Source organism: Chroicocephalus ridibundus, chromosome 6 (assembly GCF_963924245.1).
Source record: "Chroicocephalus ridibundus chromosome 6, bChrRid1.1, whole genome shotgun sequence".
Taxonomy (NCBI): Eukaryota; Metazoa; Chordata; class Aves; order Charadriiformes; family Laridae; genus Chroicocephalus; species Chroicocephalus ridibundus.
Genome location: NC_086289.1, coordinates 22,292,819 through 22,571,139, shown reverse-complemented (window position 1 = coordinate 22,571,139; position 278,321 = coordinate 22,292,819). Strand labels below are relative to the sequence as shown.

The window sequence follows — 278,321 nt, the reverse complement described above, 5'->3', positions numbered from 1 at the left end:
ACTGGTGTTTCCAGGCTCTGCTCTTGCTTGCTATTGCATGTGTTTCTCCTTTCAGATGAAAGGCGCATTGCCACGTGCGACCTAGCCAACAGTAGTTTGGCTGGGCTCCTGGGATGCTCTGGGTTGGGACAGTGCCAAACTCAGTGGCTCCTCTGAGTCCTGGCGGTGCTTCCCTCCCTCCCCAACCCTCAGCTTGCAGAGGGGCTGCGGTGAAGAAGGCGCTGGATGAGAATCCCATTTGCTATCAGGGATGGATGATAAGAGCCCATAGACCTAAGCTGGGACCTGTAACTATCCCATCGCAGAAGTCGTTCTTCCTGGAGTTTCTTGCGGCTTCCTGGGATGCCAAAGCCTGGCCATGGTCAGTGGTGGGCATGGCAACCCATCAGTCTTGCTCGGTAGCAGTCCCATGTGGCTTCATGCTGAGAATGTGGAGTCTAATCGTCTCCAATGTGGGGTGGGTGGAGATCAGAGCACAGAGAGCTGCTAATAAATAGGTAGCAAGGGAAAAGCAGGGATTGTAGATAAGTAGTAGAAACTGGGTACCTGGTACCTTTCTGCCTGTGAACTGAAATTTAAAGGTTGATGCTGTTTGGGTTTTTTTGTTGGTTTTTTTTTGCAGGGTCGGGGGGGGGAGATATTGGTACAAGTTTTGCAGCATGTCTGCTCATTGCCAGTTGTCCTATGGTGGCTCTGTTGTCATCTCCTGGCAGATGAGAGTGGACAAGGGCGTGGAGGTGGAAGAGGGAGATCATTACCGCTGCCTATGTGAGAGTTTGGCTATTTAGATTAGCCTGGATGTAGCAAGTGAGTTGGGAAGCCTGTGGCTTTGTGGCAGAGCTGGTTTGCTTTGAGCCTAAAGAGAAGAAAAAGGAGCAAGGGGACAAATGCACCGTGTTTGCAAACCGATGCTTCAGCTATGTGGCTTCTCTCCATCCCCCACAGCCCGGCCATGTGGCAAAAGGCTTCAATTTGGCCGTTTCCCACAGCAGTCATCTCCAGCCTTGGAGGTGCTGTGGGAGAGGGTACCAGCATCAGCTTTTCCCAGCAAAATCTTCCAGGCCGGATGCGGATCACCAGTGCCGGCACTGCAGAGGAAACAGGAGCACCATGGCCCGATGGGGCCAGAGACCTGCACGTTGTTTTGCTTGCAAGTAAAAGCAGAGAGAAATGTGTTTAAGACCCAAGGAGCCTATGTGGGCTTACACGAACCTGAGTCTATTTTCCAGCTTACTGGGGATGCTGCCTTCTTGCTAGTCACAATTTCAGAAAGACGTTCAAGCTAGCACCACATGCAGCGTTAGTGTGGTGTCTCCTATCAGATATGTCCTTAACTCCTTGAGCTTTTCATGACTCCTTTCATTTCCAAAGCAGAGCAGAGTTAGGAGGCAGGTCTACCCAGAGAGTCAAAATATATATAGCGTATTAAAAAATGATTCAACAATTTGGTGAGAACTATTTTTAATGGAGCAAAGCGCAAACCTGCCCAAGGATCCTGTGAGTAAGAAGTGGATGTTCAAAAAAGCATCCCTGAAGTGAAGAGTCTTCCCCAGGAAAAGCTGTGTTCAGGCTTAGAGACTGTCAGGAGCTATTCTTTGAGTTATGGGGGGCAGGTTCTGGAAGTATTTGGATATATCCCAATATATCTCTCTCGTCTTTTAACGAGAGCGCTTTCTCTTTTTACTTTTGTCCTTGTTATTCTTTCAGTATTGAATACAGAAGGAAAGTATAACAAAGCCTTAAGCTGGTTATTAAGTTCAATTATGAATAATGAGCAGCCTGTCACATGCATTAAAAGCCCTGGTGGGGGAAGGGCTGTAGGTGAGCTTTACCCTTCAGGCAGCTCTGCCTGCAGCTTGGTACACGATTTCTGGGCAAGGTGCTTCTTAGATACCATGTGCCCTCCCCTGTCACAGGCACTGAAGCGGGCAGGTAGGGCTGTGGCATAACTTAGGAAATTAAAACCATGGTTTATGAGGCAGCAAGCAGGGAACAAGCCTTTTTTTTTGTTGTTTGTTTGTTTTTCTTTTTCTCTTCCCCCCTCAAGGAAAAGTAGGAGGTCACGAGTCAATGCTTTTTCGAGGCCTGAAGAAGCCTTCCCCAGGAGCTGCAAGCCCCGTTGAGCCCTGCGCGGTGCAGAGCTGCCTCCTGCCCCTCCGTCTTGCTCTTGGCAAGGCCCGGGGTGGGGGCCGGAGCGGGATGCCGAAAGCCTGGCAGTCTGGCTTCTGCCTGCAAAGCTCCCTGCCGGGGCCCCGAGTGGCTCTCTCTGCGGGCAGGGAGGCGTTCGGGGCACACATGAGCCAGCTTTTCAGGTTTGCCCAGCCCTGGCAGCTCCTCACAAACCTGCTGGATGCTGAGGCAGGGCAGCCCTGCCAGCGGGAGCCATCCCCGGGCTTGAGACAACCCTGGGTTTGCAAATGAGCATGTTTTCCAGGGGGTGTCTACGCAGCTCTGCCCAAAGCCTGGGCTGGGGGCAGCTCCTTGCTGGGGACAGGGTGAAGCCACACGCTCCCGCGGCTCCTGTGGCGACCCCCCTCCCAGCCCAGCATCAGTGGCCGATGGAATGCTGGAGCACAGAGGAGGGCCTGGCACTGCCTCAAACGCTGCTCTCCTGCAGGACTTCTGTTACAATTTGAGGAACCCACAACAATTTATTATTGTTTAGACAATTATTCTATCACCCAATGACCCCTCCCCACCCAGGAAGGGGAATCAGGAAAAAAACAAGGAAACCTGAGGATTGAAATATAAACAGATTTAATAGAATAAGACTAAATAATTAACATTAATAATACCAAAGAACCAGTATTGATCCCAATACCAACATACAAGGGTTATACTCAGTCCATTCTATCAGTAGGAAGCTGTGCGCTCCCAGCAGGTGACAGCAAATGTCAGACATTGCAAGCGCTGCGGCTTTGGGAGGAAGGGAAGGGCTCAGGGGTCCTGCGCTGGGGCAAGAAGTTCTGTGCACAGCCGCCATCAAGGGAGAGAGAAAACCTCCCAGCAAACTTCCTAATTTATACTGAATGTGACGTTCATGGTATGAAATAATCCTGTTGGCCAGCTTGGGTCAAGTGCCTGCGTCCCACTCCTCCTCATCCCTGCACCTGACAAGGCTCAAAAACACTGAGACCTTGAAACCCACATACCATAGCTGGCTATAAAGTAAATATTTTCACAAATTCAGACACTAGAGTCTTCTAAAAGTGCGGTTTTCTCAAGCATTACAAGAGAAATTAGTCCTCTGTCGCTCAAACCAGGACAACTTTGCAGACAGCTAACGAGCTACTGCTGCTTCACCCCCAGTGCTTCTGTATGCGGGAGGGTCCTGGCATGCCCCCTGGCAGCATCCCTCCCGGAGACCCCGGCTGTGGGCCGCAGCAGGGCCACGTCAGCTCCGCAGCTGGTTTTTCCAGCCTGGTAAGGTGGCGGCACCAAACTGTGTCAACAAAATTTGGCTAATCAAGAGGAGCCGTCTCCCTCTGCAGGTGAGCGTGAAATCACCCCAGTTGTGAGAGGAAAGCCTCAAGGAAGACGGGCTCCTCAAAGACGGTGATTTTGACTCACCCCATCATTAAATGACAGTGAGCAAAGAGCACCTCTGTGCCAGGAAACCCTTCTTGTTGCCTGATGCAGGGACCTGTGCGTGGCTGTGCCCCAGCCAAGCTCATCCGACAGGCAGACTCCACCCATGGACCTCTCCCTCGTGGTCCCCACGCATCTCTTTGACGCTCTTGAGACCGTAGGCAATGCTCTCCTCTGATGCTTGCACATTGCAAATACTTCCCACGGAGGAAGGGAATGAGCCCAAGCTCTGTGGGTGTCCAGTCCCCAGCAGTGACCATTTGCCACTGAGACCGCTGTTGAAGGGGACACGTCCTCCTGTCCCCCCAGGGACCTTCCTGGGGCTGTGTCACAGCAGGTGGAGCTGCACAGCAGGGCTTGCTCCTCATACCTATAACCACCCCTGTTCCCAGGAACAGGGAATTATCATTACACCAGCCCCTGCTTGTCTGGAGAGGGAAGGAAGCAAGCCCCAAAGGCAGGGCAATGGAAAGCAGCCGTTCTCCCGGGCGCTCGGGCAAGGCATGATCTCAAACAACAGAAAGACCCGTGGTCCCTCCCAAGCTGTGCTTTGGAAGGGCTCCCCAAAGACTTGCAAACGCCAGGGTGACATTACACACACCATGAGCGCTCCTGCACCACCCAGCCAGCTGGGGACCTGGCACCATGCCTCCCAGGACAGCTGAGGGCAGCTAATTGCTCCCAACAGCTGATGGGACTATTTGGGTTCAGAAAGCTCCTCCTTCTTCTCTCAGCCTTGCTCAGGGACTGCTGTTGGGTAAGATGCCTCTGACCCTCCAGCTGAGCCTCTTTACCCCCAACAGGGCCACTCTACTTGCTGCTATAAAAGATTCTAGGTGGGATGCAGCTGGGCCTGGCTTCTTCTCAGCTTGTTACAGCTGCTCTTGGTGGTGGCTGTAGCAGTAATGGCTGTGTAGCAGTCTTAGGGAAAACTTTTGAATTATTAGTTAATAATAAATTTGTATCAGTGCTATGCTAGTGATGTGGTTGACTAACCCATCTCCTTTGAATTCAGTTATATGTGTTCTTGTAAGGCAAGCTCTTCTGCGATCAAACTTCATGCTGGTGTAAAACTCAGCAATCTCAGTAAAGAGCTTTGCAGAGTTGAGTTTTCTTCCATGATTGGCAATCCTGGAAGGCCAGAGTGATCCTGCTTGATTGAGAAGAGGTGGGTGTGCTCAGAGTGATGTGTAGAACCATTTAGCAGTAGTTCAGAGAAAACAAGATGACTTTTTGCTTTTATGAAATCTGAGAGAACAAGGGAGTTTGGAGGAGTTGATACAGTTGCTGGTGCTACAGTAGCCTTGAACAGCACAAAACACTGGGGTGGAAGGTCCCGCAGGCCTTACTGATACTGAGTGAAAAAGAACATATGGTTCCCTCCTTACTGGAACAACGTAGCTGAGTTTGAAATGCTTTGTAAGCGGATGGGTTAGATATCTGCTAGGTTTAGTTGAATAAAAGGAAGTCTTGAGACATTGTATCCTTGAGTAGAATAGACAGAGAGATATGCTACAATAAGCTAGTTTTTGTGAGAAGAGGAGTTGCAAACTAAGCCAAAAGATGAACTGAGTATGCGCGAAGATCGAGTTCACCAGTGGACATGGTGAGGAAGACTATTGACGACCACCAGAGGACCCTGGAAGACCACCAATGGACATGGATGCGCATGCGTTAAGGACATTTACATATATTAATGAGTTCTAGGTGATAATATGAATATGTTAATCATTCTGGGAAATGTAATTAGTACGTAAATTCTGATTGCTTATAACCTGTGTAGCTGAGCAACTCGGCACGCACACTAGGCGGAGTGATCCCCTGTGTGCCCAGCGCTGCAATGAAGAATGTCTGCTTTCTAACACTCCAAAATTGAGTCTTAGAGAGTCCTTAATCGCTGGCTTACGGTATCAGAATTGCTGAGCACAGAATGGTAGTGTTCACAAGGGTAAAAGCAGCCCCTTATATCTAATGTCTGCTCTTAGAAAAGTATGCCAGGTAACAAAAGAATGATAGCTAACCCATTCTTGAAGGCAATACAGATTAAGCTGTGTATCTTGCTAAAAAAGAGGAGAAAATATACAAACAATGTTACATGCTCTGCAAGTAGTAAACTCAGTGTTATAATCTGAATGATACGAGTTCAACAGAGGCTGGATTTTGGACTCTAGGCAGGGAAACATTAATGGCTGTGCCTTCAACCCACCAATGAAGTGCATGGACTGCTAGTAAGGCCAGTCTTTTTAAAGTCTAAACTGACTGGGAAGAAGGGTTGAGTGGTTAATTTTCACTAAAACTAAACTGGCAAGAAGCTGAGGGCCTCAGCAAGAACAAAAGACAGATTGGCAAAAGGTGAACTTAAAAATTAATTACTTTGCTCTCTTTTCTCTCTCACTTGCCCCCTGGATCAGCAGATTGAGGGATGGTGCTAAAGACATATTTTGGCAGGAGATGAATGAACAAAGCTGAGAGTAACTGCAGATAGTTTAAAGAAAAAAAAATTGGCTGAATTACGATCAGGCCAGGAGGCACTTCAGAGGAAATGTGAAATAATTAGTTGTAAGCAGCGTGGCTGGGATGAGAAGTTATAAGTAGCACAAGTCGAGCCGGTGGGGAGGAGAGCCCTTGGAGCTGGGCACGAGTCTGCCTGCAACTACCTAACGGTAAAAACATCCCCCTTCTTGTCCCAGGTCTGGCTGAGGTGGCCTTCAGGGCCTTCTTCTTGTTTCAGAAGTTTCAGAAGAAACATGTTTTTATAATACCCCCCACTTCCAGACCTGTGTGCGTTCCCTCAGGCCTTGGCTCTGGATGCCAAGCTGCTTTCTCGTTCAGCCTTAGCTCCTCGGAGTCAAATGGGCCACCCTCTCCCTGCGTGTAGCTTGGGTGAGGAAGCGGGGAGGAGCTGAAGAAACAACTGCAGACCTTTTGGGCAGCACGCAGACACGTTTCACAGCTCAGTGTTTGGATTACAACCCATCCATGGTTTCCCAGTAGCGCCTGTATTTTAAGAAGAGGTTGAGTCTGATCAAGGAAGTTGTATTACAGCAAGTCTTGCCCGAATGGGTTGGAAAAAAACCCCAAAAGTCAAACCAAAGGCTTGAAGACTGTCCTCCTTCACAGGTCATACCTTGCCAACCAAGGAATCCTCTGACTGTATTAGGTCGGCGCTGAATAAAGGAGCATGGGCTCTTGTTAGGAGGACTTTCCAAAGAGCTTTCATGAGGGGTTCTCCAAAAAGATGAAAAAAGAAAGCAAGTAGCTGGCAGCGGTGAGTAAAGCCTTACCAGGGATCAAAGTAGTCCCTGGGACAGAATCAAGTAGGATGAATGCTGACTGTTTTGTTTTGGTGAAAAGACAGAAATGAGCCCTTTCTGCTGCGGTTACAGGAACAGCATTTTAATCCCACTTCTGTAGCCAGTGGGTTTTACAAAGCAAAGTGCTGAACTTCCATTTTGCTCTCACAACTTTGCCTGGGATTGGCAAATAGGCCAAGACTCTGCAGCCTTGATAGACTTCAGCTGGTGGAAAGAGTATGTGTGTCTGGTGTTGGTGTAACTTCTACTAACTGTAAGTGCAGGTGACTTAATTGGGCTTTGGCGCAGGAGGATAATGAAGTGGAGAGGGGCCAACATAGAGCCACTGGCAAGGTCTGGCTGCATGAATGACCCTGGGGCTTCTCTGTTTGGCTTAGCAAAGGAGAAGGTGCTTTGTATGTTTGAGAATGCAGGGTGGAGAGCTCTTCCACACCATAACCAACGTAGGCTCATGATGGGAATTTGGTTAATGCAATAATGTTGTTATTGTTCTGTGGCTTATTTTACTCTTGTTTAAAGCACTGGGCCTGTTTTGGCTGAGAAATCCTGAATGTTGTTTTGTACAAAGTCTCTCTTTAACAAACAGTTCAGAAAACACACATAGGTACATGCATGAATGTCTGTAGAGGTTCTTAAACTCAGCCTGAGTTTTGAGACTTCTGTGATAAAGATGTAGCTGATCAGGTTGTTTAAAGGACACCTTTGATCATAATTAGAAGTCCTTCAATAGGATTTTTGTACATGTGTTTGTTCAAGAACTTGTTAGCTAGTCAGACTGACCCCCTTCAGCCTCTAAATTTTCAACTGTGAAACAGACACTGAGGAATTAAATTGACAAATTCTCTGCTAATCTCACGTTCTCTGGATTTGTATGTATATTCAACTGTTGTTTTCAGAATGAAGTTTGAAGACAGAGCAACTCTAGGTAAAAGCCCAGCTGCTCAATTAATGCACTTGTCTTGATCACTGTTTCCAAACACCAGTGGGCCTGCTTACAGGCTTTAAAGAACAAAAGGTTTAGTAAATGGTACAAGCTACCACAAAACCAACAAGAGAGCTTCTTAGAGGTGATTTTCATCATTGGTGTTCCATATGGGATTTGTAACCCTTAGCTTAGAGCCGCGATAGCATTCATTCAAAGGGTGATTGCAGATTTCAACATCTTTGGGTTAACAGCTCTTGATGTCACCATCGTTTTGTTTAACCCTTAGGACCTTAGCTGTCCCTTTTGTTATTTTCTCTTTGGCGATCTTTCACAGTGGTAAGAGCAACTAGGTCAGAGAGCAAGAAATAACTTGGAGCACTAGTAAGGACTCCAAGTAGTCCCTTCTGAGAGGCCTCCTCTTCCCATTCAGTGGGCCTGCTTTGATTTTTGTCCTGCTTGGGAAACGCTGTTAGCAGGTAGGGACAGGACAACTACAGAGTCAGCTAGCCAACAAGCAAGTGAAGACCTCGATGCCCACGCTGTCCCTGTCCCCCACACTGATGTTTTGCCACTGTCCTAGTTAGCATAGCTGCTTTCTTGTCTCCCCCTATGCATGCACCGCATTCAAATCCTTCTGCTCTGTAAAGACTTTTTTGTGCCATTTGCTATGGAATTGATTGATCTGCAAGGCCAGGGAGCCATAGATGCTGGTTGTTCTTTACCTTTCCGAAGGCTTAGTTTTTGTTAATTTGCCTGTTTGATCCTTGGGAAAGAGATTATCTACTCTGTCTTCCTAGAAACCGCTTCCTGCGCTTGGATCCTACCAGGATTTGGCATGCTGTTACTCGTTCTGGAGAGTATCTGGAGTCTTTAACAAACACCTACGTGCTCTTCAGACCTGGCAGAACTCAAACATGCTATCTACCAGTAAAGTAGTTGATTTGTTGCTTACTGTCCTGGTATAGGGAATTGTTTAAGACTTGGGGTATAAAATGTGATATTTGGGTAAAAATCAATTTTCTTATAGTCTTGTCCACAGGACAAATGAGACTATAGGTGATGCTCAGTCACCATGTCAGAAACCAGTCCTCCCACCGTGTGTATTTGCGAAAAAGCGAATCTTTACCAGAAAACTGAAACTCTTGTTGTAAGTAGCAATTTGAGCTTTAAATGAGCATTTAATGTATTTAGGGCTACCTCAAATAAGATTTATTTCTAGAACACTGTAGAAGCAATATAACGGGAATCCCCCTCTCCAGAAGGATCCACAGCCTTATTTCACGGTCCTCAGGAAATTGTCCTTTCTCTTTCAGGTCCTACCTAGCCATCATGGGCTCAGATCAAAGGTGTTGGAGCCTTTTGCTCCGTAGGGTCTCTGTCTTCTCCCAGATCATCTGGAGTACAGAAGGATGAAGTCCCTCTCTCCCACTGGTTCAGGACTGCAGCCCTGATGTTCCTGAATGAGAACAGTTGTGTGTGAAGCATTGCTGGGGCTCTGCTGATTCACCTGCAGCAGCTGAGCTCTGTGCCATTCACTGTGATGCGTGGAAATAAGTTCAGCTGTTTATTTGCAAATCACTTAGATTGCATGTCATTGCATGTCAGCTTCTAAACCACCCTGAGTCCAACAGTGGATGGTTCTGAGGCCAGTGCCAGTGACCAGACACTGGGCTTGGCAGCTGCCTGCGTGCTAGCCCACCCAAGAGCTGGCAGTGCAGACGGGTGTATTTGGTATCTGGGAGAAAAGAGGATAATGGGAATGTCACAGCTACATCTGGATTGCTCAGGTGAGATTTCATCCTGTCAGACGAAGCTATGCTTTACTAGGCAAGACAGCTATCTAGGAGGATGCTGGGGGCATCATCCCTGCTCTCTGCTTATGTTCTTTGTATGTGCTGCTCTGGTTCTCTTCTGCCAGGGACGCCTGGGGAGGGCTGCCAGCTGCCTGCTCAGGTGGTACCAAACACCTGTGGTCACAAGCTCCGCCTGCGTCTTAACTGAATGTGCCACCACCTAAGAGACAGATGGACAGACCACCTCTAGGAGAGGCATGGTTCTTGTTAATGTGCCATGAAGTAACTTCAAAATGAAAAAATTTCACTACTGATGCCAGGTCAAGAATATGAAATTACATCAAGATCAGCACCTTTTCTACTCAGTATGGATACATACAGCTCTTGTATATGCATTGATTTATTTGACGCCTTTTTCATACCTGACCTTTGTTCTGAACTGTGAGAGAAGTGTGGCTTTCTCCATCTTGATCCTGTGTCTTCCTGAGGGTTAGCAACAGCGAGGTGTCCGGCAGGCTGTGTCCCTCTGGGTTTCCCCCTTCTGCAGTCATCAATGGCTGGTCCTGCTGCCCAAGCCACTTTGGTCACCACCAGGGAACTAGAAATGAGAGTGAGATGGTAAAAACCCAGGCTTCTGTTTTACCATCTGAACTGAGCGTGTGGCTGCTCGAAGGCACTGTGCTTCATAAAGCCAAAATGAGCCTCGGAGCCTGAGCCTGGCTGGGAGCACCTCTGGGGGTATGCTGGCTGCTGGTGAATGGGACTTGGCCCTTCGAGGCAGTGGGCTGGAAAGCTATCCCAGGGCTGTGGGATACACTTCCCACCCTGGGAGATGTCAGCAGCCTGTGCCCTGACAAGCAGGGCTCCTGCTCTGGACTTCCCAGGGTGGTGGGTAGGAGGAGAGCAGCACCTTCCCCTGCTTTGGGAAATGCAGAAGCAGGCAGCTGAGGTGATGGATGGTGTTTGGGGAAGAGGAATAAACTGCCCTCCATGTTTGGGAGGTCTCTTCAGAGAGGAGGGGATGGTGAACACATGGGAGTAATGGGGTGACCTCTCTCCTGCATGGCACTGTTTGGGGCACTTTCTGTGACAGCTGTGGTCCTGGTGAGGCAGCGACTAGCTCTCACCTCACACGTGCTTACGGCTCCCTCAGCTGTGCCAAGGCATCACCACAACCACAAGAGCATTGAGGAAGTGGTGTGTTTTCACAGTTGCTCTTTTCTGCCTAAACTGCCTGACGTGCTCTTGGTGCTCCAGAGGTGCTGCTGTGTGGGGTGAGATCAGCTGCCCTCACTCTGCCGGCACTGCCTCACTCAGCGCTGCAGAGCAAGGCGCTGGAGGCAGGGCTCTTCATCTCCAGAAAAGTTCACCTATGGAAGCGCTCTTTGCTGGTGGTCCATCTGTGCAGGCTTCTGGGGTAGGAAAAACCTTTCATGTGGCAGGAATCACCCCAGCAGAAGGAGGATTTGCTGAGAGTGTTTCCTAGGGACCCTCTCTCCCCCTCCAAGAGGCATTGCAGCTTTTCAAAAGGCCACATCCCTCCTCCCAGAAGGAGGGTACTCCCTTTCCAACACTGCCAGGAGGGATTGCCTTACCCCGCCTGCCCTACGCCCTCCCCAGGGAATGCATGCTGTGGGCCCAGCATCAGCCCCTTCACCCTGCTCTTCTCTCTGGCTAAACAAGAAATAACAATAAATTGCTCAGACCTAGACAGGAGAAGACTTTGATTTCTCCTGTGTTTTATATTGCTGCTGCTGGTAAGTTGTCTGGAGCGCTGAGCTGCGGGTGTGAGGAAAGCGGTGGTGCTTGCTGGGGCTCAGGGAGCTAATAATGGCATCCTCCTTCCCCATGTCAGTGCTATTTCCCTGAAGCTTTGTGGAAATGACTCCTCCTGGTACCCTGTGAAAAAGAGAAAAGCCTTTTCTATGTGTTGCCGGTGAGCTGAAATAGCCAACAGACCTGTTTTGGAGGGGATGTATCTTGAGTTTTTGTCTATTTTTGTTCTTTCTTACTTTGAGGGCACACACAGCAATTAGTTGCCTCTCTCGTGCGGGAGTCGCTGCTGAGGGGGAGCCGTGGTCCCCGCTGAAGGCGCCTTTGGGGACCCTTGTGCAGCTGGAGCAGCTTGGCCTAGGGGCGGCCGGAGGGACGCGGGGAGGATGCAGGGAGCAGGACACCCCTGCAGCCCTGGCACGGGCGGGGCAGGGCACCTGCTGCAGAGGGGAAGGCCTCAAGGGCGGGAGGAGAGGGAGCCCCGGGCTGCAAGGGCCGGCGAAGCGGGGCCGGCAGAAGCGGAGGTTTTGCCGGGAGGCTTTTCCCGTCCCTCCGGGCGCCGGCAAGAGCGCGGCATCCCCGATCCCCGCGCAGCCCCGGGCTGCCCTGGGTGCTGGCGGCCGCTAGGTGACACCAGCTCCCCTGCTGTCACCCGCCGCCCGGCCCGCTCCCCTCCCACCGGCGGGCGGGGGACGGGGGGTGGCCTCGGCGCTGCTGCGGGCGGTAAGGAACGTACCCCCCCCCAGCCGCAACCAGGGCCTAAAAGGCAGTGGAGACGGAAATTAGATCCACCTCTCACTGCTGTCCGTCTGCCTGAGCCCAGTTTCTACTACCTGCAAGTTCACATCCAGCCTGTGATTTGGGGCTCTGTTATGGTGGTACAAGCTAGCAGGCACCAAGCAAGAAAGCAATTCTCCACTGTATGAACAGTAAGAGACCAACCGAGGACGGCATCGTGCTGCTTTTCAGCAGAGAGAGAAAACAGTGATGGGAGCTGCTGAGGACACCCCACTGTTGGGTGCACTTTGCGTTAGCCTTTAGGTAAAGACGGCTACGGGGAAAGGGATAGCACAAGCTGTGATGGGGGTAAAAAACTGGCCTTGAATAAGGAAAGCACAAACAAGAGAATATTTAGAGAAATGGAATTTTTTTCCAGAGCATCTGGGCATGCTGAACTTCATGCAAAGCAATCCCAGAAACACGGGCTGTTATCTATGAGAACTATGGCTGGGGGCAGGGGGGGGTTGCAGTGAGGCATGAAGAGACTGTAAAATGCGAGCTTTGTACCCCGCCCTTCAAAATGGGGCCTGGGGTCAAAAGCCAGGAACTGCTGATCGTTAAATCCTCTCACTCACCCACCCATCACCCAAAAAATGCTGGAACAAATAACCACACTACTTGTAAGCAGTGGAGATGAGCAGGAGCCGTATGGACTTTGTCAAGAACAGAATCTGGTCAAAGTAATCTGATTTTCCTCTATGGCAGGGTAAGGGCATGGTGAGGAAGAGCCCTGGCTGCCATTTAAGTGGCTCTTAAGCGTGATGTAGATGGGATGTTGGATGGGTACAAAACCCATTGGATAATTATACCCAGAGAGTTATCTACAGTTCACTGTTGAAAAGGAAGGGGTCTGTTGAGTGAAGTTCAGGGACATCTGTGCCGGCTCTGGTTTTGTTCAGCATTTCCATTAATGACCTGGATGATGGAGGAGAATGTGCACTTGCTAAATTTGCAGATTGGGAAGTATCCAGTGACAAAGTTACTTGCCTAACAGGTCTTTTGAATAAGCAGGACTCTGCTAAAAACCACTTCTTTGGGTTGCAGTACCAAGGAGATACAGCTAGGGAGGTACTGGGGACTTGTGGGAGAGGGACGTCCTGGAGAAGGTCTGTAGGACGCCTGCTGTATTTGTGCTGGACCAGAGAGCATGATGTCCATGTCCTGGCCCCATGGGGAGGGAGTGGAAAGTGGGAGACTGTACATGCTCAGCTGCATCAGGAAGGCAGGCGGCATTTGGAAAGCAGGATCCCTCTCCCAGGGCTCTCTGCTGCCAACTTGCTCACTTCATTATTTACTGTTGACCATCTCTGGTGTCTGCAGCTTTTAAGGTTTTCCCGAGGTTGTGTCAGCTGTTTGGTGCCATTGTACAGAGCGCTCTCAGCTCAGAGCTGGTGTGTGTTTTGCCATCTGGTCTGGATCCTACATGGTGCAATACCTCTGACTGCAGAAACAGACCCCATCATCTTCTCCATATAGGATTGGGAAGGAGAAACTTGAACCAACTAGCCAGCCTGCAGAATCACTGGCCACACACTTGCATGCACCAGTTGCCCCGTGTGTGTACTGGCTGAGTCTGTCCTGCTCAGAATTCAGACTGGTCTGGTGTAACATTAATTGAAATGGCTGCATGGAAAACCTCGGGCTGAAAAATCAGTACCTAAACCAGGTCTTGACTTTTCCCCACTGGCTCCAACAGCGGATCATGACAACAGTGTGCTGGAGCCAGCCTTCTTCTCTGTATGTTTGGGTTTATCTTTCATCTGCTGAATCCTGCAACAGTCAGCAGTAGCCAGCCTTGTGCACCCCCACCCCAAATGAACCTCATCTCTGTGAGACAAGTGGAGGATCTCCACAAGCATCATAGCAACATGGAGAACAACGAAAGCCGCACAGAAACTACTCAAGGTAAAGTGCAGCTACTAAAGCAAGTTAAAAGGGAAGGAGGAACTTGTGTTGCTTTTGGCTTCAGCTGGGGAGAAGAGAAGGGAGAATTTTCTTTTCCTCCATAGCCATGTCACCCAAGTGAAAGGGAAGCTGATTCTCCCTTCAATTTCTTCTCCAGGCAAAGCTGGGTCTTTATGAGAGATGCTTGTTCTGGCTTTGCTCTGTTCCCACCTGTGCTTGAGATCAGCACCGGGTGGAGGGGCAGGGTGCGTGGAAGGGGTGGAGGGGAAGGATCAGGTGTGCAAAGAGCTCAGGTCCTTCATCAAGGAGTAGGAGAGGATTATGGCACCACCTGGTTTGGGTCATCAGGGAGAGGAGTTGGACTCAGCTGTGAGTCAGGCTCAGTGGAGGGGATGATATTAAAGAGAGGCCCAGGCCCTTCTTTTGTCCCTCAGGGGGAAGAGCCGTGGTGGAGAAGGGAGTTAAGCACAATGGTATGCGTTTGGTGGAAGGCTGCTGGATGGAGGCTCCAGGACAGCACGGAGACTAGCCACTGAAGCTACCTCAGCAGCGCTGGTGCCCAGTGGCAAGGTAGGATCCAAGTGACAATGAATGGTCTTGTCTCGGATGCGCTGCATCTATGTTCTAGATATTTATTTGAATGTATGTTGCAGACATGGTGGTTGTGCTTCCAGTGGTAGCTGTTTCAGTGCAGGGTAACTTGGCTCCCTCATTTTAGATTAGCTCAGAGCAAAGAATAATCTTGTTACAGTGAAGCTGGGCTGATATCTGTGACTGCTTTCAGCATCTGCTCACCAATACCTCCAGCAGCAGCTGCTCCCTGTGGAATAGGCTTTGGCAAAGACCGAGTGGTTCATATGCTTTGCTTGTGAGGGATCTCTATGTCCTAGGGAGGATTCCTTCTTAGCAAAGAACTTGCTTCCTCTCTGCATGCTAACAACATTGCAGAAACCTGGGTTGTGCCAGGTTTGCCTGTCCTATTCATCCAAGTAAGATAGCTTGTTGTGATGATGTGTTTTGGCTTTGTTTTTTTCCCTAGGAGAAAAGTAAAACATTAGGGGTGTGCTTTCCCCTTGGAGTGTGGGGGGGACGAAGGGAACGGAGGTTGCCCTGGGTCGGGATGTCCTGCTTCCCTGCTGCACATGGAGCTTTCTTGGGCTCTTGGAGGAACCCACTGCATCCCCCTGCCTTTGCTGAAGCAGCACGTTCCCCTGGGGCACGTACATCTCAGGAGAGCCACCTCGGTTTTACAGCTTTCCCAACAGAAACTGGGCAGGGTCAGGCCAGCAGGGCAGGTTGCTGCAGCCAGCCTCTCCCCAGGGGACTGCCCTTTGGAGCAGGAGTACTAGGGGGGCTCCCTGCCCTGGGCTGCCAGGAGCCCGAAGGCACTGGCACCATCCAGCACGGTGGGGAAGCCCGAGCCAGGAGAGGCTCGACCTTCCTGCCGCAGTGGGTGCCCGCAGGCAGGGAGCAGGGAGGGTGCTTGTTCTCCCCTTTGTACTGTGTCTGCAGGCTCCGGCTGTCCTGAGGAGCCAGGCATTTGATTTGTAAGTGAGGAACAGAGATGGCTCCTCCAAACCTCAGGCCCCTGTTTCAACTTGGGCTGCCTCGTGCTGGCGCTCCCAAGGATGCTCGCCTGGCCCTCGCCTGGGCTGCTGGTGCTTGACTTCTGAGCCTTCAGACGCAGGTTCATGCTCTCAATAACCAGACAGGCAGAAGCCTTAAAGGGATTGTGCCAACTTTTATTTTATTTTATTATCTTTTTTGGAAATGGGATTTGGAGAAGGGGAGGGAAGGAGATGTGCAAGGGGGAGCTGATTGTTGCAAAAGGGGAGGCTTTGGATGTACACTGGCAAAGGTGTTCCTGTCTGACTGGAAATGACTGAAGCAGTAAAGCATGACAGGCAGGACACTGCCTCGGTGGGTGTGCTTGCTTTACAGGGTTTTTGGTTTTAAGGTCTACTTTGTAGGTTATTTCCTGTACAAAACAAAAAAGCATATTTTAATGTCTATATATGTATTTGTATATATATGATATATATATACACACACATAATTTATATCCTTACAACTCCCAGTTCCTAAAGGCTTCAAGTCTGAAGGGCCATGCACATATCTGCATTATAAAGAGAGTTGCCAATTGACTGAGACAAGGCTTTCCTTACTGGCTGTGTGATAAATAAGTGGGCAAGACGCCTCTAACTGAAGCCTCGCATGTGTGCAGGTAGAAGCAGTCAGCCGAGCACCGAATGGCGTCCCCCACGTTGCCCTGTCCCTGGCTGTTCCCTGCAGGGCTGGTGTCTGGCTGCCCGTGCTGTCCCAGGGATTTGGGGAGCTCACCCCTGCGGGGCTCGGAGGGGAAGATAGAAACACACTTGGTTCTGCGGTCCCTGGGTTAGGCACCCCGCACGTTGGGGCTCCTACTTCCCCATGGGGCTTCCAGTAGACTGTTTTGGTTTCTTTACCACAAAGGAGGAGGTTTGGTGGGCAAGAGGGGAAGGGGTTTGGGAGGGGAAAGACAGTCAAAATTCACCATACAATAGTTAGACAAATCTTCATGGAGGTCCGTCTGCCTGCTCGCCGCTCACTCTCGCTCTCTCTCACTTTCTTGCTCTCTCGTGTTCACTCTCATTCTCTGCAGGACGTACGCTGTTGTAGGGCTAAAGGTCTCCTTTTGTCAGGCTAAGGTCAAGTCCCTGGTTGGCGGAGGGCAGCCCTTCATACAGGCCTGTCCACGGCGTATTGGCAAGGGCTCAGGTTGGAAGCTGCCGTCTGCACAGCCGGGTAGGTGAAGTTAGCGTGCTGCTTGGCCTTCAGCCGCAGGCTGGCCAGGCTGGAGTTGCATGTGTCCCTGTACATGTAGGGGCTGGCTGTGGAGGCGTAAGGACAGGCACTGGATGAGACAGCAGAGTTGAGGCTCGGGCTGTTCAGGTTGTTGATGTTTCCCAGGTTGTTGAGGCTGGAGGCCGGTACCCCGGTCACCGCAGAAGGGACCATGGATGAAGGCATGGTCATCGAGGCGATGGAGCTGGGTGGGGAGAACATGGGCTGGGAGGAGAGGGGACTGACGTTCATGGAGTTGAAGAACGGGAAGCTCTTGGCCGAGAGGGGGCTGGTGGCGAGCCCCTTGGTGGCCCAGTTGTTGTAGGAATAGCTGGAATACATGTCGTCGTAAGGCTGCATCAGTCCGTTGAACTGGGCCCCGAAGCTGTTCTTGCACAGTTCGGCCTGTTGGTTCCTCTCCCGTTTCCTCCACTTAGCTCTGCGGTTTTTGAACCAGACCTGTGAGAGAGAGAGGGAGGGGATGGGAGTCGTTCTGGGCTGTCCCTGGAAGGGTGTCTTTGCCCAGCAAGGCGAGAGCTGTTGAAGGGTCGGGGTTGCTCCCAGGGAGCTGGGAGGCTGAGCATCAGGAAAGGGTTGCAGCAAGATGTCTGGGCTGCAGGGTCACCTCCCAGGAAGAATCACCACCTAGATCAAAACCCAACCACTGCCATTTTACAACGTAGAGAATAACCCACCTCACTCAACAAATGGATGCCCTTTATATAGGGCAAAAGGGACGAAATACTTGCTGTATTTCCAAGTGACTATAGCCCATGAGGAGGGGTTGGGGTTGTGTCTCTTGAGAGAAAACTATTTTGGGGATGTGGTTTGAGAGCTGCTGAGTGGAGGAAATAACCTCTCTCATTTTGACTTCACCTCAGGACCAGCTTGGGGTGGGCCATTAGAAGTCTGTCTTCTAACAGGAAAATCTGTTAGTGTTGGAGGGACTCAAACAATATAATTTCCTAGAGCGTGGAAGCTGCTGGAAGGCTATTCATGGTGCTGCTAACTCATATTTCTAGTAGCAGAGAGAAGCTCTCATTCCAGCTGGAGCCCTGCCATGATATGCCTGTGACTGCACAGTGGTTTGGGAACCCCAGCAAGGCTAAGGCTGGTGGACAATGGCACTGCAAGGAAGGGGTCTGCTGGGTCAGGGCAGCCAGCTGGTGGGGCTCTGTGGGGCAGAGCCTGGTCTTCGCATCTCCCTGTGTTATTGAAGGTGGCACTGGATGGGGAAGGCACCACCCGCACGGCGTATGTGTGTGGCTGGATGTGTCAAATCTCAGGTGCAGAACCTGATGAGGTGTTTTCAAGAGACGGGGAAATTTTCTAAGGCCCCTAATTCCTTCCTTGGTTTGGGGACAGCTTGGTGGCTTGTGCCACAGCCAGCTTCCTCCCCGCGAGCTTGGGCCTGGGAAGGTGGAAGGGCTGAAGTCCTACCCGGACTCGTGCCTCTGTCAGGTTGGTCCAGACTGCAATCTCCTCCCTGGTGCTCATGTCTGGGTAACGGTTTCTCTGGAAAGTGGCTTCCAGCTCCTGGAGCTGCTGGCTGGTGAAGTGCGTCCTCTGCCTCCGCTGCTTCTTCTTGAGCGAGCCGTCTTCAGGGTTGGAGTCGTCTGTCTGGTTTTGCTGGGACTTCTCAGTGTCTGTGTGAGAAACAGAGACGGGAGAGATCCCCTGACTTAACTCAGGGGCTTGGATGCATTTGGGGAGCCCATCCTTGGGGCAACCAGCACATGCTCAGTGAGGTCCCCCTCCGCTGTGGCCACCAGCAGCTGCAGCTGCACCCACAGGAGTGGTCTCGTCTCCCTCCCTCACCCTTCCGAGCAGGCATCCATCCTGCACCAAAACCACTGGACCCTTGCTGCAGCACGGCTTGCCATCATTTAACTGCTGTAACGGATGTCAGCTTCGAAGTGACTGGATTTGGATTCTCCAAACTTCCAGTCTCTGGTTTTCATTTGTCGCAGTTAAGATGGGCGACAGTGGCAGAACTTGCCCAGGCCAGCAGTTTCCTACTCTGCTTTAGAACTCCCTGCCTCAGGCGCCCTTTAGAAAAACTGATCGGAAATTGCCACTTATGACACAGCAAGGTGCCAGTGTTAGTAAGCTGAGGTTCTTAAATTAACTAAACCCGAGGAGCACAACTTTTAGCCTTCCTCCCTTCTTACTCCTCTACCTTCTTATTTAGGTGCACATATTTTTATTTTTAAAAAGTAGGGAAAAGGCCTCTCTTAGACCTTACCATGAAGTACTCCAGCATCTCCATGTCCTTCTGCCCCTGCCCTCCCTCCTCACTTGGAGATCCCTCTTCTAGAGGCAGTGTCTTTCATTTCGTTGCCCCTTAAATGAACATCTTGAAATTCTCCAGTGCTCGCACTGGTGTCTAACTGAAAAGCACAGCTCAGCCTCCTCCTAGGCATTAAGCCCTTAACGCTGAGCTTTGGGCTGCGGTGGCTGGAGGTGGGCAGCCAGGTACTTCCATGTGCCCCGGCCTCTCCTGGTACTCCGCAAACAGGGGCAGAATGCAAATACAAATATCTTCCATCATCAAAAGAAAATGTCGCATTTGAGCACTTGGGCAATCTGTGGGGGACAACTACAGGGAGGAAAGCTACAGCTCATGCTTAATTCCGCTGGGAACGGAGAAAAGTCACCATTGAAGAAAATGATTCCTGGGAAAAGAAATAATATCTGATGTTCACCTCCTCTTTCCTCTGAACTAGAAGCAAGGTGAAGCAGTTCAAACTGAAAATCAGGTTTACAGCAGGGAGAGGAGGTGTTCTTTTACAGTGGGAAATACTCAGCTAAGCTAAGTATAAATTATTGCAAACAGTTGCCAAACTGTTGCATCTGGGAGAAGAACCTTTAAAAAAAATCCTGGCATCGCTCCGCTGAGATTCAGATTAAAAGGATTTTTTGTTTGGTTGTGGTTTTTAAGTGGAAGCTAGCTTAAAAAACTTCAAAGTCCAGAAAAATCCAAACATGGAAGGTGTCTTTTACAGCCCCTTAAAAAGCAGGGAGGCAAGAAAACAGTAACCTGGAGTGCAGCTGGGCAAGGACAAAAAGGGTTCCTCAAGCCAGATGCATGTGCTCTGGAAAAATATGCCCCATAAAAGCTACATGGAAAAGAGAGAGCTTAAGAGAGGCTAAAAAGGACCTCAACCCTGACGGAAAAAGGACTCTGCTGCAGGGCAGTGCTGTACCCAACAGCAGGTGCTTTAATGAAGCCTGGCCCTGGGAGATGCTCCTGTCCCAGGAACCTGGTGCCACTACCCTGTTCCTGTGGTAGCGTGTTAATTCAGAAACCTCTCCCCGCTGTTCCTGGGAAAACCCTCCTTGCTCCTGCCTTCCTCCAAAGGGAGGAATGCTGGAGTCACAGCGAGCATTTGCAGAAGAGGCACTCGCTCTTTGAGGCGGAAAGCCTGGGTGCAGTCCGTAAAGGTTTGTTTCTATGGGAATTCGTTGCATTGACTGAAGCAACGTGGTTCCCCACAGGCTCCCCAGCAGCCACCTCCGCTTCTGTGGCACATTTAATCCTATCGACCAGCAGGAAAGCGAATGCAAGGAGAGCGAGCTGCCTATCGCTCACAGCAGCGGGGCACAAGCTGGTTCTGCTGAGCAGGAAGGTGCCGTCTCCTGTTCCCAGTGCCAGGACCAGCTTGTGTTTCCATCCAGTATGTACCCGCCTGAGAACCTTCCCACTGCACTCTTGAAACAGGCGAAGCCATAAGACCTGACAAGTGGAACGGTAGGAGCTGGCTGTGGTCTCGTGGTTCTCTCCTCCTGCCCATGAGCATCTTCATGTGGGGATGCCACATTCAGCAGAACTCTTGGAAGCGTGCTCTTAACGTGGATCTTTTTTGTAGTAATTCTTGCCAAGGAGGTAAATCTGATTTCTATAGCTCTGTGCTCTAAACCAGTGCTGGAAGAGGGAGATTCCCACATTATTCATCCCTAAAACAGATTAAAAGGGGAGTGATGCCACCACGTCTGAGCTAGTTATTAGGAATGGCTCAGATGAAGGGACACTTGGTTTGTTTGTTCACCTGCTAAGTCTGGGTTAATTAAGAGCCTGATGCTTATGGGGGATATTTTCCCACAGGAGCCCCTGACAAATGCAGATTTTGGAAGGGGCTGCTGCGAAGCAGGAGGCTGTGCCCTAATCCGGAGCTCCTGCTCGGGACTGCCCTTCTTCATGCAGGAAGAAACTATACCAAGAGGGAAGGAGAATGGAGCGAAGGTACCGCTGACTTATGGGCTGCATCTGGGTGGAAGAGCTCACACAGTATGTTGCATCTTCTGGTGTAGAACTTTCTACAAATCTTGTGAAGTCCAAGGAGGTGTAGGAATCCTGACATTGAGCCTGGGAAAAATCTCTACAGCTACATGTTCCTCCTATTGTCCCCTCCGTTTCCATTCCTGCTACCTCTGGCTCTTCCTGAGCATTGCTTACAGGGAGTGTCATCTCCATTTCTGCTTCTTTGCAGCAAGATGGACCCTGTGGGTGCCCTGAATCCATGCTGAGGAGCAGAATATGGGGAGATCCAGGGCAGTTCCTCACCTCCTCCCTCCTCACCCTTGCTCTCCCCCTGACCTGTGCTGCCTGATGAAACCTAATAGAAGGGGGTGTCACCAACCACAACACACCATCGGAGGACACTGGGGATCTCCAAGAGCCGGGCCCAGTCACGCAAGGTTTGTGCTCCTTTCCTTGGGATCTCTTACTCTGCAGATGAAGGAAGCAGAGCTAAGGAGGAGAAGGGGAGTGGCTGCTCTCTTGAGGAGAGGCAAGAAGTGCAGCCCTGCCCCATCCCACGCAGACCTTCATGGCGTTCTCTGCTCTGCCTGACACTGATGACACGTAGCTGCCATCAGCCTCTCTGGTGCGAAGGCACAAGCTGCCAGCCTGTGCGTGCAGGTAGCGCTGGCAAACACCTACCTCCCAGAACCATTTTATTTCTAGACCGTTAAAGACAGCGGGGAGTGACGTAGCCAGGCACCCAGCGTTTATTGTCAACCCAAAATAGGTTGTGGAATATATCTCGTGCACGTTCGCCCACTCAATGAAACGACTGCGGTCATAGCTGGAATTAGCTGCTCACGCCTAATGGAAAAAAAAGTCAGCTCCTAAATTGGCAGTTCTGCGGCGTGCCAGGGTGGGCTCGATCGGGAAGGCCACTTGAATGGAGACGACCGCCGTGCATCCAAAGCAGCTGACAAGGAGCCGCTGAGCTTGGGGATGTGCCCAACTAAGGTACGCATGCGGTGGGGAATTCGGCGGGTGGATTCTCTGACCATAGTTATCCCAGCGTAACTCCCTTTATGATATTTACTCTGGGGAATTTTAATCTGCGTCATTATGCTTATTAGCTTTTGTACACGAGTGAGCCTGGAGTCTTTACGCGGGAAGCAGCCATCTGTACCGGGCCCTCGCCTCTCCTCGCGCTGGCAGTGGCAGCTTTGCATTGTCCTGCCGTGTCCAGAGCAACAAGGGATGGAGCAGTCACAGGACAGACGCAAAATCCAGGGGAAGCCACAGCATTTGGTGGCTGATTTCTGAGTAGGTGTGAATGGTGGTGGTTTCTTCTTCAGAGCTGGATAAAGAATGTGGCTGGCTTGGGGCTTGTCCAGCCTTCGGGAATGGTCAGAGGCATCTTCTTGGGACAGGAAGCATTGCACGACGGCACAGGTGACCAGGCTTTTCAATTAAAGCAGGGGCAAGACAGTGGTTTCTCTTCCTTCTTACTGCCTGAACCAGGAAAATTCAGCCCAAGGTTAACCCGTATCATGGAAAGTTTCAACCTAAGCAATTTAAATGGAGTTTTAAAAAAAAAAAATCAGGGGGTAGTTTATAACCAGGTGTAGCCTTCTGCGCCTTGGATGAGATTTCCCATGTTGTGGGGAGAGCTCTCCTGCTCTGGGGACCCAGATTAGGTGAATACAATAAAATTTTGGTTGGGCAGTGACCCGGCTTGCCTGACTCCCGCCAGCCATGGGCTGTGCCCTCTGTCAGCGGTGGCTTCCTGCAGCTGGGGCCAGGCAAACCCATCACTAGGATGGTGCTCTCGCCCTCCCGATGGCTGTCATTGCGATATGCACCCCTATGTCTTCCCCATGCCTACTGGCATGGCCGTGCCACCGCGGCACTGTGCTGGTTCACGGTATGAGAGGAAGCTCAGTGTGCCCCCAGAAGGACTGCAGCCAGCTCCTTCATGCCACTGGCCACCCGGATTCACCCGCAAGGGTGGGTCAGGGCCTCTCTTGCACTCACCGCTGTGGTCCTGCCCTTTGCAGCTGTGTTCGTGTTGAGGGGTCCCAGAGTCCGAGAGAGACAAGGCTGGGCTGCGAGCCTCTGCGTCTGCCAGCAGGTTGAAATCCATGGGGCAGGGATGGGTGGCGGAGGAGGAGGAATCTGAAAAAGCAGCAAGGGTGATTAGGGAGATGAATCTCTGTGTGTGGTTTCTCCCCACCCCCTCTAAGAGGGACTTGCCAACCCTTGAGGAAAGGTCTAGGAAAAGCAAAGGATCCCTGTGTGATCCTTGGACCCCTTTGAGTTTCCTGGCTGGAAAATGGACATGCCGGGCTTTCTGCTGAGCTTCCCTATAAATCAAAGATCATCTAGTGACACTTCTATTTGCAGGCTTCAGAGAAAGAGCCTCCAATTTATAGGTGACATTCAGACTGAAATAGCAACGCCAGGAGCATGCTGTGTAACGGAGATCTGAGGAAGTGGTTCTGGGCCAGCCAAGGGCTGTTAGCACCTTCCCCAGACATCCCACCTCTCCCATCCTCCCTGCCCAGCTTCCCTCCTCTTTCTCTCTCCCTTCTCCACAAACAGTAGAGCCCAAGTAAAGCTTTCCAGAGAGCACTAATGCCGATGTACATGCACACATCCCAGAAGAAAAGCACTCCTGTGCGTGGCACTGATAGGAAGGCACTTCTGCCTGCACAGCCGCTGCCATCAGCAGGGACCCAGGCAGTACAAGTGGACTCCTTTAGGGTACATAAGGATCCCTGGAGCCTGAATTAACACGGGAATCGCATTACACACCCTTGGGTGCCCGGCAGTGAGTGATCCTGGCTGCAGCAGCAGCTCACTTCCAGCCTTAGGTCATCCTGGCTGAAGGCTCCCCGTGTCCCCTCAAGTGACCATCCTGTGCCCGTGAGCCACCTCCCCTGGCTGAAAGCATCCCAGCTGGGAAGCTGTCAGTGCTGCTCCCTGCACCAGCAGACACCACTGGGACTCCTCTACCACTTCTTTCCACACCTCTCTGTCCCATGATCATTCTCATCACACTCTTCTCGGGGCGGGTGGGGGGGGCCCTGCACCCTCCACCTGTACTGCCCAGAAGAGCTCAGCTGAGAGCACCACTTTATTCTGGACCATGCTGGACACTCATGAAGAGGCAGGCACAAAGCAGTGCGTGCTACAAGCCTAGCCACATCACCTTGGAAAGGTGGGCTGGCCCTGTGTTAGCCCTTAACCTGAGTTTCGGATCATAACCCTGCCATACGCGGGATGATGCATTGCCACCAATGCAGGTGTAATGGCTCCCACAGGCTGGACCGCTTCGAGGGGACCACTGCAGCTCCTGAAGCTCCAGTCACCCCAGCTAGTACCTCACTTTCTCAGTGAGGGAGCCTCTCGCTCCAAAGCACAACAGCAGCTGAGGCACCATGCTGGGATCTGGGACCCCTGGGTTTAGGGGGTTTGGACAAGGCATTTGGGACTCCCAAACTGCAGGTGGCGGACAGTTGTGAAGACTGGATTCTAGCTGGTGAAGGACTGCCTGGCCCCTCAAATCCACGTGTGTCAGGGAGGGAGCCTGCTGAAGGCAGTATTTCGTCTGGACTGCGCTAGCATTTAGACATGTAAACAAGAGATTAATCACATAGCTGTTGCACCTCCTTTGGAGGTGGATGACAGTGACTAAGAATGTATTTTCAGAGCTGTCTAAAGCCTCCTGTCAATTTGAGCGGGGCTGCCACCAGCGCCCTTGGCAAGGCTGCCCCCCATACCTGCAGCATGCTTCCCAGGCCGTGGCGAGAGGGCAAGGAGCCATTTCTAATGGCTATCCGCCTGGTTTCTGCAGCAGATCTCACTCACAGAACCCCCAGCAGCTTCCCCTCGCTCTCCCCTTCTCTTGACCTCCATCCCCAGCCTTTCCCGGATGCCGATGAATCTGTCTCGACACTGGCCTCAATCAGAGCTCATCTAATGAAGGGACCCTGTGCTGGTTTCACCGTCCTTTGCCTTGCTCTGGGCTTCTCCTCTCCTATGGGAGAGAAGTGGCCAGGGCTCCATCTTTGCCGTGAGGCTGGTTTCCATTTCCACCTCGCTGCGAGCCTGACCTTTGATGTCCGCTGGCTGTGCAAGCTCCTGGCAGCAGCAGGGCACAGCCCTGTTGCTTTTTGCCATGTGTATGTACACGAAGTGATGTGACAGGGGCTGTGTTTTCTTTAATACCTTTGCATGGAGTAGGGGGAGTCCATCTGCTGCTGATATTGCTGTGGCTTTTAGCATTACTCTCGGAATTATGCAGAAACGCGCAGTGAATTAATTCCATGGATTAAGTCTTGATTAAGATGTGTGTCACTTTGCTGTCTCAGAATTTATTAAGAGCCCTTCTTGAGGCGGCGGCAGATGGAATTTCTGCCCAATGTTTGTAGATGATAATTTCCCCTCTTCTACAGCCATTTGCATATGATTGCATCTGTCAAGCACAATTTCCTCTCTTCTAGGGCTTGACTCTGTACTGGACCAGATTTAAGGAGGAATTCAGACTCCTGCCTTGCTGTAACCGAAGGCCAGTGTCCTCCTGCGCAAGGTCCTGTTTGCTTTGGGACTCTTTTTGCACATCTTGCGTTGCTTTCATCTGTGCAAACTAGAGTGGAGATGGGAAAACCAGGGAAGAGTATTTCACAGCTGGTTCCATAGGTGTAAATGACAACACAAGGTTCACGGCTCGGGGGAACCCAGACCCGATATTGGAAATTCACGCCCCATTCTGAAGCAGTCCAGTGTAGCGATTACAAGGTTGATCCAAGCCGCTGGGCACAACATAGTGTGCTTGCCCTGCCTCAGAGATGCAGTGGGCACCTAGATTAAAACTGGTTTTAAACCGTGGCCCATATTCAAGTTGAAACTGGGACTTGTGGCTCAGAGCAAGTTTGCTTTTTGAACTGAATTTAAAACTAGGAGGATTTCAGAGAGGAGACCTTGTATGCATACGTGTAATTCCATACCTATTGCATGTGCCCCACGTGGTGGCACCAAGGAAAGCCTTCTCAGCTCGCTGTGAGCAGGTCATGGAGAAGCAAAAGCAAAGGGAGAGGGGGATCTGCTCAACACAGGTATGAAGGACCACAGGAAAAGCCTGTGATGGGGACAGCATGTGAGCTCTGTACCAACGTTTTTACCCAAAGGCAACCCCATGCCACTGACACAAAAGGCTGTAGGTATTATTCTAGATTATACAGCCCTTTTGGATTTAATTAAAGGAGCTTTCTTCCACATTGGCTAGATCTCGCTGTAGGCAGAGGCACGTAGGCATTTAGAACGCTAAACCTTCATGGCATTTCAACTAAGTTGTTTGCCTGGTCTCAGGGAGTTACTGAAATCGGCATCTCAAAAAAGTCTTTAGAAAACATCAAAATTGTCATCTCCATCTGAGTCTTCAATCTCACTTTAACATAAAAGAATGTTTTCTTTAGGGACAGCTCCTGTACTAGTAACATGCAGCCATGTTTGCTCAGGGGTTTCAGGTTTTGTAAAACTAGCCTCGGCTCCTCGTCTGCTCCAGCACCGGTACCTCCTTCCATCGATGCATGTAATTGCTCCCAAGATAAAGGTTCCCAAATCTGTAACAAACATGCCTTTTCTTCCAGTCGCTACCTGTGCGCATCCTCTCCCTGGCTCCTGTGCGATGGTGCCAGCGGATGGGGAGCTGCCGTCCCTGCCCCACAGGCATGGTGGAGGGCAGGGGGAAGAGAGTGGCTCTGGCTCTAGGCTTTTTCTCCTTTCAGATTCACCCCCTTTCTATTTCTGTGTCAGTGCCAGGCTGCCCAGGCCAGGGCCATTGGGGCTGGAGGAGGAGGGCACTTCTACATGAGGAGGGCAACCTTGTTTACACAAAAAAAGCAAGCGAGGGTCCCTGTGACCTCTCTCCTGGATCTCAGTAACACGCCGCTCCATCACCCGGGAGCAAAGATGCCTTTGCTTGGTTTTTTGTTTTTTGTTTTTGTTGGGTTTTTTTTTTGAGGGGTGGGAAGGAAACATAAAGGCTGACTTCGAGCCAAGTAAGGCTAATTATAGTGGCGGCTTTTGTGATGTGGATGTTGCCCGCTGAGAGCTGCCTTCAGATTGACAAGCGTGTGCTGCTCGGCTCCCTGCGCTGCCATCAGGGAGCAGGCTACCTGCTGAACCTGCTTTGGCAGGTTGATCTGGAGGGGAATAGCTGTCTCTGGTTGTTTTAATGTTATTTGGCTTCCCATGGGCATGTAGGGATGCTTCAGCAGGGGCCTGATACTTGGGATCCCTCGGCAGCAGCACTCGGACCACTGGTGACCTACAGGTAAGAGGGAAGCCCAGCTGGCCCGGCTCTCTCTGGTGGACCTGTGAGTTTCCCCCACTGCCTTGCACCTCCGGGCCAGGACCACAGTAGCTGCAGCCTCCCCAAAAGCCTTGGGATTGCTGGTTTCCATAAAGGGTTCAGGGTTATCCCTCAGGCCAGAAGGTGCTCTGCAATCAGTTGGAGGGGAAGTGATTTTCTTTCTTCCATCCCCTGAGGTGAAGGTGTGATGTTACACTGGATGTTTTAGGGTCAGAGCTGTCTCTTCCTGCTCCATCAATCCCAGAAGTCAAACTGCTGGGAGTAACTAGATTCCCGATGGAGTCTGGCCGATTGCTTCACCCCTCTTGTGCTCACGTTCCCTGTGTGTTGGCAACTTTTAGCAGAGATAAACATTTGGGACTCTATTTAACTGTACCTTTTCAGGAAGGTGATCTGCCTCTGTACTTTGGTCCCCAGGAGGAGCTGAGCTAAGGTGGAGCACCCTCTGCCCCATGTCGAAGGGGAAGGGGCTGAGGCTGTGCCTGTCCCCTCCTGGAAGAGCATTTTGTTCTCCAGATACATGCATTTGTTCGGGGGATGGTGCCATCTGAGTTCCCGCTGGCTGCGATTTCAAGTGCCACAGCACGCACAGCACATCAATCGCACGGCGACACAAGAGGCAGGCCTCTCTTTGCCGGCCGACAGGAGTGCTGCCTGCAAGGGCTCTCTCCCTGCAGCTAGAAAGCTAAAAGGATGGGATGCAAGACAAGAGTTAATCTTCGTTTCCTCAAGACTATAGAAATACAACGATGGGGAGACCAGGGTCACCCACTGCTAAACATCTCAGCGTAGCTTTAAGTCTCTAATCTTAATGGAATTGCAGCAGGAACCGAGCGCGACCATTAATCACTGGAAGATAAACAGCAGCAGCCAACCGGTGACCCAGAGCAGAGAGCCATTACGGGACAGGAGAGCGAGCCGCCTGCCTCCAAAAACTTCAGGCTGTGCACAGCCCCAGGCTGGCTGAGCAGCGCTTTTGGGCGCGCACTCAGAAATGGATCATCGACCTCCAGCAAGGGCTGAGTCACAGGTTATAATAAACTTTATTTCTCCATTTAGGCCTTGCACTTGGGCATTAACCCCTGAGCTCCGGCGCTGGGTGGTTTCGTAGCAGTGTGTGCTGCTTTGAAGCCTGGAATGTGGTTTGGGGTTGGCTTTTTTTTTTCGTCCCATCAGCAGGAATTGCCGAAGCTCCCTGAGGCACTTGGTATCTTATTGTCATTGGAGCAAGTTGCTTGGCTTGGTGGGCAGTGCCCCACACGTGGTGTGGGCTGCGAGAGCATCACCGGCACCGCGTGGTGCCATGCAAACCGCAGCGGCACAGGCTGGCTTTCTGAGGAGGGCGTCCAGGCTGTTTCCACTCTCTTCTCTTCTTATGCGCGGCTCCAGGGAGAAGTTCCTGATAACGCATGGCGGGGAGAGGATGGGGAGATAAAGGTGCTGTCGCTGACTTGGCTTATGATGTAGGTAAAACCAGTTGGCTGTTCTGGGACTCCATCCTTCATCTCAGAAATAACGTTAATAAGCCTGTCTGAGCTGGTAGAGGCAATGAAGCAAAATTCCTTTAAGTGCTTCCAGATCCTCAGATAAGAGGTGCTAGGGAAATGCTCAGCCTTGCTGGACACTGCCTAATGCATTCCCTGGGGGCTGGCGGCAGCCTGCAAGGTGAGAGCAAGCTGCCCGCTTCCTCCGCTTTGACAGGAGCCTCCAGCTGCAGAGGAGGGCGAGAGCCGAAACCCCTGCTCTGGGCGGCAGAGGGTTAATAAACCGCCTGTATTCCAGAGGATTATCACAATGGAAACGTCCCAAGGATTGACAGCTCCATACCCATGTCCGCAGCAAAAAAAGCCCACAATGGAATGTGTCCCGTTTGCTTATTTGATGAGCCGTACCATGCCCCTGTGCCGGGGAAGCGCTCTGATGTAACCATGCCCCGTACACAGCGCATCGTCCTCCTCGACGGGTGCGTCTGCATCCCCCAGACCAGATCGGTGCAGACCCCACTGAGCTAAAGTGTGGGGGTCTGCAGGGACAGGGCGATGTGCTTGGGCTTGGCTTAAAGCAAGCTATTTGCATTAGTATCTTTGGATCCCAGTGCTGCCCTTAGCCTACCTGGATAGTTTTTGAAATGGCACCCAGAATTTGGAAATGAAGAGCTAATCCTAACACAGAAGGAAAGTCCGGCCAGACCTTCTGCAAAGCTGTTTTTTTCCTAAACTAAATGTTCATACTTCTTGCATTCTTGTAAGACTTGCACTGTAGGTCTTCCCATGTCCATTTGGGCTTCTAGTATCCCTTGGATGCTCTGCCTCAGTGGGGCTTCCAGCACCTTGGCTCCATCAGCCAGGACTGGGATTTTCTTTCTGACAGACTATGCAGTTATATTAATAAAGTCGTGCTTTGGTATAGCTTATTTTGTTTGTTAGGCATCTGGAACAAAATAAATCAGCAAAGGCACAGGTTTGTCCAAACGAATTGTGATTGCATAAAGTTGCTGGCATGGTGAGGCTTCATGGTGCAGAAGCGCTGGGAGTGGGAGCATGGTCTGCAATTCCGGGGCGAGAAAAGTCCTTCAGGGAAATTAATCCCTCTGCTTTGGGGAAGGGAGAAGAGAGGCTGATTTCAGTAAGAAATTCTGCCTGCGAGAATCTTGCAACCAAAACAAAGGACCTGCTGAAGCGGCGTGCCTGGCCCAGGCCTGCCGACCCCCCTGGTCCCTGCCTGCCCTTGCCTGCTCCCACAGCTACGGTGGGATGGCTTCAAAGCATCCCACCCCAGCCCTGCGGGATCTGCCTGCATCTGCACGGGAGAAACAGCCACAGCCTAGGAGGGACCGCGATTGCCCCTTGCACCCGCAAGCTGAGCAGAAGCGGAGCGGGGAGCGAGGCGAGATGGTTGCAGCCTGGGATGCCGGGCAGGAGCGGGAGGCACGGGCAGCCTGCCTGTGGCTTGGGGGCCGGGCATGTGCTGCCTGCCTGGCAGCAAGGCCTGGCATCAGCAGATCGGTATGCGTTGCTGTTATTTATTTGGGCGATTGTATGAATTTGACTAATTATTCCAGCAGTCAAAGGAAACTGGCCTGACTCCCGTGGGGGGCTGCGCTCGCAGCAGCATGGCAGGGTCATTTCTGTATCTCTGCAGCCGTAAAGTTGGCCCATTTTAGGGAGGCTCAGATAGCGAGATCAAGGACTGGGGCTCTGTGACTCCAGCTGCTGTCAGGAGTTTTGTATGCAGATGGAGGGCAGCAGATGACTCAGACGTTACCGAAGATGTAAATGATTCTCACAATTAGTAAACAAGCTCAAGAAAGCCCCTAATCAAGGCGGTGATGCAGGGGGTTGAAGGTCAGGAAGGATCCCGCCATGCCGTCGGCACGTCACACCCTTAGGGCTGGCCGACCCTGGTGCACCGTAGAGCTGCCCGCATCTGCCATCCGTCAGCACTTCTGCTAGAAGTCCTTTCTGGAGAAGTTCGACTTGATCATAAACATTTGTTCTGTGACAAAACTTGGCAAAACCGGCAGCTAGAAAGAAGCATTTTGGGGGGGGTGGGAGGTGGTGGTGCTTGATCGTTGTTTTAAAACAACCTGGCAGAGCCCAGAGGGTTGCAGGGCTGCGAAGGGAAAAGCAGCGACTGCTAAGGGTGCTGTGACAGCCCCACCAGCCGCCGTGGCCAACAAGTGGCTCTGTTGGCTAAGGCAACGCGAGCCCAGAAGCGGCTGGCTCGCTCCGAGGGATGTGTTGTCTCACAGCGCAAACCCGCAGCGCCGGAGGGAGCTGATGTCTGCTGCGCCTGGCTGTAAGGTTTCCTGATGATTTGTCTTTTTTTTTTTTTTCTTCCCCCTAAGCAATTTATATTTAATATTTTTTTAAAACTCTCTGGCAGGAAAACCCTTACAGGACACAGGCTGCTGTGAATAAAACAAGCAGATGATCTCAGCCCGCGGTATCCCTCCTCTCTTCCTCGGGATACTGCGGCTGCTAGGGCTAGGGCAGGAGGAGGGCGGCTCCGGGAGGGATGCTGGAGCTCACTCCCCCCCCCATGCTGCCTTTATGGACCTTGCAACATGCCCTGAAGGTCAGCCTGTTTACCCAGACATTGTTTGAAGGGGACCGAGGGAGGCCATTAGCCCTCCCCACTGCAAACACGGCAGGGTCCGATCCCGCAGTGTTTTGCAAGCGGCCTGTGCTGGCAGGATCGGGCCCGCAGATCGCCTGGTTTCCCCGCAGCCCAGGGTTAAACGGCGTGTATCGGGGGCAAGGCGGAGGAATGGCGGGTGGGCGAGCAGGGGGGGCTGGCGGCCCTCCGTCCCCGCATCCTCTCGCCCAGGTGCCCTGCTCGGGGCCACGGCAAAACCGCCGCATGTCCCTAAATTCAGGGGCACAACAGGCATCGCAAGCAGCAAAACAAGAGGTTTGAATTTCAGGATCCTGAAATGCACTGTGCTGCCTAAGGACTGCGTACAAAGTCTTTTTTTCCTTATTTTTTTTTCACTAAGTCCTTAGTTTTTCCATCTGCTAGAGGCTGCATCCCATGCAGAGCCTTGGGAGGTAGGCAGTTTGGGTGGGTAGGAAAGCAAGCTGCAGAGCACTAATTACTCATCCAGCCTGGCCCTCCGGCGATCCCATCAAAGCGGTCGGGGAGAGAAAAGGGACGGGGCTGAGGGAGAGGGAAGTGAGCTGTCTCGAAACGCTGCCGCTTGCTCGGGTCACCCCATCTCCCCTCAGCCGCCTGCCGCGGGGACAGGGACCTTGTCCCCAGAAACACCTCTGCCTCCCCCAGCCCCTGCGACAGCCCAGCAAAGCCCACCTGCAGCTCCTCAGCCTGGGACTAGGGGCACTGGGGCTCTTAAGCACCGTTATTAAAACCTACCCCGCACGAATTAAGCCGCAAAACCTTTTTAAATGGGACACAAAAGCACGTATTGTTCATCGCTTCGGAATTTCTCCCTGGTTAGGTATGGATCCATACCCAGACTGACCTTTATGGCTTGAGTAATTCAGCTTAAAGATTTAGATTTTATTTTTTTTAATCATCCTGATACCTCCAGTCCTCTTTAATGTCTTATTTTATTTTGGAGGAAAACTTCCATGAGTTTACTTTAAAAAATAACCTTGCAATAAATACATACCAGAAAAAAACACAACCAAAAAAAAACCCAAACCAAACCCCAACTTGTAGAACTGGAAATTAGGATATTGTGGCACCAAAAATAAAACTGATGGAACAAAAAGGGAATTTCATGTGGTTTTCATTGTCAAGTCTAAGCTCAGAAACAAACAGGAAATAAAAATGGCTAAAACAAAAGAGATTTCTTTTAAAGTGTGTTCAAATCTAAGTGGGGAGCTGCTTTATTTGGGAGGGACTCTCTGTTTATTTGTTTTTCAGAAAGAGGAGTAAATAAAAATGTCTGCACACAGACAGGTCAATTTGATTTACAGTTAAATCCTCATGCTTCTCGCTGGTCATTTATAATTAGCTTTTTTAAGAAAATTAGACTCGCATAAATGCGAGCATTGGAAGGGGGAGAAAAGACGATGGGAGGGAGGGTGCTTCTGCTTGTAATGAGGTTATGGGGAAGAAGGAATGAAGAGGGAGAAGAGAGATGAAAGTAACTGCAAACTCTCCAGTCACCCGTTTTATTTCATCTTTGTACTTTTTCAGTTTTTGCAGGCGGCTCTGCAGGCGCTGAGCCTTCCAGCCCATGCCACCCTACTGAAGCTCCCCAAGTAGCACGTAAATATGTTTATTTAATAAGAGTAGTTTGCAGGATCAGAGCTACGTGAAATAGAGCAGCGTACGTGCTCTATCCTACAGACAGAAGTCTTTCTTAGGCTCTCAGGTTTAGGATTGAGGAACTTTTTTGATTGGGGTTTACAACCAGGTGTCTCATTCACAGCAGCTCTGAGGGTGATTTTGAGGGGTTAATTTAATGCAGGCAAGACCCAGCTCCCCACATCAGCTGAGATCCTCAGCAGCTACAGCCGCATTAATGCATCTCTGAACACTTTTAACAATTAAAAAATCAGACGGACAAAATTAATAGCAGCTTCTGCAAATTCAGCTCTGGTTTCCCTCCTCTTTTGCACTAGTTAACAGGGTGTAAATGTTTATTTTCTGGTGGAGCTGTGGTTTGGAAGATAGCAAAGAGCACCGGACAGAGGTTGTATTTCTGGCTCAGATCAGATCAGGTAATTCTGCCAGAGTTCTGTTTCTCCTCTGCACAACAGGGGTATTTCCCTTCGTGCTAAAGCATCCAGAGATCCACCTATGGAAAGGCTAGGTAGATCCCAAGGAGAGACATCGTAAGGTGCAGCTTTTCAGAAATGAGGGGTCTGAGCTTGAACTTGCACCCTGCAAATCAGCAGGAAATTTCCTGTTCAGCGTGCGGAGGACTGGCCCTCTTCCCAAATCTGCCAGGCGATACTCGGACAGCAGTGGAGAGGCAAGAAGGGGACCTCTCTCGCTCGCTCCCCATCTCTTTTTAAAGCTTAATAATAACAGAAATGTTTCTCAGCTTCTGCTCAACTAGATCTCCTAGTTCCTTTCTGAAAACAACTTTTCATATTTAATTGTTGCTGAAAACCAGCAGATCCATCACTAACTGTCCCACAGGAATTTGCGGCTCTGGCCAGCCTGCCGTATCTGTCCTCCTCCGGGGTCAGAGGGAGACAAGGATTTTGAGCAAATCCTTTCCCACAGAAACGACCCCCCTCTGCACTGAGTCCGGCCCCGGTCCCTTATGCTGCGAAGCCTTCAGGAACAGCCTGTGGACTCCCTTAAATGCCCCAAGGAAGCCCAGAGCTAATAACCAGCTTCATTCAATTCCCAGTCACATTATTATCCAATCTGCCAGAGGCATTAATATTCAGAGGTGAGGCGGGAGGAGGGCAGGGGTGCTGGCGAGGGGGAGCCGCACACAAAGGGGAGGAAAGGAAGTGCGGCGAGCTGGCCTCAGAAATCCTCTTTTTCCAGCCGTCTGAAACCCCAGCCCATTTCAGCCCGGTGTTGACAAGTGAGGGTTTTTCCTACACCCTCAGCACTAACTTCGATGCCAGTTGGTGGAGGCTGTCCCCCTGCCAACAGCAAATGCCCAGGCTTGGCACAGCCAGATGCCCTAGGCCCTGGCAGTCCACAGCAAGAGGGGGAGCCTTGCCCCCTCTGCCATTAGGCCCTAAGTAAATAGCAATCTCCCATTTTCAAACAGCTAGATAATCACTGAGCCTGCTTGGAGACGCCACAGCCTCCTGTTTCTGACCGCCCTCCCTCCACAGCCCTGCGGTCTCATGCCGCTGCCTTCCCGATGCAGGGCGCACAGCACAAAACCACTGGTTCTCCCCATCTGGGACTTCGCTCCCAGCCCAGGTACCTCCCCTGTCCCCAGAGCCGGGGCACATGTGCCAGGTCACGAGACAGACCTCATGGCCCCAGCTCATCTCATCTTCCTTTTGGAGCGGTCTCCTAGATCGGGTTTCTGGCTTTTTCTTTTTGGCAGTCTCCAAAGTCAGCCTCACCTCTCAGTCTCAAGGTTTTGGGTAGCATCTGACAGAGAGAGAAGATGCCACTCTTTTTTGACAATTCTCCATAGGGTACATTAATCAATACTTTTGCAATCCAGTCACAATTTTCAAATCTATTAATTGCCTGAATTAAGTCCCTATAGAAATGTAATAGATATTAAGTGAGGCTTGCAACTCAGGACTACAGGTGGGCTTTCACGTGGGGAGCCTTGGCTGCAGGTCAGGCAAGCCCCGTAATGCCAGTAACAGCAGGAAAAACACCGCCCTTGCCCAGACCCCTCTCCAGGCTGTCAGGGAAAGACATCTCCCCATGAGGGCTCCTTGTAAGGAGTACCGGGCATGGTGTGACCGTCTGCTAATGAAAAATCAAACCCTGCTCTGCTTCTACAGACATTTGTGGAGACTGAAAGCAGCTACCATGCCCTGCTGGTCCCTCAGGAGCCAGCAGGCAGTTCTTTGTCCCTCACAGCAAGGCACCACCGAAGCTTGCACAAACACCCATCCCTCCAGCTCACCGACAGGCCGACGGGCTGGGATGGAGTGAGGGAAGCCAGAGAGACCCTGATTCCATCGCCAAAAAGGTGGTCCTTTCCCTGCCTTTGGAAGGTGGGACAGGAACAGAGATGACACTTCTGAAAGACACCTTCCGGAGCTGTTGCTTTTAGCATCTCCCAACGTTGCAGAGGGGATAGAACCATTTCATCCCTAGCATCCTCCAGGCCACGCACCAGACGTGGAGGACCCACAAGCTTGTCTGGGGGATGCCAAATTCCCCTCTTTGCCTTCAGCATTAGCCTCCACTTAGGAAATGCACAGAACACGGGCCCATCAGTTGGGAGGATGCGTCCCTCTAAGGCGAAAGAATGGGGAGGCAGCTGAGGGACTGGGTTTGATTCCTGCACCGCCAGCTCAAAGCCTCAGCCTGCTGCGGTGGCTGGGGGCTCCCACCCGGGCTCTGCCAGGCCCCCTGGCCCTGCAGCGGCGTGCCTCTTTCCGTGCGGAGCCGAGCTCTGCATCTCCTAACCAGCCGGGCCGGATGGGAAAGGTGTGCGGAGCCCTGGGAGCTCCGGCCGAGGGACTGCTCTGGGCTGCCCGGCCCCGGCGGCGACCGGGGGCTGCACGACTCCCGCCAGCGCCTCTGCAGGGGCCTGGCGCTGCTGGCGGGGAAGACACAGTCGCCCCCCCCGCCCCCCCGCCCAGCCCGTCCCCTCAGCTGTCCAGCCGCGGGGGCGCCGGGAGAGGGGCCGACAGGTGTGCCCCTCTCGGCGGCACCGAGCCCGCCGCCCCCCGGGGCCCCGCTGCCCCCCCGGGGCCGCTCCAGCAGCTGCGGCGGAGCGCGGGCGTCGGCCCCCGCCTCGGACGCCCTCCCCCGCCAGAGCCGCGGCGAAGCCGTTCCTCTCCGCCGCTCCGAGAGGGAGGACGGGGGGAAGGACAAGGGGGTGCCGCGCTGGCGGGCTGTCCCTTACCCCGGGGCCGCACTCGTTGAGCGGGAAATAGCCCAGGGAGCGGCCGGTACTGGGCTCCGTCGGGCGCCCGCTGCGGTCGGCTGGGCTTCCCGGGCACCCGGCGGGACGGAGGGGCGCCGGTTTGCACCGTGCCCCCGGCGCCGGGGAGGCGGTGGAGCCCCTACGAGTGCCCAGAGGTCCGGCCGCCGGCTCTGCCCGCAGCCTCCCGCCCCGGGCGGCCGCGCTCCGCCGGGGAGGCTCGGAGCTCCCGGCGGAGCCGCCGCGGGGGTCGGCGCTCCCTCCGCTCCTTCCTCCGCAGCCCGGCCGGGTCTGTTATTCCCGGTCGGGCCCCCGGGAGCCCCGGCCGCCGGGGCGCAGCAGCCAGCGGCGTCCCGGGGCAGGTTCGCCCCGTCCGCGGCGGGGGCCGGCTCGCCCTCTCCCCGGCGCTACAGGGAGGTCGGCTCTGCTGTAAACAGGAGCCAGCCCGTTACATAAATATCATTTATCCAACTGTCCAAAAGCCGTCGGGCTGCCTTCCTTTTCCCGGCGACGTCTCCCCGCCTCTGCTCCCCGCGCCCTTCTCCCCCGGACCCTGCAGACAGCTGAGCCGCAGCCCGCAGCGCCGTTATTTACAGCGAGCCCCGGCTAATTTAAACAGCCCCTGCCCCGCTCGCCCGAGTGGAAAATGACTAAGTTTAGCAACAGCGAGAGGCTCCGCTAGCGCTTGCCGGGAGAGGCCCGCGGCGGCCCCGAGGGGGCGGCCGGGGCTGCGGCACCCCGGTGGCGGTGGGCTGGGGCCGCCGGGCCCGGCAAGGGCAAAGCGGGGAGGCGCCGCGCCCCGCCGCCGGACGGGCAGCGGTGCCGGCAGCGCCGGGGGGGGCAGCTCCGCCGCACACGGCCTCGGGACCCCTTCTGGACGACAGGCTAAGGGCCGATCCGCCCGCTCGCCCCTTGCCCCGCCGGAGGCGGCGGAGCGCGGGCCCCGGGCGGCAGCGGGGCTGCCCCCGCGTTGCCGGTCCGAGCCGCCCCGCCGGGGATGCTCTTGCCCCGCGCCGGCCTGGGAAGGGCAGCGGCCGGCTGGCACCGAGAGGGGCTCACGGAGAAAGAAGGGGAGAACCCCGCCCGGGAGGCCGGGGACGGAGGGACACTTACAGCGGCTCCAGATGCGGGCTCGGCTGGGCGGCCTTAATCCTGCGAGAGGGGCGAAGCTGGCCCCCGCCCCGCGGCCCGGGCTGCTCTGCCGCTGTCAGAAAGTAAATCCCCTCCGGCTCACCGGGCACTCTGCGCCTCGCTGACGGGGCGGGCGGAGGCGGAGGGCGCCGGCCGACTGCCTCCCATTCACCCTGGCCATTCACTTTATGGCGGGCGGCCGGCGCCCCCCGCCAGCTGCACCGGGCGCCCCGCTCCCGCCCGCCCCATTCCAGCTGCGCGCCCGCGGCCGCCCGCCCCGTCCAGCGCCGCCCGCCCCGGCCCCGCCCCCTCTCCCCGCCCCCCCGCGCTCACGACGTCCAATCGCCCGCCACCTCATTTGCATCCCGCCCCCCGGACTGGCCGAGGAGGGCGGTAGGCCACGCCCCCCACCGCTGGCCACGCCCCCGTCCCGCTGCGGCGGAGCGGCGGGGGACGGGGAGGTATCTCCCGGGCGCTGGGCTACGGCTCTGCCGGCCCCGAGGGCAAGTAGCGGGGGTGCCTACGTATATATATTTATGTATACGTGCACTTACATACTGTTGTGCTGACGTTACCGTTGCCTGCGGGCGCTGTTCGCTGCTTGGCCATCCCGTACCCCGGAACCCGTGCGGGGCGTCCGCTCCGCTCAGTACCGGGGCGGCGAGGCAGACTGTATGGTTAGAGCCACCAGCCAGGCAGAGGGCTCTGGGGGGGGACAAGTCCGTAGTCTGCTGCTGGAAACCTTCCCCTGCACGATGGAGCAGCAGTTGCTGGGGATGCTCATTACAGGCTAATTACTGCACGCACAGTTCCGGCTCTCGGCCGTACCGAGGAGCGCTTGTCTGGCAATACCGTGCCGCTTTTCCCGGGACACGGGGGCTGACGTCTCTGCGGGAAGCCCCGCGTTGCCGCCCGATGATGGCCGCCTGGGAACCCAGAAGCTGCTGGTGGTTTCGTCTCCAGCCTGGCTCCTGCCGAAGTTCACGGCCAAATCCCGGTGCGGTGGTGCAGGGTGCGATCCCTCCCTGAAACATCCCCAAAATGCCCGTCCCTGCTGCAGCAAGCCTTGGACGTGGCTGCACACAGATTTCACTCCAAGCAGACACGGAGGAGAGGTTTGCAGAAGTCGGGCTCAGCCTCCCCGACCTGCCCAGGGGAGAGGTTTATCCCTGCCAGGCTCTTACGGAGTTGCATGCGTGATTCTACGGTCTGATTTTCTTGAGGTCATTTCCATGTTAACCTGCTCTCCGATTTATGGTGCCAAAGGTCACCCTCAAGCTCTTCCACTGACATGTTTTAGAGATTAGGAAATAATGTTGTGAGAATAGGAGTGAATTTTAACCCTAGGTGATTTACGAGCCCTGTTTAGGGAGCCTGCTAAATGCATAACACAACATATAGAAATGTATGGGAAGACAAACGCACACAAAGCAGCACAGGATGTAAAGAGAGGTTAAGTAGACCCAGGCATCACAGATTACAGTTCAAAAACATTCACAAACACGTTAATCCAGTAGAAACATGGAAAGTTTAAAAGGAGTCACAAATGTTGACACTCTTACGAGAAATTATCGTGTTTTTTTAGTGGTAGTAATCTTAGGTTTGTGTTTGCCTTACTGCTTTTTTGCCAGCCAAAAATGACAGCAAGTTAGACCACTTCTTTTTCCAACCCGGATTTTAATCCATCCCAGCATAGGGTTGTTTCCACCAAGAGAAGCAGATGCAGTACAGCTGCAGTAGCGCTTTCCACGGGGCAGTCTGTCTCTATCACCACATGCCACAGGGAAGCTGAAAAACTTACTCAAGGTCTGCAGCAATGAAGGGACCATATTTTGGATTGCTTCCCTTTCCCTCCAAAGCTTTCACCGTCAGTAGCCTGGAGCAAATACAGTTAGTGCTTACACTTTCAAGTAATAATGAAACAAAGGTATTTTTAGCTATTTCCCTTGGGCAATTGGAAATATGAACTGGTGCTATGTCACATGCCTACTCCCTGTGGAGCACAGTACGAAGACTGCTGGATTAGACCATCCAGGGACCTGCACTAGGAGTCTTTCATTAGGACAACCTCGGTGCAACTGCCGGACTGACCCCCAAAGGGTCTCTTTGCGTTTGTTGTTGAAACGCAGTAGCAGATCTTGCTGGTTAGTGCCAAGACTTCCTAGCAGTAGTGCATCTTGTCTTGCCAGCTGGAGAATTCACTGTCGGGGAAGAGACCAAGAATTTCACCTGGGTTCAGGAGACAAATGTTACTATTTTATATAAAATATAAATAAATAAATAAAGCAAAAACAAACTAAACCCAGAGTGAACCTGACTCACATCTTGGCAGAGAGATGCGATATGCAAAAGGAGCGAATTACTCAGCATCTTAGACATACTTCATTTTTCACCAGCCGGGAAGAGCTTGTTCTCAGAGAAAGCCCTGTTTCTGTTCACAGGCAAACCCAGTCCTCATGCTGGATGGGTCCACTGCTCTTGGAGAGTGGCGGAGTTGTTGATTGTTGATCATGGTTTCCATCTTTGCGTCTTAACTGATCTTTTAGCCATGCTAGGTCCGTGCCATCAAATGCCTTGAAGATCAGGACTCGGGCTTGAATTCGGCTTAGCTTCCAAGCCAGAACGTGGCCTAGGGAGCAGACGGTAGGTCTGATGCATTTGTGGTAGCCAGGGCTCCCACTGCAGCATGCTCCTCTGGTTGGCATTTGCCAAGTGCTGTGGGCTTCATGCCCAGGTGTATCACGTAGCTGTAGTCTAGCCAAGAGGTGACGAAGATATGACTAACTGAGCCCGGGTTGCTCCTGCCAAAAAGGCATGGCTTGTCTCGGCCAAGAAGACAATGGAAAACATTACATCGGGATGTTCATCAGGAGAGTTTCATGTCACCAGGAAGTGCAGGAGTGTGTTCCTGAGACATGGGCAGTAGAACAGCTGGCAGAGTATTTTAGCCTAAGGAGGCTGCTCTGCATCTTTAATATGGTACTTTGTATAGTTTCCAGAGGAGGGTTTTAATATTTTTGAGTGTCTCAATTTAGCTCTGTTGCTTCAGTTGTAGGTCCTGGCCTGAGTGCAGGTTGCACCAGATGCAGCACATCAGTTTTCCCCTGGAGAGCTTTCAGCTGGCTTTGGGCTAGTGTCTACCTGAGCTTGCTCTGGAAAGGAGCAGCTGCTTAGAACCACTGTGTTCAGCATTCACTAGCGTTTTGGGATGCTCAGCTCTGGGGAGAACGGCTGCATCAGTTTCTGACCGTGACTACTGCTTGTACCTTCTGAGTCAACTCCCTCTTTCTGCCCTTTTTCTGGAGACCTTACTAAGCCTCTGAGAAGTAGCAAAAGCCTCCAAGAGGAGGGGATGGAAGTTCAACCTCTCTCAGAATATTTAAACTGCTGGAAAATTTCTGTCACATGTGCCCATGGGTCTGATATCTGGGCTCTGTGGATGACCATGAACTGTCAGGGGCTGAGCAAGAGTAATGAACCGTGCAAAGTTGGTCCCGACCATTGGTGTAGATTGCACAGGCAGAGGTGGTTGGCAACACAGATTTGTGGCGGTCTCATCAAAGGCTTGTGGGAGCAGGCTATCACGCTGGCAGTCTGGACCCAAATGAAGGCAGTTGGTGTGTCCCACGGAGACAGTGCTCCTTGCAAGGAGCTGGCTGCTCAGGTGTCTTGGATGAAAGCAGGTGAGCTGACCAGGTACCTGGGCAAGGCCTGAGGGGATGTTTGTCAGTGAATTTTCAGCCCTTCCATATGCTCCTTGTGGGCTGAGGAGGAATACTCCAGACAGAAACTCTGCTGAAAAGCTGCATCTTTGCAGCCCAGCTTTCCAGACCACAGCAATCTGAGGGGGTTGCACAGGCTGTGCTCGTCTGATCTTTGGTTTCATTGTACCACGCTGTGTGTAAAAACTAGTGCATTATCTTGAGAATATAAAGGCACAAGGGATTGTCCTGTGTCCTGGCCCTGCACCTGGATCCTTTGGTGCGGAGTGCTCCAACTTGCCCGTGCGTGATCTGCCCACAGCTGCGCACCGCTCTGGCAAAGTGCTGCTGGATCAGGTGGTCCAGGCAACCCAAGTTCCCCCGCTGCTGCTGAGCTGGGGGCGTTGGTGCTGCACTGTCACATCAGCAGGATTTTCTGTGCAGCCGGGGTGGTGCTGGGCTGTCTGAGGGCTGACTAACGCAGTGCCGTAGTGTGTGAGAGTGAACTCTCTTCTCCCCAGGCAGCGCGGGGCCGTACCGTATTGTTTTTCTCTCCAGACAAGGCAGTGCTAGATTGTAAGTAAAAATGCAAAGCACATTGCAATGTTTGCTCTTTATTAATGCACTAAGATGCATTTGGGTGAAGCAGAAGGCTCCTGGCTGGCTCGGTTTGAAGCTCCGTGACAGGCTTCCATAAATAACACCTTAGCAGGGTCCGATTCACCAGGTCAGACCTGGTGGGAGCCTGAGCTGTGCAGCTGGCACTGGAAGGGGCAGGAAGGCAGGGAGAGGGCTCCAGCCCCTTCCCTGGGCAGGCAGGCAAGCTTGGCTGACCTGGACTGAGCTGCGATGTGCGTGATGGCCAAGCCAGCACCCGAAATCCTCTTCCCTGAGCAGGGAGCGGGTGAGCAATGACAGGCTCCTGTGAATTTCCAAATGGCTGGCAGATACCACGGGGGCTTTAATGGCTGCTGAAGCAGGGCAGAAGGGAAGGAGAAAGCACTAGCAACTAATCTGCTTGTTCTGCAAACCTTCACTCATTGCTCAGGTGGCTTTTGCAATCTCTCTACCCTAGGTGAGTATTTGACCGCCTGTTTTATAGCTGAGGAACTCAAGCTAAAAACTGCGTGTACCGTGGCTGCAGCAGAGGCTGGGGTGATATGTTTCAGCTTCCGAGCCCATGGTTAGGCTACTGGAACATGCTGTTTCTTGTTCCACTTTTGGGGAATAAATGTGGCTGCTTAATGCACCTACAGCTTAAACTTCCAATTCCAAAGACTTCCTACACATTTATCAGGTAAAGCCCAGCTGAAGCATGTCCCCTGGCCTCCAGCTGTCAGAGCTGGGAGATAACAGCAGTTTCAGCCTAAGATACATTGATTCTTGATCAGGCAATATTCGAGCAGCTATTCTTGTGGAGAGGGAAGGATACGCTGACTGCCATTTCCAGAGCGTCCCATCCCGTAACACCCTCTCTGGAGGTTGTGCCCTCAAGGGAGGGACACGATAGTACCAGGCCATCTTTTAGGGTGGCATTGGAGTCAGACTCAGATTTAAGTTTGGCTGGACAGGGAGGAATCCTGTTGCGTGTTCCCTTGGGCCTTTGGGTGAGAACTTCCCTCCTTCAGCCATGCTGCAGCACATGAAGTTGTGATTAGGACAGTGAATGAATACTTTTTGACCCTTTCACCTTTCCTCCACCTTCAGTTTGACTTGTGTTTTCCCTACAGACAGAGTGTAAGATTTTGGGGTAGCTGCTGCTTTGACCACTCTAACACCTGCCACAACAGATCCCCAGGGTGACCTGGCTGCAGATGCTAGTGCTATAAAACTGTTGGGTAACTGCAAGGACCTTCTGTCCTCTGCCCCAAGTTCAATAGGCAGAGGCTTAAACAAGCAGAGCGACCCCTGCAAATTACTGCCATTAGAGTACACTGCATTGACACTGGGGCATAAAAAAGTGGCTGAGAAGGTTGGACCAGCACCAAGAATTCACTGTGCTAGACACTGTAGGGTTGCAAAGATGCGATTGCTCTTGCTGCAAAGAGTTGGCCAATAAACTGGCTTTGAGGAGCAGTTTAACAAAATTGTGGTCCCTGGCTGCCAGGCTAGTTAGGTTGGATGAACTGAGGCCACTGCACATGACTTGTAGCCCAACTTGGGCAAAGCATCAGTTGTATTCAGATTTGAGGAAAGTTACCAGGTGAGCTGAACTGTGGAGAACGGGAAAGCTGTGCGTGCCCCCCTGGGTGCCGTTTTGTGTGCTCTCGTAAGAGCTGCATGCCACCAACATTATGCATAAACAGCTGTGTTTTGTCCATTTGAACTTTCCTGCCTGCCCACCCGATTCCTGGTCTGGGGGAGCTGTTCCAGCAATGGGAACACCAAAACTGTGACCCAGGGAGGTGTCCAGGAGGAAACGAGCTGCTCACTGGGCACCACCTCCCGACAAACCCCAGAGAAGAGGCTGGCAGAGGCCGCAGGAGTGAGCTGGGACACCCTTGGTGCATGGAGGAGAGGCACTGCTGCTGCCTCTGCTTCACCTCGACAACAAGAGGGGGCTGGTCCAAACTTCACATGCTTCACAGGTGGCTGGTGGCCTCACAGGCCCCGTGTCCCCTGCAACCCTTCGCTCGCTGTGCTTCTTCTCCAGGAGGGCCCTCGCGCCCGTCACTCACCCTGCCCAGGTGTCCGGGCGGGCTGGCTAGAACCCGCACGCCCCAGACCGCCGATCGGCCAGGCCCCGCGGCGGCCCGGTGACTCAGGGCCCGCCCGGCCCCGCTGGCGGCGGCCCCACAGGCCTCGGACCGCGGCACGGGCGACCCGCCCGGGCCACAATGCTTTGCGAGGGCAGCCCTTCCGCTCAACCACCCTTGCTGCCCCCTTTCCGCCGATGCCGCGCCCCGCCACCTCAGGGCTCCTTCGCGATTGGCCAGTAGCGCTGCTAGTTCTACCCTCTCTCCTCTCACTGGCTCTCCACCGCTTGTCACTGTCGGGTCCGCCCCCTCCGGTTTCAGAACGCGATTCCATTGGGCGTTTTAGTGGGCTGCCAGCCTTACCGTGCGCGGGTTGGCTCTCTGGGCTGTCCGTCGGCGCAGTAACCAGGCAGCGGGTTACGGTGCGCCTGTTTCCACGTCAGTGAGAGCGGTGCGGAGCCGGTTTCCCCGGCCCCGGCCCGGCAGGACCCTCGCGCTCGGTGGCCGCGCTGTCAACGCCGCCGCCGGCAGGGAGGGAGGGAGGGCGGGGAGGGAAGGGCGGACAGAGGGAGGGCCGAGCCCTCCCGCTCGCGGCGCCGCCCGCCCGCCCGATATGTGAAGCGGCCACCGCCGCGGGGAGCAGGCGCCGCCATTTTGGATGCGGGGGTCAGTGCCGGGCGGCCGAGTGCCTGTCGCGATACTGTCGCGACGTGGGGGGCGGGCGGGCGGGGGGTACCGTGCGGGGGCGGCGGGGGGCGTGGAGGGAGCGGGGGCGGCCCCGGGGGCGGGCGGGAGCCCGGGGGCAGGCCGCAGCGGGTCGCGGGGTGGCTGAACCGGGCCGGGCCGGGGGCGCTGCTCGGGTCTGGGCAACGGCCGGAGGCGTAAAAGGGCCCGGTCAGGGCTCGAAGCGACGGGCCCGGGGAGGGAAGGGGGGGTGGGTGTGCACCAACTCTGCACAGGCACTCGCGTACCGGGCGCGAAGTTGGCTCCCTTAAAAATCGGTGGAAACCGAGATTTTTCCCAGCATACAGCCGGCTGGTCGGCTGTTGGCAGGAGGGGGGGTCGGAGCTGGCTTAGGCTGTGCGTTACGAGTTCAGCCGGTACCGTGTTTCTCAGTTTCAAGGGTATGAAGTAATTGGAAGAAGGAAAATCCCTCTCTCCATATTTACGTTAGGTTTCATTTTCACTCTGCTGCAGTTTTGACAGATAAATGTGAGTTGCCCTCTCTTCTTGATTCCTAGGCACTGTCTCGCTCTCGCAACTAGAAGCGGGCACTTGCAGAGAAGCCTGGCCCACCTTCCTTTCTGATGTGCCACCACTATCATGTTACTGCTTCTTATCTCTTAAAGGGTGTTCTTAATTGCCCAGAATTCTGGCATCACTGGACTGCATGCTTCTTTGCTATGCTGATAAATGAAATGAAAACTTACAAATGAAAACTTCTGTTACTTCTAGGCATTAAGAGCTAGCCTTTAGAGAAACATTCTGAGTTCTTTGATCTTTTACTGCCTGTGGTGTTTATTGTGGAGTAGTTATTATATAAAAAACCCAAGCAAGTTAAATTTCGTGATAGAGATTGATGTACCTTCCCTGTGTGGTTTAGAAGGGAGGAAAGGAGCCATTTCATTGTCAGGTGGGCTTCTGGGTAACCTAGCTAGTTCTGAGTTAGGCAGGGATTTTTTGTGATTCATGGACTGAAGGGTGTTGTGTGTTCTGTTTTGGTAGCAGTGTATTGTATCAGGACTCGAGTAGCCAAATCTAGGTCAGAGACTATATAGATTATTCATGCATTATCGTAAACAGTGCAGATTTAGGTCAATGGAAGCCTACTTTGAAATACTACCTTTCTTGCATATGTAGTGATTATGTTGGTTTTTATTATTGCTGTTTATTGGGGTAGTTTCACTGCGTTTGAGTCGGTTACCATAGCTGAAGGCTAAAGTTAGTGATAAGAAGTGACTTGATGGAAATCTGCCAGACTTTGTCACTCCTGTTGCTAACTCTTGCTTGTTTCCAGAAGAGTTGCTCACAATTCCCTGCAGGTGGGGGAGTGTTTCCTAAAAGTGTACCTGAGACTTCTTATGGTAATACTCAGGAAAAATTTGGGTTCCTATGCACTGTGATGTTTTGGGGTAGTGTGTTCCAAGGTTGAGCAGTGGAGTGTTCAGTGCATGTGTGAAACAACATCTGCAGATGTAAATCTTGTCATTGTTTTTGTATTAATATTTCATGTCTGATACTATTTCAGGAGTCTCAGACTAGTGATAATAACTGTCCATAGAACATTGCTGAAGGCTTTGAGAAGCATTAGATTTTTGTTCTTTTATAACATGCTGAGGTATCTACCTTTTTCCACTCATAATGTTCCTAGCCTGGTTAGCAGTGGGGCTGTGAATGCTAACAGCTTCCCTGCTTCTCATGGTGGGCTAGGCAGCTGGGTTGCCTTGGTTTGGAGCTGTCATTTCACTGTGCTGCCTGTTGAAGTTCCGCACAAGAGTGAAATCTGAGGACTTGTCTGCAGACTGAAGCAAACGTATGAACATATAATGAGAAAGAAATGAGAGATAAGGAGCTAAAATGCATTTGAAATTTAATAGGTACCTTTCCTGTTTCTTCTGCATGACACAAGACCACAGAACTTAATCCATTTGTTTCTGTACTGAGTTCACTATCTTGTGTTTGATTAAAGATTGCTTTCAGGAAAGGCATGTGGTCTTGATCTGAAGATATCAAGAGGTGTTGGAACCATGGCTTTACTAGAGAGGTTGCTTCAGCTTTTTTTAATGATCTTCAGCATTAGTAGTTCTGTTAACCTGTCCAACCAACAGTTATACAATATCCCACTCTTCAGACCATGCCTTTGTAACGTTAAGCCTGAATTCACGTTAGCAATTTTTTTGTATGTTGAACAAACATTTAGTCGTTTTGCTTGATTTACCACCGTGCTTTCCTAAACCCAACTGATCATTCAGTGCTGGTCTGGTAAATCTCGTAACTCTTTCTCTGTAGCTTCAGAGCATTAATTTCAACCTTAAAGCTTCTTTCAATATAGTACTTCTATACTGAGCTCTAAAGTGTGAGTGGTTGTTGCTTGTGATGAAAATACAATTGAAGGAATGCATACTGGAATTATCTGATAGATTAAAAGGAGTAGCCTTTGGGAAGTGTGGATTTTAGAGAAGGTATTTTTATTGCTTGAAATAAACTTGTAAACTTTTACAGGGATGGATGGTGCTTTTGGTGGGTTTAGCTTGTAAGGTGCATCTCTCTGAAAATAGTTGTCTGGCTTCCCCTCCCACCCTGTAATTTATTTCTATTTCCTTCTCCAGCACACTGTTGCAAAGGTCCTTTGCATGAATGAAGATAGTTGGCTGTGGTTTACTTTGGCAGATGTGTGTGCTATTGCTTAGTTAACTGTAAGCTTAAATATAAAGCAGGATTTTTGCCTTGTCTTTACTCGGTGTTTGTGGTGAAGTGGACTGTATTTGTGATGTTCAGAGATCTGAGAGTGAATTTATGTCTCCAGCATGATAGGGTATTTCAATTGCATTGGACCAGTAAGTTTTTTGGCATGTGTGAAGTGACTTTTTGTTCAATGACTAAAGGAATCTGCAGTGAGGAAAGGAGCGCATATTCTCATCAAGTCTTTTCAAATAGTTAGCAATGAAAGGATATAATTGCAAAAAAATCCCTTAAGTTTTGCAGGATTTTAACATGTCAGGAGAGCTGTGCCAAGCAATATGGATTTTTTGCACCCTTGCTTGAAAGGATCAGCACATTCTGTTTCCCAGCAGGTTAAAAGGAAACGGTGTGCGTGGGAGGTTTATGTCTGTCTTCTTCATGTTTTGCTGCTTGGAGATAGCAACAGGTTTGGGAACAATTAAGCATTGCAAGTCTTCTACATTCAGGAAGGACTAAGTCTAATGAGATTTTCTGTCTTGATTCTTTTAGGTTAAAAGTAGAGGAGTTTCTACAAGCAGATTCAGTAGTATGCAGAATAGCATTTAAGCTCTGACATCACTTTTAATATTGGCAGAACTATTGAGTATCTGTGTATGTGCAAGGCATGTGGTACATACGTCTGGAATTCCTTTGCATGCTTTTCCAGATAGGTTAGGGGAGCCTTTGTTTCCATGTCAGTTTGTTAAATACCTGGACTGGCACTATGAAGTCTACGTGCTCAATATTGTTTTGTTAACGTGAAGACAGGGAAGACTTGAGTTTTGACAAATTTGAATGTACAAAGTATTTCCCTAAAAGTACTTCTGGACCAGAATTTTGATTCGTGAAACTACCTATGTAGAAATATGGAAAATACTGGAATTGCTGAAAGAAGAAATAAATAAGTGATGAATTTTAAATGGTGGAGAAAATCTCCCATTAGTACCTTCTACTAAAACAAAAATGACATCAAAAAGTAGAATAAAATGTGATCAAGGGTATTTTTATGCAATATTTTAATGCAGTCATATAAATAATATATGGAATAAGTTACTATTGAGGACGGGGAACTTCTGTCAAGCAGTAGACACGTGAGTAGGAAGAGTATCTGTGGTTCTGTTATATACAGTTGTGGAGGGAGGATATAAACCTTTGTTCTCCAGGGCACAAGCAAACTACTTGCTAGAACTATTTGTTTATTTTTCTGAATCACCCAGTAGTGAATGAGATTAATAATTTATCTCATCTGTCATGGCAGTCCCTATACTATAAAATACTTTTGTCTTTGCCCCTAACTTATCGTGTAACACTTAGGAATACCATTATGTATAATTAATCTAATAGAGTAAGAAACAGTTTTGCCATAAGATTATTAATCCTATTGCAAACATATAAAAAAACCTAAACAACAAATCTGATGCTGTCCCTTGATAAGGCATTTTTTTATAATATTTCGCTTTCTTTCCATTATTTACAGAGTCCTGAAGCAAATTAGTCTCTTTCACTCAGAGGATATTTGTATATTTGAAGTGTTGCTGATAATTCAAACGTGTTAATTAATGTAAAGCCTGACAGATCCAGGATTTATGTTCTGCAGTTTCTGTGGTGGTGTTCCTGAGGTCTGGAATACTACACCAAAACCATTTCTTTCCAGCTTTGCTTTTTTGCTACGTGGGCGAAATTCCTTCTCATATTCTCTGTGTTTTATAACCCCCTGCCCTCCCTCCTCAGCTGAGTCCTTTAAATGAACTTGTCTGATTTGAAGTGTTATGATCAATGTTTCATCTGGTTTTAGTCTTTTGCTTCCCTATGGATGGCCTCTTGTCATTTCAAGCTGGAGTCCTCATTTTCCTTTCATATCTTCTGAAAAAAGTCTCATTACTTGGCTACCATTTCACTAAAATCACTAAATCCTTCTCATTTGCAGACATGGCATCATCTGACTCTCTTGCCTCTTTATAAGTACTGTTTATTCTTTATGAACAGTCATGTCTGTTCATTCCCCTTCATTCTTATTTCTTTATGCTTGGCTGTATCCCGGCTACAGCTAGTAGAGAGAGAACAATCCTATAGTAGTCTACTCTTCGTTTCTTTTGCTTGTAAAATTATCTCTTGCTTGTAAAATTTTTCCCCCTCTTCTGGCTCTCTCTCTGGGTACATCAGTTTAAGTTTTTCCCTGTAAGACCTCAGGGTTCATGAGAGTAAATGTCTGCCTTTAGCTTTCTCACTTTTTCTCCCCATGTTCCATCCAGTTTTGTTTCTAGTTTTGCTCGTTTCTTTGTGGGGTCTTAGCCATGACTTTTTTACTTGCCCGCTTTCTTGAAAGCTTCTTTCATGAAGCAAGTGTGAAATCAACATCTGTTATAAATTACTTTATTTTGTCAAAGTTTAAAGTCCCAATGAGTTTTGCTTTGGCCAGCTTATTCGAGTCACTGATGCTTATTTAACAGAGTACAAGATTGGCTTTGTGTTCTGTGCAGAGCTGCAGGACTTTGCATAAGTGCTGGAGATGCGTGTGTTATTGCATTGTCATGGATGTCTGTCCCGGTACCCTAACACTTTATCTTTCTGTGAACTTACATAGACTGGAAAAAAACAAGGAACGTGCCTTGACAAAGTTGTCTCTTGCTTCACAGATGCCCTGTTATAACTAACGGTCTGCTCTCATGGTCTTGAAAACTCACTCTGTGGAAAAATATCTTCTTTTTGTCTCCCTTTTGACAAAATAACTGTATTGTCTGCATGCAGAGAACAAAGATCTGAAAGAGTTTCTTGCATCTCTGCAGGCCTCCTGCTTGAGAAGGGCCAACTTGATGTTTTAGCTGAGGAAGGGAATGATTCTGAGGGGCTGGAGATTAATTTGAATTACCTTTATTTTCAGGACTGTCAGGATGGTGGATAAGAACATTTACATTGTACAAGGTGAGATCAACACGGTGGTGGGAGCCATAAAGCGTAATGCCCGATGGAGCACTCACACACATCTGGTGAGTTACCTTGAATTGTTGCTACCTGTTCACGCTATGGCAGAAACCACCTGGTTTTAGAAAAGTACCTCAGGTTTTCTTTAGCACTCGTTATAGTACTTTTATAAGTAAAGTTGGAATAACTTTCTAGAGTGTTACATGCTGAACAGTTTTGGCTTCTTGTGTGCCAGCAACTGTAAGAGGTACAACGCTCGAAATCTTCTACCGGTATACCCTGTAAACAAAAAAAACCAACAACCCCACATTGTATTCCACATGGGAATCATCTCATTTAGATTTTGATTGCCTGGTATGTCAGGGATTTTGAATATATGGTGTTATTTTATTTAAGACAATGTTTTTATATATCTTTTGCACTCTCTTGGAGAAGACAGTCTTCATCATAAAAGCCATGAAATAAAAATTGGGGAAATCATTATATATGCTGTATTTTTTAATTTTTCATATGGCATAGTATCTTTTTTTAGCTCTGTTTTCTAACTGCTAGCTGTATTCCTGACTGAAGCCTGTTAATAGTTTCAGACTTTTTTTGTTAAAAGCCATTAATACAATGTTTCCAAGTCTAGTAATGCATTGGGTCAGTTTATGGCTTCCGCAGTGTAAATGTATGCATTTGGCATACTGTATCTGTGGTGCACTTCAGAATGTCACCTGAATAGCAGATGGCTGTCATCTAGCACAAGTGGTTTCAGTTTGTCAAAGGGCAGGGCCCTTTTTCTCTTTAACAGGCGTTTCTTCGTTAGTGCTCGCTGCCACCCAGTAGGAGGTGTGGCTGTGGATGTACACAGCTTGGAGAAACTGCTGCTTCTCCTTATTTTAATATCGTAAAGATAGACTAAGGCTAAAGGATGCAGCTATTCATATAAATTTTGCACTGTGATTCTTTCTTCAAGTTATTTTAATGGCACCAAATGTCATTGTATTTCTGCTCCCATTACAATCTGCATAGATTAACATTATAGCAAATCCAGATGAGCCATTTCAATATGGTATGAGGTAGATTTACTCTGAAATTTATTGAACACCAGAAGGCTAATCAGAAATACTTCTAAGGACAATAAAACCAAGCCAGAATGCTCGATCTTGCACCTATGCTTTGACATTTGAGCTGCATGACATTGGAGAGCGCTAGCAGGAAAATAAAAGTGCTTCTCTTGATTTTTATGGAGTAAATATGCTGACAGTGATAAACTCAACCCACAGTACTTCTGTGAATATGAAGGTGAGGTGTTTACAGACCTGTTATTAAGATTTGTCTTCAGGAATATGTTTTGTCTCATTGATGACTTCCTTCCTATATATAACCTATAGGATGAAGAAAGGGATCCCCTGCTGCATAGCTTTAGCCTTTTAAAAGAAGTGCTGAATAATATAACAGGTAAGCTTATATAGAAATCATCAGGTATGTTACCTACTAGGGTATATGCAAATAAATGTACAAGTGCACTTGTTTCTCTTATTTACTATCCAGCAGTCACATACTGAATAACAAGAAAAGAGAAAATATGCATATACTTTTAGACAAATAACACCAACATAAACAAACTAGTACACAAATACCACTGCTTGCCACTATCTGGAGAGATATATATACACACACGTGTGTGTGTGTATATATATATATATATATATATATATATATATATTTGTGTGTGTATACACACACACATTTTTTTATATATAAATACACATGTTTCTTCAATATACTGAAGCTTGTAGTAATAGATGAAATCTGGTATATTAGCATGCATGGTCTTTCTGTGCTTTGTGTATGCTTTCTGTTCTGTGAATGATGGGGAAAAATGTGCGTAGAAAGTAGCCTCCCATTATCTCTTTTCTCCTCACATTCTTCGGTTTTCATCATCTGTGATCAGTAATAAGTGAAGCACAGACTTCACTTTCAATTTGAGTCTCTTGAATCTTGAAGTGAAAGCTTACTTTGTGACTGGTTACACTGAAAGGAACTGGAAAGGTATACTGATTACAGAAGCAGAATACAAGGCTGTGATGTGTATTCTGACCACGATTTTTCTCCCAACCTGTCTTTTTGCCCTTCCTCCCCCCATTTTCTCTTTTTGTAGTTTCATGAGTGATTGTTTAAGTGTAGCCTAAGCGTATGTTGAGAGTCTGGAAGTGAGGCTAATACCCAGCTGCACGTGGCATTCTGCTGGTTCTTCCTAGGATTTGTCTTACTGATTGTAATATTTGAAAGTAAGCTTTATTTCTGGTCCCTTTATTATAGTGAGTGTTCAGAACTACACTCAAGTTTGAGATGGACTTCTTGTATTTCTAATTGCAAAGTGTGCCCATTCTTGTGTCAGTGCTGAGTCTGGAATCCTGTAAAAAGTGGTTCCCTAGAAGTGCCACTTCCATGAGACGTGCTGAGGACACATCCCAGTTCTAAGCCCTTATTCCTTCCTCTTTTGTGGCTGCAAGTGTAATGCTTTACTTCTCTTTGCCAGGTGAACTTCCCTTGGTTGTGAGCAGGGCTCTTCTGTCAGGTCGTGACATCTTGGGGAACTCCTGCACAGCTTGCATTTCTGGATAGTATCTTCGTTCTAGGTGTTATACTTGTACCCAAACTGCCTGACAGTCTGGATTTGTGGGGTTTTTTGGTAAGCTCACTTGTCTCTGTAGGATATGCATACAGTCACCAAAAGTGTTTTGGAAGGAAATTTTCCTTCTGTCCCTTCTAAGAGATAAAATTTTCTTTAAAATGAGACTCCTGAAGTTCTTTGCTATTATTGCAAATGCCTCTTCTCATCAACAAGAGCAGGGAATGTCAGGATGCTCAAATAAATGCAATATGAGTAAATGTCAGGGACTGGCCGTTTGTCTAGAGTAGCTAGATACAGGGTGCTGTTGACTTGTTGGGGAAAAAATGCAAGCTACTATCTGCTTGTGTTAGAGAAAGCAAAGTTTAACGTACTGAGAGATTCAGAGACTCCCTGTGAGTATTAGTCATCATGTAATTACTTATATATGGTGATGATAGTGTGTTGTTTTGACTGCATGGGGTTCTTTTAAACAGGTAATTTCAGCTTCAGTGACTGCTATTTACAGACTAGTATCTTGAAATAGGACATCATTGCTATGCTCCATTTTTTTTTTTTCAGTTTTAGACAAGGAGTGGTTCCCAAGCAATACTTTGAACAATATAGAGTCTCCTGCCTTATCTTCCAGGCAATGAAAAGTCCAAGCTTAGGGTTTTTTGTGGGTATTTTTTTTTTCTGCATAGACCTTCCTTTCATGTCTCTTTCATTAGCTCATGGAAACGCATTGCTTTTATATTTAAATTTATTCAAGCTGTAATCTTTGACATTTGAGTTAGCTTTTAGTACAATTTTGCATTTATAGTAATATATATTATGTATTTTCTCAATCCCCCAAGAACCCATTTTAATCTGTTCCGGATGCAAATTTCAGGCTGCCTTGTCCCATCTCCCCTCTTGCTCTCGCCCTCCCTTCCCCTCCCCCATGGAGCATGTTTGATCAGGTGTGGCAGGAATATCCACTGTCAAGCTGCGCCCTTTATATTAGTCAATATTATCCTTCCTTCCCTCCCACTCCCTTCATTCTCCTCTGGGCTTTACCAGTTGATTTATAATTTTGGAATTCTCATCGGAGTCTGTAATACAGTTTGTTCATTATTTAACCAAAACCTGTTTAATGAGCAAAGAGAGGCAATGTAAATGTTAGGCATGTTGCAGTGGAGTACCTTTTGTTCTCCTCTGAGCTAGTGGGTATTAACTCTGTCGTGACTGTGATGCTGGAATACCCTGGTCGAGGGTATAAAGATGCACCGTATGCCTCCAGCAGCTAAAGATTCTCATTGCAAAGTATTGCTCCTCAAGAGTAACTGAATTACATCATGTGTTTTGTTCAATTACCAAAATAGTGAATGCTTGCTTGCAACTAAGCAGTGGTATCCCATCCCACTGTAACATCATGGCTCTTGAGGGAAGCATCTAGAGAAGGTGCTGTCGCTCAGCTCAAACAATCCCACAATTGTGGCAGGAGTAACTTCACTTCTATGTTCAGCATACCTAGCTAAGGGCCTTGGACCTGAACTGTGTGGAATAATGTTGCTCTTCAAAATTCTGACAGAGAAACTTACTTTCTGTGGCAATTTTATGTAGATTTACAAAAGCAGTTTAATAATTTGAAAATGAACAGCAGGTCTGCTGCGATCCACTAAGATTTGGTTTATTTTATTCCATTTTTATACTTTTATGGGCTGCATATATTTTAATTATTATTGATAGTAGTTGCCTGAAAAACAGAAATGAAAAATAGAGGTTCTGTTGTCTTGGGTGATGCATAAGTTAACGCCAAGATAAATTTGATAGCCGAATGCTTGTTGTACTAAGATAAGCACCATAACCCTAAGTTTGATGTGGTGTCTCGTATTTCCAATGCTTAGAAAAAGCAAAAATCTGTGTCCTGAGTTACAACCATATGGAAGCAGTGACTAGCAAGCTTTGTCCACACATGCAAAATTGAAACCATGCAAAAAAAACCATCTTCAAAGGTTTTTTAAAACTGATGGAAGCATTAGTATTGATACAAATTTGGATCTAGGGTAACTGTCACCACAACTTCCATTTGACTGCTTTTTAAAGTAAGCTGACTATCTAGAAAACGTGTTTGGATGTTGAAATATTTGTTCATTTCATCAGTTTTGTTGTGGATTTAGATCAACAAAAGGAAACTTCTTTTTGACATCCAGGGATAACTGAGCATCTTTTCTTTCATGAGTGTTTCCAACTTAGAAAGCTCTTGAGCTCACCAGAGAGAGGTGGTGGTAACCACTAAGGGCTGGAAATAGGAATTAATTATAAGCCTGCTTTTCCATGATCTGATGAGGATTGTGTTCCCTTAAATCTTGCTGTGGCTGTTGAAGTCTTCAGACCATTACAGTGTGATGTAGAGGTAAGAGCAGTTACTTCTGTAGTCATTCTCCTCATTGCGGAATACGTGCTCTGCTCTGACTGGGGGGATGAGTCAGTAACCAGGATTTTCGTGACTGAAGTACTGCTTACTGGTGTGTAGGATGGCTTTAGGACAGAAAATGACTGAATACAACTGCCTTGTACAAGTCAGCACTGCAGTGGGAGAAGCAGGTGTTTGTGGAAAGTGTGTGCATCCAGAGTCTATTTAAATAAGGTTTAAACTAGGTAAACACACCTGTGAAGAGGTGCTTGTGTATATTTTAGGTCCATGAGTGCCAGACTGGAAGGTTTGAGTCCTTTTATCCTCTGGTGGTTCAGAGTTAGTGCATTTAAACAGAAGCTGCAAAGTAAGCTGTTAGAAGCACTCTGATTTCATGCACATTCATGACATTTTAAATGAATGCTTGTACAGTGGGTTCAGAAGAATCTTTTCATGGCTTATTTCAGACAAGAAGCTGCTGCAAATCTCCATCTTTAGAGGGTTGGCTGGGGCATTAAGAGCTGGCTAAAGGTCAAATGACTGTAACCGTAAGAGAACCTTTGCCCAGTGTACTGACTTAATATACTTGTTACTGTAGCCATCAGTTTTCTGGTATGTAGATTTGATTGCACACTCATTTTCTCATGTCTGAGCTCTGGAAACTCAGTTTTTAGGGAAAACCTGACATTTGTATAAAACAACACAGGAATTTTATCCTGATTTGAGATTAATGTCTGAACTTTTTCTGAAAGATCTAGTGTTTAGATGTGGTAAATCAGTAGTAGATATAAACGCGTGACCTGTTCTCAATGCTATTGCAGTGCTAGTGAATAGAATCTGAGATGTTCATAGTGATCTACTCCAGTTAAGAAATCATAAAGAATAATATTATTTTTTTAAGAAGTGTAGGAATTATATAGATGTGTAATACGTATACTGCTGCAATGCTTGTTATTTTGCACTTTGCAGATAAGAGCAATGACATATTTTATTTATTATTTATGTCTTGAATTTCTGCAGGAACTTCTTGGACTTACTAGTAAATAACAAATACTGATGAACTGTAAGCTGTGATACTTGTCCCTTTGTTTGCATTGAAGACTTGCAATGTTATCTAGAGCAGACGTTAAAAAAAAAATCACCTAAGCTTTTTTCTGTTGCATAGCAGCTTCATACAAAAGATCTAGAAGATTCACTGGTCTCCTAGGTTATATCTGTTCCTGTGATAACTTAAAAAAAAATTACTTTTTTTTGGTTAAATAACAGGTATCCATACATGTTAACTTGGTATTTTGGAAGACCAAGCAACTCAGGCTAACATTTTATAAAACTTTTAAGAGAGGAAAGCATGTAATAAAGGTTAGGAAATTGATAGAGTAAGGTTTCTTCCATAGTTTTGACTCAGCCTCACTCTAATTAGTGGATGGCAACACAATTTTAGTCCATATTGAATGACCTGACACAGTGTACAGAAGTGGTAGTTAATTTCTCTTAATATTTTCTGTCACCTTACTATAAGAAATATGAAGATTAAGGTGACAACCCTAATTTGATGCGTTGCGGGCAGGCTGAATCCAGACTTGATTTTTGCTAATCGTGTTCATGTGATGCAGTAAAAGTCCATCATTTTAAAAGCAAGTTCCTAGTCTTCATGAATGCAGGCATCCTTCCAAGAGCACAGAGAATGTACACCAATGCAGTATTTTTGCTTTGAAGCTGTAGGTAGTTCCAAATTCTCTCTTTGAGAGAAATTAATCTTCTTTTTAATCTTACCGTAGCATCAAATGATTGTTTTATGGCTGAGGTCTTTGAATTTGCCTCAGATAATAGGTTTCTATTGATATTTTTGGCATAGATTTTTTGATGTTACTGGAGAAATAATAAACCAGACTTTTACCAGGTGGTTGCTAATTTTGTGCTTTACTTCCTAAGTGATTTTCCTGGAGTGAGATACTAATGTGCCCTAAGAATGGTAACTGCAAGGGGCGACCTGGGATGTGAACTTCTCAAGCCCAAAACTAACAGTAAAATTGTCGTAATTTCACTTAAGATTTAGTTTATTTTCTGTATAAAGGAAGAAAGAGGAGGAATGTGCTTGATGAAGAATAACCGTTTAGTATGCATGAAGTTTATAAATGCACCATGGCAAGCACCATAACCTTTTCCAAGGCTTTTCTGTTGGGTGCGGGGCAGCATTTATGCAGAGCGTGAGAGGAGTCAGGTATGGATGTGGTCACTCTGAACTATAATTGATTCTGTGGAATTATTCACTGAGCCCTTCAACATAGCATACTGAATGAAACTGGGACTCTTGAGAAGTGGAAGCTTGTAATTGAGAGATCATATGTCTAAGACTGAACAGGCAGAAAGGGCTAAACCATGGTTGTGTAGCATCCTTAATTTGATAACTTTTTAGCTCTTGTGTCCATCTTCTATTTTGTGTTTCTGAGTAGTAAGAAACTTACTGAATAAATTCAAAAGAATTAGAGCGACGCTGGGAATATCTAGAGCAAAAAAACCAACGAGCCCAGTAAGGTGATCTTCACAGATGGTATTTCTGCATTTCTCTCTGAACTGAGCCTTCTACAGTCTACCACCACGCTTGCAACACCACCTAAGCATCCTTTTAATACAGTTCTTTGGGTGCAATTTAAGACTAGAGCTTGGAGCTTAACAGTCTTCCATCTGTGCATGGCTAATGACTGGCAGGTACAGGCAGGAGGTGGTGCTGTTGGAAGGAATTGTTTCCTGACCCCTAATCCTTAAGGACCCAAGGATTTAGATGGACAAGCGCTCCTGGCGGTTGCTTGGCAGAGTTCCCACAGTGGACTTGTTCTGTAACACCAGCCTTCTGTTACCACTGCAGGGCTGAGCTCTGAAGAGCTGCCACATGTGCGCGGTGTGCAACTGACTCTCTCTTGTTCCACGCTTGTTGAGCAATTACTTTCCCACTTGTTGGGCACTCCATTATTTCCTTCGGTTACTGCTTCTGTGTGAAGTGGAGCCATAAAGGAAATGGCCTAATGTACATACATTAGAGGGCAATAAATTGCAGTTTGATTTGGTAGAAAGGCAGTACCAGATGCTGCGCTGAAGTTAAGGTTTCTCTTAAGTCATCCATGAAGGTTTTATTCCAGGTTTTTTTGATGATGATGTCTTTGTTTTGGTCAAGATTAGTTAAAGGATTTGTGGCCAATTAAGAAATGTTAAAGGTATTTGCATTATAGTAAAAACCCTCTGGAAGTAAGAGTGTACATTAAATTGCTGAATTCACATAGAAGTTTATTAAATATATCGCTCTTCTGTTCTGTCACCTTTCCTTTTAACTGTCGTCTTGCTAAAGTGTTGCCATCTAACCTGTTAAAAACAATCTCTCAAAGGTGATTTACTTCAAAGATGCAATAACTTGTCTCAGAAGCTGCAGGTGCACATTTATATAGTTTCATAATATCTAATAGGACTGCCAAGAAGTATTGGTCATACATACACAACAAGCGTACTGAAACATTCCTCACCTCAAAGAGTTTGTAGCTTAAGAGGGTGGAAGCAGAGAGAAGTCATTAAGTACACAAAGTTGTTAAACACTCGAGTGTTTTTTCTTAATGACTGCCTCCATTTGTCCTTCAAACACGCCATCGTTGGCTGATCCCTGGTACGGTTTATAGCAAGATGTGAGTTTGAAGGAGAGGTTTGAAAGAATATTCAATTGGGCAAAATGTCCTTTTTTCAGGAATAGTGCAGGGATGTGTGATAAGGTGCTGCTTCTCTCGATGATTAGTGTGGAAATAAAAAGCCAAAAAGAGAGGTACAACAGGAGGGATTTAAAGGTACGTATGAAAGTAGCAGAGTAATGGAGAACATTGTTATTAAAACAAGATGCTGATTGCTTAGGGAACAGTAATAGTGAAAGATGTGCAGTTGGTGACTTGCTTGTTTGGGGTAAACTTGCAAGAGTTTTTCCTTTATAGGGTAACTGTACCTAGCTTGTCTGCTGTCTGAGTGTTGTGGAATAGATTATTGCTGAAGGGGTTTTTTTGCAATCGGGGAAAAAAATAAATCTTCCGACATGTTATGGAACTCCTCATTGAAAATTCTTTAAAAAATTTCAGATGGATAGTCAAAATCTTGCTTCTGTAATTTGCCTTTAGAAAATTGTACATGATAGCAAATCTGTCTGGGGAAGAGCTATAAAACTCACAGCTGCGTGTAGCCCTATGAAAAATCTTGTCATCTTTTAGATGACATGATTTTAACTTGCTTTACAGCACCTCTGAAAGCTACACAGAAAAGAAAGTTTGGCATGTATTGCCTGTAATACAGTGGCTTAAAGGTACAGTCTGAGGTCTTGTGATATGTCGGGGTCTGAGGTGAGTGTTGGAAATGTCATGTCATGGATGAGTTTGAAGTGCGTTCATTCCAGTGTTGGTGGTATCAACAGATACTTTCTGTGAATTCTTTAACAGAGTGAGGAAGGCTAAATTGTGAGTGAGTTAAATGTATGTAAATCTAGGGACAGTTAATCAAATCAGTACATGTCATCACAAAATTGCATGAAATAAAACCCATCTTGAGAAGGAACGATTATCAACTAGTCACAGTTATTGTGGAAAACTGATAGATCTACATTAGTATTGCATGATTTACTGTATCCATGTGACTTGGAAATGCCTTTGGGAGTGTTAAAGCAGCCTGCTCTTGATTTGAACTCCTCATTATATTTGGGCATTTCTTCTTTAGTTTAAGGGCATGGGGAGACATAGACTCCTTATCACTTGAACTTCATGAAGTGAATGTGTCCATGGTCTTTGCATGGTGCAATTGTGAAGTTAAAACTTGTCAGTTCAAACTACTTTTGTAATCAAGCATGTTGTGAAAGAAAGAGGAGGCATATAGTTACATGACAGTTGAGGAGCAGGGCGTGATGTTATGACAAAAAAAAAGATGATGTGAGATGGGTAGAAATGCAAAAGTAAAATGTGTTAGGTGAGAGCTTGCACGTATATGCAATAGAATTGAAGTTTGGGTTGATAATGGCTTTAGCTATCCTGTCAAAATGAATAGGAACTGTTTTCATGACAGTTTATGCCAATGTATTTTGCACTGTAATCACAGTTACACAATTGTAGTACTCAAGGGGTGCACTTGATTAATGCTTGTTAACTGAATATGTTAAATTCTTCAGTGATGGTGGTACTGTGTTTGTTTGATCCTCTATTTATACTCTAATAAAAGCACTTAAGAAGTTGTAATTTCCAGTTCTGTCCTTGTAGCAGAAAGCTGAAACTTATTCCTAGCTGTATTGAAACAATAAATTCTGAACAGAGCAGTCTTTCAGAAAGTGTGTGCTGCCTTTGCTTGGCGCAGGAGTCTGAATGCTTGCATGACTGTAAATAATTCTTGACATGTGTGCTACTTAAATGAGATGAGAGACTTCAAAACTGTGCTGTTTACTTTTGATTGTGTTTAACTTAATTATGGGAGGAAATTTTTTATTAAAATGTGTCCTTGTGCCCTGTTACTTTTCAGAAAATTGTCATTTTTCTTGATACAGTGACAAAGTCTGCCAAGCGGCTGTTGAATTAGATTCCATTAACTTCTTGATTCACTGCTTAAATAATTTAGGTGGCAAATTGTAAATATGTGGCATTGTTGAAATAAATCAAGATGTGGTTGTTACCTTGATCGTGGCGTATTGAAGGAGAACAGTCTGTTAGACCTGTGTGTAGCCTAGGGGAGGGGTTTTATTCCTGAAATAAAACAAGTGGCACTGGTAAAATATGGTTGCTCATGTAAGCATCTTTAGTAACTGCACTTAGGAACTTGGATGTTCTTCAAAGTGGGATTAGACAGTTTGTAGTGGCCCATAATAGTTCTGTAATAACTAAGGTGGCTGTCATGGCAGCATGGCAGGAGACATTAGCTGGTTTTCACTTCAGCCTGAGGTTTTCACATTTGTCATTCAGAGATACTGTCTTTTTCTTTGCATGCTCAGCTCTTAGTTAAAACATTTGGATTTTCAGTGTCTGAAGCGCAAATATATTCAGTCAGACTTAGGATCTAACAACCACTATCAAATTTTACTTTTGCGCTTCCCCTCTCTTAAATACATTCTTCCTCAGTATGAAATTAGCACTTCAGATGTGATCAGGCGGGTACAGGGAATGGGAGAACACAGTCCTGGGAATACTTACTTTGGTGGCATTGTTGACGATGAACATAAAGTTGTAAGAAATATGTTTGCTCAAATACTTACCAGTCTGTAAAAATATGGTAAACAGGAAGAGACTTTTCAGTTGAAACAGGAGTACTGTGATATTGTAGGAAAACTAGATTTTTGGGTTGGCAAAGAGATAAGTTCTAAACAACAAACTTTTCTGAAAGCATGTGACTTCTTTGTGTGATACAGGAGTCTGAATGTTTTCATGATGAAGGCTTCTGCTTCATTAAGAACATAAGGAAAGAAATATCCATGTTTGGTATATCAAAAAGTAACATTTTCTTGGGGAAAAGGCTTTGCCAAGAGTAGTGGAAACATAGGAGAGGAAGAAATTAAAAGATTCAGACATTGTAGAAAGCAATAGAGCAACTGTAACAGAGTAGCTGAATGGTAATTCAATAATTGAAAAAAATTAAAACATTCAGAGAAAAAGAAATTGCTCAAGAAATATATTATTAAGTAATTGGAGGGGCGGGGAGAGGACCATGATAGGCATCCTAGGAGGCTTAATTTAATGGCTTGGTAATGACTACTAAAGCTTTGTGTCAGAGGCAACATCAACGTAAATTTTGCAAACTGTTTTCTCCCTTCCACTTTTACTAACAGTCCATCAAAAATGTAAAAGTGAAGTTCATTCTCATTCATCTGCCGTTAAGTTGCGCAGTTTCTTTTTGGACGGCAGTTCTTCATGCTATTGAGTTTCGCAGCCCGTACTGGTACTTGTTCACATGCACAAGACCCATGTGCTGCAGCGGAAGGTCACACACTCCCTTTCACTCCGCAGGAACAGCAGGTGATGGTACCAGCTGTTCACATCCCCGTATTAGATGCCTGAATTTGAGCAGCTGTATGAGGCTGCTAATAAACTCCAACATGTAATGCAGTTCATATTTTGCCCACATTTCACTTGATCCTACTCAGCACTGGCCAGTATTTTTTTTTAACATCTTTCAATGCCACCCATAAGATGCTCATTTCCTTTCTTGTCGTGCTGGTCTCCGCTCCTCTTGTATGATATGCCAGCCAGATGCTTGAAAAGTGCTCTGGTGTTAGAGATTTGAAAAGGAAAGAGTACCAGAAAACGTGCAAATGTGTAGGGTTTAAGGAAGCAGGAATAATCTGTCTAGCAAAAATGTTTTAAAACTTTGAAGTTTTAATGCTGTAGTGAAAATAATCTATACTGTTCTAAAAGATGTACTTGTCCTTAAGCAATACTCATTTTGGATACAAACCTAGGTGTTTTTTCATTTATTTGTTTTAGAAGAATGGGCCAAAAGTGCTTTCATTCTGAGGAACCTCTACCTGCATTCGGCTAGCTGGAGAGGCCTTGTTAGGTGGATCTGCTATTAAAATAAGGCTGCACTGGTTTTTAATTCCACCTCCAGTAATAAAAATGGCCTGGCCATGAGTTTTGATATATCCACAGTTGATTTCAACTTGTGCTTTTTATTTAAAAAGCTTATTTGTGACCTGTTAGAACCCTCTGTTAAGCCAGTTAAATAAACGGTGGAAAGGTTGAAACTGCCTGTCTGTGCTTTCCAGAAAAAGGGAGGAGGGAGCCAAAGGAAAGATATTTACAGTTTTAAACCCTTTCAGCTCCTCTGTTCACCTCTTCCTCTTGCATCATTGATTTAGCTCCCATCTCTTTCTCTGGAAGACTCATAGTACCTAGAACTGAGAAATACCTGGGTTCCCCTGGCTGGCCGCCAATGTGATCACAAAGTCTCCTTGCTAATAAGATCCCAAGAGGTGACTTCGGTGTTTTATGTTTTGTTTGGTTTGGTTGTTTGTTTTTTTTTTTTTTTTCCCCCCATTGCTCTAGTCGCAAAAAATGCACTTTGGAATCAAAGTCATACTGAGGTAGGAGCTATCAAGAGCATCTTTTCAAAATATGGAGATGGAGGTGGGAAAGAGAGTTTATTTGGTCCTTTGCTCGAAGGATCTCGGGGAACTTAGAAATTCAGCTAGAGCCAAGATAATTATCAGAAGTCAGGTGTTAAGTATTTTATAAAATTATTAAAATAAAAGAACCTGGCTGTGCAGTTAGGGTTGGAAGAGATAGTATGAGATCAGAAATATATGGTAGAATATAGGAAGAATATAACTGTTAACATAGTAAAGTGGCTTAGCTCAGGAGAAATAAAGCTGATTTTTCGTTAGATCCTGTTCTTATTGCTCCACAACTCATTTTAGCTGGTCAGCATTCTTAAATTGAACTATCTGAAATCTAGAACTGATTTTTCTTGCTTGATATGTGTTGCCTTTCTCCACCAAGATGGCACTCTTTTTTTTTTTTTTTTTTTTTTTTTTTTTTTTTCCTGGATGAGGAATTGGCTCTCCCGTGGCAGATTAGAGCTGTAAGCTCCTTGTTTAGCATCTAGCCTTTTTTCAGACAGCCTTAAAATTTCTTTCTAGACAGCCAGTATTAATTGGTTGAAACAGCCAGTTATTTTTAACTGCATGCTTCAGATTTTTTTTTTTTTTACTGTTCAGGTGTCTGTCAGCCGTAAAGAAAGCAGTTGAAGTAAATAGCTGTATCAAATGAAGTACCTCTTGTCCCCACAACTGCTTCCAAAATAAACCAAGAATAATGCTTTACACATTTTTGTCTCCTTTAACTCTAAAGGCAAGCAAGAGAGGAAGCATGGATTAACATCTAGTGATTTCTAGGAGCTGTTCTCTGCTCAGATTCCTCTGTGCTTGGGCTGACTGACAGGGACATGTGGCTCAAGTGCATCTGGAAATTTATCACGGGCAAAATTTGGTAGGGTAAATATAGCAGGAACGGGTTGTCAGGGCAGGAGACAGATTGTTCTGGGAAAGGAAGTGCTGTCTATCATCTGAATAACAATTTCCTATATTTCTGAGACTCACCTCTTTCTTGCAGCATAGCTAAGGTACCAGCAGGATCTGACATATTTGCTGTGTGAGGTGTCATATGTTCCTTATGGTGGGAATATTACCAGAAATGGTAAAATTGATAGGAGTGTCTATAGAGAATTGATACTGATATACCCTGTGGTGTTTAAATAGTAGTGGCACAGACTTTGTTCTAGTTTAAGCTCTTTTTGAAAATAGTCAGGGACATCAAACATGAAAAGTAACTGCCAGAGTTTCATGGCATGGTAACACAGAAGAATGCTGACATTTGCTTTGGTGCAAAATTGTTTCTAGCCCACGTGGTTCCAGAAAAAAAAAAGCCAACCAAGAAAACTCAAACAAAAAACACCTTGAAAATGGTCTGAAAGCCCATACTCTAAAATTCTTTTGTTGGTAGCTGATATGTAGAAGATGAGCAGGGGTAGAAAAAGTCAATTTACAAGGCTTTCCTCCAGCAAAAGCTGATTGGCACAGGGATAAAGCTTCTTGAACCATTGAGATACTGATTTAAGTCTCAACACAAATTACATTGGTTGTGGAGAAAATTGAAATAACAGTGTTAGAATGGCCTACAGAAGTCTATGTAAGCATAGGAGAGTGTAGGCTATATTTTATACAGAAAGGCATAATCATGGGCAATGACAATTAAAATCTGAACAGATACAAGCAGTAGAAAATGGAACAGTAAATTACAGACTTTCTGAAGTTTATCAAGGCAAGTTGGAGATGAGTACGGATTGGAGGGGGGGGGGGGAACAACCCTAAACCCTGCTTAAACATCAGTAATCACATCCTATGCTTTCTCCCTCTCCATAAAGCTTTGAATAACTTCATCTGTACCATTTGCTGCGTATTCTTGATTCGGTGGGCTGTTTGGTTTTGGTTTTTTTTTTTTCTTTCATCTGCTTGCTCAAGAACTTACGGAAGATGGAACCCCTGACAATTTAGTGCAGGGTAGCTGCCTGTGGTTAGTCACTGACTCTGTAGCTTGTCCTGAGAGGTTGGGCACTGCTTCACACCGTAGCGAGCTCTGGGTCCGCTGCCTTGTGATGTGGCTGTGTCTGGGGTGGGGGTAGCAGCCAACAGGTGCAGAGCATACCACGCCAATGTGGAGGCAGAGAATTTCTGTCCAAGGGCACTGGGGGTAAATAACTGTAGTTGTAAAAAGTGTTACATGAATGCTAACGTCTTTCACTGAGCAATGAGTCTCTTCTAAAATCTACCCCACAAACTTCCATCTGATAAGCTTCAATTTTTATCCTGAGACGTCTGAAGAGCCAGACTGATGTTGGAATTTTCTTTGCCATATAGGTAAAAATTAGTAGTTTGCTGAAGGATGCAACTGATTCGGACTAGAGGCTGTCCAAAAACTTGCCATAGTTATAAGCAATAGGATAAGATACAGGATTCTGTGCTTTTTGAGTAAAACCTGCATGACTTAAGTAGAGAAAACTGTTTTTTTCAATGTACAGCGTTCTTCAAAAATATTTGTAAGCCCTTAGGATTACTTCGTTATTTCGTCTGATTGCACCAGGTCGAAATACTGTGCTGCTTGTGCTGCTTGACTTACGTAGGGATAAAACCTCCTAATTTCTCATTCACAGAGCCTACTCAAGACTTGTTACTCCATTTACTAGCTACGTTACGTAGCACAACTGGCTTGCCTAGGCCTCCTGCAATGTAAACCACAGCAGAAGGAACAGTACCTTTGGTGGGAGTCAGGGGGGGAAGGAAAAAAAAAAAAAAAAGTCTGTGCTCATCTTATTGTTGCACTGTTGCCTGCATGCATGCCTCTTATCCTCTCCCAGGTGTTCCAGCTTCTAGCAACTGAGATTTGAAGTCTGTCCCTTAGAAGTCTCTGTTTCTCTTCAGTCTGCCCAGATGCTGTTCCTCAAAGCCCTTTTAATCTAGCTCTCTATTCCATTTTATTTTTCATTTGCCTGGCTCACCCTGGAATAAGAGTGAAAGGGCTGAACTTCATATTGCAGGTGAAATTTTACATCAAAGGACACCTGTGTTGTCTGATCATCTGGTACCGGTAAACTGTTGTTTGTTTTTCTGTGCATCAGCTATCAGTATGTATGGCAACAAAGTACTTTTTAATCAGGTATCTAGCAACAGAAATTAAATCAAGCATAACATATATTCAGAATATGTTGTCTTTGCTTATATGTCTACCAGCATTTAATAAAAGGATGTTGTTCCTTTCCCCAACACTTATATTTTGTTTTAAAATGGCAGTTTTGCTGTGAACTAAAGGCAAGAAGCTGAGATTGTCTACAGTGCATTAAAAGTGTATTAAAAGAATGAGGCTGTGATATTAAAAAGAATTCCAGTTACTTAAATTTGAAAGAAATCTAGAAGGAGTAAAGTACAAGTAGATGATTTGTAAAGGGCTTTGAAATTGTAAAGTATTATGTGCAATGAAATATGGAGTAGTATTAGGAGGCATACGGGAGGGGTGTTAGTTTGAACAAGCATAAGAAATGGGGTATCAGTGTATTAGCAGCATCTAAATTTCCCACAAACACTTAATGTTTCTGAACATGAAGAGATGTGAGGAGAAAGCCCAAGTATTTGTGAAAGGTAATCCATTTTCTTCAACTTGTTAGTGAGCAAGATGAATAATGTCTTTAAAGCAGTAGAAAATGTAGATTTCTGTTGCTTATTTTTAGTCATTACATACCTCTTGCATGGAGTGCTCTGCAACATTGTAAGGGAACCAAATGTGGATTAGAGGTTGAAGCAGGAAGAATAGTAGTAGATAATTCGTGCTAGATTAAATTGGAAGGAAGGAGAGAGGAAAAAGATGCAGTAATAAGTGAAAGCCAGAAAAATGCTGCAATTCTGGAACAATTATAGACGTTTTCAGAGCTGCTGCTATGACGAAAGTGACTAGAATAGTTAACTCTTCAACAGGAGCTTTTTCTGCGGGGATTTCTTCTGGGACTACTTTTCCACAATAAGAATGGCTTTGCTCTGGGTGTTGTCTGCATGATGATTTGTTCGGGATGGCTGCACAATTACATGTAACTGTGACCTAGCTGTGTTGATAGATGTCATGTAAAAAGGAAGCATTTAATCTCTGTAAGTATAACCATTTTGCATTCTACAACAGTCCGTTGCAACTGTCTAGGTAATACTCAAAGCTTATGGTATTGAAGTTTTATTTACTGGCAGTAAATGCTGAATTATTAACCCGTTCTGATAATTTCAGCTGTTTAATTGTATGAAGAAGGTAGTTGTTCCATTTGAAATCTTTAAACTGTTTTACTGTTTCAGCTACTAATTCTGGGACAAGAACGCACACAGTAAGATGATGAAATGAGCAAACAGGGACGTGCAGGTGTATAGAATTTAAGTGGGAGTACTTTGTTCTTGATCTCCTCTTGAACACCTTCTAGGTGGCAATCTGTATAGGAATGATGATCATTGCCTTTGTGACATATCTTAGTGTCTTGTATTTTTTCAGCTGAAATTCCACTTTATGAAAATCATCTGAAGTGTTTGCTTAATTTAATCTTTCAGTCTGAGCCCAAAAACTTAAACTGCACAGAATTTTATTAGCTACAACAGACTATTGTAAAATATTTATGCTGCAACCTTATTTTTGGTTTTGAGAGAAGAATCACTTATGCTTAGAGATAGAAAAAGCAATGAAAGCAAGGCAAAACTTGGGACCAGGACACAGAGCTTTCAAGCGTACCCTATGCGTGCATAGATGAAGTTTTATATCTGTGGAAGCTGCCTGAGTTTCTTACAATCCACAAACAGCACTTAGGGCCAAATGTAAATGCCACAAAAGCTACTTTGCAAAAAAAGCATGCTTTTCAAAAAAATTTTTTAGCTTTGTCTTCCATGACTCATGTTCCTTTTTTTTTTTTCTTTTGCTGTTACTTTCTGTTTATGCTTTCTTTTCCCATGTAACCCCATTAAGAATCTAATCTTTCTGTGTCAAACTTACAACTAATGTGACTTTTCATTAGGAAAACCCCTGTATTTGCCTGACACAGTAGTTCTTGCTTCCCGTTCTTTATGTCCCTTTGCACAGTCAGCACTGAGTTTTTGTTGGGCTTAATATAAATGGGCTTAGAAAGGCAGGTGCTTCTGGATTTGAATTTATGAGACTTCCAGATATGGAGTGTCATACATGCTTCCCCCCCCCGTCGTCTTCTGTAATGCTCTGTAGTCTGTAATAGGTTGAGTTGTAACATTCATTAAACCATTCCTCACATTCCCTGCTTTGAAAGCTTATCAGGACTGCTTTGATTTAGTTATCTGGAACAAAAAAAAAGCCGTTTGTGAAGGTTGGAATGGAGCTCTGGAGCAATAATATATCAGAGATCAGATTCAGGTCCCAGTTGTATTATTCCTAGGGATTTATTTGTCTGTGTACACACAGGAGCAGAGTGGTGTGTATGGAAGGCTTGCAGGAATGCAAATTGGACACATTTTGTTGGGACCTGTAGGGGATTTTCACTGCTTCATAATTTTTCAAAGGTTTGTTATACATCAGGCAGCCACTGCCTCTTCTTTAAACCTTTAAATCCCCCCTCTTTTTCCTGTTCTAAAGGTCAGATTTTTTTGACAACTGTGTGCAGGAGCAAGATTTGTTAAATCCCTTCATTTTTATTCATACAAATATCGGTGTTTAGTGAGCAAGAGTCACCCCAGGATTCAGAGAGACATAAAGCTCAGTACAAGCCTTCTGAACCTAAATTCAATTCAGAGATGCATCTCTTCGGGCCTGAACCTGCCACCTGTATGTTAACCCTTGGCGCTGCACAGGGAATGCATGGTAGAACTTGCCTCTCTGTGTCATCGAGTGGGCTGGCTTCACAGGGTGGCTGGTGTCCTCGTAGCTGTGGAGCCTTGTCGCGAATCTTGTCCTGGGTGCTTCCTGGGTGTAGGGCTCAAGGTTGAAGGGCTGTCATATCTGGAGATACCACATTCACTCATCTAGCACTAGTTCTTTCTGGTGAGACAGCAGAATACTTCATTTTGAGCCTTTCCTGTTCTGATCCATTCAACAAAATAACGGAGTCCCCAGTGTTAAATCCTCTTGAAGCTATTTTTAGTTTGGTTTTATGCAGTTATATGCAACTCAGCTTTGAAAAAGCTGTGTGTTGTGCTGCTGGTCTTTGGGATGTGAATGAAGACTAGGGATGACTGGTAGTGATTTGCTCCCCGGAGAGCTAGTCATAGGCATCGTTCAGTACTGAGCAAGCCATGAAGTCCTCATCCTTGTCTGTCTTCAATGTGGGTGAAGGGAAAAGGTTTAGGAGAGGGAAGTTCCTTTTCTTACTCAGAATAGCTTCTGTTGACGAAGGCAGTTGACAGATGAGATCTGGCAAGTCATGCTCTGGTGTTTTATACAATGTTGTAAACCATTCCGTTGAGCAAAATGCTATGCTGGCAGGGTGAAGTTTTTGTTGTGTCATTATCCATAACAAAGATTTGTGTCAACATAGGGATAACGGTGAGGGGTTGCGCCTTTTATCATCTGCTGGACTTCATACTGGAGTGGCTGTGAAGTGGCCATATGTTTCCTTTGTTTAAGTCTGCTGTAGGGGTTGATAATTTTGGAGGGAGGTGGAGCAGACAGCTGCAAAGGCAGAATCTTGCCTGCTTATTTCATCACAGCAGGATTCTCCAGAGCTAGTTTATCTGCTCCTCAAGTGTACCTGTGCTGTTTACGTCTGTCAGTACGCCTGTGCTAGTTATGAATAAGGACTGTGTTCCCTAACCATTGTCACTGTGTTTATATAAATTTGATATGGATTGTTAGATGTGCAGAAGTCATTTTGCTTACATAGCATGTTTTGTGTAGATTTATGTACAAAGTAGTTTTGTTAACTTTTGTCATGCTAAATTTTGCCAGTATAATATACATCCTCAGACAGTGCAGATATGCAGTATATTCAGAACCTGGATCTCACAGTTTCTTTCCATCCCAGCTAGCTAGTAGATAACTTCAACGATGCTTTTCCTGTGGACTTTTTGTGTATTGATGCAAAAGTATGGGGTGGGGAGGAGGGCTGTCAGAGCCAATTTCATGATTTAGCACAGTTATTGGATTTAACACATCTGAGATACCAGAAATGGTGCTAGGAAAAATAAAGGAAAATGTTGAATGTTTTAGCACAGATCACTGTCAGCTTGCTTCATATTAATGTCTTTAATTTTTTTTTTAACTATTGCAAAGACATCCCTCTGAAGATGTTCTGCAGCTAGCCAAGAGCTTCTGCGCTGCCTTAGATGTAAATTGGCTAAGTAGGTACAGACTTAGCTGGTTGTATCTTGCAAAGTTCTCAGCCTCATGTTGAGAGTGGCAAACAGTAGTTTTGGAGCTGTAGGGACTGACCTCTGAGGCTGCGCCTGCTCACTTCTGTTTAGAAAAAGGTCTTGATTCTGGCTGGCCTCAATGCTAAAATACTATTTCATTCCTGAGCTTGGTGTTCTGAAACAGAAAGGTGATGGTCCAAAGTATTTTAGTATGCTGTCTGCTAGCCAACTGAGGTCCTTTAAGTAAAGGCTGGCTGATGAGGAGCTATTTTGGCAACCACTTACAATAATGTGTTAACTCATCACTTCTCCTATGCAAATGGCTTTTGGCTACTAAGAGGAAAAAAATGTGGTAGGCAAGGATGACTTGAGCTTGACACCAGCAAAAGGAAGCCTGCTTGTCACTGTGCTTAGTGACTGTACTGCAGTTTTATACCCCTCATTCTTGGAGTGGGTAAAGCCTGCGTTGGGCTCCATATTGTCCAGGATGAGAAGGGTTGAGTATGGGGGCTGAAGACAAGGACATAGTCTGCTTTCTCAAAATAACAAGACAGCTAACACCATCTTGGAAAAAGACCTGCTCTGTGGAGGAAGCGCGTTGAACAGCATTGCTAGAATAGCTGAATGGACTGTAATGGAATCTGTTGAAGATTAACCTTGGTGCTTTATAGACGATCCAGACCTTCAGAAGGGCTTGACCTGAGTAGCAATTTTAAACGTAAGGTCGTCGTTAATCAGTGAGAACAAGAGGGAAGGGAAGAGTAAAGTGCATAAAGCTTGTTCGTCTTGGTGAGTGCATTAAGAGACTTTGGTATCTCAGAGGCTTTTATTTTTTTCTTTTCAATGATCAGTTTGAATGTGTTCCACCCAACTTTCTGGAGCCTTGGAAAACTGGTGGGGAAGGGCATTTGGTGAGCATTAAGGTAACAGCTAACTAAAAAGGCATGAATAAAACAAAAACAAGAGATATTTGCCTTTTGTGTAGATAACCTCGCCAGCAGAGTCTTGACTGTACTGATAATATAGGCCAGATGTGACTTGAAATAAGCCTTGAGAGAGGGAAAGAGATTTCTACATGGATAATGAGCTGTCTGGAAGCATAAAGGATTAATTTGTTAATTTGTTAGGAAGTGGGATGCAATTTATTTCAATGAGATGCATATTTAATTTATCTCTTTTGAGTAACTTTTGCCTGCTGTTGGATGATATTTGGGATGACACCCCCAGCCATAGGCCCTTGAAAGACCGATGAGAAGATTTCCTTGATGTCTTAGTAGCGGTGGAGGCTGATGACAGCTGCCTGACCTGACTCCTCTCCAGTTTCATCCTGGTCATTTATCTTACCTGTCTGGAGATGACTTACATCTATTGAAGGTGTTTGAAGGACACCTTGTCATTTTCTCTTCCTTTTTGAAATTTCAATCACATTGATGGATCCCTTCTATTGTTAGTAATACATGTCTGTAAAGAAGAATGTGGAGTGCAGTCACTGTGTAAATTGCTGCTCAAAGGGTGATGTTCCAGGATACACAGACTGGTAAATGACCAGGTGTAGAAAGGATAGTTGTGAATTTTCTCTTAAGCGACCCATGTAACACTGAAGGTCACATTTTTAAACGTTTGGGTTTTGGGGTGGGTGGTTTGTGTGTGGGGTGGGTTTTTTTGGGAGTGTGGGGGTGTGTGTGTTTGTTTTTTGGTTTGTGGTTTTTTTTAGTATCTGAAAATTTGATTTATATACATAAATCAAATGATTGGAATGATAGCATAATTCCTGCTGCTGCTCATGTTACCAGAAACAGAGACAGATGTGCAATTCTTGTGCCTGTGTGGGCTTTGAAGTGACTTGTGTCTGAGAGCAGAGTGGTGGTCTTTTGGGGTGAAATGTCATTTTCTGTGTAACCTGGCCTGTAAGGAGCAAACGATTGCAAATTTCCCCGTCACTTGGGGCAAATTGTAGTGATTAATAGAAGTCATTACAGTGACCTGCCTTGGAGAAGCTGGTTAGGAGCTGTAAATCTGGCCAGTTAATGGCACTTTAAACAGGGAATGACAAGTTTGGCTTAGGCCTGGTGTGAAAGAGGGTGCAACTGTTGTCCTGCTTCAGCAGCTTTCAACAATATGCTGGGTGGATGGAGGGTCCCAGACAAATGTAATTAATCAGGTTTGGGGTCTCTGAAGTGTTGACAGAACTATTGTGTAGGATACAAAACCAGCTTCTGAACTGCAGCCGCTGTATTGCTGGGTTAACTTTGGCCAGTAGGGTTTGCAAGAGGCTGAATGGCAATTGCTTGGCAGTTGGTCTGCTGCATGGGCTTTTGGTGGCAGTATACATCAGAATGGTAGCAATTCTGATTGTGGCTGATGAAGCATTGGTGAAACAGGGTTTCTGTTCTTCTGTAGCGCACTCTAACCATAGCGTGTGTACTGTTGACTGCTTCCCTGTTTTAGAAAGGAGATGTGTCTGTTTGCTGTGTTGTATTAACAGAGCGGTGTGTCTCCTAGTTCTGGATGGCACTTTTATTTCATCTGCTGTTAGTTATAGCAAAAATAAATTCCAGCATTCATGGAATTGGCTTAATCATTCTTTGTCTTTGGTCATGTTGAGGGTCTTCTCTTAAAATTTTTAGTTTAATCCCTTGGTTTTTGAATGGTTAATGGTATCTGAGCAGTCAGTATTTGGAACAGTAAGTGTGGAATCTATCAGGCAGATTATTTGGTGATGGGTTTTGTTTTTCACCTTGTTATGATGGAGTTGGAGTTGGTGCAAGGAGAACAACAGGGGCAGTTCCCTGTTTAAAATTTGGCATTTAAATTTTTGAAGCTTGTGTACAAGCCACCTCGTAGAAGGGGGAGTGAGTGGAGGGTCTGTCTTTTTTTAATAGGAAAATCCATGTTAAAGACTGAAATGTGGGGTCAGTTAGTGTCAGAAAAATTGTCTGTGTTTTACTGCCAGTAAAAATTGTCTAACCTACTAGTGCTATCTTCCCCTTCAACCCCACATAATTGCACCATGTCAGCTTTGTCTGGGCAAATACTAGTTTTGGTTTCCTACTTAAGACAGTTTAAGTTTTAAACAGAAAGCTAGTATTTAGTTGGGTTCTTCTGTGACAAGAAACTGAGTACGTCCTCTGTGAATGTGTAGGATATCGAGTATAGAATGGATTTCTGAGAATTTGTCAGTAAGCTTGTTTACACTGAAATTAATTAAAAATGGAGATGCAGAGGTTTTGTCTTGAGATGAGTTGATTTTTAACAGAAGATGATTTTTTTTAAACTTGGGGGTAGGGAATCTAGCTAGCCTAGGCACAAATGGCAAAAGTAGGTTTTAATAAAGAAGTTGTCCTTTAGTGACCTGAAGCTTCTGCAGCCCAAGATGTGGACGGTTACGACAGTGGAAGTAGCCTGTTACAACGCTGGAGGTAACAGTCGCACTTCCTGTGCAGCTGACTTCTATGCAGAAATTTCAAGTTGGTGTAAAGGGCTTTAGATACACCCACCAACAAAATATTTAGGTGAATTGATATTTAGATGAATGGGAACTGGAAGAATCACCTTGGCAGTCTGTGTCTTAAATCTCACATTTGAGAAAATTAGGCTAAAGACACCAACATGGAATGCATTGAGAGATACAAGGTTGAAAAATACAGTAATATCGTGTAACTGGTTGTAACTCATACTTAGTTCTGAGATTTTTGTGAACAGTAAACATTTCATAATATTGCAATATAGCAAATTGTCCTGCTCTTACCTCTGCCTCTAATTAACCTTTTCTAACCCAGGAAATTATCACAGTATACAACAGTTGATTAAACTAACCTTCAGGAACTGCCAATAATGCAGTCATGTGATGTGGTGAATGGAATGTGGCAAATAGCTGATGGGTTGCTGCGAGGGGCATTGGATATGGGCCCTGTGCCTCCAAAAATTAGACAGCCCTATTAAAACAGTCATGCGTTAAATAACACATCACCAGGTCCCTTTGTGTTTCTTTATTCTCATCAGGTGTCGGAAACCATTAGGATCAAAGTTTTCCTTTTCAGTTAGATAATAGGCATTATGAAGTGGAGGAGAGAGGAGAGGCTGAGGCCAGCAGTCCTGGTACTGATTAAGGGTACCTTCCTAATTTCATTTTTTTTGGTAGGCAGAATTAGTAGTTTGCGTATGTGCAGCCAGCAGCAATGGAATTAAGTTTTCATTCTAGTCTTGTAGTGTCAATAAGTTGTTTTCTAGCACTGAGCGTGTATTGGTAGGCAGACTAAATAAATGAAGGGTAAAGTGTGAGATGAAGGACAATATGTAAAAGTAAAGATGAGTATGTACTTATGCCCCCAAATTAGAATTCTACAGGTGGTGTTTTTTCCATTCTTCCTTGAGTTTTTAAAGATTATTGGTAAATTAGATGTTCAAATGCAAGTCATGCAGAGGGTACTGCAATAATGTGTTTATTTATGCATGAAAATAACCAGTTTTCTGTTATCTTTGCACTATTGTTGTATTGTGTGCAAGTAATGCCCCGCGCCCCAAAGCCCTTCTGTAAGCAATCACTATACTTCCCGGTAAAAATTTATCTATACTTTAAATGTTAATTTGTTTTAAGGGAGAAGGTGAATTTAAAGCACAGCAGCTTTTCTGCATAATACCATGTATAGATTACCTTTCTCCTGTTTATCATAGTCCATTTTGAATGTTAGTATTGAATAATAATGTGTAAACAAAATCCTAATGAATGTCTCATTCTTATTCATTAGGTTGTATCCCTTCCTCTCCCTTAGAGAAGAGATGATGGAGTAGGTATTGGTGTGTCATCAAATTGTACACTAATGCTTTCCTCTGATGTCCATTTTGTTTGCAAAGGGGACTGAATGCCTCCTCCTCTTGAATACGTAGAGGGATTTAACTAGAACTGGGAAATAGATACTCTACTTCCTTCCCATACATTCAAGCAGTTCTGCTTCTGAATCCTGAAATATTATTGCTCTGATGTTTAGGACTAGTTATTGCTCATACCATGGTTCAGCTGCAGATTTTCCGAGGCTAATGAGAACAGAGTAATCAGGGACCAATTTGACAGTCCCTATTTTCTGTTATTGGGGGATATACTTGGATAAAAGTAATGCACATGGAGTGGGTAGGGATATTTTTTTTGCTAGCTTTTTTGTTTTAAGTAATTACTTAGTGTGAGATAGTTGTTTTCCTTATGAAAACAGTTATTCCTCCAGGAATAGAATTCCTCTGCTTTCACTCTGTGAGTTGACCAAGTCTTTTCCAGGGCTCTGTGAAATATCATGGATGCTCTTGGAGGGAGGGAGGGACTATGCAGTAAAGGAATTCATCTACTGGGGAAAAAATCTTGATGTGCTACTCAAGTTATGGAGTTGCAATCAGTCCCCAATATAGTGGAGTCCATTTGTTCTCGAAGTGTTGATTATAGTACATAGAGAGTCTGCACAGCCACAGCCCCTGGTTTGCAATAGATGCAGAATGGTATTCAGCAGTGATTTCGATAAAAATAGTTCACAGGAATCTGGTGACTAATTGAACTCTATTGATTAAATCCAAGTGTGAGCTACTGCATTAATGCATTTCTTTTAATAATATTATTTGTACTTTGTTAGTTCTCAGAAGCTCCAAGTATGGTTGGGCCAGTTGTTTTTAAGCGTTGAGCATGCGTAAATGTTTCAGTTAAAAGTGGCACAGAGCAGGAGAGAGGAGGCATTCCTGCCGCTGTACAGGTGGGGAATTGAAGCACAGAATTAACCTTCCCAGGTTTCTTAGGAACTCTGTTGTACGCACCCTGAGGAATTATATCCGTGTTCCTTGTGGATCTAATCTGGTGTCAAACTGCAAAGCTAGCTTTTTGTGTGTGGCATGTTGAAATAAATTGAAATGAGAAGGTATTTCCTTACTGGTAGTTTTTGCTTTTCACTTTCGTTTTATGTTTCAGCTTAGCCAAGTAGAGAGCTAAGAATAGGAGAGTAAAATGAAATTCAGACATCTGTGCTTCTCCACTCCTCTCTTTTCCCAAGATTGTAATTTGCTTCTTCTAGAGAAAGGAACTGGAAGACAGTTGTGGGTGGTGGAATTTAGTAACTGTTTTTGGAATATTGGCTAGAAAGCCTTTAATAATCTTCTTACTCCCAGTGGTGTCAAGTTTTCATGGCAGTGTGGATTTGCAATCAGTCACTTCTATCCTAAAATATTTCTGTTGTAAAGAACAGTTATTATTCTGTATTAGATTGTGGTGGACTGCACTGAATTTTTCTGAGCCTTTTGGACGGTTGAACATGATTTGTTTGTAGAGCTCTGTGAATGCACAGTGCTAGAGCAGCAAGTCTCTTAAGGATGTGAGCTCGTAACAGTTCTTTCATAGACTTTCTCTGCCTTTTAAGTGAATGGTGGAAATTTCTTTATTATTAGGAGGTTTGGGACACCATCCTTTTTTAGTCATTGAGCATGTTGATCAAAGAAGGAAACAAAGTAGTTCTCATGGCTGGAAGATGAAGACTGGATTCTGCAACAGCTGTGGCTTCTGGAGTCATTTCCTGCTGTCAGGCTCGTGCTCTGTATTAGAAGATGACAGCACTGGGCAAACTTGACTCATGAGCTAAAAAAAATCTAAGGTCATCCTGGCATAGGCTTTTTGCACTTGTGGTGGGAAGAGAAGTTTTGTGGAGCTTTGACATTATTACTGGTAAACTTAGTACTGGAATGGCTGGACCTGTTTTACTGGGGCCATGTTACTGGTTTTGAAGTGATTGGTGTGAGCTAGAAATAGCACGGTGTAATACTTCTTCGTCAGCGTTTGCTCGGGGCTGCCTTGGGGCTGCCGACTCACTGAGGGAACAGTGTCTTGACAAGATGTCTGTGTGCTTCCCATTAGATGAGCGTGCTAGATTACTTGTATGGAGCCCTGTCTGGCAAAGACAGAACCAACATACAGCAGAAGATGCTGGAAGTGTCTAAAATTCTTAATGACTTTCCATTCATTGATTCATGTGCAGCCAAAGTCAGGAAAGAGGTGGCTAAAAAAACCAAACCCAACAGACGCACATGCAAGATTTAAATTTCAGGCCTACCTTCTGAACCTGCAAAAACACAGGTATAAATGAAAATTCTTTCTCCACTACTCAGTAGCCTCTGTAGGGTGAATGATATCACTTTGGTTTTGCTATCATTTTTCAGCTGATGTATTGCACTTGGTGGAAAAATTAAAGTGTGTTTGGCAAGACACTAGTCTTATTTCAAGAATGACTCCTTGCTTCATCTCTGGATAAATCCAGAGACTTTGTAGTGAGAGTTCAGGCTCAGGGAGGTCATTCTTTCTCTGTGGTTTTTCACTTCCTCTGTGAGTGTGCAGAGGACTTTTGATCCTTGCACTGGTTGTTTAGCATTTTTGACCTTAATCACTTACACGCAGAAATGGAGGAAGGGGGTGTTTTTTGCAGTTATTGCTGTTCTCACTGACCTGTTCTTACCAAGTGTTTGCAGAGGTGATAGCAGCTGTGTCATAAACAGCAAACTTGTCTTCCACTAATGTAGGCATGCATTTGTTAGGCTTCGGAGACTGATGCGTAGCTTGGGCTCTAATCATATCTGCTTGTCAAGAGAAGGCTCTATCTGATTTCTGCGCCTGATCAGTCACTGACTGATATGACAGCCCACGTGTCTGAAGTGTTGAGCAGCAGGTAAGTGCTGACACTTTGATTGGACAGGCCACAGTTTGGGGATTGACAGCAATGTCTGCAATGACGTTGGAAGAGCAGCCAAGAATTTACTTTCAGTGGACAAATGGGATTAGTTACTATGTTTAGCTGACATTAAGCTATAAATTATCTGAAAGGTGGAAAGAGATTCCGCTCAGAGTTCATGTAGAATTTCCATTTACTAATCTGGTTGCACTGGGTCCGAATGTTTACAAGAGTCTTCCTGTGCCATGTTGTATATGTTTTTGATGGATGTTCTCAGTACTTAGTTTGTTACACCATCCAAAGAACCTAGTTAGAATTGAGGCCTGTTCATGCCAGGTGCTGTGAAAAGCCATAAGTTTTCTCCCTGGGGACCTTACATTATATTACCCTTATTCTGAAAGTAGTTGGATATTTGCTTAAAATTAGGCTGATGAGTATTTGTGTTGGTAGAGTCTCTGTTTAATAATAATGTTTTCTGGGTATTTCATCTCATTCTTCTGTCTGTTTGGTATTTGTACCCACACATTTATTACAGTAATTCTTAGGGTTTTTTCAGACGTGGAAAACAGTCTGCCTTGTTCAGTGCTCTGTTGAGAAGATGGGTGGCCATTAGGCACTATGTTGGCCTCTGAGGTGTTAGATACCTGCTTGTAAGAAATTCTCAGCACTGAGTCGCTCTTTATCTGTTCATGCAATACCAGTCTCGTCAGTCCTCAACTTGAGATTTAGGGTTTTTTTATTCCTAATATTCAGCCTCCTTCCTCAGCAAAAGTAAATAATTATCTGTTGTTTTAAGATAAAAGTATGTATAGCAAGAGCTAACATCTTGTAGGTGTCACAAAAGTTAGCCTTCAGGGAGGTGTTTATCACAATCCCTAAATGACAATAAATTTCTTTTTCAGGTCATAAATAGACTCTTAATTCACCTTTATGCAATTCACAAGTGTAGAGCTTGAGGTTTTGGGTTTTTTTGCCTAATAGGTTATGTTTAATTCATTTAAGTGACCTCGTCAATAAAGTTTGTTGGTATTGCTTTTTAAATTTTATTCATTTGTCCATAACTAGCTCTCACAGAAAATAGAGAGAAGATATTCCAGCCTCTGAAGAATGGGCAGTAAATGTAAAATAACTGTTAGCTTTACTAAAAAAGATGTTTCATTAATTCACTTCTACCTATTGCTGTTTGCAGCAGGTAGCTGCGTAGTGGTCTGCTGCATTAAAATGTCATGCAAATTTTGCTCTAAGCTGTTTTGTGTGGCTAATTTGTTAATTGTCTAGTAATTGTGCAGCCACAATTCCAGTTTGAAGTGAACCTTAGGAGAAGGAATACAAAGTACTGCCCTATGAGCTTTGCTGGCTGGCCTTTTCTGTTGCAAAGGTTTTGCAGCGGGAAAAGTTTCAATGACGACTGTCTTACCGCTGCCAACTACTTTGCCCACATGATGTTTTTGGGGTGTCTGGACAGCTGGTTTTCTCTTACAGTGTTTTCTTTTGTTGCAACTTTTTCTTTATTGCACTTTTTTGTACTGTTTGTCATATAGATTTAATTTTATGTGTGCATTATGAAGTATGCCCCTTGGTTTGAGTGAGGGTCCTTGAGGAGAAGTCTCATGGAGCAACTGAGTAGGAGAGGAAGGAAAGAGGCTGGTTGTACTTACAGTGGACAGGTGGCAATTCCTCAGTGTATGATTTTTGATGTACCTATAGTCATAGAGCTGGTGAAAATTTATTTCAGGAAGAGTCCATTAATGAAGTAATTTAAAAATTGGCATGTTTCTGGGTGTAATAATTGTACAATTGTAATTCTGGTGTTGGTGTAGCAAATCTTGAGAGATTTTTTTGATACGTTGTCTGACTAGTGTGGTATTCAAAGTACTACAAATTGTTGAGAAAGACTGGAATTTTTCATTCAGTTCTTTTCAGACAATGGCTTCCTAAACCTTTAGTTATTTAGACGGACTTGAAATTAGAAATTACCATCATGTGTATTCCCTTTATATTTTTTCCTGTGCAGAACCTAGTGATTCCATCTACAGAGAGGTAAAATCTCAGATCCCAGAGCTTGGGTTTACGCATCTCCACGGGTTTAAAGAAGTGTTTACTTTCAAGCCTCAAATGAAGATTGCCGTAAATAGAAGAGTGGAAGGCTAGACTCACTGTTCACACTCTAGAGTTAGTTGCATGCATTTATTAGCTGTATCAAGGGTTTTCAATACTTTGATGTGGTGCAGACTTCCTTTTCCATATGAAATGCTCTGAATTACTATTATTTTTTGTAGTTCCACGTATAACTTGCCATCTGTCACAAAGGGTGCTAACAATACACTGCAGCCCATTAGCTGTTTGAGTTTTGTATGTATGTTCCTTTCCCGGTTGGTGACGTCTTTTGTTTCTTTTGAGAGAAGTTGATATTGCTAAATTTATTTTGCAAAAACACAGGTGAGAACCCTTCTCTGTGAGGTAGTGTTTCAGGAGGGAGGTAAACAAGACTTCATTATTTTGTTGTCTTTTTTTTTTTTATTGAGCTCTAGCGCTCAAGCAATACTGCGTAAGACTAATCATTTATGCAAATGCAGTCATTTCATGCGTGACCATTTAAAAGCACTCTGAAATTTAGACAATTGCAGGTATAAGAGGCAAGTATTTTCCTTGAGTCAGTTTTACTTTGCAAACGTTTTTCACTTAGACTAAGAGCCTTTTGGATATCAACTCAAAGCTGTAGACGAGACTTAACGGTGTGATAAATTAATGTTTCCTTTTGTCCCTCTCCTTGGGGATCACTTGATTTTAAAAAAAAAAAAAAAAAAAAAAAGAAATAAATTGGATGGCGGCTTCCTCGTGCACTTCCAGTTTCATCCACTACCTTGCGCTGGCAGTAAATAGCCTGCAAAAAAAGATGTCATTTGCTGGGGGATTGTTTTTCTGTTTATTGGAGGTGACATGAGCAGTGGGGCAGCGGCAAAGAGGCCGTGTTGCCATTGCTAAATATACATCCCTGACAGTCTGATAATAGGTTCCAGGAAGTTCAGTGGAAAATTAAAACAAAGCAACATTTATAGCTGATTGAACTTGAAAAGCAGTTTTCATGTTGAATGGCAAATATGTGGACTTCAGCATTCCAGGAGACTGATGCAGCTCCACTGGATGGGCCTGACCTTGTGTGCAGAATGGGCTGTGGACACAGCAGCAGGCAGAATGGCTTCATCTATAGAGGACTTCATGGGGAGGAAAAATTTGCTATCGTGCACAGAAATAGTTCTCACATACGCCTATATTTATACAGTGTCCACAGGTCTGAATAGCGTCTTTCGTATGAGGGTTTTGCAGCCTGTTAGCACTACAAGAATGTCTGGTACTGGGACTGTCTTTGTCCCTGCCAAAATGCTAAAAATACCCTGCCATCTACCCAACTCTGAAGCTGTAAGCAGAGTTTGCTTTTATTGGTTTTGTAAAATAAGGTGAAATTTACAGATTGTGTTGTTGGCAGTTGTAGAGGAGTTTGAGTGTAGAGGGCTCTATTTTCAATGTCTTGCTTTCTGCATTTAAAAGAAATCCCCCCCAAATCCTAAAAACACAGAAAACAAGCAACTTAGAAGGTATTTAATGTGTAATGGTATTTTGTTATTTTTGGTTTATGAAGACCAAACACTTCTAGAAATGAAACTTAGGAGGTAGAAGAAAACTAGTTTCTTGTTCACAGTGTTGTATCGGCAAAGTTACCGGAGTTACGGCTTTCACAGCTCAAAAAGCAAACTGCAAGCTGGATGGCTGTATTTCACTGAAACTCATCTTCTAAAAGTAGGTGTGATGGAGACTGTATTGTTTAAGAGAACCCAGAAATAGAATTTTTAAGTGAGCTACTACAGTTTTTGAGTACGTATTTCAGATTGGACTAGAGTAAATGTGAAAAGACAACTAATGACTAATGACTCCCATTTGGTCACAAGAGTATAAGGTTTACTACTTTGTTTCTTTTGGCTGGTACTCTGCCTTAGAGTCTGCACATTCAGTATCAAGGGCGTGCAGAGACGGAAACATGTTGAGTGCTCTAGTCTCTTGCAGCCTTAGAAGTTTGGCTGAAATTACTTCGCTGTTGGACGGTTGAATAGTTGGACACATAATGGTGTTCAAGGATAGCTTAATATGAACTTAAAACCCTCAAAGCCGGGGATAGATATTTAATATTTGTCAGACTTTTTTCTTTTTTTTTTTTTTCTTTTTTTAAGTAATAATTTTGAATCACGAGATTGAGAGTTCAGTTTTGCGGGCTTTTAAGTATCAAACTCAATATATGTCAGTTTTTAAATTGACCATTCTAGAGTTAAAAACTGTTAAACATTTATGTGGCTATATCGGCTATCTGGTTACTCGTTTTGAAAAATATATTCGAGAGTCTGTCCATATCTGAATGCATTTGGAATGTAAAATGTTCCATCCATTCCAAAGTAGCATGGCCCACTACACAAAGCCCTTCCTTGAGCATCTGAAATTGTTTTACCTGCATAGCCCATAGCATACCTTTACTTTTTAAAAGGTACATTGGGACTTGAGTTCTTTTGATAGCTGAGGGCTAGTGGAGGGTAAAACTTGTGCACATTGCATCTTGTTGAATCTTGAATTTTCCTCCTTTGTCCTTTCCTTAAAAACAATCAAACAAAAAACTCCCTAAACCAAGCACGACAAACAGGTGTAAGAGGGTGAGCTGCGCAGTTCCTTGCTGCCAGATATTTCTCATGTGAAAGAACGGCAGATTTTTTACAAATACAGAAAATGTCAACTTCATCTATGCTCCGTTCTGCCTCTGGAAAGGTTGGACAGTGTGCTTAATGGATCCCTTCCCATCTGCTCAGCCACGTGTGGTGCGGTTTCACTTTAAGTCTGTTTGCTGGCATTTAGTTTATAAACTTGGATAAACTGGCACCATTCCCTCACATCGTTGTTGTAACACTTACATGTTAGTGTAACACAAGTTCAGGACTTTTTCTCTGTCATATTTGATGCAGAGGTCCTCTCCTCTTCCATCGGTTGTGAGCCACTTGCTTCCAAGCACGTGTACCATATTCTGGCTTTGCACTGTATCCACACTCAGGTTTTGAGGCTGCTGTTGCGCCTGGAGGACCTGCTGAGCTGCTAATTGCTCGTGACAGGCCTATACTCTGGTTTAACCTGATCTCTGATGTTTTTTTGAGGGTCTCGAGCTTTTCAGTGAAGGCAGGGAATATTGCTGACTCAACTCCCTCTTTTCCATCTAATGTTTTTCCCAGCTAGTCTCCAGGATGCAGCTGTTTGACTGACTTCTATAGCTTCTGTGGCACTCCAAATTAACTATGAGCTGTAAAATACTATTCCTTTTTCAGACTCAACTACATCTAAATCTGCAGTAGAGCAAGATTGACTTCTGGAATTTTTGTGCTAATGATTATGGTTGATATTCTTGCATATCAATGAAAGTGAGGCCGGGACCCTTACTTTGGGAACTTTGTCAGTGCTATGATGAAATGCAGCACTCTGTCAGAAAATCAGTTTGTTTAGTTGTATCAGTCGCTTTTTATGTTTTAGTTTAACGTGAGCACTGTAGAAAGGGCTTTCTCTCCATTTTTAAGAACTCCCCCTGCTTGTAATGATCATTCTTGCCAAAGAATAAAGCAGGTCAAATCTGTTGGCGTCTGACATCCTTTTTAACCTCTGCAATGAGTTACCCTTTCAGATTCCCCTGCTGCTCTCATCCTCTCTGAACACAGCTCATTTTAGCTGCTAGTTCCACAAACACATTTAAAATGAGTAATTTATTATGAGTAATGAGGTGTGTGCTTTTATGTGAAAGAAAACGAATCGGCCGCTGTGCAAGCCTTTCAAATTCCTGAGTGTGCTTGGAGGTGTGGGTTACAGGAGAAGCAGATAGCGAGTGAAAACAACTCTATGCTGGGCTCAGCTGCTCAAAGTATTTGTGGTGTTGTGTGTTTATTTATGAGCCTGTCTTTGCTGGGGATTCGCTGCCCTGTATCCTGGTAGAGGAGACTCACAGGCAGAATGAGGAAGCCCTCATTAATCTTCGTGCTCTTGTTTAGAATTTCTTGCGCTGCCTGCTGCAGCTCCTGTTGGAGCGGGGACTGGCCTCTCGCAGTGAATTGAAATGGCTAAGATTAATATTAATCCCTTTAATACTGCAGCTCATGATATAGTCATTAGGTGACTTGGAACTAATCCTGCCCACCTAACTAGTGTGATTTATTAAATACACATGGAGGATTTAGTGTGAATACAGCTTGGTGGAATAGGCATCAAATAAATACCACTGTGTATCTGTGTTAATGCTGGCAGATTGGGACACAATTGCGGGACAGGCTAGGAAGAAACAGGAGTGCGAGGGATACTTACCGTACGGTTCAACGGAGTTTACCTTTTTTTGGATTAGTAGTAATGATTTTTCTAGCTGGACGCAGCCTGTGCCAAGAGGTAACCGCAACCTAAATGAGGCTTAAAAAATAGAATTAAGAGATTGGGCATAGCACGGATACATTTATACGCTGTGCTCAACAGCAGAAATTGCTCGGCTTCCTTGCTGTACAGTGAGGAGACAGCAGATCCTCTTAGTTGTCCGCTCTTGTTCTCCCAATGCGGTGTGCCAATTAACGTCCCGTCTGCAAACATTCAAGCTATAGAACAGAATTAGTACTAAGCTAATGAGCATTAACCTGCTATTTCAAAATAACAGTGGCTCCTGTTACAAAGGTTTGGAAAAATAACTGGCTTTTTCCTTATGTGCATGATAGAGGTCTCTGCGGAATTGGTTTTGATGGGTTATTTATTGGTTTTTATTAAGAAAGGGTTGTTTAAAGAAACTGAGCAAAAAAAACAGTGGTGTGGGCAAGGAGTGTCTGTGTAGATAGCTCTGATAAGATGACTTCCTGACCTCAGCCCTGGTGACATGCCCATTTTGACATGGTAGGGAAGAGAGATCAAAGGTAAAGCTGACCAATTTCTAGATGCTGGAGGTAGAGGATGGTGAATGTTTAGGAAATGATCTCAGTTCAAGTTGATCAGTGCCTGTTGAAGCTGACAGGCTGCGAGATGCCGCACTGTGGGCAGTACAGGTTTCCTTGCTTATCCTAGAAGAAACCTTAGTGTGAGATGAGGAGGCCATGCAAAAGCTGGCAAGGAAAGATTAAGATCTGTATGCATAAATTTTAAGCTCTTTATGCCTGTCATTTGCTTTTTGCACTTTAAATCTCTTTAGTTAAAAACACAAAATGTGAAGCTTTTCTTGAGATTACTTCTTTTGAGGTGCTTCCAGTAGCTCACTCGTGGAGAAAGGATGAAAATACGGACCCAACACGGCTGGACCAGTAGCATTTAATGGGCTGGGAAGTAAACTGGTTTGTGGCCAGACTAATCCTTCCCAGAATGTGGTGCAAAGGGGAAGGTTGGTTAAACCAGCTCTGAGGGCTGGAGAGGCAGAGCCAGGTGTGAGGGACAGAACTTGCTGAGCTGACACGAATTCAGAAATTATTTATTAGTAGATTTTATTTTTCACTTAAATTTTCAGAAAAAGAAGCGGAGTGTTGTATCTAAAGAGTGATAGTAACTTGAACTGAAGAGGGATCATCTCTGTGGAAGGAGGGCTTGCAGTTTGTCCTACTGACTTCTTCAATATTAATCAGAACAGAGAGTTGCATTTCAAGTTGAAATGCTTACCTAGGCAGAGATTTGGAAGATGTCTGTTGACTATCACGCTAGTGTTTAACAGACTAGTCTTTCTGTGCAATGGGAAAGATATTCTTGACAATTTGCAAACTCTGGGCCTGTCTATTGCTGAAAGTATCAGTTTGGTCATGTTAACCATAAGTTCTTCCAACAAGATTTTTTTATTATTATTCTTTCCTTCCTGCTGCTCCCAAGCTTTATTAACGATACTTTGTCTAACCGGCTATTCTGCTTCTGCAACTCCTAGATCTTCTTACCTTTTTTTTTGTTTGTTTGTTTGTTTTTTTGTCTTTTAATTTCTGTACCTGACATTTCTTCCCAACTTCAAATACTTCATGGGTTTGGACTGAATCTTCTTTGAGACCTAACCCAATTCTGACCATACTAAGACCTGTCTTGGTAGGATGTTAGCCATTAAAAGGGAGGTATGAGACCTCTTGGTATTTTTCTTACCTTTTGTCACTTGGGGTCAGAGTATGAAGTTGTCTGGCACTTTAACTGGAATCTGTTTCGTTTTGAACCGTGTAATAGAAAGCCAGAAATGCTTAATTATGATGGCAGAAAATCATTTTTCAGTGAGATGAGTTAAAATGTCTGGGTTGTTTCAAAGAGGGGATGGGACTCTGCTTGGCTGTTCAGTTGTCTTTATCAGTCAATGTGGGAATACAGCTGTGACTTCTCATAAGAGATGCAAGGTCATGCACTAGTTCTTCAGAGACCATATACAATTTCTGATAGAATAAATCTGGTTGTAGCTAAGGAAATTCAAAGTATGCTAAATATGAAGCTTGCTGAAATGTATGTTTTGGTCTTGTACATTTGGGGTTTTTTTGTTGGATATTGTCGTTGGTTCTGAAATAAGATCGTCTGATACGAAATTAGAAGATTGTCAAAATAACTGCTATCCTGTTAATGATTTATCAAATCAATTTATATTGGGTTTTTTTAATCTAGGTTTTGGATTTTACTGAGTAATAGTAACAGATTCTCAACACTCCTGTTTTTTCCTCTGATTTTGAGATATCTTCTTCCCAGCCTCACTCCGAGCCTCAGCCCTAGCGCTGCTACAGCTCTTCAGTGGCTAACAGGACAGTGCAGAAGATTTGTCTGTAAGACAGTGAAATTCCAGTATGTATCAGAGGACCCACATATCCTCTGAAGTCTCATGCCTTCTGGATTGCTGAGTTGATTGTTACTCTAAAAACATACTAAAAAACTAAGAAACTGCTAGGACTTATTCCAGGAAATTAAAATGTTAATGTAGAGCAGAGCAAGTTATGTAGTTGTTCCTTCTAAAAAACCTAATAACAAGGAGGCAGGAAGATTATTTGGGTTTTTTTGTTAGCTTACCTGGTGGCTGTTCATACGTTAGTCAAATTATTTCTGAGATACTTGCTTAACCCAGAAAAAGGCTGCTGTTGTGATTTCTGTTAGTCTGTGAAAAGTGCTTTGCTTTATCCTATGGCTTGCTGTCCAAAAGGTTCACGTTTGTATATGCTGGTGTTTGTTCAGGGGTTGTAGGAGCTATTTAGAATACAGTGAAGCAGAAGTATTTTTTGTAAAATGCAGCATTGACTATGCAATGGGTAACAGCATGGCTTACGAACTCATGATTTCCTATTAGTACAGTTAGGGCAGATGTAACTCAGCTGAATTCTGTTAGAATGTCATCGTACATTTATTTCTATAGTAACAAGTAAAATGTGATATTTCTTAAGTGCTCCCCACCAATGACTTTCTAAAGTAAGTAAATGCCTGTAAATTCAGTTAATAAACAATGTATATCATTTTGCATAAAAGGATTTAGAATTGAGCAAAGTCTAAAAATATAACTTTTGTTTTGTTTTAATAGTCTGAAAAACTTGGCTTCTTTATAAGCAAGGCAGCTGCTCACACTTTCAAGGAGAGCTGGAAAATATAAGGGACTGCTTCCCACAAGATAATCGTTATTGAAGGAGGAGAATGTTAAGGTGGTACAAAAGCTAATTTCAAAGTCAGATAACTTCCATCTTCTCCATTCTAAGAGTTACCTTTAGTGCCTGAAATTCCCGAAATTAAAAAGAACCACACCCCAATCAAACCTACTTTAGGAGCTTTCCCAGATGGCATAGTTAATAATAAGCATTGACAACTTGAATTACAGGTCAGTTTCTAATCTCTGCTCAAGTCGGTCTTGCTAGGCAGCCACACCAGTCATCATTCATGCATGTAAGTGCAAGAATAAAGACTGCAGTCTGGTATGATATTAAGTGATTTGCCCCCTCCCCCTTGCATGTCATATGAAGTACCTTAGAAAGAACAGCTGAATAAGCTCTCCAGTCTGTTTCTGGTTTTAATGGCCTCAAGCATTGGAAGCCATGAGTAAAACCTTTAAGTCATGAGATCTTTGATAATTAATTTTAGAGTTGTTTAAAATAGTTTGAGCTTTGCATCACTGAGGTTTCATTTCTTTCAAGTGGCCTTCTGTAATATAAGGGATAGAAATCCTTAGCAGAAAACAAAGCCCCTAGTAATCACAGGTTTCTCTTTGGAGCTTATGAGCCCCTATGAAACATTTTCAATAGCGTGGCTGTCAAGGTAGAATTGTAAGAACTGCAGAATGGCTGAGGATGGAAGGGACCTCTGGAGGTCAACTGGTCCAATGTCCCTGCTTAAGCAGGGCCACCCAGAGGTGGTTGCTCAGGATCATGTCCAGGCAGATTTTAAATATCTCCAGGGACGGGGACTGCACAACAACATACTTTGAATTATTGGAAGTTACTGACCCACACCTCTGAATCTGAACTCCTCCCACTGTGTCCTGGTTATAATCAAGTTTGTGACTGGCACTTAGTGTTCTTTTAAGAGGTTTGTTTTTCATGATGTGCAGAAACATTTTGTTTAGTTGTTTGGGTTTTTTTAAGAAATATTATTATCAGTTTCTTAACCAATATCTAACAACATCCAACGCAGAACAATGCCAGATTCTAGGTGGCCCTTCACGCTGAGACAGAAGAATGTCTCATTAGGGTCTGTAGCTAACTACAGTTCTGTAACCTTTGAAATTCAAAGGTTAGGTGCAAGTATATATTGCTTATGTGAGCACTGTGGTAGATAGTTGAGACAGGAAGTATACATCACTCTCAGTATATGTAAAAGAATATAAATGAACACCTGCAATTCAGCTAAAGAAAATAAACTCACAAAGTACTTCTACTTTCATGTGATATGACTTAGGGATGAATCATGTCTGTTTTACTTGGAGTCTTGGTTAATTTCACTGGAAGAGGATATTGGGGGGGAAAAAGGAATGTTGGTTTTGGTTTTTTATTTGTTTGTTTGGGCTTTTTTGTTTTCTAAAGTTGGTGTGCCCATTAATGAAGAGAATTTAGAGTGTGAAAGTAAGTTCTTAAAGTCAGCTGGAAAGTCTATTATGTAGCCATGGTGAGAGCAAGTGATTAATACTTTGCTTTGAGGGTCTTTTGTAACCTTTTAAGTTAGTTTATGTAGTGAAATGGATAGTGAAAACTGAGGCAGTGATTTACTCTAATCTGCTCACCCTGCCTTTACTAGTTCCTGTCAAGGAGATGTGGCTAGAAAATGGTCTTTAGGTATTTGAACAGAACTTTGTGGGCATTTGTGAAATACAGGCAATAAAACAGATAGAGACTGGTCTAGTTAATCAAGCTCTTCCTCACCTGCCTTCTTTTTAAATATGGACACATAATAATCCCCTTTTGAAAAGGGCAGAGCAGAAGTTCTCTGTCCCTACCTGGCACAGCATTGGGCATGCTGGAGTCAGCTTCTACTTTTGATATTTTTTTCTGCCAGCTTTCTGCTTTTCCCTGTGTAGTTTGGCAAAAAATGCTTTAAGAGAAGGGAGTGTGATTGTATATTTAATCTACTGTTATTTACTGATTATCTAGGGAAGATAACTATAAATGCTAGCCTCTCTGTCTTTTTTGGCATTGATAACCCCTCTTGAGATCCCTCCTTTCAGTGAAGATAAATCTTTTGTTTTTTCCTTTTTTAAATGCTTTCCTGCTATTCTGCAACTGAACAGTCTTTGGTTAGACTAAAAACCCCTATTACAGGTACAAATATTGTTGATTTTTGTCCATGCAGTCTGCCAGGCTTTCTCCAGACATAGAATTATTCCCCAAATCACTGATATGGCTCTCCAGTAGAAGAGTTCTCAATTTCCTGGTCTTCATACCAACATGGATGAAAACAGTATGCCATTTTCCCCCTCCATCTTTCTTTATGAACAAACAGAACAGATTATAGCCTATCATTTCTATTTCTGAAGCTTAAGAAGTGGTTTTCTAACTGCAGTGTGCTTAACCAATTAAAAGTTCTGTGAGAATCATCCACATCGTGAAACACATTCTTTCTGCTTTTGACTCCAGAGGATCCCAGTCTGCTTTGCTTGTTCCTTTTGCAGCCCACTGCTTTCCAACCCTTTCTTTATTGCACAGCCCCACAGCTGTAGTCTTCTAAAAAGATGTAGGTTTATTTAGTCTGGAAAAGGCTGAGGGGGACCTAATTGTAGTCTTCTACTACCTGAAGAGGATCACAAAAGACAGAGCCACTTCTTTTCAGAGGGGCCAAGAGATCCATAATCATGAATTTTTAGCAGGAGAAATTCCAGTTGGGTGTAAGGGGAAATTCTAGAGGGAGTTAAATACTGGGACATGGGAAGATAAACTGGAATCTTCATCCATGGAGACTTTTACAATTTGACTGAACAAGGCCTTGAGCAAGCCGATAGTACTCCAGAGCAGTCCTTTGCATGAGCAGGAGGTTGGAGTAGGTGACCTCCAGAGACTTATCCAATCCAAATGTTCCTGTGGTTCTGTGCTGGTTGATCTTGGTAATTCTTAATCTCCACTGTGTAGTTATCTCTGACCAGCTAAGTGCTGCCTGTTTGTTTAAAACGTAACCAGTTCATCTTTAAAATCCATGTGCGTGTGTGCGCGCACACACTCTTCCCTGTTCACTCTGTACAATTCCTCTTTTCCATGTACTTGGATGGCACAGATGTCTTCAGTGTCAGCTCAGGTGACTTCTGTGCTGACATGTATAGTCTTAAAGAGCGGAATCAACTCTGCCAGACCATGGGCTTGGCTTCCCTGTATGTTCCTGCTCCCACATTTTTTGGGAAGGGAAGGGCTACTTCCTTCCATTTTTTATTCCCCACCTCCCCCTTTGGCACCTCATCTCTACTTGAAATGTGAAGTGAATCTGAGGGATTCTGCTGTTCCCTAGAGCACGTCATTATCCGTTTGAAGGAACCTAACAGGTGAAGCTAATATATAAGGAGCATTTCTTTTTCTCCAACTCTCTCAAATGCACACAGTTGTGGATGTTTGTACTCAACAGAACCAGTGTGAAATTTAGTCACAGCCACAGCATGTGTTCCAATTTTCCAGGGAAACTTTCTCCCAGCTGTGGGTTAACCCTTTCTCCACTCTTCTTTCTGCCTCTCCAGCATTTTGGGAAATTTCAGTGAGCAGTTTCTGTGACCAAGGAAGCCTTCAGAGCTCTAAGAAGAATTAGTTCTCAATGGTCATATTGGGGAAGGGAGTAAGATTAAGTAAGGGTGGGTGTTGATCGGGTGTACGTAAGAGATTATTTTTTTGTTTATTTCTCTAAAACAATTGAGACACTTGTATTTTTGTACACTTGTTATACAATCCCTGCACCCCTCCATTTTTTTCCCTACACCAGTGACAAGTCTAAACTGAAGTTAAACTGCTGCCGCTAGTCTGTAGGTGCAGCTTAACCTACTGTGAGTGCTGCCATACTGTTGCAAAGGTGGTTGGTTGGTTGGTTTGTTTGTTTTTTGAAGCAGACTGTTGTGCTAAGAGTGAGGCCTTCTTTCCTCTTTTGTGGAAGGGATTTTTTGTAGGCATAGTCTTGTTTCGGTTTTGCAGTCACTTGTTAAGAGACCTATTATAATGAGGATTAAATGCGTTTGACTTTATTTCTGCACAAGAAAAGCATGTCTTGAATTGTATTTTTGAGTTATCAGAGTATCCTTACGTAAAAGAAGGAAGCTTCCCATCAGTGTGCTGATATAAAACGAACCTGCTGACTTTCCTGTCAGAGGGAATGTATTTTTTTGTTTCTAGATTTAAAATCCTAATGTTACTGTGGTAAACAACCCGAGTTTATAATGTCTAGTAACAAAGTGATTCCAAATCATACAACAGTGAGTCATATTTTACACCATTCTTTGAAAGAGCGTTGTCACCAATGTGGAAAATAATGCATACTTAGCACTGCCCGTAGTAATCATCATGAGGCAGAGGGTCAGCAAGATACTCAGTTGTAGGGGGGACGTGGTACTTTGTAGCACACTGTCTTCAGCTGCTCTTTCCCTTTGACCATATTAAATTATGTTGTGGCTTCCTTTGCCTGCTGCGGCTCTTTTCACTCATTTCTCTATTTGGATTCTTTTTGTACTGTGATTCAGTCCTTCACAGAGCAGGAAAATGACATCTTCAGAGTGCCTGCTGCCAGATCACAGCACTTTCAATTGGAAACTTAAAAGTTGAAGCAGGTGCTGGAAACTCTATTCTCCCTTTGCTCTGATTCATTGAGTGCCAGCCTTCAGCTGAGGAATGGGGAGGGGAGGAGAATTGATTTTGTGACTAAAATCTTGGACTGATTAATATTTGCAGTGCTTCAAACAGTATTGTGAAGACTCCATAAATTAATTCTGAACTTAGTGGAGCTTGAAGTGGTTGCAGTGTGACTGGGGGAATTGTTCTAGAGCTGAAGTTGTGACTCAGGACCAAGGTGCTGTTTGTTTGATGACCTTAATATCTGCAGCAAATTACAGATCTTTTTAAGGGAAGACAGGAGCAGCATGCTGTATTTCTGCAAGCTTTCCCCAAATTTGGTAAACTGTGGGGGTTTTTGGTTTGGTTTGGTTGGGGGTTTTTTTGGTGGTTTTTTTGGTGGTGTTTTTTTTTTTTTTTTTTTTGTTCAGTCACAGCCTCAGTCTGCAGTTTCTGTTTAGAAGACTGATTTAGAAAATCATGAATGTTTTCTAGGGATAATTCTGGAATGAGCTCCTGCTTAACTGTTGCTGCTACTAACCTGTAGAAGATCTGGGAAGGGAAACTCTTCACTTGGTGAATGTTAGAGTGGCTACATTCATAATGTACAATGTCAGAGGATTTCTTTGTTTCTGGTAAGCAGAAGTCAGAATTGGAATAACTTAGGTAGGAAGAGACCTCTGGAGGTCATATGCATCAATCCCCTACTGAAAGCAGGACCAGCTTGGAAGTGAGATTGTGTTCAGGGTTACAGCCAGCCAAATTCCGTATATCTCCAGGGATGGAGCTCCCACAACTTCTCTGGGCAAACTGTTCTGGTGTTTGACCACCCTTCTTTAGAAAATGGCTTTCACAATATCTAATTGGCATTTCGCTTGTTGCAGCTTGTGTCCACTGCATCTCATATTCTTCTGCATTCTTCCACTGCTTTATTCCTATTAGAAGAGACTTTCCCTAAAAGTATAAGGTAATACGAGAATGAAGAGACATTCCGACATGTTTGGGCTAGATTAGACACTTTTTCATGTGCTGTTTGGAAGAAAAGGCACAATCAGTGCTGCTGCATGGGCTTTTTCAAGGGCTAGTGTTGATTCAAATATGGCCCTGTAAGCTCTGGGCTTTCTTGACCTGTAGCGTGTAACAACAGGAACAGTTGTGGTGTAACAGCAAGCACTGAGTCTTGAATAAGATTATCAGTTGAATTTGGATGTTTGGTTCCAAACCTTGATCTGGAAATTGCATGAGTCTTTGAGTGCAGGGCATTTATTTCTCTGGTTTATCACTCAGCATTGACAGGTGGAAGCAGTGTTAGGAGGAGAAAACCCCACAGCTGATTAAGGGGCGTCTGAGGAATGATTTTTGTAATGCTGAATGGGCATGAGAGATTAAAGTATTTTGAAAGGTTTATCTTCAGACAGTGCTTAGTTATTAGCCTTAGCTTTTTGGAAACCTAATTGAGACATTACAGACTAAACCCTTTCTTCATAGAAGCCTTATATTCTCATGTCTCAATAGTCTGGACCAGGACTTACGTGTAGGTGTTTCAGAGCAAATAGTAGCTCCTGCATCATTTCCTCTTGTTATTGGAGAGCAGTGAAAGAGTTAAAGTGAAACATCAGTTGTTTTTTTTTTTTTAACCACGCTTAACAGGAATAACTTTTGCGTCTGCTCATCACTGATCTTCTTGTCTGTTGCTTCTTTTTTCTTTTTTTTTTTTTGTTAAAAACATTCTTTTTAATTCAGTGTGATAAAACATCCGTTATTTGTAAGTTGATTGAGCATAAAGTATTTCATTATAAAATGGTCATCCATCACTGGAGGCTGGGGGCTGCAAAAAACATTAACTGTGCACTTTTGGCTGGAATGCAGCTTCTCCAGAATAATGCAGCTTCTGTGTAAAGTATGCAGCATAAAAAAATTGACTGTTCAGGAAAACAGGTGCTCGCCTTGCTCTCCCAGAGCTTTGGGATTTCATCCCAAGTTTTTAGAAAGGCCCTCGAAGTCCGTTACCTAGAATCACTTTCTGGTTTTAAGCACTGCCTCTAAGCTGAACAAACTGCATCAAGTGGTTTTATTCTGACAAGGCCGCAAGAATTTACTAGCTGTTTAACTGCTGCTTTTTTAGAAAATGATGTATGTTTTCTTCCCCTCATTCATTAGCTCCTCTGAAAGTGAGGTTGCTTTTTTTTTTTTATTTTTATAAAGTTTCTTAACACTGACACCCCAGAAGTGAGTGGCCAAGCATTGCCTAGTTGTTTCTAGCTGTGACTCCATTATGTCCCTGTTAATTCCTTGATACTTCACAAACTGAACTGCTGGTTTTCTATGTGATAGATTATAAAGATTATTTTGATCTTAGTTTGTGTTACACAGGGCTTGTCATATTTCCCTAACTTAAATGTGAACTTGAAAAAGAGCTTCCTTCACCAAGAGTCTTAGTTAACTTTTGGTTTTGGGGAAACATGGGATGCTAGGGCAGGAAGCCTTTATTTGATTGCTTTTACTGTAAGCTGCGTTTTTGAGATTATTTCCAGGTAATCTAATGGCATGGCACTTTAAAAAGCCAAATGTGTCCCCTTTAAATTGAATTTTCAGGAATTGAAGCAGAGATGAAGTGACTTGCCCAAGAGCATGAAGGGGAAACAAGTGGCAGAGGCTGAGAACAGACTGATTTATCTATCTGTGATCAAGGACCTTGCTACTGTCTGATGCTCACTTTATTTGCATATGTGCTTATGTCCTGTCAGAGCAAATTCTTGAAAATCAAAAGGAAATTCTTCTGTCTTTGCCTTTTCACCAAGTCTTGGGAACAAACACTGTTGAAGTATAATGGTTCCACCCCAGAGGTCACGGCAGTAGAAAGGCTAGGGGTGAGAGGTTAAAGCAGAGTTGTGTCCACTGACCTGTTCAGTGTGTGTTGTGTATTTCAGTTGGAGAGCTGGGCTGCGTAGTGCCCTAAGGGAAGGAGAGAGGGACTGAAGAAGCCCATGTAAGTGTGTGAACTGGGGGCTGGCTTGAACAAACAGCCCTGTTTATCTGTGTGAGTTGAAGTTTTGTGCTGTGCTGTCGCTTTTAGACCACTCTTGCTGGACAGCATGCAGTCAGTCATGGCCTTCATAAAGTTAGGACGGGATCACTCATCTGAGCTTCGGTAGCTCTCTAGTGTTTTTTTCTGTCATGGACATGTACTAGATCAAAAACATTAGCAACAGACTAAAATAGATCTATGTGGCACTTTCTTAGCGACTGTAAGCAGTATTCTCATTCTAAGGTATAGTGCTAGTGCCCTGTGTACCAAGGAGTCACTTGTACTCCTTATACAAGCCTGCTGCTCGGGATACTGGTTGTGTGTCATATCTTAAATGACCCCTTCAGAGAAGCTGATGCAACAGGGAGCAGTACCATGTCAAGCCATACTGTACTTGAATATTTATGTGGTGTTTGCAATCTTCCCAGGAGAGATATGAGCTGTCAGTATACACACGGTCTGTTTCTGCCCTGAAAAACTTTGTCTAAATTGAGAATGTTAAGGATGTGAGCAGAAAAAAATTGTCCTGGATTCCAAGTGATCATTGGCCAAAGGTGTTGCAGAGGGAGCTTTGACAGTCCGGTGCTTCAGAGTGTCATGTTGCCTCATGGAAATAGGTGCATTCATAGGCCACCTGTACTTGTGTGCATTCTAAAATAGTAGTGTAAGTAGGATTTGCAGCATTGTTTAGACCTCCTGATGGAAATTGCGTCAAAATCCTGGATAAGTTTATAGAACTGGGAAGAACACAATGTGAAATCTGAAAATCCTAAAATTCTTTAATTTCTGTCACATCAGCTTCTTCAGACAGTGCAAGTGGAACAAAATCAATAGCATTTAACTGTATAGGCTGTAAGAAAAAAGTGTTCTTGGCAAGTTTTCTTGACTAAAACAATCCTAGCTTTGGTTTAAGAATGCTAATTATGAATGTTGCCAACAAGGACCGTCTCTTGCTGGGCAGCTAGTTCAGGGGGAATCCCAAATGGTACCAAAGTCTTCCTGCTTAGAAGAAGAAACATTCCAAACTACCTGTACCTTTTTTCTGATGAAGGAATATAATTCCCTTTTAACTAAGTATATAGATTCTCTCAGTCTGGAGAAGCAGGCAGAGTAGGAATCAAAAAATACTTTTCCGCCTCTCATCTGTTAATAAACTTTGCTCTTTCCTTTGCAATGGTGCTTTGACCCTAGTAATTAATGGGGTTTGTTAATGGAGACTGAATCACTATCTTCATAATCAGATACGGTGAAGTATAAAGCTTAGGCTCCCAACTAGTAGGGAAAGTAACTGTTTGTATATTACTCTGTCCACGCTGCAATAAGGGCAACTAACTTTTTATGAACGTGTGGTATCCTTCATTTCTTCACAGAGATTTCTAGGTCATTTTGATTCTTCACAGGCATTTGATTGTTTTACAACTGATGCATGACATTCCAGGACACATGGAAAAAAAAGTATTTAATGGAGTGGGTGACTGATGTAATATTGATGCCCATCTTCACATACATCCTATTTGGTGGTTACTGAAGTTGAATTGATTCACAGATCTCTTCAGTTGCAAAAACTGTAAATGAGTGTTAAATCTTGGGTTTCTGCTTCCCTTCATGTACCATCAGCACCTTATATCAGTAGATCACTCTAGCCCATGGCAATATGCAGGAATTAATTTATTTCCCCAGTTTATTCTCAAGAACATAATATTCTCTTGTTTCCATCATTTTAGGAATTGAGCCGCCTTTTAATGGAGGCGGTCTGAATTTCTGCTTGTGTGTATGTATGCGGATAACTGATCCCTTCAATTATTGCTGTGGGGGGGGAAAAACAGTTGCTTAATGTTTTTATTGTTGCAATGTCTTAAGGCAATGGTTGGATTGATTGCCACCAGGCCAGTGCTTTCTCCCTTTTGCTTCTGTTCTTTTTCCACTCCTATAGGTTTGAAAGCAATATTCCCATGATGCTTGACACCCAGCTCTCCCTGAGGCTCCCATTTTGCATCTGTGATAACTTAGTGTGTTGGTTCTTTAGCTCTGGGCAATTGTGTTTTGCCATTAGCACTTGTGAATTTTACTTTCTGGTAATAGCATGGCGAAGCACAACGTCTCCTAGATTTGTTCCTGTTGGATAGAAGAATTTGTGTAAATCATAACAGCAAGGTACATTAATCTTTTGAGAGATTTTTGTCATTAAAAGATTCTCTTTCCTCTTGGGCCAGGAGGCTTTTCTTCATTTCATTCTTTGGATTTTGTCTGTTCCACTGATGCTTTTTAGATTCTCTGGCAACACAAGAAATGTCTTGGCTTGTTTGGGATTTGTTGTTCTTCAATTTCCTTTTAATTTTTCCCCTTGGCAGTCATGGGCTTCCCTTGAGGAAGGGGTAAACAGAACAGGGTAACATCCAGACAGCTAATTGATGATAAAACTGTAATCTTTTTCTCCAGCCTCTTAGAAATAGTGAAGCTTTCATTTTCACAACATGGTGAATTTGCAATGAGAGCGCTGTTCATAGCGTGGTAGACACACAAAGCTGTGGAGAATTACTGTGCTTTAAAATACCAGGGAAGAAGTTTTAATTTCTCCTGGGCTTTTAAATTGCCTGCTTAGTTTGGGTCTGGTACTGTGCAAGACATATAAAATATCATAGTGAAGCAAGTCCAGTGACTGAATAGAGTTCTGTAGAGTGTCACAACCTAATTGCTCTTCCTTCGACATGTGCCAATTTCTTTTAGAGAGGAAAAAGAGTGCTTAAACTTGACATACATCAAACTTGTGCTGTCAGTAAGATGGACGGATCAGTCCATCCTCTGGACTTGGCAGTGTGCAATGCAATTCCCCATAGGTTTCATTTAGCCTAGTCGGCCTTGTTAGAGTGGCCATGCTCTCTTTCTCGTATTAGGAGGGAACCTTGGGAAACCTGGCCCTAATTCACAACAGCAGCAAGATCAATAACTATCAGCGTTTGGTCAAGGACAGATGAATTTGTCATGGGATGACTGCTTTTTGCTTCAGTTTAGTTTGGTTTAGTAATTTCATTTAGAGTAGAATGTCATTGGATCAGAGGAGTGCCCCTGGGTTCTGAAGTTCAGAGATGGTGCAGGTTCATCACAAGAACTGGCTGTTGTCATGTGTGTGGTGATTTTCTGTAAGAAATCTTTCAAAACAATTTCAGCTGCATCTAAACAGAGGCAAAAGGTGAAGTTTACCTGCATTTCACTCACCTCATTGTTATGGGATGTTTGGGTTTTTTTAATGTTTGTTTTTTGGTTATGTTGTTTTGTTTTTAAAAAATAGATGTTAAACTTACAGTTACCTCTGAAACTCATTGTGATTTAGCTTACTGAAGGAGTTTTTCCTTGTAGGTTTATGGCAAGGTTGATTTCTCTTCCCTGGAAGTTGCTCAGAGCTTTGTCTTAAGAAACTTCCACCCATGGGGGGGGGGGGAAAGAAGCAAACCTTCAGAAAGGGATAGGATCTCAAATCAGTTTTTGTAGAGCTATTGAGCAGTTCAGTTTTCTGGAGTAGGATTAAGTGCCATTACAATTGGCACTAACAATTTAGAGCTTTCATCTGTCTGAAAAAGCAACAGAACTAGTTGTGTATTTCAGAAACTATCAGAGGCTTAGGTCAGCTGTATTGCCCCATCTCCTTTCCCTGAGAGCAATCAGCCTCACTGTAACAGATCAGAATTTATTTAAGTAATTCTGAATTTGTGTATGTGGCTTTTCAGACCATGGGTCTTGATCTAATCTTCCTCTGGAATGTGCTAGCATAATCAGGTGTTTGCTCTAGTGCTCATCTTCTAGTGTGACATGTTTCTAGAAAACAAGGATGGATTAGCACTGAAATTATACTTAAAGGTAGTTGGGTATTACTGTTCACACTGGCAATAAACACTCTTATGGGAGACCAATTTGGAAACAACAGGCTTTTACTATCTAGAGTTAATTGATTTGTTGCCTTTCATCAGAATAGTCATGGTCCCTTCAGAGGTATTGAGGTCACAGGGTGGGAGGAAATAGCAAGGTCTTCTCCTAGTGACCTTCAACCTTGCTATGCCAAATTACCCCTCAGTTCCCTTTAAGAACTATTCTTGTTTTGAAACAGAGCCTTTTGAATATAAACTCTAACTAATAGGTGTCAACCATAGCGCAGAAAAAAGTTTGTCAAGATGCAATTATTCCCAATTTTGCGGTCTCCTCAGTGCTAAGAAATAAGGGCAGAATTAAACAACTTTAACTTTTGAAATAAACTGCTATCCCAACAACTTAATTTTTTTCTGCACTCATCAATCTGTATGACTGGCATTAAAAGTTCAAGGAGAAGTGAGTAGTTGTGTCTGTATTTTAAGTCCATCTAGACAGAAAAATGAAAGCTTGCACTTTGTGTAGCTCCATGCTTCCTGTTGATGGCATTTTTTTTTCCTTGTGAATGAAGTGAGTACCTTCTACTTCTCATAATATCACTCTCTCTGGAACAGAATACTACAGCTGGGTGAAAAGCGCTTGGAATAACAGTGGAGACACAGCTGGAGTTTTCACTGTAATTTTGGCTACAGATTTTCTGGCAGGTACCTGCTTATGAAAAAATGCCCAGGGATTTTTGATGGGCAGTCAGAACAGCTGAATTTTAAGCACGGCATCAGGTGAAATCCCAGATAACTAATGGCTAACACTGGTGGGACTGTCCGTGCTCCTGCTTTGCTGGTAGATGTAAGTAATTCCTATAGGAGACAATATTTCAGTTGAGTTTATGCCGCCCTGACCAGAGGATATCAAGAGTCAAATGCTCAGTATGCATTCTGTCATCCTTCCCCAAAATAAAAATCTCAATTCTGAGGGGCGCTTGAGATCTTGGCACTACGGAACAATCATTTGTTAAAAGTCATGTTTAATGAAAGGGAGATAAACACATGAAGCTGGAGTGTGACAAATGAAAGCGTTTGTGCCATTGTAATGAAATTAGGCAAACAGAACAGGCTTGACAGCTCTGTGTTCCCCCTGTCAAACTGCATTTGTAATTCTAGCCTTGCATTCATGTGTGGCTGTGAATGGCACCGTTTCCCTCTTGATATGGTGGGCCTGGGCCCCTGAATGACCATTTTAATTCACAGGGAATTAGCTTTGAAGAGTATATTTTACAGGCACGCTGAAAAGGATAGCAGCTAATTCTCACTTCTCCTTCACTGGCTTGAATATCCTTAATTTTGGGCCTCCGTTTACTTCTATCATATGTAAAGCTTTTGGTAACACTTAGCATAGTGAAGTGTTGATTTCAGAGAAGCACAAAGCTTCCTTCCACACATCCCCACGGTGAGCTGTATGCTGTGTTGTGCAATCCCAGCAGCCTTTTAAAATAGCTTGCAGTATTTATGCGTTCTGGAAGCTGGGATGTAGGCTCCTGGCTCCTCACCTTTTCCCTAGCTGTCAGAATCCAGTTCTCCTCATCTATTAAGAGCTTAGATTGGGAGAAGACAATGATATTTTGGGGAACCTGTGGGGAATGTTAGGTGGCTACTCTTTTTAATGACCTTTTATTTATCAAGTTTAGTGGAAGTTGCCATCATTTTCAGGAAGTAAGACTAGAGATTTAGCTGATCACATTTAGCTGCAGGGTCAGACTGAGTAGCAATCTGTTGTCATTTCAGATAAGAAAATCTCTAGAAACGTGCTACACATCGCACCATGTTGCAAGGGCTGGTCTAGACCTTGCAAGAAAAACAAGATCAAAACAACAGAACACCCTTCAGGGTAGAGGTGGCAGAGGATTCTTTTCACTTGAAGCCCTGACTTTGCCAGGACGGTGTAGAGGGGAACATACGTTCAGGAACAAATGAATGCGCATCATCTAGCTTAGCTTTTGTACACTTGTTATCCTATATTCATTGGCCATTAGCGAACTGGAGTTAAATGCTGGACTAGGCTTCCTAGCTAGAAGAAGTCAGGGCATGTCTTTCATTGCAGGTGTACGGTGACATGTGTTCCAGTCAGTCTGGAGAACTTGGTTTTGGAGCGGTGAAGCATGCGCCGCCTCCGCTCATCAGCTGTAGAGCTGCTGAAATTGTAGTTTTGCCAATATGTAGGTATGCATGTAGGGTTCTGTGGCTGTTAGATAACTGGCTCTATGTGCAACAAATTGAAGCTCTGCAAACTTTTAGAGGAACAAGTTTCTGTAGTTCCACTTGCTGGATTTGTTAATCTCTAAATTAACCAACAGATAATCACAGGACTAACTCAAAGGGATTTCGCCTTTCTCTGTGATCCTGCGTTTTGATCTGGATGAGATTAGACCAGTACTTATTCCAGCAGTTAAGACTTCAGAAGTATTTTTGAAAATCTGAAGAGTATTGTTACTCAGTACTTCTAGGTGGTTTTAAAAAGCAAGTACAACTTTGTCCTTTTTCCTTGGAACTTTTCTTCTCTCTAACTTGCTGAGAGGCTGCAGGGACTTATCACCCTTGGGTGAAAAGACAAACTGTTTTGGTGTTTGATGGGTGAACTGAGAATAAAGTGCGTATAAAGTCACGTAGGCCAGAAAGGTAGTGTTTGCAGAAGGTGTTTTTGAGGGTGAGCCAGGAAGCACTTGCTGGTACCTCAGTTTTCTGTGCCATAAGCTCATTGAGCTCACAGGCAGGAGTCCTGAAGAGCTGGATTTCTGCTCTGTTACAGTGTTATCTTTGTCTTTTCCTCACCTTAAGAAGAAAAGAGAATGTTCATTCTACAGTTCAGTACATAAGCAGGGAACGTAACAGCACATGCTTGAAGCATTGCTCTTGTCTGAGCTCGTCTGCATTGGAGAGGTGCGTGGGATACAACTGAGGCAGCCTTTCCGAAGGCTGGGCGTCACAGGCCAACAGCTGCTGCATCACAGGAGTCCAGGTCATGTGGGTTGGGTTGCAGTTGCCTGTCCTGGGGACAAATGATGTTGAAATAACTTGTCATAAACAATTTTTTCTCGTTCATTTACTCTGATTCGGAACGCATAGCCGATCCTGATAAGAGTCATTCAGGAGTGAAGAGTTGAACTGCCAGAGAAAGCAGCTTATGTGAGCGTTTTAGATCAGGAATGTGCCAACAGTGTGCTAACAATAAGAAACCTCTTCCGAGGGGGACCTGCTTCTGTACTTCAGGAGAAAGGGGACGCCAGAGGTCTGATGCAGCTTGTTTGCTGAAGTGCCAGAACGGCTGGGTGGGATTGCTGAAATGGGAGTTAGGTGCTTAAACATGAATTAGTTGTTTAAATATCTTTATAGACATGCGTGTCTAAGCGCAAATAATTCATAGGGGGAATGAAGGAAAGCATTGTGGTCTCAAACGAATTCTGTCCTCATATTAAAATTGCCAGCCTGAAGAGCTGGCTTTCTGATATGCTACTTGAGATATTCTTTCCCTTCTTCTCAATCTCCATGCACTGCTTTGGGCTAGCAGAGCATTTTTGGGTGTAGTGCTGGTGCTGGTCTCTGTTTACTTCCCTGAAATTTTATTGAAGGAACCTGTGTGAAAAGAATGGGAAGTGGTCCCCAAAGCAGCCCAAGCTCTTCATGTAAGACTATGTCATGTTTTAATATAATTTTCCCAAGCGTTGAGTAGACTGAAAAGGAAGACTGCTTGTAGGAATCCCTAGTGAAGATTTTGATCTCCTTGTGGGCGCTTGATGGTTTTTTCTCTTGTAATACCCTAGGCTGAGGTCATGCTTGCAGAGTTGGTGGGTTTTGGGGTGGGTTTTTTCGTTTGGGTTTTTTTTTTTCCCCTCCAGAGTTGAAGGTAGTTACCTAAGCAGAGAACCATCCTGTGTTTTCTAGTTCAAACACTGAGAAATGTCTCTTGCTAGGAAATGCGCTTGGAGAAACATCTCTCAGCCATTCTCAAGTCTCTCACTGGTTATGGATTCCTTACTTGTAATGTCTGAACTTGAATCTGGCAAAGCAAGAACCAGAGAGTTGAAAAACCAGAGCTGCTTTTCTTGGAAAGCTTTTGTAAAAGTTCAAGTATGTACTTCCAAATGTTCAATATTTACTTTATACAGCTTTTGTTTTGGCAAAGGAATTATTCAAGTTATAATTGATTTTGCTGCCCTTTCGGAGGTTCTTCGATATTTTCAGGAGACCGTTGCTTTTACAGTGAGGTGCTGAGAGAGATCAAGGCTGTGTGTAGCGTCTCTCATGAAGTTTTAGCTTGCTGGGCAGAACAATTACCTTTAAAGACTATGGTCCTACCTTACTAAAGTATTGTGAAAAGAGCGTTATTCAGTTCCTACTCTTCTGTACCCTAGATTAAACTTGAGCTCTGGCAGTAAAAGCTAGCACGGAGTGCACCTTGCAGGTGTAGTAACTGATCTCAAAGGCCTGGCAGGTTGGTTTTGGACAGTGCCATGTTCAGTACACCAGGCTGTGAAAAGCTTTCAGGGGGAGAGCTTCTGAACTAACTTCACTGAGCTCAACAGGATTGAGTTAAATGAAAAGGATTGATCTTTGACTTACTAACTGGTTTGCCAAATTTTTACTTGGTTAAAAATTTCCAAGTAGCTTTAGTGCCACTTTCAGTTGTTGAACTGATATTTCAGCCAATGAGAGTAATCTGCTTCAAGACAGGGTATCGCAAGAATACCTACAGTATGAGTGTTTTTCTGTGCTGCCCATCTTGCTGTTGAAGCAAGCACTGCTACTGAGATTGAGTTCTGCTTTGAAAAGGGAGCTGGTGACCCCTGTGAGTCCTCAATGCCTGTAAATGCAGCTGGTAAGAAGAGCTCATTGTAATAATCAACACGGCACCAACTATCCAGTCTGAAACATTTTTGCAATGTACACAGTCAGTTTCAGAGATCTTAATGTAAAACGCTGTGTTACCATAAAAGCTGAAGTCTCTGAATTAAAGGGAAGTGTCCAGAGTTGCAGTGTAGTCAACAATATGTGCCTAAGTTAAATCATAATTATGACAAGCTGTTTTGGGATCTTCATGTAAGTTGGGAGTTTCAGTTGGACTGCAGGGGAATCTAATCTTTAAAAACATCAAGATTCACAACTTTAATTGAAAGGGAAAAAACCCAAAACTTCCTCCCACCCTTCTAAAGATAACAACTGTTTATTGTCTTGAAAATGAATTAATGGAGGCTGTGATATCCCGTGTATTCCTCTGCCAGTAAGTTTGTCTTCATCATTTCATTCCACTTGTGCAGCTGTGTATTTCTGCTGAAGTCCTGTTTTTCTTACTAATCAAGGTGCAGCTTTTCCATCCTGGGGCTTGCTGGATTGAAGGAGGCTGGAGGAATTGACAGGATTATGATGGATTGATTAGGTGTTGACTGTTCTGTAGAAAGGATCAGTTTTGGGGAAGAAGAGTTTGAGTGTTGATCCCTAATAGTCTTACTATATTTAACATTGTCCAAGTGCTTGTAACCAGACGAGTGCTCTATAAAGCACACTTAAATAAACATTGATGAAAGCATGTCTTATGATCCTCTGCATTTCCATGAGCTATTGAGGTGACACAATTGTAATGTCACACCAGGATATTATCTGACAAGTTGGGGGAGTTGTTCTTAAGCCAAAAAGATTAAATCATCACGTTCCTTTTAACCTCTCGCAAGTTAGTGGTGTTGGCCTGATTTGAACTGGTGACTGAAAGGGAAGAGACTGCATAATGATTCCCAAAGTTCCTTTTTTAATTGCAGTTTTGCTTTAGTTAACAGCAAAACCATTAGACTTTGATGTTGTTCTCTGTGGTCTTAAATATTAAAAACAAAAAAACCCCTGCATTATTCTTCCTCCTTTACTTCCTCACCATAATTTGTCATGATTATGTTAACATGCTTTCTGATATCTGATAGGATTTTTACTTTGATACTTAAGGCTTTTCAACAGGAACTATGATAGAATGGAATTTTACTTATCTTAGAATCAGGAGGGTTTGGAATTTTTTTTTTTAAAGTAAAATAATTGGGTTATGTTGGTAGATAGAAAAATAGCAACTTGTCTAAGGATTCAGGAATTACAGGCTTTTTTCTCACCTGCCTCAAAGAAGCTCATATAACAGATAAGTGCAATATTGGATCATCAAGAATATAAATGCCAGTGTTCCTGTGACACTATTAGCCATTAGACCTGTTAACTTTTATTAGGAATAAAATAGACGTTTCAGCAAGTTGAGCCAAGTGTTTGTACTTAAATATTTCTGGTCTCAGGATTTATCCAAGTTACTTTTAATATATTCTTCTTTGCCAGTGTACTGTCTGTATTGTGGTCCTGTCTGTGTTGTGATCGCCTTCACCTGCTTTTTAATGCTTTTTATCCTAAATCCTCCTCAGGGTTCCCGATATGTTGATTCCTGTAGTTGTTTTTTTGGGGTGTTTTTTGTTTTTTTTTTTGTTTGATTTGGGTTTCGGTGGTTCTTTTGGGGGGTGGGGTGGGTGCAGGTCACTTTCCTTAGTTCTGGCTATTCTTTTCTGTATTTCTTTTTCATTCCTAAAGCTTCCATTGATCATCTTGAAAAGTTTAGGAATCTCATTAGTTGTTCTTCCTCCAGCTCAACAGCTCAGTGCATCTGCCTTCTTGTATTGCAACTTCAGAGAGGATGCTTGCTGTCCAAAGCAGCAAGTAGAGAAGAGTCCCATTTTTTCTTCTTTACTTGAGAGGCTTATACAGATATTCTGAGAACAAAACAGAAGAGTTTTTAAATTTGTTTATCCTGTGGGTTTTTCCTGTCTTTGCCAAGCAAACTTCTAGTGTTGCAGAAATGCAACTTGTATTCAGGCAGAGAGCTCCGGGAGATCCAACTAACCTGGCTGTAGATTTGTACTATGCATGTGATTAGTATGAGGCTGTACATGTAGTAGGATGTTACAAAAGTGGCAAAAGGTGGGACAGGGTCTATATCATGCGATCACACAATTCCAGGACTACTAGGAAAATGCAGCTATATCTGCCAATTAATTAAAGCATAAATTTAGTCCGTAGTGGCTCTGTGGCATTTACAGTGTTCTTGCAATAAGGTTTGTTTTAGAAGGCTCCAAAAGGCTATTTTGAAGATCTTAAGAAAGTGAACTTCAAAAACCATTTCTTTTAAAAATACGTATATGTGTGTGTATGTATATGCACACACATGTTTAAAAGCAACCCTGACCTTCCCACCACCCTTCTGAAACTAAGGTATTGCAGGCCTCTTTCCTCTGAGAATGACTTTACTGTAGATTCTTAAAGAGAAAGTGAATCATAATGAATCAAGTCTAATCTAATGTCTCTTTGAAATTATTTTTATTTTAACAGAGCTGTCTGAAATTGAACCCAATGTCTTTCTTCGGCCTTTCCTGGAAGTAATCCGTTCTGAAGACACTACAGGCCCCATAACTGGATTGGCCCTCACCTCTGTGAATAAGTTCCTCTCATATGCACTAATAGGTATGTTATGTGGCTTCCTGGGATTTAACAAAATGCCAGCCAAATGCATTTCCTTCAGACATGTCTTTGGCCAGGATATGTTCTTGCAGTTGTAATGAGAAGATTGGGGAAATAAGAAAATAGTCATTAATGCTGGGGAAACAGGCATCTGCAGTTTCTTAATATCCTACTTGCTGGTCTTTCATGGTGCTACAGCAATGGCTGGAAATGGAGCCAAAGCTTCCAGTCTGCCCTGCCTGCTGCGGGTGCTTATGGCCCGCTGCTGGACTGTGGTGGTCACCAACTGCTTTTTAATGCAATCCAAGCAAAGGGGCCAGGGAGGGGAGAATACCAGCTTGGATTAAAATGTTGTAATAAACATCAACACAGTAAAATTTATTTAGTTTTGTGAACTAATATTTCTGCTCTAGAGTGAGTATGGTTTTTTTGCCCAGTCCCAGACCCTGTCCAGTAGTGTGCCAGTACTCTTCACTTGTCACAGTTGTTGTGGCAGAGACAGTTTAGCTGCTGCCCAGACTTTCAAATGTGCGCATTCCCTTTATATTTGTGAAAGACTAATAATGCGCATGTGGTCGGTTCCCATGGCTCAGCTGGCTTGTAGTAACTCATTAGCTGAGTTTCTGTCTGCCTTCACTGTGTCATCCTGTTGTTAGTGGTGCTTGATTTTTCTGTGTAAATTCTATTAGTGCTTTCTGATCATACCTGTGTGAATCGCAAAACTTGTTATCTATGTTTTTTCATATGTAATCTGACTTGTAGAAAATTATTTTACCTAATTTCTATCCCCCCCAAGTTCAGATTTCTCAGTTCTTTTCCTCCTTTACATTGTAGGTGAATGCTGTTGAATTTCTGGCACTGTTGTCTTAAATATTTTTGTTCTTTGGAGTTAGCATGAGGGAAGATAGAGAAAGAAAGTACTTGAAGATCTGTGTAGATGTAGACCACTTTTGTGGGAAAGACCCAACATTAAAATGAGCAAAAATGGGGACATGTAGGAAATGGGGTTTTTTTAAGAGTTTGATGGAAATTTAGCGTGTTAAGACATCAATTAGTGGGCAGTGTTGGGTGTAATTAAGTGGCAGAAAATAACAGAAATGATGAATATAATGTCACTTCGTAGGACAATAAAGAAATCTTAATAAATAAGCCTGTAAAACATGTCCCTCTGAAGGACTAAGCAAAATATGTCAGTTTCAACATCCTTCCTTCTGTGCTTTTAAGGCCTGGGTGGGATCAGAACATCAGACTGGTATCACATATCCAGGCAAATGTCTGCACAGGCAATTGGCTACAAATGCTTCATTCGAGGCAGAAACAGGAAAAATTAGTTAAGAATTTGTAGCCTTTCTCTGGCTACTTGTTGTTTAGAATATTAATTAGGTCACTCCGGCCAGGGTGTGTCCTTGTAACTGTCGGTGGGCATGTGTCTTTTTAGTTGACGGTGGAGAATACCTTCTGCGTGGCTTTTGTTGCGGAGCAGAACCTGTAATCTAAGGCCTCCGTTGCTGCTTCAGGTGACATTCACAGCAGCCTTGTCCTTTGTGCTGCTCCAGATCCTAGTGAGGCTGGGATTAGTGGTGCTGACTGAACATCTGGCTAGGCTTGTGTTGTTGAATTAAAGCTTTTTGGTCTTACATTTCTCTTTGTAATATAAGACTAAAGGTAGTCTAAAGACTTTTTGCCTAAAGATAGGAAAAGCTTAAAACTGTCCTTAATATATGAACCTGTTTCGAACTGTACAGAACAAGGAAGGACAGACTCCAGCATAACCACAGTGGGGAAATTTCAGTGCAGCTGATGTTTGTGGTGCATTTTGGGGCTGCATAATTGACAGGTGAAACCAGCAGTTTTTTCAAAAGCATCACTAGCTGCATCTGTTTTGCGAGTGGATGGCTTTTGCTGTCCACATTGGGTCAAAAAAACAGTGAGCGGTGAAAGGCCCAAACTCTTCTGATAATTATCATTGTTAAAAACTGCTTTATTTTCCTGTTTCCAAAGCGTTTCATTGCTAATCCTCATGCCGTCTCACTGTTTTTCTTAACCACCGATGACCTGTGACAGAATGTCTGTCTGCTTTTCAAGCCAGTATTGCAGAGGGGTGTGTTTTAAAACCTCTTAGAAAAGAACGATTCTTGAGTAGCCTTTGAGACTTCTGATGTCTAGCAGTCTGAATTGCAAAGATCTGTTCTGAGATTGCTGGATGCAGCAGTTCACTGACAATCACAGCCTGCAATCACAGCTCAGATAAAATGACTTGATATCCACCATGCGTGTTATGGTAGGAATAGTTAGCCTTAGAGAGATTATCCTCTGCTCTGAAATAAGTACTACTGTTTCAAGACTCATAGTCGATAAATTACACAGTAATTTTTAAAGTACAAGAAAACTGAGCAACAATACTAAACTCCAATTAATTGTTTTCCCTCAGATTAGTTATTTCCTTACTCAGCAGTTTTGCACTAGCTAGCCTTTTAATGAGCTCAGGCCTTAACTACAGGAAGGCTAGTAGCTGAATTTCAGAATTGTATTTGTTGTATTTTCCTCAGAAAAGGTAAGTGTTCTTTTTATTATCACAGTTTGTCCACAGCCGTTTCTGGTTCCATTTCTAAAGTTAACTTTCCCTGGTGTTCTTGAAAACTATGTATCTGTAAGTGAATAGCTGTTGCTCAGCTTCCAGCAAGAGGACTTGCTGTGTGGGGACTTTAAACCTTTTTCTTCCCTCTACCTTCTCTGTCTCCTTGGTGATTTATTTTAGTTCCATTAAAGGTGTTACTGAGCAGGCTTCTGGCTTTCCTGGATTTCCCTTATGGTTGAGAGCCTGGATTTTCTGCTTTCTGCTTGTTCTTTTGCCTGCTTGTTGCAAGAGTACACCCCATATGAAATGTGTAAGTCCAGATGGGGTCTCTGGATCTTTGCATTGTAGGTGGCAGTTTTCAGACTGATATTTTGCTTCACACTGATTTATTTTTGTTAGTGATTCTGAGCAGGCATTGGCACATCTTTTCTGTAGTCTTTCCTCGCGAGGGAACAAAGAAGCGGGTTGATCTTTTCTGTGTCTTTTTTTCTGCAAAGTAGAAGTCTATGTGCTTTTAATTGAACTCAAGAGGCTCTATAAATTGACATGAATTTGTAGAGCTGTTCCAGGGAGCCAGGACTGAAGTAGTCAGGCGTGATGTGTGTTGGAAGAGAGGTGTGTTTATTAGCATTGAAGGTAGGGGCTACAACAGCAAAGCAGTAGTCATAGATCTGTTAAAGAAGCATATGCACAACTTGCATTTCCTTTTCACACAGACTATCCGTAACTACAACTAAATGTATCCCTAAGCCTACAGCAATTCACATCTACTGGTGTGTTCTGCCTGTGGGAGCCTTTTCCTGCAGCAAGTGGCTTTTTTCCTCTCAATGCCCACTTAGCTGCTTGCCACTGTAGTTGTTGAAGTTGGTTAACAGTAATGCTAACATAGGTGCTGGCATTGTAACACCACTGATCTTTACCTGGTTTAGTTGAGGCAATTTAGCGTGATCACCATTGGTAGTTTAAGCTATTATTTTGAATAAGAGTGCACGGGGCACCAACTTATGGCTGATTTTATTGCCCCCAGTAGAAGAGGAGTATCTTCTAACTGGATTTTAAGGCATTATTGGAGGTACAGAGAGAACTGCCTTTGACAGCCAGGCCTCTTATCTAATACTTCCCAGTATCAGAGTTTGATATCTAGTTGAGTGCTGCTGCAGCAGGTAAAAAATGACTGATTGGTCTTAGAACAGACTCCTTGCTAGCTCAATGAGGTTTGACTAGCAAACCAGGAGAGGATGTCACTCTCAACTATGCAAGATTATTTTGTGTGTGTGTGACAGCTGTGTCAAAAGCAGGTAAGCTCTGCTCTTAATAGGGATGTGCTCTTCCTATGCAGATTTATAGGATTCTGAAGTACACTGATGCTATTTCGGTTTTGTGCAACTGTAAGAAGTTTTTTATCCTACAGCCCCTCAGAATCCCCAGTGTGGTGGAGGCTGCCGTCTTTGGACCACAACAAGGGCAGCTTTAATGCCTAGGGCTTAGCCCCTCCTAGGTGTGAACGCAACTGGAGTTGACGAGGGAGTCTGCAGAGCTTCTCTGCAAAGTATACAAGGTCTTTCTTGGTTCCTCTGTCAGCTTCATTCTTGCTGGAGTTCAAGAGGCCCCATTGCCAATTAATGAGGTATTAACTAGTGTTTAGGTTGTCTCCTTTCTTTCCTAATGACTGTTTAGGTAGGAAGGTAACAAGATTCTTGCTCAGTGCCGTATTGTTTAAGTGAGAATGAAATCAAAGCCAGAGGCAGCTTTTCTGAAGCCAATGTAATGTGGCACAAGATACGGTTACTAGCAACAATCTCATCCTAAACATTCTCTCAACTGCACCATTGTTTGTAGCTACAGAAGACTGAAACAGAGAGAAGGAGCCTCGATGAATGATTGAAGCGGGAGGCCTGCAAGTCTGATATCTAAACTGTGATCGTGTCTGTCTGCTGTTGTCTCTGGGGAAAGCTACTGGGCCATTCCTTCCCCAGCTCCTATTCCTTGGGAGGCATGTAGAACAAGAGACAATTTTTCCTTCTCAATCTAGTGGAACCTGTTTGGCATTTTCTCCTCATGGGAGTAAATTTGCAGTTCTCTATGTTTAAGAGCTTTTTCTCTTCATTCCCAAGGAGGAGCTGGATGCATTTAACAGCTGATTGTGCTGTATTGTAGGGAACAGGATATAGCTCTACAAATTAACATCTAAAAAAACATGGAGCCCGTAACAACTGAATTTCTTTGTTAGGCTACATCTTTTCGCAAATGTAAATAGACTTGTGATAAAGGGTTTCTGAAGGCTCCCGGTTTTAAACTCTTTCTGTTAAGGGGCGGTGAGTTTTGGTCTTGTGAGGTCAACACACTCGGAGTCACACAAATTAAGGAAGCAGATGGCAACAAAGATTTCTGTGTAGATGTCTCCCCACAGAGGTGGCAGGCTGTAGGTGGCCTTTCCCTGTCATGTATTTTTCTTCTGTTACTCAGATCCCAGCCATGAGGGCACAGCGGAGGGGATGGAGAACATGGCAGATGCTGTCACTCACGCCCGATTTGTGGGCACGGATCATGCGAGCGATGAGGTTGTCTTGATGAAAATCCTGCAGGTAAGTGGAGAGAAATGGTAATTACCATAATGGTTGCTGCTCGTTGTGGAACATATCCTGTTACATGGAGATGAAGAGGAGGGAGCAGTGTTTTGACTCTGTAGGAGCTTAGTGACAGACTTTATTTTTAAACAGATGGCTCATATACCTGTGGTAAAAGCTTTTCCAAATGAAAATAATTAAAAGCTTAAATGAAATGATTTTTAAATTAAGGGCTTGATAATGTGGTAGTGTTGATAATCTTACCTTGTGCGTGGTCTGTGTCAGTGAGGGGTAAATTAAGCATATGGAGCTCTCTAACTTATTTTTGAGAAAAATTCTTTGTAGAGACAAACCTATGAACTATACACCTCTTCGGTCTATGTACTTTTGAGCAGATAGCTAGTTCCTGAATTTAAATATTGGGTAGCATGCAGCATATCAGGCCTCTTTCAGAAGTGGGGTGGGAGATCATTCCTGTCTCCTAATCTGTCTGTTTCTTCAGCACAGCATTCTGTTTGAAATGACTCCTGGAAAACCTGTAGGTTTTCTGCTCATGGCAGTCCTTCATGAGGAAGCCATCCTTCTCTCAGAAATGCATGCAGGTGTCATTGTACTATGGGACATGCGTGTGCTGTTCTTCGCAGGTTTTGAGGACCTTGCTGCTCACTCCAGTGGGAGCCCACCTCACCAATGAATCTGTGTGTGAGATCATGCAGTCCTGCTTCCGCATATGCTTTGAAATGAGACTCAGCGGTAGGTTTGTTCTTACTTCTGCCGTTCAGAAATGAACAGGTTTCCTCAGCATTAACTAGTTCTGTTGTAGAACATGCAGCCGTGGAAAGCTCCTGAGCTTTATATTATTGTGTCTTTCTACAACTTCATGGAAAATTTGGTAGGAGTTCACTGTACAACTTTTGACTGCTCTTTTTCCCCAGCTTTGTGGCGCCACCTTGTGATTATGTGCCCATTTGCAGTAATGTGGTGTTGGAGCTGGTTTTAATAAATTTGCCGTAATCTCTGTAAACAAGGCTCGGAGGGGAGTCTGCTTGAAGAAGCCTCTTGATAATATCACACTGAGTAATGACACCTGTGTTATTTGTTTTTGTCTTCGCAGAGTTATTGAGAAAATCTGCAGAGCACACTCTGGTCGACATGGTGCAGCTGCTCTTCACAAGGTAAACCTGCTTGTGTTTGCCTCAGCATTGCCAAGATGGCCCTCTAAGGACAGAATGATTCCACACTTCCACTTAAGGGCCCTCAGAAAAATCATCCAAAATGGTCATTATTTAGAGGTGGAAGGGGATGAAGGATTTGGCACTTTTCTCTTGGGCTGACCCTCTCAGACTCCAGGGAGACAGAGACAGGGAAGGATGCCTGGTTTAAGGTGTCCTTTGAGGAGAGACAGACAGCCAAGTAATGAAGAGCTTTAGGATAGGGAACAAGTTTGAGGACAGAGAATGCAAACTTCACTCAAAAAAAGAAAAAGGCTCTAAAACATATAGCTCTCTTCAGGAGAGAGAATAGATACGGTGTTGGAATAGTCACATGTTGATTTCAAGCTGAGAGCTTTGACCTCACATATCAAAGAGAATTTTAAACTCTTGAGATCATGTGTCTTGGACAAATGTTCTGCCCTTTTCAGCACCCTTCAAGTAATTAAGATTACTTCTTTTAAACTCAAGTTAGTTATTTAATTTCAAAACTGTTTCTCCAGATAATGAAGTAATCATTGACTTTCTCTGAGTATTGTAAAGAAGAAACATGCAGATATAGAAATACTTCTAGTAGGAAAGGGTTGTAGTAAAACTGACAGCTTGTTACACTCAGTTCCAGTGGGTTCCTGTTTGTTTAGGTTTGTTTTTTGTTTGTTTGTGTTTTTTGTTTTTTTTTTTTTTTTTTTGTTCTGTGCACCCTGTGTCATCCCCACTGGATGAATGTGGGGCAGAGTCAGTATCAGTCTCTCTAAAGAGGAGAGACTGCCTTACTTTTTCTCCAAATGCATATGTGGATGTTATTTAGCGCTTATTAATTACTTATTGTGTATCATCTTCTCTGTCCTTCTTGATAAGGCTTTAAGACAGTGCCACCATCTGTGCCTGTGGACATTGGGATAGAGAAGTAAGGCAAAGACAGCAACTGCAGGGGTGGTTTGGCCATCTTGCTTTTCAGAAAAAGAAAGAGCCAAAGCTGTCCTGCAAAGCTTTTATTCCTTCAGCAAGCAAAGATAGAACTGTAGTAAAGGAACAGAAGGGAGACCGGGGGGTGTGGAGTTGGAGAGCTGTGTGCATTTGTCATTCGGTAGCACAGGTGAGAGCAGTCTACCTCCTGTACATCTGAGACAGGGACTGCTTAGCTCAAAGCATTCAGCTTAAACTGAGATCCACCATGCACCGTAATTGTGTTTGTATGATGCAGATTAGAGGGTAACTACTGGGGTTTCTACAAAGTTAATGAAAAGAGTTGCCATGACTAGTAATAACATGTACACTGCAAGGGTCCTCGTGTGGATGACAGTCTGATTTAGCAGCTGTTTTTAGCAGCATCAGAAACCTGTTTTGAACCAATCTAATTAGTCCACTGCTGAAAACATACACTGAAGGAAAAGAAGCTGTACTTACATTACTATTAAGAATGAAAATCAATATAGCAAAACTGCCATTAGCAGTAATAGCATGCAGAGCACCTCTCATCTATACTTGTTTTTTTCCTTCAGCAGATTTTGGCAGGAAAAAATACTAAGAGCGTTTCTTTTTGTGGAGGAAACCTAATTTGGGTTTTCTGGTATCTGCAGCATGACTGAAAAGACCAGTTTATTTTTTCCTCTTGATAACCTGAGAAAGCTTACGTATTTTGGCTTGTTCTTTGTCTTTCAGGTTGCCTCAGTTTAAAGAAGAGCCTAAAAGCTACATGGGAACGAACATGAAGAAAGTAAGACTCAGCACTGTGTTGGCTGTTCTGCTCTTCTCAGGCTTGCGCTCGTCTCTGTATTGTTTGTTTTCACACTTGTGTTTCTTCATCCCTGCAAGTCCCTAGTTCACTGAAAGAGCATGTTTAACCGCATAAATGGGCATAGATTCATTAATTCTGTGGGATTAAGCCCACATAGTCTGGTAGGGAATCTTGTTAATGATAGTGCTGCCTAAGGGGGACAGTCTGGATCCTGGGAACAGCCATCAAACTGCTGTGGGCTAGAAAACCGCAGCAAGTTATGGGACCTGATGGTCATGTCTTCTGATCATTTGCTGTCTTCTGCTCTCTCTCCAGCTTCTTTCTCCTATTTCTTCATTCACTGCAGGTCTAATACTGAGCTCTTGGGATGTATTTGTCCTGTTCTGTGTACAAAGGAAGCTTTTTGAGGCTGGTGAAACAGCATGAAAGCATTATGAAATTGGACTATTGTAGAAAAAGCTTTGCTGGTTTCTAGAAGGGGCAGCATTCTGTAGCAAAAAACCTTAGTTCACAGGGGCAATACTATCTCTATTAGCAGTCAAATCAAAGTAGACTGTTTTTTTTTTCTCCCTTTCCCTAAACGCACAATTTTCTGAAGGTGGAAGGTCCAGGTTTGTTCAAAACCACCGCCTCCCTCTATACAGCGAGGTCTTTAGCAGCTGGATTCAGTATGGCAAATACCATAAATGTGACCTTATGTGATTATTGATGTAATAATTTCTTAGGTGGAAGGAGGTTCACTTAAGGAACTCCATATATACTTGTATATGTTTATACTCCATATAAAGAATGTCAGTAAAGATACAGGATTCTACTGATGAGAGCAACAGGATGGGAAGAAGAACTTTCACTCCATTTTTATTTTTAATGAGTTGAGAAAAGTGGCAATATTGGGTAAATGTACATTTCAGAGCCAGTATAGCAGTGTTTTGAGAGACTGAATGCTTACTTGTAGGAATCTGAAACTAGCTTGGGGCTTTACTTCTTGTGTAGTAACCTAATGACTGCTTGTTTCCCTTGCTGTGGGAGAAAAGTGGCAAGATTTGTGATGGTGGCAGGCTGGCCTAAGGAAAGCTACAAGAGATCAGGCTAATGTACTGCAGGTATCAGAAATTGCCATGGTCTGTGTACAGAAGGTGTAAAGTGAAGGTGAATTTGAATTTGGGAAGGCTACCCTTATCGAGTGATGGCTGCTCCCAGCTCGGTTAAGTGATGCTCTGTCTTGTGTCTGATCTGTGCAGTTACCTTGTACTGTCTCTTTGCTGTGCATGCCAGGAATCTGCCCTGCAGCCTTGCACTCTGCCAGGTTATTCTTCTCTGGGTTTATTTTGCTTTGTTTAAACCATGCATTTGCCTATCTTTCACAGATCTCTTCATGTCTCCTCAACAAACTGGAGCTAAGTAGTGGGGAACAGCTCAAAGCCCTGAACCAATTAGAGAGGGTATTGCTCTTTAAGAACCTGAAGGTCTCTCTCTCCCTTCTCCCTTCTTTACCTTACTCCCCTCTTCCTTCTCTTGTAAACACCACCTGAGAGATAGTTATGTTGTGTGCAGCAAATCTCCCTCCACTCATTTGACACAGCATGGCTTTTGGGGACAATGCATGCAGCAATTGCTTTGCAGTGTTGTGGCTGCAGCTGGGGCAGGCTTTAGAGGGAGAGACCCTTGTTTTACTGCAGCATTCAGTGTCTTGGTGGGTGTCACCTAAGACACTATCACGGCATCCTCTGAAGGAACAGAGTGGGAGGGCATGGGCAAGATTTGAGTCTTCTATGACAAACTGAGGAAAAGAAACATAAAAAGTATAGATTGCCCTCTGAAGGCTCAAGCGTTGTGTGTCGTAGCTGTTGATCTTGATTATAGGTGTAGCAGCATACTTGAGGAATCTCTTGACCCAGCATGCCTTAAACAGTTTTACTCAAGGTGAATCTCTGAGCTTTGGTACAGGGCCACAGAGTTCGACGCGCTCTCAAGCTTTTTTGTAGGAGACTGCTGTACATTTTCAACACCTGTGGTCATGTTTCTGCTGAAATTAAATGTGGTTTCCAGCACAGTATTTGGTAATGGGGGATGAGTGGGGCTGAACTGAATTATGAAATGTGTTAGTCCCTGCTAGTTCCCCTAGAAAATGCTTCTAAAGAAATCTTGTAGGCCTGCAGATTGTTGTTTCTGGACCGATCATAGAAACCCTGAGAAACTAGCTTAAATGGGACCCTTCTCAGTTTTCCATGTTGGTTCATAAACTTAATTTAACTTTAGTTCTTGTCTGCCATTAATGCTATTTGGTCCAAAAGGAGCTGAACAGATCATTTAGAGGTCTATATGCCATTTTTTTTGTCCTCTGTCTATCTATGGTCAGGATAGGTTGGAAATGCAGTGGCTGGAGACTCGCAGATTTATGCAGAGTTACACAGAAGAAAAGACTAAGAAATGTTTCCCTTTGCAATAGAAAATTCTGTAGCTAAACATTGGGCTCTGTGGTGGGAGTCAGGAGAAACTTAAAATCTGAGTTTTCACAGATTTTGGGGGTGGATTGTGTTCATAGTTGCCTAAGATGCACAAATACGTTTCACCAGATAAACTTAATTCGTTGTTGCAGTACAGGCAGGTAGGTAAGTGAGATGACTGGACTGCATCGGTGTCTCCAAGACTTGGATCGTGGACTGCGTTCTCTCTGCATGCTTTTGTGTCTTGAACGCTACTTGGTGTGCTGACCAGTTCCATGCTGCATCTAGAATGAGCTCATGTTATAGTATAATCACTTTAGTCACTAATCATTGGCCCCTGCCCTTTTCTCTTGAGGCTTACAGTATCTTATGGAAAAACAAACGAGTGCAGGTAAGGTGGCTTGTAGAGAAATGAGATCTCACGGACCCTTTAAAAAGAATCCTGTAGTGTTACATTTTTCTTCACCTCCCTAGACCTTAGCTGTAGTTTTATTGTTAAAACCTCATCTATCAAAGGAAGCATTTGGAGTCTTGTAATTTATTTTTTTTCTTCTACAATTTCGTGTACCTGTTTCTTTATGCAAAGGTAACTCAGATAAATTTAGTGGAATCTGTACTGAATTCCAAGATGAACGAACAGTAGCTTTGAGCTCCCTCTGCTCTGATTTCTAAAGAATCATTTTTTAAATACTAACTTCAGGTGTTTTTATTGTGGAATATGAGCTTAATCTAATCTGAAGGACATTGATAAATAGAAAAGTAATGCAACTGTAATATCACTTGGGCATTGGATAGGGAAAGAGAGTTTTAGATGATGTTTAAAATTCAGGATATTTTAATGATCTATTAAATGCCATCTAACTGCAGCATTTAGTCAAGACAGCAACCTTAGATTTAAAATCTCAGCCTGTTAACGTGCAGCCAAGCTTTCTAGTGAAATCGGGAAATGCCTTGGTATTGAAGGTAAAAACAAGCATTAGAAATAATTCCTTTAGTCAAAGATAAACTGTACAGATTTCATGGGATTATTACCTTTTAATTCAATACAAAATGCAGAATGAAAAATGTTACTTTGCTGTCCTTTGATACATGTATTGTTTTAGAATTCTCAAACTCAAGAGTTTGTTAAAAAAAACATATAGCTCCTTGACACTGGTGAAACATTTCTGTTAAGTATTTCTGTTTGCTTCTGCATTTTTTTTTAAGCTATGCAATTGTCATTGTAATTTGCTATTTCTTATTTATAGGAGACAGCAAAAGAAAAAAGGGGGGGGCATGATACAGGGGGTAGTGCTAGGTAATTCTGATAGAAGAATGCTTGTTGGTGTAGCATGTGGAATACTGGATGGTATGAGATGGAAAAGACCTACTGGGTAATCTCACCTGTCTGTTAAATTGTCAAAAAAAACCCTCAACCTTCCCCCCTGCCCCACCCCCTGAAAAAAAAAACAAAACAACCCCCCCAAAAAAAAACCCAAACCAACTTATATTCTTGTCTGAATGCTAGTGTTGAACTGAGATGGTATTTGGTGTTGTTGGAAAGGGGACATCAGAAGTAGTAATTAAATTGTCAGCTTGAAACTTCTGATAGAATGGTTCAAAAGTTACCTGTTTCTCAGGAGCATGGATGGGGGCAAAAGGAGTGGGACCAACGTGGTTAGTTCATAGCAGTATCTTGGCTCTATTTGGCTAATTCAATTCTGCCTCTGCCCCCGCCTCTCCCCCCCCCCCCCCCCCCCCAGTTTTTATTAGCAGGTAACTTTTTTACCTGGCAAATCATTGCAACAGGATATAGTAACTAGAAGCAAAGTCTTATTTTGAAATTATGTGGAACAGACTTTCTTGGATTTAACACGTGATGCTTCCAGGTTTCCATCCTGCTTGAAGTAGTTTGGTACAATGAACCATAAGTCTTCGGATTTTATTTCAAAAGTTACTGAAAAGGGAGAAAAAATAAATATGCCTATTTCTAGAATAGTTGGTAGGTGAAGAAAAACTACCTGGTCTAATTAGCAGCTTAAGCCTTTAATGAATAAAACTATTGGTAATGTTTAAAGCTCAGGGATTTTTAAATGGAAGAGGAAATTATTACAGGTGAAACATTAGGAGTTGGCAAGAATGAAAGATAACACATATTTTATATAGCCCTATGAAGTAGTGAATAGGAAAGATAAGAGAGCTGCCAATTTTTACATGAAAGGATTGTGATCCATAAGCATATTAAAACATTTTGAAATGTGCAAAATTTTATTTTTAGCTGCATTCTTGTCATGTAAGCGTTGGTCAGAAGCTGTGATTTAGGAGACTCTTGCTGCAAAATTTGGAGGAAATAACAAGGAACAAAGTAATTCTGAATCTGCTGTTAATTAACAAGCTCAAGGAAACTGTAGCATGGCTAAAACTTGAGGATTAGTTGTCAAACAAATAGAGTTTGTGGTGCAAAGAAAAGTTACACAAATGGTTTACTGCACTGGGACATAACATTTTCACAAGCTTTATTTAAATGAGAAAAACTACAGGCTGTGTACAGCGAGTTAGAATTCTATCTGGAAAAGGGAGAGACGGAAAAAAGTAGCAGAACATGAAGGTTTATTGGCATTTAAGAAGAGTATTAGCTGGAAGGAGGCAAGTTGCAGAAAAAGGAAGAGACTAAAGAATATCCTTGTCTTCTAGAGAATTTAAATTTGATGCTGGGGATATATAAAATAAAGAATATTATAGCCTAAAATGTAACTTAACTGTGATGAATTTACAAAGAAGAATACCAAGTAGGGACTGGTACTGAGACTTGCTGGACGGTTTCCACCACATGCAAGGTTCCCGTACAATGGTTAAATTTTCACCCCAAATTGAAGAGGTCTGATAGCATCAGAAAAGCTGACTGCAGCTACCAAAGCCAAGAGTAAGTGCAACCCTGCACTTAGATGAAGTTACTTTAGAAGGAAGCTGTTTTCAGGCCTGCTATTGCCATTGTTCATGTGACCAAATATCGTATTGTTTTTAGGAAGTTCTGGAGCGTCTGTGTATGCCTGCAATAACAGCACACTGCAGCAAGTGCCACACAGCCTGCATTGCTCTGGCTGTTGTTCTTGTTTGCCCAATCAAAGATCTGTATAAGAACTAGAAGTAGGATCCTGGTCAAGAAGGATGTCAAGAGTTAGGTTAGATTTAGATTTGAAGAGGAGTAATGACAGAAGGCAGGTGAAAGCAGGAAATAGTTTGTTTCTAAACCACTAGGGTGGTATTTGCAATGTGTCGTGCACCAGGAGTGAGTGAAGTGTTAGAGCTCTAACACTTGTTAATAGTGAAAGACACCTAGAGGAAAGTGAGCGTGGCATTGTTAAGAAGATGAAGAGTGAATTGAGGCAAGAGATAAGTGACAGAGCTGCAAACCGCAGTGTGGGACTGCGTGCTCAGGCTTCATTCTCAGCCTTTGTGTATAGATGGTGACATTTTAATTGAACGTCAAACCTAACTAGTACTTGCTTATATACTTTAATTAATGCCCTTTAGAAGTCTGGAAACGTTGGCAAAAGCGAAAAGATTTTAGGTGTGCCTGTAGGTCTAAGAGAATTCTTTATCCTAATGGAAAGCTAGAAGGTAATTGATAGGGAAGAGGGAGCGCTGTGCTAATTGACGTGTTAAGCATTAAGTATATGCTCTGCAATATGTTATATGGAGAGTAACAGTAGTAAATTGTCCCTTGATTCAGGCATGGAGTGTTGGCTAATACGTGGGTAGTGGGGAGTCAGGGGCTGGTTTGCATGATTTTGAGGTGCTGATTGATTTGTGTGATATATTTAAATGCTGTTGCCTGACTTTGAGGATTTTAAGACAGCCTTTGTGGGTTGGCTTGTGTAATCGATTGTGCTACGTGTTTTTGCTATACTGATATTCTTAATGATTATTGGTTTTCAGTTGAAAATGAGAGCTGGAGGAATGAGCGAGTCATCAAAATGGAAAAAGCAGAAGAGATCACCGAGGCCACCTCGCCATGTAACTAAGGTCTCTCCTGGGACAGAACAACCAGCAGCCAGTACTAACACCACCACAGGTAAGTTGAAATCTGTTTCCAGAGACCAGACAACATCTGTTCTAGAGCTTTTTTGGAATCTGTCTTTATTTCATTTCTCTTAACATGTTGTTTTGCATTAGATTTTGTAATATTAGTTCTCAGTGACTATAGCAATAAAATATATCCTAGCTTTTCAGGTTCTGGAGAAAGAGTTTGATGGAGGCAGAATACATGTTGATGGAGGAAGGCATGGTCCTGTGGCTAACTTGACAGCATTCCTCTGCCTTCAGCATGCCTTACGGGGCAGTTTGTACAAAAGCGAATGGGGACCTGGAGAAGTGGCTGAGGTTACAGGCAGTCATGTGGTGTAGAGGAGTTGGAGGGTGCTGGAGGTATGTGGAAGAGATTGAGAGCAAGAGCGCTGGCAAGAGGAGAGCTAAGGGGAATGGAGCTGGGGAGAAAGTTTCCTGCAGCAGGAGATTGCTGACTTAAGTGACACATTCTTTCCTGTGTTCCTGAAGGATGTACCAAAGGGTATGGTGGTAATGAGGGAAGACCAAAGCATGACTGGGGTAAAATACACAAGTAGAACTGAGGGATGTGCAGAAACCTAGGTATCAAGGATGGGTGAACGAACAGATCTCTCACTATAGATGTAAAGACTGAAAACGTGCATTCACAGTCCATGAAATTTGAGTAAAGGGTTACGCTCATTAAGGGACAGGGAAATAGGGGATGCACTTGCAACTGTTACGGGAAGAATAGAGGCCTTGATACAGTAAGAAGGCATGAAGAGTTATGTAGGGGGAAAAAAGTAGAAGGAACAGCAAAGGTACCTGAAAGGGGGTTGTGCGCAGGAAACTAATGGGTATACGTGTGAATCGTTTTCCATGTTTAGCCTGTAGAAGTGATACAGTATGTGACTAGTGCTGTGAGCTCAAGAATGTAATGTTTGGGGACTTCCATATCCTATTTTTGTATAGGAGTAGACTAAATAGTTGTAACTGTTTTTAACTCTTCTCTGGATAAATGAATCCCTCTGGCTGCAAAGTACTCTGTCTCTTGTGCGCTCTCTGTTTTGATGGCTCAGACATAAACATTAACAGTGAAAGGAAGCAGATGGGAAAGTGGAGAAACAATAGCTGTGTAAAATACCTGGTTCTGACACTTATTCTGTCACAGTGTGGTATGAATGATCCCAAGTGTGTTTCTACCCAACAGCATGATTGGTGAAAACTGAGGAAATAACAAATGCAATCAAATTGCACGTAACTCAGAACATCCATCCAGATGAGAACTTATGTCTACATAAATCACCATTATATTTAAGTTTTCAAATCGGTATTAAATTCTGTTAAACATCATTATAACTCCTGTAACATTTTAGAGAGAAAGTTGAATTGTGTTACAAAGCATGTAATTAGCTCTGACCTTGTAGTTCTAGGTAATGTTAACCATTAATAATGGTGCTTTTTAAAAGGCCAGAATCCTAGCTTAGCAGGTGAAGAAGAAAATATTGCAAAATTGATCATGTATTCTGTTACATTTCTTAAAAATAAAGTAATGTCCTGCTACTTACTTAAGACACTTCTGAAAATCAAGTCATCAATAGAACATTGCTGTGCAAAGCTATGCACATTTCACATGTAAATGTATAACGTAAGTCTCGTTTGTGCCTTTATTACTGTGCCCTGCAGTATATCTTCTCTTTTTTAAATATTTGTTTTACATTTTCTAAGTTCTCCTCAGAACCACGAGAGGTGCAAATATGTGGGTTCCTTCTTCTAAAGGATAACTTAGATTCCTTGAGCATTGTAAAATAGTAAAAATCCTTCACTGCTCCATTTCAGACCCATTTGAATTCTACTGCAGTTCTGTTTGTTTAGGGAGAATTAAAGAAACGGGTCTTGCCATCCAGTCAAGTTAAAATTTTCACTTTGAAGGAATGACTAGTTCTTGATGCAAGTCTTTAAAGTAGTTGTGCTATTGTATCAAAGAGTAAAGTACTCCATTCGGACTATTTTCGGATTCCTTCTTAATTATAGAAACCCTCTGCACTCTTCTATGTGAATTACCTTATTTGCTGAGTTTGTTACATTCCAACTATTGTGTGTTAATTTGGAGAACTGCTAATATCTCTCCTGTTTGACTATTTAATTCGCTAATACCTAGCAAAAGAGAGCTTAGTTTATCTATGTTCTTTACATTAATGCATAACTATCTGAGGTTATTTGTAGTGTGAAGTAGTGCTCCAAGTACAGAATAATACTGATCTTTTGGCTTCTGTTTCTCATCAGCAAGCGGAGTTACTTTCATAGATGCTCCTCCCAGCTCCTCTGGGAGCTCAGAAAATGTTTCATCTGCAGTCAGCCCTGCTACAGACAGTGGTTTGGAGTTGTCCTCACAGACTACCTCCAAGGAAGATCTGACAGACTTGGACCAAGTCGCTTCTTTGGGTCTTAATGCAGGAATGCCTTCAAATGAGGCCAAAGTCACTGAAAATCAAAATCAGCCCGAACTCCAGGTACGTGGATATAACTTATAAAGAGAAGCTCCAGCTCCCAGCATAATCAGTTGTGGATTTAGCACGCTTACTCTCTTTCTGTCTCTCTTTTCGGTCATAGGGTATATATTCTATTTCAAGGCTTAGGGTCAGAATAAAACGTTCTTTTCTATAAGTGATTTGTATATTCATAAACATTCACTCTTTGTTTTCTCTTGAGACCATCCCCATTGGCTGAGAAATTATAACTCTGCAGCCCAACGATGCACCTACGTAGCTAGTTGTACTCCTGCCAATATCATTAACCTTAATTAAAGGAGAAACTGTTAGAGGGAAATCTGCAGAACTCATTTTATTATCTTTAGTGAACAATTTTACTTGAGGTTGTAGAAATTCAGCTGTTGGTGTTTGTGTATGTGCAATACTGTTGCTGGGAAATATGACAAACCTGAACCGAGGCCTTTGTCAGTAAGTTTTCCTTTGTGTTGTCTCCACTTCTCCTGCAACAGTCATACTGTTGAGAGGATGGATTAGAGCTGCAGGGAACCTTTCGGAGCTGCAGATGTTTTGAATGGTAAAAGGCTAAGAGGACATAGATAGAAATAGTGTGCTGAAATTAGATAGCATTTAAAATTGAAAAATGAGCCAAATTCTAACCTCAGGGGCAGTAAGAACTGATAGGTAATAGGAGTATATTCAAAGTAAAATCCTTAGTCTTGCAACCTAGAGTTATGTAAAATAGGTAACAACTAGATAGAAGTGAAAGGGTGGAGAGGGTTGCAGATTATCTAGAGGCACTCTTTTCTTGTAGATTTTTTTTTTTCCTGATCCTCTTCCATTACTGACCTGTGTAGTTTTAATAATTCTGAATGAACCATGAACAAATAAGCCTTTCTTTTAGCTTGTCTAGCGCTTGTTAACCTTTGTTTTGCTTCTTTCATTCCCAAATGACTGTTATCAATGAAGAATGAAAGTCTGAGGGAGGAGAAGATCCAGTCAGCTTCCGTCGAGTCTATCCCTGAGGTCCTAGAGGAGTGCACATCTGTAGCAGAACATTCTGACTCTGCCTCAGTTCATGACATGGACTATGTAAATCCCCGAGGAGTACGTTTTACTCAGTCTTCCCAAAAAGAAGGTGAGAGGTGGGCAATGTTGCTAAAGTCCTTTCTCCTTTCCACTGTTCTTTTCCACTTTCTGCTAAGAAGGTGATAAGCTCCTGTTCCTCAGTGGGTTAGTAGCAACTTCATTTGTAATACTTGTTAGGCACCTGCAAAAAGCAAAAGCAATGTTAAGAGTGCTAAATCTCTCTTTTTCCTTTAGGAGCAGCACTGGTCCCCTATGGGCTACCATGTATTAGGGAACTGTTCCGCTTTCTTATCTCGCTCACCAACCCTCATGACCGCCACAACTCTGAGGTGATGATCCACATGGGGCTGCAGCTGCTAACTGTTGCCCTGGAGTCAGCACCCATTGCAAACTGCCAGTCCCTCTTGGGACTTGTGAAGGAGGAGTTGTGCCGGCACCTATTTCAAGTGAGTCTGGCTTGTGCTAGCATGGCATGTGGCACTGGGGAGTCAGATACTAATTTGCATCAAGGAGTCTCTTGGAATTTAGTGTTCTGAGGTTTGGCAGGTCTCAGTCTTCAAATAACTCTCATTGCAATGCAGCAGAGGGCTTCTGAATTGCACCAGCAAAACAGTGCTGTTGCAATGCCAGAGAGATTGTGGTGTGCTATTTTCTTCAGACCAGGGCCAAGAAGAATGAAGGTGATTTGAATGAACTGTTACTGTGGGATAACACTGTGTTTTGACATAATTGGTTTTGAGGTAATTACGAATGCAAGTTACCAGCTTAGTAGTAGGCAGAACCTTTGGAGTGCCAAGCTATTAATTGCACAAGGGCCATCTCAGAGGGAGGTCTTATCCCAAGTTCCTTCTCCACTAACAGGATCTGTGGACTTGGCAAAAGAACAAATTTGTTGTAGGAAAAGTGTTACCGCAAGCAGAAGGGAATTAAGTTGTATTCATCCTGACTAGCAAAAAGCGAGACCAGGAGGTTGAATAAGGGATTGGTTTTTGAAATACCATTGCTATGGGAGGCAATGTGTGGATCTCGAGGTTGTTGCAGGTGATGCCTGCAGTGCCACAATACTGCTACTTATAGCACATAATGACTAGCCTTTGTAATTATTTAAATTTTTTCTTGTTCAGCTGCTGAGTGTTGAACGGCTCAATCTGTATGCAACCTCCCTCAGGGTGTGCTTTCTTCTCTTTGAGAGTATGAGAGAGCATCTGAAATTCCAGCTGGAGGTGAGTTTTTTGAGGATCGCTGGGTGCCTGGTTATAGTTTATTGGGCTTCAGTTGAATGCATATATCTAGGCAGTAAGATACAGTCTAAATATCAGTTTACCTTTGTATAAATGACTCAGTGGGTTATGAGTAGGCTGTGTAGGCCTTTTCTTGTTGGATAATAAAATTTCTTCGAGACTGGTGTACTGCACTACCTGCCTTCATACTGGTTTGTTCTTTGGTTTTTTGTTTTTTTTGTTTTTTGTTTTTTTTTTTTTTAGAAAGGTAAAGCCAGGTGCACTGAATGGTAGAACTATTTGAAACCTTTTTACAGTCTCCTTCAGAATGAGCCATCATTAAAGATGGAGTGTCATGTGGGAAGATGAAACTCAGATCTATTTCTGTAGTCCTCAAAGCTATTCACTGTCCCGCTTTCTCTTTTCTTTCCTTAATCTGAGCTGCCCTGTGTTTCTGCCAGATGTACATCAAGAAGCTGATGGAAATTATCACTGTGGAAAACCCAAAGATGCCCTATGAAATGAAGGAGATGGCTTTGGAGGCCATTGTCCAGCTGTGGAGGATCCCCAGTTTCGTGACAGAGCTCTACATAAACTACGACTGTGACTACTACTGCGCCAACCTCTTCGAGGAGCTCACCAAGCTGCTCTCCAAGGTGCTGAACCGCCGAACGGGGGCTGCCCGCCTCAGCGGGCGGGAGGGAGGGAGCAGCGGGGTGCCGAAGGGGAAGCCGGTAACTCAGAACAAGGGTACTTAAGAGTGGGAGTGGTACTTAAGAATTCGGTGTGAGTCGTCTATAGAGATTAAGATGGCCGTCTTCTTTTGGAAGCAGAAGACAAAAGAAAACCATGATGTTTTACTAGTGTCAGAGCAGATAAACCATTAAGTATACGCTACAAAGCTTTGTGTGAAAAGTTTAGAGTGTTCTGTTGTATGCTTTAGGCTTCCCCAAGCTGTGAAGGAAACTTCCTTCCCCCATTATGGTGAGAGAGGCATGAAACTTGACTAATGTGCTTATTTTTTTTCCCAGAATGCCTTCCCAGTTTCTGGACAGCTGTATACTGTCCATCTGCTGTCTCTGGAAGCATTGCTGACAGTGATAGATAGCACTGAGGCACATTGTCAGGCCAAAGTGCTGAGTAACATACATCAACAAGAAAAGGAAGCTGTCAAATTCAGTCCAGAAACCATGAACAGCACCAAAGACACAAGCAATAGTAAGACCCCTTTCTTTGATATTTTGATATTAAGCTTAGTCTTGTGCTAAACTTACAGATCTCAGTTTCATAGCTGACATAGTAAGCTCCTTAAATATATGTTTTCAGTCTTCCTGTTGCATGTTTTATAACTACACACTGATGTTAATAACCATGCTGTTTGTAAAATGCACGGATATTAAAATGTGCCCCTCATCTGAAGCTTTATATTAAGGCCACGTCAAGACTGGCAGTCACAACAGAAGGAGGGTATGCGATGGAAATCACATAGTCAAAATACTGAGGATACTGAGGAATTGCAGTTACTTGGGGGAACTCCTTTGAATAAGCATATGTTCAGCTTAGAGTGATCAGTTCATTATTTCTCTATTGCTAGCTTTTTCCTTGGCTTATGGTTTTGTTTATGTGTGGGGATTTTTATTATTTATTTTAACTTCTACAGATAATGAGAGAGTACTCAGTGAGGGAAAATCTTCCACTGCAGTCTCAGAGCCAGCTGGGGCATGTCCTCCCACCAGTGGGTGCCTTATGGCTGATCAGATGAAGGAAGGCTGCATGGATTTGGAAGGAGGAAGTGAGGCAGGTAATAGGCTCTGTGGTACCCTGATACTTTGTGTGTGTATATGCTGAGAATGGTCCTGAGATTTGCTGACTGGTCCTGCTATACTATATAGACCACTATAGCTATTGTGTGTTCAAATAAGGAGGAGGTATGTGGTGACTATTTGTTTATTATAGGTGTGCTATATATGCCTACTAACTGTTGCATTTCTTCTGGGAGGGGGTTAGATCTGGTGGGTCAGTTTGGGGAAAAAATGTGTGAAATTTATACCAGTACTTAGTATTTTTAAGGTAGTCAAGGCTCTGCAGGGGATCGATAGTGTAGGTAGTCAAAATAGCTAGAAAATTAAATCTTGCGGATGTGTGAAATTGTGCGGGACAAGAAGCTACTATGCAGTTATGCTGAAGAAAATGTTGGTGGGAGGAATGTAGCGAGTTAATAGCAGGAGTGTGACTGCCATTTGCGGGGCAGCACATTGCAGCAAGACTCCATGACTGAAAGTTATGGTGGGACACTATAGTGGGCTGAGGTGCTACTCTGAGGATAGCTTTGACCCTAATGACACTTTGTCCTTCTAGCTGAGAAGAATATCCCCAGGAAGCCTACCCGATTTTCTTGTATCCTTCCAAGCCCTCAGGAACTTATGCAGATTAAGAACAAAAAGAAGGTATGATTTGGAGCATACTGCAAATAGATCTTTGAGAGTTCTCTTCGTTTCCTATCCCATGTGGCCTCTGCATGACTGGTGATATCTCAGAAATTTTGAGTTCTAGTCTCTGCTGCTAAGAATTAAATAGTCACTGAAAATCCTGCTACACTGCAGAGAGTAGTGACTGTTATCTGTCCTAGTTTCGTTGTGCTAAAAGTTGCAAGAGGTGGTGTGGAAATTTTGAGGCACGACTTGTAAGCTAGGTCCATATGATTTCTGGGTGGGAAAGTTGCTGGATCTAGTTTGCATTATGTGGACATAATCAGGTACTTTCATCAAAAAGAGGAGGTTCCCTACTCTTACCAAAGCTGTAAATGGAGAGCATACCAAGAGGCCCATAGTAGAAATTAATAGTCTAGCCTCCTGTTCTGGTGTGTTTATTCCCAGGTTTGCTTTATCATAAGGATGACGGACAAGATTGTCTTGATTGCTGCAAAGCCATTCTTTGTCTAGATGTCTGTTTCTTTGAACCTCACTAATCCAAGTTATAGTCTAACAGTACAGCTTTTCCATTCCCTAAGTGGTTCCAGTCTAGGTCTAGTGTTGACAAAGGTGCTCCATGCTGATGACTTGTATTTATCGGCTGTTGTGTGTCAAGCATCAGATTCTGGCCTGCTTGTTCACCTCCAGAGACAGTGGAAGAATATACCTAAAGTCCCTAAGGGTTACGTGGGACTGCTTTTTTTGGGGGTGTTTTTCATTCACAGATGTTCTTTGTACGGATTTCGTTCTCTCTGCACAACATATACATGACAGAGCTAGGTTATTTAGGAAGTGAGAGATTACTAAATTTCAGTATGAAAATGACTCATATTCTGGATGAAATGTGAGTGGCCATAGTCATTGTGGAGTAAGAAGCCAGATGATATACTGGAAGAAGCTGTTAATGTCTTTGAACAATTCATTGGTGATAGAGAGAAAGATTTTTGATTTGTACCTGACTAAAAGGCTTGTGACTTCCCTCTCCAGCATAAGTGGTTTTATTTCACATTATTATAAGGGAGTGGTGGTCATATTTGTTTAAACTTACTTAAACAAAAATACTGAAGGAAGTACAACAGATCTCTTTCTACTGCCATACTAATCTGTGCCTTGGGATCTGCATTGTCAGTCTCTGGATATGAATGTAATTTAAGGCATTGGTTTCTCTCTAGGAAATCTGCTGCAGTACTTAGGAACTTGGTTCTTTACCTACAAGACAGTGCTGCAGTGGGATAACGTTAATTGGCTTCCCAAGCCACAAGGACAGTGGGGGGAAGTGATTGTCAGCACAGTCTTCAAAGCAACCACCAAGTTTTCACATTAGCTAATTTCTAAGAAATTAATATTGATTTAGTTACTGTTTCATTTGTAACCCTTTGCTTTGCATTAATTACAGCTTTCATGGCAGCTTTGCTGATGGACTTTGTGTGAAAGTCCTTTGTTGAGAAGGGAGCTTGCGTAGTGCTTCCACTGCTCTAAGTGAAAACCTCTGATAATACTCCAGCTTTCCTGTGCTGGAAAACAAGGTTAGTTGTTTTTGCCAGTGGCTGAGAGTTCCTTAAAGAAAGTTCCAGGTGGCCCTAAGAAAAGGGGAAGTGCCTTGTGCTGCAGCAGAGGGCGGAAAGATGTTCATAAATCTCTCCTAATTTCCCCAGGGAAAATCCTTTCCTGACCCTAAATCTGCTAATGATTTCATCCTGAGCATGTAAACAGGGCACACAAAACGTTCAGGTTAAGTAATGTTGATGCTGACGTGTCACCAGCATGTTCTGCTTCCTGTAACCTCTGAAGTACTAAACATTACCAGTGCTGGAAGGAGGAAAAAAGCTAAGTAAAAGCAGAAAACAAATTATGCATCAAATGGAAAGTTTTCTTTTTTTTTTTTTTTTTCAAAGGCAATGACCAGGAGCTCAAGAGCATAGGACTGACAGGATTATAAATGCAGTGCAAACTGCCAGCAGTCTGGTCTCCTTTCAGGTAGTCTTAAGAAGTATAACCAGTCCACAGAATACCCTAGGGCTTGGGTTACAGGATTTACAGCTGAACAGAAATGCTGCTAGCGTCATACAGTCCCTTCAGGCCTGTTACACTTGGGCAGCACATGGTTATTATTTTGTTATGCCCTCACTGGGTCCTCGTGCGCTCCATGCTATTTCAAGGTCTGTGTTTCATTGCAATTTGAAGATGTTCATGCAGGCAGGGGAAGGAGAGAACAGAGGGCTGGTGGCTTATGAGGTACTGAGAAACCCAGGGGAGCTAGTAATCATGATGGTCACGAATTTAGTTCACTAGGTCATTGCTAGCAGTTTGATCGTGATAGGAGCTAACAGGGAACTGACATTTATTCTGGTGCCTTAGTAAAGTTCATACAGTTGTTTGTGCTTTTAGTTTTTTTGAACACCACCAAGAACATTCAGTTAACCCCTTCTTAGTCGGGCGTTTCATTATGCTGTGACTGTGGCACAGTCTAGTTTCATAAAATAAAAATCAAGCAGGGTAAAACTAAAAAAGCTATCTGATGCTTGACACACAACAGCAGATAAATACAAGTCATCAGCGTGGAGCACCTTTGTCAACACTAGACCTAGACTGGAACCACTTAGGGAATGGAAAAGCTGTACTGTTAGACTATAACTTGGATTAGTGAGGTTCAAAGAAACAGACATCTAGACAAAGAATGGCTTTGCAGCAATCAAGACAATCTTGTCCATCATCCTTATGATAAAGCAAACCTGGGAATAAACACACCAGAACAGGAGGCTAGACTATTAATTTCTACTATGGGCCTCTTGGTATGCTCTCCATTTACATCAAAATGTAAAACGCATCTGCTCTTCCCAGCCTACAGATAGCCTTGTCATGCTGGAATATCAGATGTTCCTGGAACTATGTCTCACTAGCAGAATGTTTTCTGGTTCTTAGTTTAAGCTTTTGCAGCACTTCTTCCTTGCACCTGCTGAATACGTGCCAAGGATTCTTGCTGCATGTCTCCTGGCAGTGAGGTAGAGTACAAGAGGCTGGAGCCAAAGCAGACAGAAGAGGGCATGGAGCAGCACTGCTGTTTTAACTGGGTAGAGTTGATCTTGCCACATATCTGGGGTTCATCAGAGACCTTCGTCTGCTCTGTTTACATAATAGATCAGGTGAGGCATTTGAAGTAGCAGAGCTAATTGCTCAGTGAAATGTCAAAGCTTTTCAAAGACAGCAGCTCATGCTTGCTCTGTCCAGTAGTATTTGATAATGAATCCTTGTGATGAATGCAGGTTTTCTGGCCTTGGTTAGCCTTCATGCCAGATTACACAGCACAATAAATTTGATCCTGCTGAGGTTGATCTCTATTCTCCTTTGCTTTTGGTTCAAATGCCAAGAACAATCTAAAGTAAGAAATGCACTTCAAGCTTGTAATTATCAGAATGTCTCCTTCAGCTCCTGATAACCGGCACAGAGCAGTTCAACCAAAAGCCAAAGAAAGGGATACAGTTTCTGCAGGAGAAGAACCTTCTTGCCACCCCCATTGACAACAATGAGGTAGCCAGGTGGCTACGGGAAAATCCTCGCCTGGACAAGAAGATGATTGGGGAATTTGTGAGCGACCGTAAGAACATAGACTTGCTGGAAAGCTTTGTTGGGTGAGAGTCTTTCTGTATCTCTTTAATCAGAAAGGGGTGAAAGTTAAAAGTTCAGTGATTAAAAAAAAGCAGTAGAATAGTAGTTCCTGGAGGCACTGGATTTGTATCGCTTGGTTCTCTGTGTACCACCGTGCTTTAATTCTGTGCATCTCTTGCATATGGTAACACCTTAGATACATATAATAGTATGATATTTGAACTTCTTTCAGTGGGACCAGTCTCTGGGAAGACTGGAGACATTATAACATGCAAAATCACCTGTAGGATTGTTGACTCTCTTATTGGTTTTTGCCTGTTCATGGTATGTTTCTTCTCTCCTCACCCCCCCCCCCCCACTCTTTACTGTTTGTCCTCTGTGAAATCTGTTATTCTGATGCTGAAACAAACAAGGCAGCAGTCAGTTGTTTCAGTTTCTCATTGCATTTCATTCTTCTTGCAGGACTTTCAGCTTCCAAGGTTTAAGGTTGGATGAAGCCTTACGACTTTATCTAGAAGCCTTCAGATTACCAGGAGAGGCACCCGTAATCCAGAGACTGTTGGAAGCCTTCACAGAACATTGGAGGGTGTGTACTTGGTGGGCAGAAAGCTCAAAACTGTGTTCTTTATTATGCTTCTGCTTGCTATTTTGGATGTGTCTGTTCAAACTATCTATATAAGCTCTCTGTGCCCTGCAGGCAACAGCTGTTGTTTTGTTGGAGGTGGCAGCAGTGCATAGATTTCAGGGGTGCTTTTTGGAAGCTGGAGCCAGAGCCTGGGATTTTTGTTTTTTCCCAGGGATGATTCAGTACTGTGGGCAGGAAAATGGCTGTCTTGCGTCACTGATATCGCTGTTCCTGTAGGACTAATTTGTGCATACGTTTGCCTTTCAGAAATCAAATGGGTCCCCATTTGCTAATAGTGATGCCTGCTTTGCCCTGGCCTATGCAGTTATTATGCTGAACACTGACCAGCATAACCACAATGTCCGCAAGCAGAATGTCCCAATGACTCTGGAGGTAGGTGTTATCAGTGTAGGCACCTGTGTTCTCTGGTTTTAATAGCAATCTAGTACCTGTTTTCATCTCGGTGGCATTTTCTTTTTTCCCTGGCATTCATCACTCATGTACACAATAAGCTGGTGTGCAGCGCTGAAGTTGAGTACGGTTGGAGAAGGGTAACCGTGGGCAAGGGGCAGTCTGAAGAAATACAAGCTTAGCAGACAACTCGCCATGTTCATCAAGAGACTTGTGTGTGTGTGAGCAAACTGTATGCTAAGGCATAGTAAGAATGAGAAGGTTCTTGAACCGCTGTGGGCTTCTGGAGAGTTCAAGTTCTGTGAGTGTCAGTGCAGTGGTACGGACCTGTCATTCTGATGTCCAGCCTCAGCTAAGCACGTGTTGTGTTGTGTCTCTCTTCTTTCCTTGTCAGCAGGGACAGGGGTTACTGCGCACTACTGCCACTAATAATAACATTTAGTCTTTGAACTTTGAGGCTGCACGCTGAAGAGTGCAGGAAAATCTCCTTCTAGTCCCATGAAAAACAAGTGAAGTATTGATCCTAGACAAGCAGCTAAAGCTGGAGGTATTAGGAGCTAACGGTAGTATAACTTTTTTCAGGAGTTTCGGAAGAACCTGAAAGGTGTGAATGGAGGCAAAGACTTTGAACAGGACATATTGGAAGACATGTACCATGCCATCAAGTAAGAATCAACCTGTCATCTCCTTGTATGCAGAGAGCAAACTAGAGTTGTTTGATCTGTGAGACCTCTGGAGAGTACGTAAAGAGACTCGCCGATCATGTGCCTGTTTGCCTTAGACCAACTTCCAGCTCCATGTGGGGCAGTGGTAACAAGCCTGTCACAGTGATTGCACTGGATTTGTATCTTTGGATTCTTGCCATGGTATTTTAATCCACAGAGCTTAAGCTAAAGTTAAAAAATACATTACTTCTGTCAACATGCAAAAGAATGGCTGAGCAGGACCGGCACATGTGACATGCTGTATCTAAGAAGGCTCCGTTCTCCAGACCAGACCTTTAGGCTTCTTTAGAACATTTTATGTAGTGCTAGAGATAGTATCTCTAGCTGACATAACGTGTTCAGGTCTCAGTTTCATATGTTCTGCTTTTGAGCTCTTCATATGAGGCTGCTGTCTGCGTCAATCTCTTCTGCCACCCCTGAAGCTCTTGGCACACTGACTGGTATTTGAGGAGAATTCCTGGTGGCTGAGGCAGTTTTGTGCACAGAGTAGCTCTGGGCAAGGACCTTTAATAACAGCTCAGAAATCTAGCCTATCAGTAAATTCAGGCCCAGCCAATTTGAAGCTGAGAGGATTACATCTCTGAGGAGACAGGATGTGACTCTGACTCTCAGCTGGTTTCAGTCTGCGGTGGCAGACAGTGGCTTGGGCTGGAAGCAGGGCAGTGTGATTAGGCTGACCTTCCCTTTTGAGCCTTCTCTGGGACGGTGGGGATGCTGCCTGTACTAAATATCTAGAAATTCTTCAAGAGGTAGCTCTAGCTTTCAAATAGAGCTCTGGTTTTGATTGGCCTCTCTTCCCTGAGGGTGTTCTTAATGTTTTTGGTAGTACCCTGAGAATATCCTCATATCTTTCAGTTAACTAGTACCTCTGTCCCAGTCTATTCCCCTTTATCCTGCCTTCACCAGATACTTCAGCTTTTTCAGGATGTACTGTGGCTAAAACAATTGGTGTATCATTTTGGTATTATTCCATCTCAGACAGATTGACCCAGTGTCATAGTTGAGATTAAGGAACTGTTTGGGTTTTTTGTATTATTAGGGGGGAAATAAATCAGACTGTGATCTGTACAGAGTAGTGCCTGATGTCTTCAGGATGACAGCATTTCACTTTTGAGCACAATTTCATTTCCTGAGACTTTCCAAGTAAGCCCATTCACTTGCTTCTCTTAATATTGATCAAGTATGGGTTCTTAGAAAAAAAAAAAAACACATGCTATTGACTGCAAACGTATTTTTCTATATAATCTCAGTAATGATCGCTCTTGTCAAAATGTGGGGACCTGAAACTGAGAGGAGCTTACATAGTATGCAGAAATCAAGAGGGTTTTTTATAGTTGTTATTAGCATGTGAAAATGGCTTCTTTGGCAACTCAAATATGTTATGTTTTTTTTTTTTTATTGTTGCAGAAAGACTTCTAATTTTCAGATTGGCTGCAATCTGCTGTTCTTAGTAGACTTGAGACTCTTGTTCAATTAGTTGGTGATCTGCAGAGGGTTACCTCTTGTGCAATGTTACCCGAGTCTAGGGAGTATGTATTTAGGCTTAATATATTTTAATCTGGGATTGCAAGTACTACTTGGCATAAATCATAATTGTTTTATTATTGTATAGCTTTAATCCAGTTAGAGTAAGGAGCTGTGGTATCCTGGTTATGAATCATCCATCGCACATTTGGTTTCTTTTTTTGTCTTTAATTTTGCACTACTTGGCTTTCTGATACTTGATTTTGACATAATATGAATATTTACATTATTCTTATACAAAGGTACTCATGCCTACCATTGACTGCAGTGGTATAACAATTTAATATTATTTTTAGCTGGGAGTAACGAGATATGCAGAGCACTCTAATGGGGTGAGAGTTGGGATGGGGGGAGGGGTGAAGCTATGCCAGTGTGCTGTCCAAAATTTCCCACCATTTAACTGCAGTATGTGTTGTGTTTTGCACTTGTAGTGTTAGGTAGCTGCTTCTTCAATACTATCCTTACATGGTTGCTGCTGGGTGCTGGCTGAGAGCCACCAGACTTTATATCCGGAATATGAAAGCGGGGCAGGGGAAGCAGGCAGGCCTAGGAAAATAGAATGTTTCAGGAGCTGGCAAAATCACTCTAGAGTAGGTATTGCTTAGCTTTGGGACCATGTAATGAAAGGCACTGTGTAAGTGTTAGGTTTGGCTCAGAATGAAAAATTCAACCTTTCTGCCTTCCTCCCTTGTAGAAATGATGAGATAGTGATGCCAGAAGAACAGACGGGCCTGGTGAAGGAAAACTATATCTGGAATGTCCTGCTACATCGTGGAGCCACTGATGAGGGAATATTTCTCCATGTGCCTCCTGGAAGCTATGACCATGATCTCTTCACCATGACATGGGGGCCAACCATTGCAGCACTTTCTTATGTTTTTGACAAGAGCTTAGAAGAAACAATCATCCAGAAGGCTATCTCTGGTTTCAGGTAACTCTTGCATTCATGAAGACCCGGAAGAATTAAAGTGTAGCCATTGTATCCTCTTTGCCTGCTAGAGACATGGCCTCTCTTTGTTGCTGCTTGCTGTTTGGCTTGACTGTTGTGTCGTAATAAATCAAAGTGCCCAGAGTATGTATTTTTAAACTCCAACCTGGTTACATTTAAAAGGCCTACTGACATAGCTCTGCTGCCTAGAAGTGAGTGGAAGAAGTCACTCTTAACTTGCACAGTGATGCTGGCAAAAATCCCTGTATATGAACAAAACCTCTCACATGTATGAGGCCATGGCTGTGGCTGAATGGGACAGGGGATATTTTTTCTTTTTTTTTCTTTCCCAGATGACCAATATTCAAAAAACTTGCTATCTGTGAGAAACTGTATTGGAATGATCTTTGGTCATGCTTAAATCCAGACCAAAAGATGCCTTAAGAATAGTTTTAAAGCTCTGTTAATATACTGCTGTAGCCATGATCTCTTGGAAACTAGACCTTCAACACTACCACCAAGCTCAGCAGCTCTCTCTTGTGTCAGGACAGAAGATTAGGTATATTGGCTCAGGTGCAAGCGGTCACTGTTTAGACTCACTTCTTAAAAGTGATCCTTGCATCAGCACAGGCAGATATTAGGATCTGTGGATGAGGATTGAGATTATTTGAGGGATAAGAGTAGACTTCTATGCATCAGCGTTCATTATGAGTGGGTGGAGAGGAAGGTCTGAAGTGTCAACAGAGAGGCTCTCAGATTTGCTGTCCTGTAGACAGACTTGTCTGTGATGACTTATTACATTGTTTTCTGTTTTCGTCTTTCCCCAGGAAATGTGCAATGATTTCTGCTCACTATGGCCTTAGTGATGTGTTTGACAATCTCATAATTTCTCTCTGCAAGTTTACAGCCCTCAGCAGCGAGGTAAGTTTGTAAGGCGGGGAAAGGAGAATGGCTTTTAGTATATTGGAGCTCTCTTCCTCTGTTAAGCAGTAATATTTGTTTATTTTCATTATCACAGTATCTGTAGATATCTACCAGCCTCTGCCCAGAGTTTTCTGGAGGAAGCAATGAGAAGTGTGTTGTGAAGCAGGACTTCCACAGGACAGGTTCAAATATGCAAAGTTCCTTCTGCTCACTCACAAGTGGCAGTTTTTTGCAGAGCAAAATGCCGTGGTGTAGAAGGGCTTATTCCACCGACTTGATCTGACGAGACTTAAATTTCACTGTGATCAAGACAGTGATCATCCATGATACCAAGCAAGCTTATGCATTTCAGCTATTGCATATTTAATTATAGGGCTTATGCGGTGCCAAGATGGGCTGTTTTGTGGGCTGTTTTTCCAGAGTGCAAGGGGCTGCGCAGCCACCCAGCATAAAGGGGTTAGAAAAACAAATGCTTTGAATTGTCGGTTGGCGCGTGGAGCCTGGTAATAAGATTGACTGTTGGGCCCACTGTTGGCAAGCCCTAAAGACAGTTTCCATGGATTGTACTGTGAGAAATTGACTAAATTCAAGGTACAGTGGTTGGTGTAAGCTTCTTTTGCCCAAATCTCTTTGTGTGTTGTGGCATCAGCCTGTTTTTCCCCAAGGTGTTTGAAAGACAGTGTGTGGTAGACCATGCTTTGTGCTAAGGAGAAGACAACAGCAACTCATTTAAAAGGTCAGAACTCACAAAGAATCTCACAGCATTGCTCTGAGAACCAGTGCAAGACTCACAGGGAGCAAAATAGAATTGCCAGACATACAAAATAGGGAAACGAGGTCATTCAAGACTGAAAGCATGGGAGTAAAAAGGCCAAGACAGGTGATTTTTTTTCAAATCCCTTGAAGGGATAGCAGAAGGTGAACAAGTCCTGCAAATTAATCCAGAGAATGGAATTAGGGTGCAGGGGAAATGGAATTGTTTGGACTGGGTGTTTTGTATCACTTGGACTCTGGTAGCCTGGTGACGAAGTACCAGGTTGACTATTAAAGACAAAGAAATCCCAAGCGGTGGGGTTGCTTCAGATTTCCCTCTTCCTCCACAGCTCACAACAGTAAAGATGAAATGCTTGATCCTCTCCAGGCATACCAGACCTTGCGACTACCAATAGATAACAAGAGCAGAGGAATGTCTGCCATGAAACAACTGTTTGACACAGATTTACACAGTAGAAGCAACTAGACTAAGCCCTCAGAGGCACTAACTGTTGCCAGCTGCATCCCATCTAGTTGTGAGACTGGAATCTGGAGCAGTCTGAGGCCTGTGTAAATTAAGCAAGCATGTCTTTTGGTGATGACGTAGAATCATGGATTTCTGGATTTGAAGAAGGCTGTGAGTTCTTATCATTGGCCAGATTCCAAGTACACCAATTACTTTCTGCTGTCCTAAATTCCTCTAAGGCTTGGAGACAATATGACAACTGAACAAATATTTGAGAGACAGTCTGGTGGAAGTGGAGAAGGGGCTGTCTTCAGGGGCTGAGGAGACAAAACAAAGAGCAACTGTTAGAAAGCAAAGGAAGAACATCAAGTGTCACTTAGCTGCTAGTCACTTACCAGGTCACGTCATCCTGGTGATCAGGCATCCTCTCCAAGCACTGGAATTGCTGTGCATGGCTGCTTTGGTTGAAGGAAGAGGAATGGAAAGGAACATGGAGGGAGATTAAGTGATTTAAGAAGAGCGGGTGCCCCGCTTCTTGAACCGTAGTTAAGACTCACACTGACTCAGTGTATAAGTAGTAGCAAAACCCCTGTGTGTTTTAATTCAGTGCTTGTGGCTTGTTACCACAGTGCAAAACCAGGTGTATTGGTGTTTGCACTCTGAGGCTTGAGTGATGTATGTATTCATGTGGTTTCCCCATAGCAACAATGATAAAAAGAAATTGCTTGTCACATTTCTGCTGGACTTCCAGATAGGCAATTCTGATGGACTTCACCTCTATATCAAAGACACATTTTGATAATAGTTTTGCCAGCAGTCTGGCTGAAGCACGAGCTAGTTTTTCTGAACTTCGTGTCTGAGATCGGAAGAGACACATTTTCAGTCCGTCCTATCTCCTGTCCTCTCTCCTTTCTTCGTGAAGCAGTAAGTATGGGTTTGTCCATGTAAGCAAGAGAATGGCAAAGCCCATCTCTTGGCAAAAGGAACGTTGCAATGAGCTTAAATACCTCCAGAAACATGGAGCATGTTATAGTGTCTGGTACTAGCTCACATGGTTGCTGTGTTTTTTCTTGTTTTGGCAGCACACGCTTGGTTCGTTTAAATGACTTATCACTCTTTTTGTATTTTGAAAAGCTGTGAGTTTGTTGAACAGATTATGAGGAATTGTGATCCAGCAATTATTGGCAGAGGCTGTATGTCAGGATACATCACTCTTACTTTGAATCTTGCTGTTAAATAGTGGTAGGAGTAGCTTTGCAAGTTGGTAATGCTTTTGGCCATAGTTTCCTTCTCTAACAGTAAAGCGGAGTAATTGCTGCTTCTAGAGGAGACATGGTACTTTTTGTACAAGGCTTTGATCCTGGATTGAGTTCCCATAGCAGAATAAATTTGTGTTAGTGAGTTTTCAGCAAGCACTTTCAAAATGTTCTGTATTGTTGTTGCTCTTGGAGAGCTTATGTCGAGGTGGTTCAGTGGTTCAGCTTGTATCAGGTAAGCCGTCTTGTCCTTGTTTTTGTGCGAAGTGAATATGAGCTGAGGAGTTATCCAAGCATCGTATATAGAATTGTTGTCTTTCCCGCAACCAGTTCTGAACAGTCTGCCCTAATTTGTGTTGAAAAGAAAACATCTCTTGCTGACTGATTGCCACCCACTCTTCTTTCCTGCAGTCTATTGAGAACCTGCCCACTGTTTTTGGAAGTAATTCCAAGGCCCATATTGCAGCAAAGACTGTGTTTCACTTGGCCCATCGCCATGGTGACATTCTGCGGGAGGGCTGGAAAAACATCATGGAGGCCATGCTACAGCTTTTCCGAGCAGAGCTGCTGCCCAAGGCCATGGTGGAGGTAATAATAGCCGGCCCATGGGTAATTGAAGAGTAGGGGAGTGGGAAGCTGGCTTTTCAGGGAACCAGTTCAAAGAGGAGGGGAGCTCTCTTGCAAAAGCCTGGCTTGGGTGAAGTGTGTACAGAGCTAGAAAGCCTGCAAAGGTGTAGTGTTTGAGTTATGTGCAGGCTCCAGCTTCTGTCATAGGGCTTTGGGGTTTTTTTCTCATTTTACTTTTTTTTGGATTTGAGAAATCCCAGCATTCATTTTACTTGAACAGATTTTGAATATTGTGCAGAAGAGGAACATGCTTATAGGCATGAAGTATTAGAGCATGGCATTGGTATGGCCAGATGGGGGTGACGCTTTACTGAAGGGGTGAGAGGGTAAAGAGCTGGGGTACACATGGGCGGTTGGGTGTAGTGTTTCATTGCCAAGTGAAACATTACAGGGTTGCAGGGGAAGGCTACAAAGAAGTAGACAATTGATCATATACATGTTCTGGTCTGTGTTCCAGGTCGAAGACTTTGTGGATCCTAATGGCAAAATCTATCTGCAACGTGAGGAGACACCATCTAACCGGTGAGCGGTGTAGATGGCCCAGGCAGTCCCTTTTGTACCAAAGCTGGAGGATAACATGATTTCTTGTTTTCTCACTGATGCTGTTGTCTTCCGATTTGCAGTGGTGAATCTACAGTGCTGAGTTTTGTTAGTTGGCTCACCCTCAGTGGGACGGAGCAATCTGGTATGAGAGGGCCATCTACAGAGACACAAGAGGCAAAGCGAATGGCTCTGGAATGCATAAAGGTAACTTACGGGCTGTAAAAGAACCTGCTTTTGTTCATGGTGACAGTACTATGTGGATAACAGGCAACAGAAGCATAAATATGCATGCTTCTAAGCAATATTGCAGGTTCCAGAGGACTTGGGAATTGTAAGAAACTATGGAGGAGCATATCTGCATTTACAGCTAAAGGGTCTTATGTGCTGTTACGCACAAATGTAGTAACACATGAAAACAGGAACGGTTTCCTGCAAGAGGCTGGGATCTACCCTTGGCGTCACAGTCCAGTAATTGAAGACAAATTAAAAAATTCTCAAATGACTAATCTTTTCCAAGGCAGTGTTAAGGTGTAGGGTGCCAACAAAAGATGAACATGGGTTTTCAGCAGTGTATGGATAGAGGAGTTATCTGTTAAAATCTGTCTAGCACAGATCAGGTCTGTAAAAGGTAATAGATGTTAAAGGAATGAACTAGCTGGCAGGAGTTTTCCTCCAGGTAAAGCCACTATCTGTATCTTTCCCGGGAATGAGCTTTGTTTCTGGAGGATCTGTTTGTATGCCTTCCCCATCCCCCAGATGCATAGTCCTCTTTTCTGTCTTTTGCAGCAATGTGATCCCGAGAAGTTGATCACGGAAAGCAAATTCCTCCAACTTGAATCCCTCCAGGAACTCATGAAGGTGAGAGAGAGATTGGACTGGTGATAGAACTAGTGTGCTATGCATGATCGTGGATACATGCTGTATACTTGCCTAGCTCCTCTGTCCCCAAAGGAGGTCTTGGACCTACTTGGGAAATGAAACTGGTCATTAGTTCAGTCGTTACATGTAACTTCTGTGCTGGCAGCCACAATTGCTTCAGTAGTAGAGGAAGTCATTAAATTGTGGAATGCGTTCTAAAAACCTTGAGGAGGTCATGGTAAGTGTTTGAAAATATGTGTAGCTCTGTGTTAGGACCTTAAGGTTATACTTTTTCATCTTTTCTGGTTTGCTGTGTGCCTGAGAACATTCTAAAAGGCCACTTCAGAGGCAAGAGCCATACAGAAATATTTGACTGTGTGCCCCTAGGTAGTGTGGTACCTGGCTGCTGTGGGAGACCTAATAAGGCTGTACTCGCTATCCTAGAGAAGCTCATCTCCCAGGATGGTTACTTACCTGGTTCTGGTAGTGGCTTCTCAGGCTAGTGTGAGTTTGAGACCACTCCAGGGTGTGTCTGGCTGTGAATCTGGCTGCTGATCACCATTTCGAAAAGCAAATCGTGCAACCCTTGCAGGGATGCTGCGTGGGCTGGCAGTGCATGTTGTCCCATTTCATGGCTCCTTAAAGCGCAAGTGCCTTTCCCTTCAGGCTGCTGTAATTGCAATTCACTGGCTTCATCAATAGGGAGCATGTTGAGGAAGGGTTTGTTTATTAAGGCTAGCTGCAGAGGTTCAGAAGAATAGGTATTGAGTTTCAAAGTAAAGTTAAGTGAGTAAACCTCAAAGAACAATACTTAAAACAGCTAAAGCAGAACTTGCTGTTTGTATCAGACAAAGACCACTATGTTGCTGGCCCACATGGACCAGCCGTGACACAGTTTTTGTCTGCCGTCTCAGTTCCGGGGAACATTTTCCTCTTATCTCTATGTCAAGAATTTTCCCTTCGTATGCAAGCTGATGGCTTAAGAGGAATAGTTACAGTATTTGTAGTCATTCCTAAGTATGTCTGTCTTTTCTGTGCTTCACATACTCTTAGCAAGAAGCTGCTGGCTTTCAGAATTCCTTTCCATCTGAGAGACTTTGTCAGAGTTTAACATCTTTTAAGTTCATATTGCATCTTGCATAATAATAAAAAAAAATAATTTTCCATATATTTAGCTTGACCTTTATCCAGTGCATTTTTGATAGACTACGCATGACCTCACTGGACAGTAGAGTGCAGTTTTGCACAGACTCAAAGCATTCTGTTGGTCCTTACTTGTTGGTCCCCCAGTTTTGGGGACTTGTGATTCACAAGCATTTCCTTGCTTTTCTAGGCTCTAATCTCTGTGACTCCTGATGAAGAGACATATGATGAAGAGGATGCTGCCTTCTGCTTGGAGATGCTTCTGAGGATTGTGCTAGAGAATAGGTATGACCTTGAAATACATGCAGATTCATTGTAAATGTCCCTGCTTTACTGCAGCTGCGGCCTGGGTGCAGGGAATGAGTTCCTTATGTGCTTGATTTGCCAGCTGAAGCAGCATGTGGCTGTAATTTCAGGGCTTAGCAATTCCACTCTTGCATGTGCAAACAGAGGGGCTATTCACGCACGAATTATTGCTCCATATCCTGAGACTTGGAGAACATAAACTCTGGAGGGAGAATTCTCCCACCTGATTGCTTCTCAAGTAATGAAGTAAATAAGAAAATTGATGGCTTTGTTGTTTCTATGTGTATGTTCTTGTATCTCCTGGCTGGAGTTTTGCATTGAAATGAAGAAATACTGGGTTCTCTAGAGTTCTGGGAGAGGTAGCTGGATCCTGCATGTCTCATCTCCTTTCATCCTACCTTTTCCCTCCTCCCTGTTGTGGCTAGGGACCGTGTGACCTGTGTCTGGCAAACTGTCCGAGACCATCTCTATCATCTCTGTGTCCATGCGGTGGAGTTCTGCTTCTTGGTGGAGAGGGCAGTGGTGGGGCTGCTGAGACTGGCGATTCGGCTCCTTCGTCGGGAAGAAATCAGTGCGCAGGTAAAGGTTTTTTGTAAGTCAGTTACTGGGGTTTTGTGGCTACACCTGCCACCACAGGAAGCCAATTGCTGTTGGATGAACCCACATTTAACCTGTCTGTGCTTCACGTAACAATAAACAGCAGTTGTAAGTAGCTCTAAATAAATGGAGAATGGAGTGTAAATACTAGGATCTGATATTCTTGTCTCCTTCTCTGGCCAGGTTCTCCTCTCATTACGTATCCTGCTCATGATGAAGCCAAATGTGCTGTCCAGAGTTAGCCATGAGGTTGCCTATGGCCTTCATGAACTCCTGAAGACCAATGCTGCTAACATTCACTCCGGGGATGACTGGTACACACTCTTCACCCTCCTGGAGTGTATTGGGTCTGGGGTGAAGCCGCCTGCAGCCCTGCAGGTTACAGCAAGGGCAGATAATGACACAGGTAAGACAGGCCAGCTTTTGCTAGGAAATCTGATGCCTGCCTGCCAGATAAGCAGCTGCTTCCTCAAGCTTTTCAATTAGCAAAGGGGGCTGCAAGAAAACAAAGCTGATATTAAACTACATTAGCAAGATTAAAGACCAGCACCTGCTGTTCACTCCTACCCCATGGTCTGTCCCTGTCTCTACTTTGCCATCTCTTCCTACTCAGTGAGCAGTAGTCCAGGTGCTAGTCCCTGGGGGAGCAGTGGAAGGAAAACTGATATCAGTTGTAGCAGCTGTAGAAGGTCTTTGCTCTACCCAAGGAGCATTTTCTGCTGGTTGTGCTCTGGTGCCTTGGGTAATATAGCCTTAATCTCTCATCTGGGTGTGTAATGTAAACTCAGCTGTTGTTCCTGTCATACTTGCTTCCTTTGTGGGACTGATTCCTTTCTGTCCCCATTTTAAGGATCCCATAAAGGGAGTTGTTCTTAAAAAATCTGTTTCCAAATCCATTTGTGTTCAGAGTGCCCGAACCATTCCCACAAGACCAACCCACTATTTCCCACTTTTCTTGACCGTGTTAGAAAGACAGTCTTTTCAGCAGACTGTTCCTGATTCGCTTTAGCCAGCTGGCAGTGTATTTGAGGCTGACAGCTTCAGACTTTTAAAGCAAACAGCAAGAAAAGACTCTTCCAGAAGCCTTTGTTTTCCTCTTTGCTTTTCTAGAGCTTCCTTGCTACGTCCTGATGCTTTGTGCTATAGACAGATGGGAGAAACCTGACTTTGCAAAACCCCTCTGGCCTTTGCCTTCTGGGCTAATGCTGGGCTTTCTCCCATCTCTTTTTTTATTTTGTTTTGTTGGTTTTTTTTAAGTGCTTTTGTCTTTGCTGATTGAGCAAACTACTTGACTGTGGCACCTTGCACATCAGAATGCTCTTTACCTGCTTCTGAAAATGGTGCACTGTGTTCACGGCAAATCTCTCTCTCTGCTGGTGAGCTTCTAGATAATGTTGAATTATGGAGAGAATGAATTTTGGCTTCTAAATAACATTATATTAGTAGGTTAAATTTGGCCCTTTCTAAGATTTCTGTGCTTGGGACATGTGAAATTTAAGGTTATCCTAAAGCTTGGGAAGGTAGATCTTACAGGTGTGGAACACGCTAATGTAGATTGCTGTTCATGAGAGAGACTTTACCAGTATTAGTGTGGAGCTGAATGACCCTAGAGGCCCAACATGAGTCACGTCATTCCATGTTGTGCTTTTTTTTGGAGTTGTCTTCGCTGAACCTAACACCTCCAGTTGTTCTTAAAGTGTGTGATACATCTGATTCTTCCCCCAGAGTCAAAGCATTGGACTTCCTGCACTTTTAAATCCACAGTGAGCTTGACAAGTGACATAGCAGAGGGTGGAAAGCCCCTTCCCTTTGAAGGAAAAAGCCAAACATACCTACAGGGGAGAAACAGTGTCAAAGATCTGTGTTTCCTGTTGTCTCCTGTGCGTGCTCCTGTCATAGTTGTTCTTCCTCTCACAGGAGGAGAGGCCTGTCTCAGTTGCTTTCAGGGCCCACTGATGGTTCCTAGCTGATGCTGATCTGACTAAATCTGGATTGCTTCTCCCTTATCCACAGCTACTCTTCCAAGTTCTTGACTTGGCTTTGATCTAAACCCCATGCCTTTTGTCTTGAAGGTGCTCAGTCGGACAGCGAGGTCTCCTCCTCCTATCATCCAAGTGACATGAGCCTGGACCGTGGCTACACCTCTGATTCAGAGGTGTACACAGACCACGGGAAGCCAGGCAAGATGCATCGCTCGGTGACAGATGTGGATGTCGTGAACAGTGGCTGGCTAGTGGTGAGTAGCCAACGGGTTTCTGGTGCCTGAAGAAGACTACTCCTAGCATGGTTGTGGGCAGAAGGTGTGGTAGGGAGAGAAAGAATAAGACAGTAGTAACGAGAGCTAAGAGGAGGTGACAGTGTAAAGGGAGGCTGGGGAGGAGATGCAGATGGAGAGGAGAAAGCTTGGAGGCAAATGAGGAAGAAAGGGAAATGGATCCTACAGAAACATTACCTGTTGGCTTCAGAAGAAAGGCCCTTTCAGTGTGTGCTTGTTGTGCTACCCTCTTGCTGTGCCCTGCAGGTGGGGAAAGATGACATCGACACCTCCAGATCCACAGCTGGGCTCAGCAGGCTGGGGCCATCTCCTCTTGTCAACCAGTACAGCCTGACTGTGGGGCTGGATTTGGGCCCACATGACACAAAGTCTCTCATGAAGTGCGTAGAGTCCTTGTCCTTCATCGTGCGAGATGCTGCCCATGTCACACCTGAGAACTTTGAGCTCTGTGTCAAAACCATCCGTATCTTTGTGGAGGCAAGCCTGAATGGCGGTAAGATGGCCCTTGGTTTGACAATCAGGATTGGGGTTGGTGTAGCCAGTGAGCAAGAAGTGTGGGGTATACTGTCAGGGAACAAGTCCCCAACCCCCAGACAATGGTCTGCTGGGAGAAAAGCGTCCTGGCTCCTGCTGGCAGCAGAGACCTTATTCTTATCCCTCTCTTTGGGATGGAGGGGAGGTCTGGATCTGATGTGGAGGTAGCAGTATCAGCTGTTGCTGAAGGCTGTTCCTGAGGGGTGCTGGGTACTTCTTCAAGCGGGTACTTGCCATTTCACAGGACAGGGCCCTCCACTAGGGATATCAAAAGGTGGCTGCTCTGTGTGTTGAAAGGAAGAAAATTTTGTGGTGTGTATATGGTATGTTGCTGCCTTTCTAGGTTACAAGTCCCAGGAGAAGAGGGGGAAGAGCCACAGGTATGACAGTAAATCCAGTCGGTTAAAAAAAAAGCCAAAGGAGAGCTCCACACGGCGATCACGGGCCTTGAGCCAGCACCAGGCGCACACACACAGTGATGAGGACGAGGATGAGAGCATCCCGGCCAGCTACCACACTGTGTCTTTACAGGTTAGTCAGGACGTAAGTATAGCAAGGATTTCCTCCTCTCCTTTCCCATATGCAGGGCTTTGCTAGGGAGTCACTGGGATTCTTCATGGGGCAAGGGGGGACTGCATCCTGGGTTAGTGGGCCCTGGCTGGCAGAGGGTGGCTCTGGTGGCAGTGTGTGGCTCTGCAGTGAAAGAGGAAGACTGCAATTTGAACAGGCAAAAGCAGAATAGCAGCGGAGAGAGAAGTCCTCTGATAAGCAAGGACGGTGGGGTCTGGAGCTGTGAGTCACTGCAATAGGTAAGATGGATGTGGATCAAGGGCATTTGGAGGCATGAGGTTCATGACGGATTAGTGGGGAATCAAAGCTTGTGGAGAGTGGAAAGCCCTGTGGGCTGAGGCACTGGGATTTCAAGTACAGAGGACTGGGATGAGGGAGTCATTTCCGTCTCCAGCTGGTACTGCAAAGGTGTGAAGGCACAAGCCTGCAGACTGCCAGGCTGTTGGGCCTCAGTTCAGTACTAAAGTGACTAGAATGCTGTCATTTGCCCATACAGAGCTGTCCTGAGGGAGTTCTGCTTGTGCTTACTGCTTTTTTTTTTTTTTAATAAAAAAAATTGCAGAGTTATCCCTGGACAGCTGAATCACTAGGGCACAGACAGCAGGGCCTGACACCGTCTCTACAGCTATACATGGTTATGTACGTACAGGAAGCGGGCTTGAGTAGCTGTGAGCCTTATAGCATTGGTTTGGGGAAGAGCAGAGACCAGGGTTGCTTCAAAAATTTAACTCCTGTGTGTTGCTTAATGTGATGTTTGACTTGCAGCTCCTGGACCTCATGCACACCTTGCACACACGAGCGGCCACCATCTACAGCTCCTGGGCAGAGGAGCAACGCCATCTAGAGACAGTAGGGAGGAAAATCGAAGCAGATTCCCGAACACTGTGGTCCAACTGCTGGTGTCCTTTGCTACAGGGTAAAGCCATCCTCTTGTGATGAGACTGAGCAGAGACGCTTTCAAAATAATGCCAGTATTCAGGAAAGTTGAGGAGCCAAGAACTAACTGCAGAAAGCAGGCAGAGGTTGTTTTTAGGATCCGCTTGGATTGGATCTTGAAAGGTTATCTTTAGCATGAGTTAGGTGCCAGCTTGCTTCTGGACCTGACAGTAGATTCCCAGTCTGTGGTCTGGAACAAGTATAATCTTTTTTCGATTTTTTGAGGGTTTTTTTCTACTTTTTTGCCCAGAAAGTGTTTGACCTTCATTAGAATTTCCATCCTAGACTGGGGAAGCAGGGGTATGACACTTTCCCTGTGGGCTTTGCCCTGAATCCCTCTCTTGCAGGTATTGCCTGGCTGTGCTGTGATGCCCGACGCCAGGTACGGATGCAGGCACTCACTTACTTGCAGCGGGCCCTTCTGGTACATGACCTGCAGGCTCTGGATGCCCTGGAATGGGAGTCCTGTTTCAACAAGGTAACCTCCTGGCTGGGCTGGGCATGTAGGCAGAACAGCATTGTCATGAAGAGCAAAGCTGTGTGCAGGAGTGTCAGAATGATGTCCTACTTCAGTACTGTCTTCTTGAGCAACTTGTTCACCACAACAGACATGGCATCCCCTACTCTGATCCTGGGAAAGGTTTCTCTTTGCTTAGGCTTCTGACAGAGCCTCTTGGAGTATGGAAATTAATTCACTCATTTCCACTTCCCATTGTTTCTCCCATGCTCTCTGCCTAGAAGCCACCAGTCGCAAAAGCCAGCTCCTTCCTGTAAGGCTGACTATGCAAATCTCATCAGTCATTTTTCAGCTCTGACGTATCAGTGTGTCTGATCCTACAGGTGCTGTTCCCTCTGCTAACCAAGCTACTCGAGAACATCAGCCCAGCTGATGTTGGTGGGATGGAAGAAACTAGGATGAGAGCCTCAACGCTACTCTCCAAGGTGAGCACGCTTCTGCTGCTTGAAAGCTCAGGGGAAACCGTGTGCTTCAAGAAAACCAAACTGTTTGCTGTATTAGCTTCTCAGGATCTCTGATCTGGATAGATGTCACTTTGCTAGTTTGACTGTCTTGAGTGCTGGGCTTTTCCACCACCTTCTGCTGTTGGGACGTGCCTTCTTTCCAGAATTGTCCACATGATCCTGACCTTCGGAAAAGTTGTCAGGAATGAGCTTGTGACTTTATGAAGGATGGAGAGAAAAGTATTTCACCCGACATTAGTTGAAGATGGCCTGTTCTAGTGGTGAAATGATGCATGTCACAAAGCGATAGTACTGACCTAAAGCAGAGAATCTGGAAGGGTTGGAAGACACGGTGACGCAGCGTGCAGTGGCCTCATGCAAAGGAGACAAGATTGACTCCTCTATATATGCAGCTCAGAAGAGTGGAGGCTGTTGGTGTCCTCAGGCCGGGCCTGTGCACGCTCCTAGTCTGCCACAAGGAGGGGGAATTCCAGATTTGCAAGACTGGCTTATCAAGCTATGAGCAGCAGTTCTGGTACTACTTGTTGACAGTAGTCGTGTTTTTTGTTGTAGGTATTCCTACAGCATCTCTCCCCGCTGCTCTCACTGACCACCTTTGCTGCCCTGTGGCTGACAATCCTGGACTTTATGGACAAATACATGCATGCTGGCTCCAGTGACTTACTAGTAAGTGATGCTGCTGAAGTGCTTTGAACAACCATTCATCGCTTTTAACATTCTAAACTTGAAAGGTGTTTTGGTTTGGTTTGCTGGGGTTTTTTTACACTTTTAATCCTTCCCAAACCATTTTGTTCCATGGTCTCTCCCCTTGGCTGCTGTTTCCACGGCAGCCCATCAGCTGTTTTGAGATTGTGTTCATTACTATATGTCCATTCTCTGTGTCCTGAGGAGTGTCTCTGGTTACAGCTGGAGGCCATCCCAGAGTCTCTGAAGAATATGCTGCTTGTAATGGATACGGCTGGAATATTTCACAGTGCTGATTCACGGACGGGATACTCAGATCTCTGGGAGATCACCTGGGAACGGATTGACTGTTTCTTACCTAGGCTGCGGGATGAGCTCTTCAAACAGGCGGTCATCCAAGGTACGAGGGGCTGAGAAACCTTAAGAAAACAGGTCTTGGACCCAGTGCTTGCACCTTGTCCAGTACCCAGCAGCCATAGTGCCCAGATACTGATGAAATGATAGTTGCAGGAGGCTGCTGGAGGTTGGCAAAAGGAGAGAGCAAACTGGTGTGTGGACTCACTGCTTGTTTTGTTTTCCTAGATCCTGTCCCCAGCATACCAGTGGAGCAGCAGCATCAGAAATCAATAGTGTCTGCCCTGCCCTCTTCTCCTGTGGGGGATGTGAGACCAGCCACCCACCTGGCTCCTTTGGAGAAGCCCTGTGAACTGGGTGCCAGTGGTGAGTCCCGTTTTCGTCTCTCTGGAATCATCTTCCCAGCATGGTGGCGTGGATCTGCTTTTCCTTGGTTTAGTGTGGTCTACAGTGACCAGGCCTCTGGTGTTGTGGAACTGTTGTGCTTCCAAATGGATAGGTTGTGGCCTTCTTGCTGAGGTTATTGGGGTGGGCAGAGGTTGGGGCAGAATGCCTGTGATCAGCACCTGCTCCTCAGGGTGTCGTAGGAAGGTATGTGGAAGGGGCAAACCTGAAGAGGCCCCTGAGTTGATCCTCAGTCCTGCTTAGCTTTCAGCTGAAAGATGACTGTGTCAGGGCGTGTGTAAGGATGTATTTTGTCTTTTCCTTTTTCCAGAGTCTGAGCGAGCCGCTGCACCTGCCTCACCCACCATCAGCACCTCTGCCTCTCCTTTCCCAGCCTCAGCTCCTACAAAGACAAGCCCCGTTACAGACATACCTCCTACGACAGCACAGCCGCCACTCATCCTGCAGCCTCTTGCCTCTCCCCTGCAGGTTGGGGTGCCACCTATGACTCTGCCAATCATTCTCAACCCAGCCCTAATTGAAGCCACCTCTCCTGTGCCCCTCTTAGCTACTCCACGGCCCACTGACCCCATGACAACCTCTGAAGTCAATTAGTTTGAGGGTGTCTGAGAACTGTCTGCTGAGGAAGCTGTGTGGGTGGAGGATGCTGGCCGAATGTTCTCTGGTAGCGGGGCGTGTTTGTTTTAGAAGATGATGCTAACCTGAGCTGAAGGGCTGCTGCCACAATTCCCCTGGAGCACATCACATTCTGCTCCCTTCCTGTGGCAACCATCTAGAAATCCGCCTAGAAATCCCTGTCTTCTCGGAGGGGGTATCCAGTTCCACTGACCACTCTCCTTCCTGCCTTCACAATCTCAGGGGCCAGGCAATGCCCACACCCAGCAGCCTGGGACCAAGCTGCCACCAGTTCATCTGGTGAAGAGGGAAAAGTCTTTGATGTCACACCAGAGAGGGGCTACAGTACAGGACTGTGTCTCAGACTATTCAGTCCACTCCCTGGACAATTCCCTAGCCATTCCTTAGCTTTCCTGCCCATGCTTCTGGTTGCACTGCTTTGTTTGGGCTCTGGGCACGCCTGGGTTCAGCAGGTTGAGAATTTTGTGTAGAAATGTGGATTGCTTACAGTGCAGCACTCAGCTTGCTACACAGGGCTTCTTGTCTGCTGTAGCCACATGCTTTCCTTCTGCAACACGGATCACAGCAATCCCCATGCCAGATAGGGAGGAGGCAGCTGGGGAGTTTGGTAGGGGCAGCACCGCTTTCCTCCCTCCTCCTGTAAATGTAATGAGGCTTTCTGGTTGGAGAGAGCAAACTGAGAAGGCTCTGCCTAGTTGAGGAGATGAGAAGGAAATGCAGAGTCCTGCAAGCTGAGAGCAGAGCACTGTGGCCATCTCTCAAACAGCGCCTGGGGGGCCACTCCCTGTCTTGTCCACCACTCACTACGTTGGCCTCTTGGTGTCCAGCCCCATTCCTTAGGAGAACATCCTCTTCAGCTAGAGAAGATGTGGGAATCTGTGGCACCTGCTGACAGACGCCCAGCAAGTCTGCTGTGCTTTCTCTTGGAAGCTCTGCAGAGATTGCACCCTTCCGCATCTTCTAGTTGTTGGGAGCCCACCACCTCCTCATCTAGAACACCCCTGCAGCTGAGGCCCTGGTAGTCACTCTTGTGCTTCTGCCTTGCAGCAAGGATGTCCCGCTCTTCCACCCCCTCATGCCCAGAGCAAAGCTGGCTGCCTGGCAAGCGCTGCATCTCCGTTCTTCCTCCTCTCTCCATTAGTTGTCTAAATTCTCAATAATACCAATCTCAGAAATCCCACTGGTGACTGGGAGGGGCATGGGCATGACTCCAAGCCAGTGTATACTGTACTGAGAGGAACCTGCGGTTGGGGTGGGAGTACAACCAGTGTACATATAGAGTAAATGGCTACAAATCCAATGGACTTTTTACAGTGTAATAAATACATCCTGTAAATGAATGCTCCAGTGTTGCGCTCCTTTTCTGTCATGGTTCTGCAGCTCAGAGCTTTGGGAAGAGAGGAGTTTAGTTGTCAAGGTGCTGTGCCCAGGTACCAGCCCCCCGGCTCCATACCTCAGGATCCTCCAACAGAGTGCTCTTGCCTGTGGGGAGCACGGAGGGACTTGCCCTAACTTGGGGGGGGGCTGCAGTGGAGGTTGGCCGTCAAGGGGCTAAGCAGAAATTATTCGCATCACGGGCAAAGCAGAGCTGTAACAGCTGGATTGCTCTTGCTTCTGGCAAGAAGTGTCGGCTGTAAAATTTCAGGTGTTACGTTGGTGTGTGCTCATGCACTGCCGGGACTGAGGGCAGAGCAGGTGCCCTGCAGCGTCTCGGCACGCAGCCAGCACACAGACTTTGGTGACAACCTGGCTGACTTGGGAGAAAGGAGCATTTTCTGTCTGATGAGGAAGAAATCCTCATTTCCACTGACAGGACTCAGTCTTGGAGGGCATGTGAGAGACCCTGGGCTCTTCCAGGGCTAGTGCTTGCCATGGGTATGGGCAACCACACATACTTCCCTCCTGATATTTTCTACTTTGTCTTGTGGCAAGATCCGTGCCGTGCCACAGTGTCCTTAGAGCTGTGTGAGGCGCTGATGCCTTCCCTATCGCAAGGATCCCAAGAGACTCCTAAGGGCTTGATAAGGAGTTTAAAAACTTGGAGTTTGTTTGAATTGCATGAGCAAAGATCTAAATATTGCATAATGGAGGAGTAACGCTAGGAAAGTCCCGTTAATAAATCCTGGTTCCCTTACCCCATTTCCACCCTTCCTGGAATATTTTCACTGCTGCAGCCTTCTCTTCCTGATTGAGTCCTTCCAGCCCTTAGATGTTTTCATTCATGTATTTGAATCCTTGCGTTGCCCATGGCCCCTCTGTATCCAGCCTGCCTCTCTGTCTTGTATTCCCGAGCCCTCGCTTCTATTTACAGCTCTGTTTTTCTGAGCTGTCTCCAAAATGCTCACAGAAACCTTTAGATGATTAACTCTTTGTAAACCATTGCTCAATTGTCAAGTACCTTGATGTCAGCACTGCTGCCCTCTGAACGCTGGATGGTCCTTTGACTTCTTGGAGTGGTGTCAGCTAACGGCAGAGCCCAGATTTTCCCCGCTGCGTTCAGATAGCTTTTTGGGGGATGCTATGTTTTAAAGTGTGTTTGCAAACCCAGTTTCTGCTGCGAGCGTTACATCTTAATTCAGACAATTGCGGTGCAAAGCAAAAAGCCACCCGAGGAAACTGCAGGAAGTGGGACTGGAATGGAAAGAATGTTGACTGGAAAGACAGACAGAATTGCACTTTAAACAGTTTTCACTAGACTGTAAATACAAATGGACTGGAAAACCAGAAAAAATTTCTTTGAACGTTGTTTGGATTTTGCAATGACGAGGTTTCGTGTGTTACAGAGGAAAAATAACAGGGAAAGTGTTTGAACTGAAAAGAGATCAGAATCAACTGACAGGTACCGTGTGCTGTGATACATACTTTTATTGGTCAGTCTCTTGAACTGTATTTGTAACTTGAATTACATGAAAGACAATCGTACTACCAGCGGCTGTTGGTGAGGAGCAGTGTTCACAACACCAGCTTTCAGGTTTGTCCCAGCATATACTTTTTTCTGGTCTTGGACTTCTTTCTCATTTTTATAGGTCTGACTCACTGTTTTCCAGAGAGGCTGGACAGACATCGCCGTAGTTTGGCTTTGTGGACCTTTTGTGTTCCCATTTACATCGAGAACTTCCACTGCTGAAACAGAATAGAAATAAGTACTGGGATTCCGCGTGTGTCAGTAGGACGGGTTACTGTGGAGCTGGTGCTTCCCTCATTGCTGTGAACCTTCCTAGTGGGAGAAAGCCCTATGGAAGGATAAGCCCTGGCTGTAAAACATAAATTTGGTACTGAGATCTGTGAAACTGAAGCAATGCTGCTTTTAGATTCAAAAAGATTTCCATGAAGTCTCTTCTGACAGCGGGCTGGCTTTTTCAGAAGTTACCCTCGTTCCTAGAAATGCCAGCTGTTGAACTCCTTTGGAAAAACCTGCGCCTGTTATCGGAGCCTACAGTCCCCGGTGCCTTGCTCTATCACCCCGCCTGTGCGGAAGGCAGCCCCGCGGGGTTTGTACCGCTCTCCCCGTGGCCCAGCAGCAATCTGAGCCCGGCCACGGCTGCTGGAGGCGGCCGCAGCTGCGACGCTGGCCTGGTGCCTGCTGTGCTGGCCGGCATTGTTCCCACCGCCCTCTGTCCATGCGGCCGGCCGTGGGGGCCGCTGGGAGAGGGAGGGCCAGGCCTGCTGGCCACCGGCCCACAGAAACGCAGGGGACGGCTTTGGGAGCACAACCGGCTCCAGAGCAAAGTTCTGGAGTGTAGCTCCTGCAGTGAAAGGTCGGGGAACTCTCATGCTGAACAGCCACGAGAGACCCCAGCCCTGCACGGAGGCTGCCTGGGGTGTGAGTCAACCCCTAGGAAGATGAGGTCCCCCGAGACTACAAGTCCCAGTATGCAACACTGCTCCTCCAGTTGTATAACCTGCACCTGGGCCTGGGTGAAGGTAGTGGGTGGCCAGAGCTCCTCTCCTGCCATGGCCAGGGCAGCTGCAGCTCCCAGGCAGCTCCGTGCCCTAGGAGGAGCGGGAAGGTGCAGGCTCCATGAGCACCAGCCACTGGGGCCTGAGGGGTGCACGCACCCTTTGGCTACACCACCTGTTTTGGGACTTGCAAACACGGGCCCGCGAGCAGTGGCGGAGTTGGGGGGTGGGTTATGGCCGAGTTACCCACAGGGCCAGGGGACTGCCACCGCCCGACTGCTCTGCCAGGGGAAGTCGTGCTTCCTCAAGTTTTCCATGTAAGAAAAATGGAGATTTCTCTGGGCAGCAGAGTTAGTGGGTGGCTGGTAAACGTAATCCTGTGTTGAGCCGTTTGTAGAAAGCGTCTGGGAAAGGAGAGGTCAGGCACACCGGGTCGGGAGGGTGCGTGCAGGCAGTGGCTCGCAGGGTGTGAGGCAGCCGCGGTGTCGCCAGCCATTCAGTGAGGGCACGACAACAGTCAAGGCAGGGGCTCACCCTGAGCCTTGTCCTCGGGAGGGAAGGCTGAGCCCATGTTAAGCCTCTTCCCATGAGGAAGAAGAGGGGACTGAGGAAGGTCTCCTGTGCCCAGCCCTCACCTGGCGCTGTACCTCCTGCCTCACCCTGCACTGACATGGTGTCCTTGGGGCTACGCTTGCTGGAGGAGCCCATGGGCACAGGGACGGTGTGTGGGGCAGAGTGAGCATCACCGGGGGCTGGGGGGTGTGTGTGTGTGTGGAATCCCCAGCGCCCTGCAGCCAGCTGCTGCTGCCCGACCCAGCCTTGGCAGAGGCAGCCCCGGGGAGGGGGTATTTGCAGCTGGCAGTTCCCCCCCCCCGCCCCGCCCTCGACCCCCTGCGCCGTGTTTGCCGAGCAGGAGCCCTGTCCCTCCACCCCGGCCGTGTCCCGGGCACACCGGACCGCGCTGCGGGGGTGGGTCGGGCCGCCTGCCCCTGCACCCCCCCCGCCTGCCCGGTGCCGTTGTTCTCCCCCCTCCTCTCCCCGCCCCGGGGCCGGCAGCGCCGCCGCCACGTGGCGCCCGGGGCCGCGCCGGGCCGTCCCCGCTCCCCGCCGCCCGCTCCCCGCCGGACGGGGCGGGCCTTGCCCGCCGACGGCACCCGCGCTGCCCGCGGGGCGGGGCCGGCCTGGGCTGTCCCGGCTCGGCTGGGCTCGGCTCCGCACGGCCGGACCCACCGACCGACCCACCGACCTCCGCCCGCCCGGCGCCGGCCACCGGCCCCGGCCGCCCATGGGGAGCGCGGCCCGGCGGCGGCCCGGCAGCAGGAGGCAGCGGGGAGGCTCCCCCGGCGGCCCCGCTCGCCCGTAGCCCGGCGGGGCATGCCCGGCCCCAGGATGCCGGCCTGGGGGATCCTGCCCGTCACGCTGCCCGCCTTCACCATCACCGGCATGTGGATCGTGTGAGTGCCGCCGGACGGCCCCTCACCCCGCGGCGGCGGGCCCGGGGTCGCCCGGGCTGCGGGGCGGGATGCTGCGGGGCGGGGGGCTGGAGGATGCTGCGGGACGCAGCGGGGCAGGGGGTTGCGGGGCACCGCTGGGCCCACGTCAGGTTGGGGCACTTCTGCATGCTCGGTCGCTTCCACACCGCCCCGTCCCCCCACAGTCACCCTGCGTGGTCACTGCGTCCCGGCAGCGGTGCTGGCGTGTGGCTCCCTGGCCTTGCGCCCCCGACACCCCGCGGGATCGCATGCCCCTGTCCAAGTGTGAGCGCGGCTGATGCTTAGGTGGCACGGGAACGGCCTTGGGAGCGGTGCCCCCAGCACATGGGCACCCATCCCAAGTGCCAGATGGATGGGAGAGCCAGGGGACATTTGTGCTAGGGGCAGAGGCTGTGTCACCTGGGTGAGTGGCACTAGCCCACCCTGCCAGTCCCTTCCCTGGGCCTTGGCCCTGGAATCTCAGCTGGTCATGTAGGGCTGTCCTGTTCCGCCCCACCAGCCCCCCGGTGTCACTACCGCAGGGGTGGTGGGCACTGGATGAGGTACTTTTCCCAGAGGCACAGGGAGCCCCAGCACAGGTGATGGGACTTTCTGGGGTGGGGGATGAAGCAAATGCACCCCGTACCATGCAGGACCCTCCGAGAGCTTCCCCCCTGTGGTATCCCCCGCTCTCCTTCACAACAAAGGTGAATGCTGACCCAAGTGCGGGGAACTCATGCTCCAAGTTTTTCCCCTGGATGCCTCGCGAAGCCCTGGCTGTGTCCTGTGGGTGACGCTGGGGGCGGGAAGATGCTCCTCCAGCCCAGGGCAGCACGGGTGGGAGATGCTGCTCACGATCCTCACCGCCAGAGCTCCCCTGGGAGGGGGGAGCGGAACTCGGGCCCTTTTTCTGTCCCCAAACATGTCCTGCAGCCGCCCAGGGGACGCTGTGTCCCTCGTCTGCGCAGTGGTGGGGTGAGGCTGGACAGTTGCATGTGGGAACGCGTGGTCCATGTGGGGCCCTGCCAGCCATGCCTGGGATGCAGAGCTATGAGGGGGTACCCGGTGGATGGGGGCGCATCCTGCTGGGGGAAGGCAGTGCCATTTGTCCCTCTCTTGGGTTATTGTCCCCACCCAGGAGGGCACGGGGAGCCAGGACGGGGACTGGGTGCTGGGGGGAGACCTGTGCTGGGAAGTGGCTGGGTGAGAGGTCTGCGGGGGGGCGATGCTCTTGGTGGGCGACCCTTGAGGTGGGCAGCGCTGCCCTGTGGCTCCCCCCAGGTGTCCCGCTCTTTGCCCCAGTGCCTCTCTGCTGGGATCATCCTTTTCACAGCCCGGCTGTTACGTGGTCAGCTCAGGCGGGAGAGGGGTTTTCTTACCGGTGTCAGGGCCTATTTTTAACCTGAGCTGTTTACGGCCGCTGGCGGCAGCGATGTGAACAGCGCGGTGCCTCCCGCTGCTGTGGCTGCCAGGGGGGATGGCTCCTCACTGGCTGGAGGGGCCACGGGGCTGAGACCCCCCGGAGCTGAGCGGGGTGCACGTCACGAACCCCTTGTTACACCGACTGAGGTGCGGGGGTAACTCCACAGTGAAATGCTCGACGGAGCCGATCTACCTAAAATGCCTTGCCAACACACCGGCTACTTATCCAGGCTTCATTAGCTCCGGACACTGGCCAGCAAGGGGCTGGGGCAAGCACAGCAGAGCCCAGTGGCCATCAGGTGACACCCTGCATGGCTGTAGGCTGGTGGAAAGCCCCGGTGCTGGGGTGGGGGGCTCTGCGGCAGAGCAGCCCCCCGGGGCCTGGGGAGCACAGTAGCACCATGGGGAAGAGGCCCCGCCGGAGTAGCGGCAGCTGAACTGAAGTGGAGCAGGAGGCGGCTCTCGGTGGGGATGGGGGTGCCAGGCAGGGGGATGTGGGAGCTCCCCAGAGCGAGGGCTGGGCTCATCCACTTGCTTTTCTTTTTCCTGCCTCATAAAGCCGGGAGTGCCACAGGACGAGTGTTGGCCCCTGGCAGGCAGCGAGAGATTGTACCCCCGGCTCCCACGGCTCGTCCCTGGGGCTGGGGATGCAGGGAGAGGGGTGGCTGTGGTAATCCCTGTTGTTGTCTCTCCCCCAGGTATGCCATGGCACTCTCCAACAACCATATCTGCCCCGTCCATAACTGGTAAGGCCTGGGGGGGTGGCAGGGGCCCTTTGCCATGGACCAGCTCTGTTAGAGTCCCCGCAATGCCAGGGGTCCCTCTCCAGTCCGTCCCATTGAGCCATGCCATGTTGTGCCAGTCCACCAGGTAGCCGAGGCACCGCCTGCACCATCACCGTGCTGAAGAGGGGGTTGGGTGCCAGGCTGGCCCTGGGACTGGGTATTTTTCCCCTGTCTGGGGATGACAGGAGAGGTGGGAGCACTAAAGGGGGCACAGAGTCACCTTCTCTCCCAGCAGACATGGTGGTGACAGTGATGGGGCACAGTCGCCCCAGGGCACGTGTCTCCCGTCCAGCCCGCGAGTGGCTTTTGGGAGCATAGCGGCTTGGGGACAAGCTGCTGGCAGGGCTTGGCCCCGCATTAGCAAAGCAGTGAGGATGCCAGGGCCGGGGAGGGCTACCAAAAGCCACCCTCCCTTCATAACCGCAGGAAAGCCTGCGGTTACGGCTGCGCCGGTGAACGGTCCAGCCCTGCCGCAAATCAGACAGGGAGAAGGAGGCCATTGAGAAAACACAGCACGGAGAAAGTATGAAAATAAGTGGTCAGGGAATTACAGAGGGCCGTGTGTCTCCATGGAAAAGGCTGAAGCTTGCTTGCTTGAGGCTAAATCTGGCAGTGCCAGGGGGATGGGACGGCTCCGCAGCTCCCGGCCACCCCACGGGCAGAGCAGCCGCCTGTAGCACCCTGGGATGGGGGATGAGGCGCGGGAGGAAAAAAAATGGGAAAAAAAAAACCAACCCTGTTTGCTCTCTTGGCAACTTCTTCTGCAGGGTTTTTGGCTTGTTATGTATCCTTAAAAATCTGCCCAGAAAAATCCATGTTAGTTTAATTCTTGCTGGAGTGTTTGAAGGAGAAGGGGGAAAAAAAAAACCTGCTGCCATTTCCTGCCTGATGGCTGATTCTGCCCTGGGAAGAATGTGTGTGTCGGGTTGTCTCCACCGCACAGCCAGCCCTTAATGATGAATAATGCTTCCCGGCCTCGGGCTGCTCGCTTTAAACAAAATAATAATAATAAAAAAACCCTCCCAAACCAAACAACGGCCCCAAGAGCAGCCCTTGAGGAGGCCGTGGTGCTCCACGCCTCGCTGGGGTTCTCGGTCGGAAAATAAAGCCGCCAGTAAAGGAGACTGAAAAAACACCAGAGCCCAGCCCGGCCCTTTCCAAAAAGGCCATTTTAACCATGCGCTTGCTGAGCGGCTGGAGGTGGCTGGCGGTCAGCCTGGGCCAGGGGCAGGGCGGCGCTGGTGCCCCCTGGCTCCCATCCCCTCCGTGGGGCTGGGGGTGTCTGGGGGGGCCCTTTGGGGCACAGGGCTGTGGGGTCCCTGCCAGCGGGGTGGGGATGGGGCACTGCTCAGCGGTGCCAGGCAGAGGTGCCGGGTGCCTGGGTGATGCTGCAGCAAAGGGACACTCAAAAACCCCCTGCAAACGTGTGCCAGCTCCCGGGAGAGCTGGGGGGGCGAGGGGGCACGTACCCCCACAGTGGGGAATTTAGTTACGGTTGCAGGCAGCAGCTGTGGTACAGGAAGGTGTCTCGGGCTGATAAGAGCTGGGTCCCCAGAGCTCGCAGGGTCGGTGGCCGCAGGAGGCACTTCCAGGGCTCTGCGGTGTCTGCGGGCAGCAGAGCCCTGCCCCAGCCCCGCGGCGCTGGGCGCTGATAACAGCCCCCCGGGGGGATGCCCAGCCAGGCTCCCCAGGGCAGCCTGGGGGCTTGCTCCTGCCGTGTCCCCCCAGGCAGCTCCCTCCCTCCCAGGCGGGGTGGCACTGCCCGGTGCTGCTCGTGGCCGCGGGGGCCATTTCCCGCTCAGCTCGGCGTCCCGTGCAAGCCCGGAGCTGTCGGTGGCTGCGTGCCTGGCTCCACCTGCGCTCCCACCCCGGGATGTGTGTGGCGGGGCTGGCGTGTGGGTGCTCCTGCTCCTGCTCGGGCTGCAGGGCTGCAAGAATGCCCCCGAGCCCCGCACCCCGATCCGTGCAGCCCCCTGCCCCGACATGGCCTCTCCCTTGCAGGCAGGGACGCCGGGTGGGCAGCAGAGCCAGCAGGCAGGGGACAGGCGGTGGAAACCCAGGCGTGATGCTCCCGGAGGACCCTGCTGGGTCACTCCCTGGAGGGGTTTGTCCCCAGGGTGCGGGCACATCCCTGGGGTTGGGCTGCGCTGTCTTGGGGGCAGCTCTGCTGCCCTTGCAGGGCCTGTGGGCAGGAGGGTCCCGGGCAGCAACTCGGCTCTCCTAGGCTGTCCCTTTGCTCCCGGCAGGAATTACAACCAGTCGTGTGGTGTGGACAGCCCCGGCTCCTGCTGCACGCTGGACCACATCCCCCTCGTCAGGTGAGCAGCCACGGGGTGGGAGCACGGGCTCGGCCGGGGGTCGGAGCCGCCCTGAGAGCACCCCCGGGGTAACCCAGGAGCGTGTCCTGGGGAGGGGGCCAGGCGCTGCACCCCAGTGCCCCCTGGCTAAGGGCTTCCCGGGTCTTGCCTTGTCCCTGCAGCAAATGTGGCACCCTGCCTCCCGAGAGCTGCTTCTTCAGCCTCATCTGCAGCCTGGGCTCCTTCATGGGTAAGTGCCCGCTGCTGGGGGAGTGGGGCTGGGAGCCAGGTGCCCTGTGGCACTCACCCCTGGCGGGGGGCAGGGGCGGGTGGTGGGGGTCCACAGGTGTGCGACGAGGCTGTGTTTCCCTCCCTCCCTCCCACAGTCATCCTGGTGGGGCTGCTGCGCTACGCCCACCTCCTGGAGCGCCTCGGGCCGTCCCTCCTCAACACCCTGGGGCTGGCCACCGGCTGGGTCTGCGCCGCTGGCCTCACCATGGTCGGCAACTTCCAGGTAAGGCATCTCCTCAGGGGGGTCCTCAACGAGGGGGGGTGCTTGGCTGGAGCGGAGCAGTGGCAGTGCTCGGCGCTGTAGGATTTGGGGTGGTTGTTTTGGTCCAGCCCCCGCTATCCGTGCCCTCCTTCACCTGCACCGGGCGCTGTGCTTCTCCAGGCGCTGGAGCTCCTCTTGGTGTGTGCGCTCATACTTGCAGGTCCAGATTAAGCTGCTGTGTTTGGTCTGACACTTATCTGAGACCCTCTGCATGCTCTGTCCCCTCCATGGACACATCACCCTGCGCGGGCAGGGACACGCCAGCTGGGCAGAGGAGACCCGGCCAAGCTGCCGGCGCTCTCGCTGCCCGGCCATCCCGCTGTGGATGTTGGCTGCTCGGGGGCCCATGCCAGGAAACGTGTCTGGGCAGAGCCTGAGCAGGGTCCGGAGCGGCCCGGGGCTTGGCGGCAGCCGGCAGCACTCACCCCCACGCCTGCACTGCCAGGCACCGGCCTCCCAGCAGCTGCCTGCTTGCTGCCTGCAGCAGCCGGTCCCTTCCGCTTGGCAGGAGGCTGCTGCCAGCGCCGCCCACCGGGAGAAGCTTTGCTGGCCCCAATCCCCCTTGTGCCCCAGCCATGGCTCAGCGGCTCTGCTGAAGGCCGGACTGTGACCCCCAGGGGGACGTGCAGGCAGCCCCAGATGCTGCTCAAGGCAGAGGGGTGGGCTGTGACCCCCCAGGAGGGGCTGCAGGCAGCCCCAGATGCTGCTCAGGGCAGGGGGCAGCCCTTCCCCATGCCCCTGGGCATGGCAGGGCTGTTGGCTCAAGGGGGTCAGGAGCTGCAACCCCATGGATGCACAAAGCAGCACTTGGAGATCCCAGCAGCAGGTCCCAATCTGCTCTTCAGCCAGGACTCGGGCACCGCACACTGCCTGGATCCGCTCCTGGCCCTGCCCACCCCCTGGAGCAGAGCCACTCCGGAGGAGCATCCCAGGGGGCCGGCACCGATGGTCTCTCCCCTGCAGGTGGATCACGCCAAGGTGCTGCACTACATCGGAGCAGGGGTAGCCTTCCCCACCAGCATGCTGTTCCTGCTCCTGCAGTCCATCCTCACCTACCGCATGGCCAAAACCCCCGGGCAGTACTGGACCGGCCACTTACGTAGCATCCTCACCGCTGTGGCCTTCCTCACCCTTGTCTTCAGTATCCTTCTGAAGGGTGTGGGGAGGAGATCTGGGATGGGCTCCTTGCGGGGGGTATGCACCCCACATCCTCCAGCCTTTGGTCTGGCAGCGAGGCACGGTGCCAGGAGGGGCTGGGCAGGGGGCTGAGGGCGGGCAGCTCGCTGCAGGTTTAGGCCGGAGGAGCGGCAGTGTCAGGGCAGTGCAGGGGTGACGAGGGAAGGGGATCCTGGTGGGATCCTTTTGGGGCGCTGGGGTCCCCCAAAGCAGCCCCAAACCAGGCTGCTGCAGCCCAGCCTAGCTGCCGCTGCAGGCTCCAGCCCCACACCTTGCAGAGTGGAAGGACCGGTTAATTGTTGGTTTGTTGGGTTTTTTTAATGAGACAAAGGTATGTTGAGCCCTCGGCAATGCAGAGTCCATGCGAGTCACCTGCATGACCGAAGCTGAGTACAAAAGTGCTCTGTGTGGGTGCCAGGCAGGCGCATGGCAGCACCTCTGCCAGCCACCTGACTGAGCTGCCCCTGGGACGAGGGAGAGCTCGGTGAGCCGGCGCTGGGGTCTGCAACCCATGCCAGGGAGGGAGGGCACGGCGGCAGGCGGAACAGGGCTGGAAGAATGGTCCTGAGTGTGTGGCCGTGGATCCAGGGGCTTATTTGGACCTGAGGTTAGGGATAAATTGGGAAACAAGGTGGTGGTTATTGGGCAGGAAGGGGATAAAGCATGCGGTGTCCACAGGTCCCAAAGAGGCTGGCTGGGGTCTGGCCAGGAGGAGCCTGGGGGGTGCTGGCGGGTCTGGGATGTGCCAGAGGGTCCTGCTCTGTCACCGCAGCAGGCAGGCGGGCCAGGAAGCAGGCAGGGAGCTGGGAAGGGCAGGAGCGCCGCGGGGCCATGCCAACTGGGAGGGACAGGCAGGGCATGTAAGGACAAGGGAGACGGCTTGGTGCCTGTCTGCTGTGGCCGTGCTGCTCTGTAAGCACTGGGGACTGGAAGTGGGAAAGCAGCGAGCTGTGGTGGGGACGGTGCGGGAAAAGGGCTGTGACCTCTCCTGGTGGGATGGGGTGAGTGAGCAGAGGGCTCTGCAGGTCAGGTCCCTGCCTCTCTGGCTCTCCCAGATCTTGGTCTCGCTGGCAGAAGGCAGGACACTGCCAGAGGCCTCACCTGGAGGGCTGGCAGATGTACCTGCCTTCTCCCCTCACCCGTGGTGGCTCGGGCAGTAGGTTTCCCTAGAGATCCCCAGTGGGAATGAGAGAAGCGTAAGAAAGCTCTGGCAGCAGTAGGACCTGGAGGGGAGGGAGCAGGCCCCCTCCCTGGGGTGAGACAGCCAGCAGCGCAGAGGGACGGGGGGTGCTGCAGAGCTGGGACACAGCAGCCCAAACCCCCTTACTGAGGGGAGGGAGAGCTGAGGAGCTTTATCAGCTTTGCCTCCCGTGGGAAGATGGGGAGTGTCAGCCCGGTTTGAGGAAGAGGGGAGGGGTGTGGGGAGGGTGAGGCAGCCGGGCACCCGGCTTGCCCTGAGGGCTGCAGCCTGAGTTCCCCCTGCCCCAGGCTCTGCAGAAAATCCCCGCCTGGCATCGGTCCTGTGATTTACCGGGGCTGGTTTGGGCATGTGTGCCACCGCCTCACCCATGGCGGGGCCTTCCCGGTGCTGGCGGAAGCATGTGGGTTTCTTGGTTTTAAGGGTGGTGGTGTGTTTCCTGCAGAGAGGGGCTCGCGGGCCCCCCAGCATGCAGCAGCAGTGGGATTGTGGTCCTCCATGGGGTGGTTGGGGTCCAACTGTGCTTTCCTTGACGGGCATGCCCTCAGGTGGTGTGTTCTTCATCCAGGAGAGCTTTGTGCTGCAGCATGTGGCTGCCCTGTGCGAGTGGGTGTTCATCATTGATGTCCTGGTCTTCTATGGCACCTTCACCTTTGAGTTTGGGGCCATCTCCACAGACACCTTCCTGGTCCTGCTGAAAGCCAGCCGGGCCCCCAAAAGTTACAAAGGCGAGAGCAGTGTGTCCAGCACGGTCCACATCCACAGCCATGCAGAGGGCCTGGCCATGGCCTGACCCCCACATGGGGAGGCCTTAAGGCTCATGGCGGGGACCCCCAACTTGGCATGTGCTGGTGACTCCCTCATCCTGAATGTCTCAGAGACCCTGGCTGCCTCTGGGTGCGTGTGTGTGTGTGTATGTGTGCATGCGTGGGCGTGCGGTGCCCTCCCCTCCTGGTGGGAGCTGCGGCCGCAGCTCCTCCAGCAGCTGGTGTCCCCTGCAGGAGCTGCCCACTCCCTGCTCCCAGGGTTTGGGGTCACTGCGGAGGTGCCAGCCTGGTTCTGCCATTGGCAGAGCCGGGGTGTGCCCCCGAGCCCTGCTGAGTCGGGGGCTGTTGTAGGCAATCATACAGAGGCCCCCTTCTGTAAGGGATGTGGGGGAGCAGGGGGCTCGCCCTCCCCTCACCACCCAAGCCTGGTGCACTGGGGAGGAGGGATCGCCATTCCTCCCTCCCTCCCTCCTCCGCAGCCACCGGGGCAGGGTTAGGCAAGGCAAGCCTTCCAGCCGGCCACTGTGACTGTGTCCGAGGAGCAGAAATCCCAGAGTGCCTTTTCCCTTCCTTGGCGGGTGATGACAGTGCCGGTCTCTGCACCCCGAGTGAGGATGGCAGCGGGGGGTGTCTCCCTGCCAGCCTGCCTGGGTGGGGGCAGTGGCTTGCACTGCTGCAGGGTGACACTAGCAGCCCCAGTGGGACCTGGCTGTCACTGCTCAGGGCCTTCTGTGCCTCCAGCTGATGACTTTCCCGCATTTTTTCAGCTTGGAGGAGAACTGCTGAGGCAGGTTTCACCTCCTGGGCCACGGCATTCCCGTGCTTCCTGGCAGCCAGCTAGGTGAGGAAATGGATCTCTGCATTTACCGTCAAACCAGGGATGTCCTGCAAGCACAGCGCCTGCAGCGCGCTGGATTTCCCCTCCATAGCTCTGCCAGCTTAAGCTGACTCTGCAGGACAGCCCTGCACGCTGTCCCTGCGCGCCCCAGCCCCGCTCTCCCAGCCTGGGGATGGGCTGCTGCCAGCCCTCCCACCCAGGGAGCGCAGGCACGGAGAGGCCACGCGTTTGTGTAGGAGCAGAGGAACCCCACACCCCGCTCTGCCAGGACTCCCAAATCCGTCCTTCGGTGCCTTGCCCAGCGCTCAGCCCAGCCAGCGCCTGCCCAGTGAGAGCCCGTGCGGCTCAGCCCCAGCCTGCGGCGTCCTGGGCAGGGGCTGGGGTGTGGGGTGGGCTGTATAGGGCGATGAATGGGTGTGCATGTCTGTCTGTATACATAGATCTACATATACATATATATATACACATATATGTATATATATAAATTTTCCCTTGTCCCTGGAGAGGGGCATTTGCTGCTGCTGTGCGCATTGGTCAGGTTGGGCTTCCTGACTTGCCCACCTTTTCAAACTCGGCCTATAAATCCACCTGTATATGTAGTTCGAAGAGGAGCATTTCTGACTTTTATATCTAATATATGTTTAAAAATATATATATATATAAAGAAAGAACAGTGAATTTACAATAATAAAAGTGAAAATCAGCCAAGGGTGAGGCAGACTCTCCTTCCCTGCTGTGCAGGGCTGGGGTAGCGACCGGCGTGGGGGCCGGGGTCCAAAGGGGTGGGGGACGAAGCGTCCCGCGGCCGTCGGGGGACGGCCGTGAGCCCGGGGCTCGGTTCCCTGTCCCGAGCGTCGGGCAGGGTGGAAGACAAGCGTTCTCACCCGGGATGCAGCAGCCTGGAGTTGCACGTCCCATCCCGCCGCGGGGGGGGTATCCCCCAGCGCCACCCCGCCGCCGTCCCCGCCGGGGCGGAGCCGGGCTCGGGAAGCCCCGGGAGGCGGAGCCGGGACGGGACTTTCCCGGGGCCGCGGCCGGGGCGAGTCGGCCGCGCCGGGGCTGGAGCTGAAGGCAAGCGGCCGGGGCGGCCGGGGCGGGCCGGGCGACTGCTCCGCGGAGCCGGGCCGGAGCAGACGGGGGCAGGGGGGCGGACGGGGGAGGGGGGGTCGCTGCCCGGGAGGTGCCGGTGCACCGGGGTGATCGCGGCTGAGCCGTGTGCCGGCCGGGCAGCGGGCAGGGCTGCTCGCAGCAGTGGGGAGAGCACCCTAGCCGACAGCGGCCCTGTGCCCGGGCCTGGCCCGGGGGATTGCTGAGCGTGGGGGGGGATGCTGAGCGTGGGGGGGGATGCTGAGCCCGGGGGGGGGATGCTGAGCGCGGGGGGATGCTGAGCGCGGGGGGGGGATGCTGAGCCCGGGGGGATGCTGAGCCCGGCTGCCCCCGGCTGCAGCCCCTCCGCCGCTCTTGCCATGTGCCCGCTGGGGCGATGGGTGCAGATGTATCCTGATTTTAAGGGGAAAGGGAGCTGAACTGGTCGAGAGGTGTTAAGTTTCAGCGCCAGGGCTGCCCGTCCCTGCTGAGGGGGCTGCAGCGGCCAGCCCTCGGCAGCTCCTCGGCTCCCACTCGCCACAGCAGCCATGCGGGTCCCTGGCTGCCCGTGGGCCAGCTGTGGGGCTGGCTGGGAGAGGAGGTGTTGGGAAGATAGATACAGGCTGGAGGGAGGTCTGCTGGCTGGGCATGGGGAGAAAGCAAGTCGCACCGCTGGTGTTGATACCCGTTTGCCTGCCAGTGGGGAAGTTGCTTATTTTCCTGTTTCCCGTTGCGGGTGAATACTGCCCCATCCTGCAGCTCTCCCTGCCCGTGCTGATCCCTGCCTGCCCGGGGAACAGGGCTGGCTTGCTGCCTGCCCTGAGGGGAAGAGGTCCATGCCCGCAGGCTCAGCTAGCGCTACCCCAAAAGAAGCTGCGAACGCCAACGCAGTAGTGATACCATGGGCAGAATGGAAACCAGGGAGAGTGAGAGACAGCAAATACCCGGCCGACGCTGAGAGGGTTTTTCTGAGGGTGCAGAGATATACAACTGAAGCCGATGGTTCATAACACAAGAGCAGAGCAGCTGATTTACAGGCCCTAGAGGAGAAAACCAGAAGATAGTGGGTGGCTGGGGTTTGCCAAAACCAACTTGATAGCCACAATGGGAGTAAAGGCATTTTATGCAGAGAGATATGAATGGCTTAGGTGCTCGAGGGCAGGCTGTCAGGGAGTGGGAAGGCTTGGACGGATTTCCAGGAGAGGGGATTTCTCTCTGCCATGCTTGCAGGTCAAGGACTCAGTTTCCAGGAAGGGTCTCTGAACAAAGTCCCCGTGAATGCTCTGCGAGAGGGACTTGGCAGCCTCTTGCCGGGCCCTTGCCAGTAGCTGTTGGGACTCCTGGGATGGAGCAGAGCACAGGATTTGTGCAGAAAACAAGGTCAGGTATTTAGGGCCATCATTTGCAGGCACTGGCAGGCCACAGGGGAAACAAAACACGTAAGGAATAGTATGTTAGAGGAGCACCCAGCTGGGTGGCTGCAACATGTCAGGTGTACACCAGGGCGGCTTGGAGCAGAGCCATGCTCGTGCTGCCTCCTGTGTTTCTGGAGCACCCTTTCCCATGGCTGCTAAATGCTCCTGCTGCAGACAGACAGACGGACGTTTCCCTCCCGCCCGCAGGGCATCGGCTCTGCAAGTCAGCCGGCTGTCACAGGAGGAAAGAAAATAGCACCTGCCTTACTAGGTCATGTTCAAGGAGCTGCAGGCATGGAAGAATGGCTTTAGCTTGCGCCACTTGCCGGTGGCTGGCCTTTAGTTGAAGCGGTCTGGCTGGCACGGGGAGGCTGTGCCATCCGGCAAGGGTGCTGCGGCAGTGCTGCGCTCCGGGCAGGGAGCTGGTGCTGCTCTGGGAGGTGCGTCACAGTCAGGTTGCTGCTTTTTCCCCCCGTTCCCAGCCATGCTCAGAGAATCCTTCCTGAGCCCTAGGAAGGTCCGAAGACAGGGAGGAATTAGCCCAGCAAAGAGGGGTCCAGGCCAGACGCACTGGGTACCACAGAGCAGGGATGCTGCTGACGGCAGGAGGGGAAGTGGATCCCCTTCTGGGATGTGTGTGGGATAAAAGCCGAGTGTGCTACACTCCCAGGGGAAACCCAGAGTCCTGTAAGGCCTGAAGGGCACTGCAGCTTGGCACAGCAGGCTGGACTTACCTTGAGAGCAGGTCTGAGGTTGCCACAGGCTCTTCTAGGAACAAGGCAGCGGGCAACGACTCTCCAGCTCTGCTCAACAAGGAAGGTGGGCTTCCTCTAACATGCACTGTGCGAGCATGCAGGCATACGGCCAGCAATCTCCCAAGTGAGCCGGGGCTGTGCGGGCTGGGTAGACACAGGCGCGCGACCCCATGACGGTCCTTAGTCATGCTGTTTGCTGCAACAAGTGGAAGTGTCTGGGGCAGCGCTGAGTGAGCTGTGAAAACCCCTCTAGAGGGGATGGGGCTGACGGCACTGGAGAAGGGGAGCTGTTCTGTTCAAGGGCACAGGCTGTTCTTCTCCAGCATCTTCAGGCCTGGGCTCCCCCAGCCAGGCTCAGTGGTAGGGTTCAAGGTGGCTGTTGCCAGCGTGCTGGGGAAGGATGTTTGTCCCCTCCTTCACCTCTCTGGGAAACAGTTGCCAGCAGATGAGGTGGCTGGCTGGTGGTGGCCGGCTGAGGATGCCTAGGCGGGATCCCAACAGCAGGCAGCACGTGCTGCTTCCTGCAGGCCAGCCTGGGGTTGTGTCCATGCTCCCAGGGCGTGGACGTGGCTGGGCTCACACGGCAGGCCATCCGGGGAAAACCTCAGGCCTAGGGGGACAGGGCAGCCCCTTTGGAGGACTTGAGTGGCTGGAAAATCTCCTTGAAAAGGCTCTTTTCAGCTTCTGAATAATATGAGTCACGCACGGGTTGAACAATCCCCTTCCTTCCCCTCTTCTCCCACACAGCCAAAATCCCCTGAGCGGGACCTGCAGCAACCACTGATTCAGAAATTCATGGTATGAGGGTACCGTGGAGTCAGATACGGGGTTTTTTCTTTCTTTTTTTTTTTCCTTTCCATTGCTTAGTGAGAAGAAATGTGGAGCAAGAGAGCGTGCCTGGAGGCTCTGCTCTGATCCTGCCCCTTTGCTAGAAGTCTCTGGTGGTTTCCCACAGTTGGGCAGACCTTGACCTCGTCGGGACCCCCGGCTGCGGTAGCCTGCAGTCCCCATAGCGATGCTGGGGCTGGACGGGTTGCTGAGACCAGCCTCTTCCTCCCCGGTGAGTAGGAGGGTGCGAGCGCTGTGGGTGGCAGAACCTTGCTGGGGTTGGCGAGGAGCGTGCAGTGCCAGGAGATGCTCCCATGGGGAGGTCTGGAGCTGCCATTCCAGCTTTGAAACCAGATGCTTCCTAGCGGGAAAGAGGGAATGGGAACATGGACGGCCAACACCTCTCTCAGGCCACCCCGGTGGGAAGGATGCAGGGGCTGGCGCGTAAGTGGAAATTTGGGCGGTGGGGGAGTGGGAAAGCACCTCTTTGTGTGTCTGGCAAGGGGGTGCCGTGTGCCTGCGTCGGTCTGCAGAGCCCTGGAAAGCTGCCCCTGACCAGGGAGCTGGGGCGGGTAGCAGGCTTTGGGGCAGTGCTTTGAGCGCAGGGGGGCTTGGAGAAGGCATCGCTGTGCGGGAGGTGCGTCATCGAGGTGAGATGATGCGGGGCAGAGACCTGGGAGTTCCCAGGGGCTGCCGACGGGTTTTACGGCAGGGTCCGGGTGGTCTCAGCCAGGCTGAGCTGCAGGTGTTGCAGAGGAAAGGGTGCGATGGCTGGTCAACGGGGGCTGGTGCCCGAAGCGGGGCCGGCGGCCGGGCCCGGTGCGGGGCAAACCCCTCCTTTCTCCCGGGGGGAAACTCGGGACCTTCGGGCGCTCCCGGGCAGCGCCCAAGCGAGAGCAGCCGGGGGAGGCGGGCGAGCAGCCGCCGGGATTTCCAGCCCGCCCGGAGCCCGAACCTCCCATGAGGCAAGGAGACGGCCCCGTCCCGCCGCCCCCGGGCCAGGGGAGCCGGCGGCGGGGCAGCCGTGCCCGGGCCCTCTTCGAGCCGAGGGCCGCTGCCAGCCGTGCCGTGCCGTGCCGTGCCGTTCCGGGCCCCGGGCCGCGGCGGTGCGGGGCGGGGCGGTGACGCGCGGTCCCGTCATTTCCCGGCTCGGCGGGGTTTCTAGGGACTTTCCGGAGCGGCGGTGCCTTCCTGCCGCCGCCGGTCCCCGCTCACCCCCGCGCTCTCCCTCCCCGCAGGCCGGCGGCCGGCCCCGCGCAGATATGGACGAGCAATTCCAGCCCGTGAGTGCGGCACGGATCGGGGCGGCCCCGGGGCGGCGGCGGGGAGGTGTCTCTGCCGGGCCCCGGGGTTGGGCTGGGGGCGGCGCCGGAACCCCCCGGGTGGGTTGGGAGATGGGGGTCTGCAGGTGCCCGCGGGGTGGGAGATAGGGGTCTGTGCCCACCCTCTGGGTGGGCAATGTCGGGGGTCTGCAGGTGTCTCCGGAGTGGCAGATGGAGGGTCTGCCTCTGCCGCCGGGGTGGGAGGTGGGGGGGCCTGCTGGTGCCCCCAGGGTGGGCAGTGAGGGGTGCGCACCTGCCCACCCCTCTTCCCTGGGAAGGACAGGGGATCTGTGCCTGCCCCCCTCCTAGGGTGGGCAATGGGGGTCTGTGTCAGGCTGTCCCCCCTGCCCCGAGGGCGGGAAATGGGGGTCTGTGCCTGTCCCCCAGGGCAGCTGGGGGCTCCAGCCCCAACACACTCATCACACTCATCTTCCCTCCTGTCACCCAGTGCCTGGATGGGATTGACTACGACTTCAATTTCAGCTCCCACATGATGGAGCAGAAGGAGCCCCTGATGGAGACGGGTAAGGGCCCCTCTGGCTGTGCCCTCCCGGGGGTCCCCAGCTGCAGCGGGGTTTCCCCACAGGCTGACTCACGCCCCGTAGTTCCCAGCAACACCACGGGCTGTGTCCCCGCAGGCCCCACTGTGGGCTGTCTGGGAATCCCTGCCCCATGCCACACTGGGACAGGGACTGTTCGATCTGGCCCTGCTGCTCAGTCTACCAGGGACTTGAGGTTGGGCTGTGATGGGTCCCCAGGGGCTCCCCGCTCCCTAAGTGCCAGAGCGTCCTCTGGCCCTTCCCTCCTCTCCCTGCCGCTCTGACTGCTGCTCCTGGCTGGGCTCTGACAGCCCAGGGGCTGGGGGCCCTTAAAGAGTCCCATGGGACAGACAGGGGTCACCTCACCTTCAGTACCATCCCCATACCTCCAGCATCCTTACTGTGAGCAAACACTTTGATTACCCTGTGTTTCTCACCGGTGCCTCTCCTCTCTGTCCTCCAGTGGAAGGTCCCTACCTTGTCATCATCGAGCAGCCAAAGCAGGTAAGGATGTCACCCAGGTAAGGGCAAGTGTAGCTGTCACCCCCTGCTCTCACGGCATCAGGTGTGGGCCACTCTTGTCTGACCACCTCTTTGCTTCCACAGCGGGGATTCCGGTTTCGGTATGGCTGCGAGGGCCCTTCGCATGGGGGGCTGCCGGGAGCATCCAGCGAGAAGGGGCGCAAGACCTACCCCACCGTTAAGGTGAGCACTGCCGAGGGAAGGACGGGAAATGTGTATTAAGCTCAGTGTGCCTTGTGGCGCTGGAGGGATGGGAGGGCTGTGGCAGGAAGGGTGATGGCTATGGGGAGGTTATAGCAGGGGTCTGCAGAGTCCTGCAGGTTCCCGGGGACTCCCATCTCCTTTCTCCCCACAGATCTGCAACTTCACGGGGATGGCCCGGATCGAGGTGGACCTGGTGACACACAGCGACCCTCCCCGCGTGCATGCCCACAGCCTGGTGGGCAAGCAGTGCAATGAGGCTGGCAACTGCGTCGCGATCGTGGGACCCAAGGACATGACGGCTCAGTACGTGTGAGGGAGAGCCAGGGTGGCTGGGGGTGGGGCTGGCTACAACTTACAGGCTGGGGAGAAGAGGAGGGTTAGTGCATCCAGGAGCGGGGTTTACGGGATGGGGCCAGGAGTAGGTTTAGACTAGGTCATCGATACGGCTCTGTCCCCTGAGCACTTTTGCCCCGTTCTGAGTCTGGCACATGCAGCTTGTTTTGGGCTTTTGCCCTCAGGGTGGCAGCTCCCCAGCTTTGCAGATGACTTCTGTAGCCAGCCTGAGTAGCTGGGTTATTCCGTGAGCGCTGGAGGGCAGCTCCTGCCCAGGCAGCTGCTGAGGCAGGAGCAGGCAGGCTCCTGGCTACTTGGGTCCCCACGTGCCCTGACACTGCTCGTCCCGCAGCCCCGTTTGTAGAAGAGGATGTTTCCCCGGGTCTTCTGCTGGAGAGGGACAGGAGGAACTGGAGCTGCATTCGCTTTACTGCTGCAGTTGCCCTTACAAACCCAGCCCTGGCTGCTGGCTCAGACTCATCCCATTTGCATCCCTCTGGCCTCCAGCCCTCCTGGTCCTCCCCTTTGGACTTGCCACCTGTGAGAGCCTGGAGTTTCCCATCCGCCTCTTTTCTGGGCTCCTTTTCTCTCCTCTGTGGGTTGCTCCTGTTATGCCCCCATGTGGTTATGCCCCCACATATTTACCCGCCACTGCCTGAGTGACAATGCTCTGTGCTTTGTTCAGCTCCTTCCTGGCCATGGGAGCCCATGTGCCCCCTGGGCCGTCTGCTGGCACTCCCAGATCCCAGTGGGATCCCTCTTCTCTCCAGGTTCAGCAACTTGGGTGTGCTCCACGTCACCAAGAAGAACATGATGGAGATCATGAAGGAAAAGCTGAAGCAGCAGAAGATGCGCAACAGGAGCCATCAGCTGACGGGTAAGGGCAGGCTGGGGATTCAGTGGGACTCAGCGCCTTGCGGGGAGCGGGGACCTGATGTGGGTGGCAGCTGCGGGGGGACAGGCAGGGGGATCTGGAGCCCTGTCCCCTTTGCCTGGCCTGATGGCATCTCCCCCTGCCCTGGCAGAAGCGGAGCTGCGTGAGATTGAACTGGAGGCAAAGGAGCTGAAGAAGGTGATGGACCTGAGCATCGTGCGGTTGCGCTTCACTGCCTACCTCCGTGACAGCAGCGGGAACTTCACGCTGGCCCTCCAGCCCGTCATCTCCGACCCCATCCACGATAGCAGTGAGTGTGGGGGCAGGCCAGGGGGGCGACAGGGCAGGCCGGGGTAAGGAGGTGAGGGATGCTTTGTCTGCCACGGCAGCTCCCAATGCCTCCTCGCTCTGCAGAGTCTCCGGGAGCTTCCAACCTGAAGATCTCACGGATGGATAAGACGGCAGGCTCAGTGCGGGGAGGGGACGAAGTCTACTTGCTGTGTGATAAAGTTCAGAAAGGTAAGAGCTGTTCCCTCCAGCCACAAGCCTCCGGAGGGGCTGCAGGAGGAGAGGTCTGTGTCCTGGGGCTCCCGGGTGGCCGGGGCACCATGTCCCTGGGGCAGGGAGACAGGCAGTGCCAGGCGCCCCTTCTCTCCCCAGATGACATCGAGGTGCGTTTCTATGAGGATGATGAGAATGGCTGGCAGGCCTTCGGGGACTTCTCTCCGACTGATGTGCACAAGCAGGTACGGGGGAGACGGGGGGACATCCTGACGTGCCCTGAGGCAGACGGGTGCCCTGCGGGGTGGTGGAGCCCTGTCTCTTGCTCTGGGGAGGAGGGGACCCCATGTCCATCTGTCCTGCCCACAGTATGCCATCGTCTTCCGCACGCCCCCCTACCACAAGCCCAAGATCGACCGTCCCGTCACCGTCTTCCTGCAGCTGAAGCGGAAGCGGGGGGGCGACGTGAGCGAGTCCAAGCAGTTCACCTACTACCCCGTGGTGGAAGGTGAGCACCCCCTAGGCAGGCCGGCGTGCCCCCCTCCGCCGGGGCTGCCCCTCACCCCGCCACCTCTCTCTGCCCGCAGATAAGGAAGAAGTGGAGAGGAAGCGCAAGAAAGTCCTGCCTCAGTTTCCCCAGCACTTTGGCGGGGGCTCGCACATGGGGGGTGCCGGTGGGGGGGCTGGGGGCTTCGGCTCTGGAGGAGGTGAGTGGGGATGCCTCTTCCCCCTCCCTGCTTGGGCTGCCATGGCCCGGTCCTGGGGTCTCCCCGCTCCCCTCTGGCCTCACCCGGCCCCCCCTTGCTTCACAGGCGGGAACCTTAGCTTCCCCTACTCCCCCGGGCTGGCCTACAACAGCATCTACTCGCCCGGCCCCCACCCTGTGGGGGGCTACCAGGGGGGTGTGCAGATGAAAGGCCCCGAGATGGAGGGTCCCGGGAGCGACAGGCAGGCGCCTGCGGAGAGCACCTACTGCAAGGAGCTGCAGAAGCAGGGTAGGAGGAGGGCTGGGGGGAGTGAGGGCTGGGGGACATCACTTGGGAGAGGGAGCACAGGTTGTGGACCTTTTGGAGCTGGGTGCCTCTCTTTTCTGTGCCCGGGGGGATGCAGGAGGGTGGGGGGATGTGGCTGCCGCTCCTGGAGTTGACATCCTGCTTCTTCCCCCAGCTCAGCTCTACCAGCTGTGGATGCTGGCGCTGGCCCGTCGCAATGCCCATGCCCTGCTCGACTACTCCATCACGGCCGACCCCCGCATGCTGCTGGCCGTCCAGAGGCATCTGGCTGCCTCGCAGGACGAGAATGGAGACACGTGAGCACAGATGGGGTTTGGGGAGAGTGAGGGAGCCTTGTTGGCCAGCAGAGCTGTTATAGGGACTCTGGGGGGTGGGAGGTGGCGGGGAGGACCTGGAGAAGCATGGAGCTGAGCCAGGGGCCATCCCGCTCACTCTGCAGGCCTTTGCACCTTGCTATTATCCATGAGCAGACAGCTGTGATCAAGCAGCTGATCGAGGTCATTGTCAGCATCCCCAGCCAGCAGATCATCAACATCTCCAACAACCTGCAGCAGGTACGTGTATCTCAGAGCGGCCGGTTCTCTTCTAGCAGGGGCTCGCTCCTGCTGCCCGGCCCCAGGGGTTCCCGCTGCGGGGAGGCTGCAGGGCTGAGCACGGCACAGCCACTCTGGTGAGGACGGTGCTGTGGGACTCGGCTCCTCCTGCCAGCACTGCTGAGGGGGGGCTGCTGTCCCGCAGACGCCGCTGCATCTGGCAGTCATCACCAAGCAGCCCCAAGTGGTCCAGCTCCTGCTGCAAGCCCGTGCCGACCCCACCTTGCTGGACCGCTACGGCAATTCCTTGCTGCACCTGGCGCTCCAGGCTGGCGATGAAGAGATGCTGAAGACGCTTTTGGCCCACCTGGGCTCGGCTGCCCCTTACCTACTCCATCTGCCCAATTTCCATGGTGAGCGGGGCTGGGAGATGATGGGCAGGAACCTGGCGATGCCATGGTGGGCTCAGCCGGCAGGCTGCTGAGCCTCTCCCCCTGTTGCAGGCCTCCTGCCTGTGCATTTGGCCGTGAAGGCAAAGAGTTTGGCCTGCCTGGACCTGCTGGTCAGGATGGGAGCGGACGTGAACGCGGTGGAGAGGCAGGGTGGGAGGACCCCACTGCACCTTGCCGTGGAGATGGAGAACCTGAACATGGCCACCCACCTGGTGAAGAAGGTATGTCGGGGCTGGCGGGTTGGTGGCTGTGGGACAGGAATGTGGCGCAGCCTCCCACACAGCCCTGGCAGGAGTGCGGGAGTCCCCTGTGGTCTTAGGGTGATGGGGGGGGCAGTGCCCAGGCAGCCCATCCTCACGGCCTCATGTCTTTCTCCATAGCTGGGAGCAGATGTCAACAGCCAGACCTTCGCTGGGAATACCCCCCTGCACCTGGCTGCCGGCCTGGGCTCCCCCACTCTCACCAAACTGCTCCTCAAAGCTGGTAAGGTGCTGCCCTCCATCCTCGCCCTTCCCCTCCCCGCAGCCCTGGCTGCCCATGCTGGGGGGTGCCCAGGCACCAGACAGACCCCTGGGCCCACCTGCCCTTTTAGGGGCTCAGTCCACCCTTCCCTGACAGGGGCAGATATGCTGTGCGAGAACGACGAGCCCGTGAGCCCATCCTCGTCGGAGGCCAGCAGTGACACAGATGTTGACCCTGAGGAGCAGGAGCTGGCCATGGAGCTGGGGGAGCCAGCCCCGGCCATGGAGTGCGGCACCAGTCCCGAGCGCCCCACGCAGGGGCATGGGCAGGCAGGGCACAGGCAGCGCCGCTGCCACACGCCCCTGGACCTGACTCGGAGCCAGAAGGTGTGTGGCGCCGGGGTACAAACCCCCTGGGGGGCACAGCACGGATCGGGCAGAGATCCAGGAGATGTTCCATCCATGTCCCGGGGAGAGCCATGGCGTGGGGGGGCAGGGTGGGTTGGCCAGTGCTTTGGGGGCTGCTGACATCCGTGTCTGTCCCACAGGTGCGGGAGATCCTGCTGCAGGCCTCCCAGCAGGGCCCTGAGGCAGAGCTGCCCACTGCCCCCCGGCCAGGTGAGCCACCCCTTTCCCCATGAAAGCTCCGTGCTGGAGCAGGGCAGGACCCTCCTGGCAGCAGGGATGACGGAGGCAACTTCTCCTGCGTAGGGAACGTTCTGTCGCTGGACAATGAGGTGCTGCAGGGGCTGGAGCAGCTGCTGAACCAGGACTGCAGTGGGTCAGACTGGATTGAGCTGGCCAAGCGCCTGGGGCTCTGCAGCCTGGTGGAGACCTACAAGGACACCCCCTCGCCCAGCGTCAGCCTCCTGCGCAGTTACGAGGTCAGTGCACATTCGGGGTGCCCCCGTCCCCCCTGCCTGTCCGTCCGCCAGCCCTGCTCAGTGCCCTCTCTCCACAGCTGGCAGGGGGCAGCCTGGGGGGGCTGCTGGAAGCGCTGGACTCCATGGGGCTCCACAAGGCTGTGAGGATGCTCCACAAAACCGAGGCGCTGGAGAAGCTGCAAAGCACAGGTACAGGGAGTGAGGGGCTAGGGATGGGACCTGCTGCCCCTGCCCCCCCATTGCTGACAGCACCTGGGGCTTGCTTTGCAGAGCTGAAGGAAGACAGTGCCTACGGCAGCGAGTCGGTGGAGGAAGAGCAGGCGCCTGCGCTGGCCCTGAAGCCAGGGCGGGGGGGTGAGCTGCCCCACAGCCAGCAGCCACAGGTGCACTGAGGGGCCAGCAGCCCCTAGACCTGCCTGGGGCTGGAGGGTGGCCACGTCGTCCCCCACTCTGCCCTGACCACACAAGTGCCTTCCGGACTTGGGGTCCGGCTGCCTGGACTTGGGGGGATGGGACGCAGCCAGCTCCTGCCCCTCTCTGCTCTTATTTAATGGTGTCCCTCTTCTGAATAAAGGGACGCAGTTTCCATTAGCCTTTGCCCTCCGTCTCTCCAGTCCCGGCCCTGAGCTGGTGGGCAGTAATCCCCGCTGAGCCCTGCCTGGGGCTGGGAGTCTGGCAGCAAGGAGGCAGCTGCCAGTCCCTCCTCAGCATCCCTCCATGCCAGGGCTGTCCCCAGCCATGGGGGAGAAACCACAGCGCGCACAAGAAGTGAAGAGCAAGTTTTACTTCAGTAACCGAGAGAAGAAGCTGTACAAAGGTTTTTCTCCCCCCAAAGCCGCTTGGGGCAAGGGTGGATTATTTTTTCTTTTTTTTTTTTTTTCTTTTTTGCAATAGACTCAAAAGAGCAGAATAAAAAGTTTGACACATTCGCAAAGTCAGTGCTGAAACCAGCCAGGTCCCTGGTGGCCGAGAACAGCGCGTGTGCCAGACCCCCAACTGCAGCCCTTCCCTGGACCCCTCCCTGCACACCCTGGGCACTCCTGTGGCCACGCTCCACCACCAGCACCTTGCTCCAGACGAGCATCCTCCAGCCCAGCCTGGGGTGGTGGGGGCTGCCCCAGCCTACCCCTCACCTTGGCAAGGAGGGAGCCCATGGCGGAAGAAGGGGCTGCACCACTGCTGCTGCAGCCCAAGGACCTCGCAGCACTTGGACCAGCCTTTGCAAGGCCCCGGCCATGCATTGAAGAAATGGCATGGGAAGCTGGCTCTAGCCCCATGGGGAGCTGTAAGTCAACCCTGTCTTCAGGTGCCACCTCCCCACTGGAAGTACTTAGATGCTGCTGCCCAACATGCCCTGGGTACGATGCTGACACCCAGGCGGTGCAAATGGGGCCCATCCAGGCTGCTGGGGGAGGTCATGAAGCACCAGGGTGTCAGCTTCCCCCTCCGTGCAGCCATGAGTGCAGCTGCCATCCCAAAGCTGCCTCCTTGATGCCAGCAGCCACAGGGCTGTCTCACTCCGAAGGGTTGCTGGTGCCAGAGCAGGGCTCCAGCAGGAGCCCATGGTCAGTTTGCTGCTGGGGGTGGGGGGTGGCGGTGGGGGGTCTCCCCCCCTGAGTCTGTGTAAAATCCTTCTTCCCCCAAAAGGTCAGTGCCTACAGGACATGGCTGGCTTTGTGGTTTTGTTTTTTTTTTAAACAGTTCCCAAAAAGCATCAAAAGTAGCCCCAAAAAACCCTCCCTGGTGGTCAGCTCAATCTGGTACTAAAAAGTGCAAAACTGTATCACAAAAACCGTTCAAAAGTTGTAAGAAAGCGGGGAGGGTGCAGGGGTGGCAGGGAAAGGGCCACGTGCCATTGCCCTGGCTCCCCTGGCTACCAGCCCCAGGAGAGGGGACAGGCCAGGGTTGGCCCCCTCATATCTGCCCCCCATGGCACAATGGAGCTGGAGAAAAAGCGGCCGCTGGCTTTGTTTTGCTGCGTTTTTGTCTTTTTTTTTTTTTTTTTTTTTTTTTTTAAACCACTGAAGAATTGAGCCCAGTAGGTGGGTTTTAGTTGTTCCCCCTCTCTGGAGCAGAGGGACTGGGTCCTGCAGCCACGTGCAGGACAAGGAGGGGCAGGAACGAGTCTGATGGGGCTGACAGTGCGAGCAGCTCCCACAGGCAAGGACCAGGGACCGTCCTGCTCCGCCACCGTCTCTGGCGGAGGGGCTGCGGCCCTGCCTCGTTGGTGCTGGTGGCTGGGAAAGAGCTGTCACCTCCCCAGCTTGAGCCACAGATGGACGGACTCATGCAGGGTCTGCATCTCCATGCTGCATGGCCTCCACCCCAGCGCCACGGAGGAGCAGGAACGGAGCTGCAGCATGGGCAGCTGATGTCCCTTGCTTACGACTTCTGAGGGTGGCCGGGGGGCTGGCGACCGGCGCGCTCCGAGACATTGCGCTTCACCTTGGTGGCCGTGCCGGAGGGCTCTGCGTTGAGCGACGGGCTGGAGCGGGATTTTTTCAGGCCATCGTCCTCCCCGCCTGCTGCGTCAAAGAGGGTGGACTCGAACGCTGCCAGGTCCTCGGAGCCGGCCTTCAGCTTGGCCCGCAGCAGCATGGCGTAGGTGCCATAGCGGGATTTCTGGGGGGGGCACAGTGCAGCAGAGAGAGGGGTTGGTGAGCTGGGTACTGCCCCTCAGCCAGCATCTCAGGGTGAGGGGATGCTCATGGTGACTCCAACCCAGCCAGCATCCCAGCCCTGGGGGGGATGCTCGTGGTCCTGGACAACAGCAGTGGCACAGTGCAATTCAGCCCAAAGTGACAGGGGGGTCCCATCGCTCAGGATGGGCAAGCGGGCAGAGGCAGAGGTGCTGGGGGCAGAGGGGGAGGTCTCGCAGCTTACCTCAAACTCCAGGTACTCTTCCTTCTGCTTCAGCTCCTCGTACTCCTTTCCCTTCACCTTCTTCTCAGGCAGTGAGGAGCGATGCTCCAGCAGCTCCGCTGACATCGTCTTGAACTTGGTCTCGTGGCTCTTCACCTGCTCCTCCTGGGAAAGATGGCACCATGTCGGTGCCCTAATCTGCCCTCTGCTCTGCGCCCCCAGCAGTGCAAGCAGCCCAGGGGCAGAACAGGTTTTTCCTCTGCTAGGTCCAGGCAGGATCTCAGCTTCTGCTATTGGGTTTGGGTTGTTTGTTTTTTTTTTTTTTTTTTGTTTTTAAGTAGCAGGCAAAAGCACAGGCCCTTGGGGGCAATCTACTCCCGCCTCGCAGGGGGCCGGCTGAAGTCTTAAAGCAGAAGAATTTAATCCCCACTAAAACTAGGCTGGTGGGTTTTTTTAATCCTTTCTCCTCTATGAATAACTGCCCTGGCACGCGCGAGTGCCAGCTAATCCCACAGCCAGTTGCCTTTCAAGGTCCTGGCCCCAGCAGGACCCTGCAAGCCGTGGTGTGGGACCACATTCTCCCTCACGGTCTGACTCCATCACTTGTCTCCCATACCTGCTTGCCAGGAAGAAGACCTCGCTGCCTGCCCCCCAACCTCAGCACCCCCTTGCTCTGTGTCTCTTCAGCCATGATCCCTCGGCCCTGCACCCCGCTGGGAGGCAGCTGGGCATGTGGCACCACATGTGTCCCTCCACAGGGGACAGTGCCACCAGCAGACCCAGGCCTGTCCCATTCTCCCGGCTTCCCCCACACCATGGCCCACCTGGGACAGCCTGGTGCAGGAGCTGGGCAGCAGTGGGCGGCTGAACTTCTTCTGGGAGCCAATGGCTGCAGGGAAGGGTGGTGCGGAGAACATGGCTGCCACTACGTTGATGCGTGTGATCCATGAGTGCATCTGTTCGGGGTTCCTGTGGAGAAAAGCCAAACCACAGATGGGCTCTAAGTGGCACCATCCATGTCACAGGCAGAGGGACCTGCCCTACAGATGAGATCCAGGTCAGGTCCCCCAGGCCCGGCTCTGGCCAGCCACGGCACTTGTGGCTCTGCCCCCAGCAACTCAGGCCATCACGAGCCCACCAGGGTGAGAAGAGCTGGGGCAAAGCACAGCACCGACACTGGGTCCCCTTCCTTCCAGACGGGGCCAGGACAGGAGAGAGCAATGTGGCCCTAAGCCCTATCCCACCCTCCGCCCAGTCGGACAAGCCCCTGTGCCCCAGCATGGGGCCCAGCTGGTGATCCTGGGGGACTCACTGTGCTTGGAAGAGGAAGACCCTCCAGTCAGCTGTCCTGAGGTAGAAGACGTTGGGTCGCTTGCTGTAGTCAGACGCCCGCGTGGCAAGCGAATGGTGGATGCTAATAGCGTTCTTCAGCTCCTCTTCTGCCAGCGCCTTCCCCGGCTTATACTCCTCCTGCCAGTCACAGGACATTTCAGAGCCAGTTTAGGGATGCACCCCACCATGAGTCAACTCTACGAGGCCACAGGGACTGCAGGTGAGTGCTGGCAGTGACGGGGCTTGGGGATCACCCTCCACCAGGCTGCTGCACGCTACACCCATGGGGAGAGGCTGCACAACCCGGTTGCATGGGCTTCACAACAGCACGGTGGCTGTTCCCCACTGTCCTGCAGCTGGGCAGAGCGTGTGCTTGCAGGAGACTGGATTTGCAGCCCAACATTCCACCAGGGCAAAGACCCTGGTGCCTCCCCTCTCCCCAGCCAAGCCCCCACATGCAGGGCCCTTGGTTGGCAGCCACTTTCACCACCCGGTCTGAGCCCAAGTATGCCAGGAACAGAGACGCCACCAGATCCCCAGGCAATGATTCAAGCAGGCATAGCGCTGACTCTGGTTAGGATGGGCTTTGTGATACGTGGGAGCCCCTCTCTCGCTGCTGTGGGGACTGCAGTGACCTCCCTCCCTGGGTTGGGGACGATCCCTCTCCCTGTCGCAGACGCAAGCAGCCCCACTGCTGCCTACCTTCTGCAGGTAGAGAATCATCCCCTTCAGGATGGCGTGGAAGGGCTTCCAGCCGCGCTTCCCTCGGGGTGCTGCCGGGGAGGAGAGAGCAGCACAAACATCAGCCCCAGCGCTGAGCTGGGGGTAAGCATCGCCCCCCCCCCCATCCTCCTCCAGCCAGCTCTGCCACGGCGCACGTCACCCCACCCCGGGGACAGGCGGCACGCCAGGACTGTCCCTGCGCACCTGAGCCCGTGCCAGCCGCGTGGCTGGCAGATGGTGCTACTGGCAGGGGGGCCGGCTGCCGCCTCCCGGGGCCAGCACCGCTGCGCTCCCCGCCTCACCGCTCACACTTGGCTTCAGCGCTGCCGCCCTGCTCGGGGACGGGGACGAGGCGGTGCTGCCCGCCAGGTAATGCTGGCTTTGGAGGGCGGCTGCATCTAATCAGATCAAAGCAGCATTAGAAGACCAGGGCTTAGAGGGGATTTTACAGTGGAAACGGTGAACGTGCTTGGCAGCGCCCAACCAGCAGCAACCCACTGCGTGGCTTGTTTGCTGCACCACAGGACACCTTCCTTTGTCCCCGCCATCCTCGGCAAGGGTGCATGCCTTGGGCAGCCCATCCCACCTCCTCCCTTAGGGCAAGGGCTTCGCTGCCCACTGCCATCTCAGCCTCTGCCCAGCCCTGACGGTGGGGACAGACAGGCAGGGAGAGGCTTTCAGACTCTCCAGCCAGGGGGCTGAATTATGTCCGGCACAGGCACAGCAGGCTGATGCTGGAGGCTGGCCTCTCGCCCCGAGTCCCTTCTGTGGGCTCCCAAGGCACCTACTTTTCTTGCAGTCGGGATCAGCATGGATCTTGCGCACTAACAGTCCGTGCTTGTAGGTGGCAATGCTGGAGTCTTGGGAGAAGTCCAGAAAAGGGTTACTGCAACTGCTGATGCGCTTGATGGACTTAGGGTTGGGGTCTGCCAGCTCTGAGAGGGACTTTCTCAGCTCCTCTTCATCTCTGCCAGGCACAGATTTGGGCGGGGAAAGGGTTTGTTACCTTGGTGGGGAAAGCAAATACCAAGCCTCCCACTTGCTGGTGCCACGTTTAGGTGTGGCTTTGGAAAGGGAGGCCAGGAGAGGAAGACCAGGCTGAGCAGTCTCCCGTCACCACTGGAGAGCATCTCAAACCCAGTCATGCCTCTGTGCCCCTGCCCTTCTAGGCTGGCAGATGAGGTGCTGCCTGGCCCCTTGAAAGACAAGGCAAGGTGGTGTCTGCTGCTGGCTCAGCGTGGCGGGGCACTGCCCCAGGCAGCGAGGAGCACTTTGGGACAGGGCTGTGACTGATGCTGGCCAAGCCGATGAGCCAGGAGCTGTGGAGAAGCAGTGCCATGGGGCTTGGCCCCTCCGGCCCATGGTGTACAGGCTCGCAGGCAGGAGCGAGGGTCTACAGGGAAACCCCCCCTTAAAGAGACCCAGGCTGTGGTCCCCACTCCTTCAGGGCAGCAGCCGGGCTGTGGGGCTCAGAGTCAACAGCAAAGGGATACAAGGAGCCTGTGGTGGGGAGGCCCGGGCAGCACCAGGGCTCCAGGTCGTGGCCCCTCGCACTGTGGGCAGGCTGCATCGGTGCTGCTCCCCCCACCTGGCAGGAAGATGTGGGAGCCCAGAGCTGCTGCCTCCCCCCTCCCTCAGACCCGCTCGCTGCTAATTAAACCCCTCAGCATCTGCCGGCGTCTCCATGGCAGCAGCCTGAGCGCATTGGCTCAGCGCTGGCGGTACCGCCGGGCTGATTAATCCCCGCAGCGCGGGCGCTGCCACTCCTGCTGCTGGAGATGGCAGCTGTGGGCGAGGGTGCAGGCACCCTGCAGGGCCCTGGCACAGCCATGGCCCCCTAGAGCCTGCCCGCTGCTACCCTGGGCACAGCTGCCAGGTCATGAAGCAATGCCAAAGCTGCGGGGAGCTGGCCTCAGGCAGATTTCCCCCAGCACGCTGGGGAAGGGGTCCTCATCGGGGTGCTGAGGGCAGCCAGGGGTACACTGCCACCGCAGCTCTCCAGGCAGCCCCATCCCATCTCAACTCATGCCAGCCCACATCCTCACAGCCCTGCAGCATCCCGGCTGATGGAGCCTCTAGGACAGGGTGATGATCTGGCCAGGAGGGCAGCAGGGGTGAGGAAGCCACCTATGCTGTCAGGGTGGCTCTGCTGCCCGCCCAGCACCAGCATCCCCTGGGAGTGATACTCACATGGCCCACTGCAGCTTCTCGTTCTTGATGGAGCCGTACAGTGCCTGTGGAGAGAAGAGCAGGGGATCAGGCGAGTGGTGCCAGGTCAGGGGAGCTGCTGCGGGGACAGAGGGGGCATGCCAGGCCAGCTCAGGGGCACTGGAGGTTAAGGCAGCCCCAGGCCAGTTGATCCTGGTCCAGCCCCATCCTGGCCTGGACAGCAAACTGGCCTTGTTTCAGGGCTACAGGTACCTTCTCCTGCACACCACGGGACCTGCAAATCCCCACATTCCCCGGGCACGGTGCTAGGGCACAGTCATGGCTGTCTCCCCTCTCCTCCCCTCCTTCTCTCCCTGCCCACGACAGTGGCACAGCATTAGCACCATAACACTGAGGCATGCCAAACATTTCCAATCCCTTGTGAGATCCGCCTCTCCCCACACCAGGGTGTCCCAGGCTGGTCAAAGGGATGGTCTTCAGGAGGCCCAGGGCCCAGGAGAGCAAGCCTTCGGGCCAGACTTCGATGGTACGTGCCTGCACGCTACTGGGCGGGACTTCAGCCTGCCCCAGCACCTCCAGCAGCTCCATGCCACGACACACCAGAGCCACCGACCTTCCTGCCATCAGCCACCTGTCCTGGGCTGGCAGAGGTGGGACTCGTGGCAGCACCTAGTGCTCCACAGTGATGTGATGCTCCTGTGGGAGACTGCCCAGGAACACGTTTTAGCTTCAGGAGAGGCTTCAGCAGGACACTGGCCATGGACTTGCAGAGACACCAGCGCATCGTCATTCATGAAGGCCTCAAAGGACCTCATGGCTGGTCAAGGCAGGATGGGTGTTTGTCTACCCATGGGCTGCTGCTGCTTGGGGTGGCTGTGGCCTGTCCCTACCCCATCCCCAGCACCCACCAAGCACCCTGACCTCCCTGCCAGCCCAAACACCACCAAGTTGAGCAATGCATGCTGCCTGCATCTCAGCACTGGAACAAGCTAAGCCTGTCTGCAGAGAGATGCTCCAGGGCCCCGCTCCCAAGTGTTTGTCCGGTCTGAGCTGGGGGCAAGCCAGGAGTGCTCGGCATGGTTCTGCAGCCTGGGAGGCTCCGGAGAGGGTTTCAACACAGCACTCATAGAAGGCTTCCGAGCAAGATCTGGAAGGCATCATCCTTGGAGGAAAATAATCAAGTCTTGCACAGGCTGTTCAGGCAGCTGTCAACATCCATCACTGGGCCAGAGACTGCTGCTGAGAGATCTTGCTGGTGGCTGAGAAAGTACAACTGGAGGCGTGCAGGGGCCCGGGAAAGCCAGCCAGCAGACAGGCCCCAGCGGCGTCTGGGGAAGGGACATCCATCACTTCCCCAAGAGGCACGGCAGCCAGGACAGAGCAGGGACCCGGCTCCTCCTGCACTTCCCTTTCGGGAAAACACTGGCGCAGCATCAGCTTTTTTCTGAGAGGATGAAAGGGATCACCCCGATCTGCAGTCAGAAAGCAGGGTTCACTTGTCTCCTGGGAAGACAGGAGGCTCACGGAGGGGGGACGGCCCAAGAGGAGATTAGACCCCGGCCTCATTTGTGTAGCCCCAGTGACGGAGGCGCAGGATGCTGAGGTGTGAGTAGGGAGTACCCCTTGGAGAGCTGGCAGTGAGGTGGCCAGAGGAGCATGGGTTGCAAAGAGACCTAGGGAAGAGCCTGGGAGGAAACAAAAATAAAACCAAAGTCCTGCAGAATATAACCTGGGAGCAGAGCAGGGAAGAAGTAGGCATCTCAGAGCAATGAGGATGAGAAGCTGTAGACGCCCCATCCCTGGAGGTGTTCAAGGCCAGGCTGGATGGGGCTTTGAGCAGCCTGGTCTAGTGGGAGGTGTCCCTGCCCAGGGCAGGGGGGTTGGAACAAGATGATCTTTAAGGTCCCTTCCAACCCGAACCATTCTGTGATTCTGTGATAAGGAATTGCCAAGGGAAACAGAAGAGAAGGGATCTTACTCACTGCCAGGGACGCAGCCGAGAGAGATGTTGAGAACCAACAGACACAAAAAGGAGACTGGAAAACAGGCATAGAGAAGTGGGGACTGGAAACTGCAGAAAAGCTCCTTGTAAAGAACAGGCAGGACGGGACACGTGGCTTGGCTTCCACCCGGCTCAGTGACAATACAGAGAGGGGTCAGCTCCATACCCCAAGGAAGGGAGACATGAGCCAGCTGAGCAGGGATTTTGGGGGAAAGGGCGGGAGGGGACTGCAGCCCCCAGGCCCCCAGCCCCAGGCAGGGCTTGCGGGAGGATTGCTGCTAAACACCGAGTAAATGAGCTGATGTCAGGAGATGCTTGGGCAGTAATTCTGGATAGCACAGAGCTGGAGAGCAGCCTGGCAGAACACTACACTACTAAAAGCTGGGCTCTGGGACTGACGGTGCACACTTCAAAGTCTGAACTGCCTTGTGGCTTCAAAAGGCTCCAGCTGCCCTGCTACAAGCCCCGAGAGCATCCCACAAGTCTGCTGTGGGCAGGAGCTGCCAAGTACCCCCACCTCAGAGATGGAGCAGGGGCTGCCCATGACTCCTCTGTGGGGGGACAGTGAGAGGCAAAGTGGGGGCTGGAGGGATTGAGAGTGCAATACAAGGCTTTACGTCTACACTGAAATCCTGCCAAGACTCTGCTTGGCTAAATGCCACCCCCAGCCGACACCGGTCTCAAGAACAAAGCTGGTGGACTCAGCCCAAGTCCTAGCTGAGAAGACGCACTCCAGCCACAAAGCCCATCCAGCTTTTCTGGTCCCATGGCAGTCCCACCACCCATCAGTCCACTAAACTCCAGGCTCTTTGGTGCACAGACTGTTTCTGCTGGGGAAGCACAGGTGGTGCAGGCTCCTGAAGCCTAACTCACATCAGCAGAGACCAGAGACACCGACTTCATCACTGTGCAGGTCCCTCTCTCCAGGCTGTCTTCACTCCATGGATTCATTCCCCCTGGGCCCAAAAGGACAGCACCTCTTGGCAGCTCTGAACTTGCAAGCACTGCCCAAGAGAGAGCAGGACAGTGGCCCCATGCCACCACAGCCGAACCCAAGCATGGCTGGGGTTTTCTGTCATCACTGGGTTATGAGCTCATCGCTGCAGCACGCAGGGCCAGCCAGCTCTGCCCTAGACATGCGCAACACCAAAAAGACCTAGGAATATACTGTCCCAGCGGGATTTCTAACTGAACCAACAGCATCTTTCTTTGGTGCCCTGCCTCCCGAAAGCAGGCTGAGAGAATGTCCCCAAGTCCTGCTCTAGCAAACATCTCCAGGAGGGGTGGGGGGCTGCACTGGGCAAGAGGCTCTGATGCTCCAGCCCAGCCTTAGCACCAGCCCCACTGTGGACGGCCCTACACAAGACATCCCCCTTCAGCTCCCCAGCTCAGAGCAGACCAGAGGGGAGATCCAGTGCTGGTTTGGGGAGCCAGGCAGCAAGCCAGCCTGGACACAGCTTTGGCACAGACAGGACTGTACGGAGAGCTGTAGCCCAGCACTCAAGTAACAGAGGAGGGTTAAGGCAGGAATTTAGGCATCCAGGCATCCGGCAGAGGGTTTTAACCCTTTCTGGGGTGACTCTTTTATCGATCATAACTCTTATGGGCACGTCCCCTTTCCAGTCCACTGGTTCCCGTGCTAAGCAACAGTGCCCAGGCTCTCAGAGCTGCAAGATGCCCTGTGCAAGTCAAGGCTCCCCTTCCTCCTGCAGCCCTGTAACCAGCCACGGCTGTGTGACATTCTGCAAGACAGACTTCACAGCCAGCAAGCACCCTCCCTGCAGTCATTCTCCCTCTCTCTGTGCCTGGCAGCATTTCAATACAAGAGCTCAATTGCTCACTTTCCCCAACTTTTCCTCAGCAAAGTATCTTTCTCTACACCCAGCCACAAAGCGCTGTCAGGTCCTCCAGGCACCCAGACCCTCCAGCTGCATGGATATGAACGGCACTGTCAGATCAGGGACATATATCAATGGGAACCGTAGCTATGTCAGCTCCCTTATTCACCTTCACAGCCCACCTGCCACCCCCGCTGCCTGCCCAGCATACACAACCCATGCTCAAGAACAACTCATCACCTGGCAGGCACCAACCCTGCTGCGCACACCCCGTGTCCCCCCCCTCCTCCACTGCAGAGGGGCTCCTGCACACACACAGAGCGGAGTGCCCTGGGGACAGACTTTTTTCCCCCATTGGGTGGGCTGCCACAGGGACAGTGTCCTATGTGTCACCTTCCGCACTGCTGCAGGCAGCAATAGCAGGCAGCGGGGGATGGCTACCCATCCCTGCCCCACGCTTTCGGCTCAGCAACATCATAAACTGCACCAGCATCTTTCAAAACATTCCTTGCCCAGCCGACTACCCTCCCCGAGGACAGCAGACCCCTCTACCCTACAAACACAACCCCACAGTGCGGGAATCAGCAACCCAGCGTCTCCCTTCCAACTGCTTGTTTCCATCCGAGTGCGTCACAACTTAATGCTGCCCCCAGACCGTACTGCGCTATGACAGCATCGCCGCTTGTCACGGCCCTGATGTCCCCACCAGGCCGGTTTTGACCACGGGGGCAGCCCAGGTACCCCAGGGGTACCCCTGCCTGCTTTGCCCCAGCCTGCCCGCAACGCGGAGGCCAGCGAGGACTCTTCTCTCGCTGCTACACCAGAGGCAGGCACCCGACCGAGATAGGATGCACCCAGAGACAGCCTGTTCGCTTCTCCCCACCTAGGACAGACGCACACCAGTATAACACCTCCAAAACGGATGCTGGCTCAGAGCGAGCAAGCCCTTGGCAGTAAAAAGCCCTTTTTTTTTTGTCCAGGCAGCCACTCCTTCCTCTCCAGCTCCGCTCGGCTGGCAGCCGGGGCTGTGGCGCTGCCCCTCCGCGCTGCCTTGCAGCTCTCCCCACCGCCCCAGCCGGGTGCCAGCCTGCCCCGGCCGGGCTGGCAGGGCTCAGCGCAGCCCTTGGCGGGGAGCCCGCAGAGCTTGTCACTTATGCTAAGCTGGAGAGAGGGCTGGTCCCAGCGGTACAGCTCTGTCCTGGATTCTTCTCGCAGCGATGTTTTCGAGCAAGCGTCGCTGTCAAGCCATCGTAAGCGGCGCAATGTCACCCAGGTCTTGCCGTGCTCTCTCTCCCGCCGTGCCCGGGGTGGGATGGGGGGGAGGATGGCAGGGCTGGAGACGGGGACCCTCGGACGGAGGGCTGGGGGGGCTGATGGGGACCCGTCTCCGCTGAAAGCGGGCAGGGGAGGGAGATGGGGCTGGCCGCTCGCTACATCCAAGCCAGGGCTGGGGCACTCGCAGGTGGTTGTCCGGGCGTGTCCGTCCGTCCGTCCGTCCGTCCGCTCGTGTCCCCGCCGGAGCGCAGGGCGCTGCGCATCCCCTCGCCGCGCCCCCCGCTCTCCCGGCCCGCCGCTTACCGGCTTCTTCTTGCGGCGGTTCTGGAGGCGGCTGACCACCAGGTCGGTGTAGAGCACCGGCTTGAGGGTGCGGGAGCGCTGGGGCCAGCCGTAGCAGAAGGTCTCCACGCCGCGGTAGTTGCGCCCGTAGCGCACCGAGCACATGGAGCGGGACCGCATGCGCCCCGCGCTGCTGTTGATGCTGTTGACACCGATCATCCTGCCGGCGGCGGCGGGGGTGGGGGGCGGCGGGGTGCCTGGCCGCCCTGCCTGCCCTGCCTGCCGCGGCCCGCTCCGCCGCCGCCGCCGCCTGTTGAAGCCGGGCCGGGCCGGGCAGGGCTCGGCGGCGGCCGCCCGACAGAGGCGGGGCCCCGCCCCGCCCCGCCCGCCGCAGCCAATGGCGACCCGGGGCGCCCGGCCCAGCCGAGCCCATCCGAGCGGGGCCGATCCGAACCGAACAGAGCCGAGCCGAGCGGGGCCGATCCGAACCGAGGGCATCCCGCCTGGTGGGACACCGTCCCTGTCGCTGCTGCCACACGAGCTGCCCCCGGTGCACCAGCTGGCCCCTCCCCGCCTCCTTTCCGCCCCCGATGGCTGGTGGCTGGACGCTCCTGAGCTCAACGGGGCTGGGGGGCAGCGGTGGTGACAGCTCAGGGGCTTCCCGGGCTCCATCGGGCAGGCAGCACCTCCACTCCGTGCTGGGCTGGGCAGGTTTCAGAGCTGCTGCTGCAGCCCAGCCTGCACCAGGGACCTCCAAAGGGCTGAGCTGGTGGATATCAGACCTTCCATCTTCAGTGCCCGCCCCACACTTAACCCTCCTGCCCATTCCTTCCAGGTCAGGACAGAAAAATCAGTTGCTAGAGGCGCGTGGCTGGTTAAGAGCAGGACGTAGATGCTCCAGGCAGCTGTTCCCGTGAAGCAAAGGGCTGGGCATCCTTGCAGAAGGCATGAGGATCGATGCGTAATTCAGTCAGGCTTGACTGAGTAGGAGATGCGGCCCGTGGAGAAGGGGAAATTTTCCACTCTGTCCTGACTGCTCGGCATAGTGATCACTGGGCAAAACCTGTGAGGGACGGGGCATGGGTGTCCACCCCATCAGATGTGCTGGGCTGCCCCTCAGGCCTGGGGGAGCCACGGGAAACAGGAGCAGGGCAGTGTACTGCTCCCAGGGGAAAACAGGAAAAAATAGCCCAGGGGATTAGACTGAGCAAGCGTTCCTGTGATTATAGCTCAGAGGTGGGAGCCGGGGCTTTCTTCCCACATTGCTAATCACTTACCCAGCACTCTGAGCGTCTGAGCCCTGCCGTTGTGCCTCCAAGCTGGAAGGTGGGGGCCCATCCTACCTTCCTCCCCCGGGGACCCGACTGCATTGTCAGGCTTAATTCATTAACATCTGCGAAGTGCTCCGTCTCCTGGGCTGGAAGGCAGCACAAATTTGGCTCGCTCCTGCAATCACTAAGCAGCACTAGGGAGAAATGGGGCCTGATTTGGTCCTACTGTGTTGGTACTGGCCAGCAAAGCACAAGGTTAAGCTAAAAGACTAGGAAGATGGGGAAGAGCTAAGGCTCCACAAAGTGATCAATCACGTAAAGGTCAGATCCACATCTGAAATATAACAGACAACCAGCAACAGTGAGTGAAATGCCAGGGGGCCTGGGCTAAAATCACACTGACAAGAGAAGAGCAACATCTCAAGAGCGAACCAAAATATCACCAGCTCTAGGATATCCTGCTTCACCTTCCTTGCAGGATGGGCAGCTGCCTTCATTTGGCCACAGGGGTTCAGGTCCAAGCCTGTAGACATGGCCATCCTCGGGCACAGCATTATATGGGTTCTTATATCTCCGTCAAGGCCCCCTGCCCCGGTGGGGAGGACACCCAAGTCAGAAAGCTGGGCAGCCCCACCTGCGGAGCATGATTCTGCATGGGAGCTTTCAGAGCCAGAGGAAAGGGTTTCCAGGAGCAGTAGCTGAGTGCTGGTAAGGCATCGCTGCCTCAGCTCCAGCAGCAGCGCCGTGCAGGGCATGGCAAGGCACTGCCAGTGAGGGGGGACACGGTGCTTAGCTGTGAAAGCACAAGCTTTCATGTGTTTTCATTTCTCCTGCATAAAACTGGGATTGTTTACACGTATTATCTAGTAGCAGATAAAGTTCTCGTCTGACTCAAGCTGCCACCCGCTCTCAGGCATCGTGCTGCATTTGTCTTGGGACTCCCCGCAGCCAGAGATGAGGGAAGCACACAGGCTCCCTGCAGGTCTATTCCTGATGTTGTCCCCAGAGTCACAGGGGATGGTGGCCTCGTGTCCCCTGCAGCCACCTAGGTCCTGTCCTGCTGTCCCCATTTCCCCAGTGGTGAGTGCTGTGGATGGGGGCCATCTCCAGCTCTGAAGCCAGGGGAGCAGCACCCTGTGCTATCTCCCTGGGCAGGCTTGAAAGAGCCTCCAGGATCCTTCTGCACTATCAAGGGCTGCCCAAGACCCAGCCCTGAGCTTTGGGAAGCTCCTTTGAAGCTTGCCAGCCCTTTCCCTCCTCTGCTGCCCTTAGGAAATGCGTGTGCTCCTGGAGCGCTAAAATTAGCCAGCCAGCTGTGTGGCACGCTTGCACAGGAGCCTCAGTCCCCAGACACGGCCTGCCAGCCAGGTCTGCCGAGGAGGCAGCATCCTACCCAGGGTAATGGGGCTAGCGCAGGCTGCCACAGGGAGGGGAGCGGAAGAGCCTTTCCCCATTTCTTTGCCCCCTGAGCCTGCGCGGGGACCCAAGCACCAAGCAGCCGCAAGCAGTGGGCAGAAGGGAGAGCGTGTCCTCTCTGGCTGAGCCTGGCAAAGGCTGCCCAGAAGAGGCACAGCCCCTCCATGCACCTTTCCTTGCTGACCCTCCCTATCGCAAGCTGACAGCGCTTTCCCCATCTCACCCAGGACCCTGCTCCCCCTTGCACGGGCTCCCCAAAGCAAACTGGTGTTTCCGGCGAGGAGCTGCAGCCTGCCCTACGTGTGGTTCCTCTGCGCTGCCTTTTGCTCGCCCTCCCCAGCACGGCTCCTGTACAGAGGCGGCTGAAAAGTGGCGGTGGGAAGCACCGCAGCTGCAGAGGGAACAGGCCATTTTTAGCAGAGCAGCCTCCCCACTGCTGGGTTGCGGGCAAAGCTGTGCGGGGCTGTGCTGCAGTGCTGCAGCCTCCCCCCGCTGCCTTACACCCAACGAAGGTCTTGTCCCCAGCCCATGAGAGAAAGTCTGTAGCTTCGTGGCACTTGCTCACTGCCTTATTTCCCCACTGGCTGGGATCTTGGGATAACTGGATCTCGCGTGTTTAAACTGCTTGTACTTTTGGGGGTGAAGTTTAACAGGGATGCGGTGGTGCCTGAAGTGGAGGTACCCAACCGTGGGGTGCCAGGAGCTGCAAAGGGGGCACACCAAGTAGCATGTGGAGCTTGGATGCTCTAGGGTGCAGCAGCACTGGAGGGCAGGGGTTCAGGGTCCTCATTTTTTGATGTTTCTGTTCCATTTTGGGTGCTTACAGCCTTTTCTGGATCTGGGTTTAAAATTAGAGGAGAATTTTTCCTGAGTAACTCCTTTTACTGGCAAAGCGTGGGCTGAGAGGGAGGACAGCCCTATTGAGAGCTGCTGGTAACCCCTTAATGATGGGGTGAGCGACGCAGCCAGGAATAGACCCACAGAGACTGAAAAGTGAGCTCAGCTTTTCACCCTCCATTGCCTTTTTTCATCAACCATCTCCCCCCGTCATGGCTCCGGCCCCCTGTGGGAACCCATCTTCCACATCATGAGTATTTGCCAACTGTAGCACTTCACCAACAGCAATGGTTTCTACCCTGCAGGCCCCACGGGAGCTAATCCTATTCCCAGGCCCAAGACGGGGAGAATGCAGCTCAGAAAACCCTCCCAAGAACAGGCGATGCCAGAGAAGCGCAGCAGTCTGAAGCTGGAGGTGCTTGCTGAATGCTGCCCACCCTGGCCAAGACCCATTGAGATCTGGGGCAGGCAGCAAGAAGGCAGAAGTCCCCCCCAGTCACACCAGTGCAGTGAGTTCCCAGCACCAGGACTTTAACCACCAACCCATCCTCCCCATCGCTATGCCTTGCCCATATCACCAGAAACATTCCCTCAGGCACCACCAGAGATGGCTCCAGTCCCAGGTCCTGGCCATGGCTTTGGGTTCCAGTGCTCCAGGGAGCCAGGAAGGGCTGAGTACCATGTGATCAACATCACCAAGCCTCTGGCTGCAGCCCCTGCATGTGCTCCCTTGCCTGCGATGCAGGCAGAGCAAGAGCAGCAAGGGCATCAGGACCCCAGCTGGAGCTCTGGTGTCCTCCTCGCAGAATGAGGCAGCCCACGTTCCCCTCAGCAAGGCAGGAGGAAAGCTGCAGGCCAAGGGACTACCACCATTCCTGCATGAGGATGGATGCACTCATTGCATCCCACATAGCCATCCATGTGATCATTCCCGAAGCTCTTGCTTTTGCTCCTGCTGCTTGGCTGACCAGGGAGAGTGACCGAATTTACCAAAAGCTCTTGCTTTTGCTCCTGCTGCTTGGCTGACCAGGGAGAGTGACCAAATTTACCTTGAGCAGCTCCTTGGGGAAGTCAGTGCCTCCATTGAGCCCCTCCAAGTTGCCAATGAAGTCGGAGCAGGACATTCTCTTCCCGATGTTCTGGGAGAGCCAGGGGGAGAGAAACGTAGGAGGTTACCTTTGGGCTTTGGGGCGGTGCTGGCTGGAGCAGGTCCCACAGCCCCAGAACAGACCCCCATCTCTGCAGTGGGGTGAGGGACCAGCCAGGTCTCAGGGAGGCTGCTTGAAGGTGTGGGGAAGCTGTCAGCTTTGCCTAGACTCTGGGAGTCTTAAATAGCCTCCTTCTTCTAAGTTTGGTACTACCTGCTCCCATGGCAGATGGTTTTGGAGTCTTACTCCTACCCTCTCTCCCTGTCCACTTTCCTCCTCTGTCCTCATCCCACGTCCATGTCTTCCAACTCAGTGCGTCTCCTTCAAAGCCCTGCTCTCTCCTTCAGCAGCTCCCTCTCTGATTCAGCCTTTCCGCTCCCTCCTCCCCAGACATGTTAGGGGTGACCAGCCCTTGCAGGTCCAGGGTCCCATACCTGCGGTTCAGGGCGGTGGGGACAGACAGGGCAGGGGACAATCGTGTCTGACAGCAGAGGGAACTTACGTGTCCATGCAGATCTGTGTTTAGCAGCATCAGGGCGCAGGTGAGGGTGTGGGCTCCGTCTGCAGCACAAGCACAGGACAGGAATCAGAGCCCCCAGCCCAGCCCAGCAGCTGGTGCTCCAGCGCAGCAGCATCTCAGGCAGGACATGGGGGCTCTGAGCTACCAGGACAGACCCGAGCCCGCTCCTCCCACCCCGGGCACACGAGGCACACAGCAGTCAGCACAGTGCTGGCAGCGCGCTGGTGAGTAGGTCACTGAATGAAAAGCTGGTCCCAAACCTGAGCGTACAAGCTCCCTTCCAAGCCTGCAGCCCCTCCAGCCAGGCAGTGATGCTGCAGCTAATCCTGCAGCGCTCCTAGCACAGCAAGGTGGGACCAGCGCAGCCTTCTACCAGCCAGGCAGCCCACACCTCACCGGCCCCAGAGCCAGCCCAGAGCAGACCCAGCACGTGAACACACACACAAAGACATGAAACAGTACAAAGTGGGTGTCTGTGCCACCCCGAGTTCCGGGCACACAAGTTTTCTCACCTGGCTATTCCCTGAGCTGAGGGTCTGAGAGCTGGGGTCTATTTGGTAAGGAGGGCCTTCTCTCGCCTCTTGTGCTAATCTGCTCAAGGTCAGAATTAAGGATGGGTTGAGCCCTAATTAGGCATGATCCAACTGGAGCAGGTGGTGTTTTTTTCTTTTAAATCTAAAGCATCTGTCTTTTGTGGGAAATGACATCTCCGTAACTGGGCTGTCTCCTAAGGCATCAGTGTATGCTCTCAGTCTCCTCTCTGGTTTCAGTTCGAGCACCTTCACCAAGTTGACGAACACATGGACTCGCTTGAAACACACACGCACGCATGGACACACACAGTTTCTTACCCTCCGAAGAGATGGCGTTGGGATTACACTCATAATAACGCTGGGAAAAATGAGCCAGCACTCGCTCTCGCTCTTGTGTCTCTCCCATCAAGGCCAGCTCCTTCAGAAAGGACCTGAAGAAGCAGCACCAATGTTGGTCACACGTGAAGCCCACCAGCAGTTTCTCCAACCCACCCTGTGCAGGAGCACAGCCCCCACTGTGTGCTGGATGAAGCCCTGCCATCACACATTCCTCCCAACCCGCTGCAGGACTTGTCTCAAAGCCCGCAGCATCATACCCTGCTGGCACATCGCAGGGACCTACAGCTGGCCACGGGCACTACACTGGGGAAGGAGATGGGGGTGACACCAAGAGGCTCTGGGATCAACGCCTGGAAAGCCAGTCCTAAGTGAACCTGTGTGTCACCCAACTGCACTGACTGGTACATTAAGACCAGAGATGCTCTTCTGCAGCTGTGTGGCTGAGAGACCACTTTAGGACTCAACCCCCACCATATAAGAGGTAAGAGGTCTCCAGATGGCAGCCATGGGGTCTGCCTGCTCCTGCAGAACTCTGTGTAGGTGCGGAGCTGTGGAGGGCATGGTCTGCTGGTACCCCACTCAAATGGTCACCGCACACACACACACGTACACACACTCAGCTCTGACCTGAGAGCCTGGTCCAGGCTCATCCCTGTGAACACGAAGAACTTCAGATATTCCCCGGCCACCATCTTGCTGAACTCATTGCTGAAATAGAAAAGGGGGGAGTGAGAGTGGGATCAACCAGACCATGGGGACAGCAAAAGTCACACAGGGGTGGGGTGGATTCCAGGAGGCTGGGAGCTCCCCAGGGCTGTGGGAAGCATGCTGGGGACAGAGACATCCCACACTCCCATGAAACTCAGAGTCACCTACAGATCCAATGGGAATACTGGGCATGTAAGAGAAACTGGAAAAGCTGGAAGGGACCACGAGAGCTCAGCTAGCCATCCCCCTGCCCTGACACCTTACTGAAGCATCCGAGATGCAGTCATGGTAGGAAGGTACCAAAACCTGGATGTCTCTTAGGTTTTAAGACCTTTAGAGGCAACACCTGGTACATCTGTACCAGGTGTACCAGTCACGGGGAGTGGGCTTTGGGGTCCTGCCTGCTATTCCCTGACAGTCCAGTGCCCCACAAGGGCAGCAGCTGTGGGTACACCGTGGGTGCAGGTGGACCCCTTGCAGAACGGGCTGTTCCTTGTGAATACCCACACGTACTTCTTCCCCAAGTGACGTGCCACATCTGCTTTTTTAAAGCCATCCAGGTTGTAGAGCCTCTTGGCCAGGCGTTTGGCAGCCTCCAGGTCAGCCTTGTGTCCATTGGAGAGGGTGTCCGTGCTGCCCAGGGCCAGCTGCTCCACGCTGTCCATCTCTGAGTCTGAGTCCAAAACCAGCTGGCTCAGGGGGTGGTCACTGCAATGGGAAGGGACACTCCACATTAGCCTGCCTAGAGATCCTCTCCTCATTCAGCTTCTAGGGAAATGCAGGTTTCTCACCCTGCTTTGTAGACCAGCTACTCACTGCTGGAACCCCGGATGAACAACATTGGTTAGAGACACTCTGAGGTCAGGTCTGGGAGCTAAGGGAAGGTTTGGGAATGTGGCTGGAGGAGAGGTGGGGTGACAGGGCAGCTCCGGTGACTGATGACAAGACCAAGGCACCCAAACCCACATCCAAACTGGATATGAAAAGACAGGACAACTGCTACAAAGTCCCCCACCCTGAGTCTGTGAAACTCCGTGTGTGGGCTCAGACTCTGCCAAGCTCAGCTGTAGCGGAGACTTGGAGAAGAAACATGTGCACATCACATGCCGTCCTACAGATCTGCACTCATTTTTTTAAACTGGACAAACTCCTTGTGCTGCTCTTGAGTGCAGTTTCTACCCAAGACAAGACGACTATCATTTGTTTGTCCACCTTTTCCCACCCACCAACTTCAAAACACTTCACAGAAGGGAAAACTGAGGCAGAGAGGGTGAAGATGAAGGAACACGCCCCCCTCCCCCCAGGCCTCCCAGCTCACAGCGGGGTGTACTGTCTTCTTCAGGCTGCCCATCAGCTCTCAGCCCACCATGCCTTAAATGGCCACGTTAGGAGACGCTCTTGGCTTAGCCCCCGAAGCAGTCTGACTCAGCGGTGCAGAAGTTATCCCAACCAAAAAGCTGGTTGAATCTAATCAACAACGAACGTTAAGCAACTCTGACCTCACCCAAATTTTCTGGCATCCCTCGCAATGTTCCAGTCTGATTTATTTTTAAAAGTCTCTAATTGACTTTTAAGAGGCCTGGTCTCCTGGGCCAATTTCCCAGGCCAATCTCCTTGAGGGTCCGCTTCTTCCACGAAGGACGAGCCTCCTGACTGCTCAGTGCTGCCTGTCCCGGGGGAGCCCTACACAGCACTTACAGGCTGCCCCGTGCCTCGGGGGGCTCTTGGGTGCCTTCCTCCAACCCTCCTGGTGTCCCCAGCCAGCATGCAGTAGGGGAAGCTGCTCTGTGCTCAAATCCATGAGCCAGACACTTCCCTGGTGAAAGTGGTTCTGACACCCCACGAGTCCCCAAGGAGATGCACTTGGCTTGGACCAATGCTGAGCCTGGCAGTGCTGGGCGGTGACTGCGGTAAGACCTGGATGGGTGGCCCAGGAAAGATCCATGCCCATTTAGCCCCAGCCTTCCCCAAGGAGCCTGTGCATCACCCCATGCCATCCTGGTGGTAGCAGCTGTGAGAGTGGCCACAAGGTCACTAGAAGCTCGCTAGCCCCAGACCTGCCTGCTCTGGGGAGCTGTGCCAGGCAGGAGGTTTCCAGCATCACTGTCTGCACCACCAGCACAGCCCATCCTTCAGACATCCCTCCCACCTGCCTAAAACCTCTACTCCTCCCAAAATAGGGTGGCTACATCCAAAGGTGCTGCTGGCATGAGCCCTGGTGCCTGCTGCCCTCCAGCTGTGCCTGGGAACACTGGCTGGCAGGGCCAAAGCTGTTCCAGGGAGCACCTGACAGCAGAACAGGCTGGGTGCTGCTGGGCAAGTGCTGGGCACACATCTCGGCCCAGATTTGGCTTGCAGACACTGTGCCCTCAGCCAAGTACAGGGCTCACAGGCTCTTTCTGTCCCACCAGCAGAGGAGATGAATCCATCCCAGCAACTGGCACCTGCCAGCCACGGGTTGTGGTGACTGTATCTGCCTCTGAAGCTCAGACCCTACTATCATAGGGGTGCAGGCACTGCCCCCTCCCCAGCCCAGCAGCTCCAAGGCTGCTTCTCCAGCCATAGGCTGAGCTACAAAACCCGAGGCCACACCACCACCACTCCCCATGGTCCAACTGCACCTCCAGAGCAAGTGGCTGCTCATAGCTCTCTGAAGGCCTTTTTGTTCTTCTCAATCATCATCACTTAAAACTCCTGATACCGTTCTGCACCTTGCCGGTCCTCCCTGAGAGGTTGTCCTCCCTCACACAGCCAGTTCTTGGTGCCTCCAGGGGCAAACCTCAAGCTCTGAGTCTCCTCCTGTGTCCTCTCTTCCCCAGCTGTGCTCCTCAGCTTTCCTGTCTAGTGCTCAGCATCCAGGCATGGGATCATCTTCAAAACCTCTCTGCCCTTCAACATCTGTATCTCCTTGCAAGTTTCCAACCTGTGGCTGCAATTCTTGCAATAGGCATGCAGGGATCAATGCCTGGATCTTAAATCAACTCTACTAGAAGGATCTGCTGTGCCCTCCCTCACCAAGTCCCCATACTAGCTTTGGGCTCTACATCGGCAAAGCGTAACCTTGCACCACCTTGCACAAGTGACCCCAGCGATGCTATGAAATGGGTTTTCTTTCAACACTCAAGTCACTCATGCTGTTAAATAAAGACCATTAGCTTTGATAGGCTGGGAGGTCCCATTCATGGCACCTGTCTGTCACCACTCAAAGCCCCACCTGGCTTGGAAAGCAGGCAGCTTAAAGAGAGAAAACCAAGAACCTGATCCTCAAGGAAATGGAGAACAGAGCAAAGAGACGTTACAAAGAGACGTCCATGTCTGAGGCAACTGAGGTGATGCTAATTTTCTTGCCAATGAGCTAATGTCTCAGGGTGGGTTTTTTTTAGTGTACTTTCTAAAGTGACATTTCATTTTGGCTTGAAGAAACACTGAGATAATAGTTTTTACATTAGATACATTTTCAACCCGAGAACTGGCCCGCACTTAAGGAATAAAGATCAAATTTGGTATTGTGCGAGCATCCTCAGTGTGCTTGAAATGAGTCATCCCCGAGCGGACCCAGCACTAGCTCATCCCTCTCCGTGCTGCATGCCTAGGACAGACACTGCCACCCCGCCATGTTGCTGGGAGCACAGGTCCCCCTGCCACCTTGGAGGCGTTTGCAGGAGAGCTGGGTCCCCAGCACCTGTGTTGGCAGCTGTGAGGCGCTTCTGGGGGGGCTCTACAAGGAAGGCATACGGTCCAGCTCAGGGCTTGCTCCAGGACAGAGGCTCTTCCTTGATCCCCTCTCACCCCAGCTCAGCACGAGGACCAGGTTCTGCTCCCAGCCCTGGGGAGCAGCTGCAGGACCACAGTCCTGCTCGGGGCTACCACACTCCTTATCCAGGGCCAGATGCTTATTCAGGGCCCACAGGTTCCTTCCTGGGGCCAAACTCTCCTTTCCTGGAGCTGGATCCTCATCTTGACCTAATATTCCTTCTCTGGCAGACTGCCCAGAGTCCAGCAGGAGAGAGAGCAAACATCTTCCCTGGCTGCAATGCAGTGTGTCACTGCAGGAGCCCAAATATCCTCTCCACCTTGCCACCACAAACTGGGCTCACCTGGCACCATGTTCCTTCCATGGGTGTCAGCAACCAGGAGCAAAACTTCTCTCCTGAATGTGAGGCAGTAATAAGGCACTAGCCCAGCAAAGCCTGCCTCAGAGGGTTGACCTCCAGCTCCTGGCTGCCAGCAGGGATGTATCTGTGTGGTGGGATGCTCCCCACACTGTATCTGCATGGTGGCACCCTTCTGCACCAACACTCTACGCCCCAGCAGCAGAGGAGAGCCATCCTGGGGACAGGATGGGCCAGGTGGCCATTGGTTTCATCTGGGGGTGCTCAGCTGAGCTCCCAAGTTGTCCAGGTCCTGCCTGACACATTTCCAGGTGAGACACCTGCTGTAGGAAACTCAAAACCTCCAACCACAATCCAAGTGCCACTTGCTCCCCACAGAAGGCTGGTTTGCATCCTGCACCATGAAGGGACAGGGCAGGGAGCCTGGTCCAAGTCCATGAGGGACACGTGCATGGGGCAGAGCAGCACTCTGCCCTCGATTCCCAATGCTCCGCACGCATGGCTAGATGTCCGATGCCTCTGCCAAGCGAGCCCAGCCTGCCTAATATTGCTGCTAAGAATGTACCAGACCGGATCTTTGGCTGAGCTAAATAAATGCAGCTCCCTCCATCGGTCTCAGCGGAGCGACTTTGATTTATGACAGCCAAGATCTGGGCTGGTTCATTCCTCGCAGAATTGAAGTTAGGGCTGGGAGGACACTTGAAGGTCAGCCAGGCCAGCCTCCAACCACAGGCAGGGCTGGTCCTGCTTTCTGGCAGCTCTGGAGTCCAACTTGGTCCTCAAATCACCCAGCCACAGCAGCACCTGCCAGCATTACTGCTGCCAGATCCAGGTAGGACTGAACTTTGGGCAGCTGTGCCCCTCCTCAGTCCTCTTTCTCTGCAGATTTCCAAAGCCTCCCCTGCAGCACCAGCCCTCTCTGGAGATGCCTTGCCTGTCCTCCATCACCACGCCATCCCACCAGCCTTTCTTGTGGGGGGCACAATGGCTCCTGCCCTGCAATCCCACCAAACAATTTCTGGAGCCAGCTGAGAACCTTAAAATCTGGCTACTCACCTGCTGCGTGGAGGGTTGTCTTCTCCTTCAGAGACACAGATGCCATGGGGTCAGCACAGGGAAACCTGGGTCTCTCGGACCTTTAGGCAAAGCCCAGCCTAGGGGCTCTGGATCAGACCCAGGGGCTGGAATTAACGCCTGACACGGGGGGATGCATCCTACAGGGATGTGCCACTGCCCATGCCTCTGTGGGCAGCCCTGCCAGCCCTGAGACCCTGCCTGCTGCCCCCATCCTCCATGCCATGGAGCACCCGCCCCAGCTGCCAGCATTGCCACCCCATCCTGTGCCCCAGCTCCTGCTGCCCTTCATGGCTTGACGTCGAAATGCCTGGGGGAAAATTCCTCCCAGGCATGTGCCCCATTTTTTGCCGCGCCAATGCTTGTGGGGAGACCTCTTCATCCTGCACCCCAGCCTTGTGGCCCTCCTGTGCTCCCATCCCACATCATCCCCCCCTTCCCCTATGTCCATCCTTTCCTCATTGCTCTCCTTCCTCAGCCCTGTCCCCCCACCCTCCCACACCACACCCCGAATCCACCCCACGGGACCCCAAACTGAGCACAGCTCTCAGGGCATCATCTCACCAGTTTGCCCAGTGTGAACTGGGAGCTCAGGCCAGCTGACAGACCTGCGCTGGACTCGGGGAGGGGGGAGCGGGGGGAGGGGGGGGGCACCGGCTCACCGACTGCTGCAGTAACAAAAGGGACCTTATAAAGAAACACAGCGGAGCTTATTGGCAGGGCCCGGCGCTCCAGCACACGCGATCTGGCAGGGAAGAAGGTTTCACTCCCGGCGCATCCTCCGCCTGGGGCGGCTGCCAGCCCTACGGGCTCCCCGGTCCTCCCACGCAGCCGCAGCTCCAGGGCTAAGCTCTCCCTCTAGCGAGGCTCCGGGTGTGCTGCCCCTCACTGTGGTATCTGGCCCTTTTCACCAGGCGGTTTGCAGTGTCCCCCCCGCAACTTTGCTGCTGCTTCTCCTGCCTGCCCTTCTTTCTGTCCCACCTCGGGCGATGCCCCCGATTCAGGTCCCGGCAGAACCTGCCTCGGTTGCCTCTCACGGGGGTGGCATGGGGGACAAGTCACGTCCCCTCCCTCCAATAGCACTCTTCAGGGACCAGCACGGCTGTGCCTGGCTCCGGAGGAGTAGGACACGCAAGGGAAGCTGGGCAGCTGGATGTTAAGGGGGCTTGCACTCCCAGGGGGACACAATTTGCCCATTTACATCCCACCCTGCCTGTGGGGCTGGCAGCTGCCCGCGTACGGGACTGCGGCAGGTGACGCAGCGCTCCCGGCTCCCACTCGCACCCGGCAGCACGGCAAAGACCGGGATTTGGATCCGCAGTTGCAAAAGTCTGGCTGCCACTGAAGGAGCGGCCTCCCCACAGTCCCCAGGGCTGCCCCACTCCCGCCCCGCCATCTCACCAGCAATGCATCTGTCCCCGGCCAGCCCCGCAGGGACCCCGCCAGCCCCAGAGACACCCTGCCATCGCCGGAGAGACCCCCCCCCAGGGGAGGGCTCTGTCCCCACACACACTCTGCAGGTCACTGTCACAGCCTCGGGGACAGACTGCTTTAACTGCCGCCCTCTGCCCAGCGAGAGTGGGGACCTGCACACAGGGCAATAACCTACTCACACACTGGGGTTGCCACCATAGGGTGTCCCGCTGTGGAGGGATGGGGAGGGGCATCCCACACTGGGACCTTTTGCTGTTCAGTCGCTGCTCCCTCCCTTTTAGCCAAGGCCACCAGAGGAGGAGGAGGCATCCCAGCGCCCGGGGAGGCCTCGCTGGGTCTGCACTTAGGCACACTCTCTATGTGCAAGGTCAAGATAAATGCGTGATCTCAGACTATCGGGTGCTGAGGGACGCCAGAGCCTTGGCATGGGCCGCAAGGCTGCGTGAACCAAGGCCGCCAGCCATGGGGGACACTGCGTCCTCCCAGCAACGCAGGGGGCATCACCAGCTTGGCTGCTTCTGCCACCGAGAGATGGAAATTTGCAGACTGCAGAGCCATCCAAACCCAAACCATTGCAACAAATAACGCCAAAGGTTTCAGGGGCACAAGATGGACGGCCGCATGGCAGCACACATAGGTCTAGACCTGCTGGTGTTCATCACCAGTCACCCCTCATGCAAACGTACTGTGGCCCAAGGTCACTTCTGCCAACCCTGAGGCCAACAGCCAGCATAAACCACAGCCTCCACAACAGAGCCCCCTGCCCACGGTCCCCAGTCCACCTGAGCTGGTGGCAGTCGGTCTGTACTGCTTGTGATCATAGGTGGTGACAAATCCCCTGCTCTGGCCCTGCTGGCATGGCTGATGTTGGATTATGATGGCTGCAGGGGTTCCTGAGCTCCTTTCCCCAGCAAGTTCCATTAAAGACCACTTAATGGGAGCATCACAAGGATACTCCTCGCTCAAGCAGATCAGACCTGCTGGGCACCAGGACTCCAGCTCATGGGAACCTTTGAGCAACCAGCCCAGACACTTCGTCAAACTACTTGGGAAGCTTCAGCTCCATGGTTGGCTCCCCTCAGAGTCTAGAAAGTTGGTAGGACCAGTGATGGGGAAAGAGGAAACTTCTTGCACCTCTCCCTTGCCAGAAAACCATGCTGCCTGAGGACTGACTCTGCAGATGATGGGCTGTCTCGGTCCCTAATACCCCATGCCTTCCCTGCTTCCCAGTCCAGCTCATGCTTCCAGTCACAATCCCCACTCCTCTCCACAGTGCAAGACAGCAGATCCCAAGCACAGCTGTCTTCCTGTCCACCATCACCTATGGGGGCTGCGAAGGGAGGCTCACTCTATGCCGGGAAGCAAAGAGCTGGGCTGCTGCCTGCTGGGGGCCTGCGGCACGGTCCTGCTCCTCCATGCATCATTTCTCCCCATCTTTCCTGCAGCCTCTGCCTCAGGTCACTGCTGGAGTCAGGAGACCTCCTCACCTGCTGCAGGGCAGCATGGCAGGTCTGAACATCACCCACACCCCAGCAGAATCGCCAGAAATGGGGCCTGAATGGGACTAAAAGAAGAGCTGTGCAGAGACCTACTGATAACTAAGGGAATTGTTTCTAAATGGGGAAGGTAGTTGCTTGGGACCCTGTGTTTGTGTGTAACAGAAGGCGAGGCTGGCACTTAGGTGCCACCAAAGCAGAGGTAACTCCTGCTTGTGAGGGCTGGGAGAAGAGAATACAAGAGGCTCAGCAAAGGTAGGCTCAGCAAAGATCCAGAGCAGTTTGGGGGAGGCACAACATGGAATTTGGTACAGAAAAGACCAAAGCCGAGAAAGTGGATGAGGGATTCAGGAAGCTCTGGTACTGCACAGAAGGTCACTGAGCAGAGAGACCTTGTAGGGAGGCAATGCAAACAGGAAGGTCAGCACTGGCATGACTGAGACACCAAGGGCTCCAAGAGCCGCCAGCTCTGCAGCTGAACCACCAGACCAGACCTGACATCCAAACTGGATCTGACCACACTCCAGATGAAGGTACCCTGGAAAAGGGAAAAGATGTGGCCTGCCAACCTGCTACATCACAAGTGCCTCAGCCCAAGATCTTGCTGGAAGGGGAAGGAGTGCAGAAAGTGTTTCAGCCTGGACGCAGTTGGAAGTGGTGGGGTTGATCTCTCCCAGCCCGCTCCACCAGACTGGCATGGGGCAGCCATCCTGAGCCTAGGTGCAGGCAGGCTCGGAGCAATGTACAGGGAGCCTCTGGTGGGCTGTGCTCATCTCTGCCCTCCATCTCCCAACATACACAAGGCTGTGGAGGTTCAGAAGGCCAGGACAATATGTACAAGACCATGGGACTCAGCCTCAAGAAACAGAAGGCCACTACTAGTATGACGAGGGACAGCGCAGTATCAGGAAGTCTTGGCCTCCAGAGGGAAAGGCTGTTGAATTTCTACTGGCACTCAACTTCTGACTGGCCTCTCCCCACAGCCACCATGGATGCTGGACTGTCCTGCAACAGGAACCACCACAGGATTGAAGACCTGTGTCTCCCTGCTTGCTAGGCTGGAGGAAACATCACAGCCCTCCAGCACCAACAAAGCTGGCAAAGATGAAAAAGGAGACATGCTTCCACCAACAAGCCTACCACCATAGTAATCACTGGCCTGATTGGCCACTTCAGAGAAAATCCAGCACACACAGTCCTCACCCTTCCCCTCTTCCCCAACAATGCCTGCAAAACATGCTGCACAGGGTTAGACTCCACACTGAGCCTTGGTGGCCCAACTGGACAGCAAGCAACTTTGGTCACTCACCTCATGTTGGAGGCCAAGGGAGTACCAAAGCTGTCCTCTGAGCGGCAAGGGCTGTGCCGAGCACCCTTCTTTCGTCTCCCCCGCTCCTCCTCTCTCTCCGTCCAGGGGGCATCTGTGGCCGAACTGGTCCCAGAGTCTGGCTCCAAGTGAGCCAGAGGAGCAAAGTTCTCCTCGATCAGCTTGGCGCTGTCTCGGATCTGTCCCTGTATTTCTGGGGTGAGGGCTGGGACGTCAAAAGTGAAAAAGGTCCCATGGGTGCGGGCTGGGGAGGAGAGGATGTCAATGGAGTCCAGGCTGGTGTAAGATGTGCCTTTGGCTCGATGGGACTCCATGATGCTCTCAAAATGCTTGCTGAAAGAGTCCATACCATCCTTGGAGAGGCTGTGCCCTAGGAGGAAGGGCACTGGAGATTTGAGCATACCTTGTGCGTCTTGGTCCATGCTCCTATAGGGAGAGAAAGTGAGAAGAACTGGTCACTGAGGAGCAAGGGATCAAAGCCTTGAAAAGAAAGCTCACACGCTGCTCCAGAAGCAAACTTGGGAGGACAGAAATCTCCTCTGAACATCTGTAGACCTCCAAGGAAATGCCTTGCCTGCCCAAGACATCATGGGAAGAGGGACCGGGCTGTCCTCCCTCCAGACATATGCTTCTCCTTTAATGCGCCACAGACTTTTGTTCCTTTAGTGGCTCATCCTCATAAGAAGCTTAGGAGATGGCTACAGCTCCTAGTCACTTGACTTGAGCTTAGATCCAATAAAGGGCTCAAGCACCAGAAGCAGGATGCGGTTCAGCTCCATTTCCAACCAAATCTGGAAGTGTCTGAATTTTCCACAAGCCTTGAGAGCTCCTGGCACCCAGAAGTCTCCTCCTGAAGCTGCTCAGGACAGCGCAACACCTTCCTCCATGAACACAGCACCATGGTTGCTGAGCACCGCTCTGAGAGTATGACCAACACCTACCTGCAAGGTCTGCTGGCTGGTCCCAGGACAAGTCTGGGACCCAGCACAAGGCAATGCTGAGTCCCAGGAGAAATCTGGGACCCAGCAAAAGGTGATGCTGAGCCCCAGATTTCCCCAGGCAGTACAGAGGAGCCTCACACCCAGCTCTGTGTGACCTCTATGTCCTAGAGGTCAGGCTTGGTCCTAGCTCATCATCTTGTCAGGGATCAGCCACACAGGAAGGCCCAGCCTGTCTCACACGAAGGTCTGGGTCCAGCCCAGCACAAGATTTTATAAACCCCGAAGCACTGAGTGTTTTTTCCTGTAAATGAAGTGATGTGCAGCCTGCCCATCGAGCACGTGGCAACAGGGACATTTCCAACCCAGGGAACATGAATGCTTCAGCCATACAAGCATAAACGCAGCCCTAAAAGCCTACTTTACTCATAAGGCACTATCATTTTATTCAAGCATCAGAAAAGCACTTGTTATGCCACTCTCTCCTCTGATTAAAGGAGAGGAACTGCTCCAGCTTGTCATAACATTTGTTATGAACAAACAACTTCATACAGAGGGCTCAGAAGATGCGTAGCTGTTACAAGCACCAAATGATTTTCATTCATTAGCCTTCACATACTGCTCAAAAATCTCACCCTGATTACTTCCGCAGGCCAAGAGCTGGCAGCTTGACTCCCCCAGAGTGCCGGCTGGCTTCAAGGGGAGCACAGCTAAGCCAGACACGGGTAAGCAAGGCAGGATGGAGGCTGCTCTCACCCATCCACCAGCATTTCCCAGGCTGTGCAGCATCGCTCGACACTCTTACCATTCCCATAGGAGCCCCAGGAGCACCCACCTCTGGGGTGGCTTTCTGGCGAGGACAAGGCGGAAAAGACCTCTTTAACATCTGCAGATGAGCTTTACAGATGCAAATGTGCATTCACTGTCCTTACCGCCAAGCTGCGAAACCGAGCTAATGCCGCTGACTTCGTTTTGTGCTTTGAATCCATAAGGAAGGCGACGGGCTGTGCCGGGGAGGACAATGCCAGCGGATGGAAGGGACCTTAATCCCAGGAGAGGGAGCTGGGCTAATTCTTGTGATCGAGTATATTGCCACCAAGCCACAGAAAAAATACAGCTGGTTTTGTCCACACGATCCGAGCTCTGGAAGCAATCTCTCCACCCCTAAAATATCAAGTGCAAAGCCATGCAGCTCCAGAAGGATCTAGTCACAGCAGCACAGGCGCAATACTGGCTGCACACACCACTCCTGCTTGGACCTAGATGCTTCATCAGCCACCACCTCCCCCGCACCCCACTCCAGCCCCCCCAGGAAGGGTCACCACACCATCACCAAGCCAGACAAACGCAGCTGGGAGGAGCAGAGGAGAGGAGGAGACGCAGAGGCTGTAATCGAGCATCTGCGCAAGGGCGACAGGCAGCGGGAAAGCAAATAGCTTTGAGCTGGGGTGGGAGAGGCAGTGAGGCTTCCTTGGGAGAGGGCCGGTGAGTACGGAGGGGAAGCGGACCCCAGGAGCTGACGGCCACACTGCATTGCATGCCAGCGCCAAAGCCCCCAAGGACCACAGGGTCTGAGAAATGAACTTCAGCAGCTGCGTCTGACGGCTGATGGAAGGGAAGGGTCTCGCTCCATTCTCCCTGCCTGGTGCTGCAGAGCCATGCCATCCCCGGCGGGGGGGTGAAGAGGGGAAAAAATCTCTCTCCTCAGGCCCTCAGAGGTTTTCTCTCTCTGCCAAATGCTCCCGTGACCCTCCAGACCCCTAATTGCCACAACCATGCCCCATTCCTCCTGCCTGCACAGGCACAACAGGTGCTGTGCAGGGGTCTCAGCACCACCCAGCAGCCCCTCGCTTTATTCCTCTCTGAACAAAAAGGTCTGGTGCAGACCAGCCCCAGCAGCTCCTTGCACTCCCCCAGACTCCTTCACACACCTCCTCCAGCTCTGCAACTGCCCCTCTTAGGACTCAGTGACCAACTCCAGCCCCTGCTCAGCTGCAGGTGCTCACCACGGGTGCTGCAGTCCCCCCTCGGCTGCCCACACTGCCCTGCCACATCCATGCCATCACACTGGGGTCATGCTGCCCCAGTCCACCCCTACAAGCTACAGGCACCTGCTGGTGTCACCCTGAGTGTCCCCTCTCCAGCCCCACCAGCAGGAGCCTGCGGGACACAGGACTATCACCCCGAGCTGTGGCTCTGTGGCCATGCTGGGCTCAGCCACAGCACAGCACATGAGAGCCTTGTGGCTACCGAGGCAGGCTGAGCCTAAGCTCAAGGGTTTGATGAAATCAGGGCTGTAACAGTTTTTTAATCCCCAACAAGGCTTGCCCTGCAGCTATTTTTCTGTCCACCAAGCAGCAAGCACAAAGGCTCTGGAAAGGCTCCCAAGGTAGCAGATCCAAGGGCTTTCCTGGGTGGGGCTGCTCTGCCCACAGGGAGAAAAGGAGTTTCTGCCTCCTGCCAGCCCTCCGTGCTCTCCGGGGAGCGGGGCACCCCCCAGTAAAGCCTCTTCTCTCTTATCAGCCCAAGGCACCAGTGCTGCGGGCCAAGCCAGGCCCTGCCTCCTGCTTAGCCAGCACGTCTGCTGATGCTCAGGGAGGAAGGGAATTGAGCCTGCTCTCGCTGACAGGTCTCGGCTCTCTGGGACTAATGGGAATAAAGACAGTAAAGGCTTAGACTAGTCATTAGAGTCCATAGATCTGACTCTAAATATATTCAGGGAGCAGATTTGCTGGAAGAAGACGCTGTTTCTTCTGTTGCTTTCCAAGTCTCATCTGATTTGGTGTTGGGTTTTTTTAGCCCAATGTCCTGCCAGCTGTTAGCACCCTCTCTTATTTTGGGAGGGTAAATCACCAAAGAAGGTGCCCTTTGGTCAGAATATGAAGGACAAGATAGTACTGAGCCAAAATCCCCCTTGCAGAGCATGCTAAACCTTTAAGGCTAGATTTTCAAAGGGATTTACATGTCTAAATGCTGCAAAACAGCATCCAAAGGTGCGGCAGTAATTTTGTAGGGCTGGTCCTTCCCAGCTACCGGGCCAGGCCTGGGGTACAGCAGCCCCTGCAGCAACAGAACGGGAAGGCCAGGGGGCTTCTTAATGACCCCAGCATCACCCCTCCTGTGAGCAGGCAAAGCAGAAAGCTTGAAGTAGAAAACATCAATACTTGGTGACTGGTAAACAGGGAGGAGGACTGCGGCTCCAGAGCTCAGAAACAGTGCGTAAGCAAAAACCCAGGGCTGTGGTGCAGGGACTAAACAAGCTCACGGTTTGAGGCTCGTGATTTTCAAGACACTGTCTGCAGGATCTACACCTACCTGGGGAATATTCAGGGGGCTGCAAATCAAAAGAGTCACTGGTCTACAAAGAAGCCGTGTAAAATGAACATGACACCCCTATATGCACATTGGTAACTGTACCAGGACCGCCATCTTTAGGGGCAACAATGCATTTAAGGACACATCCAAGCGCTGTCTGGGGAGCTACAGTAAGGTGTCTCAGAGGGCAAAAAGCAGGTCTAGGCTTACAGGTCATCGGACTTGTAGTGGCCTAGTACATACTTGGAAATAAAATATCACTGTGCAAGATAATTGTTACAGTGACTTGAAGAACTTGCTTGCAGTGATAATAACTTCATGCCTTACTCAAAACTTCCATCACTATTAATTTCAAAAAAATATATATAAAAAATGGCTTATTTTCAGCTTTTCTCTAGAATCCAAAGTTTTTGAGGACAGTGGAGGCAGCAGGGAGGAATGTATCCATCTCCCCCACTAGAGATGCAAGGGCTGGACAAACCAGCAGGAGCTCATCTCCCTCTGGATACACACCTTCCCTCCCCATCAGCCCAGCACCTTCGTGCTTCCCCTTCCCAGCGCAGGGATACCAGCAGGGGTAAATTCTCATTTTCCCACTGCTGACACCAAACCCTCCCTTTTCCTTTTCTTCCACCTAAATGCTCCCTGCCTGCCTTTTGCACAGCCAGGTGAGTGCATGCTGCCAGGTGCCATTCCAGGCATTACCCTGGCTTTGCACTTCCCAAGCGAGACCTCTCCCCACTCCTGTGGAGCACTTGCTAACGACAGAGCCCCCTCATCTCACCCAAGACTCTCTGCTGACAACATGCCAGGAGATGCTCTTGGCTGCCATTGCCTACATAGGCATCTCCCGCTCCCTGCCAGGACCTTTCCCCTCCATGTGGCTGTCCCAAAGAGTGCTCTGGAGCTCCTCCTCCTGATGACTCCCAGGGCAGGCTGATGATGCCCATCACTCCTCATGGTCAAACCACCACTCCAGAGGACACTCCATGGACTGAGTCTTGTGCCACCAGGCCAAAACGCTATCTCCCATAGGTCCTAATTGCCAGTGCCAGATGGCAGCTCGGACGGCGTTAGCTGCCCATGGGTGGGCAACTGAACGATAACCTTGGTGTCACCCACTCCACCAGCCTCCCAGCACAGGGTGTTTTGCCACACAAGTGAAAAACAACACGAAAGACAACAAAAGGCTTTTTCAAACCCAGTGCATCTCCCACACTTTCCCAAACATGGCAAATATCTACTGAGGCCAAGCAAAAGGGACCACTCCCACTGACAAAGCACAGCCATCTGTGGAGGGGAGGGCAGCCCGGCAGTGTCTGCCAGCACACAGCAGCTCCAGGTCATGGCCTGGGCTCAGGTGCCCTGACACCATCACCCCAACGCCTGGCAGCACCAGGGCAGGATGTAATTAACATGGTGGGAGTTATGCCGGGAATCCTCATCTCAGCTGGGCAACCTGAGCTGCAGGACTCACCCCAGGGGAGCAGGGCCCACAGCACAGCGCCCAGGGCTGGATCACCTCTGCTGCCTTTCTCTTTCCATAGGGCAGTGAGGGCCCTCTCCCAGTCTCAGTCCCAGTCCCAGAGGGGCAATCCAGGACCCCACCTGACCCCCACACACAGCCTGCATGGAGCTATTGGGATTTTTGGCTCAGACGTTCTTTCAGCAGAGCCCGTTTTACTATGCAGGGGATAATAAGGAGGGCGAGAGGAGCTTTTTGCCCTCACACACAGAGCCTCACCTTTCCCTGTTCTCCTTCCTTGTTGCCTCAAACACTTCATCATCCTCATCCACATTCCCATCCCGCAGCCCATCCTTCGGGCAGCCAGTGGCCAGGGCAGGGGGCTCCTCCGGCGTGCTGTTCCTCCTGCCTGGTGTGCCTCCGAAGCTTGGGTTGCTCTCGCTGTCTTTCTGGCTCTCAATTGCTGAATCCACTTCCTCCTTCTCAGCCAGGATATCATCGATGTTGGTTTCACGGTAGCACCTCAGCGGCACGGTGTCCAGGTCTGTCTCTGAGTACTTCACCGTCCTCCTTATAATCCCAGTCTCGCAGGAGCCGAGCTTCTGGCCGCCCAGAGGAGACATCTCTATCTCCACCTCCACGTGGCTCAGACTGTGCTCGGGCACCGGCCCTGGTGGCTCAGCGGGCAGCAGGCGGACGGGCTTCTTGGGGGGCTCGGCCAGGGGAGTGGAGTCAGGGGCAGAGGAGCCTGCAAAGGAGCCCCGAGCACTCAGAGCCATGGGGAGCTGTGGCATGGGGCAGCATCGTACACACAGCAAGAGCGGGGTCACACGTGTGATGGGCACTGGGGAATGGAGAGGGGGAGCCAGAAGGAAAAAGGGTGGGAGAGGCAGAGACAGGGTGCTGTCGGTGTTGGAGCACCCACAGCCAACCCTGACGCCCCATCTGAACCCCAAAGCCCTTCTGCAGAGGCAGCAGGGGGCTGGGGTCAGGGCTCCGTGACACCCCCTTTGCACAGCCACAGGGGACTCTGCGGGAGGTTGGCGTGTGCAGGATCTAGCCCCAGGAGGACGTGGACTGGCGGATCTTGGGGGAATCGCAGCTGCCCGGTGGGCACTGACAAGTCCCAAGGACGCGCAGCCCCAAAGGGAGTCCCAGCTGAGATTCAGACTGGCAAAGGAGAGGTCAGTTGGGCCGAGGGCATCCCCCCCACGACTTCTTACCTGTCTTTGGGGTGTCCGAAGAGCCATAGAAGAATTCCCACTTGGCCCTGGCGATGCGCTGGGCATGGGCCGAGCTCTGCCGGGGGTACGGCCAGGCGCTGCCCTGCAGAGGGGACAGCAGTGAGTGGGTGACGGACCCCAGGGCAGAGCCCGGGCCCAGTGCAGGGCACCCCAGCACCTACCTGGAGTCGGGGCTCCAGCTTCAGGGGGCTCCTGGCAATGGCAGGGAATTCCTCTGGCAGCCCGTTGGCGAGGGAGCGGCAGAGGCAGTCGGCATCAAGGGCGCAGGGCTCCTTCCCACAGGGATGTGTCCCCCCCGGGGTCCTGCCCCCGGCCAGGAGCGGATCGGAGGCGGAGGCCTCCAGCTTCAGCGTGCGCAGGAGACGCTCCTGGGGTAGGGGCAGGGGCTGGGGCTGGGGGGACCCCCTGTCCCCACCGAGCTCCAGGCTGCGGCTGAGGCTGCGGGGGCCGTTCTCCCAGCGGGGCTGCGGGGGCGGCAGGCCGCCCAGGGTCCGCACGCTGGCCTTCTCAATGAAGCGGAAGGTGACGACGGAGCTGTGTCCCTCCGGGGCCGCCGCCACCAACGGGCTGCGGCTGCCCGGGGAGGAGAGGGCCGGGATGGGCCTGCCCCGCCGTGGGGTGCAGGGGGCCGTCAGGCGCCCCGTGCCCGGGCAGCCCCCGTTGCCGAAAGCAGCCGCCTCTGCCGGCTTGCGGGCCAAGGAGCCGGTGCTGTTGTAGAGGCCGAGGGGGCAGCGGCGGACGTCAGGGGCCAGGCCCTTGCGCAGGAGGTGGAGGCGGCCGGCGTTGAGGTTGGGGGTGAGGCAGCGCGGGGGGCTGCGCCTGCCAGCCTCGGGGCTCCCCCCTGCCAGCCATGGCCTCCGGTCCACCCCGCGGGCGAACGACGGGGGCGAGGCGGCGCAGCCCTCCTCGGGGTGGAACCGGACGGGTCCCCCCGCCTGGGCCATCCCGCCGGAGGAGCCCACGGAGGGGTCAGGTCCAGAGCCCGGCAGGGCAGCACGGGGATGGCGAGACGGGCTCCTAGCACCCCTGAGATGGTGGCTGGGCCAAGGGGTGACGCATCCTCAGGCAGCCCTGAAACAAGGGCGGGGAGAGGTGGTTAGGGGAGGGGGGGAGGACACAAGAAGCAGAGCAGGGCCACAGCGAGGACAGGCGAAAGGTGCCCTGCCCTCACAGCAGGAGAAAGAGATGCTCCAGGTGAGACAGACCCCTTCAAACCCCCACCCTGCCGCAAAAAGCAGGCGAGGTTCATTGCAGGCATCATACCAGCACCACTGCGGGGGCACCGGCAGCCCTTTACTCAGCCCCCAGGCACCCTGAGGTGTTTGCTTTCTTCCCAGGGTGCCACGATGCTCAGGCACTTCCCCACAGAGCAGCACCCCCGACACGGCGGGAGAGCACACTGTGCACTTTAAGATGGGTTTCATTCATCCTGCTGTGGGCTGAATGTATTTACTACCCACAGCCTACTAAAATCACTTCAATAAGGAGGAAAAAAAATTATATACTGGATCACTGTGACATCTTCCAGTTTCACTTGCTCAAGGAGTTTAACAGGAGCAGCACTGGCAGGAAGCCTCTCTCTTTGGAGGTCAGCCCGGGTTTAAAGTGTGTCACACCGGCACATGCCGCAGCCGCTGTCGGTGGCACAGACAGAGCTGTCAACACCCGCAGATCCAAAATGCAGCAGTTATGACAATCCCGCCCTGGGGGGACGGAGCCTGTCCACCCTGCACGCAGTTTGCCTGCCTGCCTGCCTGCCTCTGCCCAGAGCACGTTTATCTGGAGGTGAGACCAGCCACCCCACAGCAGTGGGCCGGCGGCTGCAGGGGAAGGCAGGACATGGAGCCCCCATCGGCGCCGCTGGCAGGGCTGCTGACATTTTTCTTTCTCGCAGTGGAGCTAAAACTTGTATTCATCCATCCTCGAGTTCCTCCAAATTCCTGGTGTGCAAAGAAGACTGCCTTGGCTGCTTTTGCCTTCTGACAGATGCCAAGATACTAAGTCCCTCACTTAGATCTCATCATTTGAAAGTGAGAAACCAAATGCCAGTAGCAAACAGGAAAGCATGATTTCTTCTCCTTGTTCCCAAGTACAAACCAGACAGGATTAAATTCCTGGAGGGTGTTAGGCTGGATTTTCAATGGTGTTTAGGCTCCAGAGGTGCAGAGACATAACTCTTAATGAAATAGCCCAAATCACCCCTGTGGGGCGGGCGCCCAAATATCTGCACTATCGCACTGCTAAAAAATCTGGCTCCTGCTGAGCAGCAGCAATCTGTAATTCCCTCCCCACAAAAAATATACTCTCCTGTTTAATATATCAGTTACTGTTTTTACAGTCTTTCTTGCCTGTTATGCTTGTGTTCACATTCAAGGTTGCTGAAGTAAACTGATAAATAATAAAGATGGGGGTTTCATATATTTCAAATTAACGTTTTATCTCAACAAAGACTGACACACATGCCAAGGAAAAAAAGTTATCACTAGGAATAGTTGGCATTCGCTGTAACATAACAAATCTATAAAAAACAGCCTATCTTAATACATGTGAGTTATTACTAAAATAAATGGGATAAGCACAGTGTGTCCTCCCGGTTATCAAAGGAGAATTACCAAATTCAGAGTAAAGGCCATGCCTGCCTGCGAGCCACTGAAACCGGATGGTTACACCATCCAGCGGAGTGAGCTTTTCTTTAATAATGAAAGGTAAAAAGCACAAATGCAACAGAGATGAAAAATCAATGATGGAGCTAAGGCTTCCTGCTTGCTGATTTGAATCGTGAATCAAATTGATGCTCTTTAAATCACTGCGATGAATGGGTTGGGCTGTAAGAAACTGGTGGGCTGGAGGGAGCCCTGCTGGTCCCACTGACTGAAGGCAGGAGAAGTCCTGCAAAGGAAAGCTTACAGGGAGGCTGCCCGGGCAGCCCAGGACAGGCGTTCAAAGCGAAAAACTCAGGAGCTGCAGTGTGACAGCCGGAAGCTGCATATCAGCAAGGGATTTCATTTGTTCAATAAAACATCTCATACATACAAGAAACTTGCTCCTCCTGGCTGTCCGTTTCTCAGAGGCCGAAGGGATGCCCAGGGATTTTTCCCGGCCCTTGCTTTGAGCTGTACCCAGTGCAACAGGGGACGGTTACCCCCGGTGCCAGTGGTTACCCAGCTGAGCGGGGCGATGCAGGGTGAAGGCAGCAGACAGCAGGACCTGCTTACGCTGCGGGGGAAGAGCACTCCCACGGCAAGGGGTGCGCGGGGACAGCGCGTAGGAGCTGGGGGAGGATGCGAGGGAAACGGGCGAAGAACGGGACAGGGATGGGAGGGAAGCAAGAGGTATAAGGCTGGGGGCTGGATTCACTCGATGGACCGTATCTGTGCGCCGGACGGGGTACCACTGTCAGCAGTGGTGGCAGGGAACGGGGGAAACCAGGCTGTGGGGCGAACAGGGGACCCCTTCCGAAGGGCTGTCGGGGAGGGGGACGTGCCCCCCCACTCCAAGATGGGGCTGAGCCTGCCCTTTCCTCCCCTTTGCCCCCCCAGCCCGGCCTCCCTCGCCCGGCACCTCCCGTCTCGGCGGGATCAGCCCTGAGTGGATGTGACATCCATCCGGATGAGGAGGGAGCCCCCCCCGGCGAGGGGGGGCCCAGCGGAGCCGCCCGCCCGCCCGCTCCCCCCGCGGATCCGCCCGCCGCGCCCCGTCCCGACACCCGGGCAGGGGCCTCGCACCCGTCCCACCACACCGGCACACCGGGGCGGGTCCCGGCCCCGCCGGGCGTCCACCGGTGCCAGCGCAGCCCGGTACCTCCGCCACCCGCCGGTCCCCGCTGCCGGGAAGGCGATGAGCCGCCCCGACCCCGCAACAACTGCTGCAAGTTTCCCAGCTCCCCCCCGCGCCGCCCCGCTCCGGCCTCCAGCCCCCGCCGCGCCCCGCTCCGCTCCCCGCGCCTTACCGGCAGTGCCGCCGCCGCCGCCGCCGCATCCTGCGCGCCGCGGCTCCGCGCTGCCGCCGGTACGGCACGGCACGGCACGGCACGGCACGGCACGGCACGGCACGGCACGGCACGGCTCGGTCCGCCCCGTCGGGCGCGGCGCGGCGCGGTGCGGTGCGGTGCGGTGCTACCGGCCCCTGCCCGCCGCTCTCCGTCGCGCTAATCCCGGCCCGGGCCTGTCACTCCGCCCCGCTGACAGCCCCGGCAGCCAATGGGAACCCCCCCCCCCCCCCGCCCCGGGCACCGCGCCCCGCCCCGAGGCACCGGGACACGCGTGGCCGCCGGACCCACAGCGTGTCCCCCGGTGCGGGCGGGCGTGTCCCGGTGTAGCACCGTGCTCGTCCCCATGTCCCAGCGCGCCCGGCCGGGTGTAGCACCGTGCGCATCCACATGTCCCAGTGTGCGTGTCCGGGTGTAGCACCACACACGTCCTCACGCAATGGTTCGTGTTAGGAGGGACCTTAAAGATCACCTAGCTCCAACCCCCTGCCCTGGGCAGGGACACCTCCCAGCAGACCAGGTTGCTCAAAGCCCCATCCAGCCTGGCCTTGAACACCTCCAGGGATGGGGCATCCACAGCTTCTCTAGGCAACCTGTTCCACTGTCTCACCACCCTCACAGTAAAGAATTTCTTCCTAATATCTAATCTAAATCTCCCGTTTTTCAGTTTAAAACCATCATGCCTTGTCCTATCACTCCACTCCCTGATAAAGACTGCAAGAGTCATGTCCCAATGTAACACCATGCAGGTCCTGGTGCCCCAGTGTGCCGTCTCCATGTGCCAATGTGAACCTGGCCTCATGCACTGGCAGGCGCGACCCCGTACACCGGTGTGCATGTCCCATTGGAACACCGTACGCAGCCCTGTGTCCTGGTGTGAGCATCCCCATTCATCAGCATGCGCATGGCCATGTGTGGCACATCCCCACTCAGCAGCATGCACGTTCCTGTGTGACGGTGGGGCACATGTCCTCACATATGAGCGTGCGTGGCCATGTGTGCTGTGCCCTGTACTGCAGGGCCCAGGTTGGCCCTGCCCCACGACTGCTTGGGGACGGTGAGGCCAAGAAGCAAAAAGCTGCCATGTCCTGAGACACTGACCATCCCCAGCGAGCTGCTGGCTCTGGGGAGCAGAACCCAAGCTGGGGATTCATCTCTCCTGGTGAACGTCTCACTCCAAGCACAGCCATAGGTACCAAGGTGTCCCAAACCATGAGGGACCTGCCACCACTGTTTCACCAGCCACCCGCAGGACATGAAATGCCACCCCAGTCTCATGAAATCCTTTCATGCTACAAGGACACCCGCTCCCTCATGGGTGTGAGCATAGCTCGCCTAGGGCAGCCGGGTGCCGAGGCAAGGGGTGCTGTGGCTGGGTCCCCATCCACACTGCTGCCACCATGCTGGGTCTGCAGGAGGCAACCACCATGGCTGGCAGCCACCACAGCTGGCAGCCAGGGCTCCCTGCCCGCTCAGGCTGCCAGATCGATTCACTATTAAACAGCACTTTATTACCCAGCCCAGCAATCATTACTAAATGTGTGCGAGCAGAGAGGCCCAGGGGAGCCGGGGCCTCACGTGCACACCGTGCCTGCAAGAGGAATCTGGGGAGAGATGCCCCTCCTTGCTGCTTTTCCTGCCTGCAGTGAGCCCAGCTCCGTGCCCACCTACCCTCGCTGTCACCCAGAAAGTGCGTCCCCTTCTCCCCTCCCGGGCACGGAGACGTGGGGAGAAAGCAGCAGGCTCAGCAGGCTTTCCTCATATTTAATGCATTGAAGCACTGCCATTTTCTGCCTGCTTCTCCAGGCTCCTGCCTGCGTGGGGGTCCCTCTTCCCCACGCTGGGGACGGCGGGTCCCTGAGCTGCCTCACACAGCCAGCTTTCGCGGCAGACTGAGAAGCTGGGCTAATTAGGGGCCTCACTGCTGCGGGATCAACGACCTGATTCCTTCAGCAGCTTCTTGATGGCAGGAGGGCGGGGAGGGGGAAGGCTTTTCTCTAAGCCGCAGCCAGAGTGACAAATTTAACCAAGTGGAAGAGCTCAGAGCTTTCCCGGTGTGTCTGTACCAGGACAAGGCGTGCCTGCACCTTCCCAGCGCCTGCAGGCAGCCCAGCTGAGAGCTGCAGAGGGGAAGGCCACCCTGGCTGGAGGTCCAGCCCATACACAGAAAACACATTTCCTTCCAAACTATGTGTGTTTCTCCCTTGTTCTGAGCAACAGAAGCTCTTGTTCTCCCGACTGTGCTTTGCTCCATGTCCCCCTCACCTTCCCACAGCTCTAACACCTGAAGGATGTGCCCACATATGTGGGTCAGGCCAGCACTGACATAAGCCCCGCTGGATCAGGATTTAGCCCTGGCTCTCCTGGTCCCTCCTGCTGTGAATCCCTCCCCAGAGGATGAGGGACAGGAGGGAGCAGGGAACCTCTCTGGCAGATGACTGAGAAGGGGGCAGGGAGAGTCTCCATGCTCTACCTCACGGACCCAACCCAGAGGGCTTCGCTAGAGAGCCAGGAGTGCCACGCACTGGGAACCCTCTTTACTGCCACTTGGGCACTTCAGGCCCTCCAGTCCTTGCCCGCAGGTACCACATTCTTCCTACATGAGAGTCCACCCAGCTCCATGTCAACCCTTCCAGTCTCCTCGTCTCTGCCAGTTCCTCAAGCCCAGCCACAGACAGCTTCCAGGAGTTTTCTAACTACTGCCAGCAATGCCCTTGGTCACCTTCACGCAACTCAACTCTCCCCACCCCGAGCCCAGAAAGGAGCGTCACCAGGGCAGCACAATGATGAACCTCTTGCTTAGAAGAGATCAACCTGGGATGTCACAGTGTCCTGGCAACTGTAGAGATCTAGATGGTGGAGAGAGGGGTAGACAAGAGCTCCTTCCCCCAGCTGGCTCCAGGAGGGGCTGGTGCTCAGCCTGTCCCAAGGCACACAGATCAGTCTCTAGAGGGCACTTCTGCCGCTGCAGCTCCATTTGGTGCAAACACCCTGGTGCCCCTCAGGGCTGCACCCCTGAGCACAGGGGGGGCTGTCAGACCGTTTCCTTTGGTGCAGCTTGTGCTTAAGGCACTGCAAAGGGCATAAAGGCCATACTTTGACTCACCGCTGCCAAAGTCGGTTGGGGCTGTGCTTTGGCCCCAGGGCACAGCATGGCCCTGCAAGTGGGACAGTCACTCCATCAGCAGGTGGGAGCTCCTCACCCAGCTCGCTGGAAGCACCATGGAAACAGCAATTCCAGCCCCACAGGAGACGGGTCCCAGTGAGGGCAAGGGAAGCTGAACTTCCCTCATCTCTGCATTGAGGGCTGCGGGGCAACTGATGAGGTTGCATGTGTTCCCTCAGGGCCTAGACTTAACTACAGAGTGCTAATTAATGCTTTCTGCCTCCGGTGCCAACACCCAACCACATCCTAGCAGTATATTGAAAAAGCCACTGCAGTACAAGCCAAGTCTTTAATGGGCTGATGCACTTATCTGTTATCCCACCGGGCTGGTGGTTAAGGATAAATGGTGAAAATACCCTTCCTTGGCAGTCTGTTGTACAAATGATGCTCTATAGCTTACACAGGGCAAAAAGGTAGTGCTGGAGATCCTGCCTGCCTCCCTCCCCCCCGGCCCCTGCCCAAACCTGACGCTCCTGCCCAGACCTGGATCGGGGAGAGCACAGCTGCACCACCCTGTGCCTCTTGCAGCTCCCTTGCATGGGGTGAGCACATAGGACCATGGCAGGATTAAAAAAGGCTCTCTGGAAGAAGACACAGACTGCAAAATGTCTTACCAGGGAAAAGAGCCAGTGCAAGCTACAGTTTATGAGGGGGACAGCTGCTGCCTGCCCGACTGACAGTGCCCCCCGCAGCGTCCCAGCTCCCTACCTGGGGCTACCCGCTCCCGCAGGAGGGACATGGACTTGGAAGAGCAGAGGCGTAGAGAGGAGGTAGCGAAATCTGCATGCAGGGCCTCAGAATGAGCTGTAAATATTTCTGTAATGCCCCAGGAACACCTGCCGTTACAGAAATCCCCTGAGCCCTGTCCCAGCCCCGGGCAGCACCAGCAGAGCCAACGGGCTTCCCCCTGCTCCAGCACTCAAGAAGAAGGCAAAAATGCCAGCACGGTAAAACCTGTCCTGAGGACGTGGGAGGTGGGGCCCCAGCACAGCTTGAGCCATAAATAATCTCCCTACACATCAGTTAGGGGAACAATTGTGTAGGAGTATCTCTTGGTAAAAAGATGCTCAGGGAAAAGATGGTCTTGAAGGAAAGTAGGAGACTTCTGTCTGGTGGGGTGTGCTCTCCACGGAGCTTACTGGGTGCCGGCCGGTCACTCATCAGACCCACCTCACCATGGTGAGCCACAACACCAAAGAGACAAATTTAGCCTGAAACAACCCAAATCACCAGTTCTTTGGTGCAGCCTCCCAGGACACACAGCTTGTGCTGCAGCACAGATCTCTGGAGCTGCTCTCCAGCTCATCTCCACAACAGTAAGATGTGATCCCTTCCCCCCACCTTCAGCCTCAAGACTCACACGGGGAAAGGTGAAAGGGTGTAAGGGGGAGTAAGAGCAAGGAGTACAGGGAGTATCCTACACAGAAAAGAGACGGCAAGCCCCAGGCACACAGCCTGACCCAGCACAGGGAGAATGTGGTCACATACAGAATTGTATAAAAGGTGTGGAAACCCTAAAAGGTCAGTTGAGGAGAAGTAATTACAAGCATAGTGTGGAAACTGAGCAAAACCTGCCACCAGGGAGATGTGTGGAGACACATGCAAAAGCCATGCTGAAAGCATGAAAGCAGTGGATTCATGAGGGGGATGCTGCAGAGCAGCCCTGCATTGCTGTGTAGCTAGGAGCTCCTCATGCATGTTCCTTTTCCAAGCCTGACTCGCGCAATTTAGCCCGGCTTTACTTCTTTTTTTTTTTTTTTTTTTAACCCTGACTATATAGTCAGATTCTCTTTTCAATAAGAGAAAGGGGAAGGTGGCATGTATCAGGAAGAGCTGAACTGACAGCATCATGGGTTCCTGTTTCACCTAAGAGAGGCTCCTGATAGCACTGTGCAATCCCAGCACTCACCAAGAGGCGCCTTTGAGCCTCTCAAAGCTCAACACCTTCTCCCATGCAACCAAGTTTTGCAAGAGGTCCGATTATGGTCCACTCCAACCCTGAGAGTGATGGAGGGTGTCAGACTTATCCTGCAGCCAGAGAGAATATGGAGCCAGATCCTTTGAAAGAACCTGGTGAGACTCCAAGGAAAAACAGTGTTGAGAGACTGCCAGCAAGATGCCAAGTCATCATAGAAGGTGATAGATCTTAGGGCATCAGGTTAGTGTTGGCTTGGCACCATACCATTCTCCTAAAAGTAAGTCGTACCCTCCCACAGCACCAGTCTTCGGGGACCCCAGTAGGCTTGAGAAAACCCAGCCAACCCCTTAATACACCTTTGGCATGGGAAGAACTGCATTTTCAATGCAAAGGAGAAGTCAAGGGGCATGGGTGGGGAAGACTTGCCCAAGATCAGCCAGCAAATCAGGAGCACCGCTGGGAACCAAAGCCTGGGATTCCTGACTTGAGGTCAGCTCTTCTAACCACAAGACTCCCCTCCCTTCAGGCCCCAGTTCCCTAAACCTCACCCCCAATCCCCAAAGGATGAGATCAAGACCAAACTACTCCTCTAGATTCTTCAAAAGTACAGCTAGGCACCAGTGCAGCAGTGGAGCTGGCTGAAGTCTCTATTCGCTTCAGGGGGATGTTCAAGAGGATGAAGATACCAGCAGTATCAGACCTGAGGCCATGCCCTGGCTTCGAGAGCAGCCAGCACCATATGTTTCCAAGGAAGATACAAGAAAGCTGCAGCAGCAGTTGTTGTGAGCTAATCTGCTTCCTCCCCCCAGGGCTCAGCTTGGTCTCTCGTCACTACGGATCAGCTCAAGGCCTGATGCAGGAGCCTTGCTTTTCCTCACAGGATATCAGTGCTCACTGGGATAACAAGAGAGCCACAAGACTGATCAGTGTCCCCGGCTCATTGAAGGTACCCATGTAATACACTTCCCCAGCTGCCCTGCAAGAGCCTCGGGTGTCACAGCCCAGCACTGCTTCTGGAAAGGGGCAGTTTCAGGCACACTTTGTCCAAAACAATGTCTTACAAGGGCACAAAACAGAAGTGATGGGCACGTGCCTGGTGAGTCACAACAGATGCAGTTCCTCCTTGAAAGGGAAGCACCTCCAAGGTCACTTCATTGATCTTGCAAAGGGCACCCTCTTTATACACAAAAAGAAGTAGAATAGAATAGTTTGGGGTGGAAGGGACTTTTAAAAGTCATCTAGTCCAAACCCCCTGCATGAGCAGGGGCATCTTCAACTAGATCAGGTTGCCATCCAACCTGACCTTGAATGTTTCCAGGGATGGGGCATCTACCACCTCTCTGGGTGACCTGTTCCAGTGTTTCACCACCCTCATTGTAAAAAATTTCTTCATTATATCTAATCTAAATCTCCCCTCTTTTAGTTTAAAATCATTACCCCTTGACCTATCACAACACACCCTGCTAAAAAGTTTGTCCCCATCTTTCTTATAAGCACTGTTAAAGTACTAAAAGGCCACAATAAGGTCTCCCTGGAGCCTTCTCTTCTCCAGGCTGAATAACCCCCAACTGTCTCAGCCTGTCCTCATAAGAGAGGTGCTCCAACCCTCTGATCATTTTTGTGTCGCTCCTCCAGACCTGCTCCAACAGGTCTATGTCTTTTCTTGTAAGCCAGGAGCTAGGGCTGTCTGAATGACACCAGGCACACAGTGTGCCATGGAGTTAACAGGACATACCCCGAAGCCAGGCCAGCTGGTTTCACTTAAGTGCTTTTGTCAGCTCCATTTCCTCATCTCTCACAACCTGTCTCCACCAGGCTTATCACTGAACTCATAGCACTTACAGACACCAGAAGACTGGCACACGAACAGGACCACAGCCTTTTTTATATCCTTTTGGAAGACAAATTAAGAGAATGTATTTGCCTTACAGGAGCAGCTGTGATAATCTTTCCCACATCCTCTTTAAAATCTAGAAGCTGGCAATCATCCAAGCTTACAGGAGGAAGTTTTTAGCCCAAACTCTGCCCTCATCCTACTGCTTGACTGGTGAGGTGAATTGCGAGGTGAATTCCCCTGGTCTTAAGGGAGCCCCCTGACATCAGGGCCAACTCAGGAAGCTGTTTTAGCAAACCAGTTTGCAGTATTAGGGCGCAACTAGAACTGTGCATCTAGCTGAAGCTTAAAAAGGAAACCTACAGGCACCTCTCAAGAAAAATGCAGACCCACCTTAGGCAAAGCATATGCCACCAGAAAGGCAGAAACTTGCTGCAACTCTTGACCGAGATAGCAGAGCACAACAAAGCTCTGGTTCTTGAAGCTCACCTGCTTTGTGTTGCCCCTTTACCGCTAAGCTACAGTGGATAACACCACCCAAGCTCTGTGCTACAGCACTGTACGGCCATACCACAGCCACTCTGCACGTAGGAAAACTTTACAGATATGAGCACAAGAAGGGTACTGGTTTAGGCCCCTTACCATTGGTGCGGTCCTAGGTTGCTGGCTCCGCTGGACATCCTGAGAGTGTAAAGCTATGCCTCAGCATACACCCCTAAATGCAGCAGCAGGCTCTGGTGCTCTTCCTACGTCTGCAACCAAACTGTGAAGAAGAAAGAGAACAGCCTGAGTATTTTACATCTGGAAACTGTCCATGACACCTAAAAAATAGTACATGAGTCTCAGTAGCCATAAGCTCAAGCCTACCTACTAAATCCCCCACAGATCAGCAGCTTGTTAGGGACCTGGGGGCACTCTGTTGATCTGGATCCTCCCTTGTGGGTTGATGTCCTAACTGGACCTCAGCCCTACCCCATTGCCGTGGCCTTGCCTGTTGATCTATGACCTGTCTGACCCTGATTGCCCTCACTGGGCACTGGCCAGGTGTTGAGTACCTGGTCTCTGGCTGGTGAGGGCCCTGCCCTTTCAGGAGCAGCCACCCTTCTTGTGCCCTGACACAGCTGGTGTGTTCACCCTGCTCTTCACCACCTTGCTTGCACTCCCTTAAACGCTGAGACAGCAAACTTAGGGCTGCACTAGGCTTAGGGGCTAAAGAGGTTTGTCAGAGCAAACACTCCACAGCACCCGCTGTGGTGTTGTGTTAGGGAACCTGTTTCCAGGCTGTAGGATCTGAAAGCTGTTCATTGCTTCCCAGGGCAACGCTGACCCTGTGAGCTGCATCTGGAAAAGAGCCAGCACTGCCTGAGAGGCTGCAGTGTCCCGGTCCCTGGCACAGCGATTGCTGCCCTGCGAGCAGGCTGAAGTGGGCTGGATTAGGCATGATTCCTGAACAGTCCCGTGGGTGGCTCAGGGGAGATGGCCCTGTGCTAACCAGCTCTTGAGGCTCTGCCTTGGCACGGTCTATTAAAGGTAGGAGAGCCTTCACCTTCTCCGTGGGCAGGGCTGAGCTTGTGCATCCGCAAGCTGGCAAAAAGTTAGGATGCAACAGAGGCCAAACAAACACATCTGGGTCTCAATTCTGCCTCCTGACCTCCTTGTGGTACCAGAATCTGTCTGGGCTGACTCTCCACCTTCCTCCAAGCCCTGCTACCAGCAAGCTCCCAGGGAAGTGACTCAGTCAGCCCAGCTGGATCAGATGAAACGAAAAACATAAACAGAGGTTGGTGTGGGAGCAGAGGAGGTCCCACTTGCCAGCCCAGTACACGTGTTGTTCAGGAAGGATAACAAGCAATCCACAGCTCCTCCAAGCAAGGACTCCACACAAGCTGGGGGCTCCCAGCCAGGTCTGTTTTGGCACAGAAAGCCATCAGTGAGGGCGAGATGCAATTAAGCGTTGCACTCCCTTGCTTGCTGGTGCTCCCTCACCTCCTATCCAGACCAAGACCACGATGTCAAAAAGCCTCCTTGTAGCCAACTTCAGTCACAGTCATTCACTTACAGGGGCAAAATTAAGGGACTCCCTGTCAGATGCCACACTTCTTCACAGCAGGAACCAAGAGCAGGGTGAGCACAAAGCTGAAACCTCCTGAGGGCAAAATGAACCCTCCCAGTCTAGAAGCAGGATTGGCACTCCCAGAGCTTTCTGTGCTCCCACCACAGAGGAAGGAAGGGCTGTCCCAGGCCATGGCTGAGGGCATTCTCAGCTCCTTTAGAAAATTGAAAAACCCCGCCTCATTTGCCCTTCCGTAAATGAGAAAATCACTGTGCTAACTCAGGGTGCCACTGGAACCCTCGAGGAGCAGGTGCTACATGCCCAGGGGCAGCCAGGTAGCCTGGGTAGCTGCCTGCAGAGGACAGGCACTTGGGTCAGAAGACCTTTCCCCTAACCAGCCTCCACATTGGCAAGGAACGAGCCCAGGGTGCATAGACAGGTCATTGCTTTCCAGGGAAGCTGGGACTTGTTCCAGGGAGTTTGGGACCAGGGGTCTGGGACTCGTTCACTATATGTGGGCCCTGCTCTTTTGCCAAGTGGATCTGGCGCCTGTTGCCAGCAGCGACCAGCAGCTTGATGCAGCACAAGGTGGTGGGGCTCAGATCCGAGCCAGGGATGGGGTCACCCGCCCAGGGCCAGCTCCGAGGTGTGGTGTGCCGTACCGGCGGGGGGGCCCTGCCCCGCAAACGGACAGCGGGGAGGAGAGCAGCGGGGAAACAGCAGCTTCTGTTTCTGCGGGAGCCTTGCCTGGAGTCGTTATGGCAACTGCGCCGGCAGGAGCCCGGGCAGCTTCTCCGCAGGGGCTGCCGGCAAAGGGGCGGACCCTGCTCGTTCCCCGGGGCTACGGGGGCAAGCGGGGCACCGGCGGAGGAGCGGAGCGCGGGGAGCCGTTGGCGGGGTGGGGGGACGCGGGCTGGGGGCGGCAGGTGGGCAGTGCTGTCCCAGATCGGTACCACGGCCAGCCCGGTACCGGCGGAGGAGCGGGGACAGCGGCTGCCGGTCGGGGGTGCTGTGGGACCAGTGAGCCCCGGGGACTGGCCTTTCCCGGGGGTGCCTCCGCTCCTGCGGGCGGGGAGGGGGCGCAGAGCCCACCGGGAGAGCGGCGGGGCCGGGCAGGGGGTTTGGGGATCCGTTCCGGTCCGGGGGGGTGCTGGCGGGGCTTGGGGGCGGGTCCGGGGGGGCGGGTCCGTCGCTCACCGGCAGCGGCGGGTCCCGGAGGGTCCCGGCTCCGCGTGGTGCTGAACGGACAGCGCCGCCGCGCTGCGCATGCGCGGGGCCGCCCGCTGCGGGCAGGGGCGTGCGCCGGGGAGCGGCGGCAGCCGGTGTGCACCGGGGAACCGGGGCCGCCGCGGGGCTGGAGCAACCGGTGTGCGCTGGGGGACTGGGATCGTGGGGAACTGAGACGACTGGTGTGCACCGGGGATCTGGCGTGCGCTGAGGGAACCGGGATAACTGGGGAACTGGGACGGGTGGTGCGCACGGGGAGCTGGTCTGCCGGGGCCGGTGTGGACGCCGCGCCGCTGGGAGCAGCCTCCCACTGACGCACCGGTGGGACCTGTGACCGCCGCGCCCCGCTGGCCCGCCCGCAGCGCCGGAGTCACTCCCCGCCCCCCCGAGGGCTGCCGTTGCCCGGGGGCTCCCGCGCCTGCCGCCCGGTGCCTGGTAACGCGCCCGCTGCCGCCGGGGCGAGGTAAGGCTGCGGGGCCGGGCAGGGACAGGCGGGGGCGGGGCGGTGGGCACGCGCGCACTTCCGCTCGCCGGCGTGACGTCACGCCGGGACGCCGGCGTCGGGGGCGGGGCGAGGCGCGGCTGTATGGAGCGGCCGGCGGGGCGGCAGGTACTGGGCCGGGGGCGGCAGGTACTGGGCCGGGGCTAGCGGCGGGGGGAGGCCACGGCCTCCGCCTCGCCACGGGGCTCTGCGGGAGGGGGGTGTCTGTGTGCAGGCCCCGGCGGGGCAGCCCGGAAGCCGGGCCTGGGGAGGGCTCTAGTGCCAGGCTGGGGGGAGATGGCCGCGGGCGAGGATCCCCCCAGCTGCCAGTCCGGAGCCTCACCGCCTCCTAGAACCGCGGCTCGGGGGGCTGCCGGCCCCCCTCTGCTCCTTCCCCGGCTCGTGCCCTTCCCCTCGCCGGACGGGGCCTCATCTCCGTGGAGGTGGCGCGTCCCCGCTCCCCGGGGGGAGAGGTCTCTTGGGGGGAGGCCGGAGCATTGTTGCTCCCCACGGGAAGGGGCAGGTGCCTGCCCGCTCCCCCTCGCGAGGTGCCCGAGGGGCTCAGCTCTGGATGCAGGGCACCGGCTGCCAGGTAGGGTGATGCTTAGACGTTAAGGCTGGGCACAGCCACCGTGTGGGTGATGTGGTAATGCTGCAGCAGTCACTTGCCACCCTGCTGAGGGACAAAGGCTGCTCCGTAGGGAGCTGGTGGAAAGCCCCACCCCGGCTGTCCTGCAGGGCGGTGCAGGCGGGTGGACTCGGATGCCTGAGCAGTGAACATGCCAGGCTGGGGAGGAGGTGACGCAGGTGGCAGGTGCGTGCCCTGCTGATGGGTAGCCAAGGGGTATTACCCTGTGGGCTGACTGTGGGAGATGTCGCTGAGTCTTTCTTTCTGGCTGTTCCTCCTAGAGGCACCTGGCAGTAGGTGTGAGGTGATCTAGCCTGGCTTTTACCGTAGCCTGGCTCCCTGGCGTCTGATGATGAGTCTGACCCCCTCCAGGGGATGCCTCCTGGACCTGCCCTGGGAAGACATCTTGGTTCCACATATCCTCTGTCATCTGCCACTGCAGCAGCTCCTGAGCCTGCAGAGGGTCAGCAAGTCATTCCAGTCTCTCATCCAGCTGTACCTGGCCAACATGCGCTGCTTTGACTCAAGCCAGGTATTGGATGGCTCTGAGGCTGGGGGAAACGCAGATGTTCTACTGCTCTGGAGCTAACAGGGGAACATCTGACTATGTGGGGAGAAGAAGCTCCTGGCAAGGAGGCTGGTTTCTGCTCAGGAGCTTGAGTTAATGGCTCAGGTGTCAGACTGGACAGATGGGCTCAGGGAGAAGAGGCGGTGATTCAGGGCCCAGCAATGCCACTGTCTTTAGCAAGAGGCCTTGGGAGGAGTGAGCCTGGAAGCTCCACCTCAGCCATTATGGGGCACCAGCTGGCAGAAACACAAGCCAGCTCCAGAGTGGCACAGCCTGTTGGTCCTCACGGAGGTTGTGCAATAGGGTGGGCCTGACAGGAGAACTCTGTGCCTGGTCTTGAGGGAACGCTTGTGCAGGCCCTTGGAGAGACTGCCTGGGACTCAGAAAGACAGAAGTAGCTGCTGTTCTGTGAGGACACAGAGTGGTCTAGCAAAGAGTCTTTAGAGAGCAGAGGTGTGGAGCTCATCAGGAGTATATAAATGCAGGGGTGACAATGGGGGATGAAGAAGCCAGAGGATCTTCTAGTTTGTGGCAATAGCCTTGGCATGAGGGGAGGAGAGCCTGACAGCAGGGTTTGCCCTGGGATGAGAAGAGAGTGGCTTTGGTCACCTCTCTCACAGTCATTGAGAAGAGGGGAGAGAGTCTCTGGTGAGGATCAGGCTGATCTTGAAACCCTGGGGGATGCCTCATTCTTCCTGGGTTCCCCACGCAGATCGGACCTGCCATCCCTAGAGCGGCTTTCGTTAACCTGCTGAAGGACAACGAAGTACTGCAGCAGCTGGCACTCCAGAACTGCGCTGACTGGCTGACGGACAGGGAGCTACTCCCGGTCATTGGGCAGAACCACCACCTGCACCAGATCCAGCTGAAGGGCTGTGCCCAGCTCAGCCGTCATGCGCTGGTGGCCATCTCGCTGAGCTGCCCCAACCTGCGCCGGCTCTCCCTGGCTCATTGCGAGTGGGTGGACAGCCTGTCCCTGCGCAGCCTGGCTGACCACTGCAAGGCGCTGGAGGCTGTGGACCTGACAGCCTGTCGCCAGCTGAAGGACGAGGCCATCTGCTACCTGGTGCAGAAGTGCAGCAGGCTCAAGTCTCTGTCGCTGGCTGTCAATGCCAATGTGGGCGATGTTGCGGTCGAGGAGATTGCCAAGTGCTGCCCTGAGCTGGAGCACCTGGACCTCACGGGGTGTCTGCGAGTCAAGAATGACTCCATCAGGTACTGAGCAATGTGGGGAGCTGGGGTGGGGATGGCAGGTGTCTGAGGTTGGGAGAGGAAGACAATCAGGGAGAAAAGTCAGACTTACTCATGCTGAAAGCAATGCAGTGGCAGAGAGCTCAGTCTGGGGGAGCAGCCACTAGCAGGCCTTTCAGGAGAGGCACTGTGTGCTCCTAACAGTGAATTCCCCAGCACGTCACAGAGGGTAGGTCTGGGATCTGACTGTGTCCCTTGAGTTTCTCTTAGACCACCAGGGTGTTGTTCCTAAAATACGGTATATGTGCGGCACAGTCGTGAGCACTGGGCTGTTGGGAGTAGAGGAGAGGGTGAGTGGTACACTCAGGAATCCTGGCTTGCAACCTGCATGTGCTCTCTTTCTTGGCAGGGTCCTGGCTGAGTACTGTCCCAAGCTGCGCTCGCTGAAGGTGAAGCATTGCCACAACGTGGCTGAGTCCAGCCTGAGCATCCTCCGAAGCCGTGGGGTGGAGCTGGACGTGGAGCCTCCTCTGCAGAGGGCTCTCGTTCTTCTGCAGGATGTGGTTGGCTTTGCCCCTTTCATCAACCTCCAGATCTAGAACTGCTGCTTCTGGGGAGGGGGGGGACTGACATGATGCTGGGATCCCGGGAGGATGCCGGAACCGGCTGCTGCAGAGACATGCAGGGGGAGAGGTTGGTCCTGTTGGTGAGGGTGGCCCAAGTGGGGCTCACTCTTGCCTCGGGGGCTGTTTAGCAGCCAGTGGGTGTTTGCAAATGGACTTCGTTGGTGCCTCCAGGGAAAGTAACTCCCTCTGCAGTGGTGTGGAGAGAGCGAGTGTCTTGCAGGAACACCATGGTGCTGAACAGGCCTTGGCCAGGCCAGCTAATAGATAGGATTTATTATTTGTTGTATTTTAAATCTCTAAGCGGCAGCTGTCCAGAGAGCAGGAGAGTGTTTGATGAGGACTGTCCCCTGGGGTGGGTGCGCAGGGCGTGCCAGCAGAGCTGTGGAACAAACCACGCCAGCTGGAGCAGAAAGGAGAAAAGCCTCCAGCCCTCCTCCTGGGAAAGGGCAGGCCCCTCTGGGAGGAGGGCAGAGCAAGCCCAGCTCCAGCCTGTGGCCACTGGCCAGCCTGGCACCAAAGGGCTGGCATGTCTCTGGTGTAGGCAGTGTGTCTGTCCAGGCCTAGGGTCCTGGTTTAAGCTGGTGCAAAGTGGGAGTTGTTTTCAGGGGGAACACGCTCCTAACTGCACTTTCACTGACAGAAAAACACCAAACCTAGCTGTGCTGTCACTGAAAGCAGTTGATCATTGCCATTTGTTTCTTCCAGCTTCTGACTTAACATTTTGGTTGTGCCTAGCCCTGCTACTATATCCTGCTCCGTGTTGTGTGGCTGGAGCTTTGGCACGCAGTGGTGGTTGGAAATGGCAGGAGTCCTGGCCATGCTGTCAGCTGGAGTTCATGGAGTGCTGCAGGTTGTGTTGGCAGGAGAGCCTAGTTCTGGAGTTCAGCCTCAGCCCTTATATGCAGTAGGTGGTTAACCAAAGAGCAGCCACATCTTGTGAATGTGATGAAGAGAGTAATTGGGGGAAGACAGGATGACCCGGCTCCTATCTTTGGCCCCAGGAGGGGTAGAAGGCGATGTCCTTAAAGCATGAGCATGCTCTGGCTGAACTACACGCAAACTCACATCATCTTTATTAACACTGGCACTCAATTTAAAGCAACAGTGCACACAGACTTGTAAAAAGCTTGCTGCAAAAGCACAAGCCACATCTTAGATCTAAAAATGTCCCATGCAAGGAATAGCAGAGAATGCCCAGGCCCCAGAGAGCCACTGCGGTGTGTCCCTGGGGACAGAGGGACAGCTACACAAGGAGAGAAGGTTCCTCCTTGTCAACCGGGTTAGTTGAGGAAGCTGAAAGCAGTGTGCTGGCTCCCAGGTTAGTTCCAGTTAGTGGCACGTGGAGGAGTCCCCCTCATGTCTACTGCCACGTGTCCATCCTGCCATGCCTGGCCAGTGAGGTGGAGGTTGAAGAGCAGGAGGACCTGGCCGTCAGTGGAACTTGTACTTCCTGGCAGGTTTGAGGCTGATGTAGGTTCTCTTCATCTCCTCGCTTTCAGGCTTCTTGATGTCTTTGTACCTCTCTCCCTTTGTACTCACCACCTGGTTATCGATATAGCGGATCAACTTCTTGGGAGCCTGGAGAGGAAAGACAACAGTAAGTGGATGGACAGCCGTGCTGCTAGGGAAAGGGAGGGGACAAGCAGAAGCAGAGCTGTGCTCTGGGGGGCAGGTGTAGGAAAACCGAGCTGGGCTGCTTTACCTGTCCCTTGTGTTGGGAATCTTGTCCAAAACTAGGAAGGAAACTGTCTGATGACGGGGAGAGCAGGAGCCATGCTAGTGAGGAATGGTACGAACTGACAGACCCTGCAGCACCTTAGCTAAGCTAATCTTCCCTCTTTGCTGACTAGCAGGCTCTGTGAATGGTCCTTGTCTTTGGCCTGCCCCTTTGCTTTTTGGACAAAAAGCAAAATTTTTAAACCTTGTTGCCAAAGGACATTCAAACTGCTGGTGAGCTGGGACTGCTTTTCTTACCTCTTTGGGCGGAGCTGGCCGATGTGTTTTCTGATCGTCTGCACTATCCACCATCATGTATCTGGAACACAAGAAGCGTTTAGTGAACACCGTAACATGCATTGCCTGGGGCCATTCACAGCCTATGTCCTTTCTCCCCTGGCTGGCTTGTGGCTGTGCAGTGTGTCCTACTTGCTTAGATTGCAGCTAGAAGCACTTAACATTCCCCTCTGGATCAAAAAAGCAAGAAGCGTGTCATTCTTATGGTGAGAATCCAGCAGGATTCTCCTGGAGTAGCATCCTTGGCTGTATGTGAAGGGTATTGGAAAGCTTGGGCTGTTGGGAATGCTGATATCCCCTGCAGAACTGAGAGAGTTGCTGAGGTCTGGTGTGCTCTGCCATTGGGGCAGCTTTGCTCCTTCTCAGCCTGAGTGATGGCAGCCAAAGGAGACAGAGGTGATATTACAGGACCAAGCTAGCTGCTTCTGCCCTGAAGAGATGGTGTTCTTTTCACACTCCACCTATTACTTCACTACAAAACAGGTCTGTGCTGGAAGCAACTTCATAAAAGCATCACCTCATTCCCTGTGTGACTGAAACATCAGGGCCCAAGCATTTGCTTGCTGTACTGCTGGGTTCCTACTCTTGAGACTTTGGTGCTGATTTAGTAGGTGGACAGCACAGCTGACCATGACTTCTCCCTCAGTAGCTAGCGTAGTTGTTCCTGTGTATCTTCAGCTATGGTGATCTGCTCTCTGTACCTGTGCTTGAGTAACGTTTAAGTACAGGACGTTGCCACAATGTCATTAAAGTTCCCAGAAACCTAACTAGCAGCTGGTGTTTTTTTGTTTCTCTTGCATGTTATTCTGAAACAAGCCTGCACAGGAGACAGGGAGTGCTAATTCTGCCTGGATGCCATTCTGCCTTGCTTTATCTTCCCTAGCCCATCGGCTGTTTATTTTGTCACTGGGGAGGATGTAAAGTGGTGGAAAAGATGTGGATGGTTAGACAGAGGGAATCTGCATGCCTGCAGGAGGATACTCGTGAAAGCTGAGATCTTAAAAGTGGATCGATGAAACCACAGTGTGTGTTCTATTGAGAATTAAATGCTTTTGGAAATGAATAAAGGTAAACCAATCTAAAGCCATTTTCATTCCCAAGAAGTCCATAGGGGGACTTCAAAGAGGTTTCTTTAAATGCATTGAATTCACACCTTCAGCAACTGAGATTTAATCTTCCCAGTGTTGCTGTACAAGCAGTCTCAAAGATATCTTTAGCCTTCTTTGGACTGTCTCCAAGGATGGAAGTATGAATGAGATGCTGTAGTTCTACATGTCACCTGAGCTGCAGCATGATGTTTGTGCCTTGAACCTTTAACCGGGACCTCAGCTGACAGTACTGTGACTTACACTATACCTGTAAGAGGCTGAAACCTCACACGCAGCCAGTGCTGTGACCCAGCTGGTGCAGGTAACCTGTTTCTGTGCCAGAGCTCTAAAAGAAACACAAACCTGTTTTTTCCCACCTGATAATTATATTTGTGCTTAGATGTGTTCAGCTATACCCAAATCAGCTTCACAACATCCTTTCTGAGCATCATACACCCCAAGTTCTTTATAGACCACGTTGTCATTCTGACCTTCCCCAAACTGCCACCTCCTCCTTTACTGGGAGCAGAATAAAGGGTTCTTTGCTACTGGCTACTTACTTCTCTAGGATAACCTGTTTTAGTTCCTCGTGGTTGGGCGCTCTGCGGGGCCGTGCCAGTTCCTGGGAGGAGACAAGGCAAGTGCGTGAGTAGCACACACAACACGTGAGGCGTACAGCTACCCCCCTGCTAGCTCGGGGAGCTCAGCTGATGGTGTAGCACTCCAGCCCCTCTGGGAAGGGGGGCGCCAGCCACAGCTCCACTGTGGAAAGTTCCTGCGGTCAAAGCTTCTGCTTGCAGCAGACAGCTGGGACACCTGCGTGTGTCCCTGAGCTCTGCCCTGCTTCTTGGCCCACTGCCACCCAGCTCAGAGTACAGTACCTTCACACTCGCACCTGCTGGGCCAATTTCCACCTTCTCCTCCACAATTAACTGCACTGCCTCCTCCAAGTTCCCCAAGGCCATAGCAAGTGCCTTCTCTGCCTGGCTCACGGTACAAGCTGGAAACATCTCCAGTAGCAGCTCCACCCCATCCTTCAAGTCATCGCCTTCCTAGTTGGAGCAAGAGACAGAGGTAAGTTGGGGATGCAGTAAGAGGGTTATTTAAAAGGCCTCTCTGGTTTTGTGTTGTCAGGAAATTCAGCCTGCCCTTGGTTGAAGGTTCTCTCTCATTACAAGCGTGACTAAACCCCGTTCCTGAAGCTAACGGGATTGTATCTTTGTAAGGCCAAAGGGCCACTCTTTCTTAATCTCCTCCCCCTGTATTTCAACTTTCTTTAAAGTAGGGTTGCTGTGAACTGGCTCACCTGTGTGGCCACGCTATGTGTCTCCTTAGGAGTGAGCTTTTTGGATGCTGTGGTGCAAATGCTTAATCTCCCACTCACCTTGTGAAGTGATATGTGCTTTGATCAGAAAGGGAAGGGATTGCTAAACACAGTGACCTGTGGCTACATCAGAAGGCAGCACAGCAGCAGCAGCGTTTGCTAAAAGGCTGTGGACACAGAATAATTGCGCCGTGGAGCAGGAAGAGATCAGTACTGAAGCAACAGCAAGCAGCGCGAAGGAGAATGGGTGGGGGTGCAGATCTGCTAGGTGCTGGAATGCCTGTAGCATGGGTCACGCTGAGTGGTGTTGCAGGACCGGGACTGCTGGGCCAATGACTCAGTGCTGTATAGCTCAGTAAGTGCACAGCACAGAAGGTCACTGAGGGAGGGCCCAGCATCTTCAGGACTGACACCCAGACACAACTGCTTCCTATGCAGATACAGTGTGACAGTGATCATGCTATCATGATCCAGCGAATGGTGATCCAGCTCAAACTGTGGACTGAGCCTAGGGGAACAGGGTGAAGCAGGGTGGACTTCAGCTAGTGCTGCAGAGGCATCCCCGTGGTGCTGCTGTGGAATCTCTGAGGGCATTGGGACAGGCTCTCTCAAACATCACTCTTGCTCATCCTTTCCAGTGGCTGGAACGGATGAGACAGAGCAATGGCTCATACTCCTCTGTCAGCACATAATTTTCTTTTTCCATTTACTGACCCAGTCTTGCTCAGGCCATACAATGGAGGAGATCACAGACACCAGTGATGCTGTGTCACAGCCTATGCTGCAGTTCCTTCTGGAACTAGAAAATGCCCTCAGGCGGTGCTGGCAGGCTAGTGCTGGTGGACCGTCCCCAGTGCTCCTGCTCCTCTGTGGGGTGCTCATACCTGGGCCTCGGCGCCGTCTGTTGGAGCAAACAGCCTTTCCCTGTTGCATGCTCCTGCTCCAGGCTCCTGGCCCTTGGTCAGGTCTTCAGAGGGTGCTTCACTCCTGCTTTCCACCGCCTTTTGACCAGGTTTTTCTTAAAGACATAGTGATATCTCCTGAGGAACTGTCCCACTAAGGCTAGAGCTCTGTGCTTTCTGTTGGCATTAGATTGCTACTGCATTGTGTGCCAAAGCAAATCCCTTCTTAAGGGACACGACTGGGAAGCACTACTGTTCCTCCTGCCTTCAGCGAGGACAGCTGCGGCTCCGCTCACGCTGACCTGCAGGAAGATAGTGCTAGCACACACTGCAGTGCCCAAGCACTGCATTTCCAGGCCTTACCAGGCATGGGCTGCTTGCAAATTCAGTTCAATCCTACCTGTCACTTGTGGCTGTGGATACTTACAGTATTTTTGTTACATTCCTAAGAACTCCCCGGTGTTTGCTCTAACTTTGAACTTAAGTGTAGTTTTGATTTTAAATTTGGGAATACACTCTGGTAGTCCCCAGGCTGTATGTAAGCCAGCTCATCCTGTGATCAGCTTACTCATGCATTTCTCTTTACAGGCTCTGTGTCAGTGTAAGAAGAATCACTTCACCTCTGTTCTGTCCTCTCTAAAACGGGGATGGTGCTTTCCTTTCATACTCTGGCTATATGAGGATCCTCAAAGGGTAGGATGCACGGGACCAGAGCAGAGCAAATAGATTTTGTCAAGTTCAAGAAAGCAGCAAGTAAAAGACAGGACTGTCTGTTCTCTGCCGTGTTGCCTTCTGGCAAGACAGCAGTTATGTTACTCGATAAGCAAAACCCAGACTGATATGTCCTGAAAAGTTTAATATTCAGGCACTTCACCTGTCTGTTCTTTAATGGGAAGTATCTTTCACGCTGATTAATATAGCAATCCAGCTGATCTGTGAATGCAGAGGTTAGAAAGGAACACTGGGATAATACAGTCTTCTGCAGTCGTGCTTAGTGCAGGTCAAAGTACATCATTGCTGATTTTGCATTTGTGCCAGGGTCCATGGGTGAATGGGAAGTAAGCTTGGAGGATGCTTAAAGTCTAGAAGTGACACATGTCATCAGCTAGATTCTCTATTTGATGATGCACCTGATATGGGCTGCCCAGTGGTAGTGTTGCCTAGGCAGATGGCTATTAGAGGCAGGCAGAAATCCTCACTTTCAGAATTAACCTACAGTAGAATTTCAACAAGCAGCCCTGTGTCCGCTATTTCTTCCTTATTCCTATGGATTTGATTGCAACAGAAGTCTTTGGAGATCTGATAAACTTTTTCACACCAGTATGTCTTGGACAATATTCTATATGACTCAAACTCCTGTGTGCTCATATCAGAAACCTGACTGAACTTTAAAAAAAAAATAAGTCAATCAATTCAGGCTACCTTATGAGATCCTAACTGTGGCAAAGATTGTATTTTATCCTGTGACATTGCTCAACTTGAAACACTAAGACTGAAAATGTGCAGAATATACATTCTCGTGCTGAAATTGTTTGTGTAACTCACCTTTGTTGCGAGCTTCACCAAGCCTTTCTGAGAGGGAGAACATCATTTCACAAACATCTTCACTGCAAGAGACAGAAGCTGCATAATTAGTGTGAGGAGTAAAAGCAGTAGCCTATCCTTCTTGCCTATCTCTTCATAGAAAGACAAGGTTCGGTGGGAAGCCCAATAAAATAAACTGGTATTTCAGATGGTCAAGGACCTACTTGCAAACTATACCGGGATTACTATTCAGGCAAAGACTGACTTAATCATAATGTCACAGATTTGGTACTAATACATCTTCAACTGGGTATAAAAAAAGACTTTATGGTACTGAGGGGCTTGGGTCCAGGGCGCCGGTGCATGGCATACACATACAAAGCAGTAACATTCACATACCTGTGGATTTCTGCAAAACCAGGGATATACGCCTCCATCATTTCCACAAAGGTGTCCATGTCAAAAGTCTCCTCGGAGGACTCTGGTGAGCCCAGCTCTTCTAGGACACCCGTGATATATGAGAAGAAAACATCATCCATCCCACTGGAGACAGAGAGAACACAGGACACGGCAGCAGGGTCAACAGGCCTGTTTTTTATCTCTCTTTCTCTCCATTCCCATTCCCTCTAACATTGTGTCTTCCTAATAAAGCAGCAGAAGGACCTATGTGGACTGTATCTTTTGGGTAGGTGCCACCAGTAAAGCCAGGTAGCAGGTGGTCAGTAGCTGAGTGGGAAGCATTTACAGATAAAATACTGCATGCCGTCTTGCTTCCTGGGCAGCACTGAGTGAAAGCCCCAGCGTGTGCCCAGAAGAGGCTGTGCTCCTGTAGCTGCTTCAGCTGAGCTAACCAAAACATTCCAAGTGCTCAAACCCCGACTTTTCCATGCTGACTGGTGTTTCAGGTGTGGTCATCTTATTTTGTCAAGTTGCAATTTCTATGGGATGCAGTGTTCTCTGCTTGTTGTTCTCCACACTTGTATCACTGCTGCCACCGGCTGCAAAACCAGCTGCTATGCTCCAGCCCCAAGGTGGCTTTATCTTTGCACGCAGGCACAGTTCAAAATAGGGAGAGCCCTGACATAGCATTATGCTGCTCAGAAAGCCCTTTGGGAGCACTGTGGAATGAAGGGAATCCCATATTCTAATGTGTATTACTGGACAGGAAATTAATCATCTTGGTCATCAAAGAAATTACATTGCTAGATTATAATGTTAAACGATAGTTGTTCACGCATTCCCATCAGAGCCTGTGGAAATTATCTGCATCCTGGATCTAACTTAAGGAAAAGCAACACAAAGTACAGGAAAGCTAGAGTTCAGTATAATGTGTAGAGGGACAATTAATGCAGAGTTCAAGCTAGAACAATGATACTGGATCTTCCTATCTCAACATACCTGAGGTCTGCTGCAGGGATGTGGGACTGGATGAAGCGTGTCAGTGTGTCTCGAATGATTCTTTCAACCTCCATGTCTTTCTAATCCTTTTTGTCTAAAAAAGAGGGAGAAAAAGAAAACTCCATGTAATTTCAAAGGCAAGAAAGAGATCAAAATATCAACAAGATTAAAAGGTAGGCATGGTATAGGCAAGTGTGCTCTTCCCATCAGAACAATTCACAAACTTCTCCAATATGTCTTGTCCTCCCTGGGTAAAAGCAGGCAAAGATATCCGCAAAATGCAGCAGTACGAGGATCCACTGGAAGTACGAGCCCAAAGCAGCCCAATATCTTGGGCCTCTCCTGTTTGTGTTGATGCTGGCAGTATGCAGCTGTACTGTACATTTAAAATGTTCCCTCCAGGAAGCAAAGCTGTAAATGCAGATGTGTCCAGCTGCAGGACCTCAGAGATACCTCCTGAGCTGTAACACTGTGCCGTCTGGCGAGGAAGCAGTGGGTAGTGGATTTGCATGCTCAGTGCAGAAAGGGGTGGACCTTCCAGCTAAGAGCATTCACAGTGATGCTTGGACTCAGGAATGAGTAGGAGGAAGGGTAATGTCTCCTAAAGAACGGACAACCTAGAGCATATTTTACAGGGAAATACCAAGCAGGGCACAGACAACTAGTCTGCCAGCCAAAATATCAAAGGTCTCCAGGTCAGGCATGGACTGCCAGTGGAATCCTGCCCAAACAGGAGCCCGTTGTTGTCCTTGGTAAATGAGCCATTCTGCAGTTGATGCAGCTGCAACAAGGGGCGCTTGATAACCCAAAACTCAGGGGAGTTCTAAGAATCACAGAGCTCCTACAGAAGCAATAGCAGAGGGGGGCTGCCCACAGCCCTCCTTCAGCTATCAGTACTGGGCCTGGACTGAATCGTGTAGAGAAAAGCCATTCCTTAATCATTCCTTCCCCCTGGGGTCTACAAAGCTGCTGGGTGGACAACCTCCTGGTGTAAGCACAGAGTTCTTCCGAGGAAGGAAACTTGCTGTGCGTATAGAGAAACTGATGTGGTCATCAGCCAGAGAGCTTCCAAAGGTCATCATGCTCCCACCAGTGCAGCTCCCTCATTCCGACCACACCAGGACCTGACCCGGTCTGTTTGCCACAGAACTTGTGGAGCAGTCATGTGGGTTGCTGAGAGACAATTCTCATGGGAATCAAAAAGGTTCGGCATTTCCCGAGATGAAGCTTCCAGAGCTATCAGGATATGAACAAAACCACCCCACAGCAATCAGCACTGCTCTTCCAGGACCTAGAGAGAACCAAAGTCCAGCAGCCTGTTCACAGGTCCACCTCCAACCCTGGGGCCCGTGCAAGCTCTGCACAGCACTTGGCCACCACTGCAGGTGCCAAGAGCACACATGCACTCCTCTGCTTGTGGCTGGCCCAGGGAGCATGCCCAAGCCAGACGGATCTGCCTTTGGCTATGGCCACATTGAGGTTCTAGGGATTCAACTCTCAATATTGAGGGAGAAAGTTGTGACACAGGCTTACGTAAAAGTGCTCTGCTGGCTATATGGCATCCCACATTGCACCTCCCTGCAGTGATTCCCCATCCAAGATTCCCAGTCTGTGCTCTTCTACTCTTCAGGGCTTTGAACAGGTTTTGCTACCTGAAGGACCACCTCTTACTGAATCCCTGTGTCGGTGCCATTCCCTTAGGGCCGTAGGGAGACAAATATGGAAAGAACCTCACAGCAGCAGGACACAAACAGTGAGACATACTCATATAGAAGAACTGCCCCAATTTTCACTGTGTTGAAAGCTAAGTGCAAAAGCCATCTAATCAACTAAACCTTCCTGCAGCTACTATTAATATCAACCCTCCCACTGATCTAGATCCAGTAACTGAAAAACAAAACAAACCCTTCTTTACGTGTGCCTCTCACTCGAGGAAATGAACAGTAAGTTAAAAATGCCATATCACTATATGACCAACATACACCGCATGTGCAGAAACAGCCAGAGGAAGCATCATCAGAAAGGATTATTTCATTGCTGTTTCTGTCTTAAACTAAAAAAAATTCTTTGCCTCCTGTAATTTCAATTAGAAAATTCCCATTTCACAGAATTAGAGGAAAACAACAGCCCAGAGTTTTTCAGGTAGGTGCTCTCCATGCAAACACCCAAAGAGAGCTCCTGAGCTCCTGTGCTGCTTTTATTTTTCAGCCTCACCAGGATCCTTTGCTTGCATTTTTCTCACTTTTGCAGATGTCATGGCCTGCAAGTGTGGAAGCTGGATGTAAAAACAACCATGTGTAAAAACACCTTCCTGCTGCCCATTTGTAGTTTCTGTGCATTTTTTGTGTTCTCTAGTGGTGTGACAGAACCAGGTCTATCTTTGTCGTCTTTGCAACACACACAGCAAAAAAGGTGAGCTTTGTTCTACCCTTCTCAGACATCAAAAAGCCAATGGTAAGATTCTGAATCTCACTGTTGGCAAGAATACTGTCTTAAGTAGCACGTTTCCCCCCCATTTTAAGCTGAATCTGCAAATGCTGGCTACAACCAAGCCCCCTGAATTTGCAAGTACAAGAAAAGTAATTTTCTTTTTTACAGAAATCAAGGATGAAAAATCAACATATAGCAGTCAAAATGTTCTTACTACAGTCACTACAACACTTATTTCTTTCTTCCTCAGAGTCTTCATGACACCCTGGGAACTGGAAGCCTAAAAGATTTTGTCCATTTCCGTGAAACAGGCCCATGTTCTATAAGAGATAACTGTATAGTAACCAATAACATTTCCTGACAACCTGATTACCTGAACAACAGAGCACAATTCACCATGTCAAAGGCACTTTTGTGAGGTCCATAAATTAGCTGCTCGTAATTTATTCTGATCAATAGAACAGGCAAAGTCACTCACCTCCTTAATCAAAGGCACTTGCAGGCAACTGTCAGACTGGGACAAGAGAAATACAGAAAACTAATTCAGCAACTGGAGTATCATAGCTATGGCCAGCCACAAACTGGTGTTGAATCCATTCCCTGACCTCTGACAACCACAAGAAATGTTGCTGTGAAGCATTTGAGAATATTCAGGTATTTTCCTCTGGAGTTACCATGCTGTATCTGAACAAAATCTATTCCCTTGTGTCTGTGAGTGGAAAGAAGGCAGCAAGTTTTAACCATTGGATATAAATGGTTAAATGGTATAAACCTCTGGCATCTCAGAAAAATCCATCCACCAGCACACTTGGATTTAAAGTTTACATACAGAGACGGCAAGCTGCCACCTTTAGCCTGCCTTTGAAGACAGGAAACCCTTTGAATGACAACAGCATAGTCTTACACTGAAGGACAGAAAGCAGCTAAGTGATCAAGTATTTCTTCAAAGGTCAGACATCACCCTTTCACCTGAAGAATCCATCTCTGCTCCTATAAAACAAGAGGCAGCAAGAGAGACAAATGCACTTGCATTTGATCACTTACTGCCACAGGGGAGAGATTTTATTCCCCAGTTAAGGAGACTGTCCTTACAAAACTTAACTTCTGGGGGATCTGTAGCGCACAATGGTCTTGGCCAAATGAGGCTTGTGGAAGACAAGTCCTGAAGGTCCTCTGGCCTTTCGATTCAGTGGGTATTTTCTTGGCATAGAGGGAGCTGATTAAAAACCTTTGTACAAACATTTTAAAATAGATTCTTCAAGGAACAAGCTGATGTTGCTGCATGTTCCTCCCCACACAGCCAAGATTGTAATTACATAACTCAGGACACCAAACCACCTCATGTACTTTACCTTCAAATACAACATTTTTCCAGTGGTCACCTGCAATACTTAAGGGGGAGATTTACTAGAAGGGCTTATCCTACGTGCACAGTTTTGTGGAGGAGTGACTTATAATGCACAGAACAATCTGAAACCCAAAGGCAGGAGAAATCACTCTCCCAGGAGCTCAATTTTACTGAAAAGGTGTTGCCATAATTTTACACTTCCAGCCATAATTGCAATGTGGATTTTAAGATCACTTCAGTAGTTGTTCGCTGATTCAAACACATCTATGAAAGTCCTTCTGTATTTCTTGTCATTATAATGTGGGCTCTGCTTAACATGTTGCACAGAATCTATTTTTTAAGATATATGGTCAAGAAATGGTATTCCTATCGCTCTGCCCTCAGCTAGAGCCTCACAGTTTTGCACTGTCAGAACAAGACACCTTTACCCCTTGAAAATCCCTGTCACTTCTCAGACAGTCTTTAAACACCAGGGTTTCTTATTAAAGAGTGAGCAGTGGAGCACTGTGTGTCATCTCATTAAGACAGCCTTCGTTTCAAACATCAGGAGTACTTACTTGATCCACATAATATCACGTGACATATGTATTTCCTTACCTCAGGCAGAGAAAAGTGGCGTCAGTTCTCAAAAATGTGAATGCGAAAATTATTCATTTTCTGTACTAGATAGTTTGGCCAGCAGCTCAACAGAGTTTGCCACCCTACTGTCTGTCTTGAGAACCTGGTAATCTCCACCACCCTTGCATTTTCCTTCCTAATATGTTAATGTCAAATTTGGAGGTTTTTTTTTTTAAAATAGCTGCAGAAATAATACCGCTCTAGAAGTACCATTATCCTTGTGGTGTCTGAAATATCTACGTATGCTATATTAAAAAAAAGTTGGCTTCTTTTTGCACAATTCGTATGAATCTGTCTTCCTTAAAAAAAAAAAATCTGAAATGTTTGAGTACAAATAGATCATTTCTAAAGGCTCTTTCAACTCAAATTTCAGTAATCATTCTCAAATGGTCAATGTGATGAGATGGGAATGATTGATTGTGCCTTGGACTTTATATTAACAAGACAGACTTGAGGGGAGCAATTTAGGAAAATGTTTCTGAGCTAAGAGGAACTGCCATTTGGACGTATATCAACTTTTATGAGATCATAAATTTGCCTACCAATGAGCTGAGGTTTCTGCAAGTGGAAGGAGATGGGTGTTGTATGCCTTGGACGTTTCTCAGAACAGATTAGAGAAAGTTTAGGTAAATCTGATCTGGCTGAGGGTCTCACTAAAACACCTTGAGAACATTCCTTTAGCTCAAGTTTCAGTAATTATTTTTAAGCGAGTAAGTAATGGGACAGGGATGGTTCACTGTGCTCTCTCTGAAAACTTTTTATAAGGAAGCACAGAGCACACCTCATGCAGCTCTGTGTGTCTGTGCCCGCGTGTGCCTGTGCTTGGGGAAGTGAGGATCCTTGGGATATAAGGAGCTCTCAGTGTAGCCTCAGAGGAAATCTCTCAAAAGCCGTATCTGCAGGACAGAGAGCGAGCTGTGGCTATATTCCACCGAACTACTTTACCTCCTGAAACTTTGCCAGCTTAACAGAAAACTTTCCAGGCTCAGTAACACCTTACAGACGTAATTTCAGTGCTCCTATTTTTTTTTGCTTGCTAAAGAAGTCCCTGAAAGGACTTTCACGGTGTGGTTGCTATGGGAAAGCAGGCTGAGGTCACTGTGCACGTTAACACAATTAACTGCTTTAATACTCTAACATTAAAATAAGGCTTTTGGTAATAACTTAGTCCCACTAAATTATAGTAATACAAGATAGTAATGGCAATGGCCAGACTCTCACCTCCCTCCCAGATCTACGCTGGAGGGCTGCATTTGTGTGGTGCTCTGCTGGCACGAGGCCCTTACCTGAGCTGGCGTATTGCCTGTGTGAGGACCTCGGCTCACGGCCAGTGTTCACGAGTCACGTCAGTGCCTGCAGAAGAGTCGAGGGTCCATCTTGTGACTGCTCAGCCCAAGCCATGAATGAGGGAGTCCTTTATGAGAAAAGAAAGCTGAATTAGCTGCAGCACAACAGAATCATTCTCTGTATATCAGTGTCTTTATGCTTTATGTCACTAGTGACTGTTTCCCATAATGCAAAGGGTACATCTTTATCCTTTGGAATAACATGTACTATGTGGAAGATCAACTTAGATGACAGAACAGTGTATTTGTCAGCTTCCAATTCACTGCCATGTTGGGATGTTTTTCAACACGTACAATTTCTGTAGCAAGGCCCACAGTGGTCTCTGAACATCATGGACGAATTCCAGCGGCACTGGTGGCCTCATTGCCACTGTGAAGAACTTGTTTCTGGTGGCTTTAACAAGACAGACCAGAAAGTGAGCACTGGGTTTCCCTGCTGCTGCTTCAGTGTCCTTGTGGCACATCCCCACTTCCAGCGCTCCATCAAGCCCCATGCTCCAGATCCCATTGATTCAGAACTATAACATCAAAATCATAGAATCACAGAATGGTTTAGACTGGTAGGGACTTTAAAGATCATCTAGTTCCAATCCCCTGCCCTGGGCAGGGACACCTCCAATTAGACCAGGTTGGTCAAAGCCCCATCCAGCCTGGCCTTCAACACCTCCTGGGATGGGGCATCAACAACTTCCCTGGGCAACCTGTTCCAGTGCTTCAACAACCCCACAGTGAAAACTTTCCTCCTGATGTGTAATCTACCCTCTTCCAGTTTGAAGCCATTACCCCTTGTACTCTCACTACGTGCCCTTGTAAAAAGTCACTCCCCATCTTTCCTGTAGGTCCCTTTTAAGTACTGGAAGGGGCTATAAGGCCTACCCGGAGCCTTCTCCAGGCTGAACAGCCCCAACTCTCCCAGCCTGTTCTCATAGGAAAGGTGCTCCAGCCCTCTGGTCATCTTCATGGTCCTCCTCTGGACCAACAGGTCTGTGTCCTTCTGATGTTGGGGGTCCCAGAGCTGGACGCAGTGCTCCAGGTGGGGTCTCACCACAATGGAGCAGAGGGGCTGAACCACCCCCCTCGAGGTGATGCCCAACTACGAGCTGAGCAACTCTGGGCCGTTAATTACTCTCGCTGTCCCCGCTCCCCCTCGCTAGCGGACAAAGAATCACCTCAGGGGGCGACGAGAGAATTCGTCCACGGCGTGCCCGAAGCAAACTCAGACCGACCCCCCTCGCCGCCATGCTCCCTCTGCCCCCTCCCCGACACGGCAGGCGTTCTATCCCTCCTCCCCGCACCTGCCAGGCACCGGGATTGAGCCAAACGCCTGGGTTTCTCCGGCTCCCGCGCTCGCCGCGGCGGCGGCCACAGAGGGCTGCAGGCTGGCTCCTTGCAGCGGTGCCCCAGAGGAGGCCGCCGCCGCTCCTCGGGTCCCGGCCCGCCGCCCCAGGGGTTCCTCCGCTCCCCCCCCACTCCCCTCGGGGCCAGGGGTCACCTGATCGCCCGCGCGCCCCCGCCGCTGCCTCGTTCCCTCCCGGCGCGGTGGAAGCTCAATCACGGAGGCGGGTGCGGGAGGGCACAGCGGCTCCCTGCGCCGCCATCTTGGTTGTGGGCAGGAGCCGGCGGGCGGCTCCCCCTCAGCGCCGCGCCCGGCGTCCCCGCGAGCCGCGGAGGAGCTGGCGTGGCTCACAAGCACCGGTGTGCCCCTGCCAATATCCGGCCTGGGGTCCCCAGGCGAGCAGGGAGCGGGGCAGCGCCTGAGGGGGAAGGCAGAGAGGAAAGAAAAGCGGGCGCAGGGTGGCAGCCACGAGCGCGCCCGGGCCCAGGCGGTGGAGAAGCGCCTTTGTGAGGCCCGGGGACACGGCCGCGCTTTGCGGGGTCACCCTGGTAACGTCCAAGTGACATTCCCCGCCCTGCCAAGCGCGGGAGACGTGTTCCCCGAGGAAAATAGCACGTTTTCAAGTGTTTGGGCATGGCCGCCCTGCTCCTCGGGGTGCCTCTCCTCAGCCGAAGCTCTTGTGGGGCGGAAGCCCCCTTCGGGGGACGTTCCCCGAGCCGCCGCCTTTGCTAAAGTTGGGAGCTGCAGGCAGAGTCTCCTGCCGCCATTTCCTCTTCGGCTTATTCCCTTATTCCGGCGATGTGGAGGACGGCTGCGCCTTGGCGCGGCCTCAGGCTCTGAGAGAAGCCACAGCAGAGCCGTGCTGCGGGACGGGGACTGCAGCTTTTGCCCTCCTCGATGGTTGCAGTCCCCTTCCCCAGCCAGGTGAGCTGCTTATCGATTTACTTGGTCGTGACAACAGCAGTAGGTGCTTCCTAGAGCAGTTTTTGGAGAAGTAATTCTGTAATGCCAGGTACTTCTTCATAAAAATCCTAAAGTAGCAAGGCATAGTTATTCTCCAACTCATGCTCCGCAGTAATGTGTTGCTAAATACCAAACAAATGAGCCTGATTCTGCCTTTGGCGGTACCAGGAAAAATCCAGAGTAACGCCAGCTGGGTAGGGAATGTCACTTCACACTCGCTCCAATGTCATTAAGAGCAGAGCCGGTTCCCATTGTTTATTTCCGTTTAAATGTATATACATTCCTCCCTTGACATTGTATCAATATACTCCATTGCCAGAGTATTCACTGTCTTTGAATTCTGCTTTTGACTGGGTTTTGCTGCACTTATCCATACACTAACTGACACTAATCAACTATGCTGCATTATTTGTCCTCCGATCTGTGGTTTTACCATAGTTTGGGAAATCGTTTGAAAATCCCCCAACAAGCCTCCAGTTTCTAGGATGTGTTTCAAATTGTGTGACCCCACTATACAAAGGACATGCTGAAAATGCAGCTGCTTCTGGGGTGGCTAGACAGTGGAAACTGGATTATATCACAGTGAAGTGATATGGGAATTTTTGAAGAAAATGAGGCAGCACATGTAAAGCCCCTAGAAATTAACAATCTTTAAAGCTAAGAGAAACAACTGCAGTTACCTTTTCTGACCTAACTTCCCTCCTCAATTCTTGACTGAACTAGACCAGAACTTCCTAAACTAATTTATGTTATGACAGCATATGAGGTTCTATCAGGTTTTTCCACAGGTGGCTCATAGAACCCTATTTGTCAGCAGAATTTAAGGATTTATTTGTTTTGCCTCAGTCTGCTTTGTAGCTTCCTTGAAAACCTAAAGGCCCATGAGAAATTCTGAGAGTTCTCAGATGAAATCAGTTCAGACAATCTGTAAATCCTTAAAAATCCTATGATTTGTAAATCATGGGTTTCAGAACAACAACAGACAGGACATCTGTTTGGTTTTTATTCTACTACAAATACTTTGAAGTTGAGCATGAACCTGTCTGATGACCAGGGCAGTCTATCCTGGGGTAATGAAGGGAGGAGAAAACTACACTGGCTTCGAAGCAGACGTCTGAGAAAATCTAAGTTAAAATGCCACTAAAATTCTCCTATAACTACTTAGACTTCCCTCTTTTAGCATACTTTACTGCAATTTGATATTTCACCTTCCCACCTTACTCTAATGCAAAAAGATATAAGAGGATGGTTCCTTTTTGTGTGTATGTGTGTGGTTTTTTTTCATTTACACTAATGGAAGATCACTAGTATTGTAGTACTGGTAATAGATATGCCAATATGGCATCTAATAGCTCCCCAATTTAAAGGTAAACTCAGAGGGTTTTGACCTAAAGCTCAACAAAACTCCACAGGGATTCCCTATACAAACACACAAAACTCACCCTTCACCAAGGGTCCAGGCAGAAGGGAGTGACAGCGCAGGAAATTGTTCTTGGAGAGAACAATTCTTCTACTTGTCAGTCACAGGCTATTGCAAACCAGGGAGGTTAACACACCATCTAATTATTTGATGGGATTCATATTCTTTCACAAACGTGATGAATAATGCAAGTGTGTTGAATCAAGCCAGAGGAAAATTGTTCCTTCTCCAGCTTATTATTAACTCCTTGTTGTATAATATACTTGAAATAAGTTTGTTTTGTGGCATTTTAATATGTGGGTGCATGATGTTTGTACATGAGTAACTCAAACTGTTACACATACTTCATTTTTATATTTGAATTGAAATTAGAGAACAAAAAAGTATCCATTCCACCTGGTTTTGCCCCCTGCTTAATGCAGGCATGTTCCCTTCAATGGGTATCCTGCAGTTTTTGTCTACTCTAGCTTTGAAAGGCTGCAGTGATGGGCCTTAATCCGAAGAAAGGAGCTCATTACTGGGATGTGTTTCTTGATATTCTGGCTTTATTTCTCATTTTTTTAGTTAATCCTATCACACGTTCATATGCGTCCTTGAGACTGTTCAAAATATTTTCTTTTCCCTGTTGTTAAGCCTAGAATATCAGTGCATAGCTTTAATTTTTGTCCACTGCTTTTATTTTTACTAAACCAAACGGCATTTTAATTATGATTTATCTTCAGTCCTCTACAGAGACACATTTTTGCAATTTAGAATAAGAGTATTTTGAGAAGAAAGTAGTCATCCCCCCAGCCTTTTTTTTTTTTAAACAGCAATGAATGTTCAATTTCAGAGCCTTACAGAAATTTAAACAACTTCTGTACACCCCTTTGAAAGCGCAGACCGCTCCCAACCAAAGATTTTCTTTTCCAAGCAAACGTAATTCCAACTCTCCAATTCCAATTTTGCAGGAACTTCGGAGGATTGCGGCTTTTCAGGACAACGAGCAAGAACGGGGTCCTGGAGCCCTCTGCTGGGTGTATTATAGAAGGCAGACGACTGAAAGCGTAAGTCATTAAACCCTGAAAATGCTATTGCCATGCTCTCATATTTCTTTCGCAGTTGATTACAAATGTGCTTAATTTGAAATCCCTAAGATGTTTCTTGCCACTGCTCCTGAAAACTCCTGTTACCATTTCAGAGTCTTACAGGTAAATTAATCTGCATCTCAGGGTTACGATTAGATTTATTAGAGCCTTTTTGTCTTTACTCTTCCTTGGTAACAGGAAAGTTCTACACTAATATTTCCTTTGTTCTTTTTGTCACTCATTGCCTCCTCTTATTTACTGTTACATGTACATCTTATCACAGTTACAAAGGTCTTGCAGCCAAATAACAGACAATTCTGAGGCTGTCTGTGACAAAGAAATCTGTTTTATTCCTGTATTGTGATGTATTTAGCTTTCTAGTGTTCACAGGTATAAAAACGAGTTTTTTTGGTGACAGAGAAATGAGCAATTTATCTAAAAATAAATAGCAAAGTACATGAATAATAAGTAAATGAATAATTGGTCTGTCATTTTTCTGTCAGGGTACTCACTGTGCTTTACATTTGTGTCTTATAATTTTATATACAGTAGGCTGGAGCACAGAAAGATGACACGTATTTCCAAAAGTCTCAGTATAAGTTTGTGGCAGATCCAGAAAAAGGAATAAGGAATTTGTGTTCCCTGACTCATCCTACAGTTAGATGTGTGCTACTTAGGAGCACTTTTGAGGATCAGAAAAAACAAATAATTGTGGAACAAAGGTTTTTTTCAGTCTGTGATTACGTGTTGCACAAAGCTAGTCTATAAGCGGCTAGGGCATCTGGAGCTGCTCCTTCAATTTGGCCAGCAGTAAGAAGATGATACTGAACAGCCCTGAAGAAGCTTTTGTTCTGCAAATGGCCCTTGATGCTCTTATATAGGATGGCAATGTACTTAAGCCAGTGGAAAAAGTAATTCTAAAGTTGGTGGTAGTTACAGCAAAAAGAACGCCCTGTCTGACAACGTCAGACCACCCCACAGCTAGGAGGAGCTTTTAGACTGCTGAGTATTTGGAGATGGTGACTTGGGTGCAGATCTTGTAAACGCCACGTGCTCTACATTGGACAGCTTTTCTGAGCTTCTTGTAGGTGTAGCTAGTTTGAGCTCATTAATAGGCTGGGTCTTAGTCATTGCATATGACTCTCACAACACACACTCTTTTTTTATTTTTTGTCAAGTGTGATACAGAGCTTTCTCAGGACTGTTTCTAGCCTTGGACAACAGCCTGATACCAATGGATGTTGTGTTGTTCAGAAGCAACTGATGTTTGCAGCATCAAGACTGTTGTGATTTCTTGCCTTTTACCTGTGAATGCAGGCCCTGCTGCCAAGAAGAACTTTATGACCCTACAATATTTCTTCTCTGCCATGTGCCAATGTAGATATTGGATCGTTTACCAGGCCAAGGCCAAACTGTTTTAACTTTAATTTATTGGAAGCTTGTTAGTTTGTTATGCATATTATAGATAAAATATTGACAGGATCTGTTCATCTGTTGCATTCATATGTGAAAGTTATTTTGTCTTCTATTTTTTGTAGCAGCTAACTCAGCCAGAATTCAAGTGTGAAGGCTTCCCGTAATTTAGAGGAATTTTAAGAACTGGAAAATTATGCTACATATTTAGCTATATTTGAACATGTCTCTGAATTTACATAATAAATGCCTGACTTTTGCAGTTGGCAGAACTAAAATATGGAGAGGATCAGAACATGACTTAAGCACTCTGTCTTACTGCTATCTCTAATTTCTTTTGTTCGGGTGTATTTCTTTTGTTTGGACATATTTCTTTTGTTTGGACATAATGCGGAAAACCTAACTAACTATTTCTGTACTTGGAAAGAACTCAGGACAGTCAAACTCTGATCCTCACCTGCCCCTGTCTTTGGGTATTATCATCATTTCACAGATGGACAAAGTAAGGCAAGCAACATTTGACCTTTTTTTCTTAAAACACTTGGAGATCTGCTACTGAAAAGTGTATTAAAAAGCTACACATTTCTTATATAATTATGTAGCTTTTCTTTAACATATCCAACCACTTCATCTCAGGCAGACTGAAAAGAGGAAACATACTCAGCTGGGATAATGTACCTGCCTGCAGAGCTTTCTGATTAAATTACACACCATAAAATTATATTTGAGTAAATCATGTAATAAAAAAAATAGTAATAAACCCAAAAAAGGATGCTGCCTTCAGGAGTTCCCTTAGGAGCTCCAGGCAATTTTTGTCTTTTGGATTCTGGTGGCTGTTATTTCTGCTATCTGGAAAATGCTCCCTGGATGTACATCCAGTTCCTTGTCTTTTTTTTCATGCCCTGCTCTTGGAGGGTTCTGCTTTTTAGATCTGACTGGCACATAAAAGAAGAGGAAAAATGAGTTTGGAAAATCAGGATTAGGACACAAATTTGTTCTGAGCAGCAGTGAACAAATTGCAGTATCTGAGAACAGGCATGGCCTTTGAAGAAATGCTTAGTAATTTCAATCAGGTTTCCGTAGGTACATGTTAATAAAACCAACTGTAACAAGCGTACAGTGGGGGGTGAATGTTGTTAAATAGAACTTTGGGCTGTATAGAAATTATCCTCTTCATACAGCACAGTCTGATTAACCAGAAGAGTAAGTTTACTCCCTTTTTATTTTACTGTACTACTGATTGCTTCCCGTGCAATCAATTAATCCTGCAGCGTGCTCATTTCCTTGAGGTAGCCCGGTTATTTTGCTTGTTGCCCAACACTGAGTCCTCGGCCCACGTTTTTGGGCAGCAGGTGGAGTGGCCTGTGCGGGGGTGGCGGTAGAGCAGGGGAAGCGCCGAGGATGCCGAGGAAGGGCCGTGCCGCGGCTGGGCGCTAGATGCCGCTCGGAGGCCGCGGTAGGAGCTCCGCGGCATCCCGCGGGAGGAGGCTGGGAGCCTTCGCCTCCGGAGAACCCCGTTGGGGGGGGGGACGGGACAGGCCGTGCTCCCTGCATACCCCTCCAATGACGCTAACAGAACAAACAGCGAAAAGGTGAATCACGGGCCACCGGTAGTGGATTCAGTCCCCGTGTGAGTCAGGGCCGACCGCAGGTGCTTCAGATGGGAACTAAACCTCCCTAGTTAGCAAATAATCTCCCAGCTTCAATGGCTTTGTGCACAGGTGTCCTCCCTTCTGACCTATTAGCCAGATGGGCTCAGAAGGAAGCAGCAAGAGCAGGGTGAAAGGGCAGTTATAGCTCAGTGTATGGGATTTCATGAGAGTTTAAGGATGATCTGAAGACCTGTGGCTCTTACAGCGTTTCTGCTGGTACGGTTCCTCTGCAGGTAGGTCTATAAAGTCTGTGATCAATAGAGATGCGGTTAACAATCCCCTCCTTCACCATTCCCATATGTGTCCTAAACATTGCAGCATTGTACTGAGAACCAGACATCAAAACCGTCTATAATCTGACTAAACTAATAATGGGCATGAGTCACAAACCTCAGCACGGGTTTTGTGCAGCTCAGAAAATGTAGGAGTATCTGAAGAAAGGTTTGGCTTGTTGTCAAGATAAAGGCTAGTTGTAGAGTTTGGATTTAGATCAAGGCTGAAATGTGAACTGAAGTTTTGATGGGGCAGCATCTTTTCTGGGAAGTGAGTCTGCCTTACTGAACAATTTGAAAGTGAACACTTTCTGTGAGTGACCCAGACTATACCTCTTTTAAAAAATACTCTCTGCTCAATCAAAGTAATGTTAGTAACATGAACGTGTTGCTTCAAAGTACTGAGGAAGCTTCCTGAATATGGGTAGTGAAAGCAGAGAAAGGTGTATATATATAAATATATATATACATCTCCTTTTACATAGCAGGATTTACCAATGCAACATAGGAGTTTTGAATTAACTGTGTGGCTCGTAGTCCTTAGCCTTGAAGATGAATACATGTCAATCTGGAGGAAACGGGAAAGGATAAATCCTGGTAAAAATCCTAGTCATTGATGCGTTTTATTTCCCTTCAATTACTTGGTATTCCGACATAATCAGGAATAGCGTGCAACGCATTGCTAAGTGAGTTATGTTGGTCTCAAATAGCAGACTTATAGAGAAAATAAGATCATTGCTGTTATTAGCTACAGGAGTTTTTTAGGCAGGAATGGTAGAGGTACATGTCTTGCAGCTGAGTTTTTTTGAGCGCTAAGTTCCTGGGGACACTAGCATTGCTTTGGTGGCCTCTAGTCTTGTGCAGCCCTCTAACGTGAACTGTGATTGGATCCAACCTTGTTATGATAGAAGTATGTGTGGGGAATTTGACCTTAAAAAGTACTCGAAAAGAATTGCTCTTGGCAAAGTACAAGTATAATGCCTTGTCTGGCTGTTTTATTCTCTGTACCAATTGGTCTGTACAAAGAATAAATATCTGTTTGAGTTAGCTCAAATGGTAGAGGATTGTATTTTTGGTGCTGACATTCCTGTATTTGCTCCTTGCTGACTAGTTTAAACATCTTTTACGTGGGGGTCATAAACCTTACTAGTGAAACATAACCAGCATGGGCTAGAAATTTTCTGGCACTTCAGTAGCCTGGCAAAATGGTTTCTAGTAAAAAGTAACAGAAATATTCTGTCTCTCCTGCCACCGCCTGCCTTCCAGAAAAATTGCCTTCTAGCAGAGTGATTGTTCAGTAATTTATAGGAAGCTCATTTGTGTTTTTCTGTTTATCTCTTGAGTACGTGGATGTGTATTGTCCTGTGGTTGTCTAACCCCACAAAGTAATCCATCTGGAGTCCCTTAGGTGTGTGAACTAAAGCCTGTGTACTTATCTAAGGCAGGATGTTGGGTCAGCTTCTGTTTTCCCTAACTGGAATTTAAATGCAGAAGTGACTACTTTGAAGTAGAGCATTCTCAGGTATTAAGGAAGGAGTTTGGTCTTTCGTATTTAAATTACACTGTCATTGCACACACACTCTTTTATCCACGAAGCCACCCAAGTCCTAACCTGGAATTTCAAGGTTTTCTGTCGGCAACATCCATCTTCTGTGGCCCTCCTCATATTAGCATTGATCTACAGGGGAAATAGAGAACACGGCTGTGTTATTATATACCCGGCTGCAATTTCTGTTCTAGTGATTGAGTGTACATACAGAATTTTTGAAACATGACCATTCTAACTTATTTTGTCTTCCTGTCAATAGCATGGCACTTGTCCAAATTATGGATCGATATCAGCTGATCTTTTTATGTTAAACTGTAATGAAGTTGCCTCTCTTATTGGAGATGTGATCTTGCTTCAGGCAATGCTTTTAACTGAGAACTTTTGGAATGGAAATGGGGGAGAGGGTAAACAGAAGCAGAGAAAAACATGGGGAGGAATGAGCAAAACCCACGGGTTTTTTTGCATCAGAAAGATGTAGGAACAGAGGAAGAGGGTGACTGGGTTACGAAGAGAGCTGGCTTGTTAGGACTTGTATTAATTAGCATGGGTGAAAACTGTTAGTCTCTACTCTGTGCTTCGAAGTACAAGTACTGTGAAACAGCCAGTGGTGGACACTGGGAGTGAAAGCCTGGCTCTCTTCAAATCTCAGGCAACGTTACCTTTAAATTCTATTTGTGGTTGCCTCACTCTGTTTCATACAGAGTTTGTGAAATCAAATAATTTAAAGAACAGAAGAAAAATGGGATGAGGCAAGCAGTGGGGAATGAAAAATGTAAAAGGGGATATTAGATCAGCCATTCTTTCCCTTGCAGGGAAACAGTACGGGATCATCTCTGCAGTGACTTCTCCAGGTCTTGATCTAGCTCTGAAGAGTTTCAGGGTATCTGTGTTGTGTACTAGCTGTAGCACAGAGTAGGTGAATGCCTATCACTTCATAGTGCTGCCCCTGCTTTTATTTTAATCTTATTTCATTTTCTTGGGCAAAATGTAGAAGGGAACTTTTGTAATCCCATTTCTAGGTAAAAAATTTAGGGTAAAAGGTTTGTGGAAGAAAGACATGGTGTGTCAGGGTTTTAGAAGAAGAGTTTGTGGGGACTATATTAACTTTATTTTGTAGGGGAAAAAACAGCAAAGAAGGGAGCTTGGTGGAACTGAATAGTCAGTGGCCGAAGTTAACAAGCACTTTCCTTTCTAGGAGCAAAGTGGTGCAGATATTTTGGTGGGGGGTTTTTTGTGAGCTATTTAAGTTGGTTTCTTTTGTGGCATCTCCCACAAATGTCTCTGAGCCACTCTGTTGCATCTTGCTTCTGGTTGCTATGGATATGTGCAAGCTGGAGAACCTAGAAAAGCTTCAGAGTCCAAGTGTGTCTCATTTGTGCCTTTGTCCCATACGGGAAGGGAGGGAGGCCAGTTCCCATAGTTTCTCTGGGGAGGCAGGTAGGCACGCCAACAGGGAGGGAGCTGTGGGACACACCAGCTGGATCCCTGAGCTGGCTGACAGGAGGATGGGGAGCCTGGGGGGCATTGCAGCAGGGATCCCTCAGAGTAAATGCAGCCAGTCTTGCATTCTAGCTATCCTCTCTAGAGTATGTGGAGTTCCCTGGAGGTATTCTTACACTGAATCTCCCTTGGTGTGGGAGATTCCCAACCAGTAGTGTTTTATTTTTACATAACTGTATGTAAAAGATTGTTAATTTCTTATGCAGCTTCTCTTCTTCCTCTTATCTTAATCTTTTTCAGAGTAGGAAAAATAGCAGAACACCAAAACATATCCATACCGGTGTATCGCTGTTTATCTGCAGGGGTCTTTCTAATTATGTCGCTGTCCTCAGTTAGCAGGATATTTCACTGCTGTTTTGTCTGGGCACTTCCACAAATTGTTTGGTGAACTATATGAAAGCACTACTAGAAAAAAAATCTTAACCATCTTATCCCACAGTGCATAGATATGAACAGAGTTTCCAATACAAAGAGAGGGAATCTTTGCATGAAAATAATTCTCAAACTGGAGTTATCCAAGACCTCTGCTTAATTAGGGGTATTTTGTAGGACACCTAAGCTTTTTTGCTCTTATATGAGACTCACATTCAGCCTGTTCTTCGTTCTCTTCCTCTCTTTTCATATTATGCTTTACCACAGTTTCTGCTCTTTTTCTGTTCCTTTTGTCCGTCCGTGTGTCCCCCCACCCCACCCCCCCCAACTATACCAGTTTATAGCTCTTTCTGATTTGGGAAGCTGTGTGTGTGCATCTGATTTACTTCACGGGAGCATCTAGAATGACCCATAAGAACACAGTATTGGATTCAAGCAGCACAGGACAAGATCTTCATAACAATTGAAAATGATTGGGTATGGCTGTTAAATAAATAAGTAAATGAGATAAGTGAGGGAACTTGAGGAACAAAGCAAATTATTTGTTTACTGTCAGAACCATAGCTGAATTTGGAACTGAATTTATGTTGCACAGTCTCATATAGATACCTTAAATCCCAAAGACATGTCTTCCCTTCTTGAAGCCTTAAGCAAAACCTACCTAAGCAAGACTTCTTCAAATCAGGATAATGCTAGAGTGAAGAAAGAAAAAGTTAAGACTGTGTGACTATGGTAGTCAAGATGCTTTTGACATTTCAGTCAGTCTCTGGTATCCAATTTGCTTGTAGTCTATTACACTATTGGGTCCCTATGATTTAATTAGTTAATTTGTACACTTTTTTTTTTTTTAATCCCTAAATGCTAAAGATTGGCTAACTATAATTTTGGGGACAACTTTACAGTAGTTCCATGCCTCCAAGCCTATAATATCTAAATACCTCAAGAAACTTTCCTGGGTTTCAGGGACTTGGTAAGTGAGGGCAGTGTTATTATTCCAGTTCTGCAGGTAAAGAGCTGAGGCACAAAGACAATAATGATATCTGTGGAGCAGTACAACGAAATTATGGTAAATCTGGACGGGAAACACTTTTCTTGTTGTATGGAAAAACTCTAAGTTCTGAGAAATTGTTCCCTCTTGAGCAAGGATGAGAAATTAAAATTGTGAGCACTTTTCATGAACTACAGTGAGAGAAAAGCTCAAGCGTTGGTTTAGGTCTGTGGAGAAGATTTAAGATTTCGATGATCTTAAACTGTCAAATGGAAACGAAGAGCTTTTTAAAAAAAGCTTAGTATTGGGAGTAATTTTGAATATGAAAACTGAAATTTTTCATACAAATTTAAATTTTTTTGGTGAAATGTTTTAACTAGTGTAGTTTGTCAAAAGTGCTTGCTCTCTGAAGAAAGTTTTGTTGTGCTGAATCTACATTTTAAGCCTGAAAAATGTGAAAATATTGAAGTAGCTATAGTTCCTGTCAAAAAAGGTACGGGTAAGCCACATTTTTTGTAGCTAGGTCTTTTGCAACCTATATTACTGCTTTAATCACTTTAGTAATGTAGGGGAAAAAATTAAGACTTGTAGCTAGTTTTTTCAAAGAGTTTGATAATCTGTTGGTGTCAATCAGCATAGCTGCACTGAGGTCAGTGAGGTATGGCTGACAATCTGCTCATAATTGTGCCATCAAGATGCATTTTTTTTCTAAAACAAGAAAATCACAGAAATTATGTATAAGTTAATATGTTGTACTGACAGCAGGCAATCTTTTCCTCAAACCTGAGAGGGAAGGTGGAAGAGTCAAGAAGCAAAGCTGGAAGACGCGCAAAAAACCAAACAGACCCCAAAGCCAACAAAGAAGTAACTTGCCCTCACCACTAAAATCTTGTTTTAGGAGACCCAATGTCAGTCACAAAGCAGATGCTGGCAATGCTTCTGCTCAGCAGGAGACTATAAACATATGTCCTAAGTCCCACATTTTGTGTGACTATTTACACAAGCACAAAGTAAATGGAAGTGGTTATCTGTGTTAACTGGTACTCCTCGGTACACAGGCTCCTCTCGCTTTGCTTCGGTGTCTGGGGCAGCAGGGTGGGAGTGAGCAAAGCTTAGAAAATTCAGCCCAAGGAAAAGCAGGTGGATTATTGGATGTTTAAGTAGGATATTTCCAATAACTCATCTGTTGGTTTGCTTGCAGCACCATAAAAAGTGGAGTATATGGAGCAAGCAGGAGGACAATTCTTCTAGTTTAAAAGAAGCATTTTTTTCTTAGGCCTGAAATGTTTACATTTAGCATGGTTGTTTCTTTTTTAAAAAAAAAATGTAAATTGAACTAAATTTTAAGAAAACGTTACAGATTTGAGTTTAAAAGGGTATACATTTCATATTCAGAATATCAAACTGAATGATTTAGATTTTCAGAAAACCAATTTGTCTAAGCTGAAATAGACAATTCTGAAAGAAATTTGCAGTCAATGTAAATCTGCATTTTAAGTGCTTGCTCAATCATTCCGTCTTAGACAAACAAATCTTTGTTCTACATTTTCTGTGTTCTTATTTCTGAACTGTTTCATATACAGAATTCTTGTCAGCTTGGACTGTTACGTACAGACTGTTGAATAAAGACAGATTGTGAAACTGCGAAGGGATAAATTCAGTTGTAGTCTAACTTTACTGATGGTAAGAGAGTTACACCACCAATGAATTTGACCCACTACTTTGGAAACTAGAAGTCAGACTTAACAGCGGGTGTAAAAAGAAGATGGGCAGTCATGACTGTGGAAATATTATGTGGGAGAATTGTGTGCATTACAAGGGAATAAAAATGACAGAATTGTAGTTCAGGGCCTTGTCTGTCCTCTATTAGCAAACAGTTTACTGTAACTGGTTTAAACCCATTCCTGGCAAAATTCAATTGATTGCAGTGGGTTTACACCAGGGATTAAGTTAATCTTCAATTTTCATAGTCTTCAAGCCCAGAAGGACTATTAGCTGTGTGCTGTGGCCTGCTGCATACCACAGGCTGCAGAATTTCACCCAGTTATTCAGAATCAAAGCTAGTAACTGGCATGATTTGAAAAGAGGCATCTTTCTGTGGCAAAAAATCTCAAGAAATGGAGGAAGCACTGTTGGAAGTTCGCTGGAGTGATCAATTGTTCTTTTTCTCAAACAAAGCTAAGATTTTCGTTTGGTTCCCAATTCTGTGGCAGTTAAACTTTCACTCTGTGCCTTAATTTCCCTGCCTATAGCTTGGAGATAGGATATTTAACCTCGTACGGAAATAAACTTAAAATCCACAGCAGAAGACTGATAAATGCGAGTAAAATATGCCTCTGTGATTGTAGTCAGCTCTCTCCTCTATCCTTTTTGTTTTTCTGTGTTTTTCATTTTGCTTTTCCCATTCATAGATCTCTAATATTCTCACTGAATGCAGTAAATGTGCTGACCTTGTAGTGTCTTCTGATTGTATCTTCTAAAATTTTATCTACATTTTCTTAAAGAAAAATACAAATTAAAACAATTTCAGAGAAAACCGTATGCATTTGAATAGAGAAAACACCAAGTTAGCCTTTAATTTTTCATTATACACCACTTCAAGAACATGTTTTGTTGCTGTTATTTATGTAGCTGGGTAATGAGCTGGGAGGTTCACAAGTTAGTTTTTTGGGGTTTTTTTATTCCATGTTCAGCTTTCTTTTACTAATTACTGTAGCAAATCTGTCGTCTGAGGATCTCATAGCTGTGTCGTTTCAACTTTTGGGATGGTCACGGCAATGCTGAAGTTGAGACACAAAATCTGAATTCCAAAACACTTGGTTTAAAGTGCCCAGAAACAGTGGTATATAAGACTTGCATTATGTTTCTACCCAAGTGGGACTGTGGCCTGCAACCTAGGGGCTTGGTTCTGGATTGTCTCCTGTTTCAAGCTGAGCATTTGTAGCTCTTGGTGCCAGTATAAGAGAGAACTGACTGATGTCTTCCTTGTCGGTAAGTTTTAGGGATGGGGACTGACAGCTGGAGGCTCTGTAGAGAAAGGACCCATAACCAAATGGACCCATGGGATATAGGCACTTCATTAGAGTTCAATATTATAGTGACAGATACTTTAGAAGTGAGATCTAAAGATTAGATTATACAGCAAATGGAAGCCCCAGTTTCCAAGTCTGATTTGCTGTCAGTAATGGTGTCATGAGCATGAATGTCTTGAGCAATATATACCTCACAGACAGGAAAGGCTCAGGAAGAAGGTGCAACCTCTCCACTTCTTATCTTGGTTTGGCATTTTATTAGATGCTAGGATCGCTTTAGTCCCTATTGTTTCCACAAACATGAGGCTCTTGCCTGCAGACTGCTTTATGAAGGGTTGGCCGTTCTCAAAACATACCAACAAGGGCTCTGTAGTTGCTCTTGCCCCCTTGTTATATGCCAACTGAGAGATAGCACGTGATCACTGTCATCTTTGCCTTTGTAGGTCGTAGAGATGTTAATGATTGCTATTCATCCCATACCTTCTTGGTGCTTTTCCTGTTCCCTCTTCAGATACTCCTAGATCCCCCTCTCCTGTTCCTGATGGTTTGGAAGGCTTGGTCCTGGGGACTTGTCCTGCCTTTTCAACATTCCCCTTGCCTGGTGCTGCCCTGTTGCAGCCTTGGTCCCCTGGGCCTTGTGTGTCCTGCCTCCCTAGCGTTTGCCTTGCCTGATGCAACATTCAAGCGACACCTTAATAAAAAGCTTTCCTCCCTTATCTCCTCTCTGCTGCTCTGCCACTGGGCCTGGGGATCGGGTTCCCATCTCTTTCACACGCACACCTGGTCATAAAACACTGGGTTTGTTTTTAACCTCAAACCAGGGAGCTTTAATTAAAGAGACAGTGACCTCTTTTATGAGTTTGCTCGCATAGGGTTTCAGGGCTATTGTCACATACAGCTCACATAACAGAGCACCATTGCACAAAGCTCCATTTACACATCCTTCCCTGGCTTTTTTTCGTCTCCTCTTTTTGTTTTCCGAACGCAGAAGGAGGTTGTTTTCTTGTTTACCCCTAGGCAAAGTTGTCTCTCATGTTAGTAGCCTATGGCTAACAGTCTCTTTGAAGAGAACTTAACTTTCTTACGAAAAACACATAGACGTCATTAGACTTGGAGAAATGTTATTCTTTAATCTATGCAGGAAATCATCTTCCTCTCCCTAAATTTGCTGGATATAAATGACTAGTTAAACAGATCTCATCCTTTGGTCCATTCTCCTTAGCTAGTTCTCATACCTGTATAATGGAATTTGTGTTTCTTATGACATACTTCTTGGTATTCACTGTTGTATTTACCTGTATTCATTAATTTTCAGGTGCAATAACTAGTCAATAGCAACAAATAGTATTTTTTTTATATATATACTCAAGAATGATATGTGTAGGGACAGGCAGCAAAACTTGGCCACAGTTTTACACAGAATAGTCCCATGTAATTTACGGAAAAATCTTCAAAAATACAGACACATGTATTCCCATGCAGATATATTCAAAGATACACAAACAGAAAGACACACAGGAGCACGTACGCAGACCAGAACCTATTTGAGGTATGCAGACTTCTGAAAAAGGCACTCATGCACGGAAGAGACACAGCTGGGACAGAGAAAAGCAACCACGTAATTGGTGGAATACAGAAGCACACACAGAGGATACGCACACAGAAGAAAAAAAATACATGTGGAAATGTGTAGGTACTCATGGAGAATGCCCTTTACATAGACCTTCAGAAGCAGGTACAAGGATAAGTCTTCAGGAAAACATATACGTAGAAACTTACATATGCCCAGTAACTCTGTAAATCATATCTAAGTTACTGTGGATGCATACAGCATGTTCAGGTGCTGGAACTTTCACTGAATTGTGCAAGGTCTTTGCTTTCAATGGTATTGCTTTCAGTAAAAGCTCACCAATATGAAAAAAATTACATGGTTTAGCTGCAAAGATTGTAGATATGAGAACACATGCCCTTACATATACAGATATGTAGACATATATTGATGCAAATACAGATTATTTTTTTACTTAATATATTAATACAGATTTGCCTAGACACAAATATACCACACACACAGACCCTTAGACGCACACAGATATACCCACGTCTATGTTCATTGAGAGAGACTCACTCAATATCTGTGTATGTGTGTGTTGGGAGAGGGTCATAACCTCCTCCATTCTTCTCCTGAAGGGGTTTGGATAATGAAGGGAAAAGAAATGAGGCCTGGGGCTAATTTGTAGTGGCATTTCCTGGCCTCTCTCCTGCCAATGAAGCTCCGTTTCATCTTTAGCCTTATCAATTCTGCAGTCATGTGGCTTTCCGCTTGGACGCCTCTGTCTCTTCACCCTCCTCCCCAATCTCCGATGCTAATGGAAACTTCGTTAATGCCATTAATCTGCTGACCGGGACAAGTCAAAAACATATCCACACAATCCGAGCCAGGGCTGCAAGTGTCCTGGGGCCGCCAAACAGAGGCACCCCCTGTGTTCATTGCATTCCTGAAAGAACTTCATATTGATTTATTTCTTTCTTTCCTTCTCTGCTTTCTTCCTTGACGACATTGCATCCTTCAGAGCAGGCACCAAGTACATGGCCTTTTCTTCCTGATCCCTCATAATGATATTTATGTAAGAATCCTCTCCCTACTCTTTCCCTGGTTGCAGTGCTAGTGCCTTCTTTCAGTGCCCCCTCATGGCAGCCTTTATTTTCTTATCCTGTCTTTGGTGACAGACTTGTTACTGGTATTTTTTCCTCTTGCTAGTAGAATTTCATAACTAACCAAATGTGTGAGTACCTGCCTGAACTGGGCTAAAATAAAAAGCATTCCACTCTATCTTGGTATTAGCTGACGGGATACAGGCAAGTGTTTAATTAAACAACTGTGGTTGGATATTGATTGTGCAGTTGCCACCAGTTCTGTACTTGAAAGGCTGTGCTGTTGGGGTGTTGTGTCCTCTGAAATGTTCTGAGCTCTCCTAAATCACTTTTTGGGGAGTGAGGACATATTTCCTTGCATTTTACTACTATGCCGTGTTTTGTAATCCTTTGCCGTTGCCTTCTATCACAATTAAGTATAACTTTCGGTAACGTACCGTTCTCTTAGCTATGACTTCAACTTCCCCTGCCCGCTCAGCACACCTGCAGAAACTTGCAGCTCTAAGCGATGACTCACTGTCTCCTTATGCCACAGTATTATCCAGTGGCTGAGCATGTGGAAGTTCCACACGTCAGGATTATGCTGGCTGAGGTCTCACTGAGAAGAGAAAGTAGACTCTGTTTGATACTTGTTTTAGGAAAAATTTTCCGTGATAATCAGAGTTCACAGCCAGCTCTTGAGAATGTCAGGATGTTGAGTGATCTGTATTTGATCTAGGAATCTTTGTATACATAAATGAAATAGTGACAGTGGAGGAGGAAAAGACAGCTAGGAAAGGCATGCCGTCAGAGTTGTGACATATGGATATGTTTAGAAAAAAAAGCATCAAATTGATGAAAACAAGGAGAGAAGTTGGCAGTTCAGCATGAGCTTTGATGATGTCAGGCTAAATCTGGAATGATATGGGCCATGACAGAAGGCTGAGCCTTAGTTGCCACCTTCACACAGACATCACAGTAAAAAGGGATTGTTTTACAAGGAGACAGACAAAGAAGTTTCAAGTTCTTCAGACCTGGCAGGGGTTGAAGTCAAAAGTTCATCCTCATGTAGTCGCTTCCCACCAGCCAGGAGATGCTCCACTGGACAGAGCATCCTCCTCCTCCAGCCTGTTTTGGGATGAGACATACTTTTCATCTCCAGAGGAGATGAATGCCTTGCACTGTCTGATATAGAAGGAATCGTGCTGATTGGTACCATGCTTGCTTTTTGGGCATCACTGAATGAGAGGGGAGGGGAAAAAAGGAAGAGAGTGTGTTACATCTTGGTATAAAACAAAAAAGGCAGGTGGGATACTCAGTGTCCCAAAATTCCTAGTTAGATGAGTGGGAAGTATCTGTAAACCTAAGACCAGTACCTGCTGGGGCACTCTAAGAGCCCCAGTGAAAGCAGAGAACTAAAATCAAATACTTGTAGCCTTAGCAAGTGTCAGGGCAGTTAATAGCTCGTACAAGAGCACTCATTTTGGTTCAGCTGTTAAGTTTGCCTTCCCTTCTTCTTATCCTGTGACTGGGGATTTGAAATAGAAAAGTGCTTGGGGCGGGGGGGGAAATAAAGTGCTCATAGTGAAGAGAAGTCTAGTGCCCTGGGAGATACTGGTAGGAGATTTTTAGTGTCTTTTACTGAGCACGCCTTAAGGAAGCTACTAGTACCGAAGTGAATTTCTTATGTAGCATAGCACAGCAATAATACAAAGCCTGTGATGCTGCAGTGGTTGTCATGTGCTAATCCTGGAGTCTGTGCCACATGCATGGAGGGAATGATTGTGCCACACTGTCCTGTCATGTGGATCCATTACTAGGGAAAAGATCTTCAAGGGAGTGAGTAGTTTGTGTGCACCAAGCTGCTCCGTTCCAGGAGGCACCTTAATATGGAAGCAGAAGCACCAGGCAATTAAGCCCCATCCTAGATATAACATTGTCTTGTCCAGTGACCTCAGCAAGTCATTTCATCTATTTGTTTGTCTAGACTTTTCCTGTTTAGTCCACTCCTATCACAAACTTCTTGAGTAAGAAGTGTCTCTTCCTATGTGTGCATCCAGCAAGGGAGATGGTCCTCATCTTGGCTAAAGTCTCTCAATACTACAGTAATATAACGACTTATGCCTCTGAATGGCAGGAATTGTGCACTAGACTGAGAAGTAGAAGGTGCTATGGGCTTCTAACTGGTGCCAAGAAATAAATCAATTCAGCAAAGCCTGCATTAGCTACTTGGGTACTGGAAGCATCCCAGCTGTGGCAGCGTAGACCCTATCGAGGTTAAATTTGGATCATGTTATGATGCAGCCTTCATGCTGGGGAAGAAGTTTAAAATGTCAGTGCTGTATGTCTTCAGACAATTCCTATTTGAATGCCACTGCTATGCACAAAGCTTCTACTGCCCACTGGTTGGTATGCTCTGACCCATCTTTTGCTCAGTCTTTTCTAACTGCTAGCCTCATAGGAGCTGTCATACGGCTTTGCAGATTCTGCCCAGCTTCCATTTTGCCATGGAAGATGTTCCAAAAGAGGTGATGAATGCAGTTTTTCAGTGAAACAGTATTTTGTTGCAGTCATGCTCTAAAGATATGGAGTAGATAAAGTTTGTAGCTTGAAATATTGTCAATATATCCACTGGTCTAAATAACAGGCTTTTTTCTACCTTGTCCCATTTTCTTTATTACAAGATTTTATTTTTTTTTTTAATTTAAATTAAGCTTGTGGGGTGGTAGTCAGGCAATGTAGCTTTTGGTTTTGGTTACAAATACGCATTTTGATCGTGAGAAGACATACACTGTCTTTGCATTACTCAAATGTAAAGCGAGGAAGACAACAATGCCTTCTTGCATTCTTCTCTGTCTTGTCTAACGTAGACTTGCCCAACGCAGTGTCCCTTGCTGGTCAGTGAGACACAGACTGGGTTGATGAGCTGCTCTTGTCTCAGTTAGGCTTTTTTGTGCAGGCTGCGTGGGTTTAGATCCAAAGGCTGGAAACCTACTGATATTCAAACATCTCTTTTGTTTATCTTTTAACTGCATATGTGTAGTACTTAGTGCGTTGTGACGTTGGTATTCTTCTGTGTCACTGAGGGATAAATAAAACGTAGTATGGTAGCGCTTGCCTTTCTGTCTACATTTATAGTACTACTATCTTTGCTTTCCTCTTATTACAAATTTGACTTTGTTCTACGGGTAACTGGTCCTGCAAGTAATCCTTAAGTTTACGGGGGAGGGGAGGAAACAATCTTTTGATGAGTACAGCTGTTTCTGGTAGTAACTGCAGCAAAGAGCTGAAGGCTTTGTTCAAACTCAAGAGTGATGGAACAAAATCTGAGGAGTGGTCTTGCCTGGAAGCATTTGGGCCTGCCAGTTCATGGCAAATGAAAAATGATGTGACTCATCACAAAATGTAGTATATTTTTTTCATGCAGAGGGCAGAGAATTAGAAATTCTCACCAACACAAATGAATCTATGTTTTAAAATCCTTGCAGTCAGCAAGGGAAGAAATTTCTTTGCTTTAATGAAAGCACAATAAAAAGTAATACTTGCAGAGTTTATTTAATTCAAAGATGCCAGGTTTATTTGACAACTGATGATAGAACATGATTCCGCCTCTGATTAGTACATAAGAATCATGTTTACTACTTTCAAAATACAGTCGCTTCTAGGATGGGATGTTGGAGCTGTCTAACTTAAAAAAAAAAAATCCTGACAAACCATGGGGGCAAATTAGGACAGGAAAATTAGAAGAGAAAAGTTACAACAGAGAGTTACAACAGAGAGTGAGTCATCATCCTTACAACCCTTGCCAGAAAGAACAGTCTTGTAAAGTCTTGCAACAAAAATGTTGCAAGAACCTCTGGTTTATAGTCTTAGTGGAAAGTCTTTAAGTCTTGTAGCATGGTGCCTCTTACCACCAATTGGAGACACCAGTCGGCTGCTTTAGCAGCACTGCTGTACACAGCACAGCTCTTTGGAGGACTATGAAGCAGTGAGCCAGACAGTCTTACTTCACTTATGAGAACTGACAGGTTCACAGCACAGATTACTCCCAACCAGTCTGCTTGGCCTGTAGGTGTCTAAATGGGGGCAAAATCCTGTCCCCTGTTTCCAGAAAGGTAATAGGTGAATGCCATTGACTTGAAAGGGAACAGGTTTATGCCCTGTTTTTGTAGTAGGTGCAAGGGAGAACTTGTGAAAGCTGTTGACCAAATCGGGTACTGAGTGCTTAAAACAGCAGTAGAAGTCTTTACCCTGAAAAGCCTGTAGTCCAAACTGTTGGTTTTGAATCTGATTCATGAAGCCATTGTAGGCAGTCTGCGCCTACTCCTTGGTATCCCCTTGGACTGCAACGTTCTGCAGTTCATTAGTTCTTGTGCCTGTGCTGGAATGTAAGAAGAAAGTTTGAGAGCTATCAGTCTATTAGCCCAAATGCTTGGGAACTCCTAATTTAAAGAGGCAAAGAAAGTGGTGTTAAATGTGTTTTACAGAGTATAGAACCATCCTGTTCTACGTTAGAACAACTAATGATTGATTTTTCTGCCTCATCCATGAACTCATCTACTCACTGTAACTTCAACTGGTATCCTTTTTGGAGGCACATCTCTTTTTGGGATGGGCCTGAAGAGAATTTATGAAAAGAAAAGTTTCTTTGTGGTACTGAAAGAAGAGCTATAAGAGAACCTGGAGGTTGGCACTGTAGCAGCGTCTGCACTAGGGTAGTGTTCTGGGCTTTGGTGCTAACAAAGTACAAACATGTTTTTCTTTTTTCTTTTTTTTCTTTTTTTTCTGTTGCTCCTTCTACCACAGCTGAGGGGATGGCATCTTCTCGATTTTGCTAAATGCCATCTAGCCTGAGTTGCTGAAAGATGGTGTGGTTTGTAATTTGGTTGCCTATATGAAATAAATGTGCTGGTCTCAGCCAATTTCCTTGGACAGCCTTATTGGTAACAGTAATGGTAATTTAGGTGTTTATTTCAGGTTCTTCTGAAGTGGGATCATGAAGAAGGGTTTGTCCTATTGCTGCTCTTATTTTATGATCTCTTTAAAGGACAGAGGATCAGGACTTGGGATAAAGTCCTAAGACTGACCTCAGTGTCCGGAGCTCCAGCCTGACCTTAAATCCATACAGAGAACAGTTACCAGACACTTTGTGATGTGAGTCTGGGCTCCACTTTTCATCTGACACAGCAGCAGTTTAGGAATCAGCACTCTTACTCTTTGCCCTACTTACCCCAGTACTAAGCCTCTAACACAGGAAAGCTGTTGGCACAGGCACCAGACTGTCACTTTTGTGCCCAAGGGGAGGAAGGAGAGGAGTCCTCACACCATCTTCCTTTTCAGACAGTCTCCAGGAGTTTTGGAAGGAGCTTTTTACAAGCCCTCTTCTATTGTTGGCCAGCAGACAAAGGATGGAGGAGCTGGATTTAAGCATAATGACGTGAGCTCCTCCATGCAGAAAAACCCAGCTGAGAGACCCCCCCTGCTCCACACACACAAAAAAAGGAAGAAAGGGGGAGAAAATCTTTGAAAATAACTAATTAAAGTTGTTTTAGCCTCTCTCTCTCCCCTCCAAGGGCGCCTAATCTCACAGGGGGCAGGGGGGGAGAGAGGCAAGAAGAACAATAAGAACCATCCCCCCCTTCTCTACACCCCACCTCCTGGTCTCTGAGGTTTTAAAACAAGAGGCCACTTTAAGTTAATGAGCTATCAGCTGACTGGGAGAAGTCTCTAATGAAGCCTGATGTTCACACATTCCCCAGCTTGCTGAATAGGCCTCTGCCAACCCCATAACTGTCAGAAAGTTTCATTCATAAAATCCACATGCTGGGGGTGGTGGTGATGGGGGCAGGGAGGGAGCAGGATGGAGATGGAAGCGGGGGAGTGTGGGGTGGAGGTCTCCATATGGAGCAGTCAGCCCCAGAGGCCAAATAGGAACATGCATGGCTGGGACTGGCGGGCTGGAGGATCCCAGGGACCCGACTCCACTCTCCATTGTCTGGCTAGTAATTAGGAAGATCCTCCAAATGGTTCTGGAGGACATTGAAGTCTGTGGGGATAATTAGTGAAGATTTGGAGAATGTTCCAGCTGTTATGTCACCAGCTTGCTAGGGCCACAGGGGCAAGGGATGGTGGGATGAAGCCTAGGAGTCATTTTGGGGCTTTGCTGTGTGGGCCATGCTTTGCTGAGCCTCAGGTCTCCTGGCAGCACTTTAGGACCTGTGTTTATGGTGGCCATTGGGGGAAGGAAAGCGGGAACACAGGGAAAATTCTGGGGGAAAACATTGCCGGGGGGTGGGGGGGAAGGAAAAGTCATGTGTACTTTCGCATAAATAAACTTAGTGGTAGTGATGTGTGCTGGAGCTAATTCTCCTTGGATAGTGTGCATACTTTTTGGCAAGAGCAAAGATGCAAATACAGGGTCAAAAAGTGTTTTCCTCCAAGGGCTGGACTGTGGTTTGAACAGTGAATCAGCACTGTAATCTACAGCAATCAAAGACCATTGTATTCTTGTGGCCTGCAAGTTTTGACATAAGACACTTGCAGGTCTTTCCTGAAGTTCTGAGTAGCAATGTCAAGCCTAGATTCCTTTTAGGAAGTTGTTGGATCTAATGGCCTGAGCACAGGAATAAGATCTTAGAGCACTGGACTTCTATCTCTCACTTTGAAGCTTGCTTCTCTGGTGTTATTTGTTTAATCGGTTACAAAAAAAATAAGGCTATACAACTGAAGGCAGGAAATGTACTGAAGATGATGGGCCTCCTTTTGGTCCCTTCCCAGTCCCCAAGTCAGTATGCTGTAGGGGGACCAGGCATAATTGCTAAATGTCACTTTAATTCCAGTTGTGCCGAAAGGCCCAGTTATATAAGAGACAGTCTCTTCTTCAGGAAGCTTACAGTGTAAATACATGATTCATACTGAGTGGAAAAAACCACTTAAGAGTCTCATTCAAAAACCACTGGAATAATAGTAGGATGTCTCTTAACTCTGAGCTTTGAAACATGATCATCTGCCTGCTGTTACACAGGGTGTCAGAATCCAGAGCTCTGAAGTCAAATCCTACCCAGGACATAACTACAAGGTCAATTTTGTTCATACATTTCTTGTATATACTATAAAGAGAAAGAGATGGGACTTTGCAAACTATATTGAGAAACTAGAGGTGAATGTTCTTGATACACAGGACAGCATGTATAGGTGGCATTAAAAGCATTGGATTCTGTGAGGAGATGAATATGTTGTGAAAGCAGATGCCTTCAGAGGTTTCTATGAACTGGAGTACAAAAATAAGTCAAGTGGTTGCCATAATATTTAATTCAATAAAACTTCTGGCTTCCCATCTATTTTGTGCTATCATTGAAATTCACTAGAGTAATGGGGGGAATTGCGTGGTTCCTTGCATATGGCAGAGGCAGTCCTGGAGAGGATATAACTGGGATTTGACAGCAAACTGCAAAGGCTGTGGTCTCTGCTTTTGTTGGCTTTTTTTTTTTTTTTTTAGCTCTCTCACTATTTCCTATCATCAGTATTTCTTTGGTGACTGGTGTACAAATTGCTGACAGAGAAGAGGCAAACTCAGTATTACTATATCTCTGCTCATGCCAATGTTTGCCCCTTCAGCACTGGCTTGCCTCTTGGTAGTAGCGTTGCTCACCCCCAGCATTCCCTTGCCCTTTATTAATACATTGCTCTTGCTGGTATTAAGTTTTTCTGGCAAATCCCATAACAATTTTGTGGAGTTCTAGTTTTTTCTGTCACTGCTGCTTATATTTATTTAGCAGCTGGAGGATGGCTGGGCTCTCTGTGGTTGAAGGGCCCTCCTGCATGCTTCAGACTCACTTGGATGCTCTCGGCCTGACCTAAGGGCTCTCCAACAAGGAGCCACCAGTGTGCCTCTCAGGAAGTTAGAGAAACATCTGCTGAAGGGTTTGTTCCAATTGGGTTAGAGACTTGCTCACAAATTGGTAAAGGAGGAAGGGAGCAAACAGACAGTAAGCAGGTCCAGGTCCAGGGTAAGCTCTGCATCTTGTTCTGCATTATGGGTTGTGTTTCCTCTGTATATGAGCCAAGAGGGACCACTTGCTTTACCAGCCTCTCATGTGAGCACTCAACCGACACAAGAGGCTCTGCTTCTTTCTCCTTGGGGGGGACACTGGAGGCAAGAGCTCTCAAGGGCTAAAGAAAACAAAACAATGTTTGCTTAGCTGGAGAGAAGAGTGCGCCCTGCGTAAATTGTACCAGGGCCTAAAAGTGCTTCAGAAATGAAGTGCCTCTGAAATTGCCTCCACAAGATAAATGTAAAGCAGGATGATGCCATTTCCCCAGCTGATGGGGGGAGTTAATTAAGGGTCAGATTTTGGCAACTTTTTAGGCCTCAGCACCAGAAAGAATGACATGAGGGAAAAGTTTTCCCAAGGAAGATGAGTTTCTCCCATGATTCTGCCTGTCCTGCACCTTGTGGACAGCTAACAAAAGGTTAACCTGCGAGTCCCATTCACAGGACAAGGGCTCTGCTTATGGGAAGGAGAAAAAGGAAAAAGGTGTTCTGAGAGCTCTCCATTGGGATGATACAGCAACCTATGGATGAGGGAGGGGGGCAGATACATTCTTCGTTCCCAGTGGCCGCATTCAAAGGTTTGTAGGAGTGAAAGGTACTTGCCTAATCCTGGGATGTGTTTCAGATGGGATAGAGAATAATCCATTTTTCTGTGGCCCATCATTGTGCTACAGACTTTTTTCCTGTCTGGACTTGACCCATGAACAATACAGGTCCTGTTTCTAATTCTAGGTATCCTTGGTTCAGCCACAGGTGTGCAGGCCAAGCTGGTGTATTTCCAGTGTAGTTATTGAAGATGTAGTACCCAGCCTCACATGTATTTTGTACTCTGCAGAAACCAAAATGATAAAAATACAGTGTTCTTAGTACAGTAGGATCAAAAGACTCTTCTTGCCACATACAGACCTCCTGTAGGTATTGTTTCTGTGACTGGATGACTGACTGCAATTTATTGTCTGTGTACACAAAGTGTCTCCCTCATACACAGGTGAGTTTCATTTCCAGCATACAGCTCATTGCAGCACTCAGTTCCCAGACGTCTTTCACCTCTATAGGCATCTTGGTGATGCTCTGGATTTCTAGGAGTACCTTATTTCTCATCATATATGTTTTTTTTTTCAGGTGAAATTGAAATGTATCCATGCTGGCTGTTGATTATTGTCATCCTGAGTTATTAATGATCCTTACAGAAATGGGGATATCAGATTAAGCACTTCTCTGTTTGTGGTCTCCTTCCTCCATGATAGTAAGCCTGATGCTACAGTAGAAGCTCAGTTCTGTCGTGTAGGAAAGTACATTATTGCACCTCAGTGTTAAATCAATCATCTGATGTTTCCAGCAATTCAATTTGCTGGGCGGGGGATGTCATAAAAATGATTAGGCTGAAAAAAACCCAAACCTCTTTTCTATCCAAACCTCTTTTTTGTGTGTGTGTATTTTCAAAGCCTGCAGTGGATTTTCTGGACTCATGGCATTAGTTTTTATTATGTGGAGCATTAGAGTCCTTGTGAAAAATAAAACATGTGATGTGGAAAGTCTCTAGTAAAGAGTGACTCAGGAAAAGGAAAACAAAACCCTTCAGTCTAACGAAGGAACAGTCTGTGTGAAAGTAGCTCGGTATTTAATTGGAAATTGCAGTCAGTCTGCAGATGAACAGCCTTGCTGGCATCTGCAGGTGGGTGTTTTGCTTATGCTTTACAGTTCTCCTTCCTGCTTGTGCTTGTGAATGTGTTCTGCCTGTCAGCTCAGAGATGGCTGCGATTTGTGGCTGTTCTTATTCCAGAAGTATCAGCAGTTCCTAATATCACATAAATGAGTGTTGTAAAAGTGTGTTAGTAAGAAACAGAGCCTGCAAAAATATCTTACAGCCCAAATGGGTGTGACAGCCCTTGTTTTAGAGATCAAGGGAGCTTTTAGAGGTCATTAGAGATCAAGTGATGTGACCAAGATCATGCAGTGCTTTTTGCACTCTGAATTATATCTGGGACTTCTACCTCGCAGGTTCAGAGCTCAAGGAGGGCATTTTAATAGAGAATTTTTAGCAGACGCACTGACATACATTCATTTAAGGTAAACGTGATCTGCCATCTTGGGCCCAACCCCAGATTTGCTTTCATCAAGTCTAATTATGATAATGGTTCGTTTAACCTCTCTGCCTCCCCCTAACTTCCACTTTAAAGCAAAGGCACTGTCTGAGAAACCTTGGACTACACAGTTCCATTTTTAGCTCTGTCTGACTCATTTAATGATTTGGTCAGGTTAATTTGTCCTTGACTCAGTTTCCCCACTGTCAAAACGGGACTAATAACACTGTCCTGCTTTTTGAGGAAGGGTTATGAAGATAAATTAGTTTTGGCCAGAGAAGAGTCCTGCAGGGCTAGCAGAATTAGGAGGAGACAAGCACAGTCTCTGTTGCAAGTTCTATCACTTAAGTTTCTCACATCCCTCTTTGACTTTTACTGACTATGTATTCTTTCTCCTCTTGCAAATCACTAACGTGTATATTCATCAGCAATATCCCTTGCACAGACTACAGGGCCATCTCTCCATCAACTTCTTTCCCCTCTTGGAGGCAGATGGTTTTACAGTTACGAGAGCAAAATCCTGGCCCCACCAATGTCAACAAAGCAGGATCTCATTCCTGGTTTTCCACTGTGTGAGCATTTCCTCTTCTGTACAAGGGCTGGCTATGGGGTGGCTCCTGCTGCTGTCTTTTTCTAGGGCTCCTCTAAGGAAGAACAATCCCCTCCAAAAATGCTGAGATGGTTTCAGAGGCAGACAAACTGATAAGGAGTGAAGGGATGGTTGGAGAGGGAAAAGCCAGCCCCACAACAACCTGACTTCTTCTAGAGAGGGTTAAGTACTAAATGCCTCTTACTGGGTCACTTAATGATGGATGGTAGTTAGTGGGGGTGGGGTAAAGCTGACTTCCAGCCCTGCATCACTAAACCGTTCATTAGGAAAAACACACACAATGGAAAATGGCAGAGGGGCTCAAGTGTCCAATTTCTCTCTTGAACTCTCTGAACAGGAGGCTCCAGTCAGGGGAATCCCTGCCACCCTTTCTCCCCCTTCTTCCCTGGCAGTTTCTTTATTAATTAACGGAGTTGGCTGGGGACGGAAACGGAGGACAATAATCAACATAGATGGGTCTGCAGACCTATTTTTAATAATGTGCTTTGCATCTGTCCTAATTGGTATGGAAACAGTGACCTGATTGGAACAACCGGGAGCCTCTTGGGGCCTTTCTTTCTTCCTTTCTCTCCCTGTTTTCTTTTTTGTTTGGTTGAAGTTTGACTTGGTGGGAGTGGAGGGGCCAACGGGTAAGAAATATAAAACCTAACCTTAGGGGCTGTTCACAGGCTGGGGAGCGGAGAGGGGTGACGTACTGGGGAGCACAGGGTGTGTGGGGGCAGGGAGGCCTGGATTGGAAAGTCGGGTGTAAATGCCGCCAGGGCACAGAATCTGGCTGCCCCGAGGAGCTGAGGCGGGTATGGGAAGGAAAGGGCAGCAGCTCTGCTGGCTTAGCTTGATGATGAGGAGTGTGGTGGCTTTTCTGGGTGGGCCAAGAAGCAGTATTGCTTCAGGGACAAGAGAAAGCACCCCAAGACCAAGCTGATGGGTGGTACCTACCCTGCTGCGCAACAAATGAGCGTGCAGTGAGAGACAGCCCCTGTCTGCAAGAGTTTTTAACCCAAAATAGTCAGTGGGTAAAACGGCCAATGTAAAGTCAGAAGGTGGCTTAGGAACAACGTGCGGCCCAGAAGCCCGGCTCCCCCAGTGCTGTGGGAGCTACCTACCAGGCCACAGATGCAGCTGCTGTAATGGCTTAGACACTGCACTGGGGAACCCAGAACAAACACCGTGTGCTAACAGACGCACAGGGACCATGCTTGTATGAGGAGAGGGAAGGAAACTTAGAATATAATTGTGATGTGTTCTGTAATGCTGTAATATTTACCTGTTGCAGCTGGGGACGTTCTTAGCATTCGCATGTTCAGGCAGGGTGCCTCTTGGGGTGGGATGACAGAGGCCGAGCACTACTGAGCATGAGTGGCAATATATCCCCATGTTCTCCTATGTGCTATCTGCCCTGTGGTTGCCCTGGGAAGTAGAAGAGGACCACTTTCTTCTTTCTCCCACCTGGCTAGCAGTAGGCTCCTGCAGGCTCTGCTGTTTGTCCAGGCTGCCTTCCAGGGTCTTCACATTTTTTGGAAAGTTGCTTGTGAGCCTTGAGCATTTGGAAGAACCCCTTTCTCCGTACGACCGTAGTTTTCAGCAGAGCAGTATTGTGCGGGAACTGGGAACCTGTCATCATGGGGAGGACTGAACTCCTGTGCCCAAACTGAGGAACTTGTCACCCAGGCAGGGACCACCACGCCGGGTGTTTTCACATCACAGTCTCGGTGCCAAATTACTGTCTTGCAGCTTCACTTTCTGTAAAAAGCTTGCATGTACACACACCATCAAACAATGAGGTGAACAAACAAGCCCCAAAACTGAAATGACAATGAAATGTCATTTTCATATAAGCTAGGAAAGAAATTTGATGTTATTTAAAATAAAGCAAAACACTTGGGTAGATGGATGGACAGACAGATTGGCTCAAACAGCTACATTTGTATCTGCCCCAGAAGTGGCTCAACATTTCCAAGTCTGGCCATTTTATTTTGAGTACCACAGCAATTTTTTTTTCCTATAAGCCCAAGCTCCTAGAATGAAGCATTATATGTAAGAATCTTAGCCTTCTTTTTAGGAAGCTTGCTGGTTTTGTACTTGCTGTGTAAAGCTTGAAGAAATGGTCCCATTGCCCTCAAAAGGATCAGAAATAGAGGCTGAAAAAAAGATCTCCCAAATGTATTGTGTTTAATAATAATAATAATAAATCTCTGGTGCTTTTCTCCAATCTCCATTTTCTGGGGCTTTGCTCATTAATTTGGGCTACTTCAGCAGCCGTGGAGACATTGCTGAATTCAGGCTCTGTTTATGGATGGCAAGTCTGGGCATCTGTGGTATATATCGCCCTGCTTAGAAAGAGGAAGGAAATAAAGAAAGAATGGAAATGCAGAGGGAGCAGGCACTGAGCTCCTGCCGCTGTGATGTGTGAGAAGTTGGCCAGGTCCCATGTAAATCAAGGACAAAGTTGACTAATTTCCTGGGTCGGTCATGGTGAAAATATCACATTTCATGGTTTGTTGCCGATTCATAGAAAAATCCTATTAAAACTGGGCAGATTACTTATACAATTTAAACAAATGATGATCAAAGATTATAACATGTTCTGTGAAGAATGAAAAGGAATAGAAATGAATGTGCATCTGGTGAAATGGGGCCAGGTGGGTTTTTGCATGCAAACTTGCTATTTTAGCAGCGCGAGGAGGGGCGGGGGAGGGACGGGGGCGTGCAGACAGTTTTGCGGGGGGTGGTGTACTGGCCCTTTTTCAGCAGGGGCTTCTCGGCAGAGAGTGTTGATCTGTCCTTGGCGGCCGGGGGCGAACGGACCCACGGACTGCGGGGAGCGGGCCCGGGGGGGGGGGCAGAGGCGGGGGCGGGGTGTGGGGCCAGGTGGCCAGCAGGGGGCGCCGCAGGCCGCCTTTTGCGGCGGGGAGCGGCGGGGCGGGGGATGCTCGCCCCCTCCGGGGGATGCTCGCCTTTCGGCGGCCCAGGGGTGCGGCGTGGGGCTGCCAGGTCCCTCCGGGGAGGGGCTGCTCGCTTCTCGGTGGCCCAGGGGCGCGGTGGGGGCACCGCTTCGCTGCGGGGCGGGGACGGTGAGGTAAAGCCACCGGTGCGCAGACTGTCCGCTCGAAGGAAGGCATCCCAGTAGTGAGAGGGTGGTTTCCCCTGCACAGACGGGTACGGTGAGGTTTTGTCACTGCCTCAGTTGGAGGAGTGCGTGCTCTCTGCTCAGACCCTAAACCCACGCTGACTCCTAATCCCCTGCTATATACTACATCTCGTCCAAATTGCTCAGGAAGAAACGCCTAACCCCAAACCCAACAAAGCTTAGGATGCGAGATAAAGATGAGATATATGTTTCAACAAGACAACAAGGTCTAAACTAGCGGTAAGCCAGACTGCTATTGATCCCTGCATAGATCTGTCCTCTAATGCCTCATCACAGTGAAATGTGTGAAACCTTCACAAGACCTTCACAAAGTGTGCAATGCAAGAACTGAAGAAGAGAATACAGAGGCATGAACGTATGTTTTTGTCATAAAGGGAAGTGTTTTTTGATTGCTGAGATGGAGATTAAATGGGTAAACAGAAATGCATCTCCAAAGAAAATGGTAGAAAATTTGGCAAATACAACAAAATGATTGGTAAGACTTCTATTTTTACACCGGGGGCAGGAAAAGGCAGGTTTTGGGTTGTTTTGGGGTTTTTTTTTGTTTGTTTGTTTGTTTTGTTTTGTTGGGGTTTTTTTTAAGGCGGATTTCCATATTTCACTGTGAAATGGCTTCAGTAGATGAGGCAGAATTTAGTAATTTCCTGTGCACTGCTTAGTATCCTATCCCAAATACTAATCCCCATGAACCCCACTGTAGTGTTGTTCATAGCCCACATGGCTTGGAAATTAAGCTTAGATATTCAAATCTGATGACATCACCACTCATTTTTACTTCTTCGGGCTAAACATTACTGAAGCAGTACACCACTGGAGCTCCTGTCACAAGGCTTGTTTTGCATGCCTGCCTTTCCAAAGTCCTCTACTGAAGCTTTCCCAAACACTGACGTCTGGTAGAGTAGGCAGGACTTGATAATCTTAAAGGTCTTTTCCAACTTAAATGATTCTATAATAGTGTGGGAATTCAGTTGCGTCCGAAATATAGGGATGGAGGTGTATGAATTTACTGTCTCTTCTGTTGTATCTATGGATTTAGGAAAATGTAGCAATAAACCTGTCTCTGCGTGGCCTTCAACTCCAGATCCAAACCCTGATGCCATCTCTACCCCAGGGTTGTTCAG

General features: G+C 48.9%; 7 protein-coding genes across 20 annotated transcripts; 4 read left to right on the top strand and 3 right to left on the bottom strand.

The window, feature by feature from the left end:
- Window positions 1-15,818: 15,818 nt before the first annotated feature.
- Window positions 15,819-37,887, bottom strand: PITX3 (paired like homeodomain 3). Its single transcript, XM_063338585.1, has 4 exons — window positions 37,635-37,887; window positions 23,176-23,316; window positions 18,342-18,547; window positions 15,819-17,360 (listed from the first exon to the last, which is right to left on the bottom strand). The coding sequence occupies exons 2-4, from the start codon at window positions 23,282-23,284 to the stop codon at window positions 16,797-16,799; spliced, it is 879 nt and encodes a 292-aa protein (XP_063194655.1). The 5' UTR covers window positions 23,285-23,316; window positions 37,635-37,887; the 3' UTR covers window positions 15,819-16,796.
- A 6,569-nt stretch (window positions 37,888-44,456) lies between these two features.
- Window positions 44,457-152,983, top strand: GBF1 (golgi brefeldin A resistant guanine nucleotide exchange factor 1). 6 transcript variants are annotated; one of them, XM_063338551.1, is made up of 41 exons: window positions 44,457-44,715; window positions 50,372-50,477; window positions 51,789-51,855; window positions 107,012-107,143; window positions 112,185-112,303; window positions 112,930-113,038; window positions 113,400-113,460; window positions 115,159-115,213; window positions 116,602-116,700; window positions 121,600-121,735; window positions 123,994-124,220; window positions 125,166-125,334; window positions 125,520-125,731; window positions 126,410-126,508; window positions 126,967-127,161; window positions 127,537-127,723; window positions 128,166-128,306; window positions 128,864-128,952; window positions 132,403-132,605; window positions 133,045-133,168; window positions 133,475-133,600; window positions 134,201-134,283; window positions 136,562-136,798; window positions 137,623-137,716; window positions 140,606-140,782; window positions 141,279-141,343; window positions 141,445-141,568; window positions 142,151-142,222; window positions 143,556-143,650; window positions 144,097-144,250; window positions 144,452-144,674; window positions 146,341-146,504; window positions 146,790-147,036; window positions 147,421-147,620; window positions 148,413-148,563; window positions 148,931-149,061; window positions 149,424-149,525; window positions 150,117-150,230; window positions 150,471-150,648; window positions 150,831-150,968; window positions 151,318-152,983. In XM_063338551.1, exons 1-41 carry the CDS (start codon window positions 44,708-44,710, stop codon window positions 151,599-151,601), a joined length of 5,697 nt encoding a protein of 1,898 aa, XP_063194621.1. In that variant the 5' UTR covers window positions 44,457-44,707; the 3' UTR covers window positions 151,602-152,983. The 6 variants fall into 6 exon arrangements, with proteins under 6 accessions (XP_063194621.1, XP_063194624.1, XP_063194622.1 ...); XM_063338554.1 differs by lacking the exon at window positions 116,602-116,700 and adding an exon at window positions 118,037-118,072 and having other exon boundaries at window positions 44,458-44,715; XM_063338552.1 differs by having other exon boundaries at window positions 44,458-44,715; window positions 147,421-147,608.
- Window positions 152,984-156,690: 3,707 nt separating this feature from the next.
- On the top strand, window positions 156,691-166,667 carry TMEM150A (transmembrane protein 150A). The gene is made up of 7 exons (XM_063338590.1): window positions 156,691-156,997; window positions 159,136-159,183; window positions 161,469-161,540; window positions 161,702-161,769; window positions 161,906-162,033; window positions 163,036-163,213; window positions 164,995-166,667. Exons 1-7 carry the CDS (start codon window positions 156,918-156,920, stop codon window positions 165,237-165,239), a joined length of 819 nt encoding a protein of 272 aa, XP_063194660.1. The 5' UTR covers window positions 156,691-156,917; the 3' UTR covers window positions 165,240-166,667.
- Window positions 166,668-167,445: 778 nt separating this feature from the next.
- NFKB2 (nuclear factor kappa B subunit 2) lies at window positions 167,446-178,535 on the top strand. 3 transcript variants are annotated; one of them, XM_063338562.1, is made up of 23 exons: window positions 167,446-170,367; window positions 171,374-171,517; window positions 171,906-171,981; window positions 172,460-172,500; window positions 172,603-172,701; window positions 172,874-173,025; window positions 173,826-173,932; window positions 174,081-174,239; window positions 174,344-174,448; window positions 174,590-174,675; window positions 174,800-174,938; window positions 175,018-175,137; window positions 175,243-175,425; window positions 175,598-175,739; window positions 175,883-175,997; window positions 176,182-176,389; window positions 176,480-176,649; window positions 176,809-176,911; window positions 177,047-177,276; window positions 177,438-177,507; window positions 177,601-177,773; window positions 177,851-177,962; window positions 178,044-178,535. In XM_063338562.1, the coding sequence occupies exons 1-23, from the start codon at window positions 170,323-170,325 to the stop codon at window positions 178,163-178,165; spliced, it is 2,901 nt and encodes a 966-aa protein (XP_063194632.1). In that variant the 5' UTR covers window positions 167,446-170,322; the 3' UTR covers window positions 178,166-178,535. The 3 variants fall into 3 exon arrangements, with proteins under 3 accessions (XP_063194632.1, XP_063194631.1, XP_063194633.1); XM_063338563.1 differs by having other exon boundaries at window positions 167,448-170,367; window positions 171,374-171,418; XM_063338561.1 differs by having other exon boundaries at window positions 171,374-171,418; window positions 175,018-175,425.
- A 7-nt stretch (window positions 178,536-178,542) lies between these two features.
- PSD (pleckstrin and Sec7 domain containing) lies at window positions 178,543-217,591 on the bottom strand. 3 transcript variants are annotated; one of them, XM_063338558.1, is made up of 17 exons: window positions 217,383-217,591; window positions 213,595-214,504; window positions 213,413-213,515; window positions 212,469-212,937; window positions 206,454-206,897; window positions 197,536-197,736; window positions 196,948-197,028; window positions 196,300-196,412; window positions 195,431-195,489; window positions 194,830-194,919; window positions 184,881-184,924; window positions 183,479-183,657; window positions 182,670-182,740; window positions 181,948-182,105; window positions 181,460-181,604; window positions 180,657-180,800; window positions 178,543-180,395 (listed from the first exon to the last, which is right to left on the bottom strand). In XM_063338558.1, the coding sequence occupies exons 2-17, from the start codon at window positions 214,375-214,377 to the stop codon at window positions 180,156-180,158; spliced, it is 3,324 nt and encodes a 1,107-aa protein (XP_063194628.1). In that variant the 5' UTR covers window positions 214,378-214,504; window positions 217,383-217,591; the 3' UTR covers window positions 178,543-180,155. The 3 variants fall into 3 exon arrangements, with proteins under 3 accessions (XP_063194628.1, XP_063194630.1, XP_063194629.1); XM_063338560.1 differs by having other exon boundaries at window positions 197,542-197,736; XM_063338559.1 differs by lacking the exon at window positions 217,383-217,591 and having other exon boundaries at window positions 213,595-217,329.
- Window positions 217,592-227,658: 10,067 nt separating this feature from the next.
- Window positions 227,659-234,213, top strand: FBXL15 (F-box and leucine rich repeat protein 15). 3 transcript variants are annotated; one of them, XM_063338587.1, is made up of 4 exons: window positions 227,659-228,082; window positions 229,010-229,260; window positions 230,009-230,511; window positions 230,897-234,213. In XM_063338587.1, the coding sequence occupies exons 2-4, from the start codon at window positions 229,078-229,080 to the stop codon at window positions 231,084-231,086; spliced, it is 876 nt and encodes a 291-aa protein (XP_063194657.1). In that variant the 5' UTR covers window positions 227,659-228,082; window positions 229,010-229,077; the 3' UTR covers window positions 231,087-234,213. The 3 variants fall into 3 exon arrangements, with proteins under 3 accessions (XP_063194657.1, XP_063194658.1, XP_063194659.1); XM_063338588.1 differs by lacking the exon at window positions 227,659-228,082 and adding an exon at window positions 228,174-228,229; XM_063338589.1 differs by lacking the exon at window positions 227,659-228,082 and adding an exon at window positions 228,190-228,250.
- Window positions 232,159-246,932, bottom strand: CUEDC2 (CUE domain containing 2). Of its 3 annotated transcripts, XM_063338584.1 has the most exons (10): window positions 246,597-246,924; window positions 245,045-245,172; window positions 239,363-239,456; window positions 238,364-238,507; window positions 237,986-238,047; window positions 236,423-236,556; window positions 235,096-235,266; window positions 234,775-234,836; window positions 233,088-233,148; window positions 232,159-232,691 (listed from the first exon to the last, which is right to left on the bottom strand). In XM_063338584.1, the coding sequence occupies exons 3-10, from the start codon at window positions 239,434-239,436 to the stop codon at window positions 232,545-232,547; spliced, it is 855 nt and encodes a 284-aa protein (XP_063194654.1). In that variant the 5' UTR covers window positions 239,437-239,456; window positions 245,045-245,172; window positions 246,597-246,924; the 3' UTR covers window positions 232,159-232,544. The 3 variants fall into 3 exon arrangements, with proteins under 3 accessions (XP_063194654.1, XP_063194652.1, XP_063194653.1); XM_063338582.1 differs by lacking the exon at window positions 232,159-232,691 and having other exon boundaries at window positions 232,890-233,148; window positions 246,597-246,932; XM_063338583.1 differs by lacking the exons at window positions 232,159-232,691; window positions 246,597-246,924 and adding an exon at window positions 246,400-246,565 and having other exon boundaries at window positions 232,890-233,148.
- Window positions 246,933-278,321: the final 31,389 nt, after the last annotated feature.

Excerpts from the sequence above, each read along its gene's own strand:
- TMEM150A (XM_063338590.1), top strand. The coding sequence starts at position 156,918 with ATGCCCGGCCCCAGGATGCCGGCCTGGGGGATCCTGCCCGTCACGCTG. Across the intron at positions 161,770-161,905 it reads CAGCCTGGGCTCCTTCATGG|TCATCCTGGTGGGGCTGCTG; the intron begins GTAAGTGCCCGC and ends TCCCTCCCACAG. Across the intron at positions 163,214-164,994 it reads CTTCCTCACCCTTGTCTTCA|GTGGTGTGTTCTTCATCCAG; the intron begins GTATCCTTCTGA and ends GCATGCCCTCAG.
- GBF1 (XM_063338551.1), top strand. Across the intron at positions 127,162-127,536 it reads TCACCAAGCTGCTCTCCAAG|AATGCCTTCCCAGTTTCTGG; the intron begins GTGCTGAACCGC and ends TTTTTTTCCCAG. Across the intron at positions 146,505-146,789 it reads TGAACAGTGGCTGGCTAGTG|GTGGGGAAAGATGACATCGA; the intron begins GTGAGTAGCCAA and ends TGTGCCCTGCAG.
- PSD (XM_063338558.1), bottom strand. The coding sequence starts at position 214,377 with ATGGCCCAGGCGGGGGGACCCGTCCGGTTCCACCCCGAGGAGGGCTGC. Across the intron at positions 195,490-196,299 it reads CAACGCCATCTCTTCGGAGG|ACGGAGCCCACACCCTCACC; the intron begins GTAAGAAACTGT and ends CTTGTGCTGCAG. Across the intron at positions 180,396-180,656 it reads AAGAGTACCTGGAGTTTGAG|AAATCCCGCTATGGCACCTA; the intron begins GTAAGCTGCGAG and ends TGCCCCCCCCAG.
- CUEDC2 (XM_063338582.1), bottom strand. The coding sequence starts at position 239,436 with ATGGAGGTTGAAAGAATCATTCGAGACACACTGACACGCTTCATCCAG. Across the intron at positions 238,048-238,363 it reads GGTTTTGCAGAAATCCACAG|TGAAGATGTTTGTGAAATGA; the intron begins GTATGTGAATGT and ends TGTCTCTTGCAG. Across the intron at positions 236,557-237,985 it reads TGGTGAAGCTCGCAACAAAG|AAAAACCTGGTCAAAAGGCG; the intron begins GTGAGTTACACA and ends TATGTCTTTAAG.
- FBXL15 (XM_063338587.1), top strand. The coding sequence starts at position 229,078 with ATGATGAGTCTGACCCCCTCCAGGGGATGCCTCCTGGACCTGCCCTGG. Across the intron at positions 229,261-230,008 it reads GCTGCTTTGACTCAAGCCAG|ATCGGACCTGCCATCCCTAG; the intron begins GTATTGGATGGC and ends TTCCCCACGCAG. Across the intron at positions 230,512-230,896 it reads GTCAAGAATGACTCCATCAG|GGTCCTGGCTGAGTACTGTC; the intron begins GTACTGAGCAAT and ends CTTTCTTGGCAG.
- NFKB2 (XM_063338561.1), top strand. The coding sequence starts at position 170,323 with ATGCTGGGGCTGGACGGGTTGCTGAGACCAGCCTCTTCCTCCCCG. Across the intron at positions 176,912-177,046 it reads CAAACTGCTCCTCAAAGCTG|GGGCAGATATGCTGTGCGAG; the intron begins GTAAGGTGCTGC and ends CTTCCCTGACAG. Across the intron at positions 177,774-177,850 it reads GCCTCCTGCGCAGTTACGAG|CTGGCAGGGGGCAGCCTGGG; the intron begins GTCAGTGCACAT and ends CTCTCTCCACAG.
- PITX3 (XM_063338585.1), bottom strand. The coding sequence starts at position 23,284 with ATGGATTTCAACCTGCTGGCAGACGCAGAGGCTCGCAGCCCAGCCTTG. Across the intron at positions 18,548-23,175 it reads CAAAGGGCAGGACCACAGCG|ACACTGAGAAGTCCCAGCAA; the intron begins GTGAGTGCAAGA and ends TTTCTCACACAG. Across the intron at positions 17,361-18,341 it reads TGACAGAGGCACGAGTCCGG|GTCTGGTTCAAAAACCGCAG; the intron begins GTAGGACTTCAG and ends TCTCTCTCACAG.